A 288,358-nucleotide genomic window follows, 5' to 3' on the forward strand; every position below is an offset into this window, starting at 1 on the left:
AAAGGTGTGTTCCAAAAATCCCTTCTGTTATACACAGAAATCCCCTGTTTGACATTAAGAGGTTTCACTTCTGATAAATTGCACTGCATACATCTAATAGAACTCTGAGGTTTGGGGCCAACCTAGCTCTCAAAGAGGCTGCAAACTTGTGCCTAGGCTATACTGCTTCAGACTGTAGGGTAGAGGCTCGCAGAACTGGCTGTGGCTGTGTGTATGTGTAAAGTGCCATCAAGTTGCAACCAATTTATGGCAACACCCCTATAGGGTTTTCAAGGGAAGAGACATTCAAAGGTAGTTTGTCATTTCCTGCCTCTGCATAGTGAACCTGGATGTCCTTAGGGGTCTTCCATCCAAACGCTAACCAGAGCTGCCCCTGCTTAACTTCTGCGATCTGGTAACATCAGGCTAGGCTGGCCAGCCAGGTCAGGGGGTGGTTATGTACAGAGGAGAAACCCCCAGCACAGTTAAACACAGAAATCATGTAAGTCAGGGGTGGGGAAAGCAGGTTAGTTTTTACAATTCATGCAACCTCCACCTCTACTACCCTTCTTTCTATCTCTCATTGCATTCCTGGTAAATTGTCCTCTTCTATTTCAGTTTCCAGTTTTTAAATTATTATGATATTGTGTTGTGTTTTTTGTCTTCTAAGTCACCTACTTGAGTAAAGGGGGTCTCCAGATTCAGAGGCCGTAAACCTCCGAACGTCAGTGCTTGGAAACAGCATCGTGCCTTGGCCTCTATGTTGTTTGTTGGCCCTCTAGGGCAACTGCTTGGCTGGTGTGAAACAGGATGCTGGACTAAATGAACTGCTGATCAGATCCAGCAGGGCTCTTCTTTTGCACATGAACCTTTCCCACCCTTTAAATTTAAACTGTTTCCACACACACACACCCTTCATGCATATTTTTACCACTCTTCATGTATTCGTGGCACCTAGTATTATTTCTATTTTTCTGAAGATGATTTCTCTAGAACCCCTGTCCTCCAACTATTGTCATTTCTATTTTGCACATCTAAGTTCTTGAATGTCTTGTTCTTTTACACTCTGGATTCTCCTTCAGTAAGATCCCTTTCATTTTGCTAGTTCCCTTGCCAGTCTACCTAAGTCTGCTCCTTCTTACATTTTCAGTAGTCTCTTAATTGTTTTATCATGTGAGCAGTCTGATGTACTTCTCTGACTTGACCCATCTTGTCTTTTACAATACCCTGGGGCATATGCTCATTCTTACCTTCCAAGCTTTCTTTGGTTGTATCTATTAACGACAGTTCTTCTTTCTAGCTTAGAGCTGGTGCTTCCCCAAACATCTTCCATGGGTAGGTTTGCCAACCTCCAGGCAATGACTGGAGAGCTTTCAAAATTACAACCGGGCTCCAGGCAATAGAGATCATTCCCCCTGGAGAAAATGGCAGCTCCAGAGGGTGGATTCTATGTTATTATACCTTCCTGAGGTCCCTCCCCTCCCCTGGCTCCACCCCCCCTCAAAATTCCAGCTCTTTCCAAACCCAAACCTGGCAACCGTACGTCCTGTTCTCTTCCTCTGTCTCATTCCTCTTGACCTTCTTGTTTGTGTTTTTAGTGGCAAGTTTCACAAATCGTACCCCTGCTTCAATGTAACCAAGTCTACCCGCCTCCCCAAAAGCTTTCCTATGAGGGAATGTAAAGCTGGTTTAAAAGTCTGTGGTGCAGGGCGGACATTCAAAGGCCTAGTTACATCCCTTATTAAAGGATCTCCTGGTATCTTCAATAAAGAGGTGATGCTAATGACCACTCATGGCCTAAGACCCTGAAGAACTGCAACCAGTCAAAGTAGGCAATACTGAATTGATTGTCTGACTTGGTGACAGACTAAATAATACACATAAACTTAAGTCCAAAAGAGGCAAAATCGAAACAACATGCTGGATTCGGTTCACTTTTTTTTTTTTAATTCATTGCAATGCGAACAGGCATAAGTATTTTATTCCATAAAATAAGAAGATCCGAACTATACAGAAGGAGGTGCATGCTTTAGAACAGTGTGGATACCTTGCAAACAAGAGCAGGGATCAGTCCATGAGAGATGCCGAGCACATTGTACAAATGGCAAAGACTTGGCAGCATTGAAAGCTCAGAGGTAGGGGAATGTTTAATGTTTCTGACTGCTTAAAGCACTGATATGATCAAATACAACCCCCAGCTGCCCGCCCGCCCACCCTCCAAAGAAACAGACATTTGTGCAGTGTTTAGACATTACAAAATGAATCAGGCTGCCCATCCACATCAGCAAATGCAAACTTGTGATCTTCTCACCAATTTCTGAGTTATGGCAGTGACTCAAGAAAACAAAAACAAAAAAGAAGGCACAGTGACACAATGGGAATGAGCAAAAAGGGTGGGGTGGGTGGGGAAATGTTTGCAGGCAAGAACCCATAGCTGTAGCCACTTGGGAGACCTCTGGTCATTCAAGGCAGCCCACGTTCATGGCATACTATTTGCCCTACAGAGGCAAAAGCAAAATGACAATAATGATGTTAATGCTGTCATGCGATCTATAACCCCATTAGAACACTTTTAAATTGATCTTCTGAAGTCAGTGGGGAAGATTAGCTGAGTCTGCATGCCGAGATACATGGTTGTTTTTATATGGCAACCGGGGCTAGATACCTGTTTAAATGCGCATCTTCTCTGTACTGGAGCATATGGCAAATGTAATACTGTATGCTAATAGTGAGTTGTAATGCTTGCATTCCATCACTAGGTGTCGCTATAATGCTCCTTGCAAAACTAAGAAGGACTGCAGCAGCACTTTGTGGGGACATGTCAGCATGAGCTTCTGGGACAAAGATGTTCCTTGAACACAGCTGATCTCTCATGCATCCTTTGGGGCAGTGGAAGAGAAACTTCTTTTGACTGTACTTTATGCAGAGAAGCAAACAGATGTGGTAGTGGGGAATCAGACCAGTACAGCCATACAAGAGGACCTTCATAAGAAAGGAACTAGTCAAAATAAACTTTTAAAGGGGAAAAAATTGTGGCTGATCACAATTTCAAGAAAACAATAAGCAAAGCCTGTGCTATGCAATTCATTTTTTAAATCATTCCCAATAATAATTTGATTATCTTTATTGCAGGAACCTGTTCTGTCATTAAGCATTTGTCTCTTCTTCTTGCATTCTACTGACAGAGGAGCTCTGAGCCTGAACAATTTTCCTTGGTAAAGATAATCAATATGCAGCAGGAGTTATTTATTAAATGACAATTTCATTGGCTTGGTGTGGTGCTTTTGGCTACCTACAGATGAGAGACTGTCTTTTGATGGACACGTTTTCAGCCACAAGGCTGGAAGACAAAAGACCTGCATGAAATAATATAGGAAAGATAAACAAAATTGGGGCTTTGCAAGAATTCACCATAGACCAGCTTACTCTGCAGAATTTTCACTTTTAACTAGCCCAAGCTCATGATAGTCTAACAGGACTAAAAATAAAAATCCTTCATGCAGTTGCATGGATCTGGCAACTTCTAGAAGACCCTTCTGATGCAGTAAATGGTGGTATGAAACCATCACAGTGTGGCGGCATTGTGTTCTTTTTGCAAGGCAGCCGACCAAGTGCTTTGTTTGATCACAAGGCCAGAGATATGGAATTTGTATTGAACGAGACCAAATGTGGAATATTCCAAGCTGTCCACAAGTTACAGTGAACGCAAGTACAATCTGTATACAGTGCACACTTGATTGTTCTTTATATGTGCGCTAAGTAATTCTCATGTTACAGTCAATGTACAGTTGAACAGTGATTGAAACCTCAGATTTATCAAAGTATTGGTCCCCAGTTTCATTCATTTCTTACAAACAGATATATGTGCATACAGTTAAGATGTACATGTGAACGCTGAAACGTGAACAGGGCTCCAGTCTCACCACATTAGAATATTCCAAATGATTCCATCACTTTGCCTTTAAAAAAACAAAACAAAAACCCAGTACTCATTTTGCCACTTCAGTTACCAAACTGGGGTATTTAAACCCAACCAGAGCATGTCACTTCTCTGGCATCAACATCTGCAACACATTCCATCACAAAGGCACTTGCCCCAAGAGGCTATTAGGGAAAACACAACTTACTGGGGCTTTCAAGGAGCTCAAAACTTCACCATTTCAAAGCCTTTGCCACATGGCAGACCTGCAAGTCTCCATCAGCTTCTAAGGTGGATTGAAAGGAATTCATACGGGGTACAGCACAGCTTTTAAATACCAGAGCTCTCAACATTATCTCTGGTTTCTGTGTTGAAATGCTTACATTTTGGAGATCACCAACAAAAGCCTCCAAAAAGGAAGGTGAAGCAGGTGCCTGCATGTATTTAAGGCTTTCCTTTCCTAGTTTAGTAGTCTACTGTTTTACCACTCATTTGATTCTGGGTTTACCACTGGGAGAAGCCTACCACTGGGAGATTTACATTCCTACCATGGTGGCTCCTTTTTGTTAGTGGTCAAAGATCCATCCAGGTTCTATGGATAACGTGGACATGCTAGCATGTAAACCATTACAATGCACCCTCATCATTCACAGGAAATATGTTGTTGTGATCACTGCAAATGGCAAAATCCACAAATACAGGGAGGCAGTGGCCTGCTACTTCCCAAATGCAAAGTGACCAAATTTTTTGCCAAATTTAATGAAATGATGATGATGGCATAGTGGGAGTAAGAAGAGGCTGGAGACTGCATCATGTGACTGAACTACAGAACACAAATAAGTGAAATTGTGAGTTAGGAATCTGTGAATGGCAAAGGTCAACTGTACTTTCTGTTCTCCCAGAAAGCAATTAGTGGGTAGAGTGTCCTACCAGGGTATATGTAACAAGGGAATCTAGAAAAGCCATTCCCAACAAGCAGGGCAGGAAGTTTGGTACATCACATCTCCATGTATGGGTGTGAGGGGAGGCAAAAGGAAGCAAATACTAAAAATCGGAATCATTTTGAAGCAAAGCAGTCACTGTGAAAATCAGGCATCGTTTCCATGAGACCAAGTGGTATGTAATATCCTGTGTTTATGTATGTACAAAAATGGGTAGGAATCCTTCCTTGTAAAGAATCCATTTGGCACTGGAAATGTGTGAGGTCATTAAGAAGGGTGTATAGCTAATGCCTTGAACACTGACAGAAATTCATGTTACAGAAGACTTTGTGGCTAGGAGATCCATGGAAATTTCCTTTCCTTTTGTGGCCAGGAAGATGTTCAAGTAACAAAGGAAGAACCTCCTCCTCAAGAAGTAATATTTATAAGCCTTCTCCCACTGGAGGGACAAGCCTCCCAAGATAACACATGCCTGCCTGCAAAGGGAGAAGGGACCCATCCTTTATCCGAACCTTCTCCAGTCTCATTCTATTTTGTTTTATTCTTTCTAGTCAATGGGCATCACATTTGACTTGTTTCACAGTCCCATCCAGTGTAGAGTAGGAAGAGGAGGATTCATTGGAGAAAGGAATGTTGTTTATCACCCCATTCTGATGGTTCTTCCTTTGTCACACAGTCCTATTTTGAATTACTAGGCAAATCGCAAGATACAGAGTCCCTGATGAGAAGATGGGCATTTGCCATGAATTTGCCGGCTTGAGTCTAGAAAGCTCAGCGAAACCCCAGGCAACACTGCAAAAACATGCATTTGGAAGAAGCTGCATGCATCATTCCATATATTAAGATAGATGATGTATACATTATAGTGTGGAACTGTACTTTGAATTCTATCAATATGAAGCCAAATTGCATCAGCTAGAGTTGATCTGGGTTCAGAGCTCTTGATCATCTTAAGGAAAGAGAAAGTATTATCACACTATAACTGAGATTAAAATACAAAGCAGAGTATTATGTTTTATGGGACCTATATATTTCAGTGCTTCAAATTCTGGTTCCTGAACTTCCCCATATTTTGCCACAACAGATACAGCTTTTTGAGTTTCATGATCTCTTCATCCTGTACATGAGAAGAATTGATGTACCCTGAAATTTCACCCCCAAAGAGTAGTCAATTAAAAAGAAAAAAAACATTGAATCTATTTGTAGCTTATGGGGCTTTTCATGACCAAACACCCTTGACTCTACCACTAGTTTCAGTCTGCATTAGCAATTGCCCTCAGGCATGAGCATGGGAATAATAATAAAATGCCATCATGTCACAACTGACTTATGGCGACCCCTCATGGGGTTATCAAAGCAAGAGATGAGCAGAGGTGATTAGCCATTGGTTGCCTCTGTATAGCAACCCTGATTTTCCTTGGTGGTCTTCCATCCAAGTACTAACCATGGCCAACCGTGCTTAGCTGCTGAGCTCTGACAAGTAGATGTCAATGCATTGCTACCCGGCGGGGAAGGGGGGAGAGAGTTAGACCTCCCCAATTAATATCAGCATAACCCCCACATTTGAATGTTGCAATGTGGGAGCACTCAGCCTTTAACAAATGTAAAGGCTGAGTGCTCCCACATTATAAACAGTCCACAGGAGAGGTCAGTTGTGATCTATCTCTCACTGCCAATGATGCTACAGGCACTGTTCAATAGGGGCACAACATTCTACCTTGCACTAACTGTCACAGAATTGCATGCCACAGCTAAAAAAACCTGCATGTTTCCCAGCTACAGAATTTTGCTAAATGAATTCTGCCAAATTGCCTCCCCCCCACACATACACACAATGGAAGAACTATCTTGAGAGATGTCTGAAATATCCATTGGACAGCAGGTAAACAACAAACTACACTTTTATTGAGCAAAATCCTGATTGTCTTAGTGATCCTATTTAAAAGAAAAATCTCAATTTTCCTATTGTCCAGATGTCTCCAATCTCTATCTTGCTGAAAGGAGGCATCAAGCAGCTCCTTATGAGTCAAACTTTTAAAGTTAACCTCTAGAATCTTGTCCCCTACTATGCTACATACACACATAACATACCAGATCAGAATCTGATTGGTTAATGAGAGAACGGTGGATATGGCTAGATCTACATAGCAGAGTGAGGTTAGAGGCTTAGGGGTGACGGGGATTGAATGGATTGTATCATTTCAGACTGCTAGTTGAGAAATCACATTTTTAACATGTCCTTTTGTAGAAACCTTCCAATAAAGCAGAAAACTAGAATGACAGTGATGGGAGATGAACTAGAGAATCTTTGTCCCTGATGTGTTAGCTCTCTTGCTGGAGGGAGATCTCTATAGGAGGAACATTCTGAAATGGTTAACTCCTGAGAGTCTAAAGCGGTGCTGGCCATGTTATCATCTCAAGACTCTACCTCTTTGTTTGGTTGTTTATATAAACCAAGCTTGACTCAGGAAATTTCCGTGCTATTAGAAGATCTTCTCCAACGGCTATCCCTGAATTCATTCAATTGTACGACAGTTCCAGCCCAGTCCTATGCACAGTTTCAAAGGCTAGCTGTGCTGGTCTGCAGCACAGCAGTCAGATTTAAGTCCTGTAACAGTGCTTTTTTGTAGCAGGAACTCCTTTGCATATTAGGCCACGCCCCCTGATGTAGCCAATCCTCGCGGAGCTTACAGTAGGCCCTGTACTGAGAGCCCAGTAAGCTTTTGGAGGATTAGCTACATCAGGGGGTGTGTGGCCTAATATGCAGAGGAGTTCCCACTACAAAAAAAAAAGCTCTAAGATTTCTTTAGGGATAATGTTTTTGAGAGTCAAAGATCCCTTTGTCAGACATATGAGCATATGAAGCTGCCTTATACTGAATCAGACCCTTGGTCCATCAAAGTCAGTATTGTCTACTCAGACTGGCAGCGGCTCTCCAGGATCTCAAGCTGAGGTTTTTCGCACCTATTTGCCTGGACCCTTTTTTGGAGATACCAGGGATTGAACCCGGGACCTTCTGCTTCCCAAGCAGATGCTCTACCACTGAGCCACCGTCCCTCCCCTAATATATTTGACCAAGGGAACTCAGGCTCTCAAAAGCTTATATCCTTAAAAAATCCTGTTGGTTTCTAAGGCGCTACTGGACTCAAATTAGCTGTCTGGTGCAGTTGCTTGCCATTGGCTTGAACAAGACAGTGGTTTTCATTTAAGAGCAAGAACAGTCCATTGGCAAGTTGATTAAAGAGTGGCAAATGAGTTCAGTTGAATAACAATTTGTGAAGGGAATGTCTTTGCATGAAGGAGCATTTGATTGTGTGGGTGCTCACATGCAGATGAAGTGGTACAGCCCAGACAAGGACCTGTCATTGAGGGAGAATTCCGCCTTCAATTCCTGTCACGCTGAGCTAGAAGCCTGGCAAGGAAGCAGGTGTGAAGTGTAACCAAGACCAGATTACCAGGCCTCTTTCAAGCCACAGGTCTGTATCTTGGGCATTTCTCTGCATTTGTGTCAAATTAAGGATGTTCTGAATGCAACAGGCAAGAGACTGGAGAACTCTATGGCACCCAGCGCTGTTTCATGCATTATTGCAGAGCCAAACCTGAGCTTGCCTCTGAGCATACACTCACATGGATGCAACAGCTGCACATGGCAGCCTGACAAGTGTGCTTGTCGCAAACACGTCTATGTTGTTTTCATGCATCACAGGGTTTATTTTCAAATATACACTTAAAGCATTAAAGATTTTCATCTAAAAAGAATGATGTGCAAAGAGACCCAGAAAATAGTGAGATTAGGTACGAGAAGGAGCAGTTCTAAATGGATTTTATTTAATGGGACACTCCCAGGAATGTGTCCTTAGGATTGCAGTCAGAGTTACTAGCAGCTTGGGAAACTATGAGCAGGGCAGTTCATGAATGAGGTGATTCTATAGCCCCCTTGACTTCAAGCTGTGGCTCCATACAAGCAACCCTTTGGCAGCAGCTGTTACATTTTGCCTTGCAGAGGAGGTAAAACCATCTTATGGAGCTAAGAGGGGGGTTAAAAACATCTGAGTCCAAGCAGGATCTTCCAACATGTCATTTCCCCACCATGCTCTCTGAAGCCTGAGCACAGCACTGTGGTCTGCTGGTCAAATACTTCTGTAGTCCCAAGTTTAGGGTTCAAACCTGTGCCAAAACCAGCCCTTTTGGGCTAGGAGAGGTTGCCAGATTGCTGGTTGGCGCTTATAAGAAATGAACGGAGAACCACTGATTTCCCCACAGCCAACAAAGTTCTAGAATCTTGTCCCCGTGTCCAAATATCTTTGTATTTTGTGCCTGAAAACTGTCAAGGTCAGAAAAAAAAGACCATCAAATAAGAACAAATATAATTTGTCATGTTCAGAAGGTTTTACCTGCTTGTAATGAAAACCCTCCTTAAATAATTATAAAACTACTCTTTACAGCAGCCTGCCATATTCAGACTCAATGCAGCTTTGAGGGGGGGGAGAGTGGGGGTAGGGAGTGGATTGAGTTCAGGATCACTTGGTAAAATAGTAATCGTGAAAAATTGTGGCAAGGCAGATCGGACAGATGGACCTCGGAGCCTGGCCGCTTTTGAGAAACACCTGCTGCCATGGATTTAAAAACCAAACAAACTGATATTTGCTGATTCTAAAAACAAGCTCTCATTCTTTAAACAGAAGCTGTTGGATAACAAATGCAAAAAGCCTGTTCTTCACACACGCTCCTTAGGTGGGAAAAATCAGTGCTCTGGACAGAGCAGTAAATGCCCTGGCTGCAGCCTTGGTTGAGATACACTGAGGAGGGCCAAGATCTCAGGAGAAAAATGAGGAAGGAGAAGGGAAGGACTGATGGTGAGTGTTAAAACAGAACAAACAGAAAATAGCATGCTGTCACAGGTGGAAGCGTTACCTGTTCGACACAGACCGATCCTGCCCTCCAGCAGACCAAGGCTCTGCACGAGAACAACATTGATGGAGCAGCCGTCCACCCACCACCTTCCCTCTCAACCTGCCCCCTTCTCCCCCAGCCCACCAGATTTCAGAGAAAAACGACAGGGAAAGGAAAATGTGGCCCACTAGCTGAAGCCGATCATGCTGGGCCAAGATTTTGGCAAACACAGGAGGGGGCTTTTTTGCATTTTCATGCTGTTTCCTGGAAAGAAACCGAACTCGACCCTCTGACCCAAACCCTGGCCCCGAAACACCGAAAGCCGCATATGATTGCAAAGGTGGCGATTTCATGCAGCGCATCAACGGCTTCGTCATCCACAAGAGGAAGGAGGAAGAAGACAGTTGTATCTTTTTTTGTTGTTTTGTGTTTTGTTTGTGTTGGAAGAGCCACTGCAGGTTGCAAAAGCCATCACGCTTCAGCAGGGAGCTTCAGAGGAGGGCACACGGAGAGAAAAAGAAACCGTCACAGGACGCAGAAGGGGAAGGGGAAAGAAAGACAGCCATCCTTGTCATCGTCTTTTTCTCCTTCAATGCCACCGTCTGCGACACATCCTTCAGGACACAACAACAGGACGAGACACAGAAGAGCGTTTGTCGTGGGCCATCAAGTCCCTGGAGAAAAGGAGCGGATGTGGACGGGTCAGTACAGAACCCAGCCCCCTCGGGCTGGAAAAGAACAGCAGGAGCTGCTTCGACTGGCCTGGCTTGGCATCCCCATCGGGGCAACATGGTGATGATTAGGAACGAAATACCCTGCAAGAGAGGCAACGGTTAGGGCTGATGTCACATGGACATCTTTAAAGTGCTTTAATGATAGCTCGGGACTCCCCACCCCTTTCCCCACTACCACCCTTTATGAGCTAGGGCTCCTCTGCAGTCTCATTTTCATCATTTGTAGGTCTCTATTGCTTCCGGGGGGGGGTGATTCTTTTCCTCATGTTTTGCTCCCTCTAGGGGCCAATTTGATTTTTCATCACTGCATGCCTGGCATAAGGTTTTCATGTTGGACATACAATGATTTAAGCAGGGCTTTTTTTGTAGCGGAACTCCTTTGCATATTATGCCTGTGGAGAAATGCCATTTTGGGCCTGTGTTTGTCTGGGAGTTGGCTGGAGGAGTCTGTCAAACTGGAGTCAGGCTTCGGCCTAGTCTCTTCCCACTTCCCCCTCCTCTCTGGAAACAGCAATTCTGAGGAGGCCTCCTAGGGAGACAGGAAGTCTTTCAGGCTGGTCTCCCAGAAGGCTGCAGGAGGGTAAACCAGTTCCTGGGCAGGAATTGCAATTTATATTGGAGATTTTGAGTGGGAAACCCATGAGTTGGCAGTTCAGTCTTGGAGTTCAGTTAGTTCAGAAGGTATGGTCAGGCTTGCAACAATCTAAGTGAGGTGCCTGCCTTGCATGACATCCAGTTAGGGCAAGTATTATAACAGGGAGAGGAGGAGTGTTTTTTCCCTACTTTGATTTGTTTCTTCTGTTCACTTAAAAAAAATGCCTGTAAATAGTTGTATACTTTAAATATATGTTATGTTTGTTTAAAGTGGAGTCCTTTTGTACCACATAGTTCCCCCAACTGCTTGGAACGCTAGGTGTGGGTTGGGGAATCCCTAGGGTGGAGAGAAGTGGCACAGTGGCTGGTTGTGGGAGGTTAGGAGGCTGTCTCACCTAACCAGAGAATAGAGAGGGACAGTGATAGCAGCAAACACCCTCAGGCAGCAAAGTGGAACAGCTCTTTCAGGTCAGTATACCAAGAAGGGCTGGGCAGGATTGGGGCCAGCTAGCAGACGCAGGACCAGTCCACCACAAGGCCACACACCCCTGATGTAGCCAATCCTCCAAGAACTTACAGGGCCTACTGTATGCTCTAGGAGCACTGGCTATATCAGGGGTGTGTGGCCTAATATGCAAAGGAGTTCCTGCTACAAAAAAGCCCTGGATGTAACATCAAACTGACCACTAGAAGAAGCAAAACAACAGTGGAAAAGACACCTCCACAGCAACAAAAATAAGAATGAAGAAGAGCACTTAGACTCTTCATGAGTGAAATGTCACCACTGCTTGTAAAAAAACTGTGGGAAGAAAAAATGGTAGGTGGAGCCCTTCAGCTGCCGATTTATTTATTTTTCTACCACCTTTTGACAAATGCTAGCACAGTGGTTGACAAAACGGAAAGGCGTATGGATTAAAAATACAATCCACCAAAATATTTAAAATTGTAACGGACAGCCGTACAATTCTATACTCAACCGAAAAAAAGAATCAAACCAGGGAAGGCAGCTTTGCTCATTGGCTGAAAAACCCAATGACCAGAATGAACTTGCCATGAATGGCAGCCAGAGATTAGCAAATAAACCCCCAGAGGGAGGACACTACATAAAACTGAGCCAGTATCTTCAGATGCAGCATTTCCATTCCCTGCTGAAATAAAAATCATGGCTGTATGGTAGACCATGTGCTTTGTATGCAGAATGCCCCAGTTTCAGCCTCTGGCATTTCAAGAATCTCAGGCTGCACATGCTGAGGAAGAATTTTATTTGCCTGATATCCTGGAGAGCTGGTGCCAATCAGAGCAAACAGTATTGAGTTGGATGGGCCTATAGCTTGAATCAGTATAAAGCCTCTGTCATATGTCCAGTTCGAAGGAAGGCTGAACTGTCGTTTCCAGGCCTTGAATTCAGCAGGAGCTCACAGGAGCACAACTCCTAGGCTTCCCAACCCCCCCCCCCGCCCTGGCGGGGGACCCCAGAATTTGCAGCCTCCTCCCCCGCTCTCCAAAAATCCGGAAGCGGGGGGTGGGGGTGGGAAACGGCGCCAATGTTAGTGCCACTCTTTCCCATTGAGTTTCCCAGTTAGGTTCTGTGAGGGCAATCAGCAGTCAGCGAGTAAACGAGCGGGCCAGCAGCGGGGGTGGGGTCCCAATGCCCGCGTTTTGCTTTGCCGTCCGGGGTGGGGGGGGAGAGATTGGGCTCAAGCCCTTTGGTGCCACCGGCTGGGATCTGTCTGCCTGCTCCCTGGCCAGGCGAGGGGAACAAGCGAGCTAGTAACTTTGCAAGCGGCGGGGTCGCCAGTACCCACGCTTTGCTTTGCTTTGTTTTCAGGGGAAGAAGCCCTTTGCCACCCAGCAGCTTAGCTGGGGGAACTGATCCGGGGCCAAGCTCTGTGTGCGGGGGTAGGGGGCGTGCCAATGCCTGGGCCGCCAGCCTGCGTGGAAAGCTGCCTCTTAACTCTGCCTGGTAGGGAGGAGAAGGTGAGAGGAGCTGGCCGGAGGCAGCTTGTCCAGGCCTAACCCTGGCAACAACAACTCCAGAGAATGGCCCAGGAAGAGGTAGAGCGCGGGTGGGAGAGAGAAAGAACAGACTCCTATTTGTATGCATGCTCTCTCTCTCATTTTTGTTGCCTTAACTAGCCCAACAAACCAGCCGTTAGGAGAGCCTTGCAATTTCCCCCACCTTATGACACTGGCCCTCCTCCGTTTCAGCTACTGTGATCACATTTTTAGAAGTATTTATTAAGTGGCACCACTGCACCAGGCAACAAATCTCCCTTGCTTCCAAAGTCACAGCCTTTGATCTAGTCTGCTTGTTATTTTTCTCTCCTCCCCAAGCGACGACTGTGGTGGAGCGGGAGAGGAAATGCAAAGTGTTCGTTTTCACAGAATGCAAGCTTTTATTGCTGTAATAAGCAATGTAAATGCCTCATGGGGGAAAAAACCCTGTCTTTCTTAAGAGTCTGGTCTGGGGGTTATCCTGGTTTAGTTTTGTGCCCTGTAGCCAACTGCAAACGTCAAGGGTGATCGTCTCTGTGCTGACTATTCGGTAGACTTGGAGCTTTGTGACTGGTTGCAGTTCTTTATTGCGCCTTGTTTAAATGGTAATGGCAAGGAAAAAGGAAAGGTCCCCTGTGCAAGCACCAGTCGTTTCCGACTCTGGGGGCGACATTGCTTTCCTCCTCCTCGCCCTCCCGCTTTTCTCTCCTCCCTCCCTCCCGCAGGGGCTGGCGCTGCCTGCTTGGGAGTGAGAGAACCTTCACCTTTCCTGCCTCCCGTGCCGTGCCGTCCCTCCCTGACGTCGTCCCTCCCCCCCCCCCCCGGTCGTCGACGAGTGAGTGAGCGAAGGAGCGGAGCGAGGCATGTGCCAGGAGCAGCAGCAGCCCAGGGCTGGGGGGCTTGTGGTGAGCGGTGGCAGCGGCGGCGCTGAGGCCAGGCGAGGCTGAGGGGAAGGTGCCCCTATCCATTATTTCCTATGGAGGGAAGGGATTTAAAAGATGTGCGGTCCCTTTAAATGTGATGCCCAGAACTCCCTTGAAGTTCAATTATGTTTGTCACACCCTTGTTCCTGGCTCTGCCTCCAATGTCTCCTGGCTCCACCCCCAAAGTCCCCAGATATTTCTTGAATTGGACTTGGCAACCCTAATTAGGAGAGAGGGCAGCCAGCCAGCCACCAGGAGCTTTGCCACACCCCCAGCAGCCCTCATTAACCCCTGGAGAAGCCCACACCACCCTTTCTCCACTTCTTATGTGATTTTGGGCGGCGGGTGGCTTGCTGGCTTTTTGACTGTGGGAGGGGGCAACCAAGGAGAGCCCCAAGTGAGCGAGGCCTGCTTGGGCTGGCTGGATCTCTTGCCAGCCCAAGCAGGCCTCTCTTACCAGGGGCTCTCCTTCCTTGCGTCGGGTTGCTTTTGGCTGCAGGAGGGGCAGCATATGCTAATGAGTTATTCTAATGAACTCCATCACCTATTTTTCTACAAAAGGACACCTGGTGATTTCTAAATTCACTTTCCTGCAGAGCCCTCAGTTTATCCGAAACCTCTTTCAGGTGCATTTAACACAACATTTCCATGTTGCACAAATGCATACCGTGAGCAGCAGACAGGCTCAGAAGTGTGTGTGAAGTTACCGAGGAGGAGATAGATTCAGGTGGGTAGTTTTGTCGGTCTGAGGCAGCAGAACAAAGTTTGAGTCCAGCAGCACCTTTAAGACCAACACAGTTTTATTCAAGGTATAAGCTTTTGTGCACATGAAGAAGCGTGCATGCACACAAAAGCTTATACCATAAATAAAACTTTGTTGGTCTTAAAGGTTACACTGGACTCAAACTTTGTCCCACCAAGGAGGAGGTGATTCTAGCCGAGCAGGCCATTTTGAATGGCTGGGATTGTGTTTCTAGGCAGTAGATGGCAGTGTTGGCTTTGGATTCCGCAATGGCTGTGCTAGTAAGAGGGAGCAAGACTAGTGAGAGTGATTCTAATATGATAGACACTACTTGCAAATTCTATAAAGTCAAGGCCAGAACTCTTGTATGTGGGGGGAGAGTGTCAGGAGGTTTATCAAGATCCAACCTGGGCTACTGTTCTTCCTAAACAAAAGAGGTGCCAGTAGAGGAGAAAGCACTTTGGACACTAAAATGCACACACTCTTTTTAAAAAGTTGTACTTTGTTGCAGGCCTTGAAAACTGGCCTTGAAGACTGCTTATTGTACTAAGCTTAAGGCTGATTAGAGTGAAGTCTTGGGAAATAACCATTTTGCTGAGGGAAGCAGAAGCTGTTACCACAATGGTCTGTTACCACAATGGTCTGAAGGCATCTGATAAACAAATCTCGCTGAAGATAGATTAGCAGGAATCTGGTCATTGTCAAGAAAGGAGAGCCTCATGGGAGCCCTGTGTAAGCCATCTTGAGTTCCTTGACAGAAGAAAGATGGAAGAGGAAGAAGAAGAGCTGATCTAACTTTTCTCTACCCTAAGGAGAGTAGCTTACAATCACTTTCCCTTCCTCTCCCCACAACTGACACCTTGTGAGGCAAGTGGGGCTGCCCTACTGTGGCTATTCAATGCCACTGATTGCATAACTGAAGGGCTGCCTCAGCTTTGAATAATTCCAGGCCATTACCATCTGAGGTATTAATAAGAAGTATGGACTTACCCCAGAATTCTAATGCTCCAGAGCTTTTTTTAAAAAAATTGTAGTGTGTGTGCATCTGGAAGTCATAGCAACCTCTGGTGATTGACTTCTACTAGAGGCCTGGAGGATATTCAGGGAGGTGGCTGAATAAAGCCTGCCTCCACATCCCAACTGCTGGTATTCCAAGGTCTCCCATCCAAGCACTTGCCAGAGTCAACCCTGCCTAGCTTCCGGGATCAGACGAATGCTTCAGAGCTATCGATTGCCCTAGGTCTGCCAAATCAGGGCTGGGAAATACCTAGAGATTTGGGAGTAGAGCCTGGGATTTGGGGGCCAAAGTGTCCTCAGTGGGGTATAAGGCCATCAAGCCCACTCTCCCAAGCTGCCATTTTCTCCTGGAGAACTGATCTATGTTGTCTGGAAATCAGCTGTGACTCACGGGGTGGTGGTGGTGGTCTCCAGGCGCCACCTGGAGGTTGGCAACCCTGTTACAGCTGAAGGTTATTGTACCTGCAGCAGTTTAGGGGTAGCCTGGGAAAAAGTTGAGAAAACAGTGGCTTGCATTAGGTCACTGAGTGAATTCATGGCCCTCTTATTCATCAGTCTACACACTGCCCCCCCCCCTTTTATCACCTAACTGCTCAGAGGGAGATTTAATAATAATAAATCTGTTAGCCTCCAGGATGCTAAAGGACACTACTCACTTTCACTGCAACAGGTTTGCGCTTCTCTATATGGAATTTCTCTGGAATGAGACAGTTTTCCTGCAGGAATGCCCCCTTTTTATATTCCCGATCCTGCTGAGCAAAATCATTTGGCCTCCTGTACTGAAAGCTGCCCATGAAAAGAAATGTTACTGTTCTATTGTGACTCTTTGTTTTGTCATCTATTATCACTGCTGGAACCCTACAAATTAATGTATAATCTTGCCATCTTTTAAATGGTTTTTGAACCATTTAATGGTTATTTGTTGTGGTAATTTGTTTTAATGGTTTTGTAAAATCTCGTTATCCCCTGCTCTGAGCCTGCTTGCAGGGAGGGCGGCATATAATAAATCAAACAAATAAAATAAAAATAAAACCAAAGCCTTCCCTGGTGCTACTTCTGGAAGGTGAGGCAAGACTCCTGCAAGTCAGCTGACCAATTGCTATTTCTGTGGGTCATCTGCCCCAAGGTGACATCCCACTTACATCTGTATGAAGCTCACGCAGAACCAAGTTCCATATAGTTTGGTCTACACAGGCAGGATGATGATGTTGGTTTTATTTATTTGAAACATTTATAAGCCTGCTTTTCTCTCAGGCAACTGTGTGGGTTGAATGGACCATACCACATTAGACTGCAGGTGTGGAATGCCGTTCTCTTAATGCTCCCTCATTTAAAATGCCCTGCAAGTCAAAAGTCTGCTTATAGGAAGAACGTTTCCAAGGCTAGTATGCTCCCAGTCCTTGTGTTCTACTTTTGGACATCCAGGAAATTACTTTACATCATAAGGCAAGGAAATAGCATCCTTCACCTGAAGTCTCAAATGGTGAAGTTGTCAAGAGTGCCTCTTGCCATGGGTCTGTGGAGAAAAGATTGATGCTTATGTACAACCTGTAATAACCTTTGAGTCCCGCTTAGATGCTACATCTTTGCTCTCACACACTGATCTGTTATGTCTGCAAGGTATCATGTATCCACTTGTCATGATCCTGGGCCTAGTGAGGCCTACAGGCTCCAGAGAAGCCTGCCTAGGAGTTATTACAGAAAGCCCAGGATCCCTTCTGTCCCTCTGATTGGGTGGCAAGGTTTTGGAGGGAAACTAGCCCAGAGGGGTGGAACCTGGGAGGAGAGCATAAAAAGGCCAAGCACAGACAGGGTGTGTTCTCTCTGGAAAAGGCCGCCGGAGTGAAGGTAGCAGGAGGGATCCCTTACCCAGGGTGGTGAGTTCTGGTATTAGAGGAAGGGATGTCTAGTTAGTTGCATCAGAGCTTCTATTTATTTGCACCAACCTTTACCGTATATATATTTCACAGTTTTACCCACATATTATTTGAGCACTGTAAATAAACTGTTGTTATACTGCTTGGTCTCCTTGATCACAGTTAAGAGGTATTTACTAATAAGGAAGATACAGGGGTGGTTGGGTGCTCTGGGCCCTCCCATGCAGACCCTTACCAGAGTGGTGGCAGCCAGTAGAAGGCCCTCCTAGGCCTTGCTGTGTGACACCACTTCAGCCTTGAGAACTAGCATGGAGTGTCTCCAAGGCCACCAAAGTTATCTCGTTCACCGAGACTCTCATGGTTTCATTTCTGCTGGCTAGGGGGCTTGAATTACCTAAATGAAGGGATAGTGATTGGTAGATTTTGGCACTTAGCATTTGAAGTATGTAATGGTTGGACCCAAGGTATATCTGTATGGGCAGGGGCCACTGACTTTAGTCTCAGCAAGACCTGCTTGCCTGCCATGTCTTTGCTCATTCAATAAATGCCTTTGAGTAAACAAAGGAGTGTTGATTGGTGAAGAACTTGCAGTACTTGACAGAAGTCCCTTTCTACACTTCAGAACTTTACCACCTGCTTCCTGCCACTTTCTGCTGCGCGTCTGGAGCAGGCCTTACAGAAGAAGACAGCAGCATCTGGGACAGCCAATCAGGAGTGTCCCATGTTTCTCACTTTGCCCGCTAGCCCTGGAACTTTTTGAGTCCAACTCTTCCAGCCTTTTCCCACCCCATAAATTTGAAAGGGAAGTTAACAGTAAAAGCACACTAAGCACCAAGCTGCAGCTTTAAAAGCAAACCACTGGGTTTGTGAGAGAAGGTGGCAAAACCCAACTAGATGGCTCCACGCACCATGATCCCTGCCCACGCTGAACAAGAAATGTAAATGATGGTGTCAGGTTGCACCACCAACCTCCCAGCAACACAAAAGGCTCCCGTTCTGCAAGCCCACGCATTGCTGAGAAACAATAGCACAGGTAAAAAGAAAAAGCCAACTCACTCATCCGTGTCTTTCTTGCTCTCCTCAATGTGCGCAATTGACTCGGATCGGAGGCGGTTAGTCACTTCATAGGTGCGCAAGGTGACTCCAAATATATCTTCATGGTAGCGGTTGTCATCCTGTGAGGGGGGAGGGGAGGCGTGGAGGCAGCCACAAGCACAAAAAAGCACTGCATAGTTACTTGTCTGCAAAGCATGGGCATTTAAGAGAAATCCTAAAAGGGCCCCAATGGATGAATTGTGCCACAGTGTCATTGGATGCATTTATTGTAAACACAATCCACCTCATCAGCAGAAAGCTCTCTAGGCACATTCTCTACAACGTTTGTTTTTAAAATTATCCTATAGTTATAACATACAATATGACAATAAAAACAGAACCTTCAGGCTAAGGGGGAAATAAATAAATGTCAGGAAACCAAAAACCCCTCTGAAAACTAAAAGTCCACCAGTTGCAGAGAGCCAGTTTGGTGTAGTGGTTAAGCATATGGACTCTTATCTGGAAGAACCAGGTTTGATTCCCCACTCCTCCACTTGCAGCTGCTGGAATAGCCTTGGGTCAGCCATAGCTCTCGCAGAGCCTTGAAAGGGCAGCTTCTGGGAGAGCTCTCTCAGCCCCACCTATCTCACAGGGTGACTGTTGTGGGGGGAAGAAGGTAAAAGGAGATTATAAACCGCTCTGAGACTCTGAGATTCAAAGTGAAGGGTGGGATATAAATCCAATATCATCATCTTGTAGTGACAGTAAAATATTGGACAAGGTTAAAAAAAATTATTTAACACCATCACCAATGAAAAATGATACAATCAATGAGAAACTGATATAATCAGTTTGCAGCAGACTTAAGAGTGATGCCAGAGGGTTTTCATGCCAAGAGACGTACAGAGGTAGTTTGCCATTGCCTGCCCTTTGTGTAGCAACCCTGATCTTCCTTGGTGGTCATCTCCCATCCAAATTCTAACCTGGACCAACCCTGTATAGCTTCTAAGATCCTATAAGTTTGGTCTAGCTTGGGCCACCCTGGCCTGGGTGATATAATTTACAGGGAGCGATTAAAAAAAATAGAAAAGGGGAAAGCAGGTGAGTATGTGTGAGCAGATCGACACATTTTCTTTGTGCCGGATCTTGATTTATATGAAGTGTGTTGTGAAACTAAATGTAACCTAAAATTTTAAGATTCTTGGCCTCTGAGTCTTCGCAAAGCAGAACACTATATGCACAGAAAAAACAGACACTGGTTTATCCCTGTAAGAAGCTGTTAATCTGTGAACGAAAAACTGGTCGCTGTGCTACAAGCCGGGTAATCAATTTTACTTACCCTTAATTTGCTAATGAAAGCACTGGCCTCTTCTGCCATGAGATTGCCCTGCTGCCTCACGATGCTCTGGATGGTCTTGAGGACATCACCGGCCATGGTGACATCCCCACAGACGTAGATGTGACCTCCTTGCTCCTTCAGTGCCTTGTAAACAGATCCTGCCAGCTGTTCCTGCAGGATATCCTGCACATATTTCTGAAGGGGAGGGAAAGGGGATAGCATTAGGAGTTGTATTGCATGCTAAGAAAGGAGGAAGGTGGCCAGCTGACACATGGCTCCCTGCTGGCTCTAATGTGCTGGGCAGCAGTACATATTTTCCACTGGTGATACTGTCCCAGAGAAGGGGAAGGGAAAGGAAAAACAGGCCATTTTGCACTCAAATGCAGAGTTGCATCTTCCTTGTATCATGGAAATTGGGGGGCTTTCACTTTCCTCTCCGGCCTGAAGAACAGGCTCAGCTAGGCAAAAAGGATGGTCTGTAGCTGGGAAATGTTGTGGTCACTGTCGTGCTTGGGGGGAATGTGGATGGGGCACGTGCATGTGTGTGAGAATCAGAGCTAAAAAGCCAGGACGTGCAAGCCAATGTGGCACAGCAGTTACCCTGTTGGACTAGGATCAGCTCAAGTCCTTGCTCACCCATGACACTCACTGGGCAGTCTTAAGCCAGTCCCTAAGGCTGTGATCACACACACTACTAAATAGTGCACTTTCAAACCACTTTCCAACTGGATTTTGCCAGTTCACACAGTAAAATCCAGTTGGAAAGTGCCTTGAAAGTGCATTAACTAGTATGTGTGTCTTGCCTACCTTATAGAAACTGGAATCAAAGCCAAGGAACTAGATCCAGACAAGGGTTTTTCTTTGCTCACTCTCATCCAGTTTCTTTTCCTATTAAAAGCCTTCTTCCCGCATGGCATGTCCATGCAGGTCACATGACTCCCCCAGTATATTCACATTAGTAGTCAGAGACCCATTCTGCCCTTTTGCACCAGTGGAAGAGCTGGTAGGAGCCAAGCCAAGGTTTTCCAGTCACTTCCCCCACTGAGTTTACAGCTGTTGCCTTGCCAACAAGGCCCTTGCATTGAAACCAAGACAAGGCCTATGGCTTATGGCCTCTACAGAATCTGTAACTTGTCAAACTGTGGCAAGCCCAGCATTATCTCCATTGTTATCTGTAAGCTTTGTGCTGGGCAGGCCCAGGGTGGATGTGGGATGGGTGGGTTACCTTTGGTTTGTCTGGCTCCCGGGAATAGGCTGTGTAGAGCTCCTTGAAGACCCCTTTGTTTTTAGCCAATAGGGTCTCCTCTTTGTAAATGTGGTCTATCTTGGACTGTCGGCAACCAAAGACCAGAGTCATGGAACACGGCTTCAGCCCTAGGGGAGAGATTGGGGAAGAGGGAATGGAAGTGTGATGTTATTCTATGGTAGTTCAGGCCAGAGGCAATTTAGCCACCGATTCATTTGAAGACTCTGAGCCATGATCATCTGGCCAGCTGAGTCAGTGGTTTTAGATTCCTGCATTGGGGGCCCCTTTGGTTTGTAGGAAGCTTACAAGGGATTTGGCGATGGGGAGATAGGCAAAGGCAGATAGCTGGTCTATAATTACTAATATTTTCTAGCCAATCATCTCTGGAATGTGCTTCCCAGCTCTGTTGTGGGGTGAAATATGGCTTAAAAGAGGAGGAAGGAACCTAAACAACTCATGCCTTTGAAGCCAACTGGCTTCTTTTTTAACAAAAGCAGATGAGTGCTACCCGTAACCCACTTCTGCCCCCTTGTAGAGATCCACCATGAAAGAGGAAAGCCACTTCCACAGGATTGGACCTACCTTGGTGTGTCACATCAAAGAGCCGCTGCTGCCAGAAGCTTCGGAAAGGAGCGATTCCTGTCCCGGGACCAATGAGGATGCAGGGAACCTGTTGATCTTGTGGCATGTGGAATCCAGGAGCTCTGGGTGAAGAGCATGGAGTTCCATTGTGATCACACAAGCAGACTTGCCTCCCAAGTTATTACAGGCAGAGTACACTGACACGCCTTCCAATCCCATCTCTGACCATTAAACCATGCACCCACTTTTAAAGTTCAGACAGACATCCATAATATGGCAATGATACCAAGACTGTGATCCACAAGCAGATAAGGAAGAATCAAGATCTACATAAAAACAGGAACCAATCTGCTCTGGAAAGCAAATTTAGTACGTGGTGATCAAGCATGCAGAGTTTTCTTGAGGTTGAATCGATTGGATGCCTGAAATATCACTATGCTCCATCCTTCCCTCTCCTCAAGGACAGTTTCAACCGGATCAAAACTACTCAGCACTCCCCACCCCTGGGTCCTCACCCTCTGACAAAACATGGCACCACTTCATCTGTCTGTATCTGGTTGAACCAGGAGGAACAGACCCCGTGATGGATTGGTCCTTCCCCATCTAGAAGAAGGGAGAAAGGAGACTGGTCATTACGACAGCTGAAACAAATATTAAGAAACATCTGAACATGTGCCTGCATTTTTTTTTCCAGTTTTGCCACTTGGATTTTAAGTCTGGCATTTTGAACATTCACAATCTGAATATGAAGTTTCAAAAACTGAGAACTTTAGACCTGCTGGTATCCAGTTCTTGTTCTGCTGCACCAACTACACTGGCTACCAATTGAGTACCGGATCTGCTATAAGGTTTTGGTACTGATGTTCAAAGCCTCGAGGGCTTGGGACCGACACACATGAGGGACCGCCTGTCCCCATGTATGCCCCAGAGGGCGTTGCGGTCTGCCACACAACACCTCCTGACCACCCCTGGCCTGAAGGACGTCTGTCTTGCCTCAACCAGGGTCAGGGCTTTTTGAGCTCTGGCTGCCTGATGGAATCAGCTCCCTGTGGAGATCCGGGCCCTACCTGAGCTACTGCCATTTCATAGGGCCTGTAAGATGGAGCTGTTCCGCCAGGCTTTTGGTTGAGGCAGCGGGCATCCTATTCCACTAACTATTCCATCAATTGGCCTCCCTTGTTGTAACATCATGCTTTACAGCCTTGTTGTGGTGCTGAATCTGATTATTAACACCATCACTTCTTGGGCCAAAAATTGTTGTATTTTGTGAAATGTGCCCTTTCCGCTGGTGATGCACCTTATTTCGTTTTATTGTTCTACTGTTTTGGTTTTATTGTATTGTTTTAAATTTGAATTGTAGGTTTTTATTGTCCAATTTATGTTGTGATCTGCCCTGAGTCTGTCATGGGAAAGGGCGGAATATAAGCCTACTAAATAAATAAATAAATAAAAGTGAGGTCTTATACGTTTTTATTTGTCAAGAAGAAGAAGAAAAAGAGGTGGAGTTTGGATTTATACCCTGCCTTTCACTACCTGAAGAAGTCTCAGAGCAGATTACAATCTCTTTTCCCTTCCCCTCCCCACAACAGATACCCTGTGAGGTAGGTGTAACTGAGAGAGCTCTGACAGAAACTGCTTTTGAGAGGAACAGCTCTGTGAGAACTTGTGACTGACTCAAGGTCACATCAGCAGGTGCAAGTGGAGGAGCGGTTCTCCCAGATAAGAGTCAGCGCGCTTAACCACTACACCAAATTGGCTTTATCTAGTTAGGCTCTGAGTGTGAGTGTATATAGTTAGTATCTAGTTAGTCTCTTGAGTGTGAGTGAAAGCTCTTAACCAGCCAGTTATCTAAAATCAAATATCACAGCATACCCACCGTAGGTTCCAGATACTGGCAATTATTCAGAAATCACCTGCAGAATATTTAGCATCAAATCCATTTATATATATATGACATGGCATGGGCTGAAAAGTCTAGCTCACAGATGCCAACGGCATCTTGCATTTGCCCTTCTTGGCATGGCTCGGTTGGGGGACTTGATTTTCAGGCCCACGGATGGTGTGAATTACCTCTGGTGCGGTAGGAGACCACTGCCACCGTGAGGTGGACCTCATCAGGGTACATGTCCGGGGAGGAGCTAATGGAGTAGTAGCGAGGCTGAAGCAACGGAAGCTGAGTCAAGAGGAGCGTAGAGGGCATCTGCACCGATGGGAACTCCTCCAGCACTTCAACCAGGGTGGGGTTCTTGGACCACTTCCACTCCTCATATTCCTGCAGACCCTGAAAAGAAACGAGAACGTGCAGTGCGACAGTAAGAGGTTACATTGTTTAGCACCCAGGTTCAAATCCTTCCTTTCCTATAAAGCTCACTGGGTTATTTTGGACCAGTCTTGCTGCTCCAGCCTAACCCAATTCATGGATTAATTATGAGAACCTGCTATATCAGGGGTGTCAAACATGCGGCCCAAGGGCCAGATCAGACCCCTGGAGGGCTCCAGTCAAGCCCGCGAACAAGTCTGCTTTCTTTTCCCTCTCTCTTGTTTCCTTCTGCATCACAGCTTGCTCTGCCAGGCTTGCTCAATTGCACAGGAGCTACAAAGCAACACTTCTATTTTCTCCATTGGCTGAGGATCCTCCCTTGGGGAGAAAGGGGGAGAGGAAGAGTTTTCCAGACTCTCTCAATCGCACAGCAGAGCTACTGAGCCAAGCAACTCTTCCTTCTATTGGCTGAGGCTCCTCCCCATCCTCATCGCTAAAGAAGGGAGGGAAAGAGCCAGAGCTTCCTTTGCCCAATTCCCTTGAGAGATACAAAGAAAGCACCTTTAAAAGAAAAAGAAAAGAAAGCACCTCTGTGTCCTTTATAAAGTTTGTATTTCCACTTACTGGCATTACATTTTATGACACACATGGCCCAGCCCGACAAGGTCTCATTTATGTCAGAGCCGGCCCTCATAACAAATGAGTTTGACACCTCTGCACTATATCACTCTGCACTCCTTGGAGGAAGAGCAAGACACAAATATACCAGACAGGCTAGGTTTAGAAGCATCACTTGATGCTGATTTAAAGTGTCTTTAAAGCTGATTGATTGTATGAGCGTTATTGATTCAAGGCTGGGCATATGCGCCTTAAATAAAGAAACAAGTTACCTATCAAATCTACCTAACTTTGTATATCACTAAAGTGATATAAATGGATACCCATTTGTAGGTAGGAACATGCATGTGGCTGCAGCATGCACCTTCTTAGAAGAGGCATTTTTTCACATCAGAGAGGGAATGGGAATGCCTCTTTTAAAATGCACTCTATTGCTTTTGTGAATTCTTGTGTTAGTGATGAATAAGCCTTAAAAAAAACCATTTGCCTGATTAATCGGGGAGGGGGCCATTCCTATCCAATCATAAATCAATGCAAATCAATCAATCTAAGCAATCAAATCAGCTAAACACCACAGCTTCAGTTAAGTTCCTGTCTCATCCTTCAAGCAGTGCTGTGTCGAAGAAATGAAAAGGGCAGACAGGACTCCAGATGTATGAGGGAAGGGCCAAACTAGTTGCAACAATGTGGTTAAACATGGCTGTCATTTGAAGAAGAAAGCCACGTTCATCCCACAAGAGTAAAACATTGTCCTGGGTTCTGTTTCTATGGACGTTTCTACACACTGTCAATCATTTTACACTGTCAAAAGCATATATGCAGGGCTTTTTTGTAGCAGAAACTCCTTTGCCTATTAGGACTCACACCCCTGATGTAGCCAATGCTCCAAGAGCTTACAGGGGCTCTTATTACAGCGCCTACTGTAAGCTCCAGGAGAATCGGCTACATCAGGGGGTTGTGGCCTAATATACAAAGGCGTTCCTGCTACAAAAAAAAAGCCCTGCGATATAGATGTGATTTAATGCATTGTGGACCAGGAGGTAAAATAGTGATCCGCAGCCACTATATAACTGTGAGGAATGTGTAGTTCTGAGAAAAAGGAATAAGCCATCTTGCCATCATACTGTCCCACCCCACCCTCTCAGCTTACTTTGCTTAGAATTTGGAGGCGCTTCTTTTCCTTCTCGTCGGTGGCCAGCAGGGCGAACTGCTGCAACAGGATTGGTGTGGGAGGGGTGGTGATGTCCAAGTAGTATTTGAACGCCTGGAAGATGGTACAGGGTGGAATACGGTTCTCGTCTGTCCAGTTGCTGATGACACCTGCCAAGACAGAAGCCTGGTCTCTCTCCAGAAAACGGAAAGGTGGGGTGTGAGAGGCGGAGGGTGTGAGCCCATAGAAGCATCTCTGAAGCAAGGCTGCTTATAGGGACTTATCCAGTCAACTAGGATTTTACTGTTAAAAACCAGAGACCATGCCAGAAAAAAAAACACCCAACAAAAAACAAACACAGTCTGTTCATAACAATGACTCAAAACAAAATAAGGCTGCTTATTCCACAGTGAAATCAAGGGATATAGTCTTTCTAGATCTAAATCTACATCTTGCTCTGAGAATCCCAGGATACCATCTGAAAGAACTGAGCTGTTGCCTGAGGAGATCTCTCAAAGGTTGTGTGTTGGGAGTGTGGTTTTTGGAAGGGGAGTATTAAAAGGAGCTGCAGGGAGAGGATGATTTGGATTACAGCCATGGTGCTGTGGGGAGGGAAGAGGCAAGTTTAACTCTTTCCTCTCATGCCGTATTCCAAATGTGCTCCAGCTGGTTCCAATTCAAGATGCTGGTTTAGACCTTTAAAGCTTAGTGTCTTCCACCAGGTTCAGCTGGACCAAGCCTTGAGGTCCATGGGGTGTGTGTCTTCCCGTGGGAACTGTTCGAGCCACAGCGACTAGGTGGAACCCACAGGAGGGCTTCTCCAGGTGGCTACCCCTAGACTGCATAAGGTAAAATTGGCACCATCTGTGCAGCAAACTGAAGATGCTGCTTTTAAATACGATGTGTAATTTTAGTCTTAGATTCTTACTGCTTCAAGGTGGAGAGGGAGCATACCAATGCAAATCCTGACACCTTCCCCTACTATTTGCCCTGGGTGAGTGGGAAACCTACAAGTACCCAACAAGTTGTTATAAACAGTTTATTTCCACATGTCTTTCCTGCACTCCGATTCACAGCCTGCCCAGGTAAGGAGAAACCAAGCAAACCCCTCCCCCCATGCTACTGATGGTGAACATGCCAGGCCGATTTGAAAGATCACGTTTTGTTTATACTTTTGTCTCCTCTTGGGCTGAAACTATGGTTTTGTTATTTTCCCCTGATCCTATTCAAAAAAGCCTGAAGGTTGTTTTTGCATCAGTTGTGTTAACATGGCAGAAAGCACATAAACGAAAAATGAAACTTGCCAAAGAAAATAGGTGGAATGAAAATGGTCTTCCCAACTGTTCATTAAAGTTAAAGGGAATAAAATAGCAACTACATTTATACACCCATACAAAAGAATCCAAATGAAAGGGGAATCATGGAACTCAGTATGACATTTCAGCCTTAGCCACCAACACCCTGCATGCATCCTTGATTGGCTACCTGAAACAGTCTCCCTGATTGGACAAGTCTTCTATACAAGGTTTCAATGCCGAAAATTCTGGTGTTTCTTCTTAGCCTGCCCAAACAGGTCCCAACTTTATTGAAAGAAGGTGAATTCAAGTAATCCCACATTACCTAAAGCTGTGCTTCTTTCTTCCAAGAGTTCCACTTTTACCAGTTGGTTGGTGGGAGGTGCATCTTCAAGCCGTTCAATCAAGGCACTGACCAGCTCTTCAAGGTTGCCTGGAAACACGCCCAGGTGGTCTCCAGGGAGGTAACGTAGACCCTGATGCCCATTGGTGTGAAGCCTCAGGAAGATTGTGGAGCGGCTGGAAGGAGAGGGAAGCTTTGAAAGTGTGCTTATCTTTTCCAAAGAGCATTCTTGCTACTGACAAAAAGCCACAGCCACCACAAACTGAAAACATTGTTGGAATAGCCTCTTTACTGAATAAGGAATGTTTATAAAACTGTTCAGAACTGCAGGGCAAGAAAGAGCCACGGATAACGTAGCCATGGATGAAAAGTGATTGAAAGCCACTGGCCTTCTGTTGGTGTGTTAGTGCCACCTGCAATTCAGACATTTCTGCACAGGTCTCCATTCCTGATTGAAAAACCTCTGATGTATATGTGTGGGGTTAGATGTGGAGGGGAGAAGCGAGTCTTCCACCGGGGGATGGGGGGTAGTCCTGATCTACCAGCATAAATCCCAACCACTGGACTGCAAGTTGGCTGGGCTGCAGTTCTTACCTGGACTTGGAGCTTTGCAAATTCTGACGTGATAGAAACCGGGCTGCGTAGACTCTCTTTTTATGGACGCTGTATAAACCTGGAGGTGAAAAGAGTTCTTTTGAGAAACAGGCTGTTCCTGAAAATGCACTTTGGACACTTTAAAAACTGCTGTTCTTAGATTTGTAATTCTCTTTCCTGTCCTTAATGGTAGCCAAGGATTTGTACCCTTTGCACACAATGAAAACTCTGGGCAAACCTAAACAACTCGTGGAGGAGAGGTCTATTAGAGGCGATTAGCCATGACGCTTACTCAGAACCTCTATGTAAGGAGGCAGCGTGCTACATGAAGGAAGACCAGCAACAGGGAAAGGCTATTGCACACACGGGGACTTCAGCTTGCTCAGAGTTACCATGCAGTTTACATACTTAGGAAGCCATGCATTAAATGTTGATGTATTTCTAAAATAAGCCACTATCCAGAGCTATGACTTCTGTGATATGGCATAATTCCAATCCAATCCAATCCAATCACACCTTTATTGGCATAACGAAAAGAGATATACAGACACTTGTCAATCAAACAACAATCAGATATGTCTGTTCAAAGCATAAAAGGCTAAACTAAGATTAAGATCACAATAAAACCTGCTTAGAATAATTTTTAACAATTTCAGCCAAGAATTTGACAACAGCTTTTGTGATATCTATTATGTTGTCATTTAATAGGAAATGGCGATCAATCCTATTTTCTTGAATGTAGGACAGTAAAGAAAGACTTATCTAACAGAACCTTCTGGAGATTAGTATACAGTTGGCAGTTCAATAAAATATGCTGGATGGAATCTGGCGAGCTTGACTCGCATAGACAATGTCTCTTGCTAAAGGGGACTTGAAGAAATCTCCCATAGAGAACATTGGAGGGAAATGCATTCATCCTAGCCAGCATAAAAGCTCTTCAATGTTGCGGATTATCTAGTTCAGATAAATATTTGGCCATTTTCCTGGCCGTCTGAACAAGTCCAAGTGAGGCAGGAGAGCAAGTATAAAATTGGACAGGACACAGTTTATGAGATTCTAGATCTAAGATTCTCTGTTTGATAAATCTAAAATTATAAGATTCATCAGATAAAAATAGGTCGTCAATTGCAATTCCCATGTTTTTGAGCTTCGACATGATTCCATCTTGCCAAGCAGCATTATAAGGGTCTCTTTTTAGATAGCTGAGCAAGCTAGCTGGTTCAGCCCTATAAAATATCCGTAACCAATATTTAAAAGTTAGAGTCCAAGCTTTTGTTTCAATCAGAGATTGGCCTGCTTCTGAACAGATTACAAAATAAGGAACACAGTTGGGGATTCCTAAAAGTTGTCACAGAAATGCAGCCTGGATATTTTCTATTTTTTGGTTCAGAGCATTAATCCACAGAGGGATACCATACAAAAATTGTGATAGTGTTTTAGCATTAAAGCTCTGATTGCAGCAGGCAAACATTGGTTACCTTTTTATAATAAAACTGTTTAATTTGAGATGAAGAACAACTAGCTATATTTATTATTCTGTCACGGTGAACTGCCCATTTGAAATTGTAATGAAAGGTTATGCCCAAATATTTAAAGCATTTGGATTGCTCAATTTCCTTCTTGCCTATATACCATTTTTGTGGTCGCCAACTTTTAGAGAAGACCACAATCTTAGATTTGGAATAATTTATAGAAAGTGAGTTAAGCTGGCAGTAGTTGTTAAAAGCTTTCACTCTTGTGCAGGAAAGTATAGTTGTATCATCAGCATACAATAATACTGGGACTGAGAGATCATTTAACTTAGGTGGGTGCCCATTTATGGAACTAAGATATTGTGCCATATCATTTAAGAAAAGATGAGGGGCTAACACACACCCTTGTTTAACTCCTTTACATATTGGTATTTTTTCAGTTAGGTGTCCTATAGATGAGAATTTTACCTGGCAAATTGTATTTGTATGTAAATTCTTTAATAGATTTAACAGACGTTTATTCCATAGTTTGTTTCTGTCCACAGAGTCAAATGCACTCTTCAGATCTATAAAAGCTTCATAGAGCTTCCCATTTCTTGTATTCATGTATTTGTCGGCCAGAAAAGCCAATGTGACACAATGATCAATAGTAGATTTTTTTTTTTGGAAAAACCTATTTGCTCTAGGCCAATAATGTTTTCCGAATGTATCCAATCTGTCAGCCGACATTCTAAATGTTTTGCATATAGTTTGCCCATAATGGATAATAAACTAATGGGGCGAAAATTCTCGGGAAGATTTAAATTACCTTTTTTATAGATGGGAACAATTATGGAGTTAAGCCAGGAATCTGGGACAGTTCTGTAATGGTCAGTAGATTAAGTTGGCCAAAGGTTCAGAACACCACACTGCACCACACTGCACATTTTTAAAAAATCTCAGCAGGGAGACCGTCAGGACCTGGTGCTTTGCCAACTTTTAAACCATCAATTAATTCAATAATTTCGTCAGGTTCAACATGAGGCCAAACAGGCATAATTATAGAATCTGATATTGGCTACAGAATCTACCAGAATCTAAGATAGTTTCAGGGTCTCCCCCCCCTTTTTTTTAAACAGGTTGCTAATCCTGATGGCTTTGAAAGGTGACTTGAGTATACAGTCAATGTCATAGAATCATAAAGTCGAAAGGGATCTCCAGGGTCATTTAGTTCAACACCCTGCACAATGCAGGAAACTCACAAATACCTCCACCCACACCCCTATTGACACCTGCTCCATGCTCAGAAGATAGCAAAAACGAACAAACAAACAAAAACCCTCCAGGATCCCTGGGAAAACTGGCTGGAGAAAAATTGCTGACTGACCCCAAAGCGGTGAACAGCATTTCCCTGGGCATGTAAGAAAGGGCCACAAGAACTAAGCACTGATGCAACCCTCCTCACCCTCCTTCTCATGATCTGCCTAAGTTCACAGAATCAGAATGTCTAGGGATAGCATCCACACAAGGAAGGGGAATAAGGACTGAGTGATGTTTCAGTGCCCTGCCTGGTTCCAGTTGAGTAGCAGCAGCAAAGCTAGAATAACTTAAGCAAAGCAATTTGCAAGCATCTGCATAAATTTACTCAGGTCACTGAATACAGCTATTCCTGGCACCAAACTGAAATTTCATGCGAGCCCCTCTAATACCTTGTGAGAGTTCAGGAGCCTCGGCTACGTAAGTCAGGCGGAATTTGCTCCTCTTCCAGCTCCGGTCGTTGCTGATGAGGGAGTTGTTGGCCTTCTCGATATTGACGTCATCACCCACGCAGAACACGTCACACGCTGCCTGCAGCACACACCAGGTTCTCAAGATACGAGGGGAAAACTAGTGGAAGTCCCCTCCTCTCTCACACACACATACACACACACACTCCTTAAACCACATGCAGATACATGAACTGGAAAAGCACCAGGCAGTATGCAACCAGTACCACTGCAGCAAAGTGTGGCAGCAAGCATATGTGAACGTGTGAAGATGCCTTAGATGGCATCAAACCAGGACTTTTTTTGTAGCAGGAACTCCTTTGCATATTAGGCCATGATAGTAAGTAAGTAAGTAAGTAAAATTTTATTTGTATCCCGCCCTCCCCCACCAAAGCAGGCTCAGGGCGGCTAACAGTATCCGTAAATAAACAATACAGTAATAAAAACATTAAAATTAACATATTAAAAGCAATCAATACTTAATTAACATTACTAAATCTAAATCTGACAGTAAATCTGACAGTAACGTTGTTTGACGCTATCCCTATCAGTTAGCCTAAATGATGTAGCCAATCCTCCAAGAGCTTACAGGGGCTCTTAATACAGGGCCTACTGTAAGCTCCAGGAGGATTGGCTACATCAGGGGTGTGTGGTCTAATATGCAAAGGAGTTCCTGCTACAAAAAAAGCCCTGCATCAAATCAGTGCAGCATTAACTGCTGAGATCTGAAGTCGTTCCCCCAAATCTCAGATAGAGTAAGGCCTTCCACAGCATCTGCTAGCTGAGATCTTTAACTGAAGATGCCAAAGATTTATCCTGGGACCTTCTGCATGTAGAGCAAGGGAACTGTTCCCGAACCACAGAATTTCCTACTATCTACATGAACTACCTCCAATTCAAGAACTGAAATGGCAAAATGGCACCCACCCCCTTTAATAATGCCACTAAAGTAGCAGCAACTTGTTTGGGGAACCAGCGGACCAAAACAGCTGCAATAAAGCTGGCATTGACTGTTTTAAATGGCTGGGATCTCGTCTCTCAAAGCCCCACCATACAGCAAAGGAAAGCAGGCTACCTTGAAGACTTTTTTGGCCCACGTCCTGAAGGATTCCTCTTGTCCACACAGCTCATCCCCCTCTCCCATCCTCAGGATGCGTTCGCCTCCCAGTTCTTCCAAGAGAGTGTCCACAGCACGGGCAAAGGCGCAGAAGTGGGGGTAGGCACGCGACCCCAGGCCAAAGACGGAGAATCTGCAAATAGGCCAGAGAAAAGTGTCTGGGGGGGATGGAATCAATGAAGGCTACCCGCTCTCAGGACTGCAGGTCACAAACAGGAAAGGAGGAGGAGGAAGGAGAAAAATAACAAGAACAAGAAGAGAAGGAGGAGGAGATCGGATTTATACCCCACCCTTCACTAGCCAAAGGAGTCTCAGAGCAGCTTACAATCTCCTTTCCCTTCCCCTCCCCACAACAGACACCCTGTGAGGTAGGTGGGGCTGAGAGAGCTCTCCCAGAAGCTGCCCTTTCAAGGACAACTCCTGCAATAGCTATGGCTGACTCAAGGCCATTCCAGCAGGTGCAGGTGGAGGAGTGGGGAATCAAACCCGGTTCTCCCAGATAAGAGTCTGCACACTTAACCACTACACCAAAAGGAGACCTCTGACCCCAGAGATGGAACAAGATTTTGGGTCCTCCACCCTTGCCCTATCATCCTGAACTGCTCCTAAGGCAGAACATCTCCCTAAAACCAGTGACGCTTTCCTGCTCACCTGACATTGGCCAGAGGCCCAGTGCTCTCGAAGTTGTCCTGGGATTCAGGTCCACCACTTGAGGATTTCCGGGCATCCGAATAAGAGGAGACGCTGTTGAACCGTACCTTGTAGCTCCTGCAAACAGCATTGTAGCAGAACAAGGACTTCCAGGTCAGGGAATGGGAGGTGATGCGGAGGGGGGACAGGGAACAATTCACACAACTCATTTGGATTGTGGGTGAGCATTCTTATTTCCCTGTTTGGAAACTTTACCTCCTGGCTTGGTCTGTGAGATGTTCACCTGGGGAAGGCAATGTGGGAACCAGCCCATGACACCGACTCAATTTCAGACAAAGAAGCATGTGAAAGCCTGACACCTACTGGGTGTTTGGTGTAATTGCTCACCTTAAAACGATATACGGCAAAGGGAGTGGGAGTGCAGAGATTGAAAAGTGAGTTCAAAGGAACGATGTGTGGAGCACTTTCAAGTATTCAAAGCATTTCAGACACATTATCTTCTTGCAAATCTCATAACCACCCTGCACAGTAGGTTGGTGCTACCGTTTTCCATATTGCCACAGAAGGCTGAAAGTGGCTTGTGTATGGTCACCCAGTGATTTCTGGAGAAGGCAACGTTTAACATGAGGTGTTCTTAACCACGATGCCACACCTGCTTTCTCTAGCACTACACCGCTCCCGTTCTGCCTTAAGTACTGCCACAAAGGGGCCATGGTTTTAGGCTCCCCAGTGGCTATTCATGGCTACATCTAGTTTTTAAGAGCTGACAGATGACCTACCGCCTGTGTGAACTGAGAATTTTAAACTGTTTCTTGGGGACATCCCAATGGGGCAGGGGTGGAATTCTAGCAGGAGCTCCTTTGCATATTAGGCCACACCCCCTGATGTCACCAATCCTCCAAGAGCTTACAAAAAAAGAGCCTTGTAAGCTCTTGGAGGATTGGCTACATCAGGGGTGTGACCTAATATGCAAAGGAGCTCCAGCTAGAATTCCACCGCTGAAAAGGAGGAAATATACAAGATTCTCACACCTTTTCCCTCATGGGGGGAAAAGCAGCTTGGGGGTGGGTTTTTTTTACAGAGGATAGTTATGGAAAGGCAGCCCTCCCTCAACTTTTGTCCTCTGCTTATCCTTGAGGGCAGCTGTGATTACTTTGCACTGGGGGAGAAGAACAGCAGTGGGAAAAGAATGGTGGAACGACACAGAATGTGTTTGGCCCTCAGTGAGCAAATATTGATTTGTTAAAATAATTTTAATTATAGAACGCCCTCCCCGCAGACATTCGGCTGATGTAGAGCATGCCAAGTTTCCAGCACGAGCTAAAGATATATTTTATTTACCTGGGCTCTCTGTTTGATAATGTTTTATTTAGATTGCGTGCGAATGAGTTGAATACTTTAAAATGCCGCTGTACGGTTTCCCCCCATGTTTTTGCTGTTGCTAGTTTGCGTTCGATTTTGTTGTTGCTACAACATTCTTTGATAGCACTGCTGTTTCTGTGTAAGCAATGTATTTTTTGCCACCACTCTTGTAACGTGGGATTATTTCACACTGGCATTTTAAAAAAGAAATGGTTCGTATTGTGATAATGGTCTATAAGCTGCCTCAAGCACCTGGTGGGTGGAGTGGAATGCAAAAAATCAGGGCTTGAATTCAGCAGGAGCTCACAGTATCACAGCTCCTGAACCTCCAGCCAGGGTCTGCATGCAGTGGGGAGTTCTTTCCCCGCTGCACACAGATCCCAGGGCATATGCAAATGAGATATGCTATTGAGCTTCTTCACCTTTTTTCCTACAAAACGACCCCTGGAAACAATAACGATAAAGCGGTGAATTCATTTTCATCCTGCCTTACCAAATTGGCTCACATTAACTACCCCCCCCAAAAAAAAATATAGGGAGGGGAGGGATTCAGTAGTAATGCAAGGAAGTCAGCCAAAAAGTTGTGGTGTTGTTTCCAATGAATGAAACCAGCCATAACTCATCTTGTTTTGATGCATATGGGTGCGCCTCATTTATTGTATTCTGTTTTGCCCCTCTTTGGGGGCAAATCTGGGGAGGGGGATTTCAGACAATCTGTTGCTTCTTATGCTCGCTCCCTTCATCCCAAGAAGAAGCCAACGAGGAGATCATGTTTTTTACAGAAGTGAATGGGGAAACTAGCTCTTGTATGCGAATTCCTGCTTCTGTGGAGGACCTTCATCCTTCCTACATTCTCTTGCAAGTTTGGGTTGCCAACTCCAGCTTGGGAGTTCCTAGAGGTAAAGGGGCAGTAACTGGAGAGGGTGGAGTTAGAGAAGGGGAAGGAGCTCAAGGGGGGGGGGGGGATGTGCTGTCACTCTAGGAATTTTGCTTCTCCAAACCAGGGGTGGCCAAACTGCAGCTCGGGAGCCACATGTGGCCCTTTCACACATATTATCTGGCTCTCAAAGCCCCACTGCCCCATCAGCTGGCTTAAAGAAGGCATTTATCTCTTGAAATCACTTCCCCAAGCCAAGTCACCCAGCAGCTTGGAGAACGCATTTAAAGTTAAAGTTGCTTTCTTTCCACTTCTCCCTCCTTTCCTCATCTCTTTCTTTCCTTCCTTTGTCCCTCCCTCCCTCTCTCCCTCCCTGTCTTGCCGCTCTCAAACCTCTGACATTCATGTCTTATGGCTCTCAAGCATCTGACATTTATTCTATGTGGCTTTTACGTTAACTAAGGTTGCGTTAACTACCCCTGTCCTAGACTATATGGTATAGCATATAACCCTCCAAAGCAATTTCCTCCAGGATAACTGACCTCCATAGTCTGAAAATCAGTGGTAATTCCGGGAGAATTGGAGGTTGACAACCCTAATTAGAAGTCCACATGTGTGGAAGGAAGCAGCCAACTTGCTTGCAAGGAAGAGCCCCAGCCTTATGATTCTATCAGCTGCCGGGTAGTTGAGCACCATGCGAATAAGCACAGCGGCTGGTTGGTATAATCAGCAAGCTTGCAAGGACAATGCAAGGAAGCTGGCACTCCTTTAACCAAGGCAAATAACTTTCCTACAATAAAAATGAGAAATGAAGCCCTAATAAGGCGCACAGGAGATGAACTGTAGACTCCACCAGTCATTTGGCGATGTGTCGTGAAAACATGCCCTAACCTGGATGGCCCAGGCTAGCCTGATCATGTCAGATCTTGGAAGCTAAGCAGGGTCAGCTCTGGTTAGTACTTGGATGGGAGACCATCAAGGAAGTCCAGGGTGGCTATGCAGAGGCAGGCAATGGCAAACCACCCGCTGTTCATCCCTTGCCTTGAAAACCCTGCAGGGTCTCTGTAAGTCCACTGTGTACTTGACAACACTTCCCATCTCCCAGGGTGGAATTATAGCAGGGACTCCTTTGCATATTAGGCCACACATCCCTGATGTGGCCAATCCTCCAAGAGCTTACAAAAAAGAGCCTTGTAAGCTCTTGGAGTATTGGCTACATCAGGGGTGTATGGCCTAATATGCAAAGGAGCTCCTGCTAGAATTTCACCCCTGCCCACGCCTATCTGGGAACACCCTTGACAGCCTTTCAAACCTATGCAAACAGACGGGTTGTGAGACTGAAGTCAGTCCCTACAAAGGAAAAGAGACTGACCCAGAGACAAGATATACTACATGGCCTGTTGTTTGCGGAATACCAAGGGAGTCGACAAACAAACTGGGATTTCCAGCAGCATTTGTGTGGACTGGCAGATCCATTGGTAGCAAGTATGGTCAAAGCAGACACACAAAGAGACCTTGCCTGGCCACACTTACTTTCTCTCTTCCAAGTTGGAGTTCGGATTCCTCATTTCCATCAGAGCACAGCCGAATTTCTGAGAAGCAAAAGGAAATTTTTAAAACACTACCAACTGAGGAAAACCTTGAGGGAAAGGCAGGGGAAAAGGCACTGCATAAGGCTGATGGACTAGTCCCAGGCAACTAGTCTCCATGTAAGGTCTTTGCTTTGCCTCCCCCCTCCCTGCATTGGGATGAGTCGCTTCATCACCCTGCCCAGTCTTTTAACAATTTCATCATACAGCTGATTGGGAAGGAAGCATTTGCTCCAAAATATCAGGAGATACTCCCTCAGCTGTTACCCCAAGAGGCCTGTGGCTCAGTGGTAAAGCATGTGCTTTACATGCAGAAGGCCCCAGGTTCAATTCCTGGCCCTTCCAGCTAGAAGGTTCTCCAATAGCCAAGTTATGAGAGGCCTAGAGATCCAACACTAGAGAGAAAAGAATTGGTGCAAGAGACCAACAACTGTGGGACTTCAAAGCCTATGGTCTTTAGAAACTATTTTTCATTCTTATTGCTATTGAAAGAAAAGGCTGGATCCCTTATGCAAAGGAAGGCAAACAGCCCTTCCTACCTCGCCATTCTCAGGTGGGTCTCCATTGCCAAAAGTGCTTGTGACCACCAGCACAAGGGTTTCATGCTCCAGGTGGACAGTATCATACTCATCCATTGACGTCACCTGCCAAAAAAAACAAGAAGGAAAGACTGGTCAGACTGGTACTTGTTACCATTCAAAAAGACTGATATAGAATCACAGAACCAGAGACTCATTGAGTTGGAAGAGGCAGCACAGGCTATCCAGTCCAACCCCCTGCTCAATGCAGGATTGACCTAAAGCAGGGGTGTCAAACATGAAGCCCGGGGGCCAAATCAGGTCCCCAGAGGGCCCCTATCAGGCCCTCAAGCAAGTCTGCTTCCTTCTCTCTCTCTCTTGCTTCCTTCTGCGTCACAGCTTGCTTTGCAGGCTTGCTCAATCGCACAGGAGTTACAGAGCAAAGCCTCTGTTTTCTCCATTGTCTGAGGGTCCTCCCTTAGGGAAGGAGACAGAGCTTGCTTTGCCAGATCTCTCAATCACATAGCAGAGCTACTGAGCCAAGCCTCTCTTCCTTCTATTGGCTGAGGCTCTCCCCCTCATCTCCTGGGAAGAGAGGGAAAGAGCCAGAGCTTCCTTTGTCCACTTCCCTCAATCCCAGGAGAGAGAGAAAGAAAGCACCTAAAAAAAAAGCACCTCTGTGTCCTTTATAAAGTTTGTATCTCTGCAACCTGGCATTACATTTTATGACACACATGGCCTGGCCCAATAAGATCTCATTTATGTCAGATCCGGCCCTCATAACAAATGAGTTCGACACCCCTGAAGCATCCCTGACCAGTATTCAACCAGCTGCTACCAAGGTCACCATAATTGCATGTGTTCAGGGGCCCTTTCTTTTATTATGCAGTTAAGTGTTCCAGGGCTTGACAGCAGGTCCCAGGAGCTAAGTCCCAGTTCAACTCAAACTCTTAAGGTATTTTTTTTTATAACGTTCTCTTATTAAGTGCAGAGGCTTGAGTGTAGATTTCTCACGCTTTCTGACTTCCTAAGCTTTTAGAGCTGACCTCAGTCTGCATTTTTCCAGGGCTAGACGCTGCATTTGTTCTGCGGGTGGATAGTGGTGGTCTCACTCTCTGGTTATGCAATGCTGCTACAAAACCATGCACGCAAGCTTCTTTTTGACTCTGTTCAGAGCTGAGCTGTGGGCAGGGGGAGGCTTCCTTCCCCTGTCCCTCCTCTGCCTTTTATTCATGACTCCCAATCTGTGTTTCCTTGTTTTTCTGCCCCTCATTTGCCAGTAAGCATCCCTTTTCACCTTTCCTTACTCACAAGTACCCATGCTTTCCTATAAAAAGGACCTTTCCATTTCCATCGTCTTTGTAAAAAGGTCTCCTGAGTTCTTGTGCTAGTTGCACAGATGTCAGCCCCCTTGGATCCTGTCTCCTGAGCACCTACCAGCTCCTCAAATTTTGGTGGTCTTTGCTTTTTGTTGAAAGCTGTCAAGAGTTTGGAAACCTTCATCCATGGACTAACCCATGGGGTATTAGAAATCCCCTGCAGCAGAGGGTGGGAGGGAGAAGGGGGATGAGGCAGGCAGACATAACATTTAAAGAGAAGCTGCAGTGGATTCTTTGAGTTTGCTACCAGCTTTGCAATTGACAGACAGTCATGCCAGCAAACAGAGAGCTGTACCTAAAGTCCTCAGGAGACACAGCACAGAAAGTGTCTTGTTGACCTCACAGGAACTTGCCAATCAACACTGACATGACAGATGTATGTACTGTACAAAAGTCCTTTGGAGACTAAGTGGGGAAAGGTGCCTTCCTGACTTCACAGTCACTAGCCAATCAACACTGTCACTGTCTACTGCCAATATGCAGAATCCCATCCCCCTCAAAAAAATTTTTTTAAAAAGGTATGTTTGTATTGAAGGTAAGAGAGAACTTTTAAAGTGTCCCTCTTCTATAACGATTGTGTCACTTCACCTAAAAAGACAACCATTTTTCTTAAGCTCTCTGCTAGGGGTTGAAAATAGCCACACTCCCCCTCCCACCCCCGCCATTCAAACTCACACAGTTCAGGACCCTACCTTGGCATCAAAGGCATGCTTGAAGATTTCACACAGGGTTTTTGCATAGACCTGGGACTTTCCTGTTTCTGTGGCATACAAGATGGTGGCCTTCACCCTCTTTGCCATTGCCTGTCCCATCAACTTGGCAGAAAACTTCACAGCTCTAGGAGAAAGGGGGGGGTGGGGATAAAGATGACTCCTTGATCTAGAAGGCCAACTGACTGAGGATTCCTCCCTATCTGATACACCAAATGCTGCCTGCATCAACTCTTTCATGACAAAAAGTGTGCATGCAGATATGTTACATGGCAGAACAAAAGGAAAATGTGTTACATGACCGCAAATCAGGTTTTTTTAAAGGATGGGCAGATTCTCACATGGTGCCCCTTAGGTGTACATCTAATTTTGTTGAGTGTATACCTAAAAAGGTAACACGTGAATGAGACAAGCAGACACACGCATCTCATACTGTACATTAATTGAAAAGAAAGCCATGGCTGACTGCAGCTCCCTCTAACCTCTACATTTACTTTCAAACCTGGCTTTGCTACCACATTATTAAGAGGCGGGGGCTGTGGATCAGTGGTAGAGCATCTGCTTTACATTTAGAAGGTCCCAGGTTTGAGCAGGTGATGCAAAAGACCTCTACCTAGTACTCTGGAGAGCTACTCTGAGTAAACAATACAGACCTTGAGAGATCAATGCTGTGACTCAGTAGAAGGCAGCTTCATGTGCTTATTGAGTGGGGAAAGATCCTAAAAGAGTAGAATGCAAACATGATGTCTTTTTAAAAATCTGGTTCATTTGGCACACTGCATAGAGTTTTGGTTGCCCCATCTCAAAAACGATGATCACAGAGACAGAAAAAGCTTAAATAGAACCATCAGAGGGTTGAAACATCTTTCCTATGAGGAGAGGTCAAAGGTTTCAGCATTTTGCAGCCTAGAATAAAACGATGAGCAGGTGTGTCACACAGCAGTGGACCAGGAAGGGCTTCTACTGGTTGCCACCACTCTGGTAAGGGTCTGACTGGGAGGGCCAAAAGCATCCACCTGACCAATGTGTCTTCCTTCTTAACAAAACCTTATATCCTATAACTGAAGAGATGTGAGGATCCAAGCTACAGTATAACAATAACAAGTTTATTATAAGTGCTCAAAGTGGTTTGTAAAAAAACTTTTAGTGCAACAGTGAATATGAAAACAGTAAAGGTTGGTACAAAGAATAAAAGCCCTGACGCAACTAACTAGTCGCTCTCTCTCTCTCTCTAATGCCAAGGATTCACCCTTTGGGTGAGGGATCTATTCCCAGCTGCAGCATTCTCTAGCCCAGCCTTTTCAAAGAGAACACACTTCCCTCTCTTGCTGACCTTTTATTATTTTCCTCCCAAGTCCCACCCCTCTGGGCAAGTTTTCCCTCCAAAACTTCTACCCACCCAATCAGAGGGATAGAAGGGCTCCTGTGAAATGTAGGCCTCGTAGCTATTCTAACACAGGTTTCCCTGGGGCCTATAGACTTCACTAGATCATGACAAAGATTTATATAGGTCTTTTTTTTTTTTAGAAAAAGCCCAGCAGGAATTCATTTGCATATTGGGCCACACCCCCTGACATCACCATAGTTTCACACAGAGCTTTTTTATAGAAAAAGCCCAGCTGGAACTCATTTGCATATTAGGCTACACACCCTGATACCAGGCCAGCTGGAACTGTGTTCCTGTGAGTTCCTGCTCAAAAAAGCCCTGGATTTATAAATTCAGGTGGGTAGCTGTGTAGCAAAAGAACAAAGTTTGAGTCCAGTGGAACCTTTAAGAGTTTCATTCTGGGTACAGGTTTTTGTGTGCATGCACACTTCTTCAGACGTGTATCTGAAGAAGTGTGCATGCACAGGAAGGTTATATGGCCGAGGACCTGCCTACCTTAGGGACCGCCTCTCTCCACATGTTCCCCAGAGAGCACTGAGATCCAGCTCCCAAAGTCTTCTAAAAATCCCTGGACCAAAGGAGGCCAAACTGAAAGCAACGAGGGAGCAGGCCTTCTCAATAATGGCTCCCCACTGGTGGAATCAGCTACCGGAGGAAGTGCGAGCCCTGTGGGACTTTAACCAGTTCCGCAGGGCTTGCAAAACCACCCTCTTTCAACAAGTCTATAAGGAACCCTGAAGTGACAGCTAGCCATCTGGATACACACCTTATTGAATGTAGCACCTTTAATTTATTGTAGTTTTTTTAAAAAATTATGTAACCGTTTTAATTGTATTTATTAACTGTATTTTATAATTGACTTGTATAATAATCATGGTACATACCATGTCTTGTTAGCCGCCCTGAACCTGCTTCGGCGGGGAGGGCAGGATATAAATAAAAATTATTATTATTATTATTATTATTATTATTATTATTATACCCAGAATGAAACTTTGTTGGTGCCACTGGTCTCAGAGATCGATCACATTATGCATATTTGAAAACGTGATAGAATTTTTTTCTGTCCCTCCTGCAATACTAGAACTCAGGCTCACTTAGTGAAATTGCCCAGTGGTAGAAAATTCAGGACAGGCATCAGGAAAAACTTCTTTGCACAGAGCAGAATTTAAGGAATTCAGTGTACTGACTGGCTCTGGCCTTGGTGACCCTTAAAGGGGATGAGACACATTCACGGGCAAGAGGCCTATAAATGTCTGTAAGTTATGACGGCTAAACAGAACCCCCCATGTTCAGAGGCAGAGTACCAGCGAATATAATTTGCTGAAGGAGTTTTGCCTTATGGGCACCTGGCTGTCCACCTTCAGAAGTAGTACATTCAGCAGGCTTTGCCCTGATCCAGCATGGCTCTTCTTACGTTTCCCACAAGTATGCAAAGTGAGTCTAAACTCACCTTCTAATATAATTTCAAATCGGCCTCTGGCGGTATTGCCACATCAGTGCAGTTCATGAGTGCTGTGTGAGAGGCTAAGAGGTACTTGGAACGCCGCTTGCACACAGGCCCTTAGCGTAAAGGTTAATGCATCGTGTTTTGAATTGGTTCTGGCCGCGTTTGCCCTCTGTCGTGCCCAGACTCCATTTGCGGAACTGAAGGCTGTTTCCAGCATTGCCGATGACAAGAGAGCTCCGCCGCTTGGTTAAATATTGAGGACATGGTGAGCAACACGCAGGCATGCACTTCCTGCTTCACGCACCGGGGCTGGCAGCTGCAGCTGGCCTGACTCGGGCTCTGTTAATATCACTGAATTATTAACTTGCTTAGAAAACTAACAGTTTATAATTCACTGTGTCAAAGAGCTTCTGGGATTGGAAATTGGTGTGGCAATATGGCCATAAAGATGAGCTATAGCAGAGTGGTTGAGCAAGCGCCAGCCTCAGCCTCCATGGCCTTGGAGCAGATGCCTATCAACGATGGCTAAGAGGAGCCTCCATGTTCAGGAGCAGTAGACCTCTAAATGACATCATGATAAGGGAGGGATGTTACCTTCAAGCTCTGCTTGTGGCCTTCCCAGACACATCCAGCTGATAATGTGCATGCTGGACTAGAGTGAATTTTGGTCTGATCCAGCTCTTCTGATTTTTAATGTAGTCTTCCTATCTGGCCCTGATGCTTTTTTAATTCCCATGTACTTTAGACCCCCCCCCAATCCCAGGGTTGCCAATCCCCAGGTGGGAGCAGGTGATCCCCCAGTTTGGAGGCCCTCCCCCCACTTCAGGGTCATCAGAAAGCTGGGGTGGGGGGAGGGAGAGAAATATCTGCTGGGCACTCCATCATTCCCTATGAAGACGGATTCCCATAGGGTATAATGGAAAACTGATCTGCAGGTATCTGGGGCTCTGGGGGGCTGTTTTTAGAGGTAGAGGCATCAAATTTTCAGCATAGCATCCAGTGCCTCTCCTTAAAATACCCTTTCAAAAATATTGGGCTAGAGTGTCCAGTTCTATGACCTCCAGAAGAAGGTGCCCCTATCCTTCGAAGGGAAGGCATTTAAAAGGTGTGTGATGGCCAGAACTTCCTTTGGAGTTCAATCATGCTTGTCACAATCTTGCTCCACGTCTCTTTGGTCACAGACAGAAGGTTTTGTTAAGAAGGAAGACACAGGGGTTGGGTGGGTCCTCTGGGCCCTCCCAAACAGACCCTTACCAGAGGGGTGGCAGTCAGTAGAAGGCCCTTCCTGGTCCCCTGCCGGTATTACACCCCCTTAAATCACTTGGGACCATGGCTTCTGCCCAGTCATTCCCATGTTCTGATCCATCACTTGGCTACATTGATGCTCAAATCTGTTTGCCCATATTTATTATCAACCCTTTGCAACAGGTCTAATTATGATTCACCAATAACAGGTCTCCGGAATTCTCAACCTATGGGCTGATAGCTGTTTTTATTCTGCAAAATGTGTGCCCTTGCTGCCTATGATGTGCTGTATCATGTTGGAATACTGCCCTGCGGCCCAGTCTCCAAAGGGAGGGGATCATGCTCTGCTTCAGTATGTCACAGAACATGTTGGCATTCATGGTTCCCTCAATGAACTGTAGCTCTCCAGTGCCGGCAGCACTCATGCAGCCCCAGACCATGACATTCCCACCACAATGCTTGACTGTAGGCAAGACACACTTGTCTTTGTACTCCTCACCTAGTTGCCACCACACACACTTGACACCATCTGAACCATCTGCAGGGCTGTCATCCCAGAAGGAAGCCTCTTCTAAAGATGGTGCACAAGAAAGTCCGCAAAGGTTTGCTGCAGACAAGCAGACTAAGGACATGGATTTCTGGAACCATGTCCTGTGGTCTGATGAGACCAAGATAAGCTTACTTGGTTCAGATGGTGTCAAGCGTGTGTGGCGGCAACCAGGTGAGGAGTACAAAGACAAGTGTGTCTTGCCTACAATCAAGCATGGTGGTGGGAATGTCATGGTCTGAGGCTGCATGAGTGCTGCCAGCACTGGGGAGTTACAGTTCATTGAGGGAACCACGAATGCCAACATGTACTGTGACATACTGAAGCAGAGCATGATCCCCTCCCTTTGGAAACTATTCTAACATGATAATGACCCCAAACACACCTCCAAAACAACCACTGGCTTGCTAAAGAAGCTGAGGGTAAAGGTGATGGACTGGCCAAGTATGTCTCCAGACCTAAACCCTATTGAGCATCTGTGGGGCATCCAGAAATGGAAGGTGAGGTGCACAAGGTCTCTAACATCCACCAGCTAAGTGATGTCATCATGGAGGAGTGGAAGAGGACTCCAGTGGCAACCTGTGAAGCTCTGGTGAACTCTATGCCCAAGAGGGTTAAGACAGTGTTGGAAAACAATGGTGACCACACAAAATATTGACACTTTGTGCCCCATTTGGACATTATCACTTAGGGGTGTACTCACTTTTGTTGCCAGCAGTTTAGACATTAATGGCTGTGTGTTGCGTAATTTTGAGCGGACAGCACATTTACACTGTTATACAGGCTGTAAACTCACTACTTTACATTGTAGCCAAGCGTCATTTCTTCAGTGTTGTCACATGAAAATATATACTTAAATATTTACAAAATGTGAGGGGGTGTACTCACTTCTGTGACATACTGTATTTTATTGCTTCTTAGTTTTAATATATTGTGTTTAGTTTTAATTGTAGGTGTTAATTGTTATCTGATTTATGTCGGAATCCGCACTGAACCCATTTATGGGAAAGGGTGGACTATAAGTCCGCATAAACAAACAAACAAATGAAATGGTACTACTTCCCGTAGTGCAGGTTGTGCGCACAAGTGGTGGGGCTGATTCAGTATGAGACAGCTCCCTGTGTTCATGTGAGGTTCCTCTAACTGGAATTGCTGGGATTGAACCTGCAGTTTCCTGCATTCCAAACAAGGGCTCTGCAACTGATCTATGGGCCCCACCCAAGCCATATTTCAGAGGACTGTAAAGCAGCCGGAGCTCTGCTTCCTCCCAGCCCTCTCTCGCAATCCCCTTCCCTTTCAGGTCGCACACAGCAATCAAAAGGGAAGCCCCGTCAAAACTTCCAAGGTTTCCAGAACCCGCTTTGATTTTCTTGGCATCTTCCACCATCTGTCCCAGAGTGGATTTAGTGGCTCAGAGGCAGGCTGGATTAATGGGGGAATAAAACCCACCTTTCCCCTGGGGACAGTGGAGAAGGCGGCTCATCTCTCGGGGTCACTCCCCCCCCCACACCTTTACTCTCCTGCAAGCAAAGAAGGTGGCTGTAATGAGCTGCCCTGTTCCAGGAGACCAATTTGGCTTCCTTCACATCTGAGCTTCAGCTCAGTCTGGTACTTTAAGGGGATAAAAGGCCCAGATAAGGTGCTTGTGGTTTCATTCAATCTATATGGAAATGAGCAGGGAGGTTTCTGGAGTCAGGGCACCCAAAATGTAAAGGTCAACTTATCGGAAAGATCCCTGCTTCCAGTTGGCAGCAAAATAAGGTCCAAGTCTTCCAGTGAGTTGGCAAACTTTCATCGTGCTCTTTGAAGACTGAATTCCAAATGAAAAAAAGAATGATCAGTGCTGGAGTTATTAGCTCAATCTGAAAGCAGGCGGAAAATGCGGCCACTGCTCAGCTCTCTGGGCTACTGACTCACCTCCCCAAGCATCTCCTCTTGAGCTAATAACATCCTTGGAGCAAACCAGTCATCTGCCAACAATGCCCCAAAGAAACTCCCCAAGAAGTTGCAGTCCCAATGAAATCTGACTGGCACTTCTGGTTTCTGAGTGAATGTACAAAGAGCCCTGCAGGCTTGGATGAAGGTCTGTCCATTGCTTGCAAGGGACAGATGCCTCTTGGGAAGCTCACTGGCAAACAGGAAGCAATGGCCATTCCCCCACCCCTGCATCTGGTCTCCAGAGGTAAAGACTGCCCCAAACCACGAACATTTCCATGGTTAATAGCAGCTGATAGGCTTGCCTGCCATTCAAATCCTGTATAAAGGACAGAATTGCCTTAATGGATCAGCCTGAAGGCATCACCCAGTCCAGGATCCTCTTTCTCAAAAAGGCCCAGTCAGATATTTTTGTGATGCCCAGAAACAGAGATGGTGGCAAGCTGAGATGCTGACTAGTGGAAGGTTTATAAGGCTTCTCCCACAGAGATGCACAGGTAAGGGGAAAGTATACCAGCTGCCAGTCTGGAACTCGGTTCTGCTCCCACTTGGTAGCTTTCAAACAAGAACAGAGTTGCATATCCCTCTAGCCTCTTTTTTGCAAGACATTTTCCCTGACCCTTCCATTACACTCAGGTCCAGGTTGTTGTAACGTAGCAACCACTGACATGTCCTCTTACTGCTTCCTGGGTCACCTGGAAGAGGTGTCCAAACATCCTTTGCCCTTGCCCTCAAAAAGGCCATCAGCCCTGACAAGTCAAACATTTTAAATATTTTTTGATTTTGCTTCTCATTTGCATAAGGTGTTCACAACAAAAAGCAGCCACTTCATTAAAACACCCATTTAAAAGCACCTGTCTATCAGCACCATGCAGAAAAACTGCAAAAGGCACACTCTGCTTGACCTTAATCCCCAATGGCTTCAGCAAACAGATGGGCCTTGAAAGCCAGCATGGTGCAGTGGTTACTGTGGCAGACTAGGATCTCAGAGACTCAGGTTCAAATCCCCACTCTGCCGTGTAAGCCTGCTAGATGATCTTTGGCCATTCACACACTCACAGCCTAATCTGTCTCACAGGGTGGTTATGAGGATAAAACAGAAGAAAGGAGAATAACATTAGCTGCCTTGGCTCTTCACTGGGGAGAAAGGCAGGATATAAATGATGTACATACATACAACACATTATGAACACATGAAGCTGCCATTTACATGCTGTCAGGCCTGTAGTTCATCTAGCACAGTATAGTCTTACTGTGACTGGCAGAAGTTTACCAATGACTGTGGCAGGGTCTTGCCTGGACCAGCTACTAGAAAACTTTTAATTAAAGAAGTTGCCTGGGATTGAACCTGCGGCCTTCTGCATGCAAAGCAGGTGCTGTGTCACTGAGCTGTGGACCCTTTTAGAAAGATCAGCAGCGACGGATGCTGACAACCTTCTCCGGAAGGCTAATTCCTGTCCACTGGAAGAACCATCACCCCAAAGGCCTCTACTTCTGCACAAAGCACTTCTTACTGCTGTTGAAGATGGAATTTCAAGCAGGGCTCTTCCTGGCAACTTTCACAGAAGATTGATCTGGGGAGAGGGATCCTTTTTGAGATATGCAGGTTGTGTGCCATGAAGAAGCCAGCACTGTGAATGAAACTCAGAAACCACACTGCAGCCATTGCAATGCTAACATCACCTCTTACGATTCACCTCTTATGATTGCTGGAAGATGAGCTGCAGCATGCCACAAAGCAATATTATGGCCAGATGGCTATTCTATTCCATCTCCAGGAAGGCCCTGTGTCGTGCCCAGTGCTGTACTTACTTAGCTAGTTTTTTAAACCCGATGGCTCTCTTCTTGGTAGGTGTGCCGTTGATGCCCTTCCAGACATGCGTGTTCCAAGGGTCAGGCTGGGAGGAGAAAGAAAAGGCGCAATTGAGGAGGAAGAGGAGTTTGAGGTCAAAACTGATGGGCCCACAAGCCAGAATAATTCTGTGGCAGAAACTAATCGACATCAGAGAAATCAGGAATGAGAAAGAGCAAATAACGGTGCAGACAGCCATTCAGGAATCAGCATTGCTCTTTGTTCCTGGCACCAGAGCTCAGCTTTCCTCCACAGTCACTCTTGAAATGAAACCTGTAGCTGCCTTCATAACAAACACAGATTTCTTTACTGACTGGTCCTTATTTGATTAAGAGGTCAGCTAAATTAGTTTGTTAAAAGGGCCATTTGTACAAATGAGAGCAGATAGAGACAGTTACAGGTGTATTGGTCAGGGTGCTGGACACGGATTGCGAGGGGACTCAGGTTTCTGGGATACAGTCAGAGAAAAAAAGACTTTCAAAGGCAGGCTGAGGAGAAAGGGCTAATGGGGGGAAAGGGCTAATGCAGCCTTGGGGGGGGGCATGGAGTTGGGGACCAGAGAACATGCCTCCTTGCCCTAGGTCATGGCCCTGATTCTAAGTGCCTCATCTATGGCTGCTTTTCAGAGTCAAAAACGCATGGGGTGAGCATTTCAGTTCTAGAACTCTAATATGCTTGCTTCTTGTACACAACTTTGGCAATCACGCTACACCTTGTTGTGCATGAAAAGGACTTTTAAATCTCCTCGACAATGGTGATTCAAAATGGTACCATGGACAGCACCAAGGTCTTCCTTGCTGGCAGACTACTTAAGAGCAATGCTCCCTCTAAGCTGCAGAGTCTTGTGAGCAAAAATTCTACTTTGTGAGCTCCTGGCATTAAAGTTATGAGCTACTGCATAAATTGGTGTGCTCTGGGGTCATCTTTCCTGAGCTAGGACAAAAATGTCTGAGCTGGAGGGTAAAAATCTGTGAGCTAGCTCAAGCTAACTCAGCTTAGAGGGAACACTGCTTTTGAGGTCCACAAGAAATCTCCAGTTGGCTTAGTGGAAGGAATGCAAATCAGGGACAGCGGTCACACCAAGTTTTCTGGCAATCCTCAGCATTGCAGAACTTGAGGCGGCAACTATGGACCCAAGTCCACCAGCAACTATGTCGATGCATCTCCCACCTCTCTCCCTTGGCCAATCCCTGGTTGCAGCAGTAGGACACAGAAACGCACAGTACCTGGTACTCAAAGGAAGGGGTGAGCCTGTAGTTGAGCATTTCCTGGTGGAAGACAGGGGTGATGCTGCCAGACATTGGGGGGATGATCCATACCCAGTCAGCGGGGCACCCTCCCCGGCAACGGTACTCGTTCTCCATGTGCTTGATGAAGGACTCGGTGGCAGAGTGATGGTCCACAATGGTCACCTTGTCACTCTGTAGAGGAGGGAGGACCAGGTAAATTCTTTTTAGGGAAACAGAAAGGTAACAGAACCCCAGACTGCCTGGGCCACATTCCCTCCAACCTGCAAATATTTCTCAGATGTTTGTAGATGAACATGGGCACAGTGCTAGGGCATGTGGGGCTCACTGCCAGATTTGTCCCACTTCCTTTATCCACTCTTGTCTCTTGACCAGCTTCCCCTGTGCTCATTTCTCCCTCCTTTTGCATCATACAGCCTATGAGAAAATATTACATATGCACTTTTTTGTCCCACAAATGGCAGCAACCTCAAAGGATTATCCACAAGATGTTACATTGTGCCACACACAATGCATGCACACAAGAAGGTTCTTCTTTGTATGTTTGTGTGCTCTTCATGTGTATGAATGCAATGATGGGCCTTGTGGCAGTGATGCTGGATCACACACCCAATGGCTGCTTTTGCTGCAGAACTGTTCCCTCTGGTACCTGGAAGCTGTACAAGACAGCAATGTTGATCTCCACCAATGCCTGGTCCTTCCACAGCGAAGATGTCTTCCGCATGTCCAGGTTCATCTTCTTGGCAACTTCCTGCAATGCAAGAAAAATGAAGATCTGCAACTCAATATGGAATGAAACCACCTTAATTGGGAAAATGGGCAATTGGCTTGCATTTGAAGTCAACACAACAGCAAGGTCAGAGGGAGAAAGAAGTTTCCTCCTGGCTAATCTCTTGTGTCTGGATCTGGCTTCAGCCAAAAGTGCTCCTCCTCGCAGTTATTTGCTGCCACTGCTCAGGCCAGAGGGAGAAATGACAGCAGCTATGCACCCTTCCACTTCTTGGAATAAGCTGCAAGTGGGAACCAGCTCCTCTTCTTCCAGCTACCTCCTGAAATCAGCAAGGCTATAGGGGTATAGGAAGAAGCCAGATATCCTTCCACCATGCCTGGGTGGTGATCCTACTGAGAACTCTCTTGCTGAGCACCTTTTAGATGACACTTTAACTGGTTTTTGGTTCTGTAAACTGATTTGGGAATCAATTTTGGGCTGAAACAAGAGTATATAAATAAATGCTTGAACACTGCAGCAAATCTGAACATCAAAATAGAGGTTTGGGGATCTGAACATTATAACCTCAGTCAATTAAAATTGAAACATCTTAGGTGATGTTATGTCAACATTTGACACTGCAGTTCAGAGTTCCCCACAAACAGTAACTGCAGCGTTCAAGAATTCTGAATTCACTTACTGAAACTCAGGCCTTTCTAAGATTCATATCTGATCAGTGTGAACTTGAATTTTGGAAGTCCCGTTCATTTTGAGTCTCTTAACAGTTTTAGCAGTGAGAGCACTGTGGAAGTATACTTGTTGCATTCATGCACTTCTACAACTTTCTCTCGTGTGGTCAACCTCAGGGGGAACATTGGAATTTTTAGCCACAGCCAGCTCATGCATCTGTCCTTTATCAGTCCTTTTTTAGGAGGGCTGTGCTCAGAGCTGATTGGCTAGCTCTGGGGCACTTTTTAAAAATGTAAAAATAAACAAACAAGCCCCCAAACCAAAAATGTCCATCAAACGTTTGAACAGATAAATGCACAGGGCACCTGAAAAACAAAACAAAATGGACAGCTCACCTGAAGCAGGTTGAGGAGAGGATGATGAGTGACAGCTTTGGATCTGGAGGCTTCATATGTGTCATTACAGGAATAAAGGCAGGGCAAAGCTAAGCCCATCATCTAGCAACAAAACCTGACAGCACTTCTGTCTGAAGGCAGATCTGTACACAGCCTTCACACTTCCTCATAAGTTTTTACTGCTTCCCCTGGTCAGATTTCTACCCCCTCCCAAAGTATGCAGCATTCCTTATGCCTTAGAGTAGATGACATTTCTCAGTTTACCTCCAGGATGTTGTAGCGAGAATTATCGCAGTAATCACGGACTCCAATCTCAGTCCCCATGTACCAGCCGCTAAAGGGACAGGCGGAGAACTCCAAGCCTCCGATCTCCAGCAGCATATTGGAAACCGCTGGCAAGCCATACCACTGCAGCCCCAAGTCTTTAAACCACGGAAATCTGGGAGGGAAAAAGACCAGAAGGGCAGCCTCAAACTAGGGTTAAGCACTGGCTCCTTGCTTTGCTGGACCTTCTGGTAAGACGCAGGGAACTTGAGGCCATTGTAGTCAAATTTGGACATAGAACTTTCTGGCTTGGGAAGTCAGGTGAATGGCTAACCTGGTGTTGTCAAGGTCATAAAGTCTCAAAGACCTCTTGACATCTCTCAGCAGGGGAAGCGTATTGTTGGAGGAGGAGGCTACCTAGTTCACACTGTGTGGCTTCTAGACTTCTGCCTGCTTCTGAAATACCTAAGAGGCCTGTGGTTCAGTGGCAGAATATACGTGCTCTGCATGCAGAAGGCTCCTGGTTCAATCCCTGCTTCCTCTAGTTAAAAGGATAGTGGGTGCCGATAAAAGATTTTTTTTTTCTCTCAGTGAGACCCTGGAGACTTGTTGCTCCTCAAACTTGACAATACTGAGCTAGCTGGAGGAGCAACCAAGACTCAGCACAAGACTGCTTTACACGCTCATCATATGCTCACCTTTAGCTTGAGCACCTGGTGCTCAAGGACGGACTGTGGCTCAGTGGAAGAGCCTCTGCTTTGCATGCAGAAGATCCCAGGTTCAATCCCCGGCATCTCCAGTTAAATGGGAGCAGGTGATATGAAAGCCGTACACCTGAGATGCTGCAGAGATACTGTTGGTCTGAGTAAATAATACCGATCTTGATGGCCCAGTGGTCTGATTCAGCACAGGGCAGATTCATATGTGACCTTACTAGCTTTCCAGCAAGATGAGGCATTCTGACTTACTTGGGGTGCCGAATGGGCACTTCTAGCACCAGCTCAGGTGGGATTTCGAAGAGTTCCGGGTCATTGCCGTTAGCCTGGAGAAGGAGTGGCAGGATGTCAAAGCGGCCCCTGGGAGGCTTCCACCCTTGCTGTATACAGATCTGTACCCAAGAGGAGAATATTTGGTTAGTGACTTTCCTTATAGGACAGCTTCAGTTGCATCCAGGCATGCTTGTGTAGCTGGCAGGAGCCTAAAAGGTGTTCGCTTGGCCCAGGCCGCAGGGTACAGGACCCTGCAAACTAAAGCTCATGGCCTTTCTCTCTCCCCACCCCGAGCCAAACTTGACAAAATTTGGGGTGTTTGGTTTTGTCCAGTCTTGTGAGTCCAAAAATGGATCCAACGTGGTGTGCCCCCCGCGGTCCGGTTTTGAGCATTTCAACCGATTTATCACTCATTTTGCTAATTTTATTAATTAAGAACATAAGAGAAGCCATGTTAGATCAGGCCAATGGCCCATCCAGTCCAACACTCTGTGTCACACAGTGGCAAATTTTTTTTGTGGCTAATAGCCACTGATGGACCTCTGCTTCATATTTTTATCTAAACCCCTCTTGAAGGTGGCTATGCTTGTGGCCGCCACCACCTCTCTCCCCCAGCCAGTGTGGTCTTGTGGTTAGAGTGTTGGGCTAGGATCCAAGAGACCTAGGTTTGAATCCCTACTCTGCCATGGAATCTTGTTGGGTGACCCTGGGCCAGTCGCACACTCTCAACCTAATCTACCTCACAGGGTTGTTGTGAATATAAAATGGCAGAGAAGGGAACCATGTAAGCTGCCATGGGGAGAAATGCAGGATAAAATGGAAGTAAGTAAATAAATAAAATCCCTCCTTATATTCCCTACTCCCTCCTCCCTTGTCTACTATAAACCTATGTAAAAGGATCTGCATCTTTTAATACATATATTTACAGTGCTCAGTGACTTCATCTATATTTTCTTCATTAATCCCCCATTTATTCTCCGATGAGGATGCAAAATGGCTTACACCAGTTTTATTCTTAATGCCCCCTAATACACGCCTCTCTGGCATGCTAATTTCTTATACAAAGGGGAGATATTTATTTCATGCGTTTTTGTATAGGTTAGTGTTCACTCATTTGGGCTTCTGTTTGCTGTCTGAAGTTGCACAGTTCAGGGCCAGTTCCCACACTGCAGATCCTGTATGTACCCATGTCTCCAGTCAACAGATGTGATCTAGGAGTTTTGTAGTCAGAACTCAATTCCCAGGCTTGCACGGGCCTGATACTAATTGTTATCATGACAGGGGGGCAGGGGGAGAAGGTGCTGAAGCCTCCCCACCACCCCATTTAAGAACATAACAGAAGCCATGTTGGATCAGGCCAATGGCCCATCCAGTCAACCACTTTGTGTCACATACAGTGGCCAAAATAACCAAGCGCCATCAGGAGGTCCATCAGTGGAGCCAGGACACTAGAAGCCCTCCCACCGTGCCCCCACCAAGCACCAAAAATACAGAGCATCACTGCCTCAGACAGAGAGTTTCATCTATACCCTGTGGCTAATAGCCACTGATGGACCTCTGCTCCATATGTTTATCCAATCCCCTCTTTAAGCTGTTACTGTTAGCTCCATGGAAAATGCAGCTCTTAGGTGAATGTAAGTTTTCCCAAAGCTGGAAACAGTGGCTCCCCGGGATGATTTCAGAACAGGAAAACAGTAATGGGGGGGGAGCATAAGACCCCTTGCCCCACACACTACAGTCCCAGCCAGGCTTTTTTTTTTTGTAGCAGGAACTCCTTTGCCTATTAGGCCACACACCCCTGATGCAGCCAGTCCTCCAAGAGCTTACAGGGCTCTTAGTACAGGGCCTACTGTAAGCTCTTAGAAGACTGACCACATCAGGGGTGTGTGGCCTAATATACAAAAGAGCACTTGCTACAAAAAAACAAACAAACCTGGTCCCAGGCTACCAAGTGCCAGGGAATTAAGCCTCAAGCACGAAACTCCTAGAGCATGTTGGATTTACACTACCCATGGAGGACATGTGGGGGAAGCAAGGATTTTGTAACATGTCAGGAATAAGGTCAATGAGGAAAGTTGATCAGGGATTGTACCAAGCCCCTAGAGACAGCAGCCCTGAAGCCTTTCCCTTTGAGACTCATGGCAAGGTTGGCTTTGCTGACTTTTTGTGTCTGTAAAAGTATTGCAGGTGCTGCTATGCCAATGACCTTAAATCCATAAAGCAGGATGCAGCGGCAACAAAGGGCAACGTGTAATTATGTGTGCCTTCCACTGTCTCACCCACTGACCTCTGTCAGCTCAATATTGGCCGGGTCTCCCAGGATGGTGCCGTCTGGCTGCTTGTACCCGGCATATCGGATGAGTTGAGAATTCCAGACTCGGAAGTCATGTTTGCCATCCGTCCTCTGGGGAAATATAGTGATGGCAGACCTGGAGGAAGGAAGGAAGAACACAGGAGGCTGAGGTCAGCAATGCCAAAGCAAGATATGCAGTGAAGAAGTGGCCTGTGATGGCATTCTGTTGAGTGCCACAACCTTGAAATGTGATTCTTGCAGAGGGACTGCAAGATATTTCTCTCTCTGCACCACCTAACCAACAAGCCACGTATAGGAACTGATGCACCACTGAAGCCCTACACAATCAGCCCCTTCCCTAGCCACAGGGAAAGGTCCCACTGGAGATGGTAAACCAGTGTTGGGGGTGTACCACTGCATATATCAGGTGAAGGTTCACCAGGCAGAATGTTAACATCTACAAAAGAAAGCCAGCTGCACCCAGAAACCTAGCCAGGAGGAAGGGTTTTTTACCTAGACTTCTCCCTGACATGCTACTTTTCTACATGTGGGCATTATTTGAATGAACATTCATTCATGTGAGGTGCCCCCCACCCTCATCAGATGGTACAGCCCAGACACAGGTTTACAGTCTTGGTTGGAATGAGACAGTAGGGAAAGGAGTGGTAAGAGGGCCCCTGCAACTCAAGGAAGGCATCAACAGCCAAGTTAACCTACAGCAACTCTAAGGGGAGTAGATTGTGGCCTTAATTCAGTTTTTAAGTGCCAATAAGAACAGTGATGGTGTAAAGTTAGAGTCCACTGGCACCTTTAAGACCAACAAAGTTTTAGGGTTTGTAGAATCTTTCGGGCTCAAGTGCCGTGTTCTACTGGAGAAAGTTTTCCTTCCAGACGTTTTGTTCTCAGCTGCGGAGAACAACCTCAGTGGCGTTGCAGCCGGAGCAGGCGCTCAGACCTTCTTGGCTGCTGTGCATTGATGCGCCTGCTCCGGCTGCAACGCCACTGAGGATGTTCTCCACAGCTGAGAATGAAACGTCTGGAAGGAAAACTTTCTCCAGTAGAACACGGCACTTGAGCCCGAAAGATTCTACAAACCCTAATGATGTTACCAGACGTGAAAACCTGAAATCTTTGACAACAAATTTTATTCAAGGTATGAACTTTCAGGTGCACACACACTTCTTCAGATACAATGGAATGGAAGAAAACCATTCAAATTTATAGACAAATCAGCATATGGGGTGTGTTTTGCTGTTTTTATGAAGGAGCACTGCTGCCTGCATCTCCTGGCAATCTTTGCCTTCCCTCAACTTGCCTACTCTCCACTCCTGCCCCCACAAGTTGGCCAGACGTGGGTATGATGACTCAGAAGGATGGCAGAGGAAGTGAATCCTGGCACAGATGTGCTATGCAATGATATTTTACACAAGGATATTTTTCACGTCAGAAGAAAAACTTGCTGGATTGAAACAAACACAGATATGTTTTCAGAGATTCTACCTCAATTGCCAAACTGAGCGAAACCACAATGCATGCAGGTATGCACACACCCACGCACAAAGCTCCACAAACTGTATAATGCACCTGAGGTTCCCTTTGTTAGTGGCGTATTTTATGTGGTTGCAAATGTAGTTGAACATCCCGTGGGCGGTGGTACAATCCCGGGCATCAAACACCTGAAAGAATCAAAGTCACAGTGTGAGGACACGGTTCCTGTATCTCCCCTACCTTGATCTTGTCAGATCTCAAACACTAAGCAGGGTTAGTCTTTGGATGGAACACCACCAAGGAAGTCCAGGGGACTGCAGGATATTCAGGGAGGTGGCTGAATAAAGCCTGCCCCTACCTCCCAACTCCTGGTATTCCAAGGAGATCTCCCATACAAGTACTTGCCAGAGTCGACCCTGCTTAGCTTCTGAGATCTACTGAGTTCAGGCTTGCTTGGGCTATCCAAGTCAGGGCATATTTATTTATAATTTAGATTTATGGATCACCCAGTCCCGGGGTACTCTGGTCCAATGTTCCCTCTAAGCGCAGAGTCTTGTGAACAAAAATTCTACTTTGTGAGCTACTGGCATTAAAATCGTGAGCTACTGGCATTAAAGCTGTGAGCTGCTACATAAATTATTGTGCTTTCGGGTCATCCTTCCTGAGCTAAGACAAAAATGTGTGAGCTGGAGGTTAAAAATCTGTGAGCTAGCTCATGCCAACTCAGCTTAGAGGGAACACTGCTCTGGTCTCGGAGTAATAAACAACAAAGTACATATCATAATAAGATTTATTAAAAACAATTCTCAAATGGCGCTAATACATCAGATTTCAGACTGTGTCATTACCATGCAGGAGAGAGGGGAGGGAGCCGGGGAGGGGAGAGTGCCAGTCAAGATGGTGCCCATCACTGTCCTCAGCCAAAAACCTGATGGAACGTCTCTGCCTCACAGGCCCTGTAGAACTGCATCAGGTCCCGGAGGGCACGGATGTCATTTGGCAGAGAGTTCCAACAGGTGGGAGCCAGGGTTGAAAAAGCTCTGGTCAAGGACAGTCTTTTGGGCCAGGGATCACCAATAAGTTCTTCTCAGCAGAGTGTAAAACTCTTCAGAGGACATACCAGAGGAGGTGGTACTGAAGATACATGGGCCCCAGACCACTCAAGGCCTTAAAGGTCAAAATCAAAACCTGGAACCTAACCCGATACTCCACTGGAAGTCAGTGTAGCTGACGCAGCGCAGGTTGGATGTGTGCTGTCCATTACATTCCTGTCAGGATTCAAACTGCCACATTCCAGATCAGTTAGTTTCTGGATCAGTTAGTTTCTGGCCAAAAAACCAGGTGCCATCAGGAGGTCCTCCAGTGGGGCCAGGATACTAGAAGCCCTCCCATTGTTGCTCCCCCCCCCCCAAGCACCAAGAATACAGAGCATCACTTGCCCCAGACAGAGTGTTCCATCTATAAAAAGGTAAAGGTAGTTTCCTGTGCAAGCACCAGTCATTTCCAACTCTGGGGTGATGTCGCATTATGACGTTTTCATGGCAGACTTTTTATGGGGTGGTTTGCCATTGCCTTCCCCAGTCATCTACGCTTTCCCCCCAGCAAGCTGGGTACTCATTTTACCGACCTCGGAAGGATGGAAGGCTGAGTCAACCTTGAGCCAGCTACCTGAACCCAGCTTCTGTCGGGATCGAACTCAGGTCGTGAGCAGACAGTTTGGACTGCAAAACTGCAGCTTTACCACTCTGCGCCACAGGGCCTCCATTTGACAGTAAAAGTCAAACTGCAAGCATTGGACCTAGACCATGTACAGAAGGGAAGAAAGGGTTTAACCCTTCAATTCACTTGTGGTTCCCCTACTGACATACTCAATGATGCTTTTATTAGCATTTTAAAAGGAAAAAAAAAAGATAGAGGTTTGAAAGGGTCCACTTTTCCCCCTTTAAAGTGCTAATCAGAGTGGGAGAGGGGGGCTGATTAGCAAAACCCACCACCATGCAGCCTCAAATCGAATCAGGGCTGCACAAACTTACAATTTGCCTTTTGCAGGCCAACAGGAGATCCATCTGCTTTAGATCTGAGTTGCCCACGCAGATGCTGTCCTGAAAACAATGGCCTTGGAATGCAGAGAATGTGCATTCAAAGAGATGTGGTCTTACACACATAATTGTTTATCCATTTCATTTCTATGCTGCTTTCTTTGCCATTGTGTGCAAGATGGCTTACAATTCAAAATAATTGCTCATAACATAATACACATAAGAGCAAAGGGGGAAATGACAGCAAAGGGGGAGAAGGGAAAAAAAGCGAACCGAGGAAGCAGATCTTAAAGCAACTGATGGAGTGAAGGAGGATGATCATCGTTTACCAGGCACTGCAGGGTAAGCCTGTCCCCTGTGTTGTCCCGCCAAGGGGGAAAGAGAATCTTAGCACTCTTCTGCTTTCCTTTGTTTCTGATCACTTAGCAGAACAATACAACCAACCTGCTTTCCAAATGCTTGCAAACACTGTGGAATTCACTGCCACAGGAGGTGGCGGCGGCTACAAGCATGGAGAGCTTCAAGAGGGGATCAGATGAATATATCGAGCAGAGGTCCATCAGCGGCTATTAGCCACAAGGTATAGATGGAGCCCCATGGTGCAGAGTGGTTAAGCTGCAGTACTGCAGTCCAAACTCTCTGCTCACAACCTGAGTTCAATCCTGGCAGAAGCTTGGTTCAGGTAGCTGGCTCAAGGTTGACTCAGCCTTCCATCCTTCTGAGGTTGGTAAAATGAGTACCCAGCTTGCTGGGGGGAAAGCGTAGATGACTGGGGAAGGCAATGGCAAACCACCCCATAAAAAGTCTGCCATGAAAACGTTATGATGCGACATCACCCCAGAGTTGGAAATGACTGGTGCTTGCACAGGGGACTACCTTTACCTTTTTATAGATGGAACACTCTGTCTGGTGCAAGTGATGCTCTGTATTCTTGGTGCTTGGGGGGGGGGGGAGCAACAGTGGGAGGGCTTCTAGTATCCTGGCCCCACTGGAGGACCTCCTGATGGCACCTGGTTTTTTGGCCACTGTGTGACAGTGTTAGACTGGATGGGCCACTGGCCTGATCCAACATGGCTTCTCTTATGTTCTTATGATTAAGTTAACACTTGGTAGACACCACATAGATCTCACTAATAGTATGGAGGAAGGCATCACTCTATAAAACCAAGGAGAAATTTCCCACATTTAATGATTATATAAGATGAACAAAATGCACCTTGTTCTTTAAATTCTCATTTAAAGAGAAGTAGTGTGCCATACTGAACATTTGTTGCCTTCTTGTCCTGTTGGTGGGTTTTCTGGGGGTATTTAGTTGGCCACTGTGAGAAATAGGAAGCTAGACTAAGTGGACCTTCGGTCTAATCCAACACAGCTGCATGGAAGAATCCACGTGAAAGTCAGCCCTTGGCTCTCTGAAAGTGCACAAAGAGAGGCAGCACCAAGGGGGAAAGAACCCAGCATAAAGCATCAACATTTACTTTGATAGAAGAGTCTTTGTTTTTGAAGCATGCCAAAGCAGCCCAAACAACCACTTTCCATAGCTTAATATATAAGCTATAACGTTGGAAGTTAGTCCTGTTTTAAAAGTTTCTATAGCCCAATCCCCTGAACATGTTGAAGTAAAAATCAACATTTGTATAGAAAACACCGTGGCAAATACAGCTGGCTTTCTTCTTCTTTTGAATGTAAAGAAGCTTACATCCTGCTTTTGATTCACTCTTGTTAAACGCCTGTTTTTAGAAATCCTTGAGCAGAGATGCCTTCCGAGGTCTGAATCAGCAGCTTGTGATTCTTACATTACTTTTTCAATGAACAAATACTTAACTACTCTCCCACCTACCTGCAACTTGGACCACTGAATCCTGCCCACACAGCGGGCAGCATTGCGCCAGGCATGCTTTGCTCCATAGATCAGCTCTGTGTCTCGCAGCTGGTAAGTGTCGGTAGCTTCAATCTCCTTGGTTACTTCTTCCAGCCTCTCCATGTGGGCCTTGGAGCCAAACCTGCCAAGACGGAGAGAACAGGCAGCTGCCATCACTTCCATTATCATGCTGGGAAAGACTGTGTTGTATCAGACAAGCAGAGAGTACAGTTTGTTTAAATGTAGACAGACAAACAATGACAGACAGACAGACAGATACAGACTCACACACACGAGGCAAAGGCTGATCGTAGACCTGGCCGTCATTATTTGTGAAAGTAAATTTTTATAAAGTATGCATCCTCAGCAATCTATGACATTTGCATGGGGAGTTCTCATTCAGTCAAGCCATATTTGTAGAAGCCTAGATGTTTTCTGGCAAAGAGCTCTGTCAGATGCGGAGGCCAAGACTGTCCACATGCAAGACTTGCCTCTTGATAGAGGAATAGTACTGATCGATGAATTCTTTTGCTAGTGGGAGCAGCTGCTCTTTCGTCCTGACTTCCTCCGGCCTTCGGACGTGCTGGGAAGGGATCATGATGGAACCCATGCAGACCTGCTCGCTACAGGGTGTAACCTGGAAGACAAGAGATTCAAAATTAAGTGGGTGTGCATCTTGTTTTCACTTCTGTATTCATCCATCCAGCCGATAGCAGAGACTTGAGCATGTACATGTTGATCTGTGGTTGAATTCTTTGTACTGTGGCTCCAGTTAAAACAGCACTGAGAGTAGACTGACGAAGGGTAAAACCAGCGAAACCATAGGAAATCCAGGAAATAAGGTCTTTTGATCTCTTTGTGAGAAGTTGTGCAGAACGACGCCCCTGTCTCCACCCAGATTCTGAACTGCAAGAAGCGGCTGAAGGCAGTGCCTCTGAAACGTGACTTTAGAAAACAGTCTGGGGGAGTGTCGTATGAGTGTTAATGCTATCATTTTACTGTATGGACATTATAAACTGTGTACTAAATGTTTGTTTACATACTTTTTGTGTGAGAGTGATAATTCAACCGGTGAGGTTTTGAAGGATATAGTCTGCAAAGAAGAGCTGTGACCATCTGGTCAGGCACCTGCCAAGGCCATGGCCTGGCAAAAGGCCCACCATGAACCAAAGATGCACAACTTGCCCTCTCCCACCACATCTGGAAGATTGTTCTAAAGATATTGCAGAGGCCTCGGATGATCTCCCATTTGCAGCTAGGAGCGGTGGTTAGAGGAAGGAATAGAGTACGACTCTTCCATACTCCTTTAAAACTTCTTGGCTGCCTCAAGGCCCTACTAGGTTGGAAAGAATGTGAAAAGCTCATGCTCTACTTCTGCCACCAGGAGGGTGTACATATACACACAACTGACCGGTTCATTTACTCAGGGCTCCTTGTAATCTGTAGCCAGCCCTGAGGGCTATCATATTTCCTGCCTTCTCCCCCTCTTGACTACACATCCGGAATGGGCTGCAAGGTCCTCGTCCCTGAACTGGATGCGGGCTCAAGGCATCTAAAAGTATCTAAAGACAGTGGTTGGTTGGGTGAATGAGCCTGGCAGCATAGTTGGCCAGGCCAGGCTTGGTAGGTTGCACATATTCAGCTATTACTGCTGTCTAAACATTCACACTTAGAAATCCCAGTGAAGTGTGATGGGAAGGGCACTGTTCCTTGCATTCTGTTCAAGCCAAGTTACTCCCACTGTATCTGGATGACTTGCAGGATTCAGGTAGTCAATAAAGGATTTTTTTTAGCAGCTACAAAGGCTGTGATAGTTTTATCTTTCTCTCAGTAAGCCACATTTTCAAGTATGCTCCTACACCAGACACTAGGGGGCATCAGACAGAATTCAACACCAGAACCAATGAAAGGACTGGAAATGTAGGAAATGTATAATCTTAGCCTAGAATTTATAGCCAGGACTAGAGAGAAGGTCTGTTTAAGTAAAAGAAGCTTCCTCACAGGTTTGAATCTGCCAGGGGTCCCCAACGTTTTTGAGCCTGCAGGCACCTTTTGAATCCTGGCACAGAGTAGCGGTGCAGTTTAGGATTGCCAGTCCTCAGGTGTGAGTGGGGGATTCCCCAATTTCAGGGGTGTCTCCCCACCATGGACCAACTGGCTGGCTGGGGAAATCCCACCCCTAAACAGGCATGTCTAACAGGGATACTCTGTTTTTTGGGCAAAACTCTATTGTTTGAGTAAAAAGTTACCACAGAGTTTCTCCCCCAAACCAGAGCATTGCCCCCAGTGTCACCGACATGATGACATCTCTTCAAAGTGACACCAGTGCATTGTGTGACATTGAATGATGTCCCCACCCACCCCTGGAACACCTCCCAAATCCCTGTGCCAGAGTGATGAAAGGGCCTGGCAACCCTAGCACAGCTACAAAATGGCTGCCATAAAATGGCTGCCACAGGAGGTGGAACCAGCCACAAAATGGCTCAGTCAGACAGAGAAGCTCCTTGTGCTGTGGAGGCAGCTGCTGCCAAAGTGACATTTTTTAAAAAGCTGCACAGTCAATCAAATCTCCAACGGCCCATCAGAAGCCTTGCTAGGCAAAAGCCCTGCCAGGCCCCACCCATTTTCTTAAAACACTTGGCTGGCCCCAGGAAAGATGCCAGCAGAAAAAAAGCGAACCTGGCTGTCTTTTGCTCTTTGAGCAACGCAAATATCTGCCTGCACCACAAACACTGATATTCTCTGCTGCTTCCCTGCTGCTGCTGATAGGCCATTCATCTTTGGTTGCCTGTCCAAAGCACTGTTTGTGCAATTATCTCTTCAAATTCTTGTGCTGTCTGACTTTAAAACAATGGCAATGGAGGAACAGCTTGTATTTAAGCTAATATACTCTGGACTACATGCAACGAAGTCTATGCATCAAAACACATATAGGCCTCCAAGTGCTAGGAGGGAAAGGGAAGCAATGGATGAAGACAAATGGAATTCAGCCACTCATTTCACCAGCTGGTGACACCTCCCGCCTTGGTTGGATTTGATCCTGCCTAGCCACAGCCAGTGAGGTTCCCCCTGCTGTTGCCATAGCAGCATGCGATCCCGATGATGCTTCTCCAAAGCAACTGTTCCCGAGCCGTCTCCTGTGTCATTGTGATCTGGCAACACCTGTCTTGGGAAATGCTGGGCCAGATGGGCCATCTCACTTACCATGGTGCTCTTGAGATGCAAGGTATCATGCAGCACAGAACCTGTCTCCCAGTTCCTGACTTTAGCAAAGCGTGGGCACTTGGAAGGGCTCCCGTTCAACAGGCTCTTGGTTGGTGACTGCTGGCCCGAAGGTGGCGGCTGTGTGCGATGGGAAAGAAGAAGCACAGGATGTCAGATTGTTACATTCTAGTAGCTTAGAAGAAAAAGAAACAGGTATATGTTCTGCAGCCCCATGACTGCACCAAAGGGGGTTAGAACACAACGCAGCTTTCTGATCATTTCATTTCTAGACTGCTCAAAGAAGCTTGGTGACATGTAGGCAATGCCTGGAAAAAGAGAAGAGTCAGGCATGGGTTGGTAACAGATGCAGCTCTCCCCCAATATGGGGAAGCAAGAGTGAATAAAATTCCACCTGTTGAGTTTCTGACTGCCAAGTAACCACTTAAGATATAGGGGAAAAGGTGGCAGCGGCAGTCTTAAAGATCAGGATCAAGCCAGATTTCCTTGCCAGCGTGTGCCTTACTTCCAAATCCACCTGAACATCAGCATCTCTTTCTACAAATTAAGCTCTGTGTATTCCAAGTCAGATCTAGCCATAAAAAGAATAATAAAGCATAAACCATTTCTAGGAATTGGTGCTGGCTACAGATTGCAAGGCCAATGCGGGAGATGTGCCTTTTTCATCTTTGCTACTTCCAGCCCCAAATTCCCGTTTCAATTTCACTTGTCTCTTCTGCAAATCAAATCTGTGATTCCTCCCACCTTTTGCACCGTTTCTTTGTGCCCAATTTTTCCTGTAAAATATATGCATTTTTACCAGTGCTTGACAGATCAGCATTACGCTACATTGTATATATAAATGATGTGCATCCAGCATGTGAATACTGAATAAACCGAATGTACTCCTGTACATCCTCTGGCCACACAACAAACTGATCCATCAGACGTCGGGCTGGGCTGCCTTTTTAAGGACTTTGCTGTCTTGGGGAATCCAGGTTATGGAAATTGAGAGATTAATGCAACTGCCGGAGGTCTACATACATTATGCAAAGAAGGCTTTTACGAAGGAGCGTGTTAACGGCTTATTACTAGTGTGAAGATTAGTGAACCCTCAGCAATTATTATATATGTATGGAAGAATGCAAGCCAGCCGTCTGTGCATTTGGTCTCGCCTGGTTTGCTCATTAAAGCCCCAGAAGAAAATAGGAATGAGGCTAGGAGGTAGCAAATTAATTGCTCAGTGGGGTGGGGGAGGATTTTTAGGGGAAATCCCTCTCACCTTGCAAGATACTTTTTTAAACACCGCCCCCCTGCTTCTAGACATTCTCCATTTTGCCCCATGAATGGAATAACTTTCTGCCCACAACGCACACATATCTACAGGGAGATTATCTGAATACAGATCTCCTTGATTCATTCAGTCTGACCCTTAGATGGAAGAAAGCAAATGTCCAGGCCTGTTTCTTGGCTCTCTTCTAGCACTGCAAAACTGAACTCAAAGCTCGCAGAGGAAACATATTCTTCAGAAATTCATATGAAGCTTCCACTTCTACGGGGGTGTAAGAGAAGTTATACAATGATAAAAACCTCCTCCTCCCATAAAAACATACCTAGTAGCCTAATTTTCTGGGGCCTCGTTTTGGGTGCCACCATCTCCTGAGACTAAACGAGCAGCACCACAATTATGCAATTATCTTCTTGGGAAGATTCATCTAACCCTTCAGTCGTTGTCTTCTGCCACTGGGTGAAGGCTTTTTTTGTTTTATCTGACCTTCCTTCTTGTTTGTTTTTAATTGCTGGTTTTATCTATATATACATACTGTTTCTGAAGCTGATTTTTAATGTATTTATAACTGGTTTTGGCCACCTCAAAGGCCTTAATTGGCCAGAAAGGTCAAATATAAATGCTTTAAATAAATCTAAAAGTTAGTTTTTCAGCTGGCAGCTACATGGCAACAGGGTTGGACCCTGACTATTTTGCACTCTAGGCAAGACTAACTACTTGGCCCCCCCCCACCCCGCACTGATAAGCAATGTTCAAAAACTGATGAATTGTGGGAAAAATGAAAAGCACAAAACTTGAAACTGCTCCCTGACCATTTTTAAAAAATCAGCCATGGCTCCCTAGAAAAATGACCATATTTTCTAAAAAAAAAAAAAAAATCAAAGAGTCCAATGCACCTATAAGACTAACAAATTTTATTGTAGCATAAACTTTTCAGAAACACAGCTCCCTTCGTCAGATGCATGGAGGGCATGTAGAAACTGGACAGAGATATATAGGTGGCAAGTGGGGGAGGGGAGTGGATGCAGGAAGTAAGTGCCATGTAAATGCCAAGCAGTTGCAAAAGTCATGAAAAAGGTAGAATGTGCAATCCTCACCCTGGGAGCAAACAAAGCCCGACTGCAAAGGTATCGCTGCTCAGGCTCGGGGAAGGGAGGAGGGCCACCACCAGCAGGGGAAAACATAATGTGAAGAAGGCCCATCCTGGCTTTAGTGCCCATGGACTTGTGGGCATGCTTCACATGAGCAACGGGAGCCAGTGGGGCTTGGCTTGAAATCTGCAGGCATCCCTCCCCAGCAAAAAGGCAGCCGCTCTGGCAATACTGCCTGCATCCTCCTTAGGGCGAGTGAGAGAGAAGGCTCAGGACTCAGGGTGGGAGTGGCAGAGAGTGGCTGGCAGTGCGAGGCATGATGGCAGTAGCCACGGGTGAGTGAGAAAAGGCTCAGGGTGTTAGTGGGAGAGGGCGACTGGCAGTGTGAAGTGCAGTGGTGGCAGCTGCTGCTGCAAGTGAGTCAGGGAGGGTGGTGCCAAGTCTACATGCACTTTGAGAGGGTGCGGCAACGGCACAGGCGGCAACCAGGCAGGGCCGCAGATTGGGCGACACTCTTCTGGTGGTGCGTGGCACAAGAAGCTCTGTACTATGGGTACAGTGGGAGGATGGAGGAGGGATTCAGTGCACCAGGGACTGTGTAAGGTGCCCCTGGACTCAAACTGCACCTCCTTCTGACCTTGATTCTGTGCCTCTCTGAGTCTGCACTCTAGACGGCTGCCAAGTTCACCTAGCGAAAGATCCGGCCATACATGGCACAGAATTCTGGGGGCATAACATAATATCGCAAGCAGCTTGCTTCCAACATCAAATCTGAAGAACGATATTGGGTGTACCTCAGATTTCTCTGCTTTGCTTGACATTACACAGTATTCATTGTACATGAAGCTCACTAAAAAAGGATCCAGAAATTTCAGCTGCTATAAAACAGGAGCCAGGTCATTAACTAGGACTCGGGGTGGGAAACAAATCTGCCCAAGCACTTCAAAAAACCTCCACCAGCTTCCACTTTGTTTCCAAGTGCAATTCTAAATGACCATCTTTCCTTATAAGAGCCCCAAATAGCTTAGAAGCAAAGCATCTAAAAGACTCCCTTTGCCATAAACCTATCTTCCAGTTGAGATCACTGGTTTAGACAGATTCAATTCTGCTTTAAAAAGCCAATTTGCTTAAGCTCCCAAATTCAGATGTCACAACAAATTGTGGTTAGATCAAAGGCTCCCTAGATCAAGCAAGCCCTAGGACCTCAGACTCATGCACGTCACAAGCAGATTGAAGTTCCTTTGTGACACGGAACACAACGTGACTCTGCGATTTGTTCTGCTACCCAGTGACTAAGGGTCAGGTTCCTCCCAGATAGTTTTGGTGCGTGCAGGGCTGGTCCTAGACTGTCTGGCACCCTAGCCAAGGCTAGCTTCTGCGCCCCCCCCCCCTGCACTTATAATTTCACCGAGTCACATGGGGGTGCCCAATTTGGTGCCCTCAGAGCACTGGCGCCCTAGACAATCACCTAGTGCAGGGGTGTCGAACTCATTTGTTATGAGAGCCGGATCTGACATAAATGGGCCATGTTTATATATATATATATATATATATATATATATATATATATATATATATATATATATATATATATATATATATATATATATATATATATATATATATATATATATACACATACATATTTAAAAACTTAAAACATGCTTAAAACATTAGCACTCATTGGTCTTAAAGGTGTTTTCTTTGTATTTCTCCCATAGGATCCAGGGAACTGGGCAAAGGAAGCTCTGGCTCTTTCCTTCCTTCCCCAGGGGACTGGCGGGGGGTGGGGGAGCCTCAGCCAATAGAAGGAAGAAAGGCTCGGCTCAGTGGCTCTGCTGTGCAATTGAGCAAGCCTTGCAAAGCAAGCTATTACGCAGAAGGAAACAAGAGATAGGGAGAAGGAAGCAGATGACAGCCAGTTGCTCGGGGGCCTGATAGGAGCCCTCCGGGGGCCCGATTCAGCCTCCGAACCACATGTTTGGCACCCCTGGCCTAGTGGGTGGCCACACTGGTTTGCTGTAGATGAGCAAGATTTTAGTCCAATAGCACTTTAAGGACCAACGAGATCTCCAGGGTATAAGCTTTTGAGAGTCAAAGCTCCCTTTGTCAGACACAAATATTTCTCCTAGTTTTCTACTGCTTCCTGTTGGTCATCAAGGAGCTACTGGACTCAAATCCTTTTCCTCCCCAATTATAAAAGTGAGTGCCTAGTGTGGAAAAACAGAGTTTCCCATGCTAATCTCCCCCAGTTTACCCCTCTAAAATGGCTACATTTGCATTGAGTAAAGGAGTCAAAAGATGTTATAATCTCTACTTTCTAGTCAGAGGAAGGGAAAAAACTCTTATTCTTTGAGGATGGCTTAAGTAAGAATAACACATTCCATGCAGATCAATTTTAAAAAAAATCTTTTTCAAATGCAGCTGCTAGAGCTCCTTTCTTCAAGGGGGCAAAACAGGAGCTCTTTAACTCTTTTCTCTCCAGCCACCTTCCTGCTGACAACCTGAGCCAGCTGCAGTCGCTTTTTAAGTCTTGATGGCATTGATTTGAACATTTGGAGTTGGAAACCCCAAAAGGTGGAGGTGCAAAGTTATCTGCAAAGTTAGTAGCCAAGGAGTATGTGGAACAACAAACTTAAGATGGATAAAGGGAAAGTATGCGGTTTCTAGTCGAGCTGGGGGAGGAGTTTGATAATAGGAGCTTTAAAGGGAAGGATTTTGGTGGCCTGAAAGAAGAGAGGAGTTAAGCTCTCAATACAGAAGTTCTGCACAGCTACAAAAAGCAGAAATCAGGGAAATCAGAGCCCTTGACAGGTCAGAACAAGACCAATGGCCTGCCTGACCTTGAACAGGTTATGTGGGAGACCTGTGACTGCATCATCAGATGGGTTTGCTTGCTTTTCTTTTTTCAGTGGTGTGTGATCCTTTTTCAGAGGGTGTGATCACGCAAGGAATCTGACCTGTCAGTAAAAGCTGGTATTCTTTGATGAGTGCCTGGGCATTCACACAGCCCCCCACCCCCGCTGCTGGGAGAGGCACCAGCTGCACACGTGCACAAGGAACATTCAGACTGTTCCTGAGCATGTGGGGTGCCTGAAGTGCATGCCCAGCCATTTAGAAAGTCAGGGAATGCCCTACATTCAATTTAGAGATTTGCTACTGGAAAATACCCGGTAGCTATTTAATCCCATCCCAGTCCATCCTAAAATGAGTAAGGACAGGTGGGACTCAGGAGGCAGATGTGTTGGGTGATCCTGCACATTAAATCTGGAGGGGAGGCATGGCTAGGTCGGGCCAAATCTCTCATGTGATCGCACCCAGAGTGTCACATTAGGATCTAGGAGACCCAGGCTCAAATTGCTGCTCTGTCATGGAAGCTCACTGGGTGACCTTGGGTAAGTCACATACTCTTAGCCTCACCTGCTTCACAGGGTTGTTGTGAGAATAAAATGGAGAAGGGGAGCATGTTGTCAGCCACTTGGGGCCCTCAGCTGGGAACAGGTGGAGCATAAAGGGAGCAAATAAACAATGCTGCTATGGAGGAAGCTACCACTTTAAGAACATAAGAACATAACAGAAGCCATGTTGGATCAGGCCAATGGCCCATCCAGTTCAACACTCTGTATCACACAGTGGCCAAAAATTTATATACACACTGTGGCTAATAGCCATTGATGGATCTCTGCTCCATATTTTTATCTAACCCCCTCTTGAAGCTGGCTATGCTTGTAGCCGCCACCACCTCCTGTGGCAGTGAATTCCACATGTACCTCCTTTTATCCGTTCTAACCCAACTGCTCAGCAATTTCATTGAATGCCCACGAGTTCTTGTATTGTGAGAAAGGGAGAAAAGTACTTCTTTCTCTACCTTCTCCATCCCATGCATAATCTTGTAAACCTCTATCATGTCACCCTGCAGTCGACGTTTCTCCAAGCTAAAGGGCCCCAAGCATTTTAACCTTTCTTCATAGGGAAAGTGTTCAAACCTTTAATCATTCTAGTTGCCCTTTTCTGCACTTTTTCCAGTGCTATAATATCCTTTTTGAGGTGCGGTGACCAGAATTGCACACAGTATTCCAAATGAGTCCGCACCATCGATTTATACAGGGACATTATGACACTGGCTGATTTGTTTTCAATTCCCTTCCTAATAATTCCCAGCATGGCGTTGGCCTTTTTTATTGCAAATGCACACTGTCTTGACATTTTCAGTGAGTTATCTACCACGACCCCAAGATCTCTCTCTTGGTCAGTCTCTGCCAGTTCACATCCCATCAACTTGTATTTGTAGCTGGGATTTTTGGCCCCAATGTGCATTACTTTGCACTTGGCCACACTGAACCTCATCTGCCACGTTGACGCCCACTCACCCAACCTCAACAGATCTCTTTGGACCACTTTGCTCATGTAGCATTTGCCTCTTCGTATGCAATTCCTCAAACTTTTCTCCCATGCAGTTTTCCTGATTTAAATCTCCCGTCTCCTGCCCCCCTCCTTGCTTTTACCTGCATTTTTTTTTCTATCATGGTTCAGACAGCCAGCAGAAGAAAGGGGGATTTTGCTTGAGAAATAGCATGAGCAGGGGAAGATTAGACACCCTCTTTCCCTCCCTCAAATTAAAAGTCAAACCAAGCCTATAGTTACACTTAATTCAAACAAAAACTATCCAATTAGGGATCTCTAGCACTAATGCATTATTTGGCTTTCAGACTGCACAGAGATCTTCCACAAAGTACAGTATACTTTTGAGTCTTTTGGAAACCACTTCCTACTCCACTTTGCCCCTGTCTTTAACAGCCTATCCCTTCTGTTAATAACTTGGTTATTTTTCTGCACCACCCTCAATTACATGATTTTATGGATAGTCAGCCTCCAAACAACCCTGACTCTCATAGAGGATGATATTGACCCTTTCTGTATTGTTTAGCAGCATACAATAAAAAGCCCAAAAGAATACAGTAGAAACCAACACCATAAATACAACAAAAAGCAGCAGTTTTTAAAAAACAAACAAACATTAAAAGCAACTTAACAAGCAGATAAAAGTATAAAAGCCTAAAAGCAGCAAACAGCTTAAAAGCTATCAACAAAAGTGAAAAACTATTATAAAACTATTATAACAGAAGAATCTGAACACATTTCAAAGGAATGGGGAGAGGACAATTAATTCAATTAATTAAAGGCACAGTGAAATAAAATGATTAAACAGTGGATTTAAATTTAAAAATGACAGATTTTACCCTTGACTGTGAGAAAGGATTTCTAGGCTCTTGGCTTAGTGACATAAAAAGCCCTGTCTTTGATGACCATCCACCATTCTGGGTCACGTGGGAGGAAGCAGTCCTTCAGGTATTCAGACCCTGGACTATGGTAGGTATTACAGGAGACAGGAGTTGAAACCAGACATTCTGGCCCATGAAAAAATTCAGATCCCAAATCATACCTTTTTATTAAGGTCTGGGACAACCAAAACAACACAAAACAACTGTGCAAGCATCTGAGCATATGTAGGCAGGACCCAGTCAGTGAAGATCTTCTTGAAGTGGAGAAATGTAATCTCACCAGTTCACACCAGTGAGTAATATCAGTGTTGTATTCTGAACCAGAGTTACATGAATTTGCCCATTCCACCATATGCACCCAGTAGCACAGTGTTCCATTCAAAAGGGCGATCTGTCTCCGGGGTGGACCAACTACCCTCCCAGTGTAGCCTTCTGTAGCTTTGCATTGGTTAAGGTTGTCTTTGGTGTAGTGGTTAAGTGAGCGGACTCTTATCTGCGAGAACCGGGTTTGATTCCCCACTCCTCCACTTGCACCTGCTGGCATGGCCTTGGGTCAGTCATAGCTCTGTCAGAGGTTGTCCTTGAAAGGGCAGCTGCTGTCAGAGCCCTCTCAGCCCCACCCACCTCACAGGGTGCCTGTTGTGGGGGAGGAAGGTAAAGGAGATTGTGAGCCTCTTGAGTGGAGGACGGGATATAAATCCAATATCTTCTTCATCTTATAATAATAATAATAATAAATAATAAATTTTATTTATATCCCGGCTCAGGGCGGCTAACAACAAGTTCGATAAAATTATACAATATATAATAAGTTTAAAACAGCATTTAAATTATACAATAATTTAAAACAACAATATCTAAAACCAGTTCCGATTGTCTAAGCCATTCCATAATTTAGCAGCAGCGGTGATGTTCCTGATGTTATTCTGTCCATTATATAATGGCAGGGATCACTAGATGGAATCATTTGGTGGGTTGAACAGCCATCTTTGTCAGCGGTCTACAAAGGCCTGCCTGAAAAGAATGGTCTTACAGGCCCTGCGGAATTGGTCCAGATTCCGCAGGGCCCGCACCTCCTCCGGGAGCTGGTTCCAGAGGCACGGGGCTGTAACAGAGAAGGCCCGTGCACGGGTGCTCTGTGATTTTGCCTCCTTTGGCCCAGGGATAGTCAGCTTGTTCTTCCCTGCTGACCTCAGTGCTCTTTGGGGCTCATATGGGGAGAGACGGTCCCTCAGGTAGGCAGGTCCTCGGCCATATAGGGCTTTAAAGGTAATAACCAGCACTTTGTAGCGGACCCGGTATGTAACTGGCAGCCAGTGCAGTTCTTCTTCTTTGGATTGGTTAAAGTTGCTTTTATCTGTCTGGAATCTTTCAAATTGCTGTTTATATTGTTAGAACAGGGTATCCGCAGTTTTACTGCTTGCAGTTGCTTTTTATTACTGCTGCCTTCATTTTTAAAGGTTTTTCTCTTGTATTTTGTGTTTTCTGCTTTGTACATTTACCTGGATGTCCTCTGAGGGAAGGGGCAGGCAGAAGCACATTCTGTCAATGAATAAAGAAATGTTGAATGTCCACAGGCGAGACAAGGAAGGTATCTTCAGGCTTTTGCTCTGATCAAACTCTTGGGTTCATTTGTAGTTTGATGTTTTCTGCCTTAGCTGTTCCTCAGGGGTAAAGAAGATTTTCCTTCTACATTGTTTCAGCCTCTACGCAGGTTCTCTAATCTTTATATAGCATCGTTTGGCAGAGAAACTGTGTGACATTTCCCTTTTAGCTGTTGGGGTGGAGGAGAGAGTAACTCTGTGCTCAGAAAGTGCCTGTGCATTGGCCAGGGTTCAGACAGTCACAGGATATATATTTTTAAAACGAGAGAGAGAAAGAGAGAGATGCAAGCAGAATTCCTCGAATTTGGAAAGAACAGGCAGTAAGGAAGTTACGAAGTTAGTAAGCTGAAGGAGGGAGGTTGTCATTCAACCTCAGAGTGCCTACTTTTTATATTGAGGATGCCAATTTCAGTCCCTGGCACCTCCAGTTAAATGTCAGCCAGAGTGGACAATACTTGAGCTAGATAAGGCAATCGTTCAACTTGTCTGAAGGCAGCTGCATATCCATATCTGTACAGCGCTTGTCCTTCGTGTAACCTAAGTGAGCCACCCAAGCCTCGCCAATTGAAAAATGATTTCCATTCCCAAGCTTTGTTACATTCTGAGAGACTGGATCAGCTTCCTTGTGTTCTTAATCTATGTACAATACTTCATGCATACCCTGACTTTCTCCCCAATGGGGAGCCAGAGCAGCATGTTCTCCATTTTATCCTCACAACCAGGGCTTTTTTAAAAGCAGGAACACACAGGAATGTAGTTCTGGCTGGCTTGGCATCAGGGGGCGTGGCCTAATATGCAAATGATTTTTTTCTGGGCTTTTCCTACAAAAAGTCCTCTGTGGAACAATCGTGATGTCAGGGGGTATGGCCTAATATGCAAATGAGTTGTGCTGGGCCTTTTCTACAAAAAAAAGCCCTACTCACAACTACAACTCTGTGAGGTAGGTTAGGCTGAGCGTGTGTGACTGGCTCTGGATCACTCAGGGAGCTTCCATGGGAAAGTAGGGGCTAGATCTCTCAGACCAAGTCTGATGCTATAATCATTACACCACACTGGCTCTGCAGCACAATAAATGGTCACATCCAGTTCCAGGTCCAAGACATTTTTCAGGATCAGCCTGGCTTTAGGACACGTGTAGGTTGTTAAGAAAATGACACAGTGACCCTCACCTGGACAGTCCAGACAGGCCTAATCTTGTCAGTTCTCAGAAGCTAACCAGGGCCAACCCTGGCAAATACTTGGATGGGCAACCTCCTCGGAATACCAGGGCCAGGATGTAGAAGCAGGCTATATAAAACACATCTCTGAAAAATGTCCACACTGGGGGTTGCCATGACTTCCAGGCATGCAAGCACATGCATGGGAACACAAACACACACTCTCACACACACACTCAGATATTTTAAAAAGCAAAAAAAGGGGAAAGAAAATTATGCAGTACAGTAGTGTGTGTGTGTTGCTGGAAGGGAGCATTGCTTCCCCAAACATCTACTAGCTGCGCTGTATGCAACACATATGGGAGAAACTCTTATTTTGTTTGTGGTTTCTGTTGGTTTTTAACTTTTTTTTTTTTGCTTTGGAGATAAATATTTGGATGCGTGGGTGTACACTGAAATCTGAATCTAAAAAATCCAAATGTGAATTTAGAACATTTGAGATATAACATCAACACAACCTTGATTTTGAAACCCTGACATGAATATGAGCCCAAAGAGCACATGCCACTTCCAGTTTTTAAAACGACTGTTTATGGCGGTGGCGACGGGGGTGGGGGGGAGGTAGTGGAATTGGGGAAACAAAGCAGCTAACACCACATGCAAAATGTTGCTAAGATGTTGTGCTGGCTCTGACCAGAGGGGGTGCTGCTGTACTTTGTGCCAGGTGGCTCTATACTCGCTAATCAATCATGATCATACATACAATAATGAATGCTCTTCGGCAAGGAAAACTAAAACCAGCCAGCAAAATGGTGGGAGGGAGAGACTTTTCCACACAATCCATCATATACTGTTTTTGCACAACACATGAGGAAGAAGCCACACCAACCAAGCTGGTGCTTGCCCCAGGAAGCAGCTGAGGTGATTTGGGAAGAGAAAAGTGTCAGGAGGCACAATCCTTTCCATTGAGGGCTGTGCCCACGCCAGGGGATTATACCTAGGGCAAGGAGCGAAAAGGAATGCAAAAAGGTTACTTTTGAGGACCTCGGCCTGCCAGGTTAAGAACATAAGAACATAAGAGAAGCCATGTTAGATCAGGCCAATGGCCCATCCAGTCCAACATTCTGTGTCACACAGCGGCCAAATATATATATATATATATATATATATATATATATATATATATATATATATATATATATATATATATATATATATATATATATATATATACACACACACACACACACACACACACACACACTGTGGCTAATAGCCACTGATGGAACTCTGCTCCATATTTTTATCTAACCCCTTCTTGAAGGTGGCTATGCTTGTGGACGCCACCACCTCCTGTGGCAGTGAATTCCACATGTTAATCACCCTTTGGGTGAAGAAGTACTTCCTTTTATCCGTTTTAACCTGTCTGCTCAGCAATTTCATCGAATGCCCACGAGTTCTTGTATTGTGAGAAAGGGAGAAAAGTACTTCTTTCTCTACTTTCTCCATCCCATGCATTATCTTGTAAACTTCTATCATGTCACCCCTCAGTCGACGTTTCTCCAAGCTAAAGAGCCCTAAGCTTTTCAACCTTTCTTCATAGGGAAGGTGTTCCAGCCCTTTAATCATTTTAGTTGCCCTTTTCTGAACTTTCTCCAATGCTATAATATCCTTTTTGAGGTGCGGCGACCAGAACTGCACACAGTACTCCAAATGAGACCGCACCATCGATTTATACAGAGGCATTATGATACTGGCTGATTTGTTTTCAATTCCCTTCCTAATAATTCCCAGCATGGCGTTGGCCTTTTTTATTGCAAACGCACACTGTCTTGACATTTTCAGTGAATTATCTACCATGACCCCAAGATCTCTCTCTTGGTCTGTCTCTGCCAGTTCACACCCCATCAACTTGTATTTGTAGCTGGGATTCTTGGCCCCAATGTGCATTACTTTGCACTTGGCCACATTGAACCGCATCTGCCACGTTGACGCCCACTCACCCAGCCTCAACAGATCCCTTTGGAGTTCCTCACAATCCTCTCTGGTTCTCACCACCCTGAACAATTTAGTGTCATCCGCAAATTTGGCCACTTCACTGCTCACTCCCAACTCTAAATCATTTATGAACAAGTTAAAGAGCATGGGACCCAGTACCGAGCCCTGCGGCACCCCACTGCTTACCGTCCTCCACTGCGAAGACTGCCCATTTATACTCACTCTCTGCTTCCTATTACTCAGCCAGTTTTTGATCCACAAGAGGACCTGTCCTTTTACTCCATGACTCTCAAGCTTTCTAAGGAGCCTTTGATGAGGAACTTTATCAAAAGCTTTCTGGAAGTCAAGGTAAACAACATCTATCGGGTCTCCTTTGTCCACATGTTTGTTCACCCCCTCAAAGAAATGTAACAGGTTAGTGAGGCAAGATCTTCCCTTGCAGAACCCATGCTGAGTCTTCCTCAATAACCCGTGTTCATCAATGTGCCTACTCATTCTGTCCTTGATAATGGTTTCTACCAACTTTCCCGGTATTGAAGTCAGACTGACTGGCCTGTAATTTCCCGGATCTCCTCTGGAACCCTTTTTAAAGATGGGGGTGACATTTGCTACCTTCCAGTCCTCAGGAACTGAGGCAGATTTCAATGAAAGATTACAGATTTTTGTTAGAAGATCCACAAGTTCAACTTTGAGTTCTTTCAGAACTCTCGGATGTATGCCATCCGGACCCGGTGACTTATTAGTTTTTAATTTGTCTATCAGTTGTAGGAACTCCTCTTTTGTCACCTCAATCTGACTCAGGTCTTTCAACACCCCTTCCAATATTAGTGGTTCTGGGGCGGGCAAACACTTCTCATCTTCCACGGTGAAGACGGAGGCAAAAAATGCGTTCAGCTTCTCAGCCATTTCCCCATCCTCCTTCAGTAATCCTTTTACCCCATGGTCATCCAAGGGCCCCACTGCTTCCCTGGCTGGTTTCCTACTTCTAATATATTTGAAGAAATTTTTATTGTTGGTCTTTATGTTTTTTGCAATATGCTCCTCATAGTCCCTTTTTGCCTGCCTGATCACAGTCTTGCATTTGATTTGCCACTGCCTGTGTTCCCTTTTATTAATCTCACTTGGACTGGTTTTCCACCGCTTAAAGGAGTCCTTCTTACCTTTTACAGCTTCCATTACTTTGTTTGTTAACCATGCTGGCCTCTTCTTATACCTGTTTGTGCCTTTCCTAACTTGTGGTATGTATTTTATCTGAGCTTCTAGGATTATAGTTTTAAACAGTCTCCAAGCTTCCCCAAGGGTTTTGACCGTATTTACCTTTCCTTTCAGTTTCCTCCTCACATGCCTCCTCATCTCAGAGAATTTACCCCTTTTAAAGTTAAATGTGGTTGTGGCGGTCTTTTTGGGCAACTCCCTATTTATACAAATGGTGAAATCAATAACATTATGGTCACTGTTCCCAAGCGGCGCAATCACTTTTACGTCTCTCACCAAGTCTTGGGCATTACTTAGGACCAGATCCAGGATCGCCCCACCCCTGGTAGGTTCTGAGACCATCTGCTCCATAGCACAGTCATTGAGAGCATCAAGAAACTCAATCTCTTTCTCTCGACCAGAACACATATTGACCCAATCAATCTGCGGGTAGTTAAAATCACCTATTACGACACAGTTTTTACGTTTAGCCGCTATCTTTAATCCCTCCATCATATTATAATCGTCCTCTCTCTTTTGATTTGGTGGGCGATAACAAACTCCCATAGTTAAATTTCCTTTTGGGCCCTCTATTTCAACCCAAAGCATTTCTAAAAGGGAATCTAATTCTCTGACCTCAGTCTTACTGGACCGTATATCCTCTCTGACATACAGAGCCACCCCACCTCCAACCCTTCCCTCCCTATCCTTCCGATATAACTTATATCCAGGAATCACCGTGTCCCACTGATTCTCCTCATTCCACCAAGTTTCTGAAATTCCCACAATGTCTATGTTTTCTCCCAACACTAAACATTCCAATTCACCAATTTTACTTCGGACACTTCTAGCATTTGCATACAAACATTTATAATTTCCCAAGCAAGCTAGGCCCGCCACCTCTCTCCTGCCGCCTCGAGACTCTAGCAGACAGTCCATACTGTTTGTCACCATCACAGTGGACAACTCTGATCCGTTACTCGGTAGAAAAATAGAAGCCAACCCTTCATCTCTTTGAGACGAGTCCTCCCGAACCAGAGACATTCCATCTCCTGTCGGCTTTCCCCCAAGATTTAGTTTAAAAACTGCTCTGCCACCTTTTTGATTTTAAGCGCCAGCAGCCTGGTTCCATCCGGAGACAAGTGGAGACCGTCTCTTTTGTACAGCTCCGGCTTGTTCCAGAAAGCATCCCAGTGCCTAACAAACTTAAACCCTTCCTCCTTACACCATCGTCTCATCCACACATTGAGACTTCTAATTTGCGCCTGTCTCTCCTGTCCTGCACGTGGAACAGGTAGCACTTCCGAGAAGGCCACCTTGGAGGTTGTTAGAATAGGATTCAAGAACATTGCTGTTCAACTTCTCTGTCTTTGAGTGACCACAGTGACTATCTCTGGGTGACCAAGAATCCTGACCAAAAGAGTAGATTTATCTGGCGTCCTATTCCGAAGCCTCCTGAAGTTCTGTGAGAAACCTTTTAACAGAACATGGCCTCAGAACAGAAGGGAAGTAATCTATAATTTTATTGTTATTTTATTCACTATAGTTATTATTCATCTACTTCACTTGTTCCCTGCTGTTCTTCCCAAAGAGCATCCAAAGTGGCTTACATCATTCTCCCCTCCTCAGTTTTGTTCTCACAACAACCCTGTGTGGTTGTTTAAGGTGAGTGTGTGTGACTGGCCCTAGATCACTCAGCAAGGTTCCATGGCCAACTAGAGATTCAGACTTGGATCTCCCAGGCCCAAGTATGACAGACAGCCACAGCGTATTGTTGGAACTCTCTGTCTGGGGCAGTGATGCTCTGTATTATTGGTGCTGAGGGTGAGGGGACTCAGTGGGAGAACTTCTAGTGTCCTGGCCCCATTGATGGACCTCCTGATGGTGCCTGGGGTTTTTTGGCCACTGTGTGTGGCCTAATATGCATAGGAGCTCCTGCTAGAATTCCACCCCTGCCTGGAAGTGGCATAATTGCACCAGGGACATTGTACCAGGGATGCTCTAGGATTTGCAATAAAATGCTATGGTACCATAGAGTTTTACGGTGGGTCCTAGAGCATCCCTGGCACATTGTCCCCGGTGTGATAACATCACTTCCAGGTGACATCATCACACCAGGAACAACACACAGTGATGGGGCTCTTCAGGGATGGGAAGTGGCCTGCTTCCCCCCAGTGGGTTGGGGTCCTCCAGAATTGGGGATCCCTCACCCCCGGTGGGAGCTTGGCATACCTAATGACAAACCACTATGCCACCATGTTAGCAGTTAGACCCTTCCTCTCACTGAGGGGCAGTTTATAGCTAGAAAACCATAAGCACCCTTCCAATATATATATATAAAATGCAATGCACAGCCTGTCCAAAATTGACATGAAATGGATATCAGCCAGAAACAATGTAGTTGTGTGAGAAAGAGCAGCTAGCCAACTAACAACCTCTTCCCCATCCTAGAGAGATGCATAATTTAGGACAATGGGTCCTAAATGGGTCTCCCAACACAGATTGCCTCACATGTGATTAATTTCATCTACCTTAAATTAAACTCATCAATGATACCAGCCTCACTTCCCCCTCCTCCATTTACCTTAAGTAGACAACACTTTTCTCCAAACCTAGTAGCTTTTCCGATCTGGTACTTCCAGGGTTATCAAGCACCAATAACACCTATAGCAACTCAGAAAATAACCCATCAAGCTTCTCCCAAATCATTGTCTATCTCTAAACAAACCATCAAGTTATTGTTTTGGAGGTAGACATATCAGCATAGACTCAGGAAGCATTTTGCCATATATCAAGAGCACCTAGCCACCAGTGCATGTGAGTGTGTTCCGGATACTAACAGCATGAACCCCCACTTTGTGGGTTTCTTCTCTTCTCCCCATGAAATGCTGGCCATTTTGCTGCTGCTTCCAAGGACCCCTACAAGACAAGGTAATTATAGCCCTTTTCTCCTCAACTATTCCTGCTCCTGCTTGTTTTTTAATTAGCTGGCTAGTATGTCTTTAAGTGTGTTTGTGTGTGTGTTTAGTCCTTCTATTGCTATTTTAATTTTAAAAGTATTTCCAGTTGAACATCTACCCAGTTTATTTGAGAGTTCTCTTAAAAGGGAAAAATCCTGGTATACATTGGTGGGAGATCACGGTTACCCACTCTCACTGTGTCTCTTTAAGCTAATTCCCCCAGTTAAATAGGACATTGTGAGTAATATCCATGGGTCTCTATGTACTGCTCTGGCTCTCTCTAATAATAAAGTAGATGACATGCCAGTCATGTAAGCCAGACCTGACATAAGAATTTTCTATATTCGGGGACTCCCCAAGTATACAGGGGGGGGGGAATGACTTTGTAAATTGACAAAAAAGGAAATAACCTCCCTCCCATTAAAAAAAAAAGTTCAGTGCAGACTGAGCATGCACCAGGAGATATTTAGTCCATTAAATGGAAAAGAAAACAAAAGAAGGACCTGGAGAAACATGGAATCAAGTCATCGGAGAGTTTCTGGGGCTTTTTTTTTGTTGTTGTTGTAGCAGGAACTCCTTTGCATATTAGGCCACCCACCCCTGATATAGCCAATCCTCCTGGAGCTTACAGTAAGCCCTGTAAGAAGAGCCCTGTAAGCTCTTGGAGGACTGGGTACATCAGGGGTGTGTGGCCTAACATGCAAAGGAGTTCCTGCTACAGAAAAAGCCCTGAGATTTTCTAAAATTCTGAAGGGGGGATATCCCCCTCCAGCTGTTAATTTCCTAAAGGCAAACTGTATGATCCCATTCCTCAAAGGAAGGCCCCCCCCCACAAACAAGGCAGGTATTGTTACATGCCACACAAAGGATTCGCTACGTATGCAGGGGGAAATCATTAATATGTAAATGAATCAAAGAAGATGAATCAATTCAATCCCATAGTATAAACCTATCCTAATGACCTCTGAGTATGCTCATTGGTTCTAGGAGGCATGAAATGTTGATGGAAGTTCACCATGATGGTCATCCTCTAAGGTCCTGCTTCAGTGTCCCCATTTTATGAGGGTAGATGGGTGGTAACCTGAGAAAGGGGCTTCTCAGCTGTTTTAGTTTGGGGGAAGGGCCCATGGCTCAGTGGCAGAGCCTTTGCTTTGCATGCAGAAGGTCCCAGGTTCAAGCCCCAGCATCTCTAGTCAAAAAGGATAGTTAGTGATGTGAAAGAACTCCCCCTGAGACCTTGGAGAAATGCTGCCTCTCTAAGTAAACAATACTGACCTTGATGGATTCAATATCAGACAGCTTCAGGTGTTTGCTTCCTTGGTGGCCTTGAGTTGGGTAGAAAGGCAGGATATGAATGTCGTAAATAAGTAATCTCATTAAAAATAAATTTTAAAGAAAGAAAAATGGCTGGATTCTGAGCTGTCTGGCTGAGCAAGTGAAACTAAACTGGGGGCAGGGGATTTGGCCTGGCTTGTAATTGGGGTGACATTTCCAAACTAGAGGTGTTCCTTTCTGATCTCCCTCTCCAATTGCAAACATTCTTCTCCTTCCAAGTTTTGCTTTTCCTCCACTCTTCAAAGAGCACATTCTGGAACTGCTGCATGAAAAATTCAGGCTGGAATGGCAATGCAGCAATGCACACCCCAACCTTTACGCTCCGCGCTCAGAGGAAGGAGAACAACGGAAATGGCCCACACCTAGGGAGGCTTGCCAATTCCTTCTCTCAAGGGGGGTGCCCTGCTTCTTGCAGAAGTCCCCTCAACAAAGAAACAGGAACTCTCCCTGCAGGGTGGGAAGTAGGAAAGCAACATCCAAGGCAATCTGCATCTCATTGTAAGTGAAAGAGGCCGCGCTGGGGAAAGAGGCTGTACAAAATGAAGCCCCTTTCCCAGCAGCACAGCTGTGTTCCCTGGAATAGAAATAAGCACACTTGAGTGCCCATGTGCAGGAATGGGATGCAGCCACACCTAGATAATGTTCAAACATGAGCTTAAGAACTGGGTGGACCAAATCAAAAGCCTGTGTCATCTGGCATCCTGCTTCCAACAGTGGACAGCCAGGCAGTTCCAATTTTGGGAAGTTTCCCCTGCTGTTTGTCCCTAGTGCCTGTTACTCAGAAGTAACTTGCCTCTGAATGTGGAGGTTCCACCGAGCAATCATGGCATACTGATAAAACCTATTTTTTTATGGGCTGTTTAAAAAACTCCTTTGTTAAAAATGTTTTATGCTGCTCTGAACGGGGAAGGTGCAGGGTAAACATTTAAAAAACACCTAAAATCATCATATTTTGCAGCTGTGATTTCCATAAGTTTAAAGATGACTGTTTTCTGCCATCTCATTTGAACTTACTGCTGATCAATGTCATAGGGTGTTGATATTATGAGAGAGAAGCACCCAATTGCCTGAGAAGCATAACTTAATCAGACTCCTTCAATGACCTTAGGCAAATCATGGTCACCTCTTCTTCAAAATAATACTGCCACTACTTTACAAAGTCACTGTAATGATCAACAGGCTAATGTGTGTACAGTACGGGCCTCAATTTGGGCAGGAGCTCACAGCAGCGGAGCTCCGGAACCTCTAAGTTTATTGTGCTCTTTATGTCTCTCTCCCCCCCCCCCAAAAAAAAACCTGAACTCCATTGTTCAAACTCCTTGTGAGAATTTTTCTGAACTCTAAGATTTGAAAAACTTTCCAATATTTTTTCCCCACAAAAAAAGGGGGAATAACCAAAACAGACAGATGGAAATCTTCATCGTGCCACTTTGGCCACATAGGAGAAAGTAATTTAAAAAGTATGGTGGGAGTAAGGTTTTATTATGACAATAATAATTCAAGAAGCATTTTAAGGTAGATGCTGAGCTTATATAATTTAGTACACCTTCTGGTAATGTCAGCGCTGTGCGGCATACACAATGAGTTGTGCTAATGAGTTCTGGCACCTCTTTTTCTACAAAATGACCCCTGGTACAGTATAAATGCTAAATCAATGCTATTTTTTTTAAAGTTCACTCAAGCAACCCTTGGCTTCCTGCCTAGAGACACCTTTAAGACCAACAAAGTTTTATTCAGAATGTAAGCTTTCGTGTGCTAGAAGCACACTTCATCAGACAATAGGCTGGAATGGCCAACAGGCCTTAATATAGAGAAAGTGGGCAGTGAATTAGTATGCAAAATCATGGAAATGTTTTTTTTAGCAGATTAAAAGAATCACAAGTTGGGGTCTGATGATTGCTAGTTTGGGTTAACTAGGCTAAAACAACAAAAACAGTCAAACCAGGCCGTACATTGCAAGACATGTGCCAGTGTATGTTACGTGATGCAGATATGCCCTGGAGATTTTGGGCAGAGGCTATGTGCTGTGCCAACTACAACCTGAACAGAGTTTGGTGTTCATCTACTGGCAAAATACCAGCAGGCCTATGGCATGACAAGGTAACTAACTTGGCAAATTTGCATGTATTTGGAGTTACAGCTTTTGTTCATATTCCTCAACAGCTCAGACGTAAAGGCCAACTGAAGGCTAGACGTATGAGGTTTCTCGGGTATGAGAGAAACGGGAGCTGTTATCGTTTTGGCACGCTCGACAGTCGTGAGGTGGTGATTAGTGCTTCAGCCACGTTTCTGGAGAGATCAGAGGGCTGGGATCGTTGCACCCAATCGCCAGCGTTCTGTCATGAGGATGACCAGGGAATCCGGTTACAAGTCAGCTCGATGCCTAGCAACCCAGAGGAGGGAGAGGCGGCTGAGTTAACCCCAAAAGAAGAGATGCCTGATGAGGAGGAGATGGAGGAGAAGCCTACTCGTGAGGAATCATCCGGGAGGAATGTGCCAACTGATGAGCCTGCATTGAGGAGATCTACACGTGAAAGAAGAGCTCCTGAGAGATTTAGTCCTGTAATGTCTGCTATACATGAGCCTGAGAAATATACTGACATTTTCTCTTTGTCCAAGGAAGAGCAGTGTAACTGGAAGGCTGCTATGGACGATGAACTTTCTTCCCTGAAACGTTTAAATGTTTATGTTGAGACTGATACTGTACCTGCTGGTGTAAAACCCATAGGCAGTAGATGGGTATACAAGGTGAAAACAGACCAGTCTGGGGGAAAAAAGTATAAGGCGAGGCTTGTAGCACAAGGTTGCAGACAGACTAATGAGACTTATGACGAAGTGTTTGCTCCAACGTTAAAAAGCAGTTCACTTCTGACTGCGTTAACTGTGGCAGCCAGAGAAAAACTCCATTTTACCCATTTGGATGTCTGTGTGGCATACCTAAATGCTAATTTGGAGCACCAAGTTTATTTAAAGAGACCAGAAGGTATTCCTGGTACTGGAAAGGGATACTGGTTGCTAAATAAGAGCTTGTATGGTCTAAAGCAAAGTGGTCATCAATGGTCAAAATGCCTAGTGGGTACACTTAAACAGCTAGGGTTTACCCAGAGCATTGCTGATCCATGTGTGTTTACCAAGGGAAGTGGTGAAACAAGATGTATTGTTCTTACTTTTGTGGATGACTTGGGGATTCTAACCAAGACAAAGAAACAAACAGATGATATTGTTTCAGCCTTAAGTAAGAAGTTTAAACTGAGAAATCTTGGTACTGTACAGACCTATGTGGGTGTAGATATTGCAAAAACTACACAAGGTTTTAAACTGTCACAAAAACCTAAAATCATAGATTTGTTGGACAAGTACAAGATGACTGATTGCAAAACTGTTTCAACCCCTATGGTGACTGGCTTTGTAAATGATGTTACAGATAGCCCACCATGTAATGTTGAAATGTACAGGTCGTTAATTGGTAGTCTGAGCTATATCAGTAATTGGACTCGGCCAGACATATCAGTAGCCTGTAATCTGTTGGCAAGAGCTACCCAGAACCCTAAGCAGAATCACTGGATTGCTGCTAAGCGAGTGTTGAGATATTTAAAGAACACTGCTGACTGGTGTCTTTATATCGAACCTAGGGGGGAGCTAGCACTGAAAGTCTATACAGATGCAAGCTTTGCAAGTGACTGTGAAACCAGAAAGTCAACAACAGGTCTTTCCATATATTTGGGAGAGGTATTAGTATGCTGGAAGACACAAAAGCAGCGTGTGGTTGCCTTGTCCACCACAGAAGCAGAGTTCTGCGCCCTTTCTACTGCTTGTACTGAGGTAGAATGGTTTAGACAGCTACTAAAGGACCTGCATATAGAGGCAGAGAAGCCTGTTGACGTTCTGGAAGACAATCAAGCTGTGATTGAGATTGCAAAAGCAGAAGGAGTAAAGACAAGGAATAGATACACTGCCATAAGGTACCAGAATGTCAGATCATGTATCATGGAAGGGTTGATAAACATAAGGTATTGTGATACTGGCCACAATACAGCAGATATGTTTACGAAACCCCAGACTATGGAAAAGCATAATGAGCACTGTAAAAGGCTCGGATTGAGAAACGAACAGAACTATTAAGAGGAGAATGTTGGAACTCAGTCCTAAAATGGCTGCCTGACTCCATCTTAGTAATAGTAATGTTGTTTCTGCAATGTCATGCTGAGTCATGCTGCATCATGATCCAGCTGTTACCTGTTACTGAGGTAAGGTGGGATGACCTCACCTGTAATTAGGCTTTGTGCTGACTCACAGAGCTGATGCAACCCTGATGATTGGTATGTGTACTTAGGGAAGCTCAGTGAGCTTGCTCAGTCTGCCTGTAAGGATTGTGGGTTCTGTGAGGCCCGCTATCTGGGTGGCAGCGATCACTGCTGGTGTTGGATCCTATGCTACTGTGCTTGGATCGTGCTGTGTATACTTACTGCTGTATACTGTTATCTACTGAAGTGTGTACTGATTACTGTGTATGACCTTGGCCTGGCAACGACTCTGAATATTGGATACTATTCCTGGTAAATATATCTACCATTGAATACAGCTGTTTCTCTTGTCTATTAATTCCTGTGTTTTGCCTGTCCCTCTCCTTCAGCTCTTCTGCTGCGTGCAAAATACTCTAACAGACTCAGATGCTGCTCTCAGGCCAAACTGGGCCCCGGAATCTTGGGAGCTTTAGTTCTCAAATGTTACGTATAATTGCAAGTTGGGTTGCTGGAATCCTGACCCAATTTGTATGACAAGTGTCATCTATTTTGGCCCTCAGGCCACTGAGCAAATTCGTGGTGGAAGTAAAAAGTAGGAAATTCAGGGGTGAGGACATGGGAGGCAGGTTGCAGTGTGGCGTGCACTGCTATGTCACTTCTGGGGAAAACTTTTACCATAGAGTTTCTGGTGATTCCAGAGTTTTGCAGGAAGTGATGTAGTGGTGCGGATGGCGATGTTTCTTTTTATTTTTCTCCCACCGCTACTTGGAGCAGCAGCAGGCAAAAACAGCTGCCAGAGGTAGGGTTCCTAGGCAGGGTCTGAAAACCACTGGTAACTTACTGGTGGCAGAGAGGCCTTACCTGTGACATAACGATTGCACTAGCAACATAATGATGTCACTCCCCATGCATCTGATAATGGTGTCAGTGCACTCAGAGTTTTGCCCAAATGTCAGAATGTCCCTAGTGTCTCTGGGAAATGTGCTGACATCACTTCCAGGTTCAAAGGGAGCAGCACTAGTGCACTGGGACACTGCTGCTGTTCCCTCACACACACTGCCGCCATTTGGCATGGAGTGGCAGTATGGAAGCACCCACTGGGGGCAGGGGATGTTCTGCCTCTGGTAGGGTGTGGCAAGACTGATCAGCAAAAGGCCTCCTACCATAGAGAGGGACCTGGCAGCCCAAGGCGAAATTCAAACCAGAGTCTTCACAGTTCAGACTTCAAGCTGCTGTACTACTCCAGCTGCCCCACTGGTGGTTCAGGAAAACTGATAGCTGTGTAAGAAGCTGGTGCTGCTAATGGTTATATTGAAGTCCTCAACCTTTCTGAGCCTATGGGCACCTATGGAATTCTGGATGATGGGTGCAACCATGAAATGGCTGCCAAGAGAGGCAGAGCTGACCACAAAATCTCAGGGGATGAGGTCATGCATAAAGGATGCATAAAGGAAAAATGGACACAAATCTGACATCAGGAATTACAGAACTGAGAAACCTGTGGGAGAACACTTTAACCTTCCAGAGCATTCAATGGGTGACCTCAAAGTACTGCAAAGGAACTTCAAGAACAGAATGGAGAGAGAAACTGCTGAATTACAAATTATTATGAAACATGGAACAAACACCTCCCCAGGACTAAACAGGGATATGGGCTTTTTAAATTTTATTACATATGCTAAGCCCACTCTCACTATACATCCACAGTATTTCAATGTATTTCTCTTTAATAATAGTGTATCAGAATAACCTTTCTGTATTGACATACTCAAATAAGGGATATTGGCTGTTTTATCTCATTACATATACTTAATCCATTTTCATTTTATGTATTCTTTTTTTCTAATGGCAAACTAGAATGATGTTTATAATGTATAGAATGATGTTAAAAAGTAAATTAGGTGGACAAGAACTAGGAAATACATTTCCTTTTGTTTTACCTAGACTTTCAGCAACAACAATTAACAGGCAACTTCTATTACTTTTATTGCTATCCAGACCAAATGGTCTTCCAATTTATTACACTATTTCGCCATTAGATCCTAACTTTGTATCAGTTTACACTCTTAACCCACCAACTACATGTATTTCAGCCCACTGTCCCCTATCCCCTCATCTGAAGAAGTATGCCTGCATACGAAAGCTTACAACTTGACTCCTACTTTGTTCTAGTAACTCTTCAACGTTTTAGGTAGAAGCTCTGTTCAAACAGAATGTCCTTTGAAACCAACATATTATTTTGAAATATTTTCTTGCATACGCATAGCAGTTATACAGCGAAGATTGTTGCACTATGGAGGCTTCCAAAGCAAAATCTGCACAATCAGATCTCCAGTGGCCAATCAGAAGCCTCCCTTGACACCAACCACTTTATAAAGACACTTGTTAGGCACCAGGAAGGGTGTCCACAGATGCGATGGTGCCCACGTGTTAGGGAATCCAAGGAAATACCTGATTCTATTTGCTCTGCACCTACAGAGAGTTTGCGATCCCCTCGCTGACATTCAAACACCCACCTGGTCATTTTCTGAAGAGGTGTTGCTCACAATGGCCGATGTGTCAGTTGTCCCCCAGTGGTCATTGATGACTCGGTCATTCTCCATCCCAGCTGGCAGCGGCTTCACAGACTTCTGGTCTTCTTCCCTGAGACTGGAAGAGGAGGGAGGGGAGAGTTAATCAGCAGAGGGTGCATTCTGGTCTCTCATCTAATTGTAGCCTAGGAAATCACCACTGAACATATATATCAGACCCCCATATCATGTGAGCATGCTGAATTGCTTTCAGAAACCCTGCAATGCACATGTGCTACATGGCACCACATCTGTGGGAACTTTTATAACTCAGGGACCTTCTAAATAGCTCCAGGCTGTTCTGTTTGTCAGATCTGGGGCACAATCATGCTCTGCAACAGGTGCATCCCTTCTTCAATCTCCCACTTGTACAATTGCAGGGAGCTAGCCACAGTGGGACACATGCCAGAAACCACAGCAATTCTTCCCATCCTGTCTGCCCCCCCTTAACATCCCCTCCCCATCAAGACTGGCTAGATCCATTATGAACCTGAGTAACAAAGCCAACCTGGTCTGGATGTGTGGATTGGAAACTCAGCTCAAACAGGTGCCCCCACTGTAGGCCTTTAGTTTGCTGTGACTTCCCAGTAAGCCAGTCTCAAGCTTTCTGTCCATCTCATTTCATCACAAAAGCCTAACACTTTTGAGAGAAGTTTGGGGCAGAAGGAGGAGGGAAATCAGCCCAGTAGCAACACAGTAATGAATCACCCGAGAGCTAGCTGGAGTTAAAACAATGGTCATTTCATAACATAAACAAGCTCCAATCCTAAAAAAAATACTAGGAAATGAAAGTCCTTAAACAGTTGCGATTTAGGGAAGGGGGTGGAGCAGCAAACTCCCCAGTTTCTCATTTGGAGCACAATGCATCCAAATCCTAGACAGAGAAGCTATGAAGATTCCTGGCTCCAGCAGCCAGAGGACTGGCCCGATGAGATGCGCTCTCCCAGTCGAAGCGATGCTGTGTTAGCTGCATGTTTGTTATACGCAACATCATCTGAAGAAGTGCCCCTTGAAATCAGAGCAAGCTATTCTGACACCTGGTCTTTTGAGGAAAACACTGAACTCCTCTCTGTGCAAACACGAAATATAACAAATCTATGTTTACTAGCAAATCCTAATCATAGTGTATTCAATGATGCACGAAATATGCATTAATCAGGAGACCATACAATAAAATATCCATCCACAGCACACGCTATTCCTACTGTTCTTTCTGTGATCAATGTCCAAAGTAATTATATATACTATATTGAAAGTCCAGCAACTGGAGAGCCAGTCCAAAATTGTTTCGGGTCCAATAGCCCTACTCCCAGGGACCGTCTTCTCAAATACTGAAGTGCAGTAGGTAAGTAGTGCCAAAAATCAATTGCTACATTTCATTATGTCTCATTTCTCCTTGCTTTCTCAAGCATGTTTACAAATCATCATGAAACATTTCTGCAAATTATCTTCATGTCAGCTTCTCAAAACCAGCCCAAAAACAAAGGCACATTGCCTCTGAGCATAGCCAACTTGACTAACAGCCATTGAAAGACTTTTCCTTCAATGAATCTGTCTAATTTGAATATGCTTTTGAAGCCCTCTGAGCCAGAGCTACAGGGATGGATGCTATGTGCCCTACGGGCTGCTTGGGAACACGCTACATCTCCTCAATGGCTCAAACAGTGCCCCCTCCAGGGCCGTATCAGGTCAGAAATACAGACACGAATATATCTCTATCTATATAGAATGCACGCTATATTGCAAGGGAGTCTGGGATTCTGTCTATTTCTAGCATGAAGGATGAGGATAGAGACAACAGGACAAAAGGAAGTCGTTACAGGTGATCTAACAATTGCTGACAAAGAAAAGAAGAGATACACCCACTTTACTTTAAATTGCACACAGAATGCAAAGTATAGCAATTAAGCCAAATTAGTCTTTAGCTAGATGCAGCAGAGGCAGGTCCCTGTGTTAGAACACAGGACTGCTGCACAGCTGTTAAGAGGGGGAGACTAGGGTTGCCAACCTCCAGGGCATCCTGGTGTTCTCCCGGAATGTCAGCTGCTCTGTAGACTAGAGATCAGTTCTCCTGGAGGAAATGGCAGCTTTGAAGGGTGTATTCTAGGGCATCACATCTCCACTGAGTTCCCTTTTCCTCCCCAAACTTTGCACTTCTGAGGTGCCACTTCCAGATCTCCAGGAATTTCCCAAGCCAGAGTTGGCAACCCTGGAGAAAGCTTAAAGTGACCGAGTGATGTGAGAAGGTGAGGGAACAGTAAACCTCTCCGTTGTTTGCCCTCTTGCAACCCCTCCTCCAGACTCTGAGTCTAGAACTAACGCAAGTAACCCACTGAGAGAAATCCAAAGAGTGAGGGAACTTTTTCTGGTAACAAAAACAACAGGCAGGATTTCCTCCTCTCCCACCTGCCCCTCCTTTAGTTTAAATGACCCTCCTTCCTCCTGCTTTACAACAACTCTGTAATACAGACCATGCGTGAAGACAGGGGTGGCCAAACTGCAGCTCAAGAGCCACATGTGACTCTTTCACACATATTGTGTGGCTCTCAAAGCCCCCACTGCCCTGTCTGTCAGCATGGAGAATGCATTTAAAGTTAAAAGTTGCTTTCTTTCTACCCCCCTCCCCCTATATTTGCCTTCCTTTTCTCAAACATCTGATGTTCATATCTTGCAGCTCTCAAACATCTGACGTTTATTCTGTGTGGCTCTTATATAAAGCAAGTTTGGCTATCCCTCCACTAAGACATGGGCTGTATGTACCATCTTTACATTTGGTTGGGCCCAAGGCAATTGTTTTTGAAGACTCTGGGGCCTGTTTTCTGAAGCCTACTTACACTTCCCCTGCAACCCAGAATTCACAATTCAATCATCAGAAGTCACTCAAGTCTGCACATTTTGGGGAAGACACACAATTGCCTCTCATAATAATGCTGCAATAGTCAAAATCTGGCTGTTCAAAGATCCACTTTCCAAAGCAAAGAATTTCCAGCTTAATTGTTTTTCTGCATAGCTGTTGCTCCATTTCTACAGAGAATCCAGGAGCCTTTTCTTGATAAAATGCTTGCATTGTGGGCCAACTAGATTTTTCTGGCACAGGCAGCAAGATTTGGTTTCTAAGAATATACACTCTGCCCCTGTTCATTCCTGTTCCTGTTAATATGCTTATTTGCATGCATACAAATTTATCTTTTCAATTCAGTTCATTTATATCTCACATCCCTTTTATAGTACCAACAATGCAAATAAACAAACCCCACAACCTTGTTGGATGTTTTAATGTGAAGTTTTACTCTTAGCTCCAAAGCACTGGTTTTGCATACATTCCTGCATGTAGAAAAAGAATCACATCCAGACATTACAGTGTTTTTTAACCAACGTACATGTGTGCATCAGTGACAGAAAAGAACAAAGATGCATAGGAAAGGGCAACTACCTTTACTAGCTAGCTGAAAATGCTTTTGGCAACCTACACTTTGGAATTGCTTGAAAAAAACACCTATCCCACAGCCTGGTCTTGTTTCTCTGCCTACTCCTGCCACAAGCATTGAAGAAGCCTCCCCCCCCCCTCCCCCAAATGGCCCTGTGATCACACCAAGGGATCAAGAAAGCAAAAGGGACTCCATGACAAAGGTGGCCACCCTGTTGCCTTCCTTTAGTCTGGACCACTGTTATCTGTGTTCAACTAGGAATGCGGGGTGAAGTTGGGTGTCCTCAAAAACGGCATCCTCCTTGTTCCAATGTTTGTCACAATTGCAGTGCCTTCATTTGTTCTCCCAGCATCAAACAGCTTTTGCCTTGCAGAATTTACCCCCGTCGGTTTTCAAGAATAAATCAAGCGTCTTTTCTCAGCAGGAGGTAGTTGCTCTTTCATTATATCAATATAATATAAAAAAAAGAAAAGAAAACCCAACAGGCATGCAACCACCGGTCTCACAGAAACAGTACTTTTAGCACAAAGGGCCGTGTTTCGACCCAATCTCTCATTGTCTGTTTTTAAGACCAAGTAAGTTTAAAGTCATCAGTCCAAGCCAGCTCCTTTGATGGCGTAAAGATTTCACACTGCCAAGCTGCTGAACTTTTGCACAAAAGCCACTTTCAAATGGGTTATTTATTTGGATTTTAATCCAAAGAGGTTGAGAGGCTGAGCTATAAACCACATCTCCCTGGGTTCCAATCTCCTCTCAGCAGTGTACTTAGTAAAGTCCTTTTCTCTCAGCTTTATTACCCTGTCTGTAATAGGAGGATAATAATACCGACCCACCTTACAGGGAGTCCTGACTTGCATGGCCCAGGCTAGCCTGATCTCATCATATTTTGGAAGCTAACCAGGGTCAGCCCTGGCTAGTACTTGGAAGCAGTGTTCCCTGTAAGCTGAGTTAGCATGAGCTAGCTCACAGATATTTAGCCTCCAGCTCACAGATTTTTGTCTTGGCTCAGGAAAGATGACCCTAGAGCACAATAATTTATGCCAGTAGCTCACAACTTTAATGCCAGGAGCCCACAAAGTAGAATTTTTGCTCACAAGATTCCGCAGCTTACAGAGAACACTGCTTGGAAGGGAGACCACCCAGGAAGTCCAGGGTTGCTGCACAGAGAAAGGCAATGGCAAGCCACCTCTGAATGTCTCTCACCTTGAAAACTCTACAGGGTTGTCAAACGTTGGCTGTGACTTGATGGCACTTTCCACCGCTACCTTACAGGGATGTTGCAAGAACACTAAATAATACATGCAAAAAGCAGGATCTCAGTGCTAAGTATTAGTACTAAAGAAAGATGCAGTAATATTGCCCTTCTTTCACACTTGGTTACAGGCCTGTGAAGAAGGTTTCCTGCTATCTCCCATTCTACCAACAACTGGGAGAGAGTGAACCAGTGATTTGCTTGAGATGGGTCAGAGGCTAACTCAGCTTGGTAGGTTTAGAAGGAACAAAGAGGACAGAACATAGCAAATTGCATAAGGTTAAGGGTGGGACTTCAGAGTCTGGCTGGGCCAGAGGACAGTCTGGTGGGTCATGGCATGGGATTAATAAAGGGGAAGTGACCTCCCACCCCTAGCTCAAATCACCTGGCTTATTCAGCAAAACAAGAATAGCCCTGCTGATTAAGGTAAAAAATTCATACCAACCGGAATCCCGGTTCCCACAGTTCCCAATCAGAATGCTCTTGGAAGCCTGCAAGCACTAAAATTAGAGAACTCCCCCTCATACTTCCCCTTAGAGTTGCCAACACTGGGTTGGGAGATTCCTGGAGACTTGGAGGCAGGGTTTGGGAAGGGTAGGGATCCCAGCAGATCTCTTGCTGAAAACCCTACAGGGTCACCATAAGTCAGCTGTGACTCAATGGCAACATCAACAACAAACTCTGTTTAGGATTGCAGTGTACCTAACACAAACCACCCAACTCTGCTCCAAGCTCAGGGAAGCCTGCCCATAGAATTCCAAGTGGGAGCAAATTCTGTCTCAAGTGTACTATGTCACACATCACAAAGCAATTCCATCTATACCTTGTAGTTAGTACATAGTCACTGATGGACCTCTGTTCCATATGTTTATCCAATCCCCTCTTGAAGCTGTCTGTGCCTGTAACCACCACCAGATCTTGTGGCAGGGTATTCCACATCATGTCAATTACTCCTTGGGTGAAGAAGTACTTCCTTTTATCTGTTCTGAGCCTAAGGGAGAAAAGTACTCATCCTTCATTATTTCCAATGGAGGGAAGGCATTTAAAAGGTGTCTTGTCCCTTTAAACGTGATGACAAGAACTCCTTTTGGAATTCAATTATGCTTGCTCCTGGCTCCACCCCCAAAGTCCCCAGATATTTCTTGAATTGGACCTGGCAACCCTATCCTTTCCCTACCTCTTTCCCATGCATAATCTTGTAAACCTCTATCATGTCACCTCCATTATATGGAAGGCATGTTTTTGGATGGAGGTGTATTCAGTCATGAGGTTCCACCTGCAGTCTGAAATGGTGTAGGTCACATACAGGTTTACCACTTCCATGAGAAGGAGGCATTAATGCAAGCAGGCCTGACTTAACCTTGAGCATATGTTTGCATGGAGAAACAGCGTGCTAACTAGTGAATACAGCCATGAATACAGTTTGAAGAGGTCATTATGATTGCAAAAGAACTGGAATTGAAGAAATGGTTGCCGACACGACAAAATTGTCACACTTTTGCATGCTTGTGCTAGGTAAACATATAGAAGAGGATGGCTACGGCACAGAAAACCTAAGCTGGGGCACCTCTTGATTTCAGGTTTTGGCAACATTCCACATGTATGCTGCTGAATCAGACCAAAAACTCAAACCACCTTGTTTCTCACAGTGACCAACAGTGGCCTACAGATACCTTCAAGCAACTTGGGTTGCGGGGGCAACAACCTCCCTTTGCTATTGCCATTCCCCCAAGACTGATACTCAGAGCCTATTGCTGCTAAACACAGAGGTTGCATTTAGCCATCATAGTGTTAACCTGCATTATTTCCAGGTTAACAGATGTTGCTAAACCTTTCTGCTATAAATTTGTTTAGTTCCTTTAAAAGCAACTGGCTATCTTGTAGCAGTGAATTCTTGGAATTAAAAAAAAAATATCTATTGTACAAAGAAGGACTTTCTGTGATCTGTCCTGGAATTGGCTGCCCATTTATTTTACTGGATGATCTCTGACATCCTAAGTATGAAACACTACAAGAGCAGTTTAATGTCCCCTATTGGGGACAAGATGATTCAAGGACACTGTAAAAACTTCAACTGCATTGTAAAAACTTCAGCTCCAATCCAGAAGAACGTTATACTGCTCAGTAAATTCTTTCCCCTTTTTACAGAAGAGGGAAGTGTTCCTTTCCCAGCTCCACTTTCATGTTGCTGTGAAAAAGACTCCATCAGATAAAAGAGAATGAAGAGCCCCACCCAGAGTTAACATGCTGGCCAAGCACAACACGCCCCAAATGTGTGATAATTGCACAATAGAGGGCTCTATGCTGCAGTGGGAGTCTGAAACACAGATCAGGTGAAGGAAACCAGAAGTTTCTATAAAGCAAAGCAATGGCTGAGACTGATCACAAACCTCACCAAGGACTAGTCCAAGAACCAGTTGCCAGGATCAGTGACTGATTGCTGAACCTGCAAACCACTAAGAGATGGAAAGTATAAAGCAGAGGTGGCCAAACTTGCTTAATGTAAGAGCCACATAAAATAAACATCAAATGTTTGAGAGCCGCAAGATATAAATTTCAGATGTTTGAGAGCTGCAAGACGTGAACATCCGATGTCGGGGAGCCACAAGACAGGAAGGAAAGGTCCCCTGTGCAAGCACTAGTCATTTCCGACTCTGGGGTGACGTTGCTTTCACAATGTTTTCACGGTAGACTTTTTACAGGATAGTTTGCCATTGCCTTCCCCAGTCATCTACACTTTCCCCCTAGCAAGCTGGGTACTCATTTTATCGACCTCAGAAGGATGGAAGGCTGAGTCAACCTTGAGCCAGCTACCTGAAAACCCAAGAAGGCAGACAGGCAAATAAATGGGGGAGGAAGAGGTGGAAAGAAAGCAACTTTAACTTTCCAGGCAGGCAAACAGGGCAATGGGGGGGGGGGTTCAAGGGCCACACAATATATGTCAAAGAGCCACATGTAGCCACAGTTTGGCCACCCCAATATAAAGCATTATGTGTGCTTTCAAGCATCTACCAATTGCTATGACCTCACAACTGAATAATCACAACAAACCTGCATCTAAACTGTTTGATTCCAGTTAGTAGCACCTTTACCACCAACAAAGTGTTATTCTTTGTGTGCATGCACACTTCTTCAGATATACTATTTGGGTTGTAGAGAAAGGGTGCCATATTGGGAGAGGGGGGACTGAATCCAGTCTGTATACTAAGCATCTTCCTTGGCAGCATTTGATTTGTGCTAGTTGGGGATTGTGGGGGACAAGTTCTGTTCATACTGAATTTGGGCCCCTGACCTCCGAGGTATCTATTATCTGCTGGCTGCCTTTGGCAGGTTTCTTTTTTTAATTACATGCTGTGATTTAATTTTATTGCAAGCTGTTTTGGGACTTTTATGACAAAGTGGGATAGAAACATTATAAAATAAAACCGCTTGGGAAATTAATGTGGGTGTGTGCATATATGCACACAGTGCAATCACAAACAAGGCTGGACTTCATTGGACACAATTGGGGGGAGAACTAGGGCTGAGCTGAAATGAGGGGGGTACATCTGGCTCTCTGTTTAGATGACAGTTTGAGGGACATGAAAAACAATGGTGAAAGTGTTCAGCCAATCAGAGCAAAGACAGGGAAGCATTGCCTCCCCTCCCCCCCCCTTCCTGGTTTGACTTCATCATGTTGTCACACAGCCAAATCTGATTGGCTAGGTGGCGCTGTGGACTCAGGCTGGCTACATGACTCTCTGATCAGGTACATCATGTAGCCGGAAGAAAGAAGAACTCTTACAAAAACCAAAAGAAGCTGCCAAGAAGGATAAAGAACCAGCATAGATCAATGCATGCTAAGAAAAGGGTTGGGAGGTAGGGGGCTTTTACACCCTCCAGAACTCCTTTTTTAACCTCCAAAAAGTCCACCTGTGAAAATTCAGTGAAGCCCTAGCCAAAAGCCAAAACAAGTTTTACAGGGCCATCGTAAACTGAGTTACACTCTTCTAAGCCTTTTTTTTTTTTTTTACTTCAGTAGTCTTAGAAGGATATAACTCTGTTTAGGGTTGCAGTACTACTAGTTTTGTAACACAAGACAGCAAATTAGCATTGCTCCAACCCAGATAGCCCAGGCTAGCTCCATTGGCCCTGGCTAATATTTGGGTGGTAGACTGCCAAGGAAGTCCAGGGTTGCTACGCAGAGGCAAGCAATGATAAACCACCTCTGAATGTCACTTGCCTTGAAAACCTTCCAGGGTCACTGTAACTTGAGGCACTTTGCACACCCACCCAAATGAGCATTTATTCCAGCTGCAAAGAAAAACAAATGGCAATAACCGCCCGCCCAACAAGGTTCAAGTCAGGAATGCTGCACGTACTGCAAGTGAACTCAGTGTTCTTCGCTTAATGCTGTGCTGTGTGGAACCACCATGTCGCTTCTGCTTGGAAAAGAATTTAGCAAAGGAATGAGTGAGCAGCAGAGAAGTGTTTCAGTAGCCTATGTTATACTTACACAGTTACCAGGGACTGGCTGACACATGCCTTTCTATCACATCACAAGTCAATAGAACAAAATAGGAGTCGATTGCACCTTTAAGACCAACTTAGTTTTATTCAGAACGTAAGCTTTCGTGTGCATGCACACTTCTTCAGACGAAGAATGAGGTACAGAAAGCAGAACCACATATAGCTGGTGGGGTTTGGAATGCCAAACCCCACCAGCTATATGTGGTTCTACTTACTGTACCTCATTCCTCGACTGAAGAAGTGTGCACGGACACAAAAGCTTATGTTCTGAATAAAACTAAGTTGGTCTTAAAGGTGCGCAATCAACTCCTATTTTGTTCTACTACTTCAGACCAACATGGCTGTCTATTTGGATCTATCACAAGTCAATGTTTTCGCAGCCAAGCCCTTACATCCATAGCCCTTTGGGCAGAAGAAACACAATGTAAACATTTTAATAAATAAATGTAATGCCATAGAATGATGATGCAGAGGGGACTATTTGTAGCAGGGATGTTGCGCTATCTCACATAGGCTTACACAGCACCGAGGGGGACTTGCAGCTAATAATACAGAAAGGCCTCCAGAGACAGGAAGCCCTGAATCCTTTGTAGTTCATTGTGGCATCTATCACACATGGAAATGTCACAGGGTTCCCAAATCAGAAGCAGCACCAGCCTCAGAGGACGAGGTTTAAACAATATCAACAATATCTACTCCTCTAAACAATATCTACAGTCCTGTCGTGCAGAGTGGTAAAACTGCAGTACTGCAGTCCAAGCTCTCTGCTCATGACCTGAATTCGATCCCGGTGGAAGCTTGGTTCAGGTAGCCAGCTCAAGGTTGACTCAGCCTTCCATTCTTCCGAGGTCGGTAAAATGAGTACCCAGCTTGCTGGGTGGAAAGTGTAGATGACTTGGGAAGGCAATGGCAAGTAAAGGAAAGGAAAAGAAAGGTCCCCTGTGCCAGCACCAGTCATTTCCAACTCTGGGGTGACGTTGCTTTCACAATGTTTTCACGGCAGACTTTTTACAGGGTGTTTAGCATTGCCTTCCCCAGTCTTTTACACTTTCCTCCCCAGCAAGCTCGGTACTCATTTTTGCGACCTCGGAAGGATGGAAGGCTGAGTCAACCTTGGGCCGGCTACCTGAATTCAGGTTCTGCCAGAATCGAACTCAGGTCGTGAGTTCAGACCACACTGCTGCAGTAATGCTGCTTTACCAGTCTCTGCGCCACGGGGTCGCTTCAAGGCAATGGCAAACCACCCCATAAAAAGTCTGCTGTGAAAACATCGTGATGCGACGTTACCCCAGAGTCAGAAATGACTGGTGCTTGCACTGGGGACTACCTTTACCTTTTTACTCCTCCCTTTGCAATTTTGTTTATAATAAATTGGAAATACAAAGTTCAGCATGGTTTTTCCTCTCCCCCACACCAAAAAGCAGCCCTTAGAAGCCTCAGTAGAGGAATGTGGGGGAGGGGATTGCTTAAACTTTCCACTCCTCCCATTGTTCCTCTGAAAATCACCCTATCACAAGTTGCTTTGTTCCTAAAAGAAAAAAAGATGCAGTTGGAAAAGCAAAGTTTTGGGAAGATAAAGTTACGGGAAGGGGTCAAGCGGTCCTTCTGCACTGACCTACAGCCTCCAATACCGCTTTTCAGAGATTTGTGGCCTAAGTTTCTTTGAGTATTGTCTTGTTTGGGGCTTGGAAGGGCTTACCAACTTCCATGCTGCAGAGATCAGTTCCCCTGGAGGAAATGGCAGTTTCAGAGGGTAGACTGGATGACATCACACCCCCAGTAAGCTGCACACTCTCCCCAAACCCCTCCAGATCTCCAGGAACTTCCCAGCCTGGAGTTGGCAACCCTGGCCTTAGACTGCAATCTGACTGCCGTATAGGAAGACTCATGCATTTTGCCATCACCTCTCCCATCCCAATTCCTTTTTCCAGCTGTCCACTAAAATTTTGAACAGAAAAAACCTGTAGCAAAAACAGCACACGATTCCATTCCATATGGGAATCTTGAGTTTCTCTCTTACACACACAAAAATCTAAATGATATAAAAAGGGTGTATTGTGTTCTAGGTTTGCCACTCAGACCGCCACCTCTTTATGCTGGCAAACCCTGAAGCCCCAGTAAAATGGTGGAATCAGCTGCCGGAGGAGGTGAGGGCCCTGCGGGACCTTGTTCAGTTCCGCAGGGCCTGTAAGACGACCCTCTTCCGGCTAGCTTACACCTAGCTGAGATGAGAACTCAATGTAGCTTGCCAGTCTCCTGTCTTTTATGTATATTTGGAATGTTTACTGGTTTTTAAGGTTTTAACTGTTTTAAATGTTTAATTGTTTATATATTTAAATATTGTTGAATTTTTATGTTTGACTAGTTGTTGGAAGCCGCCCTGAGCCACTTGTGGGAAGGGCGGGATACAAATTATAAATAAATAAAAAAAATAAAAAAGCACCCTTTTCCCCCTCCCACAGCTTGGATCCCTATCCCTGGCTAGACCTCCTCATAAGCTTTTAATACCTCCTTCTTTAACAGCCAAAGGCCCTGGAAATGCATCATTCCCAAAGCATTTTCAGAGAAAGAAGTACCCGTAGATCTAATCTGAACGTACAGCAAACAGGATTACTTCTAGCCCCCCCCCCCGGTGGACAATCATAATTAAAGGATGGCAGAAATGTTGAAAGACAGATCAGGAGACTTAAGAGGTGACCTCAGCCCGGTCTAGGAGGGATCAAAGGAAAATTGAAGGACCGCCGCCCAGGCGTAATTAAGAAACACAAGCTTGAACATACCAAGCAGAAAGGACAAATACTTCCCGCATAAGAACATGAAACCCGTTCTGTGGAAAGATAAAGGGATCATGAGGCCAGCAAAAAGGGAAAAGTACATTTGGGGGAAGCCCCAAATGCCTTTTCATTTATACTGTGAAAGAACTAATAAGAATGCACATGACAGCTATTTAGGATAATGAGTATAAAGGATTCAGGAGAACAGGAAGTACACCCAAGCACAGCTCGTGAAGTCCTAGTTGAGCATCTCATCCCTTTTATTAACCCTGCCCCAGAGACATTATTCACATACACTATGCCTTCTGCTTACACTTTCTGGCAAGTGTGTTCTGTGTTATGAGAGTTGCCAATGCGGTACAGTGGTTAAGAGTGTTAGACTAGAGGCTTTTCCACCTGGGTTTTCCCCCTTCAGTTTTGGCCCATACCACTTTGGTTTACTGCCCCCCTCCCCTCCATTTCCACATGGATTTTTGTGCCTTCAGTTTTTGCTTTCTTTTGCGGGGCAGACTATTCCCCATCCTCTCCCCTTTTAAAACCCCCCATGCTTTTACCCCCATGTTTCCCTGGAAGCCAATTTTGACTTTTTTGTTGTGTGTAATGTTTCTGACAGTTTTCATTGTCTATTCCCCCCCCCCCTGCTCCTATCCATCCCCATTTCACTTTTTGAAGATTGGACAGCTGTCACTTTGTCAAACCACTCCCTCTCTTCCCCCCCTGCCCTGAAAACGAGTGGTCTACATTTTTATTCATTGGAAGGGGGGGGATCTATCTAGTGTTGCAATGATAGTTTAAGCAGCTTCTCTGAATTCCCAGCTTTTTTTCTTTAAGTAAGTCTTGAGAACTTTCCCTTGCAGAGATATGCCATTTCTCTGTATCTCCATGATGGAAAGGAACAGAAATTTACTTTTTAATAAAAGAAAGAAAGAAAGAAAGAAAGAAAGAAAGAAAGAAAGAAAGAAAGAAAGAAAGAAAGAAAGAAAGAAAGAAAGAAAGAAAGAAAGAAAGAAAGCCAGGAATAATTTTAGGCCTTGTTAAAATGTGCGTGCCCCTGGTGAAGACAGTGCCCTTCCCTGAAAATTCTAATTATTTAAGGCATATTTGGAAAAAAAACAAACTGACTCCACAGCTGTGACAATGCAGAGAGAGAGCAGACATGTGGAAGAATTGTGCCCAAACCAATTCCAGTATTTGTGGACTGACTGCTGAGAAAATCAGGAGAAAATCAAGTGTGCTGAAAAGGTCTAGAGATGGGGAGATCCAGGTTCAACCCACCCTTGGAAAGCCTTGAACCTCTCTAATCTACCTTGCAGGGCTGTTAAGAGGGGAGGGAGAGAGGGAGGGAGAAGCATGCAGGCTGCTCTAAGTTCCTTGGAGGAAGCAGGGGGGGGACAAAAAATATTTCAAATAATAGATATTATAACTAAAAGGGAAAGTGGTCATAGCTCAATGGTAGAACTGACAGTTTACATGACAAGGATCCCCAGGAAAAAAAGTAACAAGATCTTAGGCAGTACTCAGTGTAACACAGCTCTACACGTTCAATGGGACACATATTGACAATCACATGCAAAGGTAGGTATGTTCTGTTATGCAAGATTTGGTACTGGGCACAGAATTCAATCTTCTAGAAAAATTTCAATTTTTTTTTGAAAGGTAAGTTTCTAGCCCAATTTGGTTTGAAAGTACACTATAGTGAGATTTCAGAAGCCAGTTTTGGAGGCAGTGGGTGGGTAGGTTTCATAGCATTCCAGGCTGCATTTGTCCTTCTCCTTCCCACCTAACTAGCAAAAGTGCCTGGCAGAGAATCTGAGAGGCTGGACTGCTAAGCTCATATCTCTTTATCATATGAACTACTCTTAGAGAAAGAGCAACCACTCCTTCAGTGTTCAGAACATCAGCTGGGAAGGGGTGGGAAGGGTGACAGACTCACCAAAGCTTTAAAAACAGCCTTGCAATTTGAGACAGTTTGGTTTAATTTTTAAAAAGAGAGCTTTTTAAGAATATGATTAAAAAATCTGGCTAAAATATTAGTGGCTACTAGTATCCCCACCACGCCCTGACCTGGATAGCCTGATCTCGTCAGCTAAGAGGGCTCAGCCCTGATCAGCCTTTGGATGGGAGACCACCAAGGGAAGTCAAGGGTCTTTACATGATACCATCCTATTCTAGTAAGATAGTACCAAAATCCTTATTGTCTGTTATATGTATGTACTGTTTTTATCAATAATAAACGTTTATTTAAAATGGGGGGGGGGGAGTCTAGGGTCGCTACACAGAGGTAGACAATAGCAAACCACCTCTGAAAGTCTCTTGCCCTGAAGTGAAAACCATATGAGTTCACCATAAGTCAGCTGTGACCAGGGCTTTCCCCCCTAAAAAAGGCCCAGCAGGAACTCATTTGCGTATTAGACCACACCCCTTGATATCGCCAATGTTTTGCATAGGGAAATGTCCAGCACGAAAGCCTTTGCACATTAGGCCACACCCCTTGATGCCAAGGCAGCTGGAACTGTGTTCCTGTGCATTCCTGCTCAAGAAAAGCCCTGGCTGTTACTTGATGGCCAAAAACAGTACTCCTCCCAACTGCTAGTACTCCAAACTCTACCTATATTATGAGTCAGTTCTGCCCACCCTGGTGGATTTGTTTTTTTTAATAATTACTAATCACTTAAGCACTCTAGAAAGGGGAGAAAACACCTTTTGTAGCTATGACTCTGATTGTAGAAAGGTGCTTAAAGGATTAACATTATTGTTATTGTTATTTATTTTAGATATTTATAACCCAACTAACAACTCAAAAGTGCTTGAGGCAAATCAAGGCAGTGTATTATTTAAGAAAGGTTTTCACATAAAAATACTTTTTAAAAACCCTGTTTTGATGCAAATTATATGTTTCTAGCAGGAAAACTGGGCACAAGGCAATGATTTTCAATGTGTCTAACTGCTGCAGGGACATCAGCAACTCTATTCAGTTCTTTGAAGCTTTGCCTGAAATACGGCAGTTCCACTGAGCAAGGTAGGCTAGCTATACCTGTTTATCATGTGCCTTATTTATTAATAGAGGATTCTGGGTAAAGCAAACCATCTTTGTCATGCACCTTTCTTAGGAAGCCTTCTGCATCGCTAACATTCCACAAGCTGCACTAGAGGGCATTATTCAGGAAAGTTTTTAATACTGACCCCTACTGCCCTACAGGTTGTTGAAGAAACAGCTAGACTTGTTGCTTAGTGCTGGTGCTTTTTAACTGCATACAGTATTTACTCCAATGTAAGACTAGGTTTCCCACCCCCGCCCCAGTTATACAAAAAAAAAAGGTGGTACCCTGTTATGTACGCCCTAACCTGGATAGCCCAGGCAAGCCCAATCTCATTAGATCTCAGAAGCAGGGCTGGCCGTAAACTGTCTGGCACCCTAGGCAAGGCTAATGTCTGGTGCCCCCACCCCTGCTCTGATAACGTCACTGAGTCACATGGGGGGTGCCCAATTTGGTGCCCCCAGAAGATCAGTGCCCAAGGCAATCGTCTAGTTTGCCTAGCGGCAGAGCCAGCCCTGGGTCCATATAAAACTGCATGGGTAAATTCTCCCACCTTATGAGCATCCTAGTTAAAGCAGGGCTCAGGGCGAAACTATATTTGATACTGGGACATATGGATCTCTCTTTTTTTTTCCTTTTCAAATAACTTGAGGTCCCATTTCAGTTCAGGTTGCAGGAGGAGGTGTAGGTTAACCCTTTCCCCTCCCCACACCATTTCTTGATGTGAAATGTTCCCAGTATAGCTGAGATTTGCCCTGTTGGTAGGGGGAAAAAAACACCCATGTGCTCTGCCTTTGGCCTTTGTGTTTGCTCAGTGGGGTAAATCACAGCATCTAGGAGCTGTTTCAGGAAAATGACAGAGGGAGAGAAAGAGGATTAATCTCCTACCTTAACCTCCTACCTTAGGTTCCCTCAATCTGAATCAGTGTCCCATGCAGCTCTTGCTAAAAAGCAGCTTGAATGCTCCGGACACAGAAATTCCAACTTTAGGGATCCTTTAGCACTTTTTCTTTCCTGCACAGTGCTGGGAAGAGAATAACCTGCAAACTCCTTTGCCAACTGAAACTTCTTTTGCTGCTCTATTCTTTTTAAATTTCCCGTTATTTGCAAGCATGACTTCTTCTCCATCTCTGAGGAAGCCTCTCAGTTACTGAATCCTGCATGGCCATGCTATTTATTCCCCTGTGTGTAGATGTTTCATTTGGCTTCTCCCTCTGTAAGGAAGCTGGGAGCTCCCCAGGTTCTGCTGCTTCTTTCTTTTCACTGTAGGAAAAAAGGGGGGCTCCTTGAGTTTAAGCAAAGCTATCATAGAAAAAACGACAGGGTGAAACTATAAACACTATTCTATCAAAACATTTATTACAAGAAAATAATGGGGAATGAGAAGAACTCTGTGGCCTCTACTTCTAAGTAGCCTCTACTTCTAAACAGTCTATAATGAGAAATATAAGTGTGCACACAGGCATTTTAACACTCCAAAGCCTCTACCTTTAAACAGACTGCAATAAAATACACAAGAGTGCATGCAGGCACTTTAACATAACCTCTTTTTCCAAACATTCTGCACTTAAATGAATGAATGAATCCAAACAGTCTGCAGTAGAATAAATCAGAGAGCACACAATCACTTTTAAGAGTGCACGCAGGCACTTTTTAAAGGTTAAGAGTCTGCATGTGACTCATAAACCAAAACATTACACAACAGTCTGTAATGAATTCTTTCACCAAGAGTGCACACAGGCACTTTTTTATGGGTTCCACATGAATTCCTCACATCAAACAAATTATTCCACTTCAGAGTCATGTACACTCAGTCCACTATTGTTTCAATGAGGTGTTATGATAGAGAATAGGTTCTTCCACATAAAGCCAGTCTACGTTAGCCGGTGTCAAACATTTCATTGCCTTTATTAAGACTGATGGCTTTTAAGTGGAACTGTGGAGAAAATACACAACATTCAACAATACAAAAAATACAATTAAAGTTGTACACCTTTAATAAAAGTTTGTTGTTGTTGTTCAGTTGCATAGCTGAGTCCGACTTTTCAAGGGACCATTGTATCTCTCTCTCTATAAAGGTTGCTTTCCTGATTGCATGCAGGTGAAGCAATTTAAAGTGACTTGAAGTGACAGAATAGTGTTTATAGTTTCGCCCTGATGTTTCTTCTATTATAGCTTCTTTCTTTTCGACAGGTGACTCTTCATGAACTCCTAACAGCCCCAAAACCTGATGCCAGAAGCATTGGAGAGAGTTCAGAGCTGAAACTACACTTTCGGAACCACCAGGTAGTACAGTCCCTGGACCTCTTCACAGTGCAGATGACTGCACTGCGACTGATATGCTCCCCTGAAATAAAAATCATCCCCCCTCCAGCGCAACAGAGCTAAGATTCTACATAGGGTTGCCAAGTCCAATTCAAGAAATATCTGGGGACTTTGGGGGTGGAGCCAAGAGACTTTGGGGTGGAGCCAGGTAGTACAGTCCCTGGACCTCTTCACAGTGCAGATGACTGCACTGCGACTGATATGCTCCCCTGAAATAAAAATCATCCCCCCTCCAGCGCAACAGAGCTAAGATTCTACATAGGGTTGCCAAGTCCAATTCAAGAAATATCTGGGGACTTTGGGGGTGGAGCCAGGAGATTTTGGGGGTGGAGCCAGGAGACATTGGGGCGGAGCCAAAAGCAAGGGTGTGACAAGCATAATTGAATTTCAAGGGAGTTCTGGCCATCACATTTAAAGGGACTGCACATCTTTTTAAATGCCTTCCTTCCATAGGAAATAATGAAGGATAGGGGCACCTTCTTTTGGGGTTCATAGAATTAGACCCCCTGGTGCAATCTTTTTGAAACTTGGAAGGTATTTTGGGGAGATGCACTAGATGCTAAACTGAAAATTTGGTGCTTCTATCTCAAAAAACAGCCCCCCCGGAGCCCCTGATACCCGCGGATCAATTCCCCATCATTCCCTATGGGAATCGTTCATGGAGGTGCATGATGGTTGTGGGGGCGGGGCTTCCCCCGCCGGCCAGCTGGCTGGGGGAGGGGGGAAGCCTGTAAAACCGGGGGATCCCTCTCTGGGACCTGGGGATTGGAAGCCTAATTCTACATGACATTCTAGTTTTCTACAGACTAAGAAATTTATTAACATGGGTGAGTATTTTTTAAAAATGCATTTTTGTACGAGTACAATCTTAGAACAGGACTATACAGTATGAGACTAATATAAAGTTCCCATCAACCTTGCAATGCTAACCTGGGAGCAGTTGATAATAATGGTGCATCCACCTATTTGTTCATTGTCCCTCTGTTTCTCTCCCATTTTTCTCCCAGCTGATCACTGCAGACCAGAAAAAAGTCTTATGAACGGGGAGGAAATCCTGAGAGGAACTATGGGAGGCAATTAGTGGGGAAGATGTTAAGCCCTTTCCCCTCCAAATGCCCCCATTATTACATTATGATTAACTAGAAAAAACATGTTTGTGGAAAGGACATATCTGCTCTTAGGAAGGCTGGGTCTAGATGCTTTTGCTGCCTAGGTGAATTAAAATTCCCCTTCCCCTATGCTGTCATCACAGTGAATGGCATAACAACAGAACACCGAATGAGAAAGAGTTGCTTAGGATACCATTTTTTCTCAGTTTGATGTTTAATTTAAATAATTTAACAAATCACACAATTGTGTTCCACATTAGTTAAGCTGGAAGCATTTCTCCAAACAATACATAATTTATGGGACTCACTGCCAACAGGACGTAGTGATTAGCTGTAGATGGCTTTAAAAAAGGGATTAGCACATTTATGGAAGATAGGCCCATCAAGAACTATTAGCCATGACAGCTAAATGGCACCTCCACGTTCAGAGATAATATACTTTGAATGCCAGTTGCTGGTACTGCAACAACGGGGGAGGGGCTGAGAGCTTTGATATCCTGCCATGGGTGCTCCAGGGCTACAGTTTTCAGGTTCCCACTTTAGGCAGGATATTTCCAGCCCTAGACTGGCTCTTCCCACAACCAGCTGTCCAGGACGGGGGAGACTTGTCTTAGCAGTAGTATGTGCAAAAAGGATCTAGGGGTCTTAGTGGATCATACGCTGAACAAGAGTCAACAGTGTGATGCGGTGGCTAAAAAGGCAAATGCAATTTTGAGCTGTATCAACAGAACTATAGTGTCCAGATCACATGATATGATGGTATCGCTTTACTCTGCTCTGGTAAGACCTCACCTGGAGTATTGTGTTTAGTTTTGGGCACCACATTTTAAGAAGGATATAGACAAGCTGGAACGGGTCCAGAAGAGGGCGATGAAGATGGTGAGGGGTTTGGAGACCAAGTCCTATAAGGAAAGGTTGAAGGAGCTGGGGATGTTTAGCCTGGAGAGGAGGTGGCTGAGAGGTGATATGATCACCATCTTCAGGGACTTGAAGGGCTGTCATATAGAGGATGGTGTGGAATTGTTTTCTGTGGCCCCAGAAGGTAGGACCAGAACCAATGGGTTGAAATTAAATCAAAAGAGTTTCCGGCTCAACATTAGGAAGAACTTCCTGACCCTTAGAGCGATTCCTCAGTGGAACAGGCTTCCTCAGTAGGTGGTGGGCTCTCCTTCCTTGGAGGTTTTTAAACAGAGGCTAGATGGCCATCTGTCAGCAATGAAGATCCTGTGAATTTAGGGGGAAGTGTTTGTGAATTTCCTGCTTTGTGCAGGGGGTTGGACTAGATGACCCTAGAGGTTCCTTCCAACTCTATGATTCTATGATTCTAGGGGAAGAAAAATGGGGGAATGGATGGGGAGGGTGGTGCCCAGTGTCCTGAGAGGATAACATCACTTTGGGCATGACCAGAAATGACACCTATATGTCACTGGTGATGCTTTAGCATTCAGGTAAAACTTTATTGTCAAAGAGCTTTGGCTGAATGCTTAAGTATTGCTGGAGAGGAAGTGACATCACTTCTGGTCATATTGGAAGACCCTCAACATGTCAGTCTCCCCCAACAGGCAGCCTCATGCTGGCACTCCTATATGGGGCATCTATTTGGCCAGTGGGAACCAAAGTACTAGATGAGATGGTCTAATCCAGAAGGGTTTTTCTTAAGGACTAAATGCAACACCCAGATTCCTAGCCTCTGTTGTTAAAATAGGGCGCTTTTTAATAGAAAAAGCCCAGCAGTGACTCATTTGCATACTAGACCACACCCACTGACACCACCATTGTATCTTTTTGGTAGGAAAAGCCCAGCAGGGACTCATTTGCATATTAGGCCATACCCCCTGACACCAAGACAGCAGGAAGTGCATTCCTGTGTGTTCCTGCTCAAAAAAAGGCCTGAAAATATATGAATCTTCATTGTAACTGGAAGCTTTCAAGGAAAAAGATGTAAAATCCAGAAGTGCAGACAGGGGCTCTTTCCACAAGACATTTAAATAGCATCACTGGGATTCTGGTGCTTCAGTTTGGCTCTATGTTTCCACCAGCCCTGGCTGCTGCACCTGGTTTTTCTAAAGGCATTGGCTCACCTGTCCTGGGGCCCAAACAATCTAGCCTGATCCACAGGATGAATGATTGCAAGGTACAGCCTTCAGAGAGGACAAGAATACATGGAGGCAGATCTAGAAGAAAAAGGTGGCAAGCTGGTAAAGGAGATTGGACATGACAATTTTCTTTAGGCAAAGGGGCAAAAATAGAATGAGGTTAGTGGACAACGAATGAGCCAGGCTCTGTTTTTGCCTGCCAGCCAGCAGGGATAAAATGCCTCTTGGTCATAGAAGAGACCAGCATTGCCACTAACTCCTCTACCATAGAGGGTATATTTTTATCTGGCCCATTAAAGGCTGTTTATCCATCAATAGACAATGTTCAATTATTTCTCACCATTCTGAGATACTTGGGAAGGATAGCTGCAATGAAGCTAGTTACTTTTCTGAATTTAGTGACGCGGTTAGGTAATCTATGATGGGATTTAATGCTTTTTTTGTTGGGGGGAGAACCTTAATTAGAGGGTTTATATATACTTCCAAAGCACAGAATGAATGTGGAACAAACTTGACTTGTACCATACAACCATTTCCACAGGTGAGAGCACCTGATATAATCCACTTGTGCTCAGAAGTAAATTCCATGTTTCTTAACAGAGTTTCCTAGCTGAGGTAGAGTTGCCAGCTCTGGCTTGGGAACTTCCTGGGGAGATTTGGAGCAGTTGCTTGGAGAACAGAGGGTTTTTTGAGGGGCGGGGTAGGGAACTCAATGAGGATATGATGCCATAGAGTCCACCCTCCCAAGCTGCCATTTCCTCCAGAGGACGTGAACTCTGTTATCTGGAGATCAGCTGACTTTCTGGGAGATCTTCAGGCCCTGCCCGAAGGTTAGTGACCCTAAGCCGAGGCCTGGCCTTTGGGTCCTTCTTCTGAATCTGTGAGCCAGAGCTTTGGACTTCTGCCTCCAAAGCTGGTGCTAGAGTTTTTGGTGCCCTAGGCAAGCTGCCCACTAGCTTGCCCCCCGCCCAAAATTTAAAAATCAGAGAATTGTAGGAGAAATGAAGAAACTTGAAACTATTTACATTTTTAATTTACAGTTCTCTTATTTAAAATTTTAATTTAAAAAAAATTGTGAGACTAAACAATAAAAATTGTGAGAATGCTCCTTGATCCTTTTAGCTGGAGGTGCCAGTGACAAGACCTTGTGCATGCGGGAAAGATGTTCTACCACTGAGCTACGGCTCCCAACCCACGGCTCTGTTAAAGTAGAGTAGGAAGGATGAGTGGCAGCATACAACTTCAACAGGAGCCAGTTTTTAGAAACTGTAATTGGCTCTTTGCCAGCTGTTACAATGGGTTAATTTGTCCCTGCTGGGCTCCAAGGAACGCACTGCACAGGCCCCGTCCGCTTTTGCTGTAACAAGACCCAGGGAACACAAAACTGGCCAGGCAGCATCTGCGCTCCATGGAGCCTACTTTCCATTGGAGAAGGCAGGCTCCAAGGAGCACACATGCTGCGCGTGGGGTAGGGTTGCCAATCCCCAGGTGGCGGCAGGGGATCCCCCGGTTCGGAGGCCCTCCCCCCACTTCAGGGTCATCAGAAAGCGGGGGGAGGGGAGGGAAATGTCTGCTGGGAACTCTGTTATTCCCTATGGAAATTTATTCCCATAGAAAATAATGGAGAATTGATCTGCGGGTATCTGGGGCTCTGGGGGGGCTGTTTTTTGAGGCAGAGGCACCAAATTTTCCGTACAGCATCTAGTGCCTCTCCCCAAAATATCCCTCAAGTTTCAAAATGATTGGACCAGGGGGTCCAATTCTATGATCCCCAAAAGAAGGTGCCCCTATCCTTCATTACTTCCTATGGAAGGAAGGCATCGAAAAGGTGTGCTGTCCCTTTAAATGTGATGGCCAGAACTCCCTTTGGAGTTCAATTATGCTTGTCACAGTCTTGATCTTGGCTCCACTCCAGTGTCTCCTGGCTCCACCCCCAAAGTCTCCTGGCTCCACCCCCAAAGTCCCCAGATATTTCTTAAATTGGACTTGGCAACCCTAGCGTGGGGAGAGGTGGGGTCTTGTGGCCCCCTAGGCCTGGTGGCACCCCAGGCGGCTGCCTACTTGACCTACTCCCACACATCAGCCACGTCTGCCTCAAAGAACAGCCTTGGAACATCCTCGGATCCAGACAAATGCAGTCTTTGGGGGTGGGGCAGAATGCAGTCATTTCTGACAAATTCACAAAGAGTGGCTACTAGGTACCACAACTAAATGGAGCTTCCTAGTTCCAGGGCAGTGTAGCTCTGAATGTAAGCTGCCGAGGGGCAAGCTACAGGAGAGGGCTGGAGTTTTTGTCCCTACCAGGGGCCTAAGTCATGGATTTAGAATCTAAACCAGGAGTAGGTAATGCTGGGTGTATATGCCAACAAATATGGTTGCCAATCCACAGCTGGGCAGAGGAAACCAAAGCAAACAGCTACCATGATGTCAGCCTCCGAACAATTAAGCAGTAATCCAAATTGTATCAAAAAGAGCATATATTTATTACAAAAACATGAAGTCAATCAAACTTCCAAGTGGTATAAGGAACGTGTCCCCAAGCAGCCAGTTCCTACTTCTTCAACAACTGAATTTTAGTGATTTAAAGGAATCTTGGGTCAACATGTTAATTATGCATTTAAGTCCAATATCTTGAATATCTGCAGACAGCAATCCATAAGGCGACAGGACTGTACTTGTGCCCCTGTTTCGCAATAAGCTTCTTCAAGCTGTATGCAAATAATTTCAGAATTAATATAAAACACTAAAATGTTAACCATGTATATACAGATAATGTAGAAAAAAGCATACCTTTCAGAGACTATTTTCAACACCAGGTAAGAATGCCAAAACTTTACAACAGTAGATAACACTTCTATGGTGATGAAATCACAGCTACTCCTAGGCTATATATACACAGGTGTACATACTTAAGCATTCCTTAAAGAAACAGTAATGTCAGCTACAGTGATGTCCAAAATAACATTACTCAGATCTCATAAGTACATCCATATTCACAGAAAGCATGTTAAGTCCCACACATTATTCAATCCAAAGGGAACCAACGTATTAAGCTTGAAAATCATGCACATTTCCTGCTGCAAAAGCCATTTATTGCAGTCCACCTTATCCTGTAGTTTAGATGGAAACTTAAGATTGACACAAAACCACAAAGACTCAGGATCATGTTTTAATTTTGAGAAATATTGCCCATGGGGAGCTTCTAACACATGGTTCTTAATGCAGGATTTGTGTTCCAACATGCGTGTGCGTACCACACATGCTATAGAACCCAGATAAATTTTTTTGCACAGGCAGAGAATTGCATAAATGCATCTCTTTGTTGAGGATGTTGTGGTATCCTTCAAAAAAACTTTGTATCCTGTTGTAGGATGAACAAACTCTGTGATCTGCAAGGATAAACCACAAGCGGTACACCCCCCACATTTAATGTGCCCTCCCATTTTTCTCATATTCAAGAGTTGGTGGGCAAAGTGAAACAATTCGAGATGAAATTAAAAGAACTAAAAGTAAAAAAATTCAAAAGAGACACCAATTACTATGAAAAATCTCAGGTTTACTCGTGGTGGTCTGGTCAGACCAGTAGAAAATGTGTGAGTTGGGCCGATGGGTGGTCAGAACCGGAATCTTCAGAAGGAGAAGGGTCGGGAACCTCATCAGGAGATGAGGGTCCTTCGGGAAGGCAGTACTTTTTAAGAAATCCTAAGCCAAGGGCTTTTTTTGTTCAGGCGCCCTATGAGAGGCAGGAGATGGACATAGTAGTGAAACTTTCCTCATATAATTTGTCAAAACATGAGAGAAGAGTACTTAATTTGGGGTTGGGTTTCATCCCCACTCCCCGATATGATGCCTTCCAGACGAGAATCGATTTATATAAATTGACCAGACAACTAAAATTACGTGACTTTTTCCGTTCTGAAACCGATATTATAAAAAAAGATGACCCATTTAAAATCAAGTCCACCTTCGTGCCCCCACATTATGATGGCTCTATTGCCGTGTTTGAAAAATTGGTGTTAAAAGAAATTAGCCACCTTGAGAATAATCACACAGCGGGGTGGTGTAATTTTTTTAAGTTAGATAAATGGGCCGTAGAAATGTTGGCATCTAATCATCAAATTGTCATAAAACCAGCCGATAAGGGTGGCGGTATTGTTATTCTGAATAGAGAGGACTATTTGATAGAAGTTAACTCTCAACTTTCCGATATCACATATTATAAACCTCTTGCCACAGATCCAACTGATAAAGTGGCGAGATTGATTGACATTGTGGTTACTAAAAGCAATGAGTTGGGATATATTACAGATCAAACAGCATTGCTTTTTTAAAAATCCTATCCAAGAACTCCAGTGTTTTACATACTCCCAAAGATTCACAAAGAGGGCTTTCCGCCCTTTGGCCGCTCTATAGGGTCTGCCTCGGCGTCACTGCTAGAACCACTTAGCCAGTTTGTGGACCATTTCTTAAAACCTCAAGTACTTAAAATTGACACTTATTTGAGGGACACATCAGCTTTCATATACCAAACTACAGGATAAGGTGGACTGCAATAAATGGCTTTTGCAGCAGGAAATGTGCATGATTTTCAAGCTTAATACGTTGGTTCCCTTTGGATTGAATAATGAGTGGGACCTAACATGCTTTCTGTGAATATGGATGTACTTATGAGATCTGAGTATTTATGCTGTTTAATGTTATTAATGTTATTGTTTAATGTTATTTTGGACATCACTGTAGCCGACATTACTGTTTCTTTAAGGAACGCTTAAGTATGTACACCTGTGTATATATAACCTAGGAGTAGCTGTCATTTCATTACCATAGAAGTGTTATCTACTGCTGTAAAAGTTTGGCGTTCTTACCTGGTGGTAAAAATAGTCTGTGAAAGGTATGCTTTTTACCACATTGTCTGTATATACATGGTTAACATTTTAGTGTTTTATATTAATTCTGAAATTATTTGCATGCAGCTTGAAGAAACATTGCGAAACAGGGGCACAAGTACAGTCCTGTCGCCTTATGGATTGCTGTCTGCAGATATTCAAGATATTGGACTTAAATGCATAATTAACACGACCCAAGATTCCTTTAAATCACTAACATTCAATTGTTGAAGAAGTAGGAACTGGCTGCTTGGGGACACGTTCCTTATACCACTTGGAAGTTTGATTGACTTCATGTTTTTGTAATAAATATATGCTCTTTTTGATACAATTTGGATTACTGCTTAATTGTTCGGAGGCTGACATCACGGTAGCTGTTTGCTTTGGTTTCCTCTGCTTTTTCCCCTGCGATTCTCTGTTTTGGTTGAACAATCCCCAGCTGGGGACAGGGGATTCCCTGGCTTGAAGGCCCTCCCCCTACTTCAGGGTTACTAGAAAGCGAGGGTGGAGGAGAAGGGAAATGTCTGTTGGGCACTCCATTATACTCTATGGAGACTGGTTCCCATAGGGTACAATGAAAATTGATCTGTATTTGGGGTTTAGGGGGGCTGTTTTGTGAGGCAGAGGCAGCATAACATGTGGTGACTTTCCTCAACATCCCTCCCCCCAAGTTTTCAAAAAATAGGACCAGGGGGTCCAATTCTATAAGCCCCAAAAGAAGGTGCCCCTATCCTCAATTATTTCCAAATGGAGGGAAGGCATTTAAAAAGTAGTAAGGTCCCTTTAAATGCAATGGCCAGAACTCCCTTTGAAGTTCAATTCTGCTTGTCACAACTTTGCTCCCGGCTCCATCCCCAAAGTCCCCAGATATTTCTTGAGTCGGACATGGCAACTCTAATCCCAGACCACTGGTGCCCAGAGCCAGAACTCTGCCCAAGCAATCAAGGCACTGGAAGCATGACTGAGCTCAGTGGTGTGGGAGAAGGCAACAAGCAAGGCTTATGCCCATCATCTTCTCCCAGACTTGCACAGACACCAGCTGAGTCCAAGGCAAATCCATGTATTGCTACCAGTCTCCGGCATTTGACTTGCTCCAAGCATGCTTAGCCAAACACACCCTACCCTCTCTTGGCTTGCCATCACATCATCTTCACAGTAGACAATGCATTTTTTCAGCCCCCCCTCCCCAAGTTTTCCATCCCTGATTTAGACCCAAGAGGCCATGAAAGGAAACCACAAGGAAAAGGGAGACAAAGAGGTGGAAGTTTATGTCTGTTTTGATGTGATACATTTCAAGCTTCCCTGAACCATGAGGAAAAGCAGGATATAAATGTTTAAATAAAGTTTTAGTTCTGTCTAAGCAGGATATAAATGTTTTAAGCAGGATATAAATGATTTAATAAATAAAGTTTTAGTTCTGTCTAATTATTATTACTATTTTACGCTTGTTTATGAAGTCTGAATAGCCCAGCTGAGCCAGAGGTGGTTAGAATCTGGAAGTTAAGCAGGGTCAGCCAGAGTTTGTACTTGGAGGGGAGACCACCAAGGAAGACTTGGGCTGCTGTATGGAGAAAGGCAATGCTTTCCTTCCTTCCTTCCTTCCTTCCTTCCTTCCTTCCTTCCTTCCTTCCTTCCTTCCTTCCTTCCTTCCTTCCTTCCTTCCTTCCTTCCTTCCTTCCTTCCTTCCTACATCTGATGTTCATGTCCTGCAACTCTCAAACATCTGACATTTATTCTATGTGGCTCTTATATTGAGCAAGTTTGGCCACCCCAGGTAAGCCACCTCTGCTCATCTCTGTGGAGATCTCCTGGTGTCTTCTGTGGAGATCACAGGGCCTGGAGAATGCCCTGTGGATGACGTTGGTCAGCTGTGACTTCAGGGCATGTTCTTCTCTTCCTCTTCTATGGGCTTTATTTTGTCATATGATTTTTATTTGGAAACCACTCAGATAAGCTAGATAATAAAGAAGGCTGAGGTGGGGAGGGGACTCTGGCTGATAAGATCTCTGTTGAGTGTCCCTCTGCTTCCTTATTTTATGTATAGATGTGGGTGGGGGCACAGGGATAAACAGTGCAATGCATAAATACAATTATGGTCCATGTAAAACTGGTAATAACCTTTTCTGCAGTCTTGTGTGGACAACACTGCTTCTCCAATGGACACTAATTGATAGAAGAGGATTCAGCACTCAAATGGGCACTACAAACAGGGGGCTACTGTCTATCACACCTGTGGGAGTGAGGTGGAAAGCAGTGGCTAGCCAGCAAAGGAGACAAATGTGGCTGATTGGCAAAAGGTGCTTTGGTGCTTCTGAGGGGACGCCTTTTGCTTCTGGGAACTGCTGTAGAGGCTAGCACTGTTCATCCAGATGCCTGTCTGTTTCTCATATCCCCTTTGCAAGCAGTACACCAAAAGATATCATGCAAAACTCAATACTGAATCTCTCCTCGAAATGAAAATGATCCTGTCAAACCCTGCCCTTACGACTTCCTGGTGGGACTGGGGTGAGTATGAAAGGCTGTATTCGCCCAAGGATATTTTATTTAAATACAGGGGGGGGGGGGGGGGGGGGTTTGAGCAGGAACGGACAGGAATGCAGTTTTGGCTGGCTTGGTGTCAGGGGGTGTGGCCTTATATGCAAATGAGTTCCTGTTGGGCCTTTTCTTTAAAAAGCCCGGTTTGAAACAATGGTGATGTCAGAGGGTGTGGCCTAATATGAAAATGAGTTCCTGCTGAGCTTTTTCTACAAAAAAGAGAGAGCCTGTTTAAATGTCTGTACTCCATTTCTCCCCAATGAGACCCAAAGTGTCTTTAAAACATCATTCTTTGCTCCTCCATTTTATCTTCACAGCCACAGTCCTGAGAGATAGGTTAGGCTAGGTATGTGACTGGCTCAAGGTCACCCAGTAAGCTTCCATGGTAGAGTAGGGATTCGAACCTGGGTCTCCCAGATCCTAGTTCAATGCTTTAACCACAACGCCACACCAGATTTAGTCACACCAACAGTAGCGTATCATAATAATTGATTAAATAGCATATTTATTATCCTGTTCCTCCGCTTAGCATCTATACTGCTTTTTCAGTTCATATAAATTATCTTGCAATTCTTACAATGGTTCTGTAAAGTTGGCCAATATTATTATTATGGGAGCCACCCCCACCCCAGGCTGAGAATAGCTTGCTTTCAGGACTTCTAGGGAATCTGTGCAAAAGTGAAATATGAACCACAGACTTCCCATCTCAGATCTTAGTCTCATAGCCACTGCACTACGGCAGCTTCCATAACCCCACTTGCCCAAGTGGTATACTAACGGTAATTACTATGATCAGCCTCATTATAAACTGAAATACCAGGAATGGCATTAAATTATATGGTGCACATAGATCTTTGAAAGCTTCACAAAGGAGATTTTCCCACTGGAATTTCTTTAATTGCTTTAAGAGCCTCTCCAGATAGGCTTGCTTCCAACACAGAGCTCCCTTCCTTCACTTCATACGGGCCAGTTTTCTACTAGTACAAATATACAAGCTGAGCAAGTGGAGTGGAGGGGATAGCATCCAGCCTGCCAGGGCTAGCTTTTCAGGCAGCATCAGTTCCCTATCCTTTTGAAGTCGTGTCCCCACCCCACCCCAAGTTCCTCCTTACCAGTCTCCTGCAACCTTTCTGCCTCTTTCATAGGCTTCGCTCCCCCAGACTACCTGTTTCTCTTTGCAAAACCAAAAGCCGTTTGGTTTCAGTAACAGAATTATGTCCCGCTTGGATGGGAAAGCAACCACCTGCATCTTGAAGTTGGCACAGATTATACGTCCCTGGTCATTGTTAGGGTTAATTCAACCATCGGCTATATATCTTACTAGTGAGGTGACCTGTCTTCTCAGCGGTTTGAGAGAGACTGGGAAAACATTTCCGGCAAATGAGAGATCTAGATTATTCTTACCTCTGTGCCAGTGTACTTTGCAATGTTTCTGTGCCAGCATTTTCTGGCTAAGAGTGAACAAATCAGGAAGCCTGTAAACCTGTATCTGCACTCGTGCATGAGCGCACACACCAAGTCAGCACCTCAGCACCTTACCTCCTGTGCTTCCGGCTCAAACGACAGTAGGCTACTTAAGACCACCACCACCACCCCACGCCAGTGCTGTATCACCTGTGCCATTCCTGTCCAGGAACATTCCAATAATATTCCGGCACCCCCACCTATGGAATGCTCTCCCCACACACACAACACGTGCCTGGCACTTACGTTATCTTCGGCACCGGATGAAAACAGCTTTACCTCCCAAGTTTCCAACGACATTTAAACATTGAGCTGCTGAGTTTATCACTTGAAGGCGGCTGTTGCCAATTTGATTAGGTTACTGATTTCCAGTTGACTTTCACAAGATTTTAGATGCGACACTATTTGATCTACAAGTTTTCCTCTTTCATTTTTTTAAAGGCAGCTGGAAGTTACCTTGGAAATGAATAGGAAGAAAGGGGAGGGGGGGATAAATCTTTTCTATACCTGTGGTGATGCAGCTGCTACTATTCTATCCTAGCCCACCCTGAAATTTATTTCTCACACTGGAGCTCAGTTCAGCCGCAATGCAAAATCATGGTTTAATAATGTTATGGTTATCAAAGATTTCAGGTTTTCACGGCTGGTAACATCGTTAGGGTTTGTAGAATCTTTCGGGCTCAAGTGCCGTGTTCTACTGGAGAAAGTTTTCCTTCCAGACATTTCGTTCTGAGAACGAAACGTCTGGAAGGAAAACTTTCTCCAGTAGAACACGGCACTTGAGCTCGAAAGATTCTACAAACCCTAATAATGTTATGGTTAGTTTGTGAAACCAGGCTTTGGTCATTCAAATCCCAGTTTGTTTTGAGAAATGCAGGTATTTTCCCTCTTCCCAAAAGACCCATCTGATATTCTTTTCTTCATTGTAGCAAGAGCAGTACCAGAGTTCAAGGTAGGCTTAAGCGAAGATGTTCATATGAAACCGTAGTTAAGATGAGCTACAGTCAATAAACCCAATCATTGTTTCAGATCCTGGCCTATTGTATCCTCCTGATGACCCATAGTTAGTAGAAACCTGATTACAACTAGCTGTTGTTAGTGTGGATAATCATTATTCACTAAAACATTTATATTCCATTCTTTCCCCATGGCGCAGGATTTTATATATATATAATTGAAACAGCTAACAAAATAACACTCCAACCTACCTGCAACCTGTGCTTATAAGTATATAAAGTGCCATCGAGTCATAACCAACTTGTGGTGACCCCTTCCGGTTTTCAAGGGAAGCAATATTTAGAGGTGGTTTGCTATTGCTTGTCTCTGTGAGCAACCCTGGGCTTCCGTGGTGGTCTCCTATCAAATACTGACCAGGGCCAATCCAGCTTAGCTTCCAAGATCTGATGAGATTCAGCTAGCCTGGGCCATCTGGATCAGAGGACTTGCAACTTACCCTCTATCAGAGGTATAGCCAATTTTTTTTTTTTTTGGGGGGGGGGTTGGGGGGCTTTTAAAAAATTGGGGGCATTCTGATTTTTTTAAAGCCCCCCCACCCCCAACTTAAAAAATCCTGGCTAAGCCCTGAGAGGTGGCCTCCTTTGGCCAGGCCTTCCTGCTTTTGCAGTAGGCTTTGAAGCCAGCTGCAAGAAGATCTGCTGCTGGCAGACTGGGTCTTTGTGCTTCTCACAGCTGGCCAGCTCTCCCTTGCTGCTTGGAGGAGGAAGAAGAAGAGGAGGAGGAGGAGGAAGAGGAAGAAGAAGAAGAGATGGAGGAGGAGGAGATTGGATTTATACCCAACCCATCACTTGGAGTCTCAGAGTGGCTTACAATCTCCCTCCCTTCCTGCCCCCGCAACAGACACCCTGTAAGGTAGGTGGGACTGAGAGAGCTCTGAGAAACATAGAACCATAGAGTTGGTAGGAACCTCCAGGATCATCTAGTCCAACCCCCTGCACAATGCAGGAAACTTACAAATACCTCCCCCTAAATTCACAGGATTTTCATTGCTGTCAGATGGCCATCTAGCCTCTGTTTAAAAACCTCCAAGGAAGGAGAGCCCACCACCTCCCAAGGAAGCCTGTTCCACTGAGGAACTGCTCTAATGGTCAGGAAATTCTTCCTAATGTTGAGCCGGAAACTCTTTTGATTTAATTTCAACCCATTGGTCCTGGTTCTACCTTCTGGGGCCACAGAAAACAATTCCACACCATCCTCTATATGACAGCCCTTCAAGTACTTGAAGATGATGATCATATCACCTCTCAGCCGCCTCCTCTCCAGGCTAAACATGCCCAGCTCCTTCAACCTTTTTCCATAGAACTGCTCTTGAGGGAATTGCTCTTGAGAGAACAGCTCTGAGACAGCTGTGACTGATTCAAGGTCACCCAGATGGCTGCATGTGGAGAAGTTCTCCAGTTCTTCAAATCAGAATCCGATGCACTTAACCACTATGCCACATTGGCTCTCAGCAGCAGTGATGGTTCATTTCTGCCATAGGCAGTGTGGGGCTAATGAGTCCACTGCCCAAGTTGAAGCACTAACTCCCCCAAGAGTTCTCAGCCCTGACCTAGGTGGTCCAGGACAACCTGATTGTGTCAGATCTTGGAAGCTCAGGACTACCAAGGTCAGGATGCTGAGGCAGGCAATGGCAAAGCACCTCTGAAAGTCACTTGTTCTGAAAATCCCACAGAGTCAACATAAATTGGCTGCAACTTGATAGCAAAAAGAAGGGAATTCTCAGATTATTTTTTTAAGTGACATTTATACTCAAAGAATGAATGAGGGGATGCAAACATTTTGAGTTTTTAAAAATGCAATGGCAGCTGGTACCCGTCCAACATAGCAACACTCTGGACTTTGACTGGTCCAGTGCTGTCCACCCTGTAGTAGATTTTCAAAGACCGCCATCACCCTTAAGCCATTTTGACTGTATGCATGACAAGGTATTTAAAAGGATTAAGGGTCAAGTTTAAGAAAAGTGCCCATCAGAAGTGGACAGAAGTAGATTCCGCTTACCCTGTGTGGGCATTACATTATGAAATCCCAAGAACAGCTGAATAAGATTTCTCATTCAGTGCTTGGGTAGTCTTGAAGAAAGGTGATTCCCACGGTTAAAATGCAGAGTCTGGTCCTGATTCGCTTTTGTCAACAGAAGGGGTGGGTCACGATCCTCACAGTGGTGCCAAACGAGCACTCTTAGCCATGGGGCATCTGGGGCAGCTGCTCCAGGCTGGGCAAAGCCCTGACCCCAACGCCCTGACCTCCAACAGAGGGGAAAGAACATGGAGAGGAAGGTCCTAGCACTGTGCATGCCCACCTCCTCTGGAGCTTGGACAACTGGCTCACCAGCACCCATGCTAGCCTTAACAGCTCACTCAAGGGCTGCCCCTTGCTTGGACCTGAGACCAATGGGGGAACAATATTGGGGCACCATCCTGGACTTTCACCAGGGCTTCAGTATCAATAAGACCACCCTCTGCTGCTAAATAAGGCAAACAATCTCACCTCTGTTTAAAGTGAGAGAGCTGAACTGAGGAGGGGTTGTTTTGAAAAAAAGGAAGGCCCCTACATTTCAGCTCAACCCTACTTTCCCTTTAGGATTGCCAAGTCCCTGCACCACTGAGGTAAGGGACTGTTCTCTCTCACACACAAAGTGCATGTGGGGTGATGACATCACCCAAAAGTGACATCATGCCCAGGACACTCTAGAACTCATGATAAAACTGTATGGTACCATAGAGTTTTACCACGAGGCATAGAGCATTATGCTGGGGACGCTCTAGGATTTGTGATAAAATCTATGTAACCTTAAAGTTTTACCACGAGTCCTAGAGCATCTCCAGGGCAACATCCCTGGTGCAATGATGTCACTTCCAGGTGACATCATTGCTCAAGAGACAGTGTACAGCAATGGGGTTCTCAGGCGGGGGATCCTTCAGGCGGCCTGCTCCCTGCCAGTTGGGGTCTTCCAGACCAGGGGATCCCCCACTCCCGACAGGAATTTGGCAGCCCTATGTCCCTTTTTCATTCCATCACACCTGCCCCAAGTGCCACTCATGAGATTTACAGGATAGGAGCACTATGCTGATGAGGCAGAAGCCAGGATTGTGTTGCAGAGTCTTCCCGCTTCCTTTCCCTTCCCACCAGCTTTGGAGCCAAAGCTGCTTACTGGAAGTGAAGTGTGGAAGGAATGATTACTAGAGGCTTTGATCACAGGCCCTTGACATGTAGATACAGAATGCTAGGGAGCCAGAAAGAAAGGAGGAAAAGAAAGAATGCCAAATGTCTCAGCATTTCAAAATGGGCACCAGAACTCAACAAACTGAAACAGTCTCTTAAGCAAGTTCTGATGAACTATTCTGCTGGGATCGAGATGTGTTTTTTTTGAATAAATACACAATCACATCAAATTAGAGTTGCATGTGCTAATCAATTAAGCCGGGCTCTTTGACAATTACTTGTTTTAATTGCAGATTATAAAGGCATGCTGATTAACAAGTGGGTGTGGACATGTAATGCTGAGCAAAGGACTAGGGAACTCAAACAGAAATCGGAGGCAGCAGCCTCTGGGCATCATTTATCAGGGTGGCAGAGTGAAAGCTGTAGATGCTATGCCAGCAATCACCAACACAGCACACACTGATGGGTTTCTTGGTGCCCGCTTGTTTTCTCACCAAAAGGTAGTATCCTGTGCAAGAATTGAGTCTTTACGGATCCATGGGTGACATCAAGATCCAGTTTGGTGTAGTGGTTCAGTGCATGGACTCTTATCTCAGGAAACCGGGTTTGATTCCCCACTCCTCCACTTGCAGCTGCTGGAATGGCCTTGGGTCAACCAAAGACTTTTTGTTACAGGGTTTGCCATTGCCTTCCCTAGGTTCACCACTGTCTTCCCCAGTCATCTACAGCAGGGGTCCCCAACCTCTGGGCCATGGACTGGTACTGGTCCATGGCCTGTTAGCAACCAGGCCATGTGTTGTATAATTTCATTATATATTACAATGTAGTAATAATAATAAGAAGAAGACGACATTGGATTTATATCCTGCCCTCCACTGTGAATCTTAGAGCGGCTCACAATCTCCTTTATCTTCCTCCCCTGTGAGGTGCGTGGGCTAAGAGAGCGCTCCCCAGAAGTCAAGGACAACTCTTGCGAGAGCTATGGCTGACCCAAAGTCATTCCAGAAGCTGCAAGTGGAGGAGTGGGAAATCAAACCTGGTTCTCCTCCCAGATAAGAGTCTGCACACTTAACCACCACACCAAAATAAAGTGCACAATTGTATCATCCCAAACCCATTGTGGCCCCCCATCCACCCTTGGTCTGTGGAAAAATTGCCTTCCACAACACTAGTCCCTGGTGCCAAGAAGGTTCGGGACCACTGATCTACAGTTTACCCCCAGCAAGCTGGGCACTCATTTTACCAACCTCAGAAGGATGGAAGACTGAGTCAACCTTGAGTCGGCTTCCCAAACCCAGCTTCCACTGGAATTGAACTCAGGTCATGAGCAGAGCTTGGACTGCAGTACTGCAGATTACCACTCTGCACTACTCTGCACCAAAGGAAGGGCCTAATCCTGGCTCTCCTCCTCTGAACTGGAATAAGAACAGTCCAGCAGGCATTATTGTTGTGTCTGCAGGGAACAGCAACTGCCTCCATCATAGGAGAATTGGAACCTTCTACTATTTTGTGGAACTGTCAATGTTTCTGTAATTGAAGCAAGCAGACCTGACATTTTATAATTGGTTCCACCCACCATAGCCATTTTGCAATGGTGCCTGCTACCTTTTCCCCGAATTCTAAAACTATCAACAGATTCAACAAGGTTGGGGATCCCTCAATAGGCACATGGGGCCAATCCACCAGGCAGAAATCCTGTATAGGTAGGGATGCCAACCTCCAGGTAGGACCTGGAGATCCTCCAGAATTACAGCTCATTTCCAGACTACAGAGATCAGTTCCACTGGAGAAAAAGGATGCTTTGGAGGGTGGATTCTATGGCAATATACCCCAACGAGGTCCCTGTCCTCCCCAGGCTCCATTCTCAAATCTCTAGGAGTTTTCCAACCTGGATTTGCCAACCCTATCGCCCCATTCCCTACCTGCCTACGGGAAGCTGGCAACCCTATGTATAGGCCCCATGGGTGCCAGGTGCCTACCTGCAGCAGGCAGTCTCTTGCCTTTGCATGTCCTTAGGCAACTGAGGGGCAGGAGGAAATGGGAAAGATGATGTAACAGATGCAGCGACATCATTCCCGGCTGCTAGATCTGTGACACTTTAGGAATTCTCTTAATCTCTATGAACTTTAAAATTAAAAAACTTGGAGGGGGAAAACCCTGGTGGCATGGGGCATGGAAATCTGCCTTGTAGAAGCTCCACTCATGTTGTGCTGTATTGTCAGCCACAGCAGCAATGGGGAAACTACACAAGTCTCTCCCAGTATGGAAAATACCATGTATTCAGATCTGCCTGATGTGTCTGAGATGGGCTCTTAAAAATGAATTAAAAGGATTAGCCGGAAATCTTTCAAAGCACATGTACAACTCGACACACACTGAAGGAATGGGATCATGCCGGCTGGTTTTGCCCCTGGCTTCTGCTTTTTCTTTCTCTTTGCCAACAAGTCTTAGATGACGCAGGGTGACCCCTGTAGGGATTATGGGGCAAGAATCTAACAGAGGTAGTTTGCCATTGCCAGTCTCTGCATTGTGACCCTGTTATCCTTAGGTGGTCTCCCTTCCAAGTACTAACCACAGCTGACCTTGCTTAGCTTCCAAGACCTGGTGAGACTGAGCTGGGCTAGGCTATCCAAGTCAGGGCCTGGACACCTGTACTTATGAACAAACATCAGTATGCATGCATACCAGTTTATAGGTGTAGGTTTTCAACCCACCAACGCGCTCTTGCTTTTCTACTGCATTCCCAGCCACGTATATAAAAGCCGATGTGCATGTTCCTCGAATGACAGGATGATGCTAATAATAACAGTAACAGTACTAGTAATAACAATAACAACAACAATAATAATATGCTGTCAAATTGCAACTAACTCATGGTGACTCCAGGACCATAGGGTTTTCACAATAAGAGATGAGCACAGGTGGTTTGCCATTGCCTTCTTCTGTGGTGGTCTTCCTTTGGTGGTCTCCCACCCAAATACTAACCATGGCTGGCTCTTCTTAACATCCTGGCTTTGACAAGATGAGGCTAGACAAGGCTATCAGGCTGCCTGGACAGTGCTAATACCTATCTGTATATAGTATCTTGGAAGGTAACCTAACCCTGACCAGCCGAAGATATTGTGCTGCCTAAGAGTGGAACTGCACATTACAAGTAGATCCATCCTCCTTCTCTATCTCACACAATCAGCCTCCCTCCCTTCCTTTGGGGAATACAAATATGTTAAAAACGTCACCTTACATGATCAGCCATGATGCCAGCATTTTCAGCATCACAAAAGGGTTCATTTTGCTTTGTATCTGTTACAGATGCAAACCCATCTAAAAGTAACACTGGAATTGCATGTGATTTTATTTTAAAAAGTGTTTCCACTGCTGTGAACACAATGGCTTTGTTCAGTCTTTTGAAAAGAGACAAGTAGCTACTCCAAACATTACATTTTCAGGCACGTACTAAATGTCTCTCTCTGTCATGTAATCTGGGAGTGTCAGGAGAACTGACCTGCAGCTATAGAAATTTTGTTTTGTATTGTATTGTTTCCTCTAATTGCCATCGTAAGTTTGGCCAAGTTCCTTCAAATTCTGTTTTGAGGCTCTGTCATTTTATCCTACCCTTCCTCTGAGGAGCTCAAGGCAGCATACATGGCCCTCCATTTAATCCTCACAACAACCCTGCAAAGTAGGTTAGGTTCAGAGTTCATGTCTAAGGTTACCCAATGAGCTTCCAAGACCTTTCCCCCTTAGTCAGAAAGCTTTATTGGTAAGTGAAATGTGCAATGCTCCTGCTGTGACTTTCTTGGCTACAACCTAAAATCCCTTCCTAGTTTATGTGATCTTCTACTTGTATACAAGGGTGAATTCTCAGCTCCCGAAGGACAATGCCAAAATGAGAACTGTTGATATTCTGTCTTTATCAAATCAATACTCTGGGATAGGGCTGCCAGCTCTGTTGGAAAACACCTGGAGACTTTGGGAGTTGATCCAGGAGGCAGTGGGGTTGGGGAGGAGAGGGGTCTCAGCATGGTACAATACCATGGAGTCCACCCTTCAAAGCAGCCATTTTCCCCAGGGGAGCTGATCTCTGCCAGCTGGAGATCAGTTGCAAAAGCGGGAGATCTCCAGGCCCCACCTGGAGGCTGGCAACCTGATAATGTACCCAAATTCTCCCTCTTAAATCTTTCTCACTGAATACAATGACATACTGGCCAATCAATCCTACGTGTAAGCCCACCTAAATGTGTAAAGCTGGCTCTGTAGTTAGTGGTTACAGACGCTGCTAAGAGGAAGATGAAATTTCATTTAAACAGTGTTTTATATCTTCTTTGTTTAGAAGTTTCTGCTTTCAACCTTTTAAAATGCCATACACATTTCTAATTTTCATTCTGACTTCTCTTTTTTTTTCTGTGCCATTCGCACACTACCTAGCTATGTCCAAGCTCTGAATATCCATATCAGGCTGTTCGCTACCTCTCGCTAACAGGATTCCTTGACTGTGATAGGCAAGTATCAGACAGGAGTCTTTGGAAGTCTTTAATATCCAAAGTTATTAAGTCTTGGGGTTTTCAGCCCCCCTATTTCGCGTATTAGCAGCTTCTGATCTCGGAAATTTCTGGTAGCCTTGATTGGGTCAGAAGTGCAGAAGGTTGAGCTGGAAAGAATTCTGCACATTCCTGGAGACTGGGGCTTTACAGAGACAGTCTTTAATGCAGATAGATCCAAGTGGGCAGCCGTGCTGGTCTGAAGCAATAGAACAAAGTAAGAGTCAAGTGGCACCTTTACAACCAACAAAGTTTTATTCGGAATGTAAGCTTTTGTGTGCTAGAAGCACACTTCATCAGACAATAGGCTGGAATGGCAAACAGTGCTTCTAGCACACAAAAGCTTACATTCTGAATAAAACTTTGTTGGTCTTAAGGGTGCAACTTGACTCCTACTTTGGTCTTTAATGCAGTTCTTCACTCTCCTCTACTTATTTTTTTTATCTCATCTTTCATAGAAGGATACTGAAGGCATACGTGGATCTTTCATCTCCCATTTTATTCTCATTACAATCCCATGAGGTGAATTAAGCTAAACCTGAGTGACTAGCCTAGGGTGAGGTTCAAGGCTGAGCAGGGAATTTAACCTAGTCTCTTTGGATCTACTTCAGCACTTGAGGCACTACACCACAGCAGTTCTCCTCCACCTCAGCTTTCAGAGCTCCATCCTTCAAACCAGTAGATCCGCCAATTAAAAGCTCCATTAATTGACCCACAGGGGCCAATTTTAACTGGTAAAAGCAAATTTATTGAGCCCTTCATGCTAAGTTAACTGTTTATCCTTTTGCAGCCACCATTTTAGTTCAGGTGCACAACAATGAATACCACAAAACTGTTAAAGATGGCCGGCTAACACCAAGTCTTCATAGTAACTTCAGCTTAATAAATTGTGTTGTCTATTTTATGCGGCCCGGCATGCCCAAATAGGGATGTATATCGAGGTCTGACAACATGAAGTTTCATTTATTTCTTATCTTATTTACCAGATTGTCATACCATGACTTGGTTTCAGTCTTTTCAAAGCCATTTACAAAATGAAGCAAAGTTATCAACACTTGCATACTTTCCAATGTGCCACAGATGAAAACAAGGACTGCTTGTAATATCCCTGTTCTCGTATTAAGGACATAGCCACCCCACCTTCCTCCTCCTTTAAACATTGTTGCAGGTTCTACTCTGTCCACTATACACTATATTAATTGGCAACAGCCTGTTTTAAAAGCCAAAGAACGCCTTTGTTGTTTAGGTTAACGACATGCCCGGGATAAAGGGGAGACCTAGATTTATAATACACATTGCTTATCGAAAAGTTCAAAATGAACCTCACCAGCAGGAGAAATAATCCGTGTGCTGCACAGTGCCTTGATAGTCGCACACAAGTATTTGCACACATGTACATTAGAGACATGATGTGCACACGCAAAGACCATACCCCATGCAGAGATTTAATTGCTAAAGACCCCCAGGGAAGATGCTGAACTCTGAAGAATGACAACTCTAGCAAGTCACACGAACAACATTTTAACAAGGCATTCCCAAAAGGCAAATACAGGGAACAAAACAGGACGATGATTCACCAGAGATGAGGATCAGTAAGCAGGGGCTATGCCTGGTAAACAGGAAACAGCTGGAGCATATGCAATTAAATACATTTTCAAACGCACACTGATCGATTACAAACCAATTCTTCAGGTAAAGTGAAGAATTTTAGTTGATTGAAACAGAATAAATCAGTCAACAGTCCTGATTGATCCTATGCTTCTTTTTCTGTAATGAGGAATTGGGGTCTTGGGTTCAAAGTCCAAATCAGCTTAATTTTAGCAGTTATTTCTACAATATAACTATGCCCACTAAGTCTAGCAAGCATTTGAAAGAGAAAGCTTCATCCAGATTATCTTGAATGCCATTCTCTCTACCTGCTGCTCTACAATAGGAAAGTTGCACCACACAAAAACATCACATGCAAGCACCTTACCTGTCCACCTGGACCTCCGCATCTCGTTTGTCCATCTTGGATTGTGGTTCTCCGTTGAGTTCCTTGCTGTTATTCTTCAGAAGGTCCAGGACCGGCTTGATCTCTTTTAACAGTTCACTGTTTTCAACACTACCATTCAGGCAACGTTCAGAAACGTCATCACTGTTGCCTTTCAGGGAGTCCTCTGCAACGGTGCCAGAAACGACACCATTGACATGCACCAAAGTCTCGTCTCCCTGCCCATTTTCTCGGGCACATCGAGAACTGACAGAACCGCCCATTGTCGTGAGGTCTGCCCCTTGCTGCTGATCTTTGGTGAGGAGGCTTGGACTGGACGGCAAGTCTACTGAAGTTGGGGTTGTACACAAGGGCCGGGTAACTCGGACAGTCTTTGGTGTCCCGTCACCGGTGAAGGTTGTCTCTAAATGAGTGGTGAAGCCTTCTGGGCCTCTCAAGATGAGAACCACATAGGTTTCTGAGGCGACGCTCCTCAGGACCTCCAGAGCATTTCCATAGTTCATATCCACCAAAGGCCTTCCATTGACTGCTAGAATAATGTCCCCTCTCTGAATAAGGCCACTTTGTTCAGCTGCTCCTCCTCGGATCAGGTCTGAGATGATCACCGGTGGTTTGTTGATACGTTCCTTCACCAGGAACCCGAGACCCCCAACCTTGCGCTTGAAAAGCCTCACTGAAATTACATTGGGCTGAATCTGCTGCACACTGAACAAATTCTCTTCCATTGTAGTCCTTAAATTGTCACGCCCAATGGCTGAGAGCAAGTAATGTGCAACGCGTCTCTCTATTGGTCTGTGACTGTGTTACCAGTGACTAGAGGGAGGAAAACAGTGTGCTCTCTCTCACTCTGTCTTTGTGACTGCCTCGCTAGGGCAGGTAGTTTCTTTGGCTTTCAAACACGTTGCACTGAACACCTGAAGTATGTTCTGTAGAACATCACTTGTTGAGCATCAGCTCTGGATCAGTTTCATTCTCTGGCTGCTTCTCTACAACACAGTGAAGTTAGTGGTCCCAAAAGGAATGCTAAGCAGAGAAGAGCATGAACAGAACCAAACATCTCCCAGGTGTGCAGCCTCTCAGAGAAAATATAGTACCGGCAGAGCCCTGGGGCTTGGAGTTCCACTTCACATTTTTATCTACAAATGGGGGGAAGGGGAGGGGGGGGGGAGAGAGAAAATAACAATATAAAGCCAAGTATATTGTAAAGATCTGCAAGCATCTGGAAGAGATGGCAATGGTGCCCCTATAAACAAACCCTTTTTGAGAGAAGCTGGTTCCCAATGTATGGAACTTCAAGATGGCATTTTTAGAGTATTCCCTCTTAAGATGTGCACGTGAGTGACCACTCATTCACACAGGAAGCCCCACTCAGCAGCAACCTGGAGCCCCGGTGGGTCTTTTAATTTTTAAAATTTTTTATTTGATTCGATTTTTAGCCTGCCCTTCCCTAGCAGATAGAAGAGCCCGGTGGTGCAGAGTGTTAAAGCTACAGTACTGCAGTCCTAGGCTCTGCTCATGACCTGAGTTCGATCTAATAATAATAATAATAAACTTTTATTTGTATCCCGCCCTCCCCGCCGAAGCAGGCTCAGGGCGGCTAACAAGACATGGTATCCCATGATTTACATAAAACAATTTTAAAATACAGTTGATACATACATTTAAAAACGGTTACATAAAAGTTAAAACTACAATAAATTAAGGTGCTATGTTCAGTGGATATATTTCGATGGCTAGGTATCGTTTTCAGGGCTCCTTATATGCTTGCATAAAGAGGGTGGTTTTGCAAGCCCTGCAGATCTCCAGTGGAAGCTGGGTTTTCATGTAGCCGGCTCGAGGTTGACTCAGCCTTCCATCCTTCTGAGGTCAGTAAAATGAGTACCCAGCTTGCTGGGGGGAAAGTGTAGATGACTGGGGAAGGCAATGGCAAACCACCCCGTAAAAAGTCTGCCGTGAAAACGTTGTGAAAGTAACGTCACCCCAGAGTCGGAAACGACTGATGCTTGCACATGGGACCTTTCCCTTTCCTTTCCCTAGCAGAACAGGCTCAAGGTAGGTTACATCATAAAAGACAACAGTTAAAAACCAGTTAAAATATATAAAATTTAAATTACAAAACAGAGACTAAAATGGCAAATTTGCACTGCCCATTGCCCATTTTAAAATTACAATAGTTATAGTCTGCTCAGGATGGGAACTGTTCTTCTTGGTTGGGGAAAAAATTAGTGAGAACATTGATTGAGAACAGAAAATACTACAAATTGAAGTGTACAAGAGAGGTAATAGGGTAATTATTAGGCACTGGATCCTCCCCTACCTTTTCTATGTAATGGCAACTTAAGGCTTTGGGCAAATCAGACAAAACACTGGGATTTCCATGATCAAATCCAAAATTTAAATAATAATTTAAAAAATTATTTTCAGGCATATGAGGCTTCCCTAATACCTTCAGTTTACTCCAGCAGCATTCTTTACAAGTATTTCCATTCCTTCCTCGCCCCCCACACACATTCTCAGGGTGCAAAAATCCAGCATGCTCAACTCCCTGCTTCCATCTGCCACTGCTGAGACCAGAGGGAAGGATGGTAGTAGCTGTCCTGCCTAGACAACACCTCTCGCTGAAAGCCCGCTTCACAGTTCGTTACAGCTCCATTCCTGCAGTGCTCTTATTTATTTCTGTTCATTATTTAGACTTTATGTTTTATGACATTTTGATTGATACAACGATAAAACAAATATCCTTCTGAGAATATTAATGTCAGAATATCCATGTGGGAAAGTGGCATACAAATCTCAAAATCAATAGACGTGTTTGGTGATTCCGAGCTGTCTGCGGTGTAGAATCAGGCCAGGATCCCCATGGATTGGCAACCCATTGACATCTCTCTCTCTCTCTCTCTCTGCTGTTTCCCAAGCAGTGAAGCGGCTTTTGTTTCCCTTTTTCTTCTAATGATCCAGCTGAAGTGAGCGACAACAGAAACAATGAATTGTAACATCTTTCCAGCTGTCACAGACTTCACTGGTTTTGCTGGCTCATTATTGAAAGGGGGTGGGGGGTGGGGGGGGGGAGAAGCCTCAAGTGGATGAACCGACAGAGCTTGTGAAGTTGTCAAAAGGAAGAGACCTGCAGTACTGGATTTGTCACTGCGTTTTGGAGAGTAAAAACGCTTCTGCTGTCATTCGGGGCAGAGAAGAGACGCAAGATGGAGACCTGTCCGATGGAAAGTAATCTCAGATCTGTGCTGCTCCGAGGGACCTTGGGCTATATCTGAGCCTCAGTTTACAATCTGTAAAACAGGCATAATCTTTGCAAAACAGACACAAATCGTAGGCCTAGAACACCACACGAGAAGCTGCCTTTCACTGAATCAAGCAAGAGTCAAGTTGAACCTTTAAGACCAATGAAGTTTTATCCAGAATGTAAGCTTTCGTGTGCTAGAAGCTTACATTCTGAATAAAACTTCGTTGGTCTTAAAGGTGCACTTGACTCTTGCTTTGTTCTACTGCTTCAGACTAACACGGCTGCCCACCTGGATCTTTCACTGAATCAGTAAAAGGAAAAAAAGACAATTGGGAGGGTGACAGAATTGATTTTAATTCACTTTGAGACCCCTACACATTTTGCATATGCTTCATCAGGGGGGATTTGTAAAATATTATCGTCTGGACACTAACTGCAGCAATAAGATTTGAGCAAAGACAGTAGAGAACCAGCCTGAGTAGAGAGCTTTTACATCACACACCACCTGAAGAGAAGACTCGCTGGAAAAGCCGATAATGCTAGGAAGCACTGAAGACAATAGGAAAAAGAGGAAGACTCAACATGAGATGGATTCTCAGTCAAGGAAGCCACATCCTTCTGTTTGCAAGATCTGAGCAAGGCTGCTGATAAAACATTTTGGAGGCCATTAATTCATAGCGTTGCTGGAGATAATGGGGTTTGAATGTTAGGACCACTGTATGCAAAGCAGATGCTCTGCCACTGAGCCACAGCCTCTCCCAAAGATGTCCAAACAAAAAAATCTCTGTAATACCTTTTTATTAGGACCCAATGGTGTTAAATAGTCCTGAACAAGATTTCAGGATCTCCAAAACTCTTCTTCAGGCTAACTGTTCAATGCTCCACCAAGGGGGGGGGGTGTTTAATCAAAGACTGCCTGGGTCTTCTTTTGTTCTCTGCCCTTCAGAGGACTGTGAGCTCAGAAGGGGCTGCTGGCTTAGACATTTTCAAAGCCAGAGTGCCCAATTTTTATTTTTATTTTTTTTGCTTCTCTACCCTATTAGCCTAAGGGTGCATCTTAATTTTGCACCTAACACCATCTAATCTAATAAAGCCTGCCTCATTTGCTGGCCATTTCAAAGAGGCTACAACCTGTAGACTTGGGGCAGGCATATCCAACATGCCATGAAATGATTATTTACTTTATGTCTATCTCACCTTTCTCTTCAATGGGGTCCCAAAGTGGCTTACATCATTCTCCTCTCCTCCGTTTAATCTTCACAACAACCCTGTGAGGTAGGTTAGGCTGAGAGTCAGTGGCTAGCCCAAGGTGACTCAGCAAGCTTCCATGGCAGAGCAGTCTCCAAACCTGGTTCTCCCAGATCCTAGTCTCCCAGATCCTTTTTAACCGCTCCATCATGATGGCTGTATATATGCTACCATAGCTCCAAATATACCTGAGCACTTGTAGAGGGTGAAATGGCAGTCTGTGCATGCATGGTGCCCAAGTGTTCATGCACATGCATTTATATGCATGTGTATTGCAGACAAGATGCTACACCCACTCATGGGTGGACTGGAGCTTTGAAGGAACCCTCTTGCAACCACATTGGCAAAAAACAGGGACAGGCTCTAGGACAACAAAAATCAGGACCATGTCTGATTGACAGGGACACTGGGAGGGTGTACTACCATGCAGAACTCAAAAGAGTCCCATTAGCCCTACAAATGATGTACACAAAATACAAAAGCAGATTCCTGCTTCCAATTTTCCAAGAAAGTACACAATGGACTTTGTCCCACGCATCGAAAAAAAAAAACCCTGCCTTCCATGCAGGCTTTTCCCTTGATTAATTTCTAATTTATTATCAAGTGCTGTAAATGTAAACAACAACAAAAGTTGTCTCCACCGAGATGGCACAAGAACTATGGAATCTGTCAGCTGGCTTGTCAAGGTAGATAACTCTGTCGTTAGCGCTAGTTATACAGTAAAAACCTTTGGGCCTGATTTACGCAGCCGTTTCCAGATGATGACTAATTAATAACCACAAAGAGAGACTGAAGCCCAACTATTGGAGACAGGGAGTAGGATCAGATCTTCAGCTTTTTACAGCTCCCAAGTAAGCCCCACCAGGCGGCTGTAAGAATTACTGACCAATCCTATCCGTGTTTACTTAGAAGTAAGCTCTACTGAAAGAAGAGAAACTTTAGGGCTGATTTTGCACATGATGGGGAAGGAGGTAATAGAACAGAAAACTGCACTATTTATTTATTCATTTTAAATATTTACAACACGTATGCCTTTCTGCTGAACATCATGGGTCTCACTGCTTCAGGAGAAAAATCATGAGTACCAGCAAGGTATAGTGGTTACTAAGGATCTGGGAGGCATAGCTGGAAACTTCACTGCTGTGGCAGGAGCTTTTAGGCTAGTCCAGGGGTGGCCAAACTTGTTTAACATAAGAATCGTATAGAATAAACATCAGATGTTTGAGAGCCGCAAGACATAAACATCAGGTGTTTGAGAGCTGGAAGGAAGGAAGGAAGGAAGGAAGGAAGGAAGGAAGGAAGGAAGGAAGGAAGGAAGGAAGGAAGGAAGGAAGGAAGGAAGGACAGTAAATAGATGAGGATTAGGGAGGAGGTGGAAAGCAGCTTTAACTTTAAATGCATTCTCCAAGCCACTGGCTGGCTTGGCTTGGAGAAGTGATTTAAAGAGATGAATGCCTTTTCCAAGTCAGTGATGGCTTCGAGAGCCACACAATATGTGTGAAAGAGCCACATGTGGCTCCCAGCCCACAGTTTGGCCACTCCTGGGCTAGTCTGTCAATCTTGGCCTAACCTACCTAACAGGGCTGTCATTGTGAGGATAAAGTAAAGGAGGGGAGAATGATGTTAGAAGCTGCTTTGAGGTCATCACTGGGAAGAGAAAGCAGCATATAGGTATTTAAATAAATCATTTGAAATGCAAATAAATAACAAACAAGCATAGCATGCAAAAAGAGCAGAACCTCCCCCCCCTCTCTCTGTTGTGTATGTAGACTCATGATATGTTCCTTTACTAGTGTTCCTGCCTGGCTCATTGGAGCCTTTAGGACTGAGTTTGGGGACTGGGAACAATGGGAAGCAGGATGCAAATCCCTGCTGCCCCTGCCCAATTCCTGCTGGTTCAAATGACCCAATGGTGTTCTAGTGCGGGAACCTTGACCTGTATATAGTTGGCCCTGTTGCCCCAAGTCTTTCAGTCTTTTAGTTTGCAAGTTACCATGCTGTAACTAATAAAGAGAGCCAGGCCTCAGATTCAGTGGGAGCTCACAAGAGCGCACCTTCTGAACCTTTCTGAGAGTTCCACCTCCTCCTTCTGAGAGTTCCAACTCCTTGTCTATTGAATAGTATGTGCAGCCGTATAACAATCCCTGGATGAGCTCCACCACCTATTTTTCTACAAAATGGCCCCTGAAGAAAGCTATGTTCATTGCAACCGCGCCTCCTCCATGCATTGAACCCACTATATCAGGGGTGGCCAACGGTAGCTTTCCAGATGTTTTTTGCCTACAACTCCCATCAGCCCCAGCCATTGGCCATGCTGGCTGGGGTTGATGGGAGTTGTAGGCAAAAAACAGCTGGAGAGCTACCGTTGGCCACCCCTGCACTACATTATTCTCTCTCTCTCTCTCTCTCACACACACACACACACACACACACACACACAAGTTTTCTGGTTGCATGTATTTTCTGATACAGTCTTTCAAATCTGCGCCCTGGGGTTCTGTAATACATTCTACTGCATCTTATTCTGATGCACATGTTCACCAAGCCTTATTCCCTAGAAAACAAGCACTGGCGTGCTGCCGTTTGGCCCAAGGACAGATGACGCTGGAGATTCAGGGCAATCTAATGGCTAGTATTGGACTGGGATTGGGAAGACCTTGGGGGCCTGCCCCTCTCTCTTTCAGCCTAATCTACCTCACAGGAATGTTTTGAGGCTAAAATAGAGGAGGGAATATCTTCATCTGCCACGGAGAGGGCAGGACAAAACTGCAGTAAGGCAGATCTGTGCCTGGATCTAATCAACTTCTTTTCAAGGCAAACAGAAGCCACCAGAGGACACTAGTTTTTATGGGTGATTATACCTTTCTCTCTTCAAATGCTGTTTTCCCCCGAGGAATAAAATATGCTCAATATGCAATCACCTTTTTTCCCTTTCAAAAAGAGCCTTGCTTGAAGAACAAAGTGACAAATGGTATCATCTCCTCCCTTCCTAATCCCCTGTTCCAAACATCTGTTCAAAAATCTCATTTCCACCAGTGCTTAGACAAAAACAAAATGAAAAAGTGTATTTCCTAACTAATTGCGGTTAAATCAAACCAGGCTTCCTTGTCAGCTCACTAAGATGCCAGTGAGAAAAGAAACCCAGCCAAGATCCATCCACACGTGACCTACAATTTGCAGCAGATTCCCAGTCAGACAAGATACCCCTTTCGACAACCCTTTCCTCTCCAGCCTGTCTTTGCCGGCCTCCTTGAATTCAGCTCCCTTGCTAGCACCCCTAGATCCCTACACAACTTGGAGGGGCTATATAGCCCAGGCTAGCCTGATCCGGTCAGATCGTGGAAGCCAAGCAGGGTCACCCCTGGTTAGCATTTAGATGTGAGCCCACCAAAGAAGTCCAGGGTTGCTATGCAGAGGCAGGCAATGGCAAACCACCTCTGGCCATCTCTTGCTTTGAGAGCCCAATGGGGTCGCTGCATGTTGGCTGTGACTTGACAGTCAAAAAAAAGAAAAAGGAGGGGGAGCCAGTTTGCTGCAGAACAAAGTCAAATCCCTGCCTACCAACCTTCTCAAGGGCTCCTGTCATTGCAGATGGCTCTGCTCTAAAGGCAGAAGGTGGAGTGTGTTTGTATGTGTGTGGGGGAAATGGCAGGGGAGCCAGCCCCAAATCAGGAAGCCGGCTTGTCAGTGCCACAGTCATTAGGTTGTTTTTCCAGACATGCAGCCCCATTAGAGAGCATCATGCGTCAGTTCACAGATATTCTTTTTCATTTTATTTTATTTGGAGGAGATGTCAGGTAGATAGATATGTACATTGTCACTCCCCAGGCCAGAAACAATGCTCAGAGGCCGAAGCCCGAAAGGAATGCTCTCTGCAGGGTAATGCTGTTACTTGGCCTGCAATGCAGATCCATTTCCTGACAATGGTTAGAACACTGGCCATGTTTCACTGGTGGTGTTTCCTCCTAATGGGAATATATACACTGCCAAGTCCAAACCTAGCAATATGAAGCCCTGCCTGTCCCCTGCCAAGGGAACATTTGGGGAAACTCCCCACCTCCGACATTTTCTGTCCAAATAACAACACATTTTCTTTTCTTCACTACTGAATTTATTTTTTGATTTTCAACTTTTACTTTTTTCCTTCCTCTCAGATAGGAAAAAAGATACATGTGCTAGAGTACCCTAAAATCTGCAAAGTTCTCTTTTTGGTAATGGGCATATTTGCAATTTTGCTTGTAAAAAGGTAAAGGTAGGCCCCTGTGCAAGCACCAGTCATTTCCGACTCTGAGGTGACATTGCTTTCACAACATTTTCGAGGCAGACTTTCTATGGGGTGGTTTGCCATTGCCTTCCCAGTCATCTACACTTTTCCCCCAGCAAGCTGGGTATTCATTTTACTGACCTCGGAAGGATGGAAGGCTGAGTCAACCTGGAGCCGGCTACTTGAACCCAGCTTCTGTCGGGATTGAACTCAGGTTGTGAGCGGGAGCTCAGACTGCAGTACTGTAACTTTACCATTCTGCACCACGGGACTCTTAATTTTGCTTGTAGAGAACATTTATACTGTCAGGCTTCATAAATATACCAACTAGTACAATTTTATACCTCTGGTGAAATTATAAATGGTGTCATTTTGTACTGTCAAAACATTACAATTAAAAAAAAAGTACTGTGCAAATTTTACCAGATCCTGAACCCAATCCTTCACTCCCCCTGCTTTTTCTGGAAATTTCTAGAAATTTTACAACTCCATGCAAAGCTGTTAATAATTTACTAGAGAACACTGCACAGGGCCAGATTAGGAGATGGCACATCCACATGGCTTTTTTAATAGCAGAAACTCCTTTGCATATTAGGCCACACACCCCTGAAGTAGCCAATCCTCCTGGAGTTTATACTAGGCCCTGAAAGAAGAGCCCTGTAAGCACTGGGAGAATTGGCTTCATCAGGGGTGTGCGGCCTAATATGCAAAGGAGTTCCTGCTACAAAGCCGAGAACTTGCTTGTAGCTTATCGGCTTGCTGAGAGCCTGACCCTGACTGCAGGTGCTGAGTTGCTCTCCCATTTCTTGAAGGATCAAGCTTCACTGCCTCCTCCAGGCACCCCTCCCAAGTAGCCCAATGCCCTTGGCAACATTGCAACAGTGGTTTTTTGCTTGGCAACATTGCAACAGTGCTTTTTTCTTGTTTTCAGATGTGCTGGCACCAACAGGGCTCAACGGAATGCAAGCAATGTGCACTGCACTCTCTCCAGCACAGCTGCAATAGAGCCGGGGAGGGGGGCATGCACAGGTTGCTGTGTTCGAGGTGCAAAAGGAATCCACAAGGGGGGGGGATCCATTACCGGGTGAGATGGAAGGAAGAGTGGTGGAAGATCTCTTGGATGCCCTGTGTTCAACTGCTCAGTAAAAGCCTGCATCCAGCCCTGAGGTTGTACCCCCACCACTTTTGATAAGGTCCAAAAATGCAACTAAGGGATCTTAATCAGGTCTCTTCAGAAGTAAACCTTATGTTATTTAATGGGGCTTCCTCCCAGAAAAAAAGTGCTAATAGGATAGCACTGTAAGGCACAGGGACAATCATTCCGCTACCTTTGTGTTTGCCCCCTGCCCCACATCTTCTGGGTGTTTTTTTTTAAAAAAAACCCTGCTTATATTGGTGGGGCTCCAGGTAAGACCATCTTATGGAATTTCATTAAGACTTCCATCCCTCCCCCCCCCCCCCCCCCCGTATCTGAGACTGCTATCAGTTCTGTGCTGATGCATCTTATAGATGGCATTGAAAAAGAAAGACCTGCAAATGCTCTCTTCTTATCAAAGACACACTGTTCCAATAAATTGTTTTCAGAACTATGCTGGAATTTAATCGCTCAGAACTGGAGGCGGGGCAATGATCTCAACTCTGTCAACAAAGTCAAGTTCTATAAACACAGGTTTTAGTCTTTTTAAAAAATTCCTCTGAATTTGCATTTGCTGGAGAAACTAATTCTAATGGAGATTGTTCATATAACCTGCAGGCCACATACCAGTGCTGGGCAAGGAACAGCCCAAGTGAAGTTAATTGGTGGCCATATATATACAGCCAGTTTGGTGTAGTGGTTAAGTGTGCGGACTCTGATCTGGGAGAACCAGGTTTGATTCCTCACTCCTTCACATGCACCTGCTGGTATGACCTTGGGTCAACCACAAGTTCTCAACAGAGCTGTTCTCTCAAGAGCAGTTCTGAAAAGAGCTTTCTCAGCCCCACCTACCTCACAGAGTGTATGTTGCTGGGAGGGGGAGGGAAAGGAGATTGTAAGCCACTCTAGGACTCCGAGTGAAGGATGGGGTGTAAATCCAATCCCCTCCTTCTCCTCTAGAAGAACCAAGGGGGATTCTAATAGTTCCATAGACAGAATAGTAGGATTACCATATGTGGAAAAAGGAAAGTGGGTTTAGGGTTTCCAACCCCCATGTAGGCATGAGGTTCTCTCAGAGCTACAACTGGTCACCAGATGACAGAGATAATTTCCACTGGAGAAAACAGCAGCTTCAGACACTAGGAGAAAGCATAGATTCTAGGTGCAATTTCTCCACAAATTCCCCCCCCTTTAGAAGCACCCCTCCCCCAATCTCCAGGGATTTCCCAGGCTGGAGTGTGCAACCCTATCTGTGGGCTAAAAGTACTTAATGGGTAATATAATATTTCAAGGTCTACAGCTAAAGACTGCCTGAATGACGAATAGATTAAAAGGACTTTAATATGAAAAGCAACTAAAATGTCTTGTATACCAGCATCTAAGCCTTGACAAGAATAAACTGAGGTCATGTAATTGGTCAAGGGGAGGGCTTTTTTTTTGAGCAGGAACGCACTTCTGGTTGGCTTGGCATCAGGAGGTGTGGCCTAATATTCAAATGAGTTCCTGCTGGGTTTTTCCTACAAAAAAGTCCTGTGTGAAACAATTGTGATGTCAGGGGTGTGGCCTAATATGCAAATGAGTTCCTGCTGGGCTTTTTAAACAAAACAAAAAAGCCCTGGCCAAGTCTATAAATGACCAAACGCCTGTAAAACATACTGCAATGTCTCTAAACTGTAAAATGCCTCCCTGCTGAATAATTTATAGACCGATTTCAAGAGCTTCTCATATATTTATTATTTCACTTATATTCCACCTTTCCCCCCAACAGAGACTTAAAGCAGCACACATTGTTCTTGCCTCTACCATTTTATCTTCTTGGCAACACTGTGAAGGAGGTTAGGCTAAGAGGGTGTGACTGACCTATGGTCACCCAGCAAGTTTTCATGGCAGAGTGGGGAGTCAAACCTGGGTGGCCCAGATTCTAGACTGTCACTCTAATCACTAGACCACACTGGCTGGCTATCATCTTAATATTCTCAGGGTTTGTTTTTTTTTAGAAGTATGCATAGGAAAGCAGTTCCAGCTAGCTTGGCATCAGGGGGTGTGGCCTAATATGCAAATAAGTTCCTGCTGGGCTCTTTCTACAAAAGAAGCTCTGGATATTCTTATAAGAACCCTGTAAGGTATTACCTCCATTGCAAGGAAAGGAAGGGATAGAGTTGCCAACCCTGTTGGGAAATTCCTGGAGATTTGGATGTGGAGTCCAGGAAGGGAAGGGACCTTAGTGGGATTGAGTGCCATAACGCCCACCTTCCAAAACAGCCATTTGCACTAGGGGAACAGATCTCTGCAGTCTGGAGATCAATTGTAATGCCAGATATCCAGGCCCCACCTGGAACTTGGCAACCCTAGGGCCAAGACCACCTGTTGACCTCATGACAAAGGTGAAATCTTTCTTGCTAGTATGTGACACCAAAGTCCCAAAGAGCTATACACTTCAAACGCCCAACTCAGATTTCAGTTCTTCTGGCACGCCATTGGTCCCCAGTTCAACCCCCAACAGCTCCAGTCAAAAAGATGAGGTAGAAGGTGATGTGAAGGACCTCTTCCTGAGACCCTGGGCTGCAGTTGCCAGTCTGAGTAGACAATACTGACTCTGATTCAGTATGACAACTTCATCTGTTCATTAGCAAGAACCCTACTCAATCTCGTGGATCTTGGCTCTGGGGGGTGGAGGTGAAGAATCGGGTGATTGCTAGATGATGTTTTCAGGAAGTTTGAAGTCATCAGCAGAATATTAACACCTTTCTCTTTGCACTGGCTGAAATGGGTATGCAGATGAGTCTGGGCTGCTTTGATGGGTAATGTTGCTATTTACATATGAAAGAGGAAACATTCACCAGCTCACCCATCCAAAAACCTGCTGACAGCCCCCCCCCCCCACCCACTGAAAGAAGTGAGACTCAATGCCACAGGATCAGCCCTCTTTTAAACTTCTGAAAGGGGAGTAATGTTCATTTGAGAAACCCGCCCCCCCCATTACTTTGTGCTAATGTCATTATTTTCTCCTTGGTTAGGGTGGAGGAAGATATGCATATAATCTTTTCAAGAGTCAGCTGCATTTGACTTGAGCATTTAATACAGCAGTACATTAGGATTTTATGTCTTGGAAACTGAAAGACAAATAATACAAAAAAAGACTGGATTCACTAGCAAAGTTCAGCATTTCTGCCACAGCATTCTGTGGCTGATCTTAAAGTCTGCTGTTCTCCCAAAGAACTTTAGAAAGAGAATGCAAAGGGGAATGACTGAATCAGGGCTTTTTTTTTTGTAACAGGAACTCCTTTGCATATTAGGCCACATTCCCCAGATGTAGCCAATCTTCCTGGAGCTTACAGTAGGCCCTGTACTAAGAGTCCTGTAAATTCTGGGAGGATTGGCTACATCAAGAGTGTGTCGCCTATTAAGCAAAGGAGTTCCTGCTACAAGAAAAGCCCTGTTGAATTAATATTCACCAAGAGATTTCACACCCTCTCTCAGCCAGTTCTTTAAAAGGGACCTGATATTCCTTACTCACTATGAAGAAGACCATGCGTTGAGTCACAGCCAACTCACACTGCCTCCAATCCTGGGGCGTTCCATGCAAAAGGGGAGGAGAGGTGGTTCACCATTACCATCCTGCACATAGAAACCACGGTCTTCTTCTTTGTACTAACCGTAACCTAAGCTGTGGCAAGCTCAGATTAAACCAGGCTATTCAGTCTGCTTCTTAATTGCTATAGGTGCTTCTTACTCAACATAGGTGCTGATACCTTGCAGTCGTCTCCCAGCCAAATATTCCTATAGCCTAACTTCCTATTGTATCTGCTTATCTCACCCTACAATAGGTTTTACATTTTGGCTATCTAGAAATAGCTGGAATAGCTTAAACTGATGAAAAGTGAACTCTTTGGATATTGTTCTGGAACTGGACTCTCTTTGGAACATCCCCTCCCCTTTCTGTTTTGTATATCAACTGGGCCTGATAGACTTGCATTGCAGTGCATCTGTTGAGGGGAGCTCTGGCTCATGGCAAGCTTAGGTTGGAATAAAGTTAAATTAGACTTTAAAGTGCCAATAGACTCCTGTTTCATTTTGCTGCTAAAGACTAACTGCCACCCCAACCCTGCCATGCCTACCCTACGCCACTGAAGTCCAAGCAAGATGTGGCCCTCCCCCTCTATGAGACTGATAGAAGCTGATGCTGCCATCAAGCCAGATGCCCCCTCCATAGGTGGACAGAGTGGTGGGCAGTCAGGACCTCCCCCCACTCCCAGCATGAACCTTGGGGCACCTGCCCTTCTCGCCCACTGGTTAAGACCACCCCTAAGAAATGCTGGAATTCTAACTTCCTTGGAAGCCACGCTGCCTATTATGGTGGAAGAACAGCCCCCTCACCAAGCAGAAACTTCTGTGCTCAACTGGGAATAATTTACTTAGAAAAGACTACAAGAAAGATCCAGAGTAAAACTTTCAGTGTATGAGTAAACAACAAAAATACTTCATTATTTTGTGCACAAGCTCAAACTACACACTTGGGGTTTTTTTTAAGAGTTGGGTCCAAGTTCACCCACAGCCACCTTGGGCTTTGCACAGCTACTGTCTAGCTGTGGAGAAAGGCTTTTAAAAAGGAAAAGGAAAGGTCCCCTGTGCAAGCACTAGTTGTTTCTGACTCTGGGGTGACATTGCTTTTACAACGTTTTCATGGCAGACTTTTTATGGGGTGGTTTGCCATTGCCTTCCCCAGTCTTTTACACTTTCCCCCCAGCAAGCTGGGTACTCATTTTACTGACCTCAGAAGGATGGAAGGCTGAGTTAACCTGGAGCCAGCTACCTGAACCCAGCTTCCACCGGGAATTGAACTCAGATCATGAGCAGAGAATTCAGATCACAGTACTTCAGTACTGCTGCTTTACTACTCTGCACCACAGAGAGCACAAATGGGCTCAAAACACTGCTCTAGAAAGGAGGAAGGGCTCCTGCCTCCCTCCCTCCCACCAAACTATTTCCCTGCAAGGAAACAGAATTGGGGGGGAGGAGTTATTTCCCCTTTTTTCCCTTCTTCTTCATGTGCACAGAACACTCCATGTGGAACAGCATAAAATAGGAAATAGCTCCCCTCCGAGCACTGTTTCAGTGTGGGAAAAAGGCTGGGGGTGGGGGGGAACGCAGGGGCCCTTCCTCCCCCTCATGCCTATTTGGACCCTCTTTTATTTTTAAAAATTAGAACCACATGGCACAGAGTAGTAAGCTGCAGTACTGCACTCCAAGCTCTGCTCACGACCTGAGTTTGTTCCCGGCAGAAGTTGGTTCAAGTAGCCGACTCAAAGTTGACTCAGCCTTCCATTTGTCCAAGGTTGGTAAAATGAGTACCCAGCTTGCTGGGGGACAGAGGTAAAGTGTAGATGACTGGGGAAGGCAATGGCAAGCCACCCCATAACAAAAAGTCTGCCAAGAAAACATTCTGATGTAACATCATCCCATGCGCTCGTAACAACTTGTTGCTTGCAAGGGGACTACCTTTATTTTTATTTATTTTTTAAACTACTCCCTGCAGCCTGCTAGGTGGCTGCGGGGAACCCAGACCCAACTCTTCCAAATCCAAATGTGAAGTGTAGCCTGTTTTTCCTTGCCAGGCAAAAGCAACTTGGAGGGTGGGGACAGTTTCAATCAAGTGCAGAGCAAAGAGTTAAATTGCACCTCCCCGGTACCATGCCACATCAGCAATTCACCTCATTCTCCATCCCAGCAGATTTTTGAGGCTAAATTATACATTGGGGGATTCATTCACTGAATTCCAACTGGGGGATTACCAATGGATCCCTAGGTAATTGTATTAGGCTATTTGAAAGGTAGAGTAATTGAAACCGACTAGGAAAGATGGTAAATTTATTAAAAGGCAGCAAAAAATTCATATTGCTGCAAATCAGAAGAATCAAAATGTCCCAGCAAGGTCAGAATGGTTTTATAGAAATGTGTCACAATGAAATTAACATACTATCTGAGAAATTAGAATATATTACATTCTGCAGTAAATAAATTTTTATTAATGCTGGGCTATATTTCTGATGTACTGGAACTCTACGTTCCAAGACAGGACATATCTCTATGTATTTTTGGCATGTTGCAATTATAAATCTGTGGATTTGAAATTAAACTGTAAATATATTGTTAATATTTATTATTTAATCAATACATATAATCTTTAAAAAGAACAATCTGGGGCCATATGAGGAAGTGAAGATGGCCGGGAGCAAGGCAAGAAGAAGAAGATGATGATATTGGATTTATATCCCACCCTTCACTCTGAATCTCAGAGTGGTTTACAATCTCCTTTACCTTCCCTCCCCCACAACAGACACCCTGTGAGGTGGATGGGGCTGAGAGTTCTCACAGAAGCTGCCCTTTCAAGGATAACACCTGTGAAAGCTATGGCTGGCCCAAGGCCAATCCAGCAGCTGCAAGTGGAGGAGTGCGGAATCAAACCCGGCTCTCCCACATAAGAGTCTGCACACTTAACCATACACCAAACTGGCTCTCAAGGTCATCAGTATCCATGAATTAGCCCTGCAGCAGCTGATTGGCTTAGACCTAGTCAGTGAAGGAATATTTGGGTTTAGCAGAGTGCTCAAGGCACATAACGCAGCACAGTCTATCTGGTGTGTGTGTGTGTTGACTAAAAACAAAGTTGCCCATGGAGCCCTCTTTATCTTTGCGAGATTAATATGTGTCCTTTATTGTAAGGAACTCTGTTCTAGGCAGTATAGAGCAGATATGTTTCTAAACTAGTCTAACTAGCTAGGATGGATAGAGCTACAGGAAGCACATCCTGCCCCCATGGTGCTAAGATGGAGAAGGCTAGTACATTGTGGAGAGAAGATATCAAGACCGGAAAGAAGCTTCTACACATTAGGAATCTACAGATCAAAGGGACAGCATCAGAGTAAAAGAAAGAAAAGGATGATCAGTGTCTAACGTATCTCTCTGACTCTCTTATAATCCCCCCTCTGAAGTCTGAGACTAAGATAAAGCACAAGGTCCTTCATTTTCAACAGTCACCAGCACCAAATAATGAGAGAGGTGTACTCATCCACCTCTTCCCACACTGCTGCCAAACAGAGGTGTTGTGGGAAGAGGCAACCGGTGAGTTGGAAAAAGATTCTTAGTGCCCTACTGAAGGGTTAGAGCCCAGGAGGCTGCCCCCTGGCTGCTAGGGGCTCCCTGGAGCAAGGACACATCAGGAACTTTTCTACCCAGTTATACGGTCAGGCCATTCCAGACTGACATTGTGCATAGTTTGGTCCACAGGTTTGCCCTGTGGAGTGACACCATGCTTCCCTTGAACCAAAGCTGTGTTTTCTACAGACTGATTAAGACCACGGCTTTTTTTGAGCAGGAACACACAGGAACGCAGTTCCGGCTGGCTAGGCATCATGGGGTGTGGTCTAATATGCAAATGAATTCCTGCTGGGCTTTTTCTACAAAAAAGCCCTATGTAAAACATTGGTGAAATCACGGGGTGTGGCCTAAGATGCAAATAAGTTCCTGCTGGGCTTTTTCTATCAAAAAAGCCCTGGTTAAGACCAATGGCTAGCCAACAAACATTCAGCTTACAGAAAGAGTCACGTGGCATTCAGGTCACCGAGCTTTTCCAAGCGTTTACTGGAAATTGTGTCTTTCCAGTGAACACACACAAAACTGCCTTATACTGAATCAAACTATCAGTTCATCATGGATAGTATTACCTACTCAGGATGATTTCACACTGTGAAATTGACGTAATATTATCCCATCGCCAAAAAAACCCACTTGAGTTTGTTCCGTTTCCGGGCTATCAGACAGCTGCTGTTGAAGCAACAGGATCCCGGCAGTGGTCCATGGTTGCCCAATCACACTGCTAGCACGGCTCAACCACAGACCTGCTGCAGAAAGTTTTTTTTTCTAAAGGCCCCTGGTGTGTGTGCTCAAGCAGAGAAGCACACAAGTGGTCCTTGGAGAAGGGTTAAGAGGGAAAAAACCCAACTGTGCCAGAAATGACTTGGCATGATTACACAGCTCTTCCACTTATGAGTTGCACCTGGGCATTCAGACTGCTACTGATTATGCAACCTAGATATGGTTTAGAGGGAAACTACCGGGAAAATCTATGTGGTTTTTTAATCCAGGTAGGAGGCATCTGGAGAATGGGGTGAGAAGGGGTACCTGTTCATGTGATTGTGCACTTTTAATCCAAATGGGTGGTGGGCCTAGATTGGGCCAAATCTCTTGTGTGAAACCACTCTCCTACTGGCAGCAGCTTTCCAGGGTCTTAGGCAGAGGTCTTTCACATCACCTGCTATCTGGTCCCTCCAGTTGGAGACACCAGGGATTGAACCCGGGGCCTTCTGCATGCCAAGCAGATGTCCTACCACAGAACCAAGGCTGGAATCATGAGCCTACCTTCTAGACTGCAGCCCACCATCTCCCCCTTTGCTGTGCCCTTGGATCTCTACATGCATCCCAAAAACATTGGTGCTCAGAATGACTCCCAAGTCTCCAGCAACCACACAAACCAGCCCTTCTTTCTTACTGCCCTGGTGTTAAAGTTTCAAGAGCCAAAACAGACAAAGATGTTTAGCAAGAGGCTGACATGGACCAAGCTGCAACATGCTGCAGAGTTTCTGGACTTTGCTGGTCTGAGCAGCAGAAACTGAGTCGGGGAGACAAAGGGATGAATAGCATTGCCAATCCAGGGGAGGAGGGTGAGGAAGAAAAGAATCAGATTAGGAGGTTTGTGTTTAAAAGAATGGCTCAGAGATGAACTGGAGGGTTCTCATCAAAAGGCTGATGTTTCAATGGATTTTAGAAATTCAGACATATAGATCTGGAAGATATCCACCCAGGGTCATCTAGACTAACCACCTGGTGTTCTGCCACCACCATGAAAAGGAGCACAGGAAGACAATTATTGCATCTTCAAACAAAAGTCATGTGACACTTTTTATTAAAACCAACCAAGATAATACACTGCAGTGTGCAAACATTTGAGTTCTGTTCATCAGGCCGGAGGCTTTAAGAGGGTGAAAAGACTCTGTCTGCACCCCAGATAGAACTCTCTGATGATTTCAAAAGGCAGAGGAGCTAATGAATATCAGGTTGCACCCTCAGCCTTATGAGAAGATGGGACAAAAAACCCCCTTGATACCGTCCAGCCTGAAACACAGGATGTTACCAACAGTTGATCAAATGCCTTTAGTCTATGGATCCAGCCTAGATAGGGTTGCCAGATCTGTGTTGGAAAATACCTGGAGTCTTTGGGGGTGGATCTGGGAGATGGAGGGGTTTGGGGTGGGGAGGAGCCTCAGCATGCTACAATGCCATAGAGCCCACCCTTCAAAGCAGCCATTTTCTCCAGGGGAGCTGATCTCTGCCAGCTGGAGATCAGTTATAAAAGCGGGAGATCTCCAGGCCCCTCCTGGAGGCTGGCAACCCTAAGTCTAGGCTTGGGAGATTTTGCCAGGCACTTATTTTGTTTTCTCTTTTCATGGCTAACAGTCTGTACTGCCTTCCATAAATGTTTGTCTGGTTTCCTATAATTATGCTCAAAACCAACAGCAATGATGACTTCCAAAAGTAAGGCTGCTATAAGACCACCTAGCCCTGCCAAGACACTCCCCTCACACCTTCCCTTGGCTCTATCTATCCACAAATCTTCCTCCATGCTTCGGCTCAGCAATCCCATACTATCTGCCAGAATAGCTGAATGAATAGAATTCTTTATGAATTCAGGCAGTACACCTCACAACATTGGATGCTGAGTACAAACAACAAAGGAACACAGTTCTTGCACCTTGCTTGTATACTTCTTATGGTCTTTTGGCTGACTACAGTTGGAAATGGGATGCTGGACAAGATGGACCAACAACTTACCCAAGACCACAGACTTAGCAGAGGGCAGAGATAGGAAGTCTCAGGCCACACCACACATTAACTGATAGTGGAACTGACCCCAACAAGATGTAGTGATGGCTACTACCATAGGTGGTTTTACTGGAGGATCTGATTCAACTAATTAAGGATAGATCCAGGTGGGCAGTTGTGTTGGTCTGAAGCAGTAGAATAAAGCAAGAATCAAGAGTCAAGTTGCACCTTTAAGACCAACAAAGTTTTATTCAGAATGTAAGCTTTCGTGTGCTCTAAGCACACTTCGTCAGACAATAGGATGGAATGGCAAGCAGTCCTAAATATAGAGAAAGTGGGCAGTGAACATAAGAACATAAGAGAAGCCGTGTTGGATCAGGCCAACGGCCCATCAAGTCCAACACTCTGTGTCACACAGTGGCAAAAAATTTTATATACACACATACACTGTGGCTAATAGCCACTGATGGACCTGTGCTCCATATTTTTATCTAAACCCTTCTTGAAGGTGGCTATACTTGTGGCCGCCACCACCTCCTGTGGCAGTGAATTCCACCACCTCCTGTGGCAGTGAGTTAGTATGCAGTCATGGAAATGTTTTTTAGCAGATTAAAAGGATCACAAGTTGAAGCCTGGTGTTTGTTAGTGTTAGTATTAACTGGGCTGAAACAGCAACTGAAGGATAATATAAAGCAGATTGATGCCCATGTACTAAACCCATTAAGTATCCTGGGTGTGAAGTACAATCTGCTTTATATTACCCTTAAGTTGTTGTTGCAGCCCAGTTAACACTAACTAACACTAACAAACACCAGACCCCAACTTGTGATCCTTTTAATCTGCTAAAAACATTTCCATGACTCTGCATACTAATCCACTGTCCACTTTCTCTATATTAAGGACTGCTTGCCATTCCATCCTATTGTCTGACGAAGTGTACTTAGAGCACACGAAAGCTTACATTCTGAATAAAACTTTGTTGGTCTTAAAGGTGCCACTTGACTCTTGCTTAATTAAGGATAGGTCATCTGTGCTCATGACCATATCCCTCTGAACACCCTGAATCTTAGAGACACGCAACAGCAGAGCTTGTAGCCCACCCCACACTGGTGGGTTTCTAGAGTAATCTGGCCAGCAGCCACTGGAAACAAATTGCTGGTTCAGACAGACCGTGGCCTAATCCAGCCGAAGGCAATACAAATTGTCTTCTGACAATCAAATGCAATTACCATTCCTTTGCCCTACGTGCACCAATGTTTTTCTCTGTTTGTGACATTTACATCTCATTTTTCTTCTATCACAAAACTCAAGACAGATTACCTATGATTCCCAGACTACCTCCCAGGAAGGCACAGACTGGACCAAGATCTGCTTACCTTCTGTGTCAGGTATCATTGCTTGATTTTTTTTTTAAATACTTATATCCCACCACTAGCTCAAACTCTGATATCTTCACTCAACCGGCTTCAAACTCTGGTCTATCATTTCTGATTAATGTGACAGGATACCTGCTACTGCTTAATCCTGAAGTGATGTTGTTGTGCTGCTTAGAAGGGAAAGTACCAGAAACAGACTTGGAAATGATTTTTGTATTAACAACAGCAGACATGTCTTTAGTGGCAAGATTTAAAAAAAAAAAATCTGCCGACTGTGAAGCAGTGGTGCTTGAGAATATGGAAACAATTGTTAAAGATAAAGTTAATTTATTATAGGATAACTACCTAGCTGTCTCTGATGAATCTGTGGAGAACTGATCCATATTCACTTTGTATTGGAATGATAAAGTTCAGAATCAGCCTACCTTATGTGAACCTGGGCAGGATTAGGGAAGGACATAGTCTATGCAAAACAGAGTTATTGGCTGTTTTCATATTTGTTTTGTCTTACCGGCATTACGTTTGATTGGATGGAATCAGTTTCAGTTTTAACACTGTATCGTAGTATTGTATTGGCATTTTTGTAATCATGAATTTTTAAAACAATTCTGGTTTAAAAAGGGATCTGTTGATCTTGCATACTTAGCTGAACAGTGTGCTAAAACAAAATACAATATTATTAAGACTTAGTAGACTGATTTCCCACTAGCGTTGCTCTGCCCCCAGGCTTCTGTTTCCCTTGGAGCAAGGGATAGATTTCCCACTAGTTGCTCTGTGGGTGCATTCTGAACCACAGCAACCTCCAATTTTGTGTGCAGTAACGTAATCCTGAAAAGACAGCATATAAAAACAGTGCAGGGAACTGGAGGTTGCTGCGGCTCAAAATGCACCTGCGGAGCAAGTGATGGGACATTGGTCTTCAATGGAGATGGCTGTTGCTCAGAGCTAAGGCATCTGCTCTGCATGCAGAAGTTCAGGTTTAATTCCTGGCTTCTACAGCTAAAATGATCAGGTCACAGGTGATGTAAAAATACCTGCAGTCTGAGATTCTGGAGAGCTGCTGCAAGTCAGAGCAGATAACACTGACTTTAATAGAGCATTTTAAAGAATTCAGCATTTTAAAGCATTCAGAATGCTTCATTATTTTAATATAATTTTTAATATAATTATTATAACAACCCTACAGGGTAGGCAAGTAGTCTCCCTCTATTGCAGATAGGCAGGTGTTAAGACTATGACGTGGTTCAGACATAATACAATACCGTGGTTTAATTATACTAACTTGGTTGGTACAATTGTCCAAATGTGGGCCTCTCCAGTAGTTATGGGTAACTATGGTACATCAAACCAGGATGTGAACCCCCAATGTAAAGTTAGTTTCTTAGCCACGATTAGCCTTAAGTCATGTTTCTCTGGTGACACCCATATGCAGACATTCTGACTTAATCCTGGCTTGTTCTTGGAGTCTTGCCCTCTGACTCCATATCTCCACAGAAGCCTGCTTGCACGGAGGGCGGGATAGAAATCCTAAATAAATAAATATATAAGCAAACAAGCCTTGCCAGATTGAAGGTAATTTCAACCAGGGTTTGTGTGATCATTCTGCAAGCCAGTTCAAGCCTGGTTTACAAACTAACAACAGTGAAAACAAACAAACAAAAAGACTTACATTTTACGCACACTAATGAGATTGTGGCTTAATGAAAAAGCCACCTAGTATGATTACAGCTGATAGAACATTAAAAAACAGGGACCTCTCAGTTTATTGTCTTCGCTCAGGAGTGGCCAAACTGTGGCTTGAGTGCCACCTGTGACTCTTTCACACATATTGTGTAGCTCTCAAAGTCTCCACCACCTCATCAGCCAGCTTGAGGAAGGTTTTTCTCTTTAAATCACTTCTCCAAGCCAAGCCAGCCAGTGGCTTGGAGAGTGCATTTAAAGTTAATGTTGCTTTCTTTCCACCTCTCCCTCCCTCCATCTATTTGCCTTCCTTCCTGCCAGCCTGCTCTCAAACATCTGACATTCATGTCTTGTGGCTCTCAAACACCTGACATTTATTCTATGTGGCTCTTACATTAAGAAAATTTGGCTGCCCCTGTTTTAGCTACTTGGTTTCATCAGTTCTCAGTTGTCCTGGCTTTAGAATGATAGCGGCTGCTGGAGATATAACTTCTCAGAGCCTGGATATCTTGGTCTCCAAAAAGGGGTGGGGGGGGAAAGTCACCAGAGAAAGCCTTTTAAAAGCCCATAATGAAGAGCTTACACAGAAAACAACTTGGTCAAGACCACGAACATTAACCATCAGCTCTAATTGAGAAGCAAGACTGCAGGTATTTAAATCTGCCAGGGTTTTATCTAAGTGCCCCCGGAGGGCTGCATCACGACACCGAGCCTAGCACTTTTCCCGCCAATCCCCGGGAACGGCCTTCCCAAAGTCAATCGCCTCTCCTTCACCATCCATCTTGTCTAGTTTAATGGCATCCATTTTTACGAGCCCAGATTTAAACGCTCACTATTGTCTCGCTTAATCAGTTTTCACGGGATTTATGTTGTTAGACAAAAGAGCCCCCAGGCTGATGGATTTATGCGGGTTTTAATTTTTATAAGCCAGAGTGGATCTGATGAAGGGCAACAGGGAAGCAACATATGCACAGCTAGCTCTGTGCACGCTGATCTGAAAGTGGAGCATGGAGATGACTCATTGACAGGCGCCTGTTCCCCTGCCAGCTTCTGTTTAAATACTAAGACACGCAGGGTTTCACGGGTGTGTTGGTGTGATGCCAGTGTCACCGGTGGTTCTTTTTTAAAAAATGCACACCACCACCTCCTGGAATCTGTACCATGGACAGCCATTTTCCTTGGGGGGGGGGGGGTGTCAGGAGAAGGGATAACCAAGAAAGCCAGCAAGTGGTTTCTTTCTCCCTCTCAATTACCATAAGGAAAGGACATATGAACAGCCCCTGTCAGCACCAGTTAATTTTTCTTGACAGTTCTACAAGGCTGACTCCCCTCTTTACGGGTCAGTAATTCAAACGACAGCCATCACTCCCGTCTCCTTCTTCTTTCCCAAGCCTTAACCTACTGAGCTGGGATTTTACCAGACAGCTCCATAAGTGACACTCTTTAACACTTTGCTCGCTGGGCACACTCTTGGCACGCACGTAGCCACAAGACCAAGGATTCGGATCTCTGCAGCAGAGCCCATAAGACACAGCAGTGCGAGCGTCTGGCCAGGACTGGGGGAGATCCAAATTCTAGTCTCCCTGCTCACAGGGCGACCTTGGGCCAATCACATACACCCACAACCTAATCTACCTTGCAGAGCTGTTACAAGCATAAAACAGAGCTGGAGAGAAACATGGGCGCTGCCTTGGCTGCTGAGGAGGAAGAGCCCTCTAAAAACCTTGGGAGTCCCAAAAGGATCCTGTTGCCAGATGGCTCCAAAGAAGCAGCTGGTGACAGAACCCTGGGGAGGCTGGTGATGAATCCTGGGAGTATGCTCAAGACTGGGGAACAGCCCATCCCACCTGGGCCACCTCATTGGCCAACTCCTATTGGTGGAAGCAAAGGGAACGCCAACACAACACGCTCCATCTCGGGACTAGCACCGATATATCAGCGCTGATCGAGTCAGGGCAGACAAAAGAATGTACTTCTTCAGTGAACATTTAGTCAATGTGGAACTCACAGCAAAAATATATGGTTATGGCCAATAGCTTAGAGCAGAGGTGTCAAATGTGCAGCCCGTGGGCCGGATCAGGCTCCCAGAGGGCTCCTATCAGGCCTGCAAGCAAGTCTGCTTTCTTCTCCTTTGCTCATGCTTATTTCTGTGTCACAGCTTGCTTTGCTAGGATTTCTCAGTTGCACAGACGCTACAGAGCAAAGCCTCTATTTTCCCCATTGGCTGAGGCTCCTTTTTTGGGGAGGAAGTGGAGGGGGAAGGAGAGTTTGCTTTGATACTGACCACAATATTGCAAGAGCGCTAATACTTTAAGTCTTTTATTTTAGTTTTTTAAAAAAGAATATTTGATTGTGTTTGTCTGTGTTTTTAATAAATTTTATATCTCCACTACCTGGCATTACATCTTATGACACAAGGTCTCATTTACGTCAGATCTGGCCCTCATAACAAATGAGTTTGACACCTCTGGCTTAGAGGATTGGTTTAAGACAGAATTAGAAGAATTCATGGAAGATAGATGCATTAATGACTATTATCCATGACAACTAAATGGAGCTTCAAGTTCAAAGTGTACTTCCGAATACCAGTTGCTGGGTGAAGGGAAACAGAGATTTGGTCTCATTTATTTATTTATTCAATTCGATTGTTATACCAGCCTTCCCTGTAAACAGCGTTCACGGTGGTGTACATTGATAGATAAAGCAATCATATCCGTACTAATTTGAGGTTAAAACATTAAAATTACAATAACATTTCAGCAATCAACTCCATTAGATGGCGGTCAGAACTTCAAGATGTGCCACCACCTTGCAGCCGGGGGCAAGGGATAAGTAAGTAAAGCAAAGTAAATTTATTTTTATATCCCGCCCTCCCCCGCCAGAGGCGGGCTCAGGGTGGCTCACAGACATGGAATACCATGATTTAAAAATACAATCTAGACAAAACAAATTTAAATACAATTCAATTACATAGGTTAATTAAAATAAATAAAACAGTTGTTATGGATTAAAATTAGGTTAAGGTGCTATAGTTCACAATCATACATAAGATGGCTAGGTGGCTACAGGTCAGTTTAGCCGGGTTCTGTCTTAAAAGCAAGCTGAAAGAGAATGGTTTTGCAAGCCCTGCGGAACTGATTCAGGTCCCGCAGGGCTCGCACCGTCTCTGGAAGTTGATTCCACCATCGAGGGGCCATTGCTGAAAAGGCAGATGAGTGCCAGCCAGATGGATGCTGTACAGCCTGTGAGTTACTGGCCCTGTGGAACTTCATTAAGTTCTACAGGGCATGGACATTACTTGGCAGAGAGCTCCACCAGGTTGGGGGCAGGGCACTGGTCAAGGACAAAAGGGCCCTGGTCAAGGACAGCTGGATATCTCTCGGGCTGGGGATCACAAGGAAGTTCTTATCTGCAGGCTGTAATGGTCTTCGGGTAGTATACCAAGTGAGCTGATCCCAAAGATATGTAGGTCTCAGACCATTAAGGGCCTTAAAGGCAAGCACCAACAGCTTGAGCCTGATCCACCTTGAACCTGAATTTCCTGCATTGTGCAGGGGGTTGGACTAGATGACCCTAGAGATCCCTTCCAACTCTATGATTCAGTACTCCACTGGAAGCCACTGCAGCTTGTACAACATAGGTTGAAGATGTGCAGTTTGCAGGATCTCTGAAAGGACCCGTGCTGCTGTGTTCTGGACCAGATGGAGTTTCCGGGTCCCTTTTAAGGGTAGTGCTACATAGGGGTATGCCTTGTGTGTAAGCCTTTCGACAACATTTGCTTCATCACTAGAGGAAAAAGATGCTGTACAAGACAGATCCAGCAGGGCTCTGCTTATGACTGCTGAGAACATTCCTCAGTTACATGATGGAGCTGTTAGAAGCAGGGGTTCTCAATGTGGTGCCCATGGGTGCCCTAATGCCTGTGCAACTCTTTTCCTGGTGCCCACCAAGTGTTTATACAAAGTAGGCAGGCCCAGGAGGGGCTTCCACTCAGCATGGCTTCTGATTGGCCACTGAAGATCTGACTGGCTCTGTACAAGGATCTGCATTGTGTGACTAAGGGTGCATTCAAGGAATTTTTAAACAATATGGTCTTTTTTTTTTACTCAGACCAACACAGCTGCCCACTTGGATCTATCAACGTAATTTCAGGTAGCCCAGGCAAGCCTGATGTCATCAGATCTCAGACACTAAGCAGGGTTGAATCTGGCAAGTACTTGGATGGAATACCAGCAGTTGGGAGGAGGCAGGCTTTATTCAGCCGCCTCTCTGAGTATCCTCCAGGCCCCCAGTGGGGGTCAGTCATCAGAGGTTGCTATGACTTCTAGGTGCACGCACACACACACACACAAATACAAAAATACCAAAAAATACCCATATCCTGTTAAACAGAAATTATGATTTTTGTGTGTGTATTTTAGGTATGTGTGTGCATCTGCACCTGGAAGTCATGTCAACCTCTGATGACTGACCCCTACTGCGGGTCTGAAGGATATTCAGAGAGGTGACTGAAAGCCTGCCTCTGTTCTTTTGACTGGGTATTTCCAGGACAGTCTCCCATCCAAGTACTAACCACAGTTGACCTTGCTTAGAGCTTCTGAGATCTGATGAGATCAGGCTTGCTTGGGCTACCTGAAATTATGTTGATAGATCCAAGTGAGCAGCTGTGTTGGTTTGAAGCAGTAGAACAGTCAAGTTGCACCTTTAAGCATGCATACTTCTTCAGACAAGGGAATAGGGTATAGTGGACTGAAATACATGTAGTTGGTGGATTAAGAGTGTAAACTGATATAAAGGATCAAATGGCAAAATAGTGTAATAAATTGGAAGACCATGTGGTCTGGATAGCAATAAAAAGTAAAAAAAGATTTCAGGTTTTCACGGCTGGTAACATGATTAGGGTTTGTAGAGTCTTTCGGGATCAAGTGCCGTGTTCTACTGGAGAAAGTTTTCCTTCCAGACGTTTCATTCTCAGCTGCAGAGAACATCCTCAGTGGTGTTGCAGCCGGAGTAGGCGCTCAGACCTTCTTGGCTGCTGTGCATTGAGCTGCTGTGCTGTCTCAATGCACAGCAGCCAAGAAGGTCAGAGCGCCTGCTCCAGCTGCAACGCCACTGAGGATGTTCTCCGCAGCTGAGAACGAAACGTCTGGAAGGAAAACTTTCTCCAGTAGAACACGGCACTTGATCCCGAAAGACTCTACAAACCCTAAAAGTAAAAAAAGTTGCTGTTAATTGCTGTTGCTGAAAGTCTAGGTAAAACAAAAGGACATACATGTATTTCAGCCCACTATACCCTATCCCCTTGTCTGAAGAAGTATGCATGCATACGAAAGCTTACATTCTGAATGAAACTTTGTTGGTCTTAAAGGTGTCACTTGACTCCTACTTTGTTCTGAAATTATGTTGAATTACTATTTGAGTTATACATGACCTCATTCTGATCCTTGCTATTTTTCTACAAAGAAAGGGTGGTATCTTGGCTATAACATCCAACTAGGATCTTCTGGGATGTGGATTCAAGCCCCCATGCCAATGTATGGGGGGACTTGGGCTGGTCACACTCTCAGCCTACCCAGCCTCACAGGGTTATTTTGTGGGTAAGCTGGGGAAAAGAGAACTACTGGTGTCGCTTCTTGGAGGATAGACTGGTCCACTATAGGGAAAACAAAATCCATCTTGCCTACCTTTTAAATTTACATCCTTCATCAATAGATATCTCCAGGGATGAAAGATTGTCCTGCTCAATCCGTAGCGAATGATTCCTCCTTTCTTTTTATAACAACAGAATCCCGTCTGTATTATTTCCTTCTGCTACATCTTTTACTAGATTTGGTATTAGGTTGCAAAGACATTTTAAGAATACAGTGGTGCAAGAATTAATTTGTTTACCTTTAAAGGACAAAACTTATAAAATGGGCAAAACCTACAGAATGAGCAGGTCCTAAGCTGCAAACTAAGATTACTTTCCCAGGAGTAAGTCCCACTAAATAAAATTGTACTTACTCAGGATCGCTCTCTCTATGTGAATCGTGAGCCTTATATATCGCTGGGATTTCAAAGCAATAGCCTCACACCTTTGTTTGTTTCAATTCTCATTTTTTTAAGGTCTATATTAGTTTAAAGCATATTTTGAAACAACTTGAATTCAAGTAACTCATGCTAACTGGATTGTGGATTACAGCCTTGGAACAGAAGAACATCAGGGGATTCTATTTCACCAACACAATGCCATTTGTCTGGGGAAAATCCAAGCTAGGTCTTTAGATGCAATATCAATGGAAATGTCTGAAATGCTGTATAGAATTTCCTTTTTTTTTCTCCTAGGGAGAAAAGCCATGCAGCTGGTTACATATTCAAAACTTTGGTTTTGAATAACTTTGGTTTTGAATACCTTATATCTTGTCCGTGGCTATCTCTGTGGATTGAGCAAAATGAATTTTAAAAAAACTTTTTCAAAGGGTTTAACCGACACATTCAATTTCCTTTTTTCCTCCTATGATTAAAAAAAAGGCTTTCCAGAGTCCCAAGGACTTCAGCCTACTTCAGTAAGGCCGAATCGCCACTTCTATTGCACTAATTCACAGAGAATGTTAGGGGCATCCGGCATCTGATACGAAACCATTTTCATTAAATAGCCAATTTCAACCCTCCCAAAAGCAAAATTAATGTTCTTGTTACAGTAGGGCTCAGACGCATAAAATTTTATTGAGATCAATTTACAAAGCTGAAAGGTGGCTCTATTGGAAGCCTGCAATTTAACAAATAGGATGGAGCCGACACGATGCTAGTTTTACCCTCTCCCTCCAAAAAAATCCTCTCTCCAGAAAGCATAACAGAGACGGATGGAAAAATAAATGAGAAAAGTGTCACTCCAGAGATGGCTCTGAAATCCAATCATGGCGCATGACAAGAAACATGCCCCCATTTAATAAGACGTTTATCGTTTTAGCAAAGTTGGGTGGACTTAGAGGAAAAGCATACCAATGGCAGGAGCCTCTGCTTTAAAATGTTCAAAGGGACATAAGAACAGAAGAAGACCCTTTGGGATCAGGCCATCCATCCATCTAGTCAAGTGTACTCTATCACATGGCAGCCAGCCCATCACCCTGGAGAGCCAACAAACAGGGTGTAGAGGCCAGGACCATCTCCTGATATTGCCTCCTGATATTACTGGTTTTGCAAAGGTTTCCTGCCCCTGTATCAGGGGAGGCTCTCTTCAGTCACCATGGCTAGTAGCCTCTCCTCCATGAATCTGTCTAAAGCCACAGGTGGCCAAACTGTGGCTCGGAAGGCACATGTGGCTCATTCACACATATTGTGCAGCTCTCAAAGCCCCCGCCACCCCATCAGCCAGCTTGGATAAGGCATGTCTCTCTTTAACTCACTTCGCTAAGATAAGCCAGCTGGTGGCTTAGAGAATGCATTTAAAGTTAAAGTTGCTTTATTTCCACCTCTCTCTCTGTCCCCCATCTATTTTCCTTCCTTCCTTCCTTCCTTGTCTTACGGATCTCAAAATCTGACATTTATTCTACATGGCTCTTACATTAAGCAAGTTTGGCCACCTTTGGTCTAAGTTCTTCCAAAGTATCTATGCTCACAGTCACCTCTGCTGCCCCAGCAGTGAATTCTGCAGTTTAATTACTCATTGAGTAAAGAAATACTTCCTTTTGTCTGTCCTGGACCTATTTCCCAAGGACTTCACTGGGTGGCCCCAAGTTCTAATATTACGGGAGAGGGGGGAAAGCTCCTTCCCTCCACTTTATCCACCTCACACATAATTCCACATAGATAGATCCAAGTAGGCAGCCGTGTTGGTCTGAAGTAGTAGAACAAAACAGGAGTTGATTGCACCTTTAAGACCAACTTAGTTTTTTTCAGAACGTAAGCTTTCGTGTGCATGCACACTTCATAATTCCACAAACCTCTTTCGTGTCTCCCTGTGAAGTCCCAGGCTCCCCAGCCTTCTCTCACAGGAAAGGTGATCCAGCCCCTCCCCCAAATCAAACTTCATTGCCCTCCCTGGTAGCCCCATCAGCTCTGCAAAGCTCTTCTCAAGATATGGTGTCCAGAATGGCACATGGCATTCCAAACGAGGCTGCACCACAGCATTACACAAGGACATTCAATATTGTGTTAGTTCCTTTCCAAATAATCCCTTGCATGGAGCTTGCCTTTCCCCTCCTCACTGCTGCATACTGGGGTGACATTTTCACTGAGCTTTCCTCTACAACCTCAAGAGTATTGCAGTCTCAGCCAGTTCAGACTGGGTGTGCGGGGACTAATTCCATAGAAAGTCACATTCCTTTTGGTGTTAGATCCAAGGATATTCACTGTTTAAACATTCCTAACTGAATGAGGAGCCCAATTAAGACACAAATTGGTAATGAACCTCATTGTCAGAGACATTCATATAGAATGATAACTATTCAACATCCTTGCAAAATAATGTCAGATTTTCAGGCAGGCATCCGCTGTGTTTTCTACAACTGATGCCCCAGCAGGTTTCTTAGCAGGAAGAAATCTGCTTTTGTGACCTGGTCAACAACATTCCACAGAGAGGTTGCTTTTCTTGTTTTAGCACTGCACTTTTAACCATTTCTATCCTCATAATAACACTGTATGATAGATTATGCTAAGAGACAGAAAGGCTGACCTCAGATTATCTAGTGAGCATCATGGTTGAAGGTGTGGGGGGGGGTAAATTGAGGATACAGGCAGCCTCAATTTGCCTTGGAGCTACACAGGAAAGGGAGAGAGGGTTTCTCCTTTCAGTCTCCACTTCCTTCCACTATTCAAAGCTGTATTTTTTTAATGTAAAGGATGCAAAGCACAGTTGCCTTGGATAGTACACAAGGCAGGGTTTGTAAATATCTTATTAAAACAGCAGGTTGCACTGCAACTTTATCAGTTTGATACAATGCAGAGAAAGTTTTGTTCTTAGAATGGCTGCTAAGCCTGCGATCCATTTTTAAAAATAAGAAGTTACTGAGTTACGACAGGTCACAATCAACACATATCACATGTACTTAAAATGATTCATGCCATAACCCGGTAACGGGAGTTTTTCCCCCCCTGGGCAGCAGGCTTAGCAGTCATCTCCACGACGATGATATTTTCCCACAGACCTGTCAAACTGAAACACAGGTTTCTGCATTAAAGGGAAAGAAATGAACAAAACAGAAATCCAGAACTATAGTGCAATCTTTGTATGAAGGCCCATTTTCCTACTAAGCAATGCTATACCACTCTCCCCAACATTGCATAGGAAAGGTTTGTGTAGGAAAGGCATGTAGAGTAGCAAGAGTTGCAAATTCTGTGTTGGGAAATAACTTGGAGATTGGGGGGGTGGGTGGAGCTGAAAAGGGTGGGGTTTGGGGAGGGGAAGGGCTTCACTTCTATGGTATAATGCCATAGAATCCACTTTTCAAAGCAGCCATTTTCTCCAGGGGAATTGATCTCTGTCACCTAGAGATCAGTTCCAACAGCAGGAGATCTCCAGCCCCCACCTGGAGGTTGACAATTCTAGGAAAAGCACTGGATTATACAAACCCCATCAAAAGCGCCACAGCCCAGACACCGATTTACCGCTTTAGTAAGGGTCAAATGACATGGGATCCTGGAGCTCCATATATGGAACTTGGCCCTAAAGAACAACTGAGAGGAGGAGTCTAAAAAGGTGCCTAACCCAAGAACAACCCTTTCCTAAGCGTCAAGTCTGTTTTAGGTCACAAGGAAGTAGCAGACAGATACACCTTTCTAAACCTTTATGCGTCAGTGCAACAACTCTATGGCTCAAGCCCCATAAATGCATCCATACAAAAAATCCGCCCCAGTTTTGGGCCGATCTCTTCCTTTCCATCACTTTGACCTAGCACCACTGCATCTAGCTTCTTCAGGAAGCAGACAGCTCAAATGTCAGAGGAGTCATGAAGACAGAAATGGGAAATGAAGGCCAGGTAGCAGACGGATGGGCCAGACTTTGATCGGGACAGATGAATGGAGGCAGATGAATGGGCCAGACTTTGTTTACGAAGCTCAGGATGCTTGACACAGCACTCTTGCCACTAGATCTGCTAGAAAGATAGACGGAGAACTGACTGACCTCTGTGATATGTGACAAGGCAAGGTGACAGTCTAGACTTGCATTAGTCAACAGTTATTGCTTAATATCTCAGTATCTTACTTGCCAATGGTAATAACTGGGTCTCACTTTTAGGGCTGTTAGGACAAAACAGTACACAAGGCTACATAGAAGGCAGCTTCTGGGTCAGGAGTCAAATCAACAGAAGTCCAAGTGCCATTGGTCAAAGACTGCGAGTGCTTAGATGCCGTAAATACTACACCTCATACCTGCTATAAGCAAATGTGCTATAGGCAGACATGACAGTGAAGTCTTTGGGAAGTGTGAACAACATTCTGTTGGTGCTGAAATAGGAGGAAAGAGAGGAATAGTCCCCTTGGATACACTGTAGATCCTTCCTTGGATTTTCAGCTTGAAAGAACAGGAAAAACCTAAGCACCTTTTGACTAGCAAAAATAGAAAGAACATTTGCAGAAAAATGTTTTCCCAAATTGCTGAGGAAGAAGGAAGCCAGTCCTTCATTCCATTGCTTAAGCAAAGGGGTGTAGAAAAGACTGGAATGTTGGATTACTAAACAGCATTTTTAATTTATTGTAATTTAGTAAATTAATCTACTTCCTTGATTTGTATCTGGCCTTTCTCACTGAGATTTGAAGCAGATTACAGAATTTTTAAAAATGCTCATATAGCATAAGACATCCACTGAACAATGTGACTGCACTAGGATTACAGAATCAATAGTCAATGCAGAACCACAACTGCCCATGCAAGATACAGCAGAATTACAAAGGCAATGAAGTAAAAGCAAATGGCATCTTGTTGTGGCTAATGGTCAGACTGTTGAACTAGGATCTGGGAGATCCAGGTTCAAATCAACCACTTTGCCATGGAAGTTTTGCGGAATGACCTTGGGCCAATCACACACTCTCAGCCTAACCCTCTTAACAGGGTTTTTTGTTTTGGGTATCCATGGCAGAGAAAGGTGGAGTATAAATGACACAAACAAACAAATAAATAAAGACAATATCTAAAATAATAATTGCAGTGGACTACAATCCTGTCATAAATGTTCCATCCGCTACAGTTCTACTGAAAACTAAATTAAGAAATAATTCCAAACATGCAACATAAAATTGAAGGGAGCTGGGTTTTCTTGGTAGAAACTAATGAGGTTCATGTAAAACCTTTCATGAAGACCAACTGAAACAGCACAAAGCTGCCAAGCAAGTTCTTGAGTTGCACTGAACTTTTTGTCAGGCTGTTTCTGGTAATCTTTTCTTAAAAAAAGAAAGACTTGGTGGTAGTAGAGTTGCAGAGAGAAACAGATGTTTCAAGAGATGATGGAAACCCTCTGAAGTCTGTAATCTATAAGAGACTTACAGTGCAGTACAGGCCGAACTGCAGACTTAATAGATAGTGCTAGGCGCAAAAAAGGGTTACACCAAAGGCTACAAATATAAGGTGTTTCCTAATTTCTCACAGATGGGAACTTATTTCAGATAATAAAACTTTCCAGTCCAAATTGCTCTTGTTGCAGAATAAAGCTGCACTGTAATCTTTATCCATCTTCCATTGCTTTGTACAGAAACTGTGGTGTTTTTAAATATGTATTTGGACATATATTATCATGATGTAGCTACTACAGAAATATGGAGTTTACCATGCATTAAATCCATGTCATTTGTATCCAAATGCACACTGTATGTGTATTCACAACAGTGAAAATCCAAAGCAGAAAGGAACATTTGACCTAACCAAAGCTACAGAACTGATCTGCAACAGACCGAGGGCTTTTTTTGAGCAGGACTGCACAGGCACACAGTTCCAGCTGGCTTGGTAGCAGGGGGTGTGGCCTGATATGCAAATGAGTTCATCCTAGGCTTTTCCCACAAAAAGTCCTGTGAGAAACAATGGTACCATCCGGGGGTGTGGCCTAACATGCAAATAAGTTCCTGATGGGATTTTTCTATTAAAAAACTCTGAACAGACCAAATTACTGATTCAACTCTACTAGTAGAGCTTAGAAGCAATAAATCACAGCTCCCCCCTCCAAAAAAAATATATAAATGCCAAATGCCATTCGGATCTAGATTTTAGTTGGCGTCGTTTTACACTGATTTATTGCACCTCTTGCCAGAAAAATATCACAAAATTGGAGGATGCAGACCTGCAGGGACCTCTGGCATTCCTTAAAGGACAGTTTGTAAGCACTGCTTTATGATAGCAAGAGGTATAAAGATCTGGCTACCCCTCCCCACTGCCAGCCTGGCACGCCCAGTGGAACAGCCAATGGAAGGAATGCACTGTTCAGAAGCTGCTGCAACCCTCAGACAGAGGCAGCAGCAACAGGCTATCCTAAGAACACCCAACCCAGCTTTGCTTTCCTGCAAAGCTGCTGTCTAGCCAGTCACATTCCTGTGCCAAAAATCACACTCGGCCGAAATTCAGCAGGGACAGGTCTGGTGTGCACTAGAGCATCTGCTTCAGCCAAGCAGGTGGGAAGAATCGCTTTGTTTCAATGAAGACACCAGCTTGCAGTCATGTCTATTTTTAGGGCCCTGAATATTTATTTACGGCGCTGCAACAGCCTTGCTAATCCACATCTGCTGGATTTAATACGCGGATGCAGTAAGCGTGGCGTGGCTTACGCCATGGCCACAGCTTCAGTTCCCTGCTCAAAAAGATTTTTCCACTCAGTATTAACACATATTGAGCATTATGCGCCCAACTTAGGAGAGGGAGGGGCTGACAATATGGAAGCAGAGCTAAATATAGTTGTTCTCAGTCAGACTTTTTTTGATGCCAGATTTCCCAAACCTTTATAAAGATTCAGCATTTAGCCTGAAATGCAGAATACAGTAGGTTAGAATACAGAGGAGGTAACAAGAGCTTGACTCTTTTGCTGTCCTTTAAGCCCCATCAGCAAAGCTACAAACAGCTTGACAAGACACATACGTACTCCCCAAAGATGTCTCTGCCTGTACAAAATGGGAGATTGTCCATGTGGCCCATACGATGGCACAAGGCCCTCTGGGGCACTTTCCCATTCCAGATGGGAGGAATAGGCCAAGCATGTCCAGCCAACAGTGGTCCCTCTACTGAGATCCAGACCATCCCCCCCATCCCCCACCAGTGGCCAACCCTAATCCAAAACCCTGACTTTGCACGGGACTGCCTTCCAAGATATGTCCGCATAACAGTTCTGTAGCAGTTTTAGGCTCAGAGAAAGACACACACACACTGCTCCCCCTCCTCCAAGACTGGGGAAGCATTAGTTTCAAGACTCAGCAAGTGGGAAGGAGATAGACCTTACAGTCTCTCCTGCTTGGGACTCATCTCCATTTGGAACTCAGCTGGTCCTGATGTATCTAGAACGAGATCAGTTCAGATAGGTGTGAACACTGCTTGGTTTAAACAGCTCACTTCTTCTGATACTCTGGAACGTTAATCAGAAGCTGCTCAGTTTATATGCGGAGTTCAAGCATCGAAACACTTCTCCCTGCCTCCCTTTCTGTGCCTTGGACTCTCAGTACAAATTGAGCTGCTTTGAATGGTCACTCCAGTGCAGGGGTGGCCAAGCTGCAGTTCAGGGGCCACATGTGGCTCTTTCACACATATTGTGTGGATCTCGAACCCTCACCACTCCATCAGCCAGCTTAGAGCAGGGATTTCTCTCTTTAAATGACTTCTCCAAGCCAAGTCGGTCAGCGGCTTGGAGTCTGCATTTAAAGTTAAAGTTGCTTTCTTTCCACCTCTCCTTCCCTCCTCCTTTCATCTATTTGCCTGCCTGCCTTCCATCTTGCTGCTCTCAAACATCTGATGTTCCCGCCTTGTGGCTCTCACACTTCCACCCTTTATTCTATGTGGCTTTTATGTTAATCAAGTTTGGCCACTCATGCTCCAGTGCTTCCGACAAAGTCAGCTCTGGCACATGAATGCTCCTGCTGGAATAAATGTTATTCTTTAAGGAGCCTCAGGACTCCCGTTTAATTTTAGTACAGCTGACTAGACTATCAGAACTGCCTTTCTGGAATGATGTACATTGCTTTATTATTCAGCACTGGATGTGAGAACAGACTTCATTGGAAGGCACCGAGTCTCAAATAAAACAAGGGGATATGGGATTTTCTCACAGGTCTGTGGCACCTGAGGTCAAAACTAAATTTTACACACATACACCTTGCAAGGACAGGTAGCATAAGGAATCCTACAGGGGGCTACTGGAAGATGCACAAGAGCTTTTCCAAACTTCATGCACATATCTTGTTATTTCCACTGAAAACATTTTATTAAAATATTCACACCCCACTTTTCTTCTTCACTCTGCCTTTCCTTTCCTGTACCACCTTGAGGCTTTTACCTCATAGCTAGCTGTCTTCTGGTCTCAAAGCCAAACACAGTAGGGCCTTAGCAGGAAAAATCCAGCCATGGAAAGAGATAAATATCTCCTCCAACTATCCCTCCTTGTGTTTTAGGAAACAAGCACAGGGTTGGGAGTTGAGTATGCGCTCCATACATACATGCGAATTCCACCTTGATAGAGCAGCCACTAAGTAACAAATCTGAATGTCACGGGTAATAGCCAGTGGCAGTAAAGAGGATTCTGACTTTTTAAAAACTTAAATTTAATTTCAAGAAAAAGAGAAGGAAAATGCAAACACATCTACTGATGCTGACACACTGGTAGCTTGACTACCTTTTATGTGACCGTGGTCAAATATTTCATGGATGCCAACTTTCCTCTGCAATCTCATTAGAATGCTGCTGCTAGGGCTGAGCCTGCCTTGCCCCCAGCCCCACAGAAAGCACAGATGTGGGCTGGTTACAGACTGCTGGCTTAGGGCTGCATCAAGCTCACCCGGAAGTGAACCGGCTGGAAAAGGAGCACCCGGGACCGTGCAGCTGGCATGCAGCCAGGGCCGGATTTGGTGGGGGGCAGAGGGGGGTCCTTGCCCCAGAGGGGTTGCCAAATTGGGTATGGAGTCCATTCTATTCTATGAGCCCATAAGGTAGAATAGGCCCATAAGGGGGCACCATTTTTTTTATTTTGCCCCCCCCTCAAAAAACATGTAGATCCGGTCCTGCATGCAGCCTGCCCCTGGGACAGAGATGGGCTGTGGGTGCCCTGGAGGAGCATCCAGAGCTCTCATGCACCTGTCTGCCACTCCATGGGTGCCTCCTGGCTGTCCAGATGGCTGAGGAGGCACCTTGGAGGTGCCTCAGATATTAGGTACCACTTTGGAAGTGGTACCTTTCTGAGGCAGCTCCCAGCTGGACCAGGACAGGGTGAATATGGGATGTGGAGAGCAGGCAGCTGTGAGTGTTTGGATGCACTTTTTAGATCCACTCGCCTGCCATCCCTGAGGTTACTTAAACCGCTCGTCTTCAACCACCATAGAGTAGCAAAACTTCTCTCATCTAACTTTCTCCCAGAAAAAGATGAATTTGGCATGCTCCCTACTCAGTACATTTGCCTTTAGAACTTGAATGTTTTTTTTTAAAGTAGCTATTACTTTGGGAATGTTTTGAAAAGGAAATTAAAATAGAATAAAGCAAACTATAGACTGACTCTGGTGTTCTGGGATAAAAGCCAAAGAGAAGAAGTGCTCAGTGAATCATTCACATTTAAAATAATTTTTTAAAAAACACAAAAAAACCTTACCTAACATTGTTAAGTTAATAATAATTCATTACAAGTTTTAGAAACTCAAGTCCATGGCTTCCTTGTAACTATTTTTTGGAATTGGCATATCAACTCTTTTGATAACCAAAGCATATTTTATTGTTACAATAAAATTAATGCTTTGGTGCCATTTGACTGATCGATTAACCAAACTTAACATATGGAACATCTGTCTTTCCAGCAGCAATACTGGACAACCAGTGCAACAGACACAATAAAACCGAAGCTAAGCATTTTAAAGTTCAACTAACTTCAGCAAGAGACTTCTAGACTCAGGTCTAGAAGACCCAGGTTTGAATCCCTACCCTGCAAAGCAGCTTGCTGGGTGACCTTGAGCCTGTCACACACTCTCACAGAGTTGTTATGAGGATAAAATGGAAGAGGAGAACAATGTAAGCTGCTTTGAGACCCCACTAGGAAGAAACAAGTAAATAAACTTTAAGAAACTCTCTCATTGAAATCAGTGGATCTGAAAGCAGCTCAGCTTTGGATGCATGTTTTAAATATTATTAGCTCTTTCCAGTTCTCTCTAAAAAATCTTGGGGCACATTGCCTCTATGACACGTGCCTGGTATTTTAGTAAAAAATCCCTCCAAAAAATTGCAGCCTTCCCTGCCCTGGTTAGCCCAGGCAAGCCTTATCTCGACAGATCTCAGAAGCTAATCAGGGTTGATGGTGGTTGGTACTTGAATGGGAGACTGTCTTTGAAATACCCAGTCAGGAGGCAGAGGCAGGCTTATTCAGCCACCTCCCTGAATATCCTCCAGGCCCCCAGTAGGGGGTCAGTCACCAGACGTCCAGGTGCAGACACACACAAACAAAAAATACAAACTTGCAGCCTAGCCACACAAACACACACAAAAATGCAGCCACAATTCACTAAAATCCATGCATTTTATGCTAAAGTGATCCAAAAAGAAAACCTAGTAACTAGTAAAATGGCTATAAGTTATAATGCTTGTGTGTATATAAGCTTGTGTGTATATAAGGTATGCACAGAAGGAGGGTTTGCCTATCGCATGCAGCCTTCAGCAAGGGTGCAGTGTGTTTGACTCTTCTGCACCCTCGGTTAAGGAGCTCATGAGAGGGTTTCATTCAAAATTTACTGGAGGCATCTACACCATGTTTAGTTTGTCATCAGAAAGGCTCTACAACTACTCAGAGTGAAGGATCAAAACCTGAAAAATGTGGAATTCTATTCAAAACTTTCTTACTTCTCTGCGGTCACCCAAAGCTGCTCTGGAGAGTTAAGGGGAATTGGGAAGGGGCAGCAGATGCAGGAGGAACTACGCAGAAACTGCAGACCCCCCGCCCGCCTGAGCTATTCACTCTTGGATCCTGAGTTGTCAGGAGGAAGGGCAGGTTAGTGTATAGCTTAAATTAAATAGATGAAACAAAGAGGCACCTTGAGGTTGTCAAAGCAATATTTTGGATCCAAAGCCCAAGCACCTGGGTTATTTGCTGTTATTGAAAAACCCATAACTAAAGTTAAAGCAGGTTATAAATCTTATGGATTATTTCTCATTAAAACAGTGCTTATGCATAAATGGAAGAAAACTATAATAAAAAGAAATTAACAGCACAGGATTTTTTCCACCAACTCCACTGTTTTACAAACTGGAGAAAGCCTGGCTATTAGTCAAGTAAACATTTTGTGATACAGAACAGGGGTGGCCAAACTGTGGCTCGAGAGTCACATGTAGCTTTTTCACACATATTGCGTGGCTCTTGAAGCCTCCACTGCATGGTCAGCTGGTTTGGAGAAGGCATCTCTCTCTTTAAATCACTTCGCCAAGCCAGCCAGCAGCTTGGAGAATTTAAAGTTGCTTTCTTTCCACCTCTCCATCCATCCTCCTTTTCCCATCTATTTCCCTTCCCTTCTCTTCCCTTCCAATGTTCATGTCTTGTGGCTCTCAAACATCTTTCATTTATTCTATGTGGCTCTTACATTAAGCAAGTTTGGCCACCCCTGATATAGAACATGGCATGCCCCAGCATATGGACCTTGCTCACCTTTATAGCTGCACCTAGATTCCCCATTACTTAATAAACGTCCAAGTTGATATTTATCAACTCTAAGTATGCCAAGATACAGGAGAGCTTTTATGTTAGTATGTTGCATTTTTTACAATTAGCAATACTAATCATGACCCTATAAATGACTGGTTATGTTTTTGTGGTGCAGGGGTGAGGGACCTTGATGTTCTGAAACAACACATTCCATGTGTTGTTTTCTTCTAATTATTATAAGCAAGCTATGGATGAACAAGCTAGCTCCTCTTCTTGCTGGGGAAAATGGATACGCCACAGAAAGACTGGCCATGTTTCTTAATGTACCAACTGAGATAAGGTCCCGGATGGAAAAACAACTCTGTTAATCAAAATTATAATAGTCGGTGTTCCGTTTTCATGACTATATTTTAGAGCTTTATTGACTTTACAAAAAATTTCTTACTTTTGTTTGCTTTAACATTACAGCCGACTTATAGTGATCTCATAGAGTCTTCATGGCAACAGACAGGTGGTTTGCCATTGGCTGCCTCTGCATAGCAACTTGGGACTTTGATGGTGGTCTCCCACCCAAATACTAACCAAGGCCGATCCTGCTTAGCTTCAGGCAGGTTCTGCTACTACTTCAACAAAATGGTGTCAACCAATTTTGTTCTTGATGGAAAACCAGACAAGTTTGTCTATGAGGATTCTGCAGCAGACATGGGGAAAGGATTTGAATTTGTAAAATTACAGTTATCACACAGCAGTTTATTGTTATATTAAAAAAAGGTAGTCCCCTGTGCAAGTTCCAGGCATTTTCGACTCTGGGCCAATGTTGCTTTCACAACGTTTTCACAGCAGACTTTTTATGGGGTTTTGCCATTTTCTTCCCCAGTCTACACTTTCCCCCCAGCAAGCTGGGTACTCATTTTACCAACCTCGGAAGGATGGAAGGCTGAGTCAACCTGGAGCTGGCTACCTGAACCAGCTTCTGCTGGGATCGAACTCAAGTTGTGAGCAGAGGGCTCTGACTGCAGTACTGCAGCTTTACCACTCTGCGCCACGGGGCTGTATTGTTATATTATCTATATCTTTTAGAATATTGAAAGATATGTGCACATGAAGCTGCCTTATGCAGAATCACATCTTGGGTCCCCGTAATTTCGTACTGTCTGCTGGACTAACAATAGCTCTTGGAGATCTTAGTCAGGAAGAGGTCTTTCCAGCCCTGGTATGAGAGACCTTATTAAGGAGCGTTGCCAGGAACAGAAATCGACAATTCCAGCACTGAGTCACAGCCCCTCCCATAAAACATTTGATCACATCAAAGAAACAGCTGGGCTGAGGAGTCCATTGGAGCCATTCCCCCGTTTATTTTGTTGCTTAAAAGATAAGGGCTTGGAAATGGTTGCCCGCTTGGATAGCAGCAAGGAAAGGTCTTCCCGAGGGTGGAAAAACAGAAAATAGCCTGAATGGATTGTTTCCTCAGAGATTGAATAGAGGTTACATGATCAAACAAACCCATTTTATGCATTATGAGACAGAAACTAAAAACAAAATTTGGGGGGGAGGGGGGATTGAACTTTTCAGAAGATTTTAGAACATCAAGGTACAAAATGATATTCAGCCATGATGTATCACATTAAAGCATTATGATTTGTGCATGATAATGTGTCATGACAATATTACTTCTACAGCTTCTCCAGTAGGTATTTTTCTTTTATGATTCACAAAAGAAAAACAAGCTTGCTCCTAGCAGCCTAGTCATGTCTCTTCATCTGCCTAGCCCCCCCTCTGGGGTTCCGTTTCTTGGGTGCACAACATTGAGACAGAATGCTGGGTATTGCCATTTTTTTAAATAGATTTCCCAACTATAAATGTGAAAGCCTATTAAATTGTTGAACATTCTATAGAATACCCCTTTGTTTATCTATTCACTTTTACAGTGGTGTAGACTCAGACCTTCTATACTGCACACTCGGGTATAAACTGCTACCTTCCGTGCTCTTCTGGCATTTCAACAGTCCTAATGATTCACCCAGTTTTTTGCACCACAGAAGGCTAAGTTAATAAAAAACCAGAGAAGGAACTGCTTTTGACAAGGCCCTCTGGCGTTGTTGATGGAGCTTTAAGAAACATCTCCATTGCAGGATGCATATTGCCGTTTTGATTGTATCCTGCTTGAAGGAGAACTCAGTGCAGTGCAGATATGCACCTTGTTGCTTCTCAGAGACATAAAATCCTTTGTAGCTGGAAATGCTTGATTTCTCCTTCACTGGCAATGGATGGTCTGTTCAAGGTTTGCTGATAACTTTTTGCTTCTCTAACTTGCTTTCTCCTTGCAAGAGGCCCAACATGGCAACACAATTCTGTCGAACAGTTTTAAATCAGAACAGGCAGAGTTTTGGAACCTGGGCACCTGTGAAAATGTGTCCTTTCAAGCTGGTAACAAAACCACCTTCTTCCTGCCAAAAAGGGGTTTAATTTCAATATGGAATGCACATGTGCAGGGACTATGCATCATATGAGAAGGACAGAGAAGCTGCCCATTACTGCTGACATATTGGAAGAAAGAAATAATCATTCTTTTTTAATTAAAAAAACCCCAGAATGATGAAAGAGTGTATTTGGCATTTATCAAGGGTTTTCTAAAATGCCAAGGATTTTGCCTTTGTAATGGCACAATTGCCCATCCGCCCCATTCCCCAACATTTTGGGATAATGGAGTCAGAAATTCGGAATTCTTTAAGCATGGCTGTTTCTCCTGCACCTCAGTGGAAGAGTGCATATTTCGCCAGCCAAAGGTTTCAGGTTCAATCCCTGGCATTTCCAGCACCTCAGGAAGGAGGGGTTGGAACCGACCTGAAGGCCCGAAAGAATTACTGCCGATCAGAGTAAACAATACCAAGCTAGATGGACCATGACTCAGTAGGGGAGATTCATGTGTTCACAGTTCCTTGGAAGCGCATACCACACGCTCTGTGGCAGGAATGCACCAAGTTTCCAGAACTCCCACAAGCCAAAACAAAGTTTTAAATTCCCACTGAAACAAATGAGGCTCATTATAGACAATTACAGTTAATTCCTAGCTGCTCAAGATGCACAAATCTCTTGTACAACTTTTTCAAAATGTGAGAAATGCTTCCTTTCTGTTTCACAGACTGGCTTGAGATCCTCATAATGTCAGGGAAGGAGAATGAATGCCTTTGGTTTAGTTTTGTTTTATAAGATTGCTCACTAACCCCATCATGTTTACCTTCCACTATTACAAGGTCTATGAACTTGTTTTGTAATGCTCCTTAATGGTTTTCAAAGGGATTGGCAAGATGGTGCACTGTGTAAATTAAACTGTGTATCAGCACATTTCAGCCACTTCACTGATAATCAAATCTACAGGCTGCTATACTTTAGCGCCATAAATGTGCTAAATATATATAGATCCAGGTGGGCAGCCATGTTGGTCTGAAGCAATATAACAAAGTAGGAGTCCAGTAGCACCTTTAAGACCAGCAAAGCAATTAACAGACTGCATTTATTGCCTTATGACACTCTCGCCATCATTCTCCCATTCTGACATGTTACTGTTTTATTGGTTTCCTACACAAATGTTATCCAGACCAAATGTTCTTTCAGTTCGTTAATTTCACTATTTTGCTATTGGATTGTAACTTTGTACCACTTTGCATTCTTAACCACTGCCCATATGTAGCTCTGCTCACTGTACCCTGTCTGAAGAAGTATGAATGCATACGAAAGCTTACATTCTGAATAAAACTTTGTTGGTCTTAAAGGCGCTACTGGACTCCTACTTTGTTCTAAAAAAAAATATATATATATATATATATATAGTTAAAACACAACCACATGCAAGTCATTCTTTTTCTCAGTCCCCTTCCTTCAACCCCATCTAAAATATGGGGAGGGGTCACAATTTCTAAATTGATGTAAGCAAAGTGTTTATACGACTTGAGATTCTCATAATATCAAAGAAGGCAAATGAATGCCTTTAGTTCAGTTTTATAAGATTGTCCACTAACACCTTCATGTTTACTCTCCACTATTATGAGGTCTATGAACTTGGGTTTTTTTCCCCATGGAGGAGCATTTGTAAGGCTCTTCGGTGGCTTTCAAAGAGGATTGGCAAGATTGGTGCATTGTGGAAGTTAAACCATGCATCAATACATTTCTGGTTCTGTTCTCATTTCAGCTACTTCACTGATAATCCAGTCTATAGGCTACTATATTCTAGCACCACAAAAGTGCTAAATATATATAGTTCAAATGCAAACTCAGGCAAGCCATTCTTTTTCTCAGTCACCTTCCTCTCACTATAGCTAAAATGCAGAGGGGGAAGAGCTGGATTACCTTAAAATTTGACATCACAGTTACTAAGTCAGTGTATGCAGAGTGTTTACAGTACTTAGGAAAAGTGCTAAGTAAATAATTTTTTTTTCTTCAAAAGTGACATTGGCACTTACAAGACATTTTACATTTTTGTTTACTTCTGAAACCTGTGTAGGTCTCTGGTTCTAAAGCTCTGGTCAGCCCACTAGCACTTTCAGAATGAGATAAACCAGTACTGTATTCCCTCCCTGCAGTAACTTCAATGCAAGTTCCTGGATCTCTTTCCCTAATCCCCCACCTCTCATAACTTTAAGCAACATCTACATTTAACAGATGAGCCCTGTGGAGCAGAGTGGTAAGTTGTAGTACTGCAATCCAAGCTCTGCTCATGACCTGAGTTCGATTCTGATGGAAGCTGGGTTCAGTTAGCTGGCTCAAGGTTGACTCAGCCTTCCATCCTTCCAAGGTTGGTAAAATGAGTACCCAGCTTGCTGGGGGGAAAGTGTAGATGACTGGGGAAGGCAATGGCAAACCACCCTGTAAAAAGTCTGCCATGAAAATGTTGTGAAAACAATGTCACCCCAGAGTCAGAAATGACTAGTGCTTGCACAGGGGATCACCTTTACCTTTTTTACATTTCACAGAATCTTGGGAATAGGCACTGCCCTGCTTCAAAAGGCAAGCCACAGTCTTGATGATCAAGTCAAACAACAACACATTTTAAAGGAAGAAAATAGGGCTGTAACAATAAAATCCCATTTCTTATTCTTGGAGTTAAGAGCTAGGGCCACCAGTGATTTTGGGACAGGCTGCAAATACAGTAGAGCAACTGAGACACAGGTTTAAAGAAACCGTTCAACGTGCATTTTTTGTGCCTGAAGTGTGATTGCAGTAACACAAATTTTAAAGGTTTCCTCTGTTGTTATCTATTTGCGACCTGAGTGATAGACCCCTGATTGCCAGCTTGTGAATGCCTGGCTGGATTTTCCTGCAAATTCATGAGCTTCTTTTGACTGAGCTGATTTAGGAATGGATTTGTTCTTCCAGAGTAGAACTAGCCACCCATTCCCCCATTCTCAGCCCCAAGAGCTGGCACTGCCTGCCACTTGTATCTTTGAGTGCAAACATGTAGGAGTCAATTTATACAAGCGCAGCCATCTGGCTTGTCCTCCTAACAATCTTCACTATAAGACAGCAGGCAAAATTGCTGCACCAAGTGGCACTGATTGACCTGACAAGCAAAACAGAAGTTCCTAAAGGATAAAAGAATCTCCAGTAGAATACATGCAGGTAATGGATAGGGAGAAGACCCCTGTGGGGCAGAGAGGTAAGCTGCAGTACTGCAGTCCAAACTCTGCTCACAACCTGAGTTTGATCTCGGTGGAAGCTGGGCTCAGCCAGCTCAAGGTTTACTCAGCCTTCCAGCCTTCTGAGGTTGGTAAAATGAGTACCCAGCTTGCTGGGGGTAAAGTGTAGATGACTGGGGAAGACAATGGCAAACCACCCCATAAAAAAACAGTCTGCCATGAAAATGTTGTGATGCACCATCACCCCAGAGTCAGAAACAACTTGTGCTTGCACAGGGGACTACTTTTTAATGGCTAGGGAGGGGAGTCACCTACACTCCAGAAGCCAATTTACCTGGAGCCAGCAAGGTGTAGCAATTAGAATACTGGATTAGGATTGGAGAGACCCAGGTTCAAATCCTGACTCTGCCATAGAAGCTTGCTGGGTAACCTTGGGCCAGTAACATATTCTTCACATAACCTACCATGAAGGGTTGTTGTGAGGATAAAGTGGAGGAGAGGAGAATGATGTAAGCCAGTTTGGGTCCCCATGGAGGAGGAACATGGGGTATCAATGAAGTTAATAAAATAAACCCATGCCAGAGCTGAGCCTGAACATTTTCAAATTTCCTCTGAGTCTGAGAGCAGAAAGGTGGGGCTTGGAAGTGGGAGATGGGGCGATGTTACTCAGCTCTGTGAGGGAGCCATTCCACACAGTCTTTAACTCAATTCCATCATTGGAGCTAGCATGGCAGGAAGCCTAAGAGAATGAGCTCTGGCCCAAGAGGCTCCCAGCTCAAAACTCTGGCACCATTCTCAGCCTCTCTTCCCCATCCCAATAGGTGGGAAAGTGCTAGCCTACCTTACAAGGCTGTTGTAAGGCTCATAACATAATACAACAGAGTGGACACTGAAGGTGTCTACAGGACCCATGTTGCTATTATTATCTGAAAAGTGATAGTAAGAAGATCCTGCTTCAGAAGAAAAAGCATAAAGAAGTGTTGCCAACCTTAAGGTGCAGGAAATGTTCGGCAGCCAACATTTCTGTTCTCTGCAACAGGCAGAAGAGTGATGCTGTGCGCTTGTATCAAAGTCCTTCCACTGAACAAAAACTAGTGAGTAAAAGTAAGTTGAACCTTCCAGATAAGCTTTTTGTCTCTTAAAAAAAAAGTAGTCCCCTGTGCAAGCACCAGTCATTTCCGACTCTGGGGTGATGTTGCTTTCACAACGTTTTCACGGCAGACTTTTTACGGGGTGGTTTGCCATTGCCTTCCCCAGTCATCTACACTTTCCCCCCCAGCAAGCTGGGTACTCATTTTACTGACCTCAGAAGGATGGAAGGCTGAGTCAACCTTGAGCCGGTTACCTGAGCCCAGCTTCTGCCGGGATTGAACTCAGGTTATGAGCAGAGCTTAGGACCGCAGTACTGCAGCTTTACCACTCTGTGCCACGGGGCTCTTGCAAATGTGCAAATCTAAGGTGTTAGAGATTTGGCTGTCTCCAGTAATGTGTATGGGTCTCTCTCTGGTTTTATCTGATGAACTAAGAGCAGTCAGGGTCTTTGAAAAGGATTGTAATGTCCCTTAATGGCTGCAATTCTTCTCCCTCCCCAACTGGAAGGAGAAATCCTCCAGGTAGAGGAAAGGGTAAAGGAACAGCTTGCAAACTGTCAAATAAACATCTCTGAAGAGAGCAAAGAGGAAATATAGTTGTAGTTTTTAGCTGGAGTTAGTTAGTTTTTAGCTGGAGTTAGTTTAGCTGGAGTTAGGTACCTGTTGCATTAACCATCACCAGTGGTCTGACCTAGCCTCAGATCGCAAAGCATGGAGGCACACCATCCACCAGGCTGTCTCTTCCTTTGAGAACGCACGCATAGCTGGTCTTGAGGACAAAAGGAGATTGAGGAAGAATCGTACTGCTACAGCACCAACCTCAAATCAGACTTTTCCCTGCAGCCACTGTGGCCGGACCTGCCTGTCCCGCATTGGTCTTGTCGGCCACCAGCGAGCCTGCAGCAGACGTGGACTACTGCACCTTTCTTAAATCTTCATTCGCGAAGTCAAGCCGAGAGAGAGTTAAACGAGGGTGTAGCCTTGGGAGGATTCAGCAGTCTCTTTCTCTCACAATATGATACAGGATTGGTGCTGTGTTCCTAACTCTATTTGCTCCCACTGCGCTCTGCTTGCATATTTGTAAATAAGAAACAGATCAATAGAAAGATGCCCTAAGTCTCCAACACCCTATCAGCCCAAGCAATCTAAGCCCCGTAGCACTGGATTTCTCACTGCTCAAGGATATGAAGCATGCTCATTGCTGCAGATAAAAATCTCCTGTTTTTGCTAGTTCACAAGAAACAGGATCATATAAGGAAACCCTACAGAGATGCAAATGCGATGCTTTGCCAGCTGGAGTGGAGGACAAGCAAAATGCCCAATCTGAACAACAGTAATTGAATATAGAAAAGATAGGCTTTTGTGCTAAAGGAACTGGGCTTCTCCAGAACAAAGTTGCTGTAGTTGAAGCACCTTCACCAGAAGATAAGCTGTGAATGTTCCAAGACAACAAAAAGATGAAAGAAGGCAACTAAAAGATGAAAGAAGAACATCAAACATCCTATGGCCAGTGTTGATAAAGGACCAGTAACAAGGGTGAATGCTTGAGACAGTTTTGCAGTTATGCAAAGTATGAAAAATCAAATGATACACTGAGTCTTCCAGGATTAACTGGGTGGTGGTGTGTGTGTGACAACCCTTCACACACACATTCTGCACAGAAAATCACAAATATGAATGAGGCCCTCTACTTCACAAATAAGGAGACTTTGAAAGCTTGCAGATGATACACACTTTTGCCACCTTGATAAAATAGCTGAAGGGTGTTAAGGAATAACTGTTTCTCATCTGTTAACTGATCTCAGACACATGTCCTTTAAAAACAACAGCACAGCACTGGGATTTTAGTAGGCAAACTTGGCAATTTGTACCAAGATGTGCAAAACACCCCATTCCTAGAAGCAGATAGCAAGTTAAGGAAGCACAGCACTGAGTGAGCATGAAGAATAAAGTTTACTGTTGAAAGTGCCCTAAGAAACAGAAGTCCCAGAAGGTGTCCTGGCACACAGGACAGCCTGTAGCTTAATGCACTTGGAGGTGTATATAAGCAAATGTGGATTAAAGTAGTACAGCCAATGAGTAGGGGAAAAGAACCCTTCCAAGAGCAGCCCTGTGGCTGCGAGGCTTAGCTTCATCAGGTGGGCTAATGCTACAGATAAATGCCCCCCCACAGATGTGGTCACCACACTGCAAGAGTCTAAGTAGCAAGCACATCATACTCAATACATTAAGATAATGTACATTTTACTAACTTAGAGTCCTCAATGTATCACATGTACATTTAGCCAAGGAGGACACAATTAATTCCTCCTAGAAGGAAAACTGTCCATGATGATGCATCCGATTTTTGTGCTTTGGAATAGAAATGCCTCCATCTTAAAGGCTGTTCACCCTTACATTCCCTGCATTTAGGAGGGATTTCTCCTATTTTTACTCCACCCTTCCACCATCAATATTACAGTCTAATGGTTCCCCCTACCCTCATCCCTGGAACGTAGACTAGGCTGAGAAATAGTGACTGCCTGAGGTTACTTAGCAAGCTTCTTGGAAGTGCTAGGATTTGAACCTGGGTCTCCCAAGTGACAGACTGATACGCCAGCCTCTTCATCACATTGGCTTTCTGGCTGTTGATACCATTAAACAATAAGCTGGTTTAAACTGCGCAGCATGTCAGCACAGCAGTGCATGAATTATGTAAGGTATCTGAACCCACTTTGTGTCTCTGGTGAAGTAGGCTGTTTCCTACAATTGATCACGCTATTAGAAGCCAGCTAGACCAAGTTCACAGAAGATACGTTTTGCACTGCAGGAGGGCCAAAACTACCTTCCAGCATCTATTCAGGTTTGGAATTGTAACATGGAAGCTGGCTGACCAGAGTCTCAGCCAGAAGCTATTTCTGTGATCACAGGTGAACCAAAGTAAAGGCTATTGCTGTGATGATGGCAATTGCTATTTGCAGCTGTAATAATTCCTGTACTGCTCTGGCCACCAAAGATGTATACTCAGAACAGTTCAGCTGCTTGAGTCTAAAACAAAACATGGGTGACGTAGCCAAAAGTCAGAAAGTGCTACCACATATTGTGCCTTCAAAAGAATAAAAAAAAGTTATGATTCTAAAGCATCGTTAGTCTTACTAACCAAGTCATTATATTATGCTCAGGACAGTGAGGCTGCTTGAGTAAGGCTCATTTATACACAGGCAGATTCCACTAGAAAATCAGCTGCTTTATTAAGATGCCACCCAAGGATCACTTGTTGGTTTGCAGCCCCTTCACAGAGACGGTAGGGTACAGTGGATAGCATACTGAACTTGGACTTTGGAGAGCCAGGTTGGAATTTCACTATAGCTTATTTTAAGTAGGATCCATTCTGTAAGTTCTGCAGTCTTTAAAGTGTCATGTTAATACTAATGCTATGCTTCAGTTCTCGTGGGTAGTTCCAGAGTTCTAATATCCTAATGAATTTGTTATCAAAGGTCCCATTTTATTGATTGTACTGATTCACTATGTGTAATCCGCCTTGAGTCCCAGTGAGAAAGGTGGACTACAAGTAATATAAATTAAAATAAAATGCTCTGCCACAGAAGTCCACTGGGTAACCTTGGGCCACTCACATCTGCTTGCAGCCTAACCTATCTCACAGGGTTGTTGTTTTCCAGGTTAAATCTTCTTAGTTTTAGTTAATCAACCATCAGATTTCTCCCCCCCAATCCCACAGATTCTTATACTGTACATTTCAGAACTACATTATTTTTAGCAGTAGAAAAGAGTAGGAGTCCAATAGCACCTTAAAGACTAAAACAATTTGTGGTAGGGTAAGAGATTTAATGAGTCATTGCTCACTTCTTCAGTTATCTATTATTTTTAGGTGGAAGATGTGTGTATGAGACAACTGTATATGTATTTGTATTACAGGTGGTTGAGTGGTTTCAGGAAGAAGCACATTCTGGATAACTGAAGAGGGGTTAAAAATTAACTTCCCAGAGCTGTCAAAAGCACAGATAAACCTCAGGAATCCAACTGTTTGAGGGGAATCTCCCCTTATAGTAAGGTGCAAAGAAGCTCTGGAATGCTAGCATCTCAGATTCACTGGCTTAGAGGTGAGTGCACTGATGGAGTGCATATCGACAGACAGGAGTCTCTAGTATCCTCACTAACTGTGGGTGCTTTCACACATAATAAATAATGCCATTTCAATCCACTTCAGTAACCATTTGCAAGTAGACTTCACACAATAAAATCCAGTTGCAAGGTTGATTGAAAGTGAATTAAAAGTGTGTTTATTTAGTGGGTGTGAAAGTGCTCTGGGATAGGAAGCGAGACCTGTTATTTTCTGCTCCAGCCTGCCCTAGGAGCTGAATCTGAGTTTTCGAGGAGGTGGGAAACTCCGGCAAACTCCCTGCGCTCTGACTCCCGACGAGAAGCGCCGCAGGGAGCTGTCCGAGGTGCTGATAGTGGCCTGCGGTGCTGAACGCGTCTTTACAAAGACGACCGGGGATTTTGGGGCGTCCTAAGATCTGCCACCCGCAGAAGGGACTCCCGGACTCTCCATGTAGATCTAGAACCCCACCTTCTTTTCCTCAACTAAGCGCTCCGATGCTGCGCCTGCCTCTGCCTGATCAACTCACAGCCGGCCAAGCAGGGGGGTAGCGGGAGAGCCCTCAGTGAGGGGCGGAGTGCGCCTAGCCTCCAGAGCGGGATACTGACTGATGGGAGTGGAAGACGGTGCGGCTGCGGGGAAGAGAGAGCGGTCAGTTTTAAAGAGGGGGCACTCTTCTCCATGGAATGTCAAAGTGCTGGAAACACTCGCGGTCAGCGTCTGTTTCTGCTTCCCTTTACAAAGGATGGGAGTGAAGGCAGCATGGTCTAGCCCATGGGTGGCCAAACTGAGGCTTAGGAGCCGCATGTGGCTCTTTCACACATATTGTGCGGCTCTCCAAGCCCCTACTGCCCCACCAGCCAGCTTGGAGAAGGCATTTATCTCTTTAAATCCCTTCACCAGGACGAGACAGCTGGAAGAACGCACTTAAAGTTGCTTTCTTTCCACCTCTTCTCCTTCCCCTCTCATCCGTTTGCCTGCTTGCTTGCCTTCCTTCCTGGCTTGCAGCTCTCAAACATCTGATGTTCATGTCTTGCGGCTCTCAAACATCTGATGTTCATGTCCTGCAGCTCTCAAGCATCTGACATCTATGTGGCTCTTACGTTAAGCAAGTTTGGCCGCCCCTGTTGTAGCCCGATCTCGGAAACTAAGCTTAGCAGGGTCGGTAATTCGAAGGGAGATCTCCGAGGCAGGCTCTGCAGAGGAAGGCGATGGAAAGCCACCTCTGCTTCTCACTTGCCTTGGAAGCCCTTTGGCAACACTTTTCAAGAACGATCTTTTCCTGAAGCACCTGTGAATTCTCCATCTCTCTAAAAGTTTGGGTTGTTTTTTTTTTTTTAAACTTTGGGTTTAGAATAAACATAACCTCCAGTGTCATTTACAAATCATTCCCACATGCAGAGATTTGGGGTCCGTAGTTCTAATTAACAGTGTTGCTTTCGGACATGAGTTCAAATTCACACTAGCGCCCGGATGGATTGGCCAGCCACCCTTCGACCTCAGTTCTCAGCTGTAAAATGGGGAGAAGGAGACCTCACAAAGTAGCGTGGAGGGAGGCTAATCCAGAAACAACACCCTCCCCCGGACTTTCACCTAGACGCAAGCAATACCATCCCCAAACCTCCAACCCTGCTTTTATGAATTTATGTCTCCCCCTTTCTATTCTCTCCTGGCTGCCGAAAAGGTTAATTTATGGAGACTAATTCTAGCTGGTTGTTGCAGTTCCTTTCGCGGGAAAAGGAGAAGCAGCGGCACAGAAGCCGACGCGGGATCGGGAAGGCGGAGGCAACCCGGACCCGTGTCGGGTGGAGGGAAGGGCGCACGACCCGGCTGGGACAGGCTCCACCCCGCTAACCGTCCGGTCCGGCGAGGAGCACTTCCCCGGTTCGTCTCAGGTCAACAACTAGAAGGGAAAGGACAACGAGAAGGCTCAACCGCCAGCCCTTTTCCATGCAGCCCCCCTTGACCCTGGCGGGGAGGGAGGGAAGGAGAGAAAAGCGCAGCCCAAGCCCCGCGCAGGTTTGCGCTGAAGTCAGCCGGAGCCTTTTCCGTGGGGCTTTGCTCTTGGAGCCACTCTTACTCCCCGGCGGAGAGACGAGCTGGCTTCTTGCGGCAACCGGCTCCCTGAGCCCAAGCGGCAGAGTTCCCAGGAACTCCGCGAAGCAGGCAAAGAGTTCTCAGAGCGCTGGCAACGCAAGGCTCCCTCTAAGCCGCAGAGTCTTGTGAGCAACAATTCTACTTTGTGAGCGACTGGCAGTCGAGTTGGGAGCTGCTGCATCAATTGCTGTGCTCTGGGGCCATTTTTCCTTGAGCGGAGCCAAAAATGCGTGATAAAACTGTGAGCTAACTCACGCTAACTCAGCTTAGGGGGAAGGGTGCTGGAAAGGAGAGGCGAGACACGGGCTGGAGGCGCGGCGCATTTGCTCGCTTCTCTCCCGACCCCCAATTCTACCCGGGAGAAGAAGGGACAGAAAACGCGTCCATCGGGAAAGGAGCGGTGGTGGGAGGGGGACCGAAGAGGGGAGTGTCCCGCCATCCTCCTCCCTGGGTGGGGCGTGGGGCTAGGGGGGAGCGCAGCAAGAACCATTCGAGGGCGCTTCTTCCGGTCGAGCGAAGGAAGGGGTCGCTTCTCCACGGCTACCAAGTTTGCCGAAGCCCCGAACCACTCGGCAGACGGGAGCCGCGACTCGCCTGGAGTTGGTGCCAGTCCAAGTCCGGCGTTGAAGGCATCGTTGTGAAGGGGACAGAAGGCGGCCGTGGGAGGCAGGCAGGCAGGCAGGGAGAGCGGCCGCTGACCCCAAGCGCCGGGTCGCCTCCTGTCCGCCGCTGCCTTCGGAAGCGCTTCCTTCCCTCGCAGCGCTCCCCACTTGGCCCGCCGAAGTTCAAAGAACACCTCTCCTCCCCCCCCGACGGAGGCAGAGCCTGGAGGGGAACCCGCGCCTCGCCTCCGAATCGTCTCGCCTCCCTCTCTCAGCGCTCAGGCTCGGGAAAGCACGAGGGCCTCTGAGCATGAACAAAGCGCGCTCGCGAGATCCAAACGCGGGGGGGGGGGGGCTGTGCAGCCTTGAGCCCCAGCACCCATTTCCCCGCCCCCCCCCATTACACTCCCGGCGGGACATTTCGCTCACCTGGTGCCGGCCGGCGGCGGCGTCCGTCGAGGGCGACTGGCCTAGGCTGGTCTGCTGCGGGCGCTCCTTCTCCGCCTGCCAGGGCGACTCGCGTCCCTTCCCTTCCCTTCCCCGCCCCTTCTCGGCGGCGGCGGCTGCTGCTCCGCTTCCCACCGTTTGGAGGGGGGGCGGCGGCGGCGGCGGGGGGAGCCCGAAGCGAGCCCAGCCGGCCGGTCGGCTGCCGAGCCGAGCTGCGCCCTCCGCTCCCTCGCCGGGTCTCCTTTATGCGCTCCGCGCCGAACCGAATTAAGCCCGACGGCCAACCAGTGGGGCGCAGCCAGCGACGAGGCCGCCTCGCCGCCACCTCGTGAGGCAGCCTTTTATATAAGCGCGTCAGGCTCCGCTCCGCTCCACGCCCCGCCGGGGGAACCTGCAGCCCACTCCCTCCTGCGCCAGACCCACGGCCAGCAGCCCAGCCCAGCCCCCCAGCCCCCAGGGCGTCCCACCTCTGGACGAGGTTAAGGCCCAGCCCCAGCTCCCCCACGCTCAGGCCCCTGCAAACCCCATCCGGCTAAAGGACGACTCAAGGCCCTGGGCTGGCTTGAGACAAACCCATGCCCTGCACGTTTACTCATAAGTAAATCACACCGTGCTCATGGGTCCCGCTCCCTAAGAAATGCCTTGTATCCAGCTGTGAATCCCCCTGAGTTCAGCCAGATTTATCCAGCCTGTATTGGCTTGGTGGGTTTAATCTGGATTAACAGCTAGGTTTGCATTTTGCCAACACCCACAGGGATTAGAAGGGATAGGTCCAAAACAAGTGTTGGGGGGGAGGGGAAGAGAGGGGAAATGTCACTTTAACAAGGCGGAGGGGGGACTAAAAAGCAAAGAATTTAGGATGCCCAAAACAATCACTTCCAAATAGTCTTGGTCATCAGAGATGTTGATTTGGGGAGCACCAGAGGCACCACCGCACTCTAAAATCAAGACCCAGTGTAAAAACGCAATTCCTGCTGATAGGAGAGTTACATGCCCTGCATCTCTAGCGGTGACACTGCTGACGTATTCAGATGGGCACTGGGCAGCAGCCCAGCCGTGTTGGTCTGAAGCAGCAGAGTCCAGTGGCACTTTTAAGGCCAACAAAGTTTTATGCAAGGTATGAATTTTTCCGTGAACACAGTACAATGAAATGGAAGTTACCAGTCCATACACAGAGGTAGAGAGGTGAGCAGTAAACTAGCATATGGCATAACATCTTCATTGTGATGAATGCTAATTTACTGCTCACTCTCTGTCTACATATATGACTTCCATTTTGTTGGTCTCAGACTTCGTTCTGCTACTTCAGTCCAACACAGCTACCTCACCTGGAGTGTGGGCCCTGAACTCCATTTCACTGTATCTGAAGAAGTATACATGTGTGCTCACGAAAGCTTATACCTTGTTGGTCTTAAAACTGGACTAAAACTTTGTTCTACTGCTCACACATATCCTTCCTTCCTATCACTGCTGGACACCTGCTTCATTTCAGTGTGGCAGGTTATGCTAAGACACAGGACTCAGCCTCTCACCTCCTGCTTGAATGTAATGGGGAAGCGGGCAGTTGAAGCCAGGCCTTCTCAGAAGCAAGTGCAGCACACCAGCCATTACATAGCATTCTACACCCCTTTTGGTAAACCTCAGTGAGTTCTGCAGGGAGTGTGGCTGCCCTTCTGTAGAAACAGCAGCTGCTTGGTTCGGAACTCAATGGAAGGATCTGCAGCAGCAAGCAAAAACCCAAGATTGCATGCACACCTTCTTTATCATTGCCCCCTCCCCATACCTGCACTTTCTCAAGAACAGTGGATCTCACGTTTGACATCATTCCTCAGTCTTTGTAATTGTTCCTCATTTCCATGGTAATACCACACACACATACCCAGATATATATACACAAAATCTGTTCTTGATCAAGAGTTCTCTTTTTTCACCTGATCAAAAAAGAAATCAAAAGAAGGAAAGGGAAAGAGAAGGAGGGGAAAGGGAGACAGATCTAAAGGACCAGTCCTTGCAATTTGCATACACAGATTTGCCACTTTCAGCCCAAGTCAGGGAGCCTCTGCAGAATCCTGGTCTCTCTCCAGTCCCAGAAGGTTTAACTTAAATGACATAAAAGAAAGGATGGCACTTTGGGCCAAGAGCTTGCAGGCTACCCTGATTAGAGTAAACAAAGGGAAGCCACTGACCCTTCTGTTCTCCATTACGCCTGCACATCACAAGACTTCCAGAGAAGTCTTTGGTAACAAGGGCAGCCTTTTTGGAACTTCAGAACCAGTTTTCAGGGCAAGAATAAAGCCACCAGACAAACACATGCAGGAAAAGAAGACTGCCTCTGACCACCCACAGAGCATCTTTCCTGCACGCCTGACCAGGCCCTCTTAGAGGTCAAGAGAGACCCAGGTTACATCCAGCTTTTAAGGCCATTAAACAAATGGCAACACATTATGCACGCAGAAACAAGTGCCACAACTTCTCAAATGCTAAAGAATTAACAACTGTCTACAATTGAGGGGCTGTTTGAGGCCCAGGCCAAATGGTCCTCGAGTCTTTCCCCTCCTCCTGACCCACTCCATGAAACCTCAGCATACCTAGAAGTAGTCTGCAAACCAACAAAACATGCAGGGACAAGTTCTGTGCATGTAAGACCCACTAAGTTCCAATGGGGCAATACACAGCATCTCATTCTTGCAGCCTCTCTCAGCGGTCTTAGACTTTCACGTCTCCATGGGACTTCCTAACCTGGTGCTATGCAGGATGAGAGCTGCTTAAGACCCACTGCCTTCACAGGAGCAATCTGCAATGCACAACTCCAGCGCCCCCTTCTTTTCATTTTAAGTTATCAATCACTGAACAGCTTACCAGGAATGTGCTAATTGGAAGTGATTTCTGCTTCCAGCTGAGTGAACTGATGCCTTGTGCAGGCTCTCTTTTGACTGTTGTGAACTTTACATCTTCTTCAAGAAGCAAAGACGTTTACTGAACCCTGCAGAGCAGGCCTGGACAGAATGTCAAAGGAGGGTCTCAGGAGTTACACTGAAGCTTGTGGAGGAAAAAGAATGTCTTCTGTTCCTGCTGAATTCTTGACATTGACAAATAACAGATTTAGCCAACAGTGCAGGTTGTGGGCAGAGTGTTGGATTAAGGATCCTGGGTCCAAATCCCCACAAAGAGACAAGTCGCACATCACAGTCCCTCAGCTTGCCTCTGGATCATGCAGGGAAGGGAGAAGGGGAAGGGAGAAGGAACTTAATTCTTCCACTAAAGATCTGACAAAAGGAGCTTTGGCACTTGGAAGTTTATATCCTGAAACTCTCACTGGTCTTTAAGGTGCTACTGGACTTGAATTTACCTGTTCTTCTGCAAACCAACATGGCTACCTTTGCAAACCTTTCATCTGTCACTCATATTTTGCTGTTCAAGACCAGATGCTCCAAACTGGTATTAGCATTTTGAAGGGGAAATATATATATATATATATATATATATATATATATATATATATATATATATATATATATATATATATATATATTAACAACTCACACCCAGAGACTGTGATGCCACGGGGCCCTTTGTGAGAATCCCCTTTTCCTGGAGGTAGCAAGTGGGGTTCTCACCAAATACTCCATCATGCTGGCCCTGCTTCCAGAAAATATGAATTTTCAACAGAAGAAAATCCCAAACTTCTAGGGCCATAACAGAAAAGGTCCTGCCTCTTGCAGGGATCAGTCTGACTTTCAGTTAAAATAGATTACAAAACCTTAGGTGGCAAGAGGGGTGGTGTTTTCAGATGAGGTTGTAAAGTTCTTAATCAACTGAGTGGAGGGAATGCAGCATATGCAAGGAAGGGCCTGAAGCTCCACGACAGATAGGAGGGCCCATGACTCAGTGATGGAGCATCTGCTTGGCACGCAGAAAGTCTCAGGTTCAATCCCCAGCATCTCCAACTAAAAGAATCAGGCAGTAGGTTAGATGAAAGACCTCTCCCCTAAAACCCTGGGGACCTGCTGCCAGTCTGAGTAGACAATACTGACTTGGATGGACCAATGGTCTGATTCAGCATAAGGCAACTTCATGGGTTCATGTGTGTCCATATGCTTTCTAGTTCAGCATCTTCCACTCAGTATTAGCTAGGATGGGAAATACCTTCCGTCCATAACCTTGGAGAGTACCGCCTGTGACAACTTGGGCTGATTCCGCACTAACCTAGCTCCGGACCAGGCTTCTGTTTCTCTCCGGAGCAAGTTAGTGATTTTGCACCAGCTGCCCCGCGCTGCCATTTTGCACCGGAGCAACCCGCAATTTGCCATGCTGCAGTGTAAACCCATTTTCCAGGTTTACACTGTGGCACAGCAAATTGTGGGTTGCCCTGGCACAAAATGACGGCACAGAGCAGCTGGTGTGAAATTGCTAGCCTGCTCCAGAGAGAAACGGAAGCCTGGCACAGAGTAAGGTTAGTGCGGAATCAGCTAGACTGTATCAGGTGGACAGCTAATATTCAAACTGAGTATAATGCAGCTTCAAATACTCAACAGCCGACCACTAGTCCTGATTCAACAGGAAGGCTTTCTGTGCAAGTCCCACTGAAATGTATGGAAATAGAGCAAGACCTTTGCATTCATTTAAGACATGCCCCCTTCTTTTAAAAACAAAAACAAGGAAATACAACCTCACTATAAATATAGTAATATCCTCATCAAAAATTGAAAAACAGCAAGTGAACAAAACCAGCAATCAAATCCAACCAACAAAAACATGGTGTAGTGCTTCTCTCCCTCCATTCAATGGGCCCCCTTCTGAAGATTCACTGGGCAGGAAAGATGCCATTGCTTAATTAACGAGAGGATTTGCATCTTCCAACTTGGGTACTAAACTATTTTGGACCCAGTACCCTATATAACGGGTGGTGCCAGAAAGAAAGAATGAAGCTCAAGCTTCCACCTCTGAGAAGATCACTTTTTGTAAACAGAAATGAAGACAGGAGAAGTAAAAACCAATTAACCAAAGCCAGTAGAAGAACGCCGAAGGGGCCCTGTTCCCCTCCACCCCTTGGCCTGCCTGGGACATCCAGATGTTATTCATCATCCCTGGCTAATGGAAACCTAATTATCCCCCCATTTGGATGCAGAGAGAACTAATTCAATAGAAAGGCATCTGCTCCAAACGCGCCCAGCAGGAGGGCCTGCCTGCCAGATCAGAGACATTTTCACGCGCAGAGGAGGGCCTCCCTGCCAGCGCAAGCCTGGAGGAAGGTGAGGAGCTGAACCAGCCCAACGCAGCAGGCAAGGGGAGCTAAGCACCAGCAACCAATGGGGAGTGTCTTCTACTTAGGCCAGGCCTCCACAGAGTCTCAAACACAGCCTTTCTGTTTTAAACACACTCCCAGAGCTGCCATGCACGGGGAACTTTGCAATGCAAACTGTGAGTCTTTGCGCAATTGTGGGAATCCAGCACAGTTGTGGGTGCTTGCTGTGGGAATCCCTTATCTTTAGTTCAGAGAATGAAAACAATTTCTGCTAAACAATTTTTTTTTTGGTGTGTGGGGGGGGCTTCCATTAAGGTTGGGCCTAAGGCTGCCTGTTGACCAAAATAATATACCTGGGTGTCTCTTGCATTATCAAAGCTCTGCATGACATGGAATTACACTCTGCAAATCTACCTGCTGTTAGGGATGTGGATGCTGGTAAAACATGCAGCTAGGTCACATCCAGTGTTCATCCTAAGCTGAGTTAGCGTGAGCAAGCTCACAGTTTTTTAGCCTCCAGCTCACACATTTTTGTCTTAGCTCAGAAAAAGTAGCATCAGAGCAAACTAATTTATGCAGCAGCTCACAACTTTAATGCCAGTAGTGCATGAAGCAAAATTTTTGCTCATAGGACTCTGCAGCTTACAGGGAGTATTGGTCACATCCAAGCCTCAAGAGGCAGATCCAGATGGTCAGGCGTGTTGGTCTGAAGCAATAGAACAAAGCTGGAGTCCAGTAGCACCTTTAAGACCAAAAAAAATTTATTGAGAGCATAAGCTTTTGAGTTAGCGGTGCTACATATAGCTTGTGGGCAGGGTTAAGCATTCAAAATAATATAAAGTACTTTGTGCTGTTTTGCATGCTTAACCCTACCCAACACAAGCTATATGTAGCACTGCTAACTACATTTCATTGTCTGATGAAGTGTGCTTCTAGCTTTACACTTTCAATAAAACTTCATTGGTCTTAAAGGTTCTACTGGACTCCAACTTTGTTTTAAAGCCCCTAGAGAGTTTCTGTACTTTCAACATTTCATTCATTTCAAGTAAACTGCACTGATCTCAGAGGGATTCTCTGTAACCACAGTGCAGATTTTTCACGGAAAGGAGAGGGTTTTACCAGAGACATGCACCCCATCACTTCTTGTGCAGCCAATAAAAGTGAAGTTGCAGCTTCTATGCAGCTCTTAGAGGAGGGGCCTTCCAACAATCCCTCATGTTCAGGGTGTGACAATGGTTCATGCACAGAATTTGTCTGTGCTCCGGGATACCCAACTCACCTATCGATGTTCAAGGTTTTACAAATTCCAACTGACTTTCCATTCACTGTATACAGTAAGAGAAATTAGTTCATTTTTTAAAAAGCAACATTCCGCCTTCTGAGAGCAGGAGTCACACAGAAAGCACTACACAGCCAATATATACAAAAAGAGCCCTTCTGGATCCCCATGGGTCTCTTTAGCCCAGCATCCTGTCTCCAGCAGTGGCTAAGCAGATGCCACAAGGAGGCTCGCAAACAGGAAATGGAAGAAACCCCACTTTGGTCCCCATTCTCTAGTATTCAAAGGTAAGTTGTCTCTGAACATGGAGGCTCTGCTTAACTATGCATCATTCTATCTGCTGTCCCAGCAAGTGACCATCATGGCATCTCTCACTTGGTTTTTTTTTGTTTGTTTGTTTGCAGTGGAGTAAGTTGATTATACACCCTGTGAAGGATCATTGCCTTTTGTCTTTATTCGAATGACAACAGTTTTCTGGCTGCTCAAGTTGGAGTTTTACAGAGTGGATCTCCCTAAATGTGAGGGCTCCTGTGAAGACCAATGCATGACTACTTATGAATTCAAATGTAGGTATCCTCCCACAGGACATCACAACCTAGCTTGGACAATTTACCCACTTGGCTATTATTTATGTATTCGGTGCCTTTTTATCTCTCCTTTCTTCCAAGGATATCAACTCTTCTTTCCCAACATTATCAACAAACTCTCCCTGTGATGTAGGTTAGGCTGACAGAGAGATTATCCAGCGAACTTCCTGGTAGTTGGAATTTGAACTTGGGTCCCCCAGATCCACACTCTAAGCACTACACCATGTTAGCTTTCTCTGCTCCAGCACTGGTGGGCAGAAGTAGATCACGGCCTCCTGGTGAACTGCATAATGTCTGCTGGTTGCAGGGATTATTGTAATGAATGCTGGGCTGGCCGAATCATGATATGATGGAGGAAGGCACTTCTTGTTTTCCTAAAGTGCATACTCAGGATCATCTAAACACAGATTAATTACTCCTTAGTTTGAAAAAGATCCTGAGTAGGCACTTTTCCTTGGTAAATTTAAGAACATAGATTGGGCAACTACAGGAATTTTTTTTTTTTTTAAAGCACACCATACAAGACTAAAGTGAGCCTCCTCCCTATTGAAAAGGAGTGTGTACAAATTTGCCAAAGCACAAGGAAAACCCTTTAAAACAGGGGTGGCCAATGGTAGCTCTCCAGATTTTTTTTTGCTTACAACTCCCATCAGCCCCAGCCAGCATGGCCAATGGCTGGGGCTGATGGGCTGGAGAGCTACCATTGGTCACCCCTGCTTTAAAAGCAAACACATTGAATGTCAAGGTGGCCAAAATGCTGGAAGAACCATGAACAGATTGCAAGCATGCTAAGTAGCAGGCACAGGGAACCTAGATTTGAATTAGGAAGATGGTGTAGAGGGGAGGGGATTTAACTCCTTCCACCTAAGCCATGTATCTCCTGACCAGGGAGCTGCTATGTTGTCCTGTTGGGGAGAAAGTATACAGAAAACCACTTGAGGAGGGGGGAGGGAGGAAGAAAAAACATAACCTGCAAAGCATAGACCAATGTGGTTTATTGTGTGGGACTAGGATCTGGAAGACACCAAGTTTGAATCCCTGCTGTGCCATGAAGGCTTACTGGGTGACCTTAGGTGAGGGCAGGTCTGGGATCTGGCTCTCCGCGGCCAAGGTCTGCTCTGGCTTCACATGCCAAGCATGCACTGTGGCCCCAAAAGGAAGGAATTTATACTCTTTTGTTGCAATCCCATCATGGTTTCCTCGTGATGACATCACTTCTGGTTTCCATTGATCAGGGGTGGAATTCTAGCAGGAACTCCTTTGCATATTAGGTCACACACCCTTGATATAGCCAATCCTCCAAGAGTATACAAGGCTCTTTTTTTGTAAGCTCTTGGAGGATTGGCTATATCAGGGGTGCTTGGCCTCATATGCAAAGGAGCTCCTACTAAAATTCCATCCTGCCATCGATCCATCATGTGGGCCTACCAAGACTGCCCTGGGCTCTGGAGCTGCCCATTTAACACCTTCCCCACAAGGATTTCAAAAGCTTCCCCACACTGAACAACAAAGCCAAATGGTCCCATACAGTAATGTGCACAACTAACAATAGCAAGGAGAAACAGTCGCCATTCCTCTTCCTGATATTTTATAGTTACAGGCAGCTAAAAACACATATAGGTAAGGGAACAATGAACAACAAAAAGAAACACATGCACACACCTGCTGCTAGGAGTGGAACACTCCATTGTAAAACTTCTACTAACTCCATTACTGTAGAAGATTACAACACTGCCTCAAAGTCACCTCAAGACTGTGACGGTCACCTCAAGACTGGACTACTGTAACGCTCTCTACATGGGGCTGCCTCTGTACCGGACCCGGGAGCTGCAGCTAGTGCAGAATGCGGCGGCCAGGCTGTTACTTGGTCTCCCAAGATGGGAGCATATACGGCCAGGGCTGCGCGGACTGCACTGACTGCCGATCGTATACCGGATCCAGTACAAAGTGCTGGTCATAACCTTTAAAGCCCTATATGGCCAAGGACCGACCTACCTGAGGGACCGTCTCTCCCCATATGAGCCCCAGAGAGCACTGAGGTCAGTGGGAAAAAACAGACTGAATATCCCTGGGCCAAAAGAAGTTAAACTTCAAAGCACCCGCACTCGGGCCTTTTCCGCTGCGGCCCCACAACTCTGGAACCAGCTCCCAGAGGAGGTGCGGGCCCTGCGGAACTTAGACCAGTTCCACAGGGCCTGCAAGACCGTCCTCTTTAAACAGGCGTTCACCAATGACTAAATTAATGTTTACCGCCAGATTAATAATGTTTGCCGCCAGTATCAGATCTAGGAATGTTTTAATCATTGATTGGTTTTAATGTGAATTTAATATGAATTTATTGTTTTATTATTGTGTTGTTCACCTTAAATGTTGTTAGCCACCCTGAGCCTGCTTCGGCCGGGGAGGGCGGGATACAAATAAAATTTTACATTACATTACATTACAAAGACACCACCAAACAGTGTGGGGACAACTTCCTGTAGAGAAAGGGCAGAACACTTTTGGTTCGTAGAAAGGACAGCAGGAGAACCAGCCAGCCTTCTGTCTCAATTCCTAAATAAGCTAAGGATCAAAGCAACCTGAGCAACTCTCTCAGAGCTATTCTTGAGGGTGAGCCCTCCCCAACACATAATAGTCTGTTGTGTGTATTAGACCTTGAGAGCCTCCATACCTGGAGGGTTGCCAGTCTTCAGGTGGGGTCTGGGGATCTCCTGCTTTTATAACTGATCTCCAGCTGGCAGAGATCAGCTCCCCTGAAGAAAATGGCTGCTACAGCATTGTACCATACTGAGGCCCCTTCGTTCCCCAACCCCCACCGTCTCCCAGATTTGTCCCCAATGTCTCCAGGTATTTTCCAACACAGACCCAGGCAACCCTAAAAGAGCTTTTCACACACAATGCTTTAAAATGCTTTATTGACACTCTTCCATTAAAAAAAATGGCTTTATTATAACTCCTGCGAGGTGATATACATGGACTACCCTTCCCACATTTTCACAACAACCCTGTGAGGTAAATTAGGTTGCAGTTGCCAACTTTATTAGGAAACTCTGGGTATTTGGGGGGACAGCAGAATTTGAGGAGGGGAGGGACCTCAGTGGGATGTAATGCTATAGAGCCCACCCTCCAAAGCAGCCATTCCCCAGGGAACTGATCTATATAATCTGGAAATAAGTTGTAATTCTGGGAGATCTCCATCTCCCTTCCTCCCCGCGCCCCCCCCCCCAGGCTGGAAACCCTAGGTTAGTCTGAGCTGGGAAACTAAGGCCTTAATTCGGTCCAGCCTGTTCCTTCTTCCTTCTGAAATTTCATGTCAGAATGGCACTATATATTTGTATCCAAACCTAACAATAAATAAAGTAGTGACTGCAATAAGAAAGAACCTTATGTCACTGTGAGCCAGACATTTGGAGAGTATTTTGAAGCCAAAGAGACAATTATTGGCTTGACTGTTGGATGCAATTTCAACCTAAAGGAATACTGACAGCTCTGCAGAGGGATACGGTGCAATTATAATGACTATAATGCCTTGGGATGACATTCATTATCATGTCTCACATTAAGAAAAAGAGGTGGAAATGTAATACAATATTAATGGGGAGGAAACCAACAAAACAAGCTATTTAAAATGTCCAGAGCAATCTCAAATTGAAATCGGTATACGGTAATCTCTGTTTGCACAGTTTTTCTCCCTTGCAACTAAGGTTTCATTTTCCCTTCTCTCTAGGAAAAAGACCTAGAAAGATGCTTGTAAGGAAGCTAATTACCGGAGTAGTTAATCAAAAGAGCCCCAGGAGCAGCCCAGTGAAACACCAAGCGGTTGAAAATTGGGACAGTTTATTAGATATATCACTATCCTTTTACAAGGAATGCCTCCCCCCCCTCCACTTTACAACCGAAACCCTAATGTTTACGGTCATTGTCCGATTGCTCACTTAAACAACGGGCATGCCAACTTTTGACTACAATCCTCTGAGAAGAATTGCAGCTTCAGAAGAACTGGGTCAGACTTGTAGAATTTGCTGCATCTCAAAGCCCCAAGGCTACTTCCTCAACCTGTTCAGTTTCCGTCTCCTTACCTCTCGACTGCAAATGATCACAGCTGGTACCTCTTCACCTCTTCCACTTCAATACACTTTGGGCACAATCCAGCTGGATTTAAGCACTTTTCAAGCCCCACTGAATACAACAGGAGATGGGCTGCCATGACCTACCACAGGGCCCCAGACAAAGTTCTCCTCACACTTAAAAGAATGCATATGAGAAGTTTTATTAGAACTGGTAAACTATTATGATCCTCTGGAAGCACACTGCCTCCTCCTCTGCTCTGGATTACCCTGGTCTATTTACTCAAAGGGAGAGATTTAAGCAGATGTTTGATGTTTCCATTGAAATGCAATAAGAATAATACATATTTAAAATACCATAACAATTTTAATGTTCAAAAGAGCTTCACACTTAATGCCACAGTAGTTCTTGTGACAGTCACATAAAGCTGGGACACTGCTGGTGGTGGAACGTGCCATCAAGTCACGTGCCATCAAGTTATGGAGACCCTGAAGGGTTTTTAAGGCAAGAGATGAATGGCAATGGTTGGCATTGCCTGGCCCTACTCAGCAGCCCTGGACTTCCTCCAGGGTCTCCCATGCAGTTGGGTTAGAATGGATAAAAGGAAGTCCTTCTTCACCCAAAGGGTGATGAACACATGGAATTCACTGCCACAGGAAGTGGTGGCAGCTACAAGCATAGACAGCTTGAAGAGGGGATTGGATAAGCATATGGAGCAGAGGTCTATCAGTGGCTGTTAGCCACAGTGTATTGATGGACCTCTCTGTCTGGGGCAAGTGATGCTCTGTATTCTTGGTGCTTGGGAGGAGGCAACAGTGGGAGGGCTTCTAGTGTCCTGGCCCCACCGATGGACCTCCTCCTGATGGCACCTGGTTTTTTGGCCACTGTGTGTCACAGAGTGTTGGACTGGATGGGCCATTGGCCTGATCCAACATGGCTTCTCTTATTTTATTTTTATTTTATTTAGTAGGTTTATATTCTGCTTTTTTCCACAAACGGGCTCAAGGTATATCACAACATATAAAAATAACAATAAAAGCCTACATATCAAAGTTAAAACACCAAATTAAAATTAACAGTAAAAACAATAAATAAAACGCACCACCAGAGGACAGGCACAGCATATCAATAACCAGTTGTAGGCCCACCTTAAACGATGGTAATAACAATAGGATAGCACTGTAATAAAGCATGATGTCACCACAAGGGAGGCCAAATGATGGAATAATAGAACGCTGGCTGCCTCAACCATAGGCCCAGCAGAACAGCTCTGTCTTGCAGGCCCAATGAAATGGCAGTAATTCAGGTAGGGCCCGTATCTCCACAGGGAGCTGATTCCATGAGGCAGGGGCCAGGGCTGAAAAGGCCCTGGCCCTGGTTGAGGCAAGTCGGATGTCCTTAGGGCCAGTGGTGGTCAGGAGGTGTTGCGTATGTTCTTATGTTCTCTCATCCAAGTACTAATCAGGGCAAACCCTGCTTAGCCTTTCGGAACTGATGACTGTGCTAGCCTGGGTCATCCAGGTCATGGCTAGCCACTACTATCCCCATATTGCAAGGGGGGTTGCCAACGTGAATTTGTGGCCAAGATGAGATTCAGACCTTTAAGGTCCAAGTCAAAGTTCATTCTCTTTGTTGCTATACTATACCAGTCTCAGGGGCTACTGCAATGCTAAGCAGAGTCAGAAACCTCTATGTCACTGTAATTCAATGGACATAAAAGGAAACAACTTATTTTAGGATTGCACTGTTAAGGCCACAACCTCCTAATGCATTTGTGGGGGGTGGGGCGAGTGTGACCCACTGAATTCAATGGCTTCAGACTTCAAAGTCACAGGTGTAAGATCTTGCCATAGAAATGCTTAACTTCAAATGCATTGCACCATGAGTAAACTGATCTAGTTAACCTATAAATTGCATTTTTATCCTGTCATTCAACCAAAAACTGGCTCACAAGCTGGCCAGTGTGATAGTAATACAGGAAATAAAAATTATATTAAATTTCAATAAATATTGCAGTAGAAAAGAGCACAAGTCCACTAGCACCTAACTGGACTTCTTGTCTTTTCTATTGCTACAGACAGGCTGACATTTGCCTACCCATCTTGATCTAACAAAACAGGGTGGGGGGTAGGGTGGATTCTCAGTTGGAGATGGATTCAGGCATAACAGATGGGTACCTCACTGCTTTCTGCCCTCCATCTCATGGCCTGAGGAAACCAACTACAAGCACAAGATGTGAACATCTCAGATTAGTGGGGGCCTGACAAGTTCACTCCAAACAAAAAATAGTTGTGGGCAGCAACACGTTTTCATAAGTTCCCTTGTCTCCTCCCCATTACTTCCTGCAGCAGGTGGTGGGAAAAGCTTTTCTCTGCCCAAGACTTCAATGAGCTGCTTCCAGCATGATTGTCCAACTTGGTAAGGTGGCACTAGATCCAGAGCATGGCCTCTTGCACAGTCTCTGCTCATTTGCAGTGATTTGCTCAAGAGAACATCCTGTTGATTGTGACCCATGCTAATTAGTGTGCTGCAGATACTCTTAGGGTTCCCACCCTTAGGCACCAAGCTGAGTACAATTATTACTCTCCTATTTGTGTGCATGCACAGGGCTGGCACTGCCACTAGGCAAATTAGGTGATTACCTAGGATGCCAGTCTTCTGGGGGTGCCAAATTGGGTGCCCCATGTGACTCGGTGACATTATCAGTGCGGGGGTGGGGGCAGAGTTAGCCTTGCCTAGGGTGCCAGACAGTCTCGGGCCGGCCCTGTGTAGGCATACGTACACATGCTTTCACACTAGTGGGATAGTTTGCAGTCTGTACTCCAGTTTATATATATACTGTATCTACATGCAGCGTGTGTACAAAACACAGTACAATAGTACAAGCCACAGCTCATGCTGAACACTTGCTGTGTCTGCACTATTCCATGCCCCCAGTCGGCTGGCTCTCCCTCGTTCCGTCTCTCTGGCAACGTTAGTCTTTAAACACCCATGTAGCCAAAAGCTCAACATCCTCTGCAGGATAAATACAACGGCTGCAGTCTGCGATTCACTGTTCTAAGGATTCAGCATTCACTGGGGAAAACAGAAATGCACCACCCATTCCAAGGGCAAACTGGGAAGAAAGGAAGGCCGGCTGCCTGTCTCGATGGGGGCTGGCCCTTCTCAAGATCCAGCTGAATTGCTCCTGCCTTCCTGCAACCTGTCCTGGACTTAGACTATCCCTTTCCACAGTTCTCCCTCAAGCCATTAAATATGGGAACACAATGTAGGAAAAGGTGTCTTATTTTGCAGTGTCTGATCATCAACTGCCTCCTGGTGCTTTGTGCTCCTGATTATGACAGCCACTGTTCCAGTTTCCTTACAACCCCCTGCCCGTTCTGTGTCACACAGGGCTACAGCAATTCTCTCTCTGCAATAAGTGTCATCTTCCAGAAGAAAATCGCTGCATTCTCTCCTGGGGACTGAAGAGAGGCAAGCTCAGGTTTTTGTGCCTGGACCCACTGAGTTAGTGCTCTTAAGACCTTGCCCTGAGCAGGGAGGATTTCCACGGACTCTCCCGAGCTTTTCCAAAGCCCTATAATATCCTACAAAAGCTTTTGCTGTGCCCTGGATCACACTGAGTCGCAGCTCCCAGAGCAACAGCGGCAGTGGCTTAGGAGCGAGTCGGCTGCTCACATATCGCAACTCGGAGCATCTTTGAGGGATTACAATGCCGGGTGGAGGAGTGGATAAAGAAGCAGCTCAACATATTTATACTAAATGCTCCCAAGCCCATGTAAACCATATGCACACAGACACAGCAGATGAGAGTAGGTGGCTTGGCACAGAAGGAGAACTGAATCAGGACCCACGCCAGGGTTGGTTCTTTCCCTGCTCCGGTTTAGGAAGAGAGGGAGAGCTTATCCTAAGCCTTGCCTAGAGATGGCAGTGAGCCTTCATGTTGCACCCATAGCCAGTCACTGAGCAAGGTCTGCACTACCTTTGGGGCAGCTGGAAGCTGTCAAGAATATGAACGTGTGCCTAACCTGGATAGCCCAGGCAAGCCCAATCTCATCAGAGCTCAGAAGTTAAGCAGAGTCAACTCTGGCAAGTACTTGGATGGGAGACCTCGGAATACCAGCAGTCAGGAGGACAGGGGCAAGCTTTATTCAGCCACCTCCCTGAATATCCTCCAGGCCTCCAGTAGGGGTCAGTCATCAGAGGCTGACATGACCTCCAGGTGTGCACCTGATCTCACCAGATCTCTGAAGCTAAGCAGGGCCAACCCTGGCAAATATTTGGATGGGAGACCTCCAGAGAATACCCGCATCAGGAAGCAGAGGCAGGCTATCAAGCCGCTTCTGGGTTGAAATTAAATCAAAAGCGTTTCCGGCTCAACATTAGGAAGAACTTCCTGACCATTAGAGTGGTTCCTCAGTGGAACAGGCTTCCTCAGGAGGTGGTGGGCTCTCCTTCCTTGGAGGTTTTTAAACAGAGGCTAGATGGCCATCTGACAGCAATGAAGATCCTGTGGATTTAGGGGGAGGTATTTGTGAGTTTCCTGCATTGTGCAGGGGGTTGGACTAGATGACCCTGGAGGTCCTTTCCAACTCTATGATTATCTAAACCTCCTCTGTGTCCTAGAAGGAGGCGCCAAAGGTCACCATGACTTCCAGGCATGGGTATGCACATGCACACACACAAGAAATGCAAAATACAAAAACTGTCCCCCCCATATGTTGCTATTACAGGAATGCCCAAAGCAGCCCATTCACACCCTTCTCTGACTCACCCGCAAGCCACCACAGCTGGATCTGCACAGCCCCTCCAAATTAGCCTCTCCAGAAGGGGAAGTTCCCACTTAGCCTCGTTTTAGCAGACAAATGGCTCCACTCACCAAAGAATTGTCAGTCGGGAGATTTATTACCAAAATGATTTTAATGGGATATTGAACGAGTGCTTGTAACATAAAGTATTCTAATAGGATGAAGGTAAACAGCACTTCCGGGACAGGAGATGGAATCTCCCTTTGGGAAAGCAGCAAGATGGTTAAATTCAATTTCAAGTTTATTAGATGTTCATTAATTTGCCTGTCACCAAACCACTCCCCGCAGAGGCCTCACTGTTGTTTCTGGAAAGAAAGCAAAAGGGAAAAGTACATCCTGCTCTTGCACAACAACAACGGACCTGCTGATTTCATGATGCAGTCATCAAAGGGATGAGGACCATGTTTCTGAAGAGTGACCAGAAGTCACTGGGTCTCAGTCATACAACGGGAACTCAGGCCCGTAGCTACAGTGGGGTCCGGGGGGGGAGGCAGGCCACTCCATTCAAACCTTCCTTCCATCTGTATGGCCCCTCCATTGGCCCCTCCCTTTGCTCACCGCCACTCGCTGCCACCCTGAACAAATGCAGCATTGCTACTGTAGGGGCTTCAGGTTGGCACAGGGGTGGGGGTGGGAGAAGCCTACTTGCAGCCGGATCCCCCAGAAGGTTTACGGAGTTAGACAAATTGGGGAGGGGGGCTGTCACTTTACTTGAGAAGCAGAGAAAGTGTTTAGGGCTAAATTGGGTGGCCTCCTGCCCCCCCCCCCAAACAAAAAATGCTTCTGCAGGCCCCACCAAACATGAAATTCTGGCTATGGCCAAGCGGGAACTTCTTTTCAGCACCATGCTGGAGTATGAGCTCCTTCCTAACTCATGTTTACTCAGTATATGCCACTCCTGCCATTTTGTTGGATTCAGGAAGAGAAGACTTCAAGGGCTGTTTTGTAGGGCTGAAAAGATTCCTCTTCCCCCCCCTCCCCTTTTTACCACAAATCAGCAGAAGTAGAATTACAATTGTAGTTCCACATGCCACTTAAACCAATGCCATGTTCAGCATGAAAATCTTTCCCCACAAGCAAGATCCACATGGCACTTAGCTAATGCTGTATTCTGCTTGAAAATCTTTTCCCACAAGCAAGATCCTATGAAGTCTACTCTGAAACAAATCTTATTCAAAGATTCTACTTTACCCAACAATTTCCCTTTCATTCCTTTGTTTTCAGCCTAATTAATTATTTCCTGTGCTCTCCTAGCTTGTCATTTCACCCAAGGCATTCATGATTCAGTGGTTTTTTAAAACCAGTTCTTGTTCTTTTGGTGGGGGAATTGGGGGGGGGGTCATGTTGCTTTTCACTTTACGCTGGGGTAGCCATATTAGTCTATCATAGCAAAACAAAACAACAACTTTTATTTCAATACGAGCTTTTGTGAGTCATAGCTCACCTCTTCAGACAGATCTGTGAAGGAAAAGATGGGAGGGGGAAGCCAGGGAAGAGACACGGTGGAAAATCTGCCATTAACCTTTCAAGGTAAATTCTTGATATAAAGGGGAAAAGGAGGAGTGAGGTTAGAAAGGTTAGCCGTGAAGGGTAGAATTCACACCTACACTTTCTACCTTTACTTCTCCCTTTCTCCTCTATATTGAGAATTTACACTTGAAAGATTCATGATGGAATTCACATCACGCTTTTGTGCCTCAGTTTCTCCCCTCCCCGGTAATCTTCCCCATAAGAAGAATTCCCAGTATGATTTTCTGTCACATATATATCTGAAGAAGTGAGACTCACAAAAGCTCATATGGAAACAAATGCTAAGTCTTGCAAGGGTGTCAAACTTATTTGTTATGAGGGCCGGATCTGACATAAATGAGACCTTGTTGGACCAGGCCATGTGTGTCATAAAATGTAATGCCAAGAACTTAAAATAAAACATGCTTAAAAGATTAGCACTCTTGCACTATTTTGTTTATTTAACAGTCTCTGATGACTGACACCTCTTGCTCTGAATTATTGCATCAAAATCTGGAGACAATGTCTGTGCTGTAGCAATCTTGAGTATGCTGTTCAGATTTGCTTGTGGGCCTGATAGAAGCCCTCTGGGGGCCTGATCCAGCCCCCGGGCCACATGTTTGACACCCCTGAGTTATGGTTCCACCAGACTTTTAATTTTTCATTCTACAGTCAGAGAAGAAGAAGAAAACAAGGCCTAGCAATGGATCTAGCTAGATGCAAAGTGAAAAACAACATTTAACCCTTCCCCCCACCCTCCATGAACATAACAGACAATTGATTCATGCATGCAAGAAAGGAAGTGGCAGCGGGAGAAACAAGAAACAGGAAATAATGAAGCTGATAATAATGAGCAAATAATGAAGCTGATAATAATGAGGGGGGTATCAAAGGAATTGTAGTTCTGATAAACCTCAATAGCACTTTGAATGTCCATGCTCATAGCCTGATTCTGCAATTGCATTTTAATTTTTAAATTTTCCAAAACACTTTTGGGCACAGGTCTGAAAAGAGATGGGAAACAAGAGCTACACTGACCACATCAGATCACCAACAGTGTTATCTCAATTCCTAATTAAAAACCAAATGAAGAAGTAACAGATTTCTGACTACGTGGCTAATGTGGAAGCAACCACTGTCCCCTAGCAACCAGGGAACACACTCCCAAATCTTTTCCATGATGATTTGATAGGCATATTGGGTGGTGGTGGGGAGAGGACCTGTCTCCTTAGACACATTGACAGACAGAATCTCTCCAACTCCTTGGAGTTCAATTACCTTCTTTATGCCCAATATTTTCCCCAAGTTATGCAAGAAAGTACACATATAGCTGGTAGACAAGCTGAAATGAGGCTTGCTGGGATGGGTAAGTCAAAAGTGAAGAAGTGGAAATCGGATTTATACCCAGTCCTTCACTGCCTGAAGGAGTCTCAGAGCAGTTTACAATTTCCTTTCCCTTCTCCTCCCCACAACAGACACACTGGAGATGGAGCCAGAGACAAAAAGATCTAGGGCCAATGCAGGGCTGCTTGGACAGGAAGCTGATAAAACCACAGATTGGGTAGTGCTAATCTGGTTTGTGTTCAGAGGTGGTTTGCCATGGTCTAGAGAATTATGCAAAAATCTAACTTTTTATATGTTAGATAGATCCAAATGGGCAGCCACATTGGTCTGAAGCAGTTGAACAAAGCAGGAGTCAAGCTTCACCTTTAAGACCAACCAAGTTTTATTCAGAACGAAAGCTTTCGTGTGCTCTCTAAGCACACTTCATCAGACGAGCACATGAAAGCTTACGTTCTGAATGAAACTTGGTTGGTCTTAAAGGTGCAACCTGATTTCTGCTTTTTAAAGATGTTAATATGCCACTAAAGCATGCTCTGTGTTGAGAGGCAAACAGTGAAGAGGGAGGGAGGTGTGCATGCATGGCAACAAACTGTGCTGTGGCACAAATTTCAGCTTAACAGGAACTTCTCTAGTAGCCATAGTGTGTTTTACAAGGCAGGGAAGTTGGTTCACACCTTGCTTCTGCTTCTAGCAAGGGGACAAATTCTGATTGGTGATGGATGCAGAGGGCCCAGTAAATAACCTCCAGAAGCAAGCATTTTAAAAACAGGTTTTTAAAACCCTCAATTCCCTTATTAACCCAATTCCTGCCCAAATGACAGTTCAGAGCCCTGGGATACCATCACAATTGTTAAATTCTATGATTCCTTTCTAAAAGCAGATAGGAAGTGCTAAAGCGATCTCTTGCCAAGACTTTAATAGCTGTAAAACAGACAGCCCAAAGATGGCCGTATGCTTTTTTTGCCCAACCTTTCAACAAAATTGCTTCGGAGGCAAAGGGAAAGTCCAGGGCTATAAGATGAATGAATAAATAAAAACACACATACACAGATTGAAAGGAAGAAAAATGGCAGACTCTTTTTCCTCCCACTAATAAAAACAAGCTCAATCCTAATATCTGGAAGAGCGGAGAATATAAACAGAATTGTCTCGCTCCATTTCAGACCTATTCTGGTGCCACACACAAAGCAAGAACAGCTGTATTGATGGGATGCTGTGCACTTTGCCAACCTTGGTACCCTAGAGCAGTGGCTTTTGGTACGGTAACCCACAAGTCCAAATTTACTTGGTATGGTGACTGTCCTATGGGGTTTTTTTTAACCCTAGGCAGACTATTACCTTGGCATTCATCTACAGTGGATAACCAGATGTTTTTGAGAAACTATCAAACACAGCACAAAGGGAACAGCTACCCCCACTATAAATCCCAAGCAAGTGGAATTCCAACATCCACGGCCTTTGCATATGGAGATTACATTCCAGCCTTTGATTCCCCTCTCCTTCTGCATTACTTTGATTCCCCCGAAGATTCTAAGAAACTCACTATACTAACCATCAGAACACATTTCATTTGAACAACATTGTATATATGCAGTGAAGAAAATATACCAACTAACAAATGAAACAGACAATATTTTTTTCCAGGGTGAGATCTTGGTTTCCAAAATACAAAAGAGAGCAATGGAAAGGGGAGGGGTGGCCACTGGGGAGGAATGGACTGTGACCCACTTTTGAGGCTTTGGGTCCCAAACCACAGGCTGGGAAACACTGCCCCTGAAAACCCAGCCTCACCACTCAGCCCTGCACAGACTATCCCTTGTCCATTACAAACTACAGCTTTGGAAGGAGACAAGAGCGCTGCTTTTCCTTCTAGGGTTGCCAGCCTCCAGATGGAGCCTGGAGATCTCCTGCTTTTATAGCTAATCACCAGCTGGCAGAGATCAGCTCCCCTGGAGAAAATGGCTGCTTTGAAGGGTGGACTCCAGGGCCTTGTACCCTGCTGGGGCTCCTCCTCTCCTCTCCCCAAACCCTGCCCTCTCCCAGCTCCACCCCCAAAGTCTCCAGGTATTTTCCAACTCAAATCTGTCAACCTTATTACCTTCAGTCCCTAAGTTCTGGAAAAGACTGTCCCTTTAGCAAAAAAAAGTTTAAAACTCTGTTCCAGAAAGATCTTCAAAAATGCCATGCTCAATGCAAACTGTTTTTCTCAGCTCAGCTTTCAAATCATTCAAAAATCCAAGACAGATATGGGTAGTTTCTTTGTGCAAAGGTAGCCCAATCTTAGGGAATTTTCATATGCAGCAAATAGGGGCATTTGTAATGCAAATGCACATTCTGACCAAAGGCAGAGCTATTGTGTCTTTTACCTCTGCATGACAAAACAACTGGAAAAAAATGTTGTGTAAAGAGCACCCTTGGGGTTGAACTAGCAGAATTGGTAAAGAGGGTGTCCAGGGATCCTAGCACTGGCTGGAATTGGGACTGTCAAAAGATCTATTCACAGATCTCTCAGCAAGTATTCCAGTTCTGGCATCAGTGCTTTGGTATGTCTATCCTGGCTGTGCCTGGGTGGGAGCAAATTACCAATACACAATATGGCTTAAAACATCTTTATAGCTGTAAAACAAAAATATGGCAGCTCAGAATGGGGGGCGTAAATGCTGAATACTGGCACATAAACGTAGATATTTGGCTAGCAGCTATCCCCAAGATCAGGGCTTTTTTGGTAGCAGGAACTCCTTTGCATATTAGGCTACACCACCCCCTCCTGATGCAGCCAGTCCTCCAAGAGCTTACAGTAAGCCCTGTAAGCTCTTGGAGGATTGGCTATATCAGAGGGGTGTAGCCTAATATGCAAAGGAATTCTTACTACAAAAAACCCCCTGCCAAGATCGAACTAAGGACACCAAACACACACAAACCTACTCACTGAGATGGTAACCCTCTGTCTAGGCTACAATACAGGTTTGAGAGCTTCCACAACTGAATACCTAATCCATGCAGTAATATTTTGCTGCAAGCAAGAAATGGTCTATTAGAGACTAACCCCATCCCTGATGTGCCAGCTTTCTAGGTGCAGGGATTTCTCTTGTATAATTCAATCAGGTGAATCCCCACTCGCAATTTGAAGTGGCACTGGTTTACCGTCATAGTGAGAACTAAGTGCAGGTCAACAAGCTTGTGTGGTCTAACGGAGGCAAAGCCAGCTTTGCATCCTGAAGAGCAGGATTTGAATTCACTCGAGACTGCAAACCTAAGCCAGTGCTGCAAATCTAAGCACAGCTGGTGATGGTGGAAAGTGCTGTGAAGTTGCAGCTGGTTTATGGCAGCCTCTTAAGGCTTTCAAGGCAAGAGATGTTCAGAGGTGGTTCGCCATTGCCTTCCACAGCATAGCAACCCTAGTCTTTCTTGGTGGTCTCCCTTCCAAATACTGACAAGGGCCGACCCTGCCTAGCTTTTGAGATCTGATGAGATTGGGCTAGCCTGGGCCATCCAGGTCATAAGCACATAGTGAACACCTTTCTAAAAAGAGGAGGGGGGGAGGGGATTGGATTTATACCCCACCCTTCACTAACCAAAGGATTCTCAGCGTGGCTTATAAATCTCCTTCCCCTCCCCACAACAGACACCCTGTGAGGTGGGTGGGGCTGAGACAGCTCTCCTGGAACTGCTCTTGAGCAGAACAGCTTTGTGAGAACTTGTGGCTGACCCGAGGTCACATCAGCAGGTGCAAGTGGAGGAGTGTGGAATCAAACCCAGTTCTCCCATATAAGAGTCTGTGAACTTAACTACTACACCGAACTATCCAAAGCACTGAGAAACAGGTTAAGGAGGCTATGCACTAGGTGGTCTCTGGATTAAAAAGATAAACGCACGCTTTGTGGAACTGTGGTATAGGGACCTAGAATGCAGTATTGCAATTCTCCCCAACTCCACCCCAACACAAGCCATTTGAGCCTGCCCTCGTCAGCACGATCTGTGCTTGGGTGGCAAAACAAGGGGCTATTATTAGGAATAATTAAATCGCAACATAATTGCGCATATAAATGCCACAGTGAGAAATTAATCTCTGCAAGCACCAAGCAGAGAGAAGACAAACACAACAAGGGGCCTTCGTAAACTCTCAGTCACTCGTGCCGAGTATTTGCGCCAAAGCGAGCCACGGTGGTAGGAAACATGCAAAAGCTCCGGTGATCTCTGATGCGATCGAGGCTGACAGCCCTTCAGAGACAGCTTTCTTTTCTCTGCGTATTCCCAGTGGCCAAGAACATTTAGTCTGGCCGGGAAAGGGAAATTATATTATAGAATTACGGTTCATTTGCTCAGTCCCATTGGACGTTCTGCAACAATCACCGGCCTCCTAACGCTATTAGCCAGCGTCTGAATTTTATGATTTCAGAGCAGTTGTCTCCCTTTTGCTACATGGGGCTCAAGATACAAACATTGCCAATTATGGAATCCTCAACTGCGGAGGTCACGTAAGGCAGGGTGAGGATGCTGGAGGACAGTGGAGTTGGATAGCTGCACAGGCGCCCAATCATGAATGCCCTTTGAGCATGTTACCAATGTTTGCTTTGAGCTATAGGGGATGCTACTTTTGGGGGTGGGGACTCTTATGCAAAAAGGGAGCATGAAATCAAGCTGCAGGCCAACAGCTAGAAAAGCGTTTTGCCAGCCCGACTTTAGCTCCAGCCATAAAAGTGAAAACTGTCCTCTGGCCACTGCTGGGTCCCCAGAGCACAGGTTGCTTGACTTTTGAAAATATTTATATCCTGCTTTTCTCCCACTTTGTGGGACTCAGAGTAGCACATATTAAAAGCAAACAAACAAATACAACCTCACACCATCAGAATTACAAGTAAAAAGAAGTGGGCCAAAAAATCCAGCCCTGGGCTACTGATGGCATGCTAGAGAAGCTCCATTTTACAAGTCTTCAAAATCTATGCAAGGCCATGTAGCCATAAGAAGGCTCTCACCATGCAAAGCCACCTCCCCAATTTGTCCAGCTCAGCCAGAAGACTGATTGTGCCTTGTGTGCTCTGGTAGGAGGGGGGGGGGACCCTTTTGTACGAAAAAGCTGTTTTCATTTCCCTGCTGGCAGTTTGGAGGTGTGAACTGACCATCATTGTCTGGCCAGGGAGGTAATTAGCATTTCTAAAGTGTTGTTGGGTGAGGGTGGAGACGGTAAGAAAACATTTTTTTAGAAGGTGACAGATTTGAATAATCCAAACCTCCAAAGTATTTCACAAGTAAAGTTAAAATGAAGTTTTCTATAAATGTTTGTTTGCAAGCATTAGAATAGAGACTCTATCGGCCATGCTGGCTGGGGCTGATGGGAGTTGTAGGCAAAAAACATCTGGACAGCTACCGTTGGCCACCTCTGGAGACACATTTGGGCAGTCAAAATAAAACAAGAGCAGCTTCTTCATTACTTTGCACAGCCTGATCCACTTAGCACGTTTCCTTGGAAGTAAGCTCCACTGTGCTAAACTGCCCCCCCCCCCCTTGTAAGAATAACGTCTGGCTATGATGTTGGGAAGAAAGGAGGGCCTGGTGTGACTTTGTCCATGGGGTCACAAAGAGTTGGACTCGACTGTGCGACTGAACAACAACAAATGATGTTGGGTCATGGCCTTCCATAGATTCTCAGTAAGCACACAGCTACAGTCAACAAGAAACTACAAACACAAGCAGAAACAACTAGTCACTAAGGGCTTTAAAGGTTAACAACAGGACCTTGAATTGAACCCAGAAAAATTCTAGGGTTGCCAGCCTCCAAGTGTGGCCAGGAGACCTGCTTTTTCAACTGCTCTCCAGCTGGCAGAGATCAGCTCCCCTGGAGAAAATGGCTGCTTTGAAGGGTGGGCTCTAGGGCATCATACCATGCTGAGGCCCCTCCCCTCCTCAAACCCTGCCCTCTCCTGGCTCTACCCCCAAAGTCTAACAGGTATTTTCCAACACAGATCTGGCAACCCTACCAGAAACAGATTTGTATCTCATTTTTTAAAAGTTCCTAGAAACATTTTTGATAGATTTTGACAAGAAGTGACTCACAAAGACTTGTTGGAGGGGGCGGGACTCATTTTCCCCTGTATTACTCTTTCCCTTCCCTCGTAGACCCCACAGCCTCTACCCTTTTCCCCCTGTCTCTCCCACCCACTGACCAATCTATCTTTACCTACCACCTTGTCTTCAGTTTTCCCTTCTTCCCAGAAGTCTCTCCGTGGGAAAAGTCAGTCTTAGTTGTGTGGTGGGCCCCAGCAAATTCTTTTTCACTAGGGGACAAGACAGTGGAGGGGGAATGGGAGCTTTTCTGTTCTCCAAGTTACACAAACCAAAGCTTGAAAGGTTTGGCAATATTGTTGGTTGCCTAGCAACTTGCCAAATGGCAACGGAGAGGTCAGTGGGCCTTTTTTTCTTCAAGCTACAGGCATTGTTTCTATTATTTTTGGGAGTTCTAATCTCTTAATGTATTTTTTAGATTTTTCTCCAAACCTGGGACTTTCTTCAAGCCTATAGAGAAATCTCCCTCATCTGTCCCTACTTTCAGTTTGCGGATTTATTGATCCACACTCTATGCCCACACTGGAATTAAATATATGACCCTAAATTGGCCACCAAAGCAACACCCATGGATCAAGTTAAAAGTTTTAAAATGAAACAAAACATGAAGGAGATTTGCATCTGGAAAATTATCTAGGCTGCTTCTTTCTTGTCAGCTGCCTGGTCTCCCTCGGACCATTTTGTATGCAGAAGGTTCCAAATTCAATTCCAGTTGAAAGAATCAGGTATATGGTAATGTGGGTGACTTCTCCCTGAGACCCTCGAGAACCACTGTAGTCTGTGTAGATGACACTGATGTTGATAAACCAGTGGTCTGACTCAAAATCAGGCAGCTTCATGTGTGTTCCATGAGAAGGCTGCTAAGGGGGTTAAAACCCCAGTGGCCCATGGAGTCAAATTAACTAGTACAATTTGCTTCCATACTGTTTCTCAGTTGGGCCTTGGTGGTGTTCTATTATTCTTTCTTTTTTCTTATTAAGTAAGAGCCTGTTTGGTTGTAGTGGTTAAGAGTGGCAGACTCTAATCTGGAGAACTGGGTTTGATTGCCTACTCCTCCACATGCAACCAGCTGGGTAACCTTGCGTCCGTTACCTCAGCTGTTCTCTTAAGAGCACTTCAGTTCCCTCAGAGCTGTTCTCTCAAGAGCACTTCTCTCAGAGCTCTCTCAGTCCTACCTATCTCACAGGGTGTCAGTCATGGAGAGAGGAAGGGAAGGTATTATATAGTGAGTTCGATGCAGCAGCGTTCAACACAGAACATACTTTATTAAACTACATACTAAAAAGACAACATGGCAGGGCCAAGACCCCGCTTATAAAACATGCAAACAGCCACCCCCCTGAGTCCCATACCAAATCACTGTGGTCAGAGGCGTCACTAGGGCAGGGCCAAGGGGGCCATTGGCCCCCCCTAGAGCATTCTCATTGGCCCCCTAGGGCTCTTTGAAGGCAGCAGGCGGCAAGCAATCACAGTCTTTATTGGTGGGAGACGCGGGGAGGCTCTTTCAAGGCAGTGGCGAAGCGAGAGAAGGCCGGGAGGGAAGAGGAAAGCGCAGCTCTCCGCAGGCAGGCATCAGAGGGCGAGCAGGCAAACCAGGGAAGGGAGGACGTTGCGAGCCAACCAGCGAGGGAAAGGAGGCTTTAGACGCGCGGGGCGCAGGAGGGAAGGGAAGGGGGCAGGCAGGCAGAGAGCGAGGGAGTCCCTCACGCAGGAGGAAAACAGGCGGCATCGGCCGCGCTCGCAGCAGCAAGAGGAGGAGCGGGTGAGGGGTAGCGCAGGAGCATTGCCGGCAGTGCGCATGAGCGCCAGTGCTGAAGACTCCGCACCGCAGGCGCTGCTGCTGGCGGCGGGGGAGGAGGGGGCAGGCGACGAGGACCCGAAGCGGGCTTCTTTCTCGCTGGTTCTCGCCAGGTGCGCTGAGCTCCCCCAGCCGCCGCTCTCGGCTAGCAACTGGTCTTGCACAAGCCCGCGCCGCCGCCAGCGCCTTGGGAGGGACGGACTGATGGAAGAAGTAGTTTGCAGGACGAGCAGCGCCTCTCCTCAAGTTTCGGGACGGTTACCGTCCCCAAATCTTTCGGCTTCTCCAGGCGGAGGCTTCCTTTGTTCGAACGCGAGGGATTTAGCACCTCTGGGCAGCGCACGAGGACTGCTGCTCTTCCCTCCGAGTCCGGCACACTTGGCCCCAGGGTGCAACCGACTTGGCCCCAGGATGCAACCCACGCACTTGGCCCCAGGGTGCAACCCACCCCAGTGACGCCACTGACTGTGGTTAAGCTTCATGCCCTAACCGCTCATTGGTTCAAGCTCAGCATTCAAATCAATCAAGGTAATCCACCGTTTCCCACAGTCATTCAGTTGCGCGTGAGGCTGTCGTGAAGCCTTAAATTCAGTACACAACAAAAGGGAAGGAGATTGTAAAACGCTCTGAGACAAGTGAAAGGCAGGGTATAAATCCAACTCCTCCTTCTCCTCCAATCTATCCACTTCATAGTATGTTAATTTGGGTATTATTGTGATCCTATTGTTGTAGGTTTTTTAGAGTAAAAACAATCCATTTTTACCAGTGTAATAATACATGCAGATTTTGTGCACTGATTTCTTCTTCCATTTTAACAGTAATACCAAATAATAATTTTTTTAAAAAAACTAACCACCACCACCAAAAGGAAAAACAAAAATTATGAGAACTTCAGTAATTTTTCCCTAGAGAAACATTTAGTGGTCACAGTACTGTTGTGAGATTAAAATGGAAGAAGTGAGAATGAGATTGTAAACTGATTTGTGTTCTCACTGAGGAGAAAAGTGGGATATAAATAAATAAAGCTGTAATAGAAACTTGCTAAGGTAAGTAATCCGTGTTTAGTTATCCTAAATTTTATGTACCACAGCAAAAAAGGCTTCATTAATTCGTGCATCTTGGTTATCGTTAGTGTAAAATAAAGCAAAATGTGAAAATAATTTTTCATTATGTAAATACAATGCAGCAGAAAATGCTCATTAATCACTAAATACTCTTTTCCACATCTAACCCCCCTTATTTATTTGCATGGTCAACAATAATTTAATGAGTTGGCAGCTCTCAATAGCCAGTATAACAACATTTCCTGTGAGTACCGTAATGAGCTTAAGTTTAATCACCCAGCTTTCAATTGGTATTCCTGCATAGGCACTCCAAATGCTTTGAAGCTCAAAACATGCTCAAAACTGAATGATTCCCCCAGTACCATCATCAGGGAGAGGTTACGAGAGCCAAAGCTGTCTTGTTCCCTACAGAGACTCAAGATTGCAAATACGGCTTTCCAAAGGCACCATCACTGCACACCTAAAAGGACAGGATAGGGCCACAAACACTGCTTGCTGAAGCTATTAGGAGAGCTCTTCTTTTTTTGATATCTGGCTTTGCATGTTACTCAAGTGTAAGAATGGCTTTTAAAAAGAGATGAAGACATCATCTTCCCATAAACTTCGTTTGCCTTACTTTTTTATCTGGCTAAACAGGTTCATGAGGTTTTTGGAAATCTGCAAAAACTATCCAAGCCCTTTTAAAGTGGAAGAAGTCAGATGAATGTTCACTCACCAAGGTCAACAATACACTGATCATAACACTTTCTGAAGACCAAAGAAATGCCCATCTCCTAACAATACAGAGTCACCTTTCTTTCTGTGAAACAATACTACAGCCTGCAGCAATGACAACATGAAAACAAAACAAAACAGCAGACCTACAAATGGAGTGCAAAACAGGAACATCAACAAGTAGAATGATAAGATTACAAGTGCTTTGCATATAATTATTTATATATTTATATTTGTTTTGGTGTTTACAGATTATGTAAGTCTGAAATGTTCCATTCATTCCAATGTATTTTCATCGTCCAATATAGTGTGATGCTATGGTTAGGACAGAGATTCATATCCTGCCCCTGCCATAGTTTGACTTTCACAGGCACAGCTAAGCTATCAGGCAGGACTGTTTAGACTAGAGGATAAAACACTGAGGTCTCTGGAGGGCTAGAAGATGTCATTTTTCTTTACAAATCAGGCTATACTGCAAAACAGGAAGCCGATTGTCCAAACTAACAGGAACTCTGCTTGCAGATGTAAAATGGTGGCTTCATCCACTGCGAGCAGGAGATTGTGTTGTGTGAGCAGCACCAGAATTTTGCACTTTCTGCTCTTAATTCAGAAATCTAACCCCCACCTCCACCCTAAATCAATCCTTTGGTATAAATGACATGGATGCCTCTCTCCTTCTTCATCAGCATTCTACTAACTCTCTGTTCTCTTGAATGCACCTTTGTCCCTATTGTGAATGCTGTTCCATTCCTTGCTTCTGTGCCCTTCTTTGTCTTCTGCATGTTTGATCAGCACTTTTTTGGTCTCTTTTCAACAGCTAAAACAAACTCAGCCTATTCACTCTCTCTCTCTCTCTCTTCACAGGTGAGCTATTTCTGAGCCCAATCATTCCGATCACCCTTTGACAAACCTCTTCTGCATTAATGAGGAAGGCCCCTGAGTGGGAACAATAGCTAATATTTCCCTTTTTAATGCTTTCCCCCTCACTAATCCTCAAGACATCCTCATGCAGCTTCCAGCTCAACTCACCAGCTTGCAGAATGTACCTAGATAGAAGGATATATTCCATATCTACCTTAGGTTGGAGAGAGAGGAATGGATCGCCTTCTCATGCGCTTATATTTTAAATCCTGGGACAATAAGAAGAATTCAGCAGCTCTGCTCATGGTTGAGGAACAGGCCAGGGAGCCTGGATTTTAGGAATTCAAAAACACTGCAGGATCACTGCGGCTGTAGTTTAAAGTGACCCAGAGAAGTCTTAGAAACATACTAGAAAAACCTATCCAAACATGCACATCTGCTGTCTGCCCCATTCTGTACTCACCCCATCCTCCAGCATCCTCAGAGCAGTTCAAAAAGCTACCACTTTTGAAGGGGTAGCAAATTTCTGAGCCTCATGCCAGTTGCCTCTTTGGCATCTGGACACGGAAGCGTGCAAGCAAGGCATATTGGTGGTGTGTGAACCCGCCAATCCGCTCTAGGCGCTTACCGGTATTCTTTTTTTAAAAAACTGCCCAGAGCGTATGTGCGCATGAGTGCATGTCCACTAAAATGTATGGAAAAAAGAAATCCAGACCGCGCCAAGGGAACGGTGCACTGCAGCTGTCTGACCATGCCAAGGTGCCCCGTGGGTGGGATAGGGGCACCTTGCGCTAGAGCATGTGGACAGTTTTGAGATGCTTCTTTTTGAGCCTGCCTAAATTAGGACGCCTCCCATGTGCCCCAAACTGCCCATCTGTAAGCAGCCTGCAAGTCCATTTAATCCAACAACACATTTCCAACAAAGGCCAGCAAAACTCACACAGAGAGCTTGAAAGTAACAAGCCACAGCTGATATTAAAGGAACATCTCTTAGTTCCCATTTTGAGAAAGGATCCAGGGATCAGATCCCATTGTGGCATTCATGTTCTGTTTCCAGGCTTTCCAAAAGGATTTGGCCACTAGATAGGTGTTGGAGTAGACAGATCCTTAGTCTGAGCCAACAAGGCTCTTCTTTTGTTCTTATGTTCTTAACCTTCTGAGAATATTCTTTACAGAAAAGATGCATGCCATCCTCTGGACTGTTCATTCACAATGTTGTAGAAAAAGCCCAGCAGGAACTCATTTGCATATTAGGTCACACACCCCTGGTGCCAAGCCAGCCGGAACTGCATTCCTATGCGTTCCTGCTAAAAAAAAAAAAAGCCCTGGTGCTAACTCTGTTCCTTCTGACAGTGCTTCTCCACACTGCTGAGAGGAGACTCTTCCTGCTTAGAAAAAACAGATGATATATCCCCACATAGGGACTCTTTGCTGGGAAAGAAAAGGGAACATCCAGACAGTGAACTCTGTATATCCCCTTCTGTTAGGGGCAAAACCAGCTGAAAGTATGTTAATGCAGCCAGGCTGAGTGAAACATCAGAGGCTGACTGGAGGCCCCTTGGCCCCTTCAGATCCATCAGGAATGACAGAAAAGATACTCTCCGTGTTACAAAACAATATCAAAATATAATTACAATACTTTCCATTCACAACATAGTATTACAATGTAAATTTCAGTAACAAATTCAGTGACAAATACCATCCAAAGCACACAACTTCACTACTGTCCATAAGATGATATCAGGTTCTTTCCAAACAATACAGTCCAACGATGCAAAACTGGTCCGTTCTTGTTTCGGATCCTTATTATCCTTCCTCTGGGACCGCCTTATTAATTTTGAATGCAGTAGTCTGATGGTGCCTTATTTCTTTACTATACACTGTTTTCCAGGCTTTCTCTAATTTATTTCATTACTAGAACGCTACTGTTCTTTCTCCATCTTTCAGCATTTCATTGCATAAGGATCCGAAACGAGAACGGACCGGTTTTGCTTCATGTGGAGGACTGGGGAATCAAACCCAGTTCTCCAGATTAGAGTCTGCCACTCTTAACCACTCCACCACACTGGCTTCATACTGGACACCCATAGTGCTAGACAGATGTCCCTTGTTCGGAGGTTACTCCCCACTGGATCATCCCCTAATGATGCACAGCTGCAGGGGGTCATTAAGTACATTCTGGGGCCATACTCCATTCATGCCAAATGAATGTGAGGCCCCAAAGACCTTGGCATACCAATTTAAGTGTGTATTTCAAGCATACCTTCAAATCTCTCACAGGAGCTCTCTGAAACAGATTCTCCAGGGGGAGGAGGGCTTCTCAGCAGATGAGTTTGATGTGAAATGTGTTCTTTGAAGACAGCAGAATCTGTTGCTTTAGTTGACTAATCAATGGGAGCAAATTGTAATCAGCAGAGTTGAGACTGAAGGACAGCCGTGTTTCTTTTTTTGGAAGTCAATCTTGGATCTGGTACGTCACTGTAATAAGGAATGGCAAATATTAAAGATGACCTTTTCCTTCAAGTTATGAGTGCTGGATTTTGTTTATTAAGTCATCTATTATCTTTCACTTCGATATCTTCTGAAAGGCAACTATATTGAGATTTTGGTAATACGGTAAAAGTTGAGTGGTTTAGTTGGCTGTGAATGAAAAGCAAGATTTTTTAAGGGATGTGGAAATGGCCTTAGGTTAGGATGACACATTTGCTCTCATCTCTTATATAGAACAGCTAGATAGAGGAGCCTTACAGACTTCTCCCCATGACAATGAAGAGTTGGACATTAACCGGACCAAACAGGGAGACTATATGCCTTAGTGGCAGAGCACATGTTGTGTTGGCAGAGGATCCCAGGCTCAGTCCCTGACAGAAGAAGAAGACTGCAGATTTATACCTGCCCTTCTCTCTGAATCAGTCTCAGAGCAGCTTACAATCTCCTATATCTTCTCCCCCTACAACAGACACCCTGTGAGGTAGGTGGGGCTGAGAGGGCTCTCACAGCAGCTAACCTTTTAAGGACAACTCCTGCAACAGCTATGACTAACCCAAGACCATTCCATCAGTTGCAAGTGGAGGAGTGGGGAATCAAATCCAGTTCTCCCAGATAAGAGTCCAGACACTTAACCACTACACCAAACTGGCTCTCAAAGGATCTCAAGTAGCTGGTGCTGAGGAAAAGCTTTCTTTGAAAGAGTAGACAAAGTAACTTTTTCTCTCTCTCCTAAAATACTAGAACTTGAGGGCATCCCAATGAAGCTCATGGGCAGTAGATTCAGGACAGACAAAAGAAAATACCTCCTTGCACAGCAAGTTTTTAAAATGTGTTGTCTGACAGAGGATGTAGTGATCGGTGATAGACACAGACAGTTTTAAAGGGGGATTAGACAGATTCATGGAGGATAGGTCTATCAGTGGCTACCGGCCATAGTAACTAAAGGAAACCAGCAAACTAAAGGGAACTTCTATGGTCAGAGGCAATAAATAAACCTCTGAATACCAGTGCCAGTAATTGATATTAGGGGGAGACCTTGGCCTCTTTTGCCTGTTGTTGGATCTGCAGAGGAACTGGTTGGCTACTGTGTGAGGCAGGATATTGAACTGACAGACCACTGGTCTGATCCAGCAGGGCACTTCTTCTGTCCTGTGATCCTAGAGAGATGCCACCAGTCAGAGCAGACAGCTTGGAGAGCCAGTTTGGTGTAGTGGTTAAGTGTGCGGACTCTTATCTGGGAGAACCGGGTTTGATTCCCCACTCCTCCACTTGCACCTGCTGGCATGGCCTTGGGTCAGCCATAGCTCTGGCAGAGGTTGTCCTTGAAAGGGCAGCTGCTGAGAGAGCCCTCTCCAGCCCCACCCACCTCACAGGGTGTCTGTTGTGGGGGAGGAAGATAAAGGAGATTGTGAGCCGCTCTGAGACTCTTCGGAGTGGAGGGCGGGATATAAATCCAATATCATCATCATCATCATCATCACTAGACTAGATGGACCAATGGTCTGACTTAGTATAAGGTGGCATCATACAGCAACTGGAAAGCATAAAGCTAGATGCCTTTTTATCAGTAAGTCTTGTGTACCTTTTGAGGTCCCTGTGGAGTACCAGAATGTGGTGGTTGCCATGGATCTGAAGGGGTCAAACAATGCCGGGACCACGGAGGTTACCAATCAGGAAATGACAGAAAAGATACTCTCCATGTTACAAAACAATATCAAAATATAATTACAATACTTTCCATTCACAACATAGTATTACAATGTAAATTTCAGTAACAAATTCAGTGACAAATACCATCCAAAGCACACAACTTCACTACTGTCCGTAACCTAAGGTCATTCCAGCAGGTGCATGTAGAGAAGTGGGGAGTCAAACCCAGTTCTCCCAGAGAACAGTCTGTGCATTTAACTACTACACCAAACTGACTCTCTGGGTGGTGGTCTTCCATCCAAGTACTGATCCTTCTTAGCAAGGTTATTCCATTCTGCCTTCGTTCCCACCATAGCAGGCCATGCTACAATAAATCTGGTAATCTTCAAAGCAACACAAGGCTCCAGTTTGTTCTTAACTTCTCATTTAAAATGTCTCCAGACCATTTTTTCTGGGCTCTAAGGAGTTAGCAATAAGACACAAATGCTTTGATAACCTAGAACTAAGAAACAGACCAGTACAAGCTTGCAACACAGAAAAGAGCCACAAAGCCCAGTTCACTGAATACCAGACTGAACTAGAAAGTTTTATACCCATTGTGAGATTCCGCAAAGTGAAGGTGCTTCCAGAAAGAGCCCTTGTTCTAGCTGCCATGGATCTCGCCTGCCCAAGCAATGCCCTCACCAACAAGGTTCACTGATAAAATTTTCAGATGGCCTGTGGATTTCATATGGAGTTATCTGAAGGGCTTTAAAGGTTAATACCAGTTAAACTGAACTTGGAAACAAATTGGTAACCAATGCAACTGAAACAGAACAAGCTAGATAGCGGCATTCCCAAAACCAAGAACAAAATCCACATACTTTGGTTGGTCCAGATAGATCCAGGTGGGCAGCTGTGTAGGTCTGAAGCAATAGAACAAAGTAAAAGTCCAGTAGCATCTTTAAGACCAACAAAGTTTTATTCAGAATGTAAGCTTTTGTATGCATGCGTACTTCATCAGACAATGGAATGGGGTACAGTGAGCAGAGCTACATAAAGCTGGTGGGCAGTGGTTAAGAATGCAAAGTCGTAGGAGTTAGAATCCAATGGCAAATTTGGTTGGTCCAGTAAAAAGTTATTACATAGGTTTTGTGTTCGAGGTTCTGCATGGACCAACACACCTGTATAACTTTTTCTAGATATGGGCATGTCACCAATTAAAAAGGAATATCACTCTATTCTACACCACTCTTCAAGGGCTGTTCTCTGTAGAACATATTACAGTAGCCAAGCATGGGCATTCCAGATATATGAATTGGCATAGAAAAGTCTGGTCAGTCTAGAAAGGACCAGAACCTGCACAGTAAATGGAAATGGAAAAAGCATTCCTAGCAACACAGCCCTTCTTATCCAGGAATCTCTAATAAGTGTAGCAATACCCTGAAAATACGAATCTGAGAATATTAGTCTGAGGTGTGCAGTCCTTCTTCATGCAAAAGCTCCGACCATAATGGTGGTAGGCCTGATATAGATCACTTGCCTGCCCAGTCATTCCGTGAAATAACCCTCCATAAAAAGATGTCACAGAGCCTCTCTAGGAGCAGGGTGTACTCTGGAACAAATGCTATTTGGCCTGCCCAGGTGGCTCAGTAATAATAAAAAAGTTTAAAGAAAAGAAAAAGTCCTGGGGGAGCAGTGGGGGAGAAAGTCAGAGCCTGCCTGATCTCATGCCTTGAAATAGACCTCCTGTTTTGATTCTCATCTCTCGGAAATTGGATTTATTGTTTCAATGGCCTAATCCCATTGTGCCCAATCCTACTTCCCTTTAATTTATGGCTGTAGTTTTGTATTAAATGATGCATTGCAGAGGTTCTGAGCAAATTGCTTTACAGAGAGCTAAGCTAAGCTAAGAAAAAGGTAGAAAGATTTGGCCAAGGAGCGGCCACCATCCAGCCAACCACCTGCTCAAAAGCAGCTTCTGTGGATGAGCTCCAAGACCTCCTTGAAGCTACAGAGGTGTGGGGAGAAAAATGTCCTGTAGGCCAGCCACGAAGAAGCACAGGACAGTTAGGACCCCAGCTGTGTCCCCACGGTCCTCCTTTCCCTTTTACTTTCTCAGTTCACCTTTTCTCATTTGCCCACAATATCAGCTTTGCCAAGACACAGTACTTGCAGGATCAAGGGACCACAATCACCAGGACCTTGTAGTAGCTAAAGGTTCAGCATGTAGAACCAAGCTGTTCAAATATGAGGTTTAGTTCAGGGCAAACCTACACAATGACTGTCTAACACAGGGGTGGCCAAACTGTGGTTCAAGAGTCACATGTGGCACTCTTTCACACATATTGTGGGGCGCTTGAAGACCCCACCGCCCCATTAGTCGGGTTGGAGAAGGCATTTCTCTCTTTAAATCACTCCTCCTAGCCAAGCCATCCAGTGGCTTGGAGAACGCATTCAAAGTTGCATTCTTTCCACCTCTCTCTCCCCCACTTATCTTTTGGGGAGGGACAGTGGCTCAGTGGTAGAGCATCTGCTTGGTAAACAGAAGGTCCCAGGTTCAATTCCCCACATCTCCAACTAAAAAGGGTCCAGGCAAATAGGCATGAAAAACTTCAGCTTGAGACTCTGGAGAGCCACTGCTAGTCTGAGTAGACAGAACTGACTTTGATGGACCGAGGGTCTGATTCAGTATAAGGCAGCTTCATATGTTCATATCTGCTTTCTTTCCACCTTTCTTACAATCCTTCTTTCCTCCCTGTCTTATGACTCAAACATCTGACATTTATTCTATGTGGATTTATGTTAAGCAAGTTTGGACACCCTGGTCTAGCAGAATGGAGTTTGGCCACCCCTGGTCTAGGAGAACGGTATATCCCACACTTGCTCCAAGTAGTTCAGTGCAGCATGCATGGTTCCTTCCACCTCCCTATTTTTATCTTCACAATAACCATGTGAGTTAGATTAGGCTGAGACACACTGATTGAAGATGATCCAGCAAATTCATGACAAAGTAAGGATCTGAACCTAGGCCTCCACGGCTCTGTCTGACACTTTAACCCAGGGGTCCCCAAGGTGGTGTCCATGGGCACCATGGCACCTGCTGACCCCCCCTCCTGGCTCCCATTAAGTGTTTTTAGAAAACAAGTGGTGCCAGGTGGAGCTTTTGCCCAGAAGAGCTTCTGAATGGCCATTCAAGATCTGATGAGCTGTGCAGATTTTTAAACACGTCACTGTGGTAGCAGCTGACACCACAGAACAAGGATCTTCACTGTGTGACTGAAGATGCTATAGCAGTCATTTTGTGGTTGGCCCCACCCCCTGCAGCAGCCATTTTGTGGCTGTATGCATCACGTTGTGCCAGAATTTCAAAGGTGCCCACAGCCTGAAAAATGTTGGGGGGCTCTGCTCTAATCAATACACTATATTGGCTTCAGTATCTACCATTTCATGGATCTTTCTTCCAGAGCTTCCATTAACCTGATAAAGCAGTAGATATAGGTGCATCTTCAGAATTCATAGAGGAACACATGCTGGAAGAGGAGAAACCTTTAACCAGGGGTCATTTTGTAGAAAAATAGGTGGCGGAGCTCATCCAGGGATTGTTATGCAGCTATACATACTATTCAATGGACACGGAGGTGGAACTCTCCGGAGGAGAAGGTGGAACTCTCAGAAAGGTTCAGGAGCTTTGCTCCTGTGAGCTCCCACTGAATGAGAGGCCTGCCTTTAACCCCTTCCTTCTCAGCCATTTGTCTACTTAAAATCTCACACACAAAGTCACTATTCCCCCCTGCCCACCACAGAATGAGATCAAGGTTTCTGTGTATCTTATTTAGTGACAGGAGGGCCGAGAGCAGTTCTGGAACTATTATTTTGAGCAGTCCCTCATGCCAGAAAGAAACTTTCATTCTGTAAAAGGAAAATGTTACAAATGAGAAGAGATGAAAATAAAAAGTTAAGTGGGCAAGTCTGCATTCCAGGGGCAAAGTTTAAACAGCATGATGGAGAATCTGCAACCCAAAAGTACATTGCCTCACTTCACTTTGACAACACGTGGCCCATGAGAAAGATGAACTCCCTTGTTCTGGGAAAAAGCACTCAGATTTTGTACCTCAGGGCTGTGAAGTCCACAATATATCAGCTTTAAATTTGCTGCCTCTCTGAACCTGAGGACATAGTTCTGTCAAATGGAGATTCTCAAGTGAAATCTCACATATCATTACATCCACTCTGGAAGAATACCGGCCTATGTGGTCCATCAAAAGACAGGGTCACTCACCAATCTGATTCAGATCACTCTTACCCATCATGCCTACCAAGGTAATTTGAAAAACTCACAAGCCAGCAATCTAAAAACCACAGCAGATTCATCTGGAAGGTTTTTGTTTTCTCAAGAACAGCCAGGGATTTTTTTCAGGTTAATTAATCCAGGGATGGTGTAAATTGAGAACACCTTCCCCACCAAATAAGACACAGACGGTGCAATAAAAACCCAGCAATGAGAGAACACTGGCTTGGTGGGCCAAGGTGAACATAATTTCTGCATACCGTGATTTATTATCAAAAACAGTTGTTTAATGGCAGCAGAGCATTTCCCACGCAGCTGCTGTTGTGCAGGAAAATAAAACATCCCTTGGACACACACAGAAGGATACTGGCGGCAATGAAACGCCCCATGATCAACCAATGTCTGAAAGGCCTCCTTGCAGAAAAGAAGTAAACCCAGGAAGAGTCATTCAGGACCAGGCCAAGGGTCCAGCTAGTCCAGCATCCCATTTCCAACAGCGGCCAAACAGTCACTGCTGAGAAGCCCACAAGGAGGGCATGAAAAACAAAGTTGTACTTACCTGTAACTATTTTTCATCGAGTAGGATCTGTGCAGGCACACGTGGGGGACTGCACATGAGCAGGCCTGCCACTGAAGAGTTCTTTGCAGCTAAAAGTCTCTGGGGGCACAACATGCTGGAGCCAGAAAGCTTGTACCTGCCCAGGGACTACGTGCTCCCATGCAATAGTGCCCCCACCCTCAGTATCCTCTAGCGCTGCCAAAGCAGAACATGCAATGGGGCAGGAGGGAGGGTATGTGTACCTGCACAGAAGATACCTGATGAATAATAGTTACAGGTAAATGCAACTTTGTTTTCATCACCTATCTTCCATGCAGTCCCACGAGGATTCTACTCACCAGGCAGTGGGGCATGTTCTCTTCACCTGAACAGCAAGTGCAGCACTGCCTTTTCCAGTTGAGCTTCTCATCTCACCTGCAGATCCACCATGTAGCGGCATACAAACATATCTGCTGATGACCAAATAGCATCCCAGTGGATCTCTTTCGATGGCATTCCATCGAAGAAGGCTGCAGAAGAAGTTATAGCTCTGGTAGAATGGGCATGAATGTTTAGGGGTCACAGCAATTTAGCTAAACTATAGCATTCTGTAATAGTAGAGGCAATTCACCAAGACAAAGTTTGAGAGGAAGCTCAATTCCCTTTATTAGGCCCAGCAAAACATATAAACGGTACTCTATCCCTGTGGAACTCTAAGGTTCTTTGGAGGTGAAATAATAAAGCCTTTTTAACATCTAGGAATGCAACAATCGCTCATTTTCAGAACATTTTCAGAAAGAAAACAGACAATAAGACAGGGATAAGTGGAATCTGTAGACTACTTTAGGGAGAAAGCTGAGTCAAAGAACTACCCTCTAAGGGAAAAATCTTCAAAAGCGGGAGTTCCACCTGAAGAGTTGCTAACGTATTCTCCTGGCTGATGTAACAGACACTAAAAACCAGATTTTCCTAGAGAATTCAGCCAAGGAACATGTCACAAGGGGTTCAAAGAGCTTACACATCAATTGTGTTAAAACAAGTGAAAGAGACCACTGGGGAACCAATGGGTCCCAAGGCAGGCAAAGGTTACATAATCCCTTAAGAAATCTCTTGGACAAGTGATGGAGGAAAACTGACCCCCCCCCATCAACTCCTCTGAGGTAACAAGAAATGGCAGCCAGGTAGATCCTTAAAGAAGAAAAAGCCAAACCTTTATTTCTGAGGTGCAATAAATATTCAAACATGACTTGCAACGGAGCTGTACCCTATCACCACACCAGAGAGAGAACTGCCTCCAATTACACAAATAGGACTTTCTAATACTGGGTTTACATGAATTCAGGAGTATGTTATTAATTTCCTAGGAGAATATGAAGTCTCTGTTCCAAGCCTCCAAGCCATCAGGTTGAGACAGTTTAGATGGTGGTGAAACACCTGATTGATACTGATTAAATTTGACTGTGTGGACAAAGGAAAGTACTGTCCCTGGGAAATCACCATAATTTTATTTATTTTTATTTATTTAACTCATAGACATAAGGATTGGGAACCACATTTCACAAGGCCAAAAGAGAGCCACCAAAATCATGCTTGATCTATCTCTCCTGGCCTTCTCGATAAGAAGCAGAAATGGAGGGGCAGTACTTTGAATAACCTTGTTGGTCTTAAAGACACTACTGGACTCAAACTTCATTCTGTTCTCAGTTCTCCATGTTAATAGCTGCTCATGTTAGCAGCTGCTCAAAGACTTTTCCACTGCAAACCAGCCTAATCCTTCATAAAAGGACAAAAAGCCCAACTGGATCAGACCAGGGGTCCATCTAGTCCAATGTTTGCTTTTCCAGATGCTTCTGAGAAGCCTTCACACAGGTTCTTTTGTGGTATCCGTGTCCAGTCTCTGGCACTAAAAGATATACTGCCTCTGACCATGGAAGTTCCATTTACCTGTCCTAGACTATAAAACCACCATGTTTGGAAGAACACTGCTTGTGAATTCCAGACTCTGCAAACAAATGAAAGAAAGTTATGATTGCCCTAGCCTAAAAAAAAAAAATAATAAAAGGTAGCTCAGAGATTTTTGGGGATTGGAGGAAGTCTCCTTGCTGTGTGAGTAATGGGAACATAAGCGCTAGCAATTATCCTAAGAGTTACCTGGTGTTTAACTGCCTACTAAATTTTCACCGGCTGCAGGGGGCTATAAGCACAGCTGGGAAGGGGAAATCTGTTTGAGTGACACTGCCCAATCCCCACTGGGTTTTTTTTTTGTGGGGGGGAATACAGGCACCTATTTCATGCACAGTTATGCATGTCAAGGAAAATGCTTTGCCCTGCCTATCTTTTGGCAAATGCACCATCCGCTCTTTTGCAATATTGACAGTTACAATGCAGAGGTGGAGGGAGAGCCAAGGGAGATGTTGACACTTCAGATGGTTCCTGATTCTACATAGAGAACAGCCCAGCTTCCAGAAGGAAAGATAACACAGTCTGAGCCAGAACCTATGCCCTCCATTACTTGAAGCAAAACTCTCTGGATTTAAATAAGAAATGACTGATGCTTTAAGTTTTGCGAGAGACAGTACTGCCGGCAGGCCCAAAGGAGCATCTAGTCCTTAGTTAGGCCTATTTTGCTTATTAAGAGTCCCGGATGGTTCACTGATGTTTCATTAGTGAATGGTATCCTGAGAATTGGAACTCTCTCTGTGGCTTTGAAAGAGAAAACCAGCAGCGATTGGCACCCTCTTCTGCTGAGGAAAGGGAGGAGACTGGTGTGCTATAGCTGCTTTTGGATGTTATGAACAAACTCTGTCAGGTGTGTGTGTGTGTGTGCGTGAGGGGGGTGTCCTGGGGCTCATGCCCTTCTGCTGTCTCCCCTTCGCAATGCTACACAGAGATTGCAGATTTCTCATTTTGAATCAACCACAGTGTTTGCGCAGTTTGTTTGCTTACTCACAAGCCCTGGTTTGCAGTCCTGGTATGTAAACTGCAAATGCTTGTTCATTACAAATGCCTGCTTCCAACACTGCCAAGAAATGGGGCGGGGGGGGGGCATTTGGTTTGTTCTAAACCTAGAAGTCTTAGATCTTGGAACAGTGGATGAGCAGAGAAGAAAATGAGCATGTGAACCCCAGGATTTCCTGGTTGGTTCCCATCTGAATACAGCCAGAGAAAAATACCAGGTGGCAGCCTGGAAAAGGCGAAGAAGTGAAAACATCTAATGGGAATTGTACCTGAAACTAGGGAGGCAGACTTGGAGGGGAAGAGGGCTGCATATACTGCTCCCTGGAGAACTGCTACCTTATAGGAGTGCCTTCTGGCTTCCACTTATGCTCTGCCCACACAATTCAAATAAAGCAAATCCCGCATCAAGAAGAGGTGGATCCTGTAACCTGGGGTTTTTTTTTTGGGGGGGGGGGTCTGAAGTATGCAGATTAACCATGCATATATACTTTTCATAATTCATTCCACTTCTTTCACTAATGTGCAATAAGCTATTCACAGCATAATGAAACTTCATCCTAATCACTGAAAATCCTGCTTGCTCTATCCATCCTTTGTTGGCTTCTGAGACATCACTGGTGACCAGCCACACACCTGCAACAACACCTCCCCCTCCAAAAAATGTGGGTATATTCAGTACCTGATAGTTCTTTCTTTCTTTTGGAGTATTTTGTATTTATCGGGTGTGTGTGTTTGCATTTGGAAGTCATGTCGACCTCTAGTAACTAACCCCTACGAGGGACTGGAGGATATTCAGGAAGGTGGCTGGATAAGCCTGCCCCCACCTCCTGACTGGGTATTTCAAGTCTACCATCCAAGTACTAACCACAGGCAATCCTGTTTAGCTTCCAAGATCTGACAAGATCGCGCTTGTCTGGGCTATCCAGGTCAGGGCCAGCACCTGATTGTTCTTGATTTTCATTATATAAAAATGGAATAGCTAAATGGCAGATTCGCATGCTTACTAAACAGCAGATACCAACAACAGGGGAAGGGCAGGGCACTGCATTGAAACCATGCTTGCAAGCTTCCCAGAGGCATCTTGATAGGTACTGTGTGAAACAGGATTAAGCACTAGGTAGACCTTTGGTCTGATTCAACAGGATTCTTATGCAACACTCACAGCAACTTCTATACCACACCTCTGGCTTCCATCAGAAATTCTGCCCAGTTTTGGGATAACTTTAGTTCTGTTTGAATGCTCAAATTTGTTTTATGGCTTCTCTGCTCTCAGGACAAAACTATAGCCACCCCACCCCACCCCACCCCACCCCATCCCATTAACTACATTAGACAGAAATACTGCTGCTTAACACCTTGTGTTGCACTAATTGTTTATAAGTGGTACAAAGCCTGCAAACGAAAACAGGACATTTGTCAAAGACAACAGTCTACCAGGCAACACACATAAATAAAAACATGAAACAGTTATTTGTACATCTTTTGCCTTCCTACACTTTAACTCAATCCTGGGCAAACAGAGGGTGCATTGTAATCCGGTTTGATCAGGAAATGTATTTTTTCCCCCAGTTATTTGGGCAGGTTTGATGGGCTGTACCTTGACACAAACACATTTAACGCTCTTTCTGTTCTGAAGTTCTCCAGGCTTGCAGCAACAAAACATCGTTGCTTTAAAAAAAATAATAAAAGAAGATAATGATTGTAATAGCTGGCAATTAAACATGCCATGAATAGCACATTTCATGGCTGGGCTCAGTTCTCCAGTGCAGAGGAGAGAACTTCTGAAAGCCAAAAGAACCTTCTTCTTCCCCGGCAGACACAAACCACTCCAGACGGATCTGCGCAATGTTTGCCAACAGCATGTCAGTCACAAGCAAACACGCCGTGAGAGCCGTATCCAATGGAAAGATCAGAGAAACGTTTGCATGTGAAATGAAAACAGACACGGAGCAGAACTGGAGAGAACGGGGGGGGGCCTTTTCCAAGGGGGGGAAGTGGGGGGGAGCACTAAGAACAACCGTAGCCACCCAACTGAGCACCCTAAGTCATGGAGATTCGAGATGGTGTCTGGCTGACACCATCTACTTTCATCATGTGGCATGGTGCGCCAACGCAGAGAACAAAGCGCATCTGATTGCTCTGAAATTAAGAGTGATGGAGGATACAGAGCCTGCCTCAGAGATGGACTCGCAACCGCCAATCCCAGCCAGCTTTCTGCTCTGCTGTGGAGGTTTGCCCTCCCTCCCCATATCACAGCCACAACTCTTGCTCCAAACAGTGCTGCAGAAAGCAGAAGGTGGGCAGCTTGGGATGTTCAAGAAGTCTAGGACAGGGGTGACCAAACTTGCTTAATGGAAGAGTCACACAGAATAAACATCAGTTGTTTGAGAGCCGTATCAGATGTTTGAGAGCTGGAAGGAAGGAAGGAGGAAATAAGGAAGGAAGATGGGGAGGTGGAAAGAAAGCAACTTGGACTTTAAATGCATTCTCCAAGCCACCAGCTGGCTTGGCAAAGTGATTTAACGAGAGAAATGCCTTCTCCAAGCTGGCTGATGGGGTGGTGGGGGCTTCAAGAGCCACACAATATGTATGAAATAGCCACATGTGGCTCCCAAGCTTGGCCACCTCTAGTCTAGGAACAAGCTAAGCTCAACTTAGTCTCAGCCAATTTGGAGTTACTCAGCTCCACTCACTTCTGGCTGTCAATGGACCTCCAGGGCAGAGGCCCACCGAGAGCTTCTTCAGTCAGTTGAAGAGCCAGTTTGTCCCTAGCTGAACAGTGCAACTAAACTACAAAATGAAAAGAGAGGGGAGACAGAAACAGGCCTAAAATCCATAAACTGATTTGGTAGTCTATGGAACAGCAGTTGCTTTGCCAACTTTGCAAATATGCACTTTCCACGTCAGCAGCTGCAAGCATCATATGAACACACAGTGTTGCTTTAAGCTGATTCAGACTAGATCAGTCTAAAGCAGGGGTGGCCAACGGTAGCTCTCCAGATGTTTTTTGCCTACAACTCCCATCAGCCCCAGCCAGCACGGCTGATGGGAGTTGTAGGCAAAAAACATCTGGAGAGCTACCGTTGGCCACCCCTGGTCTAAAGGTATTTAGATGTAACCACGCAACATGACTGCAAGTCTGAGAACTCACAAGGATAACTCTCACAAACTCTCCCATCCTTGTAATCACATAAGGAAAAGGACTTTCTGGTCTGTCACAAACCACAGACCGCTAGTAAGAAGAACAGGGGGAAGAGGATGAGAAAGAAGAGGAGGAAGGAGGAGATTGGATTTATACATCGCCCTTCACTTGGCGTCTCAGAGCAGCTTACAATCTCCTTCCCTTCTTCTCCCCACAACAGACACCATGTGAGGTAGGTGGGACTGAGAGAGCTCTGAGAGAACTGTGACTGACCCAAGGTCACCCAGCTGTCTTTATGTGGAGGAATGGGGAATCAAACCCGGTTCTCCAGATTAGAGTCTGCCGCTCTTAACCACTACACCAAATTCGCACTGCAACAAAACAGGTGTGTTTGAAGAGAGGGTTCACCCATTCTCTCTCTCTTTCTTGCTGCAGAAGGTACTGTCGAGTTGTAGCCAATTTAGGGCAACCCTGTAAGGTTTTCAAGGCAAGAGATGTTCAAAGGTGGTTTTGCCAATGCTTCTGCAGAGCAACCCTGGACTTCCTGAGTGGTCTCCCTTCCAAATACTAAACCAAGGATGATCCTGCTTAGCTTCCGAGGTCTGATGAAAACAGGTCAGCCTTGCCCATTTGTCAGGGCTAACCCATTCTACCCGTGCCCATCTTCCCCATTGCAAATGCCCCCTCCTCAAAGTTCCTTTTTAGTTAGTTGTTTCCAGAGCTTTTTTTTTGTAGCAGGAACTCCTTTCCATATTAGGCCACACACCTCAATGTAGCCAATCCTCCAAGAGCTTACAGGGCTCTTAGTTCAGGGCCTACTATAAGCTCCAGGAGGATTGGCTACATCAGGATGTGTGTGGCCTAATATGCAAAGGAGTTCCTGCTACAGAAAAAGCACTGGTTATTTCACTTCATTAACATCCCACCTTTGTCTCCAATGGAAATCTACAATGCCTTATATCGCTCTCCTCTCTGCCACTTTACAATTATCTTACATGGTAGATTAGGCTGAGTGTGTGTGAACTGCACAAAGTCACTCAGTTTTCCTGTTCCTTTATCTTTTAGGCACTACGCCAACCCCTCTTTAATCCTCCTGAACTTTTGATGGCTGTGTATCTTCTTGGTATTTTAGCTACCATTTACTCTGCTGCTATGACTGTATGTGCTATGACACATAAGCCACCTTGGAAGATCTTATGGAGGAAAGGCAGAGAATATGTAAAATTTAATATACTTTAAATCCTGTTGCTATGCTTGGTTAGGAAGAAGGTACAAGTACCTTAGATCAGGGGTGGCCAACGGTAGCTCTCCAGATGTTTTTTGCCTACAACTCCCATCAGCCCCAGTCATTGGCCATGCTAGCTGGGGCTGATGGGAGTTGTAGGCAAAAAAACATCTGGAGAGCTACCGTTGGCCACCCCTGCCTTAGATGGCTGAGAGCAGTGGGGGGAGGAAGAGGGTTGTCAATTTATCAACACCACTGGAGATTACTCTTATAGTACACAAAGTTCAAAGTAAACAGAAGCCAATTTGGGTGATTTAGCTGGAGTTGCTTCCCCTCTGCACACAGTAATTAGAATTCAAAACATGAGTGAAATCCTGGTTTAGTATCCTAGTTAGTGGTGTGGAAGCTAACTCATATTAACTTGTGCAGCTGCATTCATACATCACAGGTAACCAAATTTAGCTTTTAAGCTCAATTGTCTCCACAAAAAGCAATGAACAAGTCGCTTTTGTGCACTTGTACACTCAAATGGGGTTAAGACAGACATCTGAATGCAGCCCCTAGGAAGGAAAGGAAAGGTCCCCTGTGCAAGCACCAGTTGTTTCCGACTCTGGGGTGACGTTGCTTTTATGTTTTCATGGCAGACTTTTTACAGGGTGGTTTGCCATTGCCTTCCCCAGTCATCTACACTTTCCCCCCAGCAAGCTGAGTACTCATTTTACCGACCTCGGAAGGGTGGAAAGCTGAGTCAACCTTGAGCCAGCTACCTGAAAACCCAGCTTCCGCCGGGGATTGAACTCAGGTCGTGAGCAGAGCTTAGGACTGCAGTACTGCAGCTTTAACACTCTGCACCACAGGGCTCTTTACAGCCGCTAGGAAGACAGGGGGCAAAGGTGGGGGTGACATCTTTTGTGGACAGCGACACAGAACCATATCTGTCGGAATAAGATGAGGGACTGCAGTCCTTTCTGCTTCTTCCTCCGCCAAAAGCAGTTTGGTTGATGAGAGGACAGCAAGCCCCCGGCATCTCAGCAAAATGCCAACAGCAATCCATTGGGCTGCAATTTGCTACAGCATGCCAAGGGGCTGTCAGCACAGCGCACGGTTCGGGCTCTGGGGAAGTTGGAAAGTGCTGGGTGATGAGTGGATATTTGAGCTTTCAATCACTTTACTGGTCATCAGCAAAGCCCCTCTGGTCTCCTGTTCTGTTTTTAAAGTCATAATATTTCAGCTTGACAGTGTAAGCCAGCTGGAGAGTAATCCATTTGGGCCCTGAGCCAAAGCTCAGGGGTAGTGTGCCTTCTTGGCAAAAAGGTCCCAGGTTCAGTCCCTGGCATCTTCCTCTCATGTAGCAGATGCTGGGGAAGACCTGTCTCTGTCTGAGTCCCTGTGGAGAGGCTGCCAGACAGAATGGACAACAGTCAGCTAGAGGGACTCATCACCTGAATCAATCCAGCGTCAATTCAGATGTTCATGGAATGTGTCCCCCTCCAATATGTATCACAAACCTAGGTGGGTTACATTAAGACTGTTTTACTTTTGTTAAAAAAAGATGGTGATTTAAGTCACTGATAGAGGGATAGATTTTAAATCACATCACTCCGTTTTGAGAGCCATGGATTTCCTAACCAACATACTAAACTGGTTGCTACAACAATTAAAATATATAGGATTTAACAGAAAACAGAGCCTTCCCAAGTATATAACCTCAAATCTTCCCATCCTCCAGTCCATGGAAGAAGCCATGGCTCAGTGACAGAGCAACTGTTTGGCATGCAGAAAGTCCCAGGTCCAATCCCTGGCAACTCCAGTTAAAGAATCTGGCAGTAGATGACGTGAAACACCTCTGCTTGAGACCCTGGAGAACTGCTGCCAGTCTGCGTAGACATGACTGACCTTGAAGGATTGATGGTCTGATCCCGTTATAAAGCAGCTTCATGGGTGTCCATGAGTATATACCACCAGGCAGGGGTCGTTTTGTAGAAAAATAGGTGGTGGAGCTCATCCAGGGATTGTTATGCAGCTGCACCTACTATTCAATGGATAAGGTGGGAAGGAGGAGGTGGAACTCTGAAAAAAGTTCAGGAACTGTGCTCCTGTGAGCTCCTGCTGAATTCGAGGCCTGCCACCAGGCCTCATTTTGGGTAGCTCACAGGAGCGGAGCTCTGGAACCTCTAAAATTTATTGTGCTCTTTCTTTTTTACCCCACCCCCCTTCCCAATATTTGCTTCTGGGCTCTATTGTTCAATCCCCCTGTGAGAATCTTGCTGAACTCTAAGGTCATTTTCGCACTCACCTCCAGCCGGCGCGACCCCCCTCTTCACCGCGCAGGATCTGCGTGGATTTCGCACTAAATGCCGCGGAGCAGCCTTTTGCGCCGGAAACTCCCGTCGCAAAAGCCACGCAAACGCCAAACTGCTTTTTGGCGATTTACATTTGAGCGGCTTTTGCGACGGGAGTTTCCGGCGCAAAAGGCTGCTCCGCATCATTTAGTGCGAAATCCGCGCAGATCCTGCACGGTGAAGAGGGGGGTCGCGCCGGCTGGAGGTGAGTGCGAAAACGACCTAAGATTTGACAAACTGTCTAATACTTTTCCCCACAAAAAAATGGAAAATAACCAAAACATATAAAGTAAACAGGTAGAAATCTTCCTCATGCCACTGTGATCACATAGGAGAAAGCAATTTAAAAAGTATGATGGGAGTAAGGTTTTATCATGATGGTTATAATTCAGGAAGCATTCTAAAGTAGATTCTGAGCTGATATAATTTAGTACAGCTTCCGGTGATGTCAGGGATGTGTGGCATATGCAAACGAGTTGTGCAAATGAATTGTGCCAATGAGCTCCAGCACCTCTTTTTCTACAAAATGACCCCTGTATACCACGCAATCATATTAACTTTGGGTGGAACCATTCATCACTGTGTTCATTCTGTTCAAAGACTTACCCCTCTTCCCATTGCAGCCTCTGCAGCTGTCTTTTGAATTAGTAAAATAAAAGGTGGTGGGAGGAGAAGGACTTATTCTCTCACAACTTCCCCTTCCCTGTCATTTTCCATTGGAAAACTTCACAACCAATCTGCTTTTACACCTGCTATGGAAAAAAAAATACATTTACAAGCAACCATAAATGCTCCCTAGCAGACTCTGGCATGAGGATTTTCAGTGAAGAAAATACAGGGTAAAAGAGCCCCCCTCTCCCAGGTCAATTCTCCCTTTCTTAAATGCAGATCCAAAGACTGAAGCTGGGGGGTGGGGGTGGGGAATTAAAGCATATTTTAAAATGATTGTGTAACTTATTCTAACTCTAGAGACAAAAAGGGGACAGCTGAGAAACGACTGGGTTTTTTGTTCAGCTGCCTTTGCATATGGCAAGGATGCTACGATGCTTTTCTTGAAGACAAAGAATTGCACTGCAGAACAGAGTGCGGACTGCAAGCCGCTCACCCTGCACTTCCCAGCAGCCAGGATGGTAATTGCTTAACAAGACAGATGGAAAGTAAACGGCCGTGCTATTTGGTTGAGTCATAAATATTCATAATAATAAATATGATACATAACCTATTGTGTCATTCATAACGTTTGACCTCCAAAGTCAAATATTTTCCCCATTTTTTCCCTCTTACACAGGGAAAAGCAGGCTTTAATTTAGTGTCTAACAGAGTGGCAAGAGCTGCATAATAAGATCTAAGCGTGTGTCTTTAACACTTTTGGTGCAATAGCATTTAAAAGATCCAAATTTGCTAATGAGCAAAACTTTTCTCGCTGTGTTGGTCTTTTAAATCAGACTGCTTCAGGGATGTGCTGGCTGGTCATCCTTGTACTCAATTTCTTTTTGAAGAGGCTACTTACACCACTGTGATCACAAGCTGCCAAATTCAACACGTTTGGTCTCAAATATTGCTTGACACAGAATACACCACAGGGAATGTCAACTCTGTAGACATACTCGACTGTTCTACTGGACACGTTCTCTCTCTGTATCTATACCCCACATGCTATGTTAGGTGCACCTGAATCAGTGCTTATTTCCAGCCTCCTTAGCTAAAATGGTAAATGTAAGTCCCCTGTGCAAGCACCAGTCGTTTCCAACTCTGGGGTGATGTCGCATCATGATGTTTTCATGGCAGACTTTATCCCGTCACTTACACTTTCCCCCCAGCAAGCCAGGTACTCATTTTACCAACCTTGGAAGGACAGAAGGCTGAGCCAACCTTGAGTCAGCTACCTGAACCCAGCTTCTGATGGGACCGAACTCAGGTTGTGAGCAGAGAGTTCGGACTGCAGTACTGCAGCTTTACCACCCTGCGCCATGGGGCTACAAAGACTTAAACAGCAATGCAATGGAAGTCCTTCAGTTTGGAACCAATTAAGAACTCAAAAGAAGCCCTGCTGGGTCAGACCTGTGTGAAACAGGATGCTGGGTCCATCTAGTTCAGCATCCTGTCTCACAGAGTGATCAACCAGTCACCTTAGAGGGCCACCAACATGGTATAGAGGCCAAGGCCTTCCCTCAGTGTTACCTCCTGGCAGGACCGGATCTACGTTTTTTGAGGGGAGGCAAAATTAAAAAATGATGCCCCCATATGGGCCATTCTATCTTATAGTCCCATAGAATACAATGGACTCCATACCCAATTTTACGCCCCCCCCCCCCTCCGTCGGCACCCGGGTCAAGCACCCCCTCTGTCCTCCCCCTAGATCCGGCCCTACCTCCAGGCACTGGTATTTAGAAGTTTACTGCTGAGGTTTCTCTAAGGATATAGGAATGCTTGCTCTCAGGCTTTGATCCTAAGCTTTTGTTTTGCAACAACAGGTTGAAATCTCTGAGTTGCTGGCTTCGCCACACAGTCGAGTGTGCCTTCTAAAGATGATGATGATGATGATTATTATTATTATTAGTAGATAGGGTTGCCAATCCCCAGGTGGGGGCAGGGGATCCCCCGGTTTGGAGGCCCTCCCCTCGCTTCAGGATAATCAGAAACGGGGGGAGAGGGGAGAGAAATGTCTGCTGGGTACTCATGATTCCCTATGGAGACTTATTCCCATAGAAAATAATGGAGAATTTATCCACGGGTATCTGGGGCCCCTGTTTTTTGAGGTAGAGACACCAAATTTTCAGTATAGTATCCAGTGGCTCTCCCAAAAATACTCCCTAAGTTTCAAAAAGATTGAACGAGGGGGTCCAATTTTATGAGCCCCCAAAGAAGGTGCCCCTATCCTTCATTATTTCTTATGGAAGGAAGGCATTTAAAAGATGTGCGGTCCCTTGAAATGTGATTGCCAAAACTCCCTTTGGAGTTCAATTGTGCTTGTCACACCCTTGCTCCTGGCTCCACCACCAAAGTTCCCAGATATTTCTTGAATTGGACTTGGCAAACCTAGTAGTTGAAGTAGTAGTAGTTTCTATGCCTGCCTTTGTGACTATTATAAAGGTAAATTTCATGGAGTCATGAAATAATCTGATTATTAACTAGTCTAAGCACAACTAATATTTAGTGCATAGGTACTTCTCATGTTTGTTTTTTCTTTGTCCAGAGCCACTTGAAGCTGTCTTCCACAGAATCAGACAATATTGTTTCCTCTGTCTCGCAGCAGTTCTGCAGGGTCTCAGGAAAAAGTCTTTTGCATTACTACTCAATCCTTTTAAACTGGAGATTTCAGGGATTGAACCTTGAACCTTCTGTACACAAAGCAGATGCTCTTACTACTAAGCCATGGCTGACTACAGACATTCACAGATACCATGTGGCATGATTCCTAGAGAGACATAGAAGCTTTTACCATTAACGGTACAGCACAAAGTGACATCACAAGCCCCATGACATCACCAGGGCCTGCCCCATCTGTCTCAGGATTTAGTAAACTAGGGATCTGGCAACTCTAATGGGACATGACTGCTTATAGCTAAGATCTCCACCCACCCACAGAGAACGTAGGCCTCGCATCTGAAATATATTGTGAATGACCGATTACTCTTTTATCACATTTCTGGAGGGTGGGAGCTGGCCTGTGGAGTCAGTTTACTAAATGCCCTTTATTGGGTTTTATGAACAGTGAATAATGCATCAGTTAGCTTTTCTCACCCTTTTATTCTGCTCTGTCATTTCTGTCTCCCTCCTCCATTTAAGGACACAGCAACACAGGACAGGAACTATCTTCAATGACCCTTCTCTCTGTCCCCCTTTCCCTCTTCCTATGATTAAGAAGTTGCACAAATTCTGTTCTGCACTGTTTAGAGTTTGCAAGCTACTGTTTAAGATTATGATGCAGGGAAAAGATCCAGTCTGCCAGCTTCGTCTTTGAATTTTCTGCTACATCAAACCGACAAATGAAGGTCTGCTCCTCAAACAGGTGTCTTGATCAATCTCTGGATCCACTTGCCACTCTTCCTCTATCTCCTCCTACCAGGGCCAGATCTAGGGTGGGCAGAGGGGGGTGCTTGCCCTGGGTGCCGACAGAGGGGGGCACCAAATTGGGTATGGAGTCCATTGTATTCTATGGAACCATAAGATAGAATGGCCCATAAGGGGGCATCATTTTTTAATTTTGCCCCTCCCCCTCAAAAATGTAGATCTGGTCCTGCCTCCTACTGGAAGGGAAAATCTGGACCATGTCAGCCACTGCCAGGGGCTGGAAGAAACTTCCAGACACACATTCATGTTTCCTTAAACTCATTATACTTTGGGGTGAATCTTAATTGCTTTTAGCTCTTTTGGCCACACTTAGATGGAAAATATAGGGCCTGTCTCTGGTAGACTGGAGCAATTCAGCATCTGAGATGCCACCCCACTATGTTAACAGGCATTCTTTTGGTGGGGAAAATAATGCTGGCCAACCTTATAGATTTGTTGTAATGACTGAGATTATGCATATGAAAAACATTAAGTAAACATGAAAGCAGTCCTCTGGAAAAAGAGCTGCTCATTTTTCAGTGCCCCCACTGCCGACTCCACATCCCTTCCTCAGAGTCTTTGGTTGTTTCCTGGCTACCCTCCCCCCCTTCCAAAAAAACACCCCTACTCTGTCGTTTGCCTCCACCAGCCAACATATCCCTCCACAGCCTGAAAAGCTCAAGCTCTGGAGCTTTTGCATTTCTCCCCCCAAATAAAGCATACAAATGTCTCCCAAACAAAATCTAAAATGTGCATAAATTGCAATGATTGACATAATCCCGCTTGCGCAGAGTATTGTTGCCATCTTTGTATAGACAAAGACAGGCGGCGTGGGATTCGGCCAGCGCTGTCCATCCTCAGCGCTTCCAACACTAGAGTTCGAGACAGTGTGGAATAATTCATAACAAAGGACGACATGAGAATTCGCATTATGCCTCCCACCGACAACCAATGCAAAAAGGGAACAGAGACCAAAGCTGTCTCTCTCCTTCGTTGTGCTGCTATACTCACATCCTTCTCCTGTTAGCTCCCTAAAGGGAATCGAGATCCTCCACTTGGATGCAAAAGACGCAACGAAGACTAAATGAGTAGAACTGACACAATCCAGTAATAGTTCAAGGAAGTTATTTGCTATGAACAAACTTTCAGATGGCAGCTGGGAACGGAAAGGGAAGTAAAGGTGGGAACCAATACAGGTGTTCACTTTCCCCCTATCACCCAATTTCTCCTCCCTTCCTGGCCTTTCCAGTTATGATAGCCACAAGTTTGCTTCCGTTAACCTGGCTTCCGAATGGGGGAATTACAAGGACATAGAATCCAAGAGCGCTTATTCAGGAGGCAAAAAAGTTGCTCTTGTAATGCTGAACAACACTTACATACAATGCTTCTCTGGCTTCGTAGATTCACTGCACTGTAGAGAGAGATTTTTTTTTTTTTTAAACTGAATATGGAAGTGATCTGCATTGACAGTCTTTGCTGTTCTGGGAAGAAAGAAAAAAAGCCAGATTCTGTACTGACAGAAGCAGGATTCTGCAACACTGATCATTTGTGCAAACCAAGTTTAGGGGCTTACTTTATATCATGCTAGTAGCACAGGGAGGGGGAATAGGCATGAGACGATGAGCCCTCCCCCTCACTTTGGCTACAGCAGCCCTGATTGGCTATCCTCAGTGGGTCATTCTTCCCTTTGCCCCACCCAAAGTCAAACTAGATGCAGAAAGCAGGATCCATGTGTCTATATTCACATGTCCTCCCATTCTCATGTAAAGTACAAAGCGACAGGTCTATTTTAGAAGAGAGTGTGCAGGCAAGAGGGGGGGGGGCTAAACCTTGCCCCCTCCCATTCTGTACTGTGCCACATTCCATGGCTTGAAACTTTTTTCCTCCCAGCTTGGCTCACTTCCAGCATCACAAGCAGGCCTGGAAGAAAATTCTCTAGGCAATGGAAACAGGCGTTTGGTATTTTGTCCCACATGCTTAGTCTTTTGTACATTCTGCCACATGAATATCTTAATACATTTATATTCTGCTTTCTCCTCTAAGGCAGGCGTGGGGAGGGGAGATATGTATACATACATCTACGGGGTTGCCACTAAAATTTTATTTTTTCATTTCCCTGATTTTTCCTTACCAACATCTGTAAATTTCCCTGACCACCAACCACAAGTTAAAAAATGAACAGGTTGTGCTGCATTAATGCAAGGCTTAATGAAATGTTCCATGCTAACAACTACACAAGTCTCAATTGCAAAAATATTTGTCAAAGTAAGAAATTTAATATCAGCTTCTTTCAACATTAACTGCAGCAATATCTGTTTTGCAACTGCACCAAAAATTACATCAAGATACAAACGTCAAGTAAACTCTGAATGCTAACAAGTAGGAACTTTCCAAAGCTGAGAAAGTTTCACTTTCACTTTCTGGTTTCAGAACAAAGTTCGAGTTCAGTGGCACCTTTAAGACCAACAAAGTTTTATTCTGGGTATAAGCTTTTGTGTGTAAACGCTTTGTTCTGCTGCCTCAGACCAACATGGCTACTAGGGTTGCCAAGTCCAATTCAAGAAATATCTGGGGATTTTGGGGGTGGAGCCAGGAGACTTTGGGGGTGGAGCCAGGAGACATTGGGGTGGAGCCAAGATCAAGGCTGTGACAAGCATAATTGAACTCCAAAGGGAGTTCTGGCCATCACATTTAAAGTGACAGCACACCTTTTCAATTCCTTCCTTCCATAGGAAATAATGAAGGATAGGGGCACCTTCTTTTGGGGCTCATAGAATTGGACCCCTTGGTCCAATCTTTTTGAAACTTGGGGGGTATTTTGGGGAGAGGCACTGGATGCTATACTGAAAATTTGGTGCCTCTATCCCAAAAAACACCCCCCCCCAGAGCCCCAGATACCTGCAGATCAATTCTCCATGATTTTCTATGGGAATAAATCTCCATAGGGAATAATAGAGTTCCCAGCAGACATTTCCCTCCCTTCCCCCCTCTTTCTGACTACCCTGAAGCAGGGGGAGGGTCTCCAAACCAGGGGATCCCCTGCCCCCACCTGGGGATTGGCAACCCTAATGGCTACCCACTCAGATCAATCTCTCACCTAGTCACCCAAGAGAAGATCCCTATTGAATCCTCAGCTACATTTAAGACTTTAAAAGCAGCACTTAGAACTAGGCTCAGATGCCAACTGTGATCCAGAGCTCTTTTATTGGAAGAAGCCTTCCTATGCACATCCAGACATTGCTGGATATTGCACTATGGCCTACATTGCTTTGTCCACAAAGGAAACCACAAGTTGTGGATGATAGCTACAATAATGCAATGATAACCCCAATATCCCATGATGTGTAGGTGCAGCTCCAGCCAACGGGTGTGTGTGTGCTATCAGCCACGTTTTGGACCAACTGAACTTTCTGATTTAGTTATGTCATTTTTACCCCACCCTTCCCCCAGTGAGGGCCCAAAGTGGCTTATGTCCCCCCCTCACAGCAACCTTGTGGGGTAGGTTCACATGAAACTGCCTTATACTGTGTCAGACCACAGGTCAAATCAAGGTCACTGTTGTCTACTTAGACTGGTAGTGGCTCTTCTGGGTTTCAAGCAGAGATCTTTCATATGACCTACTATGCCATCTTTTTTTAGCTGGAGATGCTGGGGATTGATCCTGGAACCTTCTGTATATGAAGCAGATACTCTACCACTGAGACACAGCCCTCCCCTTAGGCTAGGCTGAGCAAGTGTAACTGGTCCAAGGGCATGCAGCAAGCTTTCATGGTGGACAGGGGATTCAAACCTGGGTCTCCCAGATCTTAGCCCAGCACTCAACCACTTCTCAAAAACTGCCCCATTCAGCATTCTTTGAAGGTGGGAAGGGAGAGCTTGCTTTGCCAGGCTCTCTCAATCATGAAGGGCTGTGAACATGGAGACTCACTGGTTGTACATCAAATAACCAAAATGAGACAGTCAATCACATTCATTTTCCTGCCAATATGAGCTTATCAATTGTGAATCTTTTTTCAAATAAAAATGTTCCTTTAGTTACAAACTTGTTGGAGTCTCTGGGACAAGGAAGTCTCAAAAACTGGTGAGAAAGTTGGTTTAATTGCACCTAGAATTAATGGGCTGAGCGGTCCCCTCTCTTGCTGCCTCAGCCTGTTCCTGTCAAGGTGACTTTCCATTGTCCATGCCTTCTCTTGCAAAGAAAAAGGCAATTTATCACCTCAATGGTATTTTAAGGAGCCAGCACTTAGAACGGTAACATTATGGGAATATTCATTTACCCTGGCCGAGAACCAAAAAGGATGACAGAGGTTCAACACTGAGGAGGTAAGGCTGCTCTGGATTAGGATTGGCTGGGGTTTCCTCATTTGATTATAGCCACCCACACAGGATGGCAGGGGTCAAAGACAAACCCAAAGGGAACAGGGAAAGGGGTAACAGCAAGAAAGATATGCAAGACAAACAGAGCATGAATGAGAATGTGAAATTATCAGTTCACTTTGGTACATGCTGGTATCAACCACATAATGAACTCAATGGGTTAAAAACTGTAGCCTGGGACACCGACCTGTGAACATGGAGACTCACTGGCTGTACATCATATAACCAAAATGAGCCAGTCAAACACATTGGTTTTCCTGCCAAAAGCCATAAAACCAGACGAAAAGCAGAAGTATCAAAAGCTCCCTTAAAGCTATTAGAAAAAAGCACCATTACACTTTGCTTACAGTCTTTAAACAGAATCACACTGTTCTAAGCACACTGACAAATGGGCTTAAAAGGGCACAACACCACTTAGGATTGTGCTGTGAGACCCCTGAAAAGGCTCTCTGCAACAAGTAAGCCTTGAGGCTTGTTCCACCCCCACCCTCCCACCAAACAAAAAAAAGACAGCCAAACACAACTGATGGTAAACAGTAGTGGACAGACTCCCCCTCCCCCATTCAGTCTGGAAAATAATCTGGAAATGCATGTTGCAGACATCTAGATAAAGTCTTAGCCGAGCCCCCTAACACACACTGGGGCCTGAAGATGTCTTGTAAGAACAGACACTTCTGTGTTGCAATCTACTCATTCACAAAAACTATCCGGAGGATCCTAAGTAAATCAAAACATAGAGAAAGACCAGAATTATATTTCCAGTTTTGCCTTTGGGTCTAATTGTGATGAAATTGCAACTGGCCACTGACTGAAAGCCGTGCATCTATTGCCAAATCACACTGCTGCAAAGCCACAGTAATGCTGCCACAAAAGCATACTGTAGGAAGGTGTGATAGGCCACCTTCTGTCCTCCTCAGAATCTTCTCTGGCCTCCTTATTGCAGAAGAAGACCTCTTTGCCATCTCTCCTTTCTCTGTGCTGCTTACTAGGGATAGAGAGCACCATCTCCACTATTTGCATTTCTAACACATACCACAAATGGTCCAGAAGACTACCCAAATCGTTCTGTAGCTCACCAGAGTCTCATGCACCTCCACAGAGAATTCATTTCAGAGGCTTCCTTTCTACCTTGCTCCATTCTATATGGCTCCATAGTACATTAAAAGGAAGGGGTTGTGGCTCAGTGGTAAAGCATCTGCTATGTATGCAGAAGGCCTCTGGTTCAATATCTGGAATCTCCAAAGGACCAGGTACTAGGTGATCAGAAAGACCCCTGCCTGAGACCCTGGAGAGCTGTTGTCAGTCAAGAGTAGAAAACAGCGACTTCAATAGACCAACGGTCTGACTCAGTATAAGGCAGCTTCATGCATTCAAGTGATTCTAATACCTTCATGTCAATCATACACAGCCCACCCACATAGCTCCCCAGTGTCACTAGACAAAGGTTGACAGCTCCGTTGAGGGGAGAAAAAGAAGCGAGAGCCAGCTCTGAAGATCTGGAAGCAACAATCAGGATGCTCACTTGGCCAGCAAGAAAATGAATCCCAGACTGTCCAAAAGGTCTGGGAGGACTCAAGGAGGTAAAGCAGACAGATATTATAAATAAAATAAAAATAAATATTATTAGAAACAACAAAAATGTGCAGTTTGTCTCTACGATTCTGTTATAAACACCCTCAAGCATCCTCCAATAGAAAGGCAACTAAGACACTTTTAAACCCATATATAAATAGGAGAAATAAAAGGAGGTCACTGCACACTGACGTTGAGTGCTACCTCATTCAAGGGACAATGCAAATCCAGCATAGAAAAAAGCCAAAGCTAGACCTGCATTCTGTGCAACAGAGGAGCGCTAGCAGAAGACACACTCAGGGCTGACATCACAACTGAGCATCTCTGGCCTCTGCCAAGGCCCATGGCCCAGCCCATGGCCAACCAATGCCACTTGCCCTGCCTACTTCCACCAGAAATAGGAAGTCACCTCACTTAGTCTCTCCAGTGACTTCCATTTCTCCTGCAAGCGGCTCCTGAAGAAACAGCAGAACAAGACTCCTGAGTTTCTTTCGGCTTGACTGTCCTCCATAAGAGTGCAAGAATCATGCTATACTCCCAACCCCAGGGCACACTTGTGGGCACACATGCACATGAAGAGGTGATACACTAAAATGGACAAGGCCACTAGGAGAAATGGCTCTGGATACGCTCCCAGCATCAGCAATTCAAAGGAATGAAACACAATTAAGGCCTTTTCCCTGTTCCACCAGCACCTGAAGGGCCACAGCCAGCAAAGGGGTAGGGCAGTGGCACTTGTGAATGCTGTTCAAGCACAACAGAAACAGGAAAAGCACTTTTTTTTACCACCCAGCCATTCCTGCACCACTACAGAGTTACATGGAGTATTTGTGCTTTCTGCAGGCAACTTTCTTCCAGTCAGGATAAGATTCCAGCAGGCAGCTAGAGACCAAATGCATCTTCAGCTAGTTTCATTTTTCAGATGCTTCCTTTGTGTCTCTGGTAACTTTCCAACTGCCCAAGGGTAAACATCTTGAGCAGACTGCAAGCACCAAGGAGCCTCAGAGAATCTACGTTTAAGGATGTCTGTAATGAGAAGGTAGTGGCAGTGGAAAAAGCTGGCCAATGCATGGCACAGCTTAGACACAGACTGTTGTCATGTGGATGGAGCCAGGGGGCCTTGCTATTCCACCCAACACTCAGCTCCCTCCCCTCCCCATAACCAGATGAAAAACAGAATTTTATTTGCCCAGTTATGTGAATGAGCTCATTTTGGATAAATCCAACTTGCTTTTTAAAAATGCGTGTGTAAAGCTCCACGTTTTGCCTGCAGAAGCTCAATTGCTTTTTAAAAAAAAAAAATCTCAACCTCACACAGTTTGACCCAGTAAAGGGTCACAGAAGGCTTGGAGGAAGATCCCTGGGCTGTCTACCACCCTGGTGTCACACTGCAGGAAGTGAACCTGCCCCTGTTCAGCCACACACATGGCCTTACATGCACTGTAGGGATTAGAGAATAGGAAGCAAGGAGGGGAAGACATATGGTTGAGAAATATGTTAATCCACCCTTAAGATCCTGAATTGGGGCGGGGGGACCCAGAGTTCACGTCTTTACATTCTTCCTACCAGATACGGCACACCCACATCTATGCGTTGTTGGCACATCAAAATATCATGTCACCGCAGAGCATTTTTACAGTGACTCAGTAGCAGGGCACATGCTTTCCAGGTGCCAGGCTTAATTGTACATCTCCAATTGAAACATCTCTGGAAAAGCTTTCCTCTGTCCAAGACCCTGAAGAAATGCTGCCAATCAGAGTAGATAGACACTAGATGACAGTCCAAAACAGTATAAGGAAGCTTCATATGTTCATAGCCATTAATTACATTGATGTAGTTGGTGCTCCTGAGGCAAGAGATGACAATGTAGCATGTCAGAGCCATAATCTGGCACATTACAACAGGTGGGTTCTTCCCTGCAATGAGTCTGAACTACATGAACTATGACTCTGAACAGTTCAAGCAAATTACCCTGTGGCAGTTGTACCTTATCCAGAAACAGTGTAGGAAGAGGCACTGAGATTCCAAATTCGGCTTCATCTCCTACCACCCGAGAAAGGTGATCACTGAAGGCGGTGTTTCTATTCTGATGCACCAAAGGTCTCCCGAATCAATAATGCCATCAGGAGGCTGTGATTTATCATCACTCTTTATAGAGTCCCTTAAAAATGAGCATACCCGCGCCTTCTCCGTTCAGGAACTCACAAAGGATTTCTCTTGCCCTTCATCACTGGACAGAGGAATTTCATTTGGACTTTTATCTCTGGGGATCCATCAAGAGATAAGATTTCCTCCTATGAATCTCAAAGTGGTACTTATCGATTTTCCCTCTCCCACAAAGTGACAGGAGGCAGAGGAGCAGCCACAAGAGTGTTGAGAGCTGGTCACTCTTCCAAAGTCAAAGTCGGCTTCTATCCAAAAAGGCAACGACAGCATTAATTGACCAAGTACTCCTTGAAAGAATCAGCCAAGAGGATTTCTGAGAGTGCCTCACAGTCTCCTTCCCCACAATCTGATCATCTCTTGGCATTCAGTCAGAAATCCTGTCCTCGTCACACAATGTTGTTGCCTTGATGAGGCTTGTCACCTCAAAATCAGCCTTGCTATTTTCAGTCAAGTAGACAGTCTCAAGATGGCTGGGGAGATGGGGGAGGGGAGGCATCATGACTGAGAGGTGTTCCAGATTTGGAGTTGGCTACCCTAGATGAGCCAAGCCCTTATGAGGGCAGAAAGGTAGGGCATAAATTTTATAAAATAAAAACAAATAAATAATCTAGGCCCTGTTACAAAGCCAACCACAGCAGACAAAATATCACCCAAGAGGCAATTCTAAGGACCTAGCCCCATTTTATGTTTTATAGCTGTCATTCCACAGGGACTTTTAGCCAAATGAATTCTCAAGCACACAAGCCCCCGATTCAAACTGGGACCACAGGAACAGGAGGCTTCTACATTCATTGCATTTTCCTGACATAAAATGGCATACTGTTTATTTTTTTGAGTGCTGCATGTGTATTGATGGGTTAACCACACAGCCAACTGTATGAATATCACTCTGAGACAGTCTAGTTTGGGAAAACAGGGAGGAGGAGGTAGACGCCCCCCCTTTCTGCCATCCCAATTTGAATTGGGGGCCCACATGTTTGAGAATTAAGCTCCTAGCAGGAATCTCACAGCTAATATCTGACCAGAAGTCCCCATGATGGACAAGTGTAAAATATAACATTTAGTTGGGTCCTAATTTAGCCTGATTTAACACGTGCTCTTTCAAGTACTTTCCTATTGTTGGCTCAAAAATTCTTTGTTTTAACATGTGCTTATGTCTGGTTTTTAAGCGCTCAATGGATGGCCACACAGGGAAACCAAATTTACAAGGGCATTTCAGCCTTCCTGTGTTTATTGTGTTACCTGATGTATTCTGCCTGGAGTATTTTGTTTATCCTCCAGGTGCTATTTCTTCCCTACAGAGTTCTACATATTAGGAATGGCTTCATCCCACCTACTCTCCTCCAACCACAGAAGCGTCTCTTTTGTCACTGTTCACAAGTGAGGCTCCTTTACTAGATGTCTTCACATACCTCTTCAGCTAGTAGTATAAGTAGTGGAGAAGCACTAGCACAATCTGCCTATTTCCAGCCTCATGAACTGCGGAGGAGCCACGGGCCTACCTTAAAGTAGCTGTCTGAGGGGAAAAAAACACTCTTGCTTCTGTGTCTGAGGGGAAAACTGAGAGCTGTCTGGAGGGGCATTCTTGCTTCTATGTCTGAGGGGAAACTGAGGGCTGTCTGGGGGCGGACACTCTTGTTTCTATGGAAATGGCTTGGGAGAGGTTCTGGTCCTTTTAAGAGTTGTCAGTGAAACTAGTCCCACTTCATTTCTTTTATGCCTGAGAGGAAAGCAGGTAGAATCAAAGCCCACTGTGCACATTCTGTAACAAGCCTGGGCCTGCATACATTTGATAGGAATTTCCAGCCAATAAACAACTCTTCGATTAGTACATGTGGCTGAGGCACAGCTTCTCAGACACCTTTGTGCTGCATTGTCCTAGAAGTCATAAGGTGTGAACAGGCCTTGTGCCAAAGATATTTGCCATCTCTTGACAGCAGTTCTTGAAGAGTTCTGAGGCAATGCTAGAGACTCGATTCTAAATAAACCTGGGTTCGCACATTATATAGCAGACAGGTTGGGTCCAGGGTCCTTAGCCCTGCCTCCTGTGTAACAGGTGCACGTGAGTTGTGGGTCTCAATTCTTGCATGTGGACAGTGTGATTTGGATCATGACTGTGACACATGTGAGAAAGGAGCTTCAGTACCCCACCTCTATTTTGCTGACCTGAAGCAGTCCAATAAGGGTGCCATTTGGTCTGTTTTAGAAAATGCACAAATGTAGAAGAAGAAGAAGAAGAAGAAGAAGAAGAAGAAATTAGATTTATACCCCGCCCTTCACTCTGAAACTCCGAGCGGCTAACAATTTCCTATACCTCTCCCCCACCCCCACCCAACATGTGGGTTTCCCCAAAGGGCCAAATAGCATATCCTCCACAACAATTTCAGGTCAGGAAAATGGCACAGCAGGGGAAGGCTGAAGCTCCTTTACCACATGTTGCCACAGCTTTGAACCAAATCAGGCTTGGCATATGCAGGAAATGAGGAAATGTTTCACTGTTACACAGGCTGGGAACCCGAACCCCAACTTGTGTGTGTTCTCCACAACAGATAAGATGCTGGTTATTTGCTTGCACACACACACCATTTAGAAACTCTGCATCAAAATTCCACTCCAACACAGTTATAAATCACAAACAAAGGATTACACAATCAATCTGATGTTTGCGCTACCGGGTTACAATCCATGTGTTTACTCAAATGATGCTATCTTACTAGCCAAGTATTGACACCTTTCCACCGGTTCATTACTTAGGCTAATCATATCATCTTCTGAATTGCAAGTGGAATATTAATTCCCAGAGAAGGAGTTGTGCTATTTGCTTGCGCTGCAACAGACTAAGGCTCCATTCCAGCATATTTACCTGTGGATAATCACTGATGTGGGAATTACTTTTGAGTAAACACAAAGCCTGTTTTAAGAGTTGGAGCAGAATTATCAAGAAACTGTGATAAAGGCACAAGAAAGCATCCACAATATCAACACATATGTCTTTTGTATCCACCGCCATGCATACAACAGTCACTATATCCAAAATACAGACATCCAACCATGCAACCTCTTCATAGCCAATATTCACACAAAGTCAGTTTCTTGACTCAATTTCCACAAGTACAAATTATGTCCCCAGTCCACTAAGTAACAGTTCCATTGTCTGGATTACATGCATGGCATAATGAATGTCTCCTAGCCACCCAACGTGGGCGGGAGGTCCCAGCACGGCCTTGCCTGGGGACATAATTTGTACTTGTGAAAATTGAGTCAAGAAACTGACTTTGCATGAATATTGGATATGAAGAGGCTGCATGGTGAGATGTTTGTATTTTGGATATAGTTGGTATTGCATGTTGTTTGTATTGCATGGCTGGATGTTTGTATTTTGGATACAAAAGACAATTATACGTGTTGATATTGTAGATGCTTTATTGTGCCTTTATCACAATTTCTTGATATTCTGCTATTGCTGTTTGGACTGTGATACCTTTTTGTGACTTTGCATATTGCTTTAAGAGTTGTGGAATTAAAAACAAAACAAGTTTTATGGTTGCAAAACTTTGGTGGACTAAACTCCATTTTTTTTTGTCCATTGCATTTCATTCCATGCTCCTCCATGGAGCACAAAGTGACATATGTGCTGCCCTCCCCCCTTTCTACTTTATCCTCACAACAACCCTTTTAGGGAGGTGAGGCTGAGAGTTAATGATCTGCCCACAATCAGCCAGGTTCTCCCTGGTTCTATTCCAACAGTGGAATCACAACAGCACACTGGTTCACATCATCCATTTGAAGAACACTTATGCAAGAAGAAGAAGAAAAAGAAGGAGAAGAAGAAGAAAGATTTATACCCTGCCCTTCTCTCTGAATCAGTCTCAGAGTGACTTCCAAATCTCTTTTATCTCCTTCCCCCACAACAGACACCCTGTGAGGTGGGTGGGGCTGAGAGGGCTCTACCAGCAGCTTCCCTTTCAAGGACAACTCCTACAAGAGCTATGGTTAACCCAAGGCCATTCCAGCAGCTGCAAGTGGTGGAGTGGGGAATCAAACTCAGTTCTCCCAGATAAGAATCCATGCACTTAACCACTACACCAAACTGGCTCTCAAAGAACAAGAATATATTTCTGAAAATTCGTTCTTTTTCATTTATACCCACGCTTTCTCTCCAACGGTAACCTGAAGCAGTTTATATTGTGCTCTTCTCTAGTTTTCCCTCACAACAACCCTATAAGGTAGGTTAGCTTGAGAGCATGCAACTAGTCCAAAAGAAGCAAGCTTCTACGGCAGACAGGGAATTCAAACCCGGGTCTCCCAGATCCTAATTAAGAGCACTAGCTCTCTAATATGTTCATTGTGCATATTAATTTCTTCCCAAAACCTTATCAGATATGTTAAAGAAATTATTTCAGACTTTATTCAACTACCTTCTTAAAAAAGGTCCCTCAATTTTTCCCATGTTCTTTGGACATTTCCTTTGCTTAGCTAATTTCTGTTTCTTGGAAGATAGCTCGAAATCCAGGACAGTTTTTCCTTCTGTTCTGCCAAGACCCAGAGAAAGCCAGCCATGTATGTATTCAGGTAGAAAATATGGTCTCAAAAGGGAACACATACATAACCTGAATCTACATCCTCATCTCCCTCCACCTACGCATGGTTGCTTTGCATTGCTCTGACAAGTTCCTTAAAAGCCCCAAGTTCAGAGTTTAGAGCTAGATTTACTTTTGTGTGGGTACAGCCCTTAACCTTAATCTGACACAGATTTTAATTATGATACTGCATTTTATAGTTTGAACCGATGGCCCTTAACTTTAACTGGCTACTTCAAGACTGCTGCTACAAAATGGTTTCATTTTTCCTGTTATTTTATCATGTGTTGTTTCTTGTGTTCCCCCCCCCCCTTAATATTGCAGCTGCTGTTCCCAGTTTAGCACAACCCACTCTGAAACAGTTTGTAAAAAAGGAAATTAAATAAATTGAGTAAATAATTTAAAAACAAAAACAAATGGACCCACAGCTTGAAAGAGAGAAAAACCAACATCACCCACAGGCAGGAGAACCAAAAAGCCAAGGAAAAGCAGGAGAACCAAAAAGCCACATTAGTAGCTTTGACTAGGCCAACCCAATGAGTCATAACAGTATGCAAGCTATCAAGTTCCACAGAATTCTTTATCAGGCTAGATGTTACAAAATAATGAGGGGGAAAGAGCACATTTTAGCCACAAACAATGGTTCCATCATCACTAACTTAAACTAAAAGCATGCCAAAACAGAATTGTTTTATCCAGGGGTCATTTTGCAGAAAAATAGGTAGCGGAGCTCAGTAGCATAACTTATTAGCATATGCCACACCCCCACCAGCCAAAAGCAACCTAACACAAGAAAGGAGAGCCCCAGGTGAGCGAGGCCTGCTTGGGCTGGTTAGAGATCCAGCAAGCCCAAGCAGGCCTCGCTCACCTGGGGCTCTCCTTGGCAGTCAAAAGGCCAGCAAGCCACCCGCCACCCAAAATTACATAAGAAGTGGGCTTCTCCAGGGGTTAATGAGGGCTGCTGGGGATGTGGCAAAGCTCCTGGTGGCTGGTTGGCTGCCCACTCTCCTAATCCAGGGATTGTTATGCAGCTGCACCTACTATTCAATGGACAAGGTAGGTGGGGAGGAAGAGAGGGAACCCTCAGAAAGGTTCAAGAGCTGCACTCCTGTGAGCTCCTGCTGAATCTGAGACCTGATTTTATCTTTTGGCTGAAAGTGAATGTTTTTAGGGGTGTAACATGGTTGGCCCAAGACATCTCTGCAGGTCAACACTAAAAAGAGGTCCAGCAACACACCCCGATTGACTTAACCTGACCAGGCAGAAGGGATTAAAGTTTTATCCACTGATCTGGAAAAAAGCAAGTGCATTCATCTGGGGAGAGTTGCTCTCTGAGAAATGCAGGATAATCTAGAACAACCTGCTCTCAAACACACCCTGGTTTGTACTCTTCGGACACAACATAATGTCTTCTTCCCTAAAACAGGACACAGGGTGACTCTAGGGAAGGGTGCAGGGTGTTCATTCAAGGGAGAAGGTCAGGTAGGGACCACTGAAAAGAGGCAGGAGAGAAAAGAAACCCAGAGAAAGAGAAGAGGAAAAATTGGAGAAAGAGGATAAATAGAACTGAGGGAAGGTTGAACAACACTTTTGTGGATCCCTCAGCAGAGTTGAGTGTTAAAATACAACTGCATAGAAGAGCAAGGGACATCAGGGCTACCTTCCTCTTCCCCTCATGTTGCTTCCCCCAACCAAACTACTCCCCCAGGCTTCCATTAACCCCAGGCAGGGCAAAAAAGACAGGCACTCTGTCCAGGTAGGAAGAAACAGCCATGAGGGGGGTATGTTGCAATCTCAAGTCATCTCCCTTTCTCATAGCCATTTTTAAGGCTACACTCCATGTGTGGGGGGGGGGGGGCTCATCTACACCAAACAGGTAATTTGACACTGAGAAAGAACTTTCTGCAACAGCTGTTCAGTTCTTAACAGACAGTTAATACCATTGTTTCACACAAACAGTAGTTCAGGGTTGAGTTCATTACTGGGGGGGATGTTGGTGTATTGCTGTAATTGGCTGAAATCAATCCTGCAAAGATTAGACTAAGATGAATTGTTGGTTTCCCTCTCCTCACTGGTGATGCAGGATCACTTGTATTCCTCAAATGTTTTCCATGCTTTTCCTTGAAATATGAAAACAAAAGTCAATGGACAGATTGAAGGAACTCTAAGTAAGACCACACTGTCTTTACAGCAACAGGCACCATCCTCAAATCAACAACCTACAACATGGAACATTCTGTCTCAAGATGTCATAAGGACAGGGCCATGGCTCAGAACAGAGCACATGTTTTGCATGCAGAATTTCCAGATTCGGTCCCCAGGGTCTTCTTTTTTTTCTGGAAAGACCCAAACCCTGGAGAGCTCCAGTCAAAGCAAATGCTGGCAATCTAGGTGGACCAATGGTCCAACACTGTCTAAGGAAGCTTTGTATTTTGATATCTCCAGCACTCAGACCTCAAGTGCTTGGCAACTACTAAGAGTCTCCTGGACACCTGCAACCTGGTAATCTTCTGCAAAAGATGGACAAGGATGCTTCCTGGATCAAAATCTGGAAGACACTATGACCAAGAACTCCACTTGCCTCCAGAGAAGGCAATGGGGGCATTTCCTTTCAAAACCTAGTCCAACAACAAGCCCACAGTGAGAGAAGGATCTGGGAAAAAAACATTTCCCTCCTTGCAAAATGACATGCAGTCTCAACCCAGAGACCAAGACGCCATTTCAACCAGGATGATTCTCAAATGACAGGTTGAGAAGATTCATCAGGATCTTCAATATAGACTGTAGTATCTTTCAATAGAGTTGGAAGGGACCTCCAGGGTCATCTAGTCCAACCCCCTGCAAAATGAAGAAAACTCAGAAATATCTCCCCCTAAATTCACAGGATCTTCATTACTGTCAGATGAGTATCTAGCCTCTTGTTTAAAAACCTCGAGGAAGGAGAGCCCACCACCTCCTGAGGAAGCCTGTTCCACTGAGGAACCGCTCTAAATGTCAGGAAATTCTTCCTAATGTTGAGCAGGAAACTCTTTTGATTTAATTTCAACCCATTGGTTCTGGTCCTACTTTCTGGGGCCACAGAAAACAATTCCACACCATCCTCTATATGAGAGCCCTTCAAATACTTAAAGATGGTGATCGTATCACCTTTCAGCTGCCTCCTCTCCAGGTTAAACATGCCCAGCTCCTTCAACCTTTCTTCATAGGATTTGGTCTCCAGACCCCTCACCATCTTTGTCACCCTCCTCTGGACTCATTCCAGCTTGTCTATATCCTTCTTAAAATTTGGTGCCCAAAACTGAATACAATATTCCAGGTGAGGTCTTACCAGAGCAGAATAAAGCGATACCATCACTTCACATGATCTGGACACTATACTTCTGTTGATATAGCCCAACATTGCATTTTCCTTTTCCCTTTACAACACTCCAAACAATTCCAGTATTTTTAGGACCAGAACACAGGCAGGCTGGCCATTGAACTTACCAGGAAAACTCCCAGCAGGTCACTGCCCTGAAGAGTCACCGGTAGCCAGGAAGAAGCAGAGCCAAGTCTTGGAACCCCACCCAACCCAGGAGCCACTTGGGTCAACAGCCTTTCAACAATAGCAACTGTTGGGCTCAGCTCACTGATCATCTCCTCCTGCACTGCTACCAGAAACAACAGGTGTGTCAGTGCCATCGCTGGCATTGCTGTGTTTGAGCTGAATGGCCCCAGAAGCAGTGGCCTGAAGGACCACGTGGGCTGCTTAGTTTGCTTTTTTCTGAACCATTCAAACTTTCCCATCTCCCCTCCACCCCCACCCAGGAAGTCAAGGCTGTAGTAAGCAGTGTGTTCCTTTCTCACCCCAACCTTAATCTCTCCTATTGAACAAAGCAGGAGTCAAGTAGCACCCGTACCTGATTCCTTGTCTGATGAAGTGTGCGTAGAGCACACAAAAGCTTACATTCTGAAAAAAAAACTTTGTTGGTCTTAAAGGTGCTACTTGACTCCTACTTTGTCCTACTGCTTCAGACCCACCTGGATCTAGCTCCTATTGAAGTAAGGGACAACACCGTCTGTCATGGCTTGCGCTTGTTTCCTCCAGTTACCTATTTGTCCCTTATGGCATACCTGGGGCCCTCTGGCTCATTACAGCCATTGAGGAAGGAAGCAGATGATGAGATGATTGCACAGGTACAGGTGGGGAAGGCACAGCTGCCTCCTCAACCCCTTTAGTGGGGGATTTAATCGCCCTTTTGTCCTCTGGCAACCCTGTTAGCATAGAAAAACCATTCTGGCATGACTCCTATGTTAGGGCACAGAATCAGCCCTTTGCCTATTATTTTGTAGCACCAAATGGTAAACAGATCAGTGAATGCAAGCTAAGCAGCAGAAGTGTTGACACTGAGAGTCACGCAGCACCCTGGAGAATTTTTTGTGTGACTCTTCTGTAATTTGTAGTATAGTGTGAAATTGAGCAAGTCTATGGCTGTGCAGAAGCCCCTCATTTTGATGTTGCTGCTGTATCACAAATGCTCCCTCAGCTGGGGAAACGCTTTCCTGGAAGTTCTTTAAACTGATTTATACGGATTTCATGCCACTGATGGAGTGACTTGGACAAAATATCCACCCCCCTCGACTATATTTCCCATTTCAAGCCGCTGTCATGTTATGAGCAGAAGTCTATTCTGCACCAACAGAGGAAGCATAGCTAACCTTCTGGAATTTGTTTATATCAGATTATCAGCTGGTTTGTATATTGCTGCCAATGCGTTGTGTTTGATTTCTGTGGTTTTCATGGGTAAATTCCTTGTGTAAGCTACCTGGGGCACATTTCTTTAGACAGGTAGAATTTAAATGCCCTGAATACATAAATAAATCATTACAGTCCAAACCAGACATGCTGGTTACTATCAGAGGGCCACAAGCCAACAGCAGGAAGATTGCAAGTTGCACTATTTATGTACTTCATTTACCGCCTGTCTTTCTTGCCAAGACTCAAGGAGGATCATGCAATATCCTGGAGAAGCAGCTGTTAGGAAGGGCTCTGGGAAGAGGAGTTTGCTAGTGGGAAACAGTTAGATGTGGGAAATTAAGCATCCATTGCTTTTCTACAGGTATTATGCATCTTCCTCAACACCACATTGATTTGCAGTGGTTTGAGTGCAGTTGACAAGTCCCTGCTCCAGGTGTGTGCAGAGTGACAGGCAGATAGCAGGAAGAGGATTTTGACTGCGGAGCTTCTTTTAAAGTCTTCCCACCCACGTATCTCAGTCCCATGAGTGTTTCCTTTCTCCAGGCAGTGAATCACTTATGGAGGGGGGGGGGGGAGAATTCAGAAAGAGGACTGTAGTATCGATGTTTGCAGGATTAAAATAGAATTGACATTATTGGTGGGGAAAATACACAGGCAGCTACTAGGCTTCCAGAGGGTGGCAAGGCTGGACCTCTTTAAGATGGGCATCCCTGCATTAAAGGGGGGAATTGCTTTAGAATGCATTTTAAGCCATACCTCCCCCCCCTCCATTTATTATATTTGATTCTACTCCCACAGCGACTTCCATTGTTCTTTGCTTCTTTGTCAGCAAACTGTATTAACTCTCCATGTAAAAATTACACCAGTTTTCTCTCTTCCCAAACCTCACATTCTCTCCCTTACATCCCCCTACGCAGCTGCGGGGAATTTAATCCCAGTAGCAAAAAGGGTCCCTGGAGTTTTATAGAAGCGGGGTTTGATTATATAACACTCTCCCGCTGGGAGAGCCCGAATGCTTTCGGTACCTGAAGGAAAAAGGCTAAGTCAATTCCAATCCCACCCCCCATGCTTCAGGTTAGTCACCACCTTTCTCCTTAATGGCTCCATCAACAGCCACCTACTCCTCCAGTAACTGGGAAGCAGGAATGTCTATGGCCTGTAGGCTTCCTAGAGCAGCTGATTTAAGGCGGTTCAGGTGGGCAAGATGGCTCCTCCCCTAGAGCAACTACTCTGGAAACTTGACCACTTGTGCACATACTTGATATACTGGCCAAAAACAAAACTGGTCCGCTCTCATCTGCACTCTGATTTCACCACTGAGGGAGCAATTTAAATGGGAAATAGCCAAGGCCAGCATTCACCATTTGCACAGCTTTTCATTTAAATGAGGATGTTTTCCAAGCAAAGTATGTTTATGTTTGATTTTATTTATACTGTAGCTACATTGAAAGCCAGTTTGCTGTAGCAGTTAAGTGCACAGACTCTTAACTGGGAGAACCGGGTTTGATTCCCCACTCCTCCACTTTCAGCTGCTGGGATGGCCTTGGGTCAGCCATAGCTCTCACAGAGCTGTCATTGAAAGCACAGCTTCTGGGAGAGTTCTCTCAGCCCCACCCACCTCACAGGGTGTCTGTTGTGGGGGAGGAAGGTAAAGGAGACTGTAAGTCGCTCTGAGACTCTGAGATTCAGAGTGAAGGGCAGGGTATAAATCCAATATCATCTTCTTCTTCTACATGTGCAAAGCTAGCCTGCCAGGGCAACTTCCATCCAGACTGCCAGTCTTTGGCATGTGACGTTAGCATGCACTATTGCTTTGCACATGTAGCAGCCTAGCTTTGACAAGAAGCTGTGCAAATGCAAAATCCCACGAGCATGTTCTTTTGCCTTTCCAGTGCCTACATTTTAAACCAGGTTTTAAAAATTAAGCCAGTTTTTCCTATAGATTTATTCTAGCAGAGCTCTCGAAAGTGTTCAGGTAGGCCTCTAAACTGAGATGGGGACAGTTATGCCTCCAACACATCCAGTTTTTTTTTTAACTATGCTTTGGCACAGGGTCAGAGATCAAGACATCAATAGCTTTGCTAGCCACCAGCATTCAAGGCCAACAAAATGGGTATTTAGAAAATGGGTGGTCTTCGTACGATGGAAGCACCACATTACTAGGATTCTGTGGACATCAGGAGGGACCTGTAGGGAGCCAGTTTGGTGTAGTGGTTAAGTATGTGGACTCTTATCTGGAACAACTGGGTCTGATTCCCCACTCCTCCATTTGCAGCTGCTGGAATGGCCTTGGGTTAGCTATCGCAGGAGTTGCCCTTGAAAGGGCAGTTGCTGTGAGAGCCCTCTCAGTCCCACCCACCTCACAGGGTGTCTGTTGTGGGGGGAGAAGATATAGGAAACTGTAAGCTGCTCTGAGTCTCTGATTCAGAGAGGAGGGTGGGGTATAAATCTGCAGTCTTCTTCTAGGGCTGATTATGGCACAAGAAGACTGGCATGTATGTTTCCCAGCTCATTACGGTGAAAACCATGCAAGGTATTGTAAGGGGACCACTCAATAACTTTCCACAAAGCTCTGGCATCTTAGCCACATGGGGAAAAGATTCCACAGTTAAATGCAAAGATGACACAAACATCTGATAGAGCACTCGTTATAATAAGGAATACATAACTTGGGTTGTTCCAGATCGGCCATCCTGCCACAGTACACAGTCAGTCTAGACAGATTTGATATCTCACAACCACAATCCGTATTCTGTATTAATCAGTCCAGTGCATGTACACACCTGCTACTGCAGAACAAAATCGCATTTCATTCATATTGCATGTTGGAAAGTTCTACTCCTTTGCTGGTCTGACTGCAAGTGCAGAAATCAAGGGGCATTGTAGAATTAGTTAACATACTTTAAACAACCTTGAGTATATGCATGCTGGGTCAGCCATTGCCACAGAAGCCAAAGCACGATCTGTGAATTCCCACGCACTTCAGAATTCCCACATAAGAATCTGTGAATTCTTACACGCACTTCAAACAGACTTATTCAATGCACATATGGATAGACTTGCTCCAGTACTGGAAAGCTGGAAGGAAACCCCAAGATTGTTAAAAAAAAAAAAAAACCCAATCCAATACTAACAGCTCCAGAATGCATCGACCCCCAACATTTTTATTGGGCCACTGTCAGGATCCTTAACTTCAAGTTCAGTGCCCATCACTCTCCGCTCCAGGTGCAACAGGGCACCAAAACCCAACCGTTGCTAATTCAGCATGCAGAATCTGCCTCTCGTGTGCTGGATTCAGCTTCTTTCATGCATGTGGCAATACTCCAAGACCCCAACTGCCACAGACTCACAGCACTGGGTGAATCAACCCTCAGAAATACAGCCTCCCTGACCCTGTCTTCCAAGGAGTTCACAAAGGCACACATGGTTCTCCCCAGTTTAGCCTCATGGCAACCCTGTTAAAGAAGGTACTCCTAAGAAAGGATGTCTCACCCCAGGGAGATTTACAACAGGGATTTGGACTTGTTCATGCTAGGGATACCAGCCTCCAGGTAGGGCCTGGGGATCCCCTGGAATTCCAGCTAATCCTCCAGACTCCAACGATCAGTTTCCTTGGAGAAAACAGAACCCCGGAAGGTGGCATGTGTGACATAAAACCCCACTGAGGTCCCTGCATCTCCAGGAGTTTCCCATTCTGGATCTGGCAACCCGACTCTCCTCATCCCCCACCGGTGGCAAGAGGGTCTCTGAAACCCTCTCACTGCACTGGCGGCCAGTAGCACGAACATAGGCTCGACTGGAGGACTGAGCCAAAGAACCTGCTTCTCATGCTACAGCCCAGCTTTGGAACACTGGAAACAAAAGATCACCTTTCAACATGTGCAGAGTGCCTTTCCTTTAGAACTTAGTAAACGCAGCTAGCTCCTATATTAAAGAAGGGGGGGGGGGAGAGGAAAAGGAAACAGTGGGGGTTCCAGAAAAGGGCAGGGTTTCCACGTGACAGCTTCCATCCCAGACCCGGTGAGCCAAGCACGGGGAACCGTCTAGAAAGGTCACGCAGCGTCGCCGCCCCCGCGCCTGCAGCTGGAAAAGTCCTTTGAGGAGCACCCCGGAGAAAACCCACCCGCGCGCCAGCCAGCTTCGCCAAGGTGAAAGCGAAGACAGGTGAGTCAAGGCGGGGTTGCTAAGGAAAGCCCCGGCCGCCGGTTCCCTGTCGACGTCTGGCGTGGAGGGGCGGGCGGGCGGGCTGGGGGGAGTGCAGAGAGTGGCCCCTTGGCAAGAGGCGCACGTGCTATATTTGGAAAGGGGGCCGGTCAGCTCCGCTCCCGTCGAGAGCGCCACGCGAAAGCAAGGGGGGTGGGGACGCCCCTCCCCCCCCGCCGAGAAAGGAGGGCCAGGCCGCCCCTGCCCCTCGCTCACCCCCTGCTCGGCTCACTCGCCTGGCTTCAGCGGGCGCCCCCTCGACGATCCGCCCGCTCCCCTTCGGCCGCCCGACGGAGGTCCTGGCGCTGCGCCTCCGAAAGCGCGCACAAGCCCTGCTGCCTGCGCGCTCCCACCCCTCGACGGCCAGGCGAGAGCTGCCGCTGCCGCCCCCGCTTCGCTTTGCCTTCGGCAGCGCCTCCGTTGCCCTCTCGCGGAACCCCCGCAGGGCCAGCCGAGGCCTCCCTCCGCGGGCGGCTGCCTTTTCTCCTCTCTCCCCCGTAGCAACGTGACCTTTCCGCCGGTGCCATTCATGGGCGGGCGCTGCAACCCGGGCCGCTTTCTGCCCCGGGCCCCCTCGCTCTCGGGCACCGCCAAGGCCAAGGGCCCTCGCTCGACTGAATCCAACGGGGCAATCGTCGCTTCCTAGTCCCAGGCCCATAAAAGAATTTTAAAAGTGCCTGAGACCAAATGGGCCAGCTCAGCCAGCGCCTTGTTCCTGTCACTGGCCCCAATCAGATACCAACAAGAAGCCCACAGTGAGAGAACAAAGCCATCCACCCCCCACCCCCACCCCTGGCCATCTTAGCTGTCTCTAGAATAATGTCCCTGGTAGACTGCCTGGGAATATGGAGGTTCCATTCTTCATTATCACTGCTAAAAACTAGTAACGTCTTGGTTTTTTATAAGGCCTGCTTTGTGAGACATGGTTTCTACAGTGCCATCTTTTTAGAGAAGATAGACCCTCCCCCCTCCCCCCCTAAAGATTCATTTAAATCTGTTTGGCCAGGGATCCTGGACTTTTTTTTTTTTGCCATGTTCTGGGTATGGAGCAGGGGTAACTGGGGTGTGTGGAGGGAAGGTATTTGTGAATTTCCTGCATTGTGCAGGGGTTGGACTAGATGACCTCAGAGATCCCTTCCAACTTTTATGATTCTATGAACCCTCCCCCCAAGAGTGGCCCCAGACCGATATGCCCAGGATGCCCACAGGCAGGACATGAAAGACACTTGGCTTTTATTCGCCCGTCCCCTCCCCCCAGCATTGGTAATCAAAGGTAAACTTCCTCTGAACAAGGAGGTCCCACACATAAGAAACATGGTGTTAATTGTCTGTTTTCCCACCATCCTTTCCTCTACAAAATGCTATCCAGCTTCCACCTAAAGATTGAAAACTCCTCCCATTTCCTGCCACAAAGTGTATAAAGGCACAGGATGCTTGCCTAAAGAAGGCTGAGCACCCTTAAATTATTGTGTTTTCTGTGGATACACACATGGCAGAGTGGGGATTTGAACACGGGTCTTCCAGATCCTAGTCTAACCACCAGTCTTCAGTTCTGTTTCTAGTGCGGGAGGATCAAAATCCTGGAGAGTGTGGTTCTAAGTGCCGTCTCTGCACAGGACAGGCAAACCAGCCTCGTGTAGCACTATGATAGGGCACACAACCACACCTCCAGCTCTGTGCTGTGACCTAGGTAGGAATTAAACAGGTGCAGCTTTTCTTAGCATGGAAATGCTACAGTAGAGGTGATGCCACCTGTTGTTTCCATCTCTTCTTGTCCTGCCTCTATTGAAAAAACGTAGAGACCCTTTTAAGCACTTTTTAAATGACTCATGAGTTCTAGTAGCAGGTAGTTCCTAGGGACCTCATTAATTCTTATCTCATACCCCCCCAACGCTGAGAGCACAAGAAGTCCAAAGAAATGTGACTCTGCATGCCATGATCCTATGCACGCTTACCTGGGAGTAAGCCCCACTGAACTCAGCAGCAGTTAAACATACATAAGACCATGCTGTCAGCATTGATTTGCTGTAAGCTGCACATCCAGCAGCCAGACCCTTGGTCTTGTTCATGAGGTATGCTGATACGAGAATAATATTGGCCAACTGCCTTTTTGTTCCGGACATTATAGCAATGGAATGAAAGCACGTTGCAGGACAAAAGTCTCCCACTGTTTTGCAAGTGCAGCAGCAGGTCACCCTGTCAATTCCCAGGGACGGATGCACTTCCAGAGTGAAGCCAGCATTCAAAGGATTGTTCCGTTGGACAAAATGATGGCTATTAATGCATCATGGATATTGCTGTTTTCTCAAAGCCTGACAACCTGGGTGCAAAAATGCAGGATCGTTTATTGCTTTGCTATACAATAAAGGTCCCAGGGCCAAAGCTGCAGACACATCTCTCTTGATGCCACTTTGTTCGCTCCCTGGTGCTTTAGGTCAGCTACTAATATTCTGGGTTTTATCTCAATGCTCAAGCATTCTAGGGCCCATTGTCTTATGCCCAGGGTGTCTTGAAGTTCAGAGGGACAAGTGCAGCTTGGAGAATGCATTTAAAATTGCTTTCTTTCCACATCTCCTTCCCTCCTCCCCCCTCTATTTCCTTCCTGAGAGCCAGTTTGGTGTAGAGGTTAAGTGCGTGGACTCTTATCTGAGAGAACTGGGTTTGATTCCCCACTCCTCCACTTGCACCTGCTGGAATGGCCTTGGATCAGCCATAGCTTTCGTGGGAGTTGTCCTTGAAAGGGCAGCTGCGGTAAGAGTTCTCTTAGCCCCACCCACCTCACAGGGTGCCTGTTGTGGGCGGAGCAGGTAAAAAAATTGTGACTGCTCTGAAACTCTGAGATTCAGAGTATAGGGCAGGATATAAATCCAATATCTTCCTTCCTTCCTTCCTTCCTTCCTCCCTTCCTTCCTTCCTTCCTTCCTTCCTTCCTTCCTTCCTTCCTTCCTTCCTTCCTTCCTTCCTTCCTTCCTTCCTTCCTTCCTTCCTTCCTTCCTTCCTTCCTTCCTTCTCTCAAACATCTGATGTTTATTCTATGTGGATCTGATGCTAAGCAAGGTTGGCCACCCCTGGCCTATACTAAAGTGTTCTAGGGAGACAGGGTGGTGTAATACCTAGAGAATGTCAGCCTAGGAACTGGAAGCCACAAAGTTCACTTGGTGATCTTGGAGCAATCATAAGCTCTCAGTTTAATATGTTGTAGAAGAGAAAACTATGTGTGCTGCTCTTTGCTCCTTGGACAAAAAAAGCATGGTAAAAATGTACTTGATACAACAGAACACATAGGGACCAGTGAATGACTGCAGATCTAATCCAACATTTTGCATTAAGATAATATAGTTGCTTTGCTCTAAAATGGTATCCCTCTGGCAGCCCAACTACACACTGGGCGTTTTTGCACTCACCTTCAAGTGGTGCGACCACCCTCCTCACGCCGGCGGATCTGCAGGGATTTCGCACCAGAAGCGCCGGCGCACCCAAAAGAGCCGGCGACTTCCGTCACGAAACCAGCTCAAACGTTTTCCTGCTTCTTGGCGGTTTCCGTTTGAGCTGGTTTCGCGACGGAAGTCGCCGGCTCTTTTGGGTGCGCCGGTGCTTCTGGTGCGAAATCCCTGCAGATCCGCCGGCGTGAGGAGGGTGGTCACACCACTTGAAGGTCAGTGCGAAAACGCCCACTGTGTTGAAATTCTATGATCAGAATAAATAGTGTGTAATCTGGCCCTACAAATCAACTGTTGGAGAGTCTGATCTGAATTATGGCCATGATGGTTTGAAGGAGAGGCTAAATCTTCCCCAGTGACATCCACAATGTTGTCCCAAGTGACTTTAATCTCCCACAGAGGAAAAGGTAACATGTCTCATCCACTCCTCACACTGTTAGGGCTAGGAGTAACCACAGGAAGGGAGCATTTTAACCTGGAAGAAGAAGAGTTTGGATTTATACCCTGTCCTTCACTCGGAGTCTCAAAGCAGTTTACAATCTCCTTTTCATTCCCCTCTTCACAACAGACACCCTGTGATGTAGGTGCAGCTGAGAGAGCTCTCCAAGAACTGCATGTAGAGGAGTGCGGAATGAAACCTGATTCTCCTAGATACTACACCAAACTGGCTCTCTGAACCCTATTGACACCTTCTTCCTCCAGCCTTTCTTACTGCATATTGGGAGTTTTTATCAAGTATACTTTGACTTTCACCAACACAATATTGCTCTCCATTTCAGATGGTTCCCCCCCCCCCAAAAAACCCCAAATCATCTCTCAAAAGAGGCACAAGAGGACACACACAAGCTAGAACCTGCACTCTGACCTGGAAACTTCTTTCATCACCAATAATAATAATAATAATAATAATAATAATAATAATAATAATAATAATAAGTGAATGAAGCATCTTTATTACTTCCCATGTTTCACAGTCGTAAACTGGCACTGAAAATTGGTCCAAAAGATAAATGAGCTGGCTGTTGAATCCTAGAAGCCCACCAGCGAGCCTGCAGCAGATGTGGACTATTGCACCCTTCTTAAATCTTCGTTCGCAAAGCCAAGCCGAGAGAGAGAGAGAGGTTCTTTCCACTGAAATGTTCTTCTCATATATCCCAATATGTCTATCTTCCTCTGGGTGATTGTGGCTGTTTGATGTTTCTTGGAGACTCTCGGAAGTTCCCAAAATGCACCACAGATGCAAGAGTTCTGTGAACCTTCGGAGTGTCTAACTCAGAGCACCAGGTGGACCTAAGAACAAGTAACTGGGTCTTGATGGAAGGAGAAGGCAGGACAGAAATATTTTATTCAATCAGTAATATGCAGCGTTGCTTCTATGTCCTACTCGCTGGCTTCTTGGAGGCAGGATGGATTGGCTCTTTAACTCACCATGACATGTAACCCGTCCTGAGCCTGTTCTGTGGGAAGGGTGGCCTAAAAATGGAATAAATAAACAAATGTCCTGATAGGCCAGTGGCCTAGAGGGATGCTGGTGGTCAAGTGCAGGCACAGCCGATCCCCAGCAACTCTGCCAGTGCCTCGGAGGCCACTTGGCTGAGACCATCAGCAACAGTAACCAGCATCAGCTCCCCCATTTTTTCTCCTGGAAGAGGAAGAAATGGATGAACTAATGCCTATCGCTGGTGCTGCTTGAGCTGAACGGCCCCTGCAGCTCTGGCTTGTAGTGCTACAAAGGCCATTTAGCTTGGCTTGTTCCAGGAACTGTTCCCAACCAGGTGGGACCTGGAGATCTCCTGGAATTACGACTGATTTCCAGATGCCCAAGATCAGTTGCCATGGAGAAAAATTGCTCCTTTGGAAGGTGGACTCAAAGGCATAGACTGTGGTGAGGTCCCTCCCACTACCTTCTCCAAGCTCCACCTCCAAATCTCCAAGGATTTCTTAACCTGGAGCTGGCAACCCTAGGTTCCCAGGGCCATTTTCTTTCTCAGTCTGCTCCTGCCTAAAGGCATCTTGTTGACCACTGTGGGAAACAGGATGCTGGACAAGATGAACCCCAAATGGACTCTGCAGGATTTTTCATACTCTCTTAAAATCCATTTGTGCAACAGTGATTTAATGCACTAGAATTCCTTCCCAGGCAAAATTGTTCTATAGCCGAACAGATGTAACCCCAAATTTGTTCAGGTTTACTTACAGCTAAGCAAGCATCTCTGAAGAGAGTTAGTTATAGGATCGATTTGGTATGGATTGAGGAATTTATTTCTATGGCAGGTATACACATTTAATTTTATCTTCTTAGAACAGATTCTCTGCCTCCTCAAGATTTCCACCCCCCCAAGCTTATTTAGATGGCTGTGATGATTTTAAACTGATACTGGTATCTTTGTATCACATTCAATAGAGGTACATGTTAAGAAAAGCATTTTAAAATTTGTTTGTGGTAAGATATAAATACTGCCTTGTTTAAACAAAGGCCCCTGAAGAATAGACCCCCGTGTCTTGTATTTTTTAAAAAATGCAGAGCCTTCATCTGTTGTATTTTTAAATAACTTGAATAAACTCCATCACTGGAATGCTCTTCCCCCTTTCTTTGCCAGAGAAGTTTAATGTGAACTCCAACTGTCTGTTACTAAAGCTGCAATTCTTAGTGCTTGTGCTGAATGCTTTTCTCTCTTTGTGGAGAAGTCAAAGCCATCTCCCACTAGTTTAGGATTATTCAGCAAGGCTTCCAGGAAGCCTGAATTGAGCTCCAGCACCCTCTCTTTTGAGAGGTTCACTTTCTGCTGTTATCCCCTTTCTTACAACATTGATGGTTGTCAGATAGGATTGGGGTGACTCACTGGAATACATGCATAAAGCCTAGGCTGCATGGTGTAGTGGTTATTAGACTGTCAGAATCTGGGAGCCCCCTAGTTTAAAACCGGGAGCCCCGTGGCACAGAGTGGTAAACTGCAGTACTGCAGTCCGAGCTCTGCTCATGACCTGAGTTCGATCCTGGGGGAAGCTGGGTTCGGGTAGCCGGCTCAAGGTTGACTCGGCCTTCCATCCTTCTGAGGTCGGTAAAATTACCCAGAAAGCTAAAAAGTGTAAAGTATAGATGACTCAGGAAGGCAATGGCAAACTACCCTGTAAATAGTCTGCCAAGAAAACATCATGATGTGACATTACCCCATGGGGGTCAGTCACCTTTACCACACTCTGCCATGGAAGCTCATTGGGTGATTTTGGGTCAGCCACTCTCGCTTTCTCAGCCTAACTTACCTACTCACAGGGCTGTTGTTGCCAGGATGAAATGCAGGTGGGGAGCACACAGTTGTAAGCTGTCTTGAGTCTCTGCTAATGACAAAAACAGAGGCATCAATATATAAGCAAATAAGGGTAGTTGACTAGGGAGGCAACAACATGGGCAGCCTGAGACATATCAGGGCTTTGTGTGCTTCTGTGCAAAACCCATAGCCAAATTTTGCATCGAAAAGAACAGAGCCCAGCTGTGAACTGACCATGCCAATTAAAAATCAGCGTAATTTGCTCTCCCTTAAACTGGGGGTGGGGCCAAAGAGCAGAGCTGGCCCTAGACTGTCTAGCACCCTTGTCACGGCTAACTTCTGGTGCTCCCCCCGCACTGATAATGTCACTGAGTCACTTGGAGTGGGCAGTTCAGCAGCCCAGAAGGCCGGCGCCCTAGGCAATCACCTAGTTTGCCTAGTGGCAGGGGCAGTCCTGGCAAAGAGCTACACAGAAAATAGAAGACTCCCTCCCTTCTTCCCACCAGCTAGCTGAAATCATTAGAGTTCCCCCATCCCTACCTACTTGTCTTCTCAAGATTAGGTCACCATGTCTTTTCAAATCTTCATTGTTTTAAGGACGCGCCATTTATTACTTTTTAAAGAAAAGAACAACATAGAGATTTCTGAGCATATGAAAGACAGTCCAACAATTATTTCTTTTCTGCACTTCAGCAGTAAGATCACAAGGCTCACACAGCCCTGGATAATATCAGTTCCCTTTTTTTGCCTCTGTTCTCTGCCAAAGAAAGATTCCCACAAAAAGAGCAAACAGAAGGGAATCTTGACAGAAGCCATGTCTTAAGTAAATAGTCTGAATTCCTCCACTGGAGCACACACTTTAGATCTCTTGCTACCGGTTATGCTTAAGATAACAAGGGGGGGAAAGCCAGGGGGCTTGGAAATCACTAGAGACAATCCTCTTGGAGGCAGACATTAAGCTGGACCTGAGTTTTATAATGTGAAATGAAACTCTCTAATTTTTAAGCCTGCTCTTCACTGAGTCTGGGCAGTGTAATGTCCTTGTTAAGCCAGGCTACACTGGTGTTGGAGGAGAGTTTTATGGATACTGTGAACTGCCAACAGGACAAACATGGTGTTTCTAGATCAAGTCAAACCTGAATTCTCCCTAAAAGCTGAAATGACCAAATTGAGGCTATTGTACTTTGGTCACATGATGAGTAAGAGCCCCGTGGCGCAGAGTGTTAAAGCTGCAGTGCTGCAGTCCTAAGCTCTGCTCACGACCTGAGTTTTCAGGTAGCCAGCTCGAGGTTGACTCAGCCTTCCATCTTTCCAAGTTCGGTAAAATGAGTACTCAGCTTGCTGGGGGGAAAGTGTAGATGATTGGGGAAGGCAATGGCAAACCACCCCGTAAAAAGTCTGCCATGAAAACGTCGTGAAAGCAACATCACCCCAGAGTCGGAAATGACTGGTGCTTGCACAGGGGACCTTTCCTTTCCACATGATGAGAAGACAAGACTCAGTGGGAAAGACAATGGGTGTTTTTACACTGGCAGTTTGCGAGACTCTATCTCCACATTGTAAACTCATCTTTTACATTACATAACGTTCCCATAATTGTTTCGCATCATTGCTTCCCGAAGCATTTACATTTGTTTCAGTGAGATGGGTTTCGACGCCGCCACAAAAGCGTTTTTCTGGAGACTAGTTTTGGTCTGCTCTTTTCTCTGTGGGCGGTGCAAACTTGTATTGTAAAAGTTTTCCTGCGGTTTTAAGAGACTCCTCCAAAAGCCACCACAAGGTGCAGTAATTTGCATTTGAACTGACAGCATTTGAAATTTTTACATATCATTGCTTGCCTCATCTAGTGTTTTAAATTTGTATTGTTTTTTGCAGTGTTGACAAGATTTCCAAGCAATCGTATACATTTAACTAAGCACTGGTATTCCGGCTGTGGAATTCCGGCTGTGGTATTCCCCCACCCCCAAACTGACACCCAACCTCCCCAAATTGAAACGCTTGAATGTAAAAGGAAAATAATTAAAGCGGAACAGTGGCAGGCGATTTGAAGACTCTAAAACCCTGGATCAAACTGAATGTAAAAACACCCAGTCATGCTGGGAAAAGCTGAAAAGGCAGCAGGAAAAGAGGAAGACCCAGGATGAGAGGGATGGACTCTATAAGGGAAGTCACAGCCCTCCTTTTGGAAGGCTGTTGACAATAGGACATTTGGGAGGTCAAGAATTCAGAGGGTTGCTGTAAGTTAGAAGTGACTTGACATATCATACACACACACACGCAGAGCACAGATACAACAAATGCCACATAATTGCATTAATTCACCAAAATACACTGAATTAAGAGTAAAAAAAAAAAATCCAAATAGCAACAGCATGATTTCAGGTGGGACAATGGCATGGGAAAGAGATGGCTGAATGTTTTCCCCCTCCCCATGTGGTTTTGCAGATCAGCTTCCTCCCACACATATAATGTTAGTTGCAGGAGGTGGAAAAAAGACCAATGAAGAGAAGGTGCTCGTTCTGCCGCCACCACCATCCCCAGGATTCACTAAAGCCTGGGAGGGGGCTTGATTTGTTTGACAAGACTACAAGGGGAAAGAGTTTAACCCCAAATCTCCCTATATGGCAGCCCAGATCCAAACCAGGGCCCAGCATGCAAAACTGATATTTCCTTTTTAAAAGAGACCATGGAGCCTCCAGACAAACCCCCCCCGTATCTGCATATAGAAATCTGCAATCAGGGTTCTAGCAGCCTTTTTCCTGACATGCTCCTTTTCTATCAGCAGGGAAATTCAATGGGGGCTTTTATATGGAGAAAGAGTCAACCATGTGAATCCCTGCTTGCCATTTGCAGGTGAACAGCCCATGAAAAGGCTTACCTTCTCAGTGACAGCTACCTAGCTATCCCAGGCTTGCCAATCTCCAGAAGGGAGCAGGAAAAAGCCGAAGCTCTGTGGAACCAAGGCTCACAAAAAATTCTAAAAAATGTTCCTTCAGTTAAATTTTATAACAAATTCAATTACAAATATTCTAAAGAAATCCACAAAACATCTTAAAGAAAGCCACAAGAAGGATATCCTGGATGGCTATGCATGATTCAAGACAGCTTGCAAAACTCAAGTGCAGCAACTGAAGTGCTAAGCTGAAAAAAGCATCTGTGAAACAGGCAGAGGTGGAATTCTAGCAGGAGCTCCTTTGCCAGACACCCCTGATGTAGCCAATCCTCCAAGAGCTTACAAGGCTCTTTTTTGTAAGCTCTTGGCTACATCAGGGGTGTGTAGCCTAATATGCAAAGGAGCTCCTGGTAGAATTCCACCCCTGGAAACAGGGAACTGGAATACTGACCCATTGCACAAGGATGAATCATGCATAGCTGCGATCTGAATACTGGACGTTTTCTACACACCTGAAGCATATGCACTTTATGAGGACTTTCTAAGGGCGTTTTCCCACAGAACTTACCTCGAAGCGACATCCCTCTTCACCGCACAGCGCCTGCGCGGATTTCCCACCAACTGCTCCGCATAACCAGGAAGAGCCGCGGCTTTTGCGTCACTAACGTAAACTGGTTTTTAGAGGTTTACATCTGCGATGCAAAAGGTCCGGCACTTCCTGGTTATGCGGAGCAGTTGGTGGGAAATCTGCGCAGACGCTGCGCGGTGAAGAGGGACGTCGCTCTGAGGTAAGCTCTGTGGGAAAACGCCCTAAGACTCTGTTTTGATTGTTCCTTTGGATGCGTGCCATCTGGGAAATCCTTCTTAGTGGTGTTATAAAATTTAACTGAAGGAACATTTTTTGGAATTTTTGTGAGGCTTGGTTTCATGGAGCTTCGACTTTTCCCTGCTTCATCTTATCCATGGTTTCTCTTGGGTTGCTTAATCTCCAGGAGGGGCCTGGAGATCTTCTGGAATTAAGAACATAAGAACATAAGAGAAGCCATGTTGGATCAGGCCAACGGCCCATCAAGTCCAACACTCTGTGTCACACAGTGGCAAAAAATGTTATATACACACATACACTGTGGCTAATAGCCACTGATGGACCTGTGCTCCATACACTGTGGCTAATAGCCACTGATGGACCTGTGCTCCATACACTGTGGCTAATAGCCACTGATGGACCTGTGCTCCATATTTTTATCTAAACCCCTCTTGAAGGTGGCTATACTTGTGGCCGCCACCACCTCCTGTGGCAGTGAATTCCACATGTTAATCACCCTTTGGGTGAAGAAGTACTTCCTTTTATCCGTCTTAACCTGTCTGCTCAGCAATTTCATCGAATGCCCACGAGTTCTTGTATTGTGAGAAAGGGAGAAAAGTACTTCTTTCTCTACTTTCTCCATTCCATGCATTATCTTGTAAACCTCTATCATGTCACCCCGCAGTCGACGTTTCTCCAAGCTAAAGAGTCCCAAGCGTTTCAACCTTTCTTCATAGGGAAAGTGCTCCAGCCCTTTAATCATTCTAGTTGCCCTTCTCTGCACCTTCTCTAAAGCTATAATATCCTTTTTGAGGTGCGGCGACCAGAACTGCACACAGTACTCCAAATGAGACCGCACCATCGATTTATACAGGGGCATTATGATACTGGCTGATTTGTTTTCAATTCCCTTCCTAATAATTCCCAGCATGGCATTGGCCTTTTTTATTGCAAACGCACACTGTCTTGACACTTTCAGTGAGTTATCTATCATGACCCCAAGATCTCTCTCTTGATCAGTCTCTGCCAGTTCACACCCCATCAACTTGTATTTGTAGCTGGGATTCTTAGCCCCAATGTGCATTACTTTGCACTTGGCCACATTGAACCGCATCTGCCACGTTGACGCCCACTCACCCAGCCTCAACAGATCCCTTTGGAGTTCCTCACAATCCTCTCTGGTTCTCACTACCCTGAACAATTTAGTGTCATCCGCAAACTTGGCCACTTCACTGCTCACTCCGAACTCTAAATCATTTATGAACAAGTTAAAAAGCATGGGACCCAGTACCGAGCCCTGCGGCACCCCACTGCTTACCGTCCTCCACTGCGAAGACTGCCCATTTATACTCACTCTCTGCTTCCTATTACTCAGCCAGTTTTTGATCCACAAGAGGACCTGTCCTTTTACTCCATGATTCTCAAGCTTTCTAAGGAGCCTTTGATGAGGAACTTTATCAAAAGCTTTCTGGAAGTCAAGGTAAACAACATCTATCGGGTCTCCTTTGTCCACATGTTTGTTCACCCCCTCAAAGAAATGCAACAGGTTAGTGAGGCAAGATCTTCCCTTGCAGAACCCATGCTGAGTCTTCCTCAATAACCCGTGTTATAAGTGATCTCCAGACAACAGAGATCAGATTGCCTGGAGGATGTGGCAGTCTTAGATGGTGGACTCGGCAATATCACAACCCTGCTGAGTTCCCAAATTCCAACTTCCTTTGCCTTTTGAGCATTAGTAGGGCAACAGCATAAAGCATTGGAAGTTTCCCCTTAGTCCTTAGGGCCAAACACCACATTGCAAGAGGGTTCCCTAATCACATCTCCTGGCAGTGTGGAAAAGGCTTTTACTCTCCCAGGTAATACAGCTTCTACAGAACTTCATTTGTATATGGAATACCCAGAGATTTTCTTTTGCTGTACTTATGGGGGGGTGGGGGGGGGAGAGAGAATGCAACCTGGATGGTTGCCATATTTCAGTCCCTCAGATTTAGACAGCCTAATTTACATAGCATGCAAATCACTTGCTGATTATTCAGATCAAATGCATTTATTGGCACCTTGTAAGAACATAAGAGAAGCCATGTTGGATCAGGCCAACGGCCCATCAAGTCCAACACTCTGTGTCACACAGTGGCAAAAAATTTTATATACACACATACACTGTGGCTAATAGCCACTGATGGACCTGTGCTCCATATTTTTATCTAAACCCTTCTTGAAGGTGGCTATACTTGTGGCCGCCACCACCTCCTGTGGCAGTGAATTCCACATGTTAATCACCCTTTGGGTGAAGAAGTACTTCCTTTTATCCGTTTTAACCTGTCTGCTCAGCAATTAACCTGTCTGCTCAGCAGTCTACCAGTTGCTTTGTCTGCTGCTGGAAACTCTCTCCCCCCCCTCCAAAAAAGGCCACAAATAAGTTGAGGGAAGACATTGTGGATCCATCTTTTTGCTGAATCCATTTTGCGGATGCCAAGGATTTTCTCATGCTTTCTTCTCAAGACAATAGCAAGGCTTGCCAGGGTGGAGAACGCAAGCCTCAGGGGTGGAATTCTGCTTATGGGAGAGGAGAATGGATAATGCTTGCAGCAAGTGTTCAGGTGCTTGCTGGATCCTCAATTTTTGAGAGGAAGGCAAACTTCACTCACCAAGCGACAGATTGATTCTGGTCCGGTTTGGTGCTGGCCTAGCCTGGGCAGAGGTTGGCATCTCTGCTTTATACCTGCCCAAGCTTTCACACCAAGATTCTTTTTGCAAAGGTGCAGGGAACTCTGGGGTGAGCTCTTCAATTATACTTGTTCCAGCTAGTTTAGAGGCAGGACATGCCAGGTCTAGCTTGACCTTAGTCAGATGCTTATGCAGATGCTCCAATTGTGTCTCCTTAGTAGGAACACCCAATTTTCTGGTCCTAATCCTTGGAAAATTACAGTTCAATTTGGCCCCTATTTCACCCTTGCCTTTCTAACATTTCATTTCAAAAGTTAGTCATGTTGTCATTCTTCAGGGTTTAGCTCTTTCTCCTGAGTTCCTAGACATTAAATCTCTGTGTAGGAGGCACTTCTCGTCTCTGTTGCACATCAATGTAAATGCATAATCCTGAACATATCTGCCTCCCTCACCCCAGCTCATTTCAAATTGTTGTTAATAACTGCGGGACAATGACTTCTTTTTGTGGTAAAGCTTATCTTTAACTGAAAGAAATAACACCTCCTTGGCTTTTAAAACAAAGCAAGCCGGATCACTGGAAATGAAACGAACCCAGCAAGCAGAGCAGAGCCATGCAATGCATAATAGGGGCAACCACGTGTGTTTGAAATATTCAGGGAGGAATCCTTTATATGCGAATAGCAGCATTGGACCGTAAGGAAGGCCGAGCACAGAAGAATAGATGCTTTTGAATTGTGGTGCTGGAGAAGACTCTTGAGAGTCCCTTGAACTGCAAGAAGATCAAATCAGTCAGTCCTAAGGGAAATCAACCTGACTGTTCCCTGGAAGGTCAGATGCTGAAGCTGAAACTCAAATAGTTTGGCCACCAAATGAGAAGGGAGCCCTCCCTTGAGAAGACCCTGATGCTGGGAAAGGCAGAAGGCAAAAGAAGAAGGGGGCGGCAAAAGATGAGATGGCTGGACAGGGTTACTGATGTAACTAACATGAATTTGAGCAGGCTTCGGAGGATGGTGGCAGACAGGAGGGCTTGGCGTGACTTGGTCCATGGGGTCGCAAAGAGTCAGACTCAACTGTGCGACTGGACAAGCAGTGTTATCAGTATATCCCTATTTCCATCTGTCAAATGTTAACAGCCATGCTCAGGAGAATGTGTCAGAGCATCTCTAGCAAAGGGGCATGATTTGAAGTCAGGTGCTGAGCTCCAGGAGTGACGCCAGCTGCCTGCAATGCAGACCAAGCCCCAGGTGACCTAATCGGATTCACATCACATGACCACAAGAAACTGCCTTATACCACTGGCCTATCAAGATTAGTATCATCTGCTCTGATCGGCAGCAGCTCTCCAAGGTCTTTGACATTATCTACTATCTGATCCTTTTAACTGGAGATGCCAGGGGTTGAACCTGGGACCTTCTGTAGGCAAAGCAGATGCTCTACCATTTAGCCCCTGCCCCACCCCAAGTCTCCACAGATATTCCCACTTGTGTTCCCTTGGGGGTAAGTACATATTTACAGTTAACACTTGTGCATCCTTGTACCATGAATGTCATACAGTCAGAATGCACATGCAAGAAAAGGCAAATGGGGAAATATCTCCCCCACCTCCTCTCCCCTCCCTTTCTCCATAACTTAGCAAGCTGGGCCCAGAAGGGGTGGGCTGGGCCTGGCGTCAGTAACAGCCACCCTCCTGGATGCCGCATGGGTCAGTGGAACCTGAGCAGCTTATTCAGCTGATCGAGCCCAACGTCCCTTGACAAGGAGAAAGCAGCTGGCACTGGACAGCCAATCACAAGACAAAAACTCAGCACTGGGGGACTCAGCCAAACAGCGTCACATGGAGGGATTTCAACTGAGGCAGGGCCAGTTGGGGTCGGCTGACAGAAAGATGAGAAGCTGAAGCCACTGGAGAAAACAGAGGTGGCGAGACTGACGCAGGAGAAAGTGCCACCCAAGGAGAGGCACTGCAAGGCCATAGAGGAGAGAACATGGTCCTGCTGGGCACTGATCCCCGTCCTGAACTCGTTTGGCCTGGCCCCCGTGGAGGTTGCAAACTACAAATGGAAAGACGCACAGAAATGTGCAAGGGAAGAGACAAGGAGGTTCTTTTTGCAACGCTGGGCTTTGAGTAAGCAGCAGCTGCCCTGAAGCACTCTTGTCATTTCATACACACACTAAGGGATACTGGGCAAGAAAGGCATTCCGTCTGCATCAACATAAAAAATATCCTCCTTTCTGCACCCTTTCAGGCTTTATAAATCATCCCCAGCTTCTTTGCAGCACGCAGAGGATGGCATTTGAACATATCCCGAACAGAGTAGGTCTGGGGAGTGGGGGGCTGATGTCTGATGAGCCCTTTTCCCTGTTCCATTCCTGTGGGTTTGCTCCACCTGCTCCTACGCCCACTTTAACAAGGAAGTTTTCTAAAATTAATTGCAGGGTTGTGACACAGCTAAATCTTCATTCAGATGTTCAGTTTTGCGGTGATTAAATAATCCACACAGACCTGTGCCAGACTCACATATTCAGCTGGCTCTTTTCTCTTCTTTTTCATGCAAAACAAAAGGAAGGAATGGTGAAGAGTAACTCAGGTTACCTATAATGTACAGGTGCTGGTGTGTGGCTTCACCTGAGTTGGTTTTTCTCCATAAAGTGGGAGTCATAACCTGGGTTTAATACTGGCTTAGGATCCTGGTTAGGAGAAGGAAATGAACTCCTCATCCATCCTTCTGAGGTCAGTCCCAGCTTGCTGGGGGGGAAAGTGTAGATGACTGGGGAAGGCAACGGCAACCCCCCCGCCGTAAAAAGTTTGCCAAGAAAAATCATGATGTGACATCACCCCATGGGCCGGTAACAACTCAGTGCTTGCGCAGGGGACTACTTTTACCTTGAACCCCCACAAGTCTGCATTGATATGTTGTGGATAACCAGAGTTACTTAAACCATCATTCTTGTATTATGTCCAGCACAAGATGGGAGGGAGCAAAGGTAAGAGGCAGGTGCCTGCGCAAGCCGAGATCCTGGACTCAGGCACATTTATATTTAGTCACCAACTTTACCTCCTTTGCGTAGTCCTCCATCTTGGTTTGATACAGACTGCTTATGGGCAAAAAAAGGCCTGGAAGATCAGCATATGATGAATTCTGATAAATCAAATAATTTGGTGAAATTACATAATTACCGCAACCAAAATAAACTTTACCCGGAACTCATATTTAACAAAAAGAAACTATTCTATCAAAGGAATTTGGCTAATTTACTACAAACATTAAAATTCAACAATAATAAAGCCTTCTGGCAAGCAGTGATTTCTCCATATGAGCAGGAGAGCAGATTCTATCCAATAATCACCATTTGATTAGGTATCAGAATGCAACCTACTGAATTTGTTTACTTGGGTTTTTTCCCCCTGCTGTATGCTACCTACATGCAAGTACACAGAGTTAAAACAAGGTAAAAATGTGACAGCAAGTAAGACAATATCAAGATGCACATTCACTTCTGTACACTGGTAAAATACGCAGAATGAATCCTGATCTAATCATATGTACGGTCATATCAAGCTTGTTTTTTATCAGTGCCTAATGCAGAAGGCTAGTGTAGATACAAAAACTATGAAGGGAATGAAAACTAAACAAACTGCACACATCCTGCAGGGTTTGCAATTTCAGGGACAATGTTGGTTACCTTGGGCATCTTTTCCCAAACTAGCTAATTTGGAATTCCAGACCTGGAAGGACTGAGGTTGACCTGCAAATCAAAACTTGGGGCGAAACTGCATGCAACACTGGAAAATGGTGATTGTAATTTATCTGCAAAAAGCAGCTGGGGAGGGGGGAACTTCTTCCTCAGTGGCACAGTCCCAATCAACATGCTCCCACACTATTGTTTGCAAGTATATTACAAAAGTGGGGAGATTAGACCACAAATCCACACAGACCATGATCATTTGACTCATAGTGTTCTGTGCTTCCGGTATGATGACTGTGAACTGGTCCTATCTGTGGTGGTTTTGCTTGAAGTGACACCAGATGGGCATAAGGGCCTTTGACAAAGAACACATCCATGTTCTTTAATGGCTGGGGGTGTTTCCTGGAGGGGGGCTCATTGCTAGGAGAAGGTGTCTGTTGATAGCTCTTGACTTGATACCAACCATAAATGGGAGAAGATATCCACCTTCCGGCTGATGAGAGGGGGAGGGCAGTGAGAGTGTGAAGAAAGTGTGGCTAGAAGACAGAATGACACATTTATCTGACAAAAGGAATTTTGACTTTCAAAAGCTTATACTCTAGAAATCTCATTGGTTTTTCAGATGCTACTGGATTCAAATCTTGCTCTTTCACAGCAGATCCACATGGCTACGCACCTGAAACTATCTTACATTTAGTTTGATTCCCCACTCCTCCACTTGCACCTGCTGGAATGGCCTTGGGTCAGCCATAGCTCTGGCAGAGGTTGTCCTTGAAAGGGCAGCTACTGTGAGAGCCCTCTCTAGCCCCACCCACCTCACAGGGTGTCTGTTGTGGGGGAGGAAGGTAAAGGAGATTGTAAGCCGCTCTGAGACTCTTTGGAGTGGAGGGCGGGATATAAATCCAATATCTTCTTCTTCTTCTTCTTCTTCCATACTCATCTGAAAATACTTTCCTTTTCCTTTTCAAGATGCAGCTGCTTTCTGGAGGGAGAAGACAGCACAATGAGAGCCAGTTTGGTGTTGAGAGCCAGGGTAGTGCAGTGGTTAAGAGTGGCACACTCAGATCTGGAGAACCAGGTTTGATTCCCCACTCTTCCAGATGTGACCTTGACTCAGTCACAATTCTTTCAGAGCTCTCTCAGGTCTCTCACAGGGTCTGTTGTGAGGAGAGGAAGGGAAGGCGGCTGTAAGACACTCAGAGACTCCTTTAGGTAATGAAAATTAGGGTATAAAACCAACCTTCTTCATTTACTCCTAAACAAACATTTTCCCCAGCATGGGTGAAGATGGATTAGGGGTGCCACTTTTAGCAGGGAAAATGGCGACTAAAGAGAACCTCTGCATCCTGAGTAGAGATGGGCACGAACTGCGTTTTTGTGGTTTGGTTTGTGGTTGGTGGCTGAACCACAAACTAAGCCATGAATAGACAGGCTTTTTTGGTAGAAAAAGTCCAGCAGGAACTCATTTGCATATTAGGCCACACACGCCGATGTCACCCTTGTTTTGCACAGGGCTTTTTGTAGAAAAAGCCCAGCAGGAACTCATTTGCACATTAGGTCACACCCCCTGGCACCAAGCCATCCGGAACTGCATTCCTGTGCGTTCCTACTCAAAAAAAGCCCTGTGAATAGATATGCTGGTTTGCAAACTAACCCTCTGTTTTCTGCTTCCGACCTCTCAGCTGTTTCTGCTGAAGAGCAGACATGGTTCTGAGCCATTTAAACCCCTGCTTTCTGCCTCAAACTGCATCAAAATTTATAAAAGTTTGTGGTAGCTCTTTCAGTTCACAAACATCATTTCACAAACTACGAACCAGCCAAAATTCACAACAAACTTTAGTTTGTCAGCTGGTTTGTGCCCATCCCTAATCCTGAGACACAAAACATATGAAACCAAATACTAGGAGACAACATCTGCAGAAGGACTCTGTGCTCCGTTTGTGGGCCTCTGTGACCTGTTTGTTGGCCTTGCAAGGGTGGCCACCATGAGAAAAGGATGCTGAGCTAGATGAGCCACTGGTCTAGCTAAGCCACATAGGCTTTTCCTTTTCTTAAGTTCTTATGTGAAACTCGAAAAGTTCTCAAGTTCTTTTGGAAATGTTTTCTTGGGGAAATAGAAAGTACATAAAAATATTACTGTGCCATGATGCACGTAGCCCTTTTCATTCTTGTACTCTCAGATTTCCAAGCCAGATACTGCATTACAATATATGTTGCAATGCCCACCCCCCCTTTTAAAACTGACACGGGGGAGGGGAGGGAGGCTGACCAGATGTTTGAATCTGAACTATAGAATTACATCGCGAGCATGCTTACCAAATTTCACTCCACCAGCTTGGTCCTCAAGGGAGATCTCGTGCTACTAAATGAAATTTCAAATAGGCCACTTAAAGCAAAGGTTGCTTTTCCTCCTGCCAACAATTCCTTCCCTCCCCCTGCACTGAAAAGCTGAAAAGACCAGTTGGCAATTGCTGAAGCCGACAAGGGCAACTTAAAAATAGCCACTGCAGAAAGAGAATCTGCTGAGCAATGGGAGGCGGTGGAGCAGGGACTTTGCGTAAAGCAGGAGACACGGAAAAGACCCCCGTGGCAGCTCAGATTGCCTCTCGCCTTCTATTTCTATGCCTCCAATTAGCATTGCTATGATCAGTTAGCACAGCCCAAGGGAGGCCTTCTGCTAGGGCCCTGGGATGGACTCGAACAAGCCGCACTGGGAGAAGAAAAGTTGGCAATTAAAACCAGCACTTCCAAGCTCCCTGCTGCTGCGTTGCTGGGAAATATGGTGGAGCCCAGGAGCATGACCTGTCAATCACAGTGTTCCTTCTGTACTCAAAAAGACTGGTTTAAAACACAAATAGAGATTTCAGGTGTCAGGATTTCGAGGCAAGCATTAGGTTTGTGTGTATGTGGGTGGGTGGGTGGGTTCAGCTGGCATGCCTGAATTTGTTTGTTTCTTCCCCCGTATGCTAATAAATGAATTTTAAAAGAAGGTATTTTGTAGTTTGATTTCTTTTAGACGAAACTAAGCAACAGTATTAAGTTAACAGACAGTTTTACATGTATTTTACATCATTTTCCTCTCCTTAGAGTTGTCAGCCAGTGTGAACTGGCAAGAGGGAACCTAAAAGTGTTGTCACACCTCTCTAGGAATTGCTAGGAACTCTATGGTTTTACCATAGATTTTTCCAGTGATTCCTAGAGTGGAGTGACGGGAAAACCCAGAGGTGATATCAGATCACTTGTATTTTTCTCCCAGTGGCTGCTGGAGTGGCAGCAAACAACAAGAACTGGGGATCTCCTGGTCTCAGTGGGCAAATTATAGTCCTACCTCTCCTTTGTTTTAGCCTCACAACAACCCTGTGAGGTAGGTCAGGCTGAGAGTGTGTGATGGGCTCAAGGGTGCTGTAAGAGCCCCATGGAATGGCATCAAACAACCACCCTCACCTGGGGACTGGTGTCCCAGAAGACACCAGAGAGGACAGGGGAAGCCTTGAGATGCCACTTGGCATGGCAACCTGTAGGTCAGCTGATGTGCCTGAAAGGCAGCTGACACCTGTGGAAGCATGGTGAAAGCAGGATATGGCCCAGGCTGGAAGAGCTATTTCTCTGCCTCCTATGCTCAGGTTGCAGTTTCAGGCCCATCTTGGGTGAGGCATGATGCAAGAGCACCAAAGAGCCTAAACAGGTCACGAGAAAGCAGCCTGGAAAGAAAAAGATCTCACTAAAGCAGCACCAAGCTATAAAGGCCAGGTTGGAGGATAGGTCTTGGTTGGCAAATACCTGGAGACCTTGGGGGTGGATCTGGGAGAAGGTGGGGGTGGAGCCAGGAGAAATTGGAGGTTGAGCCAGGAGCAAGGTTGCAGACAAGCACAATTGAACTCCAAAGGGTGTTCTGGCCATCACATTTAAAGCGACCGCACACCTTTTAAATGCCTTCCCTCCATTGGAAATAATGGATAGGGGCACCTTCTTTTGGTGCTCATAGAATGGGACCTCCCAGTCCAATCCTTTTGAAACTAGGGAGGTATTTTGAGGAGAGGCATTGGATGCTATGCAGCAAACCTGGCGCCTCTACCTCAAGAAACAGTTTCCCCAGAGCCCCAGATACCTGCAGATAATTTCTCCATTATATCCTATGGGAATCAGTCTCCATAGGGAATAATGGAATGCCCAGCAGACATCCCCCTCCACTTTCTGATGACCATGAAGCGGGGGGAGGGCCTCCAAACTGGGAGATCGCCTGCTCCCACCTGAGGATTGGCAGCCCTAGGAAGAGAGGGGCCTCAGCATGGTCCAATGACCTAGAGCAGGGGTGGCCAATGGTAGCTCTCCAGACGTTTTTTGCCTACAACTCCCATCAGCCCCAGTCAGCATGGCCAATGACTGGGGCTGATGGGAGTTGTAGGCAAAAAACATCTGGAGAGCTACCGTTGGCCACCCCTGCCCTAGAGTCCACCCTTCAAAGCAGCCATTTTCTCCAGGGGAGCTGATCTCTGCCAGCTGGACAACTGTTGTAAAACCTGGAGATCTCCAGGCCCCACCTGGAGGCTGGCAACCCTGTTGGAGAAGACAACTAAGGGGAAGAAATGAGGTTGCCAACCTCTAGGTGGGTGAAAAAACCCAAAGGTCCTTGTGACAATTTACTTAACACCACTCTTAGAAGCGACTCCTGTATTTAAACTCATACTCTGTATTTACGGTATATTGCAATGTACAACCAATTCAATAAAGATAACAGGGCAGTGCTGAAGCGGAGTTTTTCAGTTTGTTCTTGGAATCCTAATCCCTTGCACCTGGCAAATTCCTTAAAGGCATCAAACCCCTTCAATAGATTATATTCTTTCTTGTCCCAATAGCATCTTGCAACGAAACCAAACAACAATAATCCTGCAAAGAAAATGACTGCAAGTCAGAAGAATAAAATAATGTATAAACCTAATGCACTTGACAGGACACCAGAAAACCCAAGCCCAGCTCCTCTGTTTAACACCTCATTGCCCCCTTTAAAAAGGACTGTTTTAGCAGCCCTCAAAACCCGAGTAAGGAAGGGGATTGGTGGATCTCCAGTGGTAGGGTGCATTTGTACAGCACCAAATACTTAATTGTCAAATTTGTGTATCGGCAAAACAGCAGGCTGATCGGCCACTTCCCCACCCTTTCTATAACTTCTGGGTGTTCATGGGTAGTATTAACAGGTTCAAAGACACACTTTAGGCAGCATTCAGATGACATATAGCAAACCACATTTGTTTTTTTAGTCTGAGCCTTGGAATTCTGTGATTCTACACTTGTCTAGGCTGATCCTGTATTGAGCAGGGGGTTGGACAAGGTCAGGGGTGGCCAAACTTGCTTAACATAAGAGCCACATAAAATAAATATCAGATGTCTGAGAGCTGCAAGACGGAGGGGGGGAGGGAAGCAAATAGGGAGGAGGGTGGGAGAGGTAGAAAGAAATTCTCCAAGCTGCCAGCTAGCTTGGCTTGGAGAAGTGATTTAAAGAGACAAATGCCTTCTCTAAGCTGGCCAACAAAGCAGTGGGGGCCTCGAGAGCTACGCAATATGTGTGAAAGAGCCACAGTTTGGTCACCCTTGGACTAGATGGCCTGCATGGCCCCTTCCAACTCTGTGATTTCTATGATTCCCCAGGCTCAAGTATTCCCTCCTCTCCTTCCGAGCTGAGCTAAGACTTTAGACTTCCTTGCTTGTACTTTAACAAACTTCAGCTTTAACTGCCCACAAACCAGGACTCTAAACTAGGATTAAACTGTAGTTTAGAAACCTACTTTGTAAGAAGTACCACCCCCCCTTTAAGCATTGTAACAACTGTGGTTCATTATGTACTAGGAAATCTTTGCTTTCAGCTCAGCCTGCAAGGAGGAAGGACATGTATATGCCTGAGGACTTCCTGGCTTGTTCTCAAACAAAGTTTTGTTTGCAATGTCTGAAGTGAGGCTTGGAATATTTTCACGCTTGATGCTTTAATTGGTTTGTGCTTAAATCGATCTGTAATGCAAATGCAGGTTTTCCTTTATTATTGCGTTAGCCACAGGCTATCTGCACAACAGGAAGTACATAAATCAACAACAAAAACCCCATAAGACAGATCACAGACTGAGTAATACCTTCAGATCCTAATATCTGATACCTAATACCTAATATATACCCAAATGCAAACAGATTAGGGTGAAAGACTTTAAAACATTACTCTGAATCTTCAGCCTCTCCATCTCCCCCAAGGAAGAACAGAAAAATTACCAAGTCAGGTATTCCCATATGGTTACTATGCTAGCCAACTACTGCATTAAGAAAAAAAGAATCTTGGGGCACTTTAACTACTAACAGATTTATTGTCCTATTTACAACTCCCCTCTATTCCACCCATTAAGAAGTTTATGCTTAATCTTCAAGAATACAAGGCAAATGCACTCCCAGCCTTTGGAGACAGTATGAGCAGTTTCCCCTCATTATGTTCCTTTATTGATCCATGGATTTGTTCTACTGTGTTCCATTCCTCTAGAATTACAATTTAACTAGAAGAACCTCTGGAATGAGTTCCAGAAGTAGAACGTGCACAGTGTGATTTAAGCTGTCAATTCATTTTCATCTCTCTCTTTGGTACAGATTACCAGTGTTTGTGTGCATGTTGATAAAACATTTATCCCAAAACAATAAGGATTGCCTCGAGATTCTCTTTTTGCGTTGCTTACCCAAAGCACCCATGAGCACCTATGCACTGTTAATATAAAGGAGGAGGAACCCAAATGAACTGAATTGAAAGCAACATGAATTTTGATTTAAAAATGGTGCATGCATTTTTTGTTTAAAAATCAAAATTAAACAGAATTGGGGATGCATGATTTTCACTTTGGAAACAAAACCAGGTCCTTTGGAACTCCAAAACCCAGGCATAAAATCCACAGGCCTGCTTTGGATGCCTTAAATTCAAACCAGGCCTCAGATTCAGCAGGAGTTCACAGGAGCGCAGCTCCTGAACCTTTCTGAGGGTTCCCACTCTTCCTCCCCATCTACCCTGTCCATTGAATAGTAGCTGCATAACAATCCCTGGATTAGGAGAGCGGGCAGCCAGCCAGTCACCAGGGGCTTTGTCACGCCCCCAGCAGCCCTCATTAATCCCTGGAGAAGCCCACACCACCCTTGCTCCACTTCTTATGTGATTTTGGGCGGCAGGTGGCTTGCTGGCCTTTTGACTGAGAAGGGGGTGGTGGCCCAGAAGAGCCCCAGGCAAGCGAGGCCTGCTTGGGCTGGCTGGATCTCTAGCCAACCCAAGCAGGCCTCGCTTGTCCGGGCCTCTCCTTTCTTGCATCGGGTTGCTTTTGGCTGGGGGCATAAACTAATGAGTTATGCTAATGAGCTCTGACCCCGATCCAAACAAATTATCAAAAGCAGAGGTTGAAAATCGCAAGTCACTGGATTCAATACTCAATTTTTTTTAATGTATTCCATGCTATAGAAGTTCTGTACTTCATTAACAAGAACACAAAGACTGCTTCCAAACAGGGATGCATTTTGCATCACAGCAGCAAACAAATTAGCAATGCACAGGAATGGCATTCATACACCCACTTTTTTCTGTCACCACCCCCTCTCCACACTGCACCTGCACAATGTGCAGGCCTCCTCCACAGCATGTAGCATCAACATGCATATACAAAAGTGGCATCACTCATAGGTATTCCTCTGTCTCTCATTTTTTGCCAGGAATGGGATGTTTGAGTGTCAAGAGTGTTCTGCCTGCCCTTTCTAGGAGGATATTGCTTTCGGTTTGTTCTCAGTTTGGGGCCTGCTGCATTGTTCTGAAAACTCTTCTCTGTGCTTTTCCATAGCACAGGCAGGAGATAAGGAGCTCTGACCCAGATTGGGAACCTAGTGGTCCAGTGGCTAATCTGGCTATTACTGGAGCAAGAGCGTCCCTTAAAGGGATTGTTGCTAAGAACGCCTCTTAAATGCACTAGGGATAATCCTACTTTTCAGGAACTATCCAGCACATTAGAGGGATTACGCATTAGCCTATCAAACACAGAGAGTTTGGGCTCCCAAACAGTGTGGCAGGCAGACGGAATGCTCATGTCATACCAAAATCTTCTTTAAGGTTAGGAGAGCAGCCTTGGACAGACTCCAGCTCTAGGTGGATTGCACTGCATGCTTCTCAAGCTGCCATAGAACTACCACTAATGTGTGCAAAATAACTGAATTTTTCACATATGTTAAAGCATTCCTGCATCTGTTACTAAACTGAGACAAGACAGAAAAGGGATTATCCGCTACATGAGAAATGGGAAGCTTCCGCAATAGAGTGTCCTCACGATGCACCCACTCCGAGGCTCCTGTTCATAAACCACACTTCCCCCTAGTTTAAATAGGAAACTGTGGGTGGAGTATCCTGTAGCCACTACAGGAAGGGGTGGAGTCAGGTTAAGTTCCGCCTTCCAAATGGCAGAGCTGAACTCCACATCCCCTCCGCCGTTTCCTGCCCTTTAAAGGCCTTTTTTCATTTCTTTATCGCTATAAAACTACAGCAGGGATGGGGAAAAGAAAGAAAAATAGTACTTTAAAAGAATTAAGGAGATGCTCAGATTGGCCCCCCCTGTTGCTTTCCCCTTTTATTCATAAGCCGAGCCTCCTACATGGTGGCTAGTTTTGCGTCTTGTCCAGCTATGTAAAAAGGCAGCCAATACCGGACACCTCAGGTTCCTCTCAAGTATTAGAGGACAAAGTGATTGCCAGTGTGGGGTAGTCTGACTGGAGTTTAAGACTAGCACTGTGGAGATCATTATCCTATATCTTTATTGGCATATCAATAGTCACAGAATAGAAAATAAGCCAATCAATATATACAGAATCCATTCTAATGTAAGATTTCCTGCAGGAATATAAACAGCACTATGGAGAATTCTCTTTAAGGACTTCCACAAAAAATTTAGCCACTGTGGAGATCCTGGTTCAGATATCTGGTGCTGGGAAGTGCCATCAGGTTGCAGCCAATGTAAGGCAACACCTCTGAGGGTTTTCAAGGCAAGAGGCAAACAGAGGTGATTTGCCATTGGTTGCTGCTACAATAGCAAGTCTGGTCTTTCTTGGTGGTCTCACATCCAAGTAGTAACTGGGGCTGACCCTGCTTAGTGTGTAAGAATGGATTAATATATATAAGGGGTAATGAGACGTGCGTGTTCAGTTGAAACTAGAAAAACCAAATAAGTAAAGTGGCAACATTTAACTGTTTAATCAAGATGGATGAATTACTGATCTTTTAATCAAGCTGCTTGTAGAATAGATGCTTATTGTGACATGAAGAAATTATATGCAGCAGATGATGCTTAATGGAGACTTTTGGATTATGGTCCCAGTTTAGAGATTTCCCCCCCTTGATGATGGCAACTTGATTTAAGAGATTCCTCCCAAAAGGATTGTGTCATCATTTATTGCTTCTATTGCCACTGTGGGGAAGGATCTGCATGTGACTACCGGATTACTCTACTTGTGCCTGACCGTCTGTGATGTAAAGATTTGACATCCTCTAAGGAACTTCATTGGCTAGTGGACTATTATTTGATATTTATAGTGTTATAGCTATTAAGAAGCACTTAGACACTTTATGTTTTTTAATAAATTGTTTATTTTGGCATACTCCTGGTCATGGTTTTTGTTTGTTTACCCAATTGATTGGGAAGCAGATTTTTAAGATTTTTTTTTTAAAATTTGAAGCAGATTTTTAATGTGAAGGAAATCCATGGATGGCTGGGATCCTTGAGAAAAGGCATTCCCCACTTCCATTCATCAAGGGCTGCCTCTTCAGAGAGAGCCTGTTGAACCAGGGCTTTTTTTTGTAGAAGGAACTCCTTTGCATATTAGGCCACACCCCTCTATTTTTTTTCCAATCAAAACCATAATATCTTTATTGTTTATAAAAAAATCTTGGACCTCCCTTGACAGTGGCCATACCCCTCTTATGTAGCCAATCCTCCAAGAGCTTACAGGGCTCTTATTCCAGGGCTTACTGTAAGCTCTTGAAGGACTGGCTACATCAGGGCGTGTGGCCTGATATGCAAAGGAGTTCCTGCTACAAAAAAAAAACTTTGCCTAAAACGGTCATCAAGAATTTATACCTTGACCAACAGTATATGAGTTTAAATTAATAATAGATTAATTAAATGCCATACAATAGATTAATACAAATGCCATACAGCTAATTGATTAAGATGTCTTAAATCCAGTCACCAGCAGGGTCAGATCGGCTCTTGAGCTTGATGGAAAAAATTCTGTGGGGTTGCTGCTTTCTTCATTCCTGGGCTAACCACCAGATATGTTTTTGGAAGGACTGAAGTTGATAAATGCCGTTCTCTACGAAAGATCCACCAGTTCCGGGTGTAATGAAAATGTATTATCTGAATCAGAAACACCACTCTGCCTTGAGAGACAAAAGGGGATGGACATCAAATTGTGGGGCTGGGGTGGGGCTACTGCTATTTACACAGGCAGCGAGCCCACCGGGCAGTCTTTAATTTAATGGCTTGCAGGTCCAATTCATGTCAACATGTATTAGTTCAGCTCCATCAAAGCTACACATACCAGAATCCCAGAGTGTCACATACACACACCACTGTCCAGTTTGCAGATATATGGGAGAGATCTGCTTCTGTCTTTTGACTGCACTGCATGACTAAGCCCAAATCTTCTGGCTGAGTCAGGTCTCATATCTTTGCTAGCTGAGGATGAGCTACTTGGATTCTGCATGCCCAAATCTTTGATTTTTTGACTCCACTACCAAGACTGATCACCTCCACCAGGGCTGGCCAAGGCTCCCCCGTGGAAGAAATACATATGTGGTAAGTTGTTTCAAATTTGTATTGGCTGACTTCCACGTTGTGACTTTGATCCGGTTAAATTTTAAAATAAGTAATATATAAAATGAGAATTATATTGATGGTTTTAAATACATTTGTTGTCTTATTTAAATTCTGGTCTCACATTTCCATCTACTTTTGGAGAGCCAGTTTGGTGTAGTGGTTAAGTGATCGGACTCTTATCTGGGAGAACCGGGTTTGATTCCCCACTCCTCCACTTGCACCTGCTGGAATGGCCTTGGGTCAGCCATAGCCCTGGCAGAGGTTGTCCTTGAAAGGGCAGCTGCTGTGAGAGCCCTCTCCAGCCCCACTCACCTCACAGGGTGTCTGTTGTGGGGGAGGAAGGTAAAGGAGATTGTGAGCCGCTCTGAGACTCTTCGGAGTGGAGGGCAGGATATAAATCAAATATCTTCATCTTCTTCTTTTGTGCTTGTGTTCTGTGTTTGTAAACCTTGAACTGGCTACCTGAACCCAGCTTCTGCCGGGATCGAGCTCAGGTTGTGAGCACGGAGCTTCGACTGCAGTACTGCAGGTTTTCCCACTCTGCGCCACAGGGCTCTCCTGCAGCTTACACTTTGTTAAATGCTTTGGCAAATAAAATGGCCTAGCACTGCTAGCAGTACTCCTGAAATACATAGAAATACCACTCACCTCTTAAAGGAGACATCCCATAGGGTGTGACCTATCATGGAAAGGAAACCAAAGGTTTTGTTTGCTGCCATCTTTAGTGGGGGAGAAGTCAGTAGGCGGCTTCTCTTCCCCCTCATAATTCACGACTAATGACAAATGGCCTTGGTTCACCAGCAGCGGTGTGGGGAACAAACAATTGCACCTTTCAGGAAGGATCATGGATACATATTAGCAGCAGAAATGTATTGTTGATGTCACTTCTTCCAACAATCAGGAGGACTGACCTGTTTTGACAATCCTCTTTTCTCTCTGTGTCTCAAGGTGGAAGGCGCATGGGTGATTTTTAGCACAATTTCAACTCTGTCCAAAATGTGAGATACTTTAAATAGCATCAGGTGGATGTGTTGGTGTGTAACCATCCTTTACCTGGAGCAGCAATATGGACACTGATCCAGGAGGGGAATCATCTTTGAGCATCTCCACAACAGCTCCACTTGAGGAAGTGAAGACTGTGGGTCTCAGTGTGGAAGAAGACACACCATCAGACCAGGGACTTTATGGCTGCTCTTGGTCTGATAATACTTTAACTATGTGATTTGGGTTAATTGTTTATTGTTGTCAATTTGTGCACGTGCTTTATACCACATTTAATCTATCTGCCCATGTTTGTATTGCTTTTTAAATTATTGCAAGCCACTTCTTTTTTGCCATCAAGTTGCAACTGACATAGAGACTCCCATTGGGTTTTCAAGGCAAGAGGCCTTCAGAGGTAGCTTGCCGTTGCCTGCTTCTGCATAGCAGACCTAGTATTCCTTGGTGGTCTCCCATCCAAATATTAACCACAAGCAACCCTGCTTAGCTTCTGAGATCTGACTAGATTGGGCTAGCCAAGGAAATCCAGATCACTGCACAGGGCACTTTGGGTGTTCTCTAACTACAAACACATGTACTGATCCTCTGTTTCTTCTGACTTTGGCAGCTTGATCATTTGAGGTAAAGGATTCTGGGTGCCAATAAGATAGCAGCTTAGGAGACAGATCTTTTCTCTACAGGGAAGGTCTCCTGCATAAACCCCACTGAAATGAATGAGAACGTGGACCATACCCCATGTTAATTAGTTTGGATTTTCTATTTCAGACTGCAAAATTCTTTGGGCCAAGCCTTTCCTCTCTCTCAATGGAGCTGGTGCCTTGCAACCTTGCGCTTGCTCACAGAGCGTTGAGCGTGCTCATTTGTTAATGCTTCCTCAAAGGCTTTGAAGATGAAAAGCACCAGGCAGAGTCAGTGTGAGGTGTGAGCATCCTTTCATGGTTTATTAATGGCCTTTTAAAATATGCAAGATTGTGGAAAGAGTGAGAAGAAAAGATTGTTCTGTTTCTCTGGAAATACTGCAAAGTCCACAGAACTTGGCTGCAAGGATCAGCAGATGGCAGGGCTCAGTTGGGGTGGAGGGTGTGTCTAGTTTGACCCTGCAGTATTCAGCAAGTGAGGAATTCTTTTATTGCATCAGTTGCAGCTAAGCTGCTGCACACCTTGCCATGTTCTGTCTATGCACAGCTCCAAACAGGGCTGTGTGCATAATGTGCTTCTCTGCCATGCAAGAACTGGACAAGTTCTAGAGTCCAGCTTTCTTTTCAGTCTCATCTTACTTTCGAAAACTAAGCAACGATAGGCTTGAAGAGGCTTGAGCGATATGTAATGAGCTCTCAGCAGCCAGGGATAGTGCACTGAAACCTTCACTGGACACAAAGATGGAATTCTGAGGTATAATCTGGCTGCTTTTAAGGATGTTTGGCTATTTCGGTTTCCCCCTGCACTGTGTGCCAATCTCCCTTAATTCCAGTTTGACTGAGTGAATTTCTCAAATCCGGAGTTGCGGCATGCCCACTTTCTCACAGCTTTCAGTTAACATGCATCTCTCCCCCATATGCACATGCATGCATTGATAAAACACTGCAAAAGCGTGATCTTGATGTGACTGCATGTGCAAGTGCATGAAGGTTCTTTTGTACAGTAGCACTTTCCCTATGAAGAAAGGTTAAAATGCTTGGGGCTCTTTAGCTTGGAGAAATGTCAACTGAGGGGGTAACATGATAGACGTTTACAAGATAATGCATGGGACACAGAAGGTAGAGAAAGAAGTACTTTTCTCCCTTTCTCACAATACGAGAACTCATGGACATTCAATGAAATTGCTGAGCAGTCAGGTTAGAACTGATAAAAGGAAATACGGTACTTCTTCACCCAAAGGGTGATTAACACATGGAATTCACTGCCACAGAAGGTGGCGGCGGCTGCAAGTATAGACAGTTCCAAGAGGGGATTGGATAAACATGAAGCAGAGGTCCATCAGTGGCTATTTGCCGCCCTGAGTCTGCTTCGCAGGGAGGGTGGGATATAAATTGAATTAAATAAATAAATATTAGCTACAGAGTATTGTTGGAACTCTGTCTGGGGCACTGATGCTCTGTATTCTTGGTGCTTGGGAGGGCACAGTGACACGGCTTCTAGTGTCCTGGCCCCACTGATGGACCTCCTGAAGACACCTGGGGTTTTTTGGCCACTGTGTGACACAGAGTGTTGGACTGGATGGGCCATTGGCTTGATCCAGCAAGGCTTCTCTTATGTTCTTACAGTATTTTAGCAATGCACTCCTGAGCACCAGTAAAAGAGTTCACAATAAGGGTATGGATACAACTGTCCAGAAGATTGTGTCAATTCTGCATTTTTGCTGTGTTCATTGAATGTGGGTGAGTGCATCAGTAACAAGGACAGGCAAAAAGACACATATGAAGATAGGAGACTGAAGACTAAGGCAAACTGCATATACACATTCAGGGCTTTTTTGAGCAGGAACACACAGGAACACAGTTCTGGCTGGCAGGGGTATGTGTGTGTGAGGGGGTGTGGCTTAATCTGCAAATAAATTCACGCAGGAGGTTTTTTTCCCTACAAAAAAACCCTGTGTGAAACGATGATACCAGGGGATGTGGCCTGAAACAACAACAGAAGAATGAAGGAATTCTAATTCATCGAGTCGGTTTTGGAAACAATTCCAGGCAATTCAGAACACTAAAGATCCAGGGAGGAATTCAGATGAGAAGAAATACATTAGCATCCTTCATTGCTTTCTGGGCTCACCTTCCATCTGCACCCTATCTTCTCCTACCGCATTTCATGGCCATAAATGTCACCGCAAGCTCAGCAGGCCAGAGGTACGCAACACGTCTGCACATGGTGTGTGACAAACAATGGAATTATCTGCCTGGCCAGCCCAAAATTTTCATTAGCAAGACATCTTCGCCATGTCCCTCCCTGCTGTTCCTGTCCAAACATTCAGGACAAATTATTATTATCACCATCATCTATCACCAAACAGCCAATTCATAAAGGGAGAGGGGACCGTGTCATTTCCTTTGTCACAAACAAGAAGAACCTGAGAAAACTATTCCTCCCCCACCTCCCCAAACTCACAGTGCATTTGGGTGGAAGTTTACAGATAAATCAGCACTTGAGAGAGGCTGCTCAGGGCTCAGCCTTACGAGAAGCAACCATGAGCCTGCTATCAGATCAGTGCAAGTCTCCCTTAATAATTTTTCCCTTGTTTAATAATCAGAGTAGGCCATGTGATGAAGGTATTTCACTACCCCTTATTTTCCAGAGGGAAAATGCAGTGTGACTTAGTACTGCACATTCCATAAGAGTAGCTCCCCAGGGGTAGGGATTTGTATTTGGATATTTTCAGGGCTTTTTTTTTTTTTTAAAAGGAATGCACAGGAACACAGTTCCAGCTGGCTGGTCCGGTGTCAGGGGGTATGGCCTAACATGCAAATGAGTTCCTTCTGGGCTTTTCTGTGTGAAACAATAGTGACATAGGAGTATGTGGCCTAATGTGCAAATGAGTTCCGGCTAGGCTTTTTCTACATAAAAGATACCTAAAAAGCCCTGCGCAAAACAA

The 288,358-nt window shown here is 45.2% G+C and overlaps 1 protein-coding gene across 1 annotated transcript; it reads right to left on the reverse strand.

Annotated features, from left to right (window-relative positions):
- Positions 1–8,529: 8,529 nt before the first annotated feature.
- On the reverse strand, positions 8,530–129,073 carry NOS1 (nitric oxide synthase 1). The gene is made up of 28 exons (XM_060249092.1): positions 127,920–129,073; positions 87,758–87,890; positions 63,092–63,229; positions 60,379–60,524; positions 59,867–60,029; positions 56,084–56,175; positions 54,494–54,635; positions 52,186–52,325; positions 51,218–51,392; positions 49,809–49,910; positions 49,139–49,333; positions 47,873–47,958; positions 39,479–39,623; positions 37,429–37,533; positions 36,834–36,892; positions 33,062–33,178; positions 32,369–32,543; positions 31,237–31,375; positions 28,077–28,155; positions 27,465–27,658; positions 25,845–26,014; positions 23,887–24,097; positions 22,332–22,419; positions 21,817–21,938; positions 21,214–21,362; positions 19,989–20,183; positions 18,671–18,789; positions 8,530–10,406 (listed from the first exon to the last, which is right to left on the reverse strand). The coding sequence occupies exons 1-28, from the start codon at positions 128,660–128,662 to the stop codon at positions 10,349–10,351; spliced, it is 4,380 nt and encodes a 1,459-aa protein (XP_060105075.1). The 5' UTR covers positions 128,663–129,073; the 3' UTR covers positions 8,530–10,348.
- Positions 129,074–288,358: the final 159,285 nt, after the last annotated feature.

Source organism: Heteronotia binoei, chromosome 11 (assembly GCF_032191835.1).
Source record: "Heteronotia binoei isolate CCM8104 ecotype False Entrance Well chromosome 11, APGP_CSIRO_Hbin_v1, whole genome shotgun sequence".
Lineage (NCBI taxonomy): Eukaryota > Metazoa > Chordata > Lepidosauria > Squamata > Gekkonidae > Heteronotia > Heteronotia binoei.

Excerpts from the sequence above, each read along its gene's own strand:
- NOS1 (XM_060249092.1), bottom strand. The coding sequence starts at position 128,662 with ATGGAAGAGAATTTGTTCAGTGTGCAGCAGATTCAGCCCAATGTAATT. Across the intron at positions 51,393-52,185 it reads GTGCCCATTCGGCACCCCAA|ATTTCCGTGGTTTAAAGACT; the intron begins GTAAGTCAGAAT and ends TTTCCCTCCCAG. Across the intron at positions 21,939-22,331 it reads GTGCCATGTTTTGTCAGAGG|AGCTCCTGGATTCCACATGC; the intron begins GTGAGGACCCAG and ends CTCTTCACCCAG.